This window comes from Meles meles, chromosome 11 (genome assembly GCF_922984935.1).
Source record: "Meles meles chromosome 11, mMelMel3.1 paternal haplotype, whole genome shotgun sequence".
Taxonomy (NCBI): domain Eukaryota; kingdom Metazoa; phylum Chordata; class Mammalia; order Carnivora; family Mustelidae; genus Meles; species Meles meles.
Genome location: NC_060076.1, coordinates 39,073,068 through 39,361,425, shown reverse-complemented (window position 1 = coordinate 39,361,425; position 288,358 = coordinate 39,073,068). Strand labels below are relative to the sequence as shown.

At 41.1% G+C, this 288,358-nt stretch overlaps 5 protein-coding genes across 7 annotated transcripts; 2 read left to right on the top strand and 3 right to left on the bottom strand.

The window, feature by feature from the left end:
* Positions 1 to 131,185: 131,185 nt before the first annotated feature.
* On the top strand, positions 131,186 to 188,254 carry ACO1 (aconitase 1). Its single transcript, XM_046023118.1, has 21 exons — positions 131,186 to 131,378; positions 152,535 to 152,653; positions 153,925 to 154,093; positions 155,355 to 155,492; positions 161,915 to 161,984; positions 162,112 to 162,295; positions 163,019 to 163,158; positions 164,836 to 165,007; positions 165,760 to 165,860; positions 167,521 to 167,637; positions 168,725 to 168,884; positions 170,402 to 170,537; positions 171,464 to 171,548; positions 172,302 to 172,458; positions 173,881 to 174,005; positions 176,031 to 176,135; positions 176,831 to 176,973; positions 179,710 to 179,857; positions 184,418 to 184,540; positions 186,363 to 186,548; positions 187,405 to 188,254. The coding sequence occupies exons 2-21, from the start codon at positions 152,557 to 152,559 to the stop codon at positions 187,516 to 187,518; spliced, it is 2,670 nt and encodes an 889-aa protein (XP_045879074.1). The 5' UTR covers positions 131,186 to 131,378; positions 152,535 to 152,556; the 3' UTR covers positions 187,519 to 188,254.
* A 3,294-nt stretch (positions 188,255 to 191,548) lies between these two features.
* On the bottom strand, positions 191,549 to 251,185 carry DDX58 (DExD/H-box helicase 58). 3 transcript variants are annotated; one of them, XM_046021688.1, is made up of 18 exons: positions 251,074 to 251,185; positions 226,237 to 226,371; positions 221,297 to 221,478; positions 220,092 to 220,239; positions 218,509 to 218,631; positions 216,735 to 216,836; positions 216,163 to 216,316; positions 215,323 to 215,581; positions 214,212 to 214,374; positions 212,473 to 212,592; positions 209,171 to 209,328; positions 208,033 to 208,168; positions 206,769 to 206,917; positions 203,212 to 203,302; positions 200,599 to 200,769; positions 199,217 to 199,368; positions 195,768 to 195,911; positions 191,549 to 193,498 (listed from the first exon to the last, which is right to left on the bottom strand). In XM_046021688.1, exons 2-18 carry the CDS (start codon positions 226,325 to 226,327, stop codon positions 193,202 to 193,204), a joined length of 2,640 nt encoding a protein of 879 aa, XP_045877644.1. In that variant the 5' UTR covers positions 226,328 to 226,371; positions 251,074 to 251,185; the 3' UTR covers positions 191,549 to 193,201. The 3 variants fall into 3 exon arrangements, with proteins under 3 accessions (XP_045877644.1, XP_045877643.1, XP_045877642.1); XM_046021687.1 differs by lacking the exon at positions 251,074 to 251,185 and adding an exon at positions 231,927 to 232,341 and having other exon boundaries at positions 216,735 to 216,833; XM_046021686.1 differs by lacking the exon at positions 251,074 to 251,185 and adding an exon at positions 231,927 to 232,339.
* Positions 242,680 to 252,895, bottom strand: TOPORS (TOP1 binding arginine/serine rich protein, E3 ubiquitin ligase). The gene is made up of 3 exons (XM_046021685.1): positions 252,760 to 252,895; positions 251,074 to 251,268; positions 242,680 to 245,690 (listed from the first exon to the last, which is right to left on the bottom strand). Exons 1-3 carry the CDS (start codon positions 252,760 to 252,762, stop codon positions 242,760 to 242,762), a joined length of 3,129 nt encoding a protein of 1,042 aa, XP_045877641.1. The 5' UTR covers positions 252,763 to 252,895; the 3' UTR covers positions 242,680 to 242,759.
* Positions 252,627 to 253,368, top strand: SMIM27 (small integral membrane protein 27). Its single transcript, XM_046021690.1, has 2 exons — positions 252,627 to 252,805; positions 253,148 to 253,368. The coding sequence occupies exons 1-2, from the start codon at positions 252,761 to 252,763 to the stop codon at positions 253,268 to 253,270; spliced, it is 168 nt and encodes a 55-aa protein (XP_045877646.1). The 5' UTR covers positions 252,627 to 252,760; the 3' UTR covers positions 253,271 to 253,368.
* A 485-nt stretch (positions 253,369 to 253,853) lies between these two features.
* NDUFB6 (NADH:ubiquinone oxidoreductase subunit B6) lies at positions 253,854 to 265,125 on the bottom strand. Its single transcript, XM_046021689.1, has 4 exons — positions 264,830 to 265,125; positions 263,011 to 263,103; positions 257,870 to 257,914; positions 253,854 to 254,029 (listed from the first exon to the last, which is right to left on the bottom strand). The coding sequence occupies exons 1-4, from the start codon at positions 265,007 to 265,009 to the stop codon at positions 253,961 to 253,963; spliced, it is 387 nt and encodes a 128-aa protein (XP_045877645.1). The 5' UTR covers positions 265,010 to 265,125; the 3' UTR covers positions 253,854 to 253,960.
* Between the last annotated feature and the right edge of the window lie 23,233 nt (positions 265,126 to 288,358).

The following is a 288,358-nucleotide window of genomic DNA, read 5'->3' as shown; positions in this document are numbered from 1 at the left end:
AGAGTCAGCAACCTAGAACAGCCAAACCCTTTGGTATTCAGCTCACAGATCACTTCCATTTAATGACAAGTTTCATTCCTGAATTTTAATGGGGCTTCCTCTCACTTTTAATTGCTTTTAAAAATGAGGTAGTTTTGAAGGAATCTACACATATTTGACACAACCATAAATATTTCAAAAAGAAAAATCTCATGCTGGAGAACCATGAAAGACTCATCAGTTAAAGTAAACAGGAAAGAGCAGTTGCAGGATTAAATTTGCATTATTTCACATCAGATTGGGGCAATTAATATGTTAAAGTCTACTTAACATCAAAAGTACAGGATATGTTCAACTTGTCTCTTCAATTATTAAGTGACTAAAATGATTTAATTACAAATTCTCTATTTTCTCTTACTACAGGAACATGCTTCCTTTGTATCATACTATTCCTCTTTGGTCACTGAATTTTGACGTCCCCCCCCCCCCACTGATACTGAATAACAATAGACCCTTCAAACAGCTTCATTCTATGATGATCAGAATCCATACAGTTCCACACAACTGCTCCTTAGCTGTTACCTGTTGGTGCTGACCACTTTGTACTATAAAATGAGAAGTCAAGGGAAAAAAGACATCTTCACCAAGAAAACCAAATGAGGAACTTCAAAGGAACACCCTACCTCAATTTTTCCACTCACTTGCACTTCTGTCTCCATTGGAAAAAAACCTCTAAATAAGACTAACACAGGTAAGGGCTGATCAGGCAAATATAGACAGAGAAACTTGCATTTCAAAGCTGATCTCTTCTCACATACTTAGGTTCTATGAATAAGCTTGGAGAACTTTTATTTCTATTTGGCAACCCCGCTCAGCTTTAAAAATGTGGTTCCTGCCGCAGAGAGAGTCACGTTTAGGGAAGCAGAGAGATTGTTTGGGGGGTTGATATGCCCCATGTTCACCTGGAAGTTGTTCCATTCTTTCACATTTTTTATTCAGTCTCTGTATTTGTAATTGTGAAAAATTTTAAACACACCAAAAGCACAGGAAGTATCATAAAAAAACAACAACAAACAAACAAACAAACAAATCTTTACCTATCTAGTAGGAACATAAGCACTATATTATTTTTTTTAAGATTTTATTTATTTATTTGACAGAGACATAGCGAAAGAGGGAACACAAGCCGGGGGAGTGGGAGAGGGAGAAGCAGGCTTCCCTTGAAGCAAGGAGCCCAAAGTGGGGCTTGATCACAGGATCCTGGGATCAGGACCTGAGCTGAAGGCAGATGCTTAACGACTGAGCCACCCAGGTGCCCCAACACAGTATTATTTTTGCTTCAGTTTCTAAAATAAATAAATAGAACACTGCAGATGCAGTTGGAGTTCCAACTGAAAAGTAGTCCAAGTTGATCTCTTCATCCCTCCCCAGACGCAACTGCTAACACTGTTTAAACAGAATCTTTCTCTCTCTCCCTGTTCTTACATTGTAACTACTTAGTATACATCCAGGAGCATATTGTTCTATATTATGGGCTTACCAAACTGAAAAGAATGGTAACATACAATGCACATTACATTGCTACTTGCTTTCATCCTCAATGATGCTTTTAAATTCTATCCATATTACAACATATTGATCTCATTTGTTTTTAACTACACCATTTAAGTACACCATTGTATAACTACACAACAATCTGTCGTTCCACCCAACTGATAGTTATTGAACTTGTTTGTGATTGTTAACATATGCTTAATTGTAATTATGGTGTATTACAACCACTTTTAGACCCCTCCTTGCCTAATCCCTAAGAGTAACATCTGTATTTTAATCTCATGTCACTTTCATTTTTTTTTTAATTTTTTTTTTTCTTTTTTACAGATTGAGAGAGAGAGAGAGAGAGAGAGAGATTACAAGTAGGCAGAGCAGCAGCCAGAGAGGGGAGGAAGCAGGCTCCCTGCCAAGCAGAGAGCCCAATACGGGGCTCGATCCCAGGACCCTGAGATCATGACCTGAGCTGAAGGCAGAGGCTTAACCCACTGAGCCACCCAGGCGCCCCTCATTTTTTTTTTTTAAGATTTATTTATTTATTTGAGGAAGGGGGGAGAGGGAGAGGGAGAGAGAGAATCCTCAAGCAGACTCCCTGCTAAACACAGAGCCCAATATGGACCTCAATTCCAGGACTCCGAAATCATGACCTGGGCCAAAGTCAAGAGCTGGTAGCTTAACTGACTGAGCCTAATTAACCCAGATACTCCTCCCATATTGCTTTTAAATTCCCAAATATGTTGTTACTGTTGTTGCTATTGCTGTTACTTTTAAAATTAAACTCTTAGTTAGTTAGTTAGTTAGTTAGTTAATTATCTCTACAGTTCCTGCTTGGTTCTTTTATGTAAGCTCTTCTTTTCATAATGTCCTGGTCTTACTTTACGATGCCTATCATTCTTTCATCTCTGATCATTCTTTAGTAAAACTTTTTTTTTTTTTAGTCCGTTCTAGATTGCTCATTATTGGAAATTCTTGGGCTATTTATACACCAATTTGTTATCTGCATTGCCTTCTCAGGGTGACTTGTTCCCTCACGAACCTTGTACTTTCTGACATCTTCAGTGGGGTATTTTTTTTTTCCTCATAAGAGACAACCTCAGAGAGAAGTTCCAAATTCTCCTCCCCTGGGTCTTCAGCATTCTGCCACAGGCTTTAGTTTTAGCTCACTGCTCCAGCTCAAATTCCTCTGGGGATCTGATATTTGGGATTTCTCTTCTTCACCTCTGAGGTTGGTCCTATATTCATGTTTCCTGTTGTTGTATATCTCATTAAGCATTTCTGTGTCTGGGAGAGTTGTAGGGGTATATCCCCCTCCTCAACTTTCCAGTGATTACTATAAGCTCTACAACCAATTTCTCTGCCCCCAAAACACTCCTTTGCTTTTAAAGAAAAAGGAAGAGAACTTGTGTTGTAACAATTGCAATTTGAGAAATTTCACTTGCCCATTTTACTTGTTTGAATATTATTTTCCTTATTAATCCAATTCATTTTTCCTTTGAAATCTGAAATCCTTTTCTATATTTCACTGCTAGGATGAAACACATCAAAAGGTAAACCTCAGGCTTCCAGGAGATGTGTATGGTTTTATTCACAAATTTAACTAACATGAACATTTTATTTGAAAGCAATTAAAGAAGTGTGGCTTTCTAACCTTATTTCATCTATAGATGTACTTTTGATATATTGTTCTTTTGCTAAAATTGTGTCCTTTCGTGAAACCCAAAATAATCTTTGTGAACAGCCTGTAGAAAAACAAATCTTGTGGTCAATTTTCAAGGAGAGAGTTGAAGTGAAATATGTAACAAGTAGGAGGTTTGGGACTTTTTACTTGAGAGTTATAAGGGATGAATATAACATATTCTACAAAATAAGCCCAGGAAAGAACACAATCCTTCTAACCCTTGTAGGTATGATTTCTTGATAACTGCCCTTAAAGTTGGGCAAGAGGACAAACATACTGGGTGTTTTTTGTTTGTTTGTTTTTCCTAACATTAAATAGTATTTAGGAAATTACCTTATTTCAATCCAAGGACAGATAATATTAGCTATTTATCAGTTTTGACTTAGATTTCAAAACCATAGGATTAAGAGATCTGTTTTAGATTAAAGTAAAATTTAAGCTTCCATATTGGCATCTGTTATACATTTGTTCTGAAGCTGGAGAAAAACTCTCTTTTTTGGACCCTCTTGCAAAATTAATAAAATAGAATTGGGAAACGACACTCATCTAAAGGTATCCAATTGCCTCACTGAGGAAGCAGAAATTCAGGGACATTAATTAAGTGACAGAGCTCAGATTTGGATGTAATTTTATCAAATTCCAAACTCTGTGTAATTTCCACTTTACTGTTTTTCCCACATTACAGATTTTCATGGTCTGGCATGCATTAATGAAAAGGTCCCTGTCCTAGAAGTCAAGATATTTAGGTTCAAGCTTGGACACTGCCATTCCCATTCTTCCCGTTTCGAATGTCTTAATGAGAAATAATATGGAAGCCTTGCTAGTTGTCAGCTGGGAGCTGACCTGTTACAGCTATCCTGTGGTATTCTCCTGTCGAATGTAAACAATGTCACAGAGCACCAAGTTTAGCAGAGGTTATCCTGGGAATATAACAGGGTGAGAAAAACACAAGATCATTTTGTAATCATGTCTGATCCTAGACAAAAATAAGAACAATATGCAAACCGCAGAAATGTCCAAACATCCCCCTCTCCCAGCTCACGAGTGCCAGATGTATAAATCAGGCCAGCTGTTATCACCACTCTGTACCCCTGCACCCGAGATATAAACTATTGACCTCCAATAAAGAATAGCTCCCACCCCCGATAGTACCCACCCACAGCAAACTCCTGCCTCCTTGACCCCTTCGTCCAGCCACCTAACCAAAAGCCAAACCCTATCACAAATCTTCCTACACCTTCTTAACTTATGTTCACACTTGTCCATGGGGTCCCCTTATAGTAATAAACACAACTTCTCGTGACTTCATGTGTCCCTGATGGTTATTTGACGGCTGAGCATCAACAATTATACATCGCGTATTTCCCTGGAATTTTACAGGTTTCTCATTTGCAAAAAGGGGAAACTGGACTGACAGCATCAGTCTCATACTCCAAGAGCCCATCCAGTGCTGTAGTCTAAAAGTTTACTATTTCTGCCCCTTTCTTCTGGTTTTGTATGATACTCATGATTATTTCTACTTTCTACAAAAGAAGATTTACAATAATTAGCACAAGCACTGAGCTAGAAGACAATTCTCCAGTGGTCTCCGAATGAGGATGAGTGGAGGAAGCTGTTAAATAATCCATACAACTTTGAGTGTGGAAGTACCAGATTCACACCGTAAATAATCCTGTAATCACACATGCCATCTTTATCATCTTTTCCTGCCCCTCAGGTTTTAACCATTTTATAGAAATCAAAGCCTGGAAGTACATTTTTTGGCATGACAGTTTAGAAATTAAGTGTGGGCAAAAGAACTGAGTAAGTAAGATTCAGTTATGTAGCTGTAATGATGAAGTCAGTAAATCACATGCAATTTAATGTATTTCTGATACAGTATATGTAAGTTATGCATCATCATAATCACGTGCTTTAGAAACATTTTTCTATCTTTGGTTGAGATCTGGCTGAATGAATCTGTCAAAAGACAATGTAAAACAATTTAGTAACAAGTCTGATGTCCTTTATGCAAGGGAACAGAATCCAAGGACTTGGGGAGTCTGGGGCCTTTGGTGCAGCGAAGTCCTCTTCCCGTGGGATCAGGGGCAAGAGCGAGTTTTGTTGAGCATTAGAAGCAGCAACACAGAAACAGGGCATGACTTCCTAGGAGGCCAGGGATTTCCCTAAAAGGCTAGCAGGGCCTGTTTCTAGGGTGATGGGACCTAGCTAAAGCTCAGCGGGAGGACTGGGGTCAGTGTGTGTTAGGTCTCCTGGACAGGTGTTTCCTTTCCCATTAGTGCAGGTTGATCTCAACTTGGTGTTGTGATGTGGGTCTGGCCCCCGGGGCAGCCTCCACTTTTTTGGGCAGCCTCCACACAAATTAACTTTATCAGATCATTTGGATTTAATAAATTTTGATGACTCTCTCTGTCACTGGGAAAAACTGGTTTAGACTTCAACGGAGTAAAGTATGAGAAGAAATGGTACTAGTGGGAAGGTCCATGGAGAATAATCAGAGGGAAACTGACTGTCAAACTAAAGAAGAACATGAAAGGAACAACATCGTCAAAAGAAAATACTCGGCAAAGAAGACAACCTATAAAGGAGCTGATCTTACTAATGATAAAGGGCTATGAATTAGATAGCCTTTCTGAATTAGAGAAGCAAAGACGTGCTTTGGAAAATTGCTAGAGCAGCCACAAGTACATCTTGGTAAGCGGCAATGATGGCATAACTAATGACTTTCCGGGAAGTGTGTATTTCCTCATGTCAAAGAATATTTTAAATGTAAAATTCAATTATTTTGCCAAATGCACTTACTACTGATAGTTTGAAGGGTGACTTCCTTTAATTTATTAAAAAGGTGTATTTTACGGGCAACCGGGAGGGCAGTTTAATCAGACTTGGGTGATAATCCCAGAGCTACCCACTCCTATACAGAGCACTTCCTCTCCATCGCCCTCAACAAAACAAGTCTTGAGTAGCCTAACTGCCACCCGACACCTACCTCAAGGACTATTCAGGAAGGAGTCTTTTACGGAAACCACCTGGGACCGCCTAAGAGACTACCAACAGGAGTACTAACTCCTCACCATGGAGATTTTCTAACTTCTGTAACTTTATCAATTTAGAGTTCTAGAAATCCTATATATTAGCCTAACTCCCTAAACAGGAACTTGTTAATCCACAGTCACTATTACACATTCAGCGTTTCCTTCTGAATATTTGAAAGTACACAGGTATGAGAATTAGCACCTCTGACATTAGAGTTTTCAAGGAGCTCCACCTGCTGCGATCACCAAAAACACAAAAACAAACCCAAAACTCTGGTAGCTGAAGCAGTAACTGTTTTTCCTGTTTCAGAGATGAGGAAATGGTGACTCAAAGAGGTTCATTAAGTGCCAAGATGTCTCAACAAGGAGGCTGGATTAGAACTGGCCTGACACTGTGTTCTTGGCTCATGTGGTGTCTGTGCCACACTATGTGAGATGCCCACCAGTAGGCAGGGTGAATACAGTGCAAAGATTCTTGGCCTCCTTATCATTCCAGAGTTTCTTTTTCCTATGATATTCATTTGATGTTTCTTAAAATAATCAAAAATTTTATGTATTTCAGATCCAAGTTTAAAGCCCAGACACTTCCAAGTTACTGTTTTTTGAAATGGTCAATGGACTCGATTTGAGGATCGTGGTGATGTCACTGGCAAGTCCAGGCCCATATATTAGATGTAACACTTGGCACACCTCTGCATGTGCATTTCCCCAATGAGGTCAGCTGAAGAACCATGGGCATTCTTATTGATACTAAGTCAGTATTAGCTGTATAACAAAAATTTCAAAATTGTAATGGTACAACGACAAACATTCATTTGCTTTCTTACAGACCTGAGAGTAGCGTGGGGGAGCTCTGCTTCAGGACACAGGTCAGGTTCAGGTCAGCTGCACTCATCTTTCATTTTCCCTGGACCAATAGCTACCTGGGATCTGTTCTTCTGGAAACAATGACAGCATGTAAGAGACAGAAGCAGAACCACAGAATGTCTTCGAAGGCCTCTTTGCAGAACTGGACACTGTCACAAACCAGTGGGATGGGGAAGGACACCCATACCCCTTGGTCAGATGTTCTGCAAAGTCTCATGACAAAAGCTCTGGATGCATGATGGTAATTCAGGCAGGGAGTGAAGAAATGGGGACATTAATCCAATCTACCACACCACTTTATGTTTTACTTTGTAAAACAAGTTTGTAGAAATGATGAATATCAGGGCCAAAAAAGAAGTGGGCCCTTGGGACCACAGTCATACTGACCTGAGTCCTGAGGTTACTTCTACTTCGGAAAAATGAGAATCAATTTTTAAGCCTGCAGAACTCACTAGTGGCTGGGTATCATACATACTGTGATTGTGTCATTTCCTCAATTAGAGTTAATTTATGCTAAAATCTCTACTATAACCTTAAGAAAAATTATGCAGTACAAATAATGGCGAATTTCTAGCAAAACTGATTTGGAGGCACATCAAATGAAACTTAACATTCATATTAAAACAAAATCATCTATGAAGTCTGAGCCTATGTGCAAACTGCTCTGCTGTCTATTCTAAAACAAAGGGCACACTCAGCACTGGGGGCTCGATATTCATATCCATCAACTCATTTGCTTCTTGGAACAAATCACCACATCATCTACTCCCACAGAGCCATCACCTAGGAACAGACCAGCCCCCAGATTCACACACACACATGCAAGGGAATTCAAACACCAAAAAAATGAAAGAGAGTCCTTGAATCCCCACTTTTTCCAATTAAATTGAAAATTTTCTGCTGCTTAAAAAATAAATCACTACAACAAGAATCTAAAAATTGATAACTGATTTTTTTTTAAAGATTTTGTTTATTTTTATTTATTTGACAGAGAGAAATCACAAGAGAGGCAGGCAGAGAGAGAGGAAGGGAAGCAGGCTCTCCGCTGAGCAGAGAGCCCAATGCGGGACTCGATCCCAGGACCCTGAGATCATGACCTGAGCTGAAGGCAGCGGCTTAACCCACTGAGCCACCCAGGCGCCCCGATAACTGATTTTTTAATTTCTAAATAATGAAGTGTGGGAACTTCTTGTTGTCTTGTATACTTCAGGATATTGACGCAAAAAAAATCATCCTTCCACATTGGGTCCAGAACTACTATAAATAGACACGATGAGCCTACATCCTCCAAATTCCTATAATCCATGTATACTTCAGGATATTGACGCAAAAAAATCATCCTTCCACATTGGGTCCAGAACTACTATAAATAGACACGATGAGCCTACATCCTCCAAATTCCTATAATCCATGCCCATGTGTCTTGTATTCATCCTGCCTCTGGGAAGAAAACTTCTGCTACACAAGCGTCATTGAGATATCATGTTGCCACATACAGTGTCTAACATTTGTTCCCCGAGAGTTATTCCTACAGCCATAGCCCTAATACAGACCTCAATATCTACAGCCTGCATTAATGTAGTAGTCTCCCTTCCCCACCTTCTCCTCCTCCTCCTCCACCTCCTCCTCCTCAACCTCCTCCCTCCTCCTCCTCCTCTGAGTCAGCCCTGGCACTGCCTGCTACTGCTGGGCCAAGGGGTCCATGAGAGGCTTTGCAGCAAGGCTCACCCTTCAGCAGCGGTGGCGGGGAGGGAGGGCGCGGGTACCACAGCGTAACCTGCGCTGCATCATAGTTCCCCAGTAGCGCAGTGACTCCAGGGCATTGGGCTGTGGTAAAAGGGCCTGTACAGCTTTCTTTCCCACATCCACTTCTTGTTCCTAGAATCATGAGGTGCTTTCAGATACCTCAGTTCCAGACATTACCACTGATAACGGTTATGGGTGAAGCACTTAATCCAGAATTGGGTCTGCACACAACGGCAAAATATTTAAAAAGCCAAAAATAATCCCCCAAGTTTTCACAGGCAGCTCACACAAGGCACGTATGGGAGGCAGATTAGAGGGCAGCGGTTAAGAGTCTGTGCTTCCGGGGCGCCTGGGTGGCTCAGTGGATTAAGCCGCTGCCTTCGGCTCAGGTCATGATCTCAGGGTCCTGGAATCGAGCCCCGCATCAGGCTCTCTGCTCCGCAGGGACCCTGCTTCCTCCTCTCTCTCTCTGCCTGCCTCTCTGCCTACTTGTGATCTCTCTGTGTCAAATAAATAAATAAAATCTTTAAAAAAAAAAAAAAAAAAAAGAGTCTGTGCTTCCGAATCTAGTGACTTGGGTTCAAGCTCTGGCCCTGCCACTTTCTCCCTGTGTGCTACTCGGGGAGTCATTAGAGCTCTTGGTCCCCTGTTTGGTCACCTATAAAATGAGGTATTGTTGGTTTGTATATGAGATCTTTCATCAGATTTAAGAGAGATCATTCCCGGGGCGCCTGGGTGGCTCAGTGGATTAAGCCGCTGCCTTCGGCTCAGGTCATGATCTCGGGGTCCTGGGATCGAGCCCCGCATCGGGCTCTCTACTCCGCAGGGAGCCTGCTTCCTCCTCTCTCTCTGCCTGCCTCTCTGCCTACTTGTGATCTCTCTCTCTCTGTCAAATAAATAAATAAAATCTTTAAAAAAAAAAAAGAGAGAGAGAGAGATCATTCCCAAAAGTGCTTTTAAGCACTTTTTTGTGCTTAAAATGCATGCCATTGCATGACACATAAATGCCGACAAATGCTGATTACTATGTTGTTGCTGTTGTATGCAAATTACCCACAGACCAGTATTGATTAAATTCTCTTGTCTTTTCCTTCCAGAAGCAGACACATTGGGTTCAGAGTGGGTAAAAACAGTGCCTGGAACTCAGATCATTGCTCACCATACAGCAGGTGGTCAGCAAATGATTGTGCAACAAGGACTCCTTCCTTCTGACGCAGTCATTTCTCAATTCTCCATACCCAAGAAGTGGGAGAGAGATGTTAACAATCCAAAATGTTTTGGTAATCTAAAAATAATGCACATTTGGCTTATAGAAGAGTATTTCAAACAGTTTATTAGAAGAATAGGTCCAATGTTCACAAAACTCGAGTCAGAGTGATTCTTTCACTCAACCGACAAATATTAACTAAGACTATGCCCTAGACCAGGCACTGTGTTGACTGTGTCCTCAATACAGGAGGGAAGAAGACCACTAATCTCTGCCCTTACAGAGCTTAAATTCTGCAGGTGGCAAGTAGATCACTTCATGGCTTTTGTGGGTCCTAGGCACTTTTGTGTGCCTCTTCCTCCATAAAAACAGATTAAAAATTACATTTTATGGCTATGTTCACATAAAGATGGATTATTAACATTATATATCAAAGCATTTCTTTGACCTCGAAATCCATTTTTTGTCTTTTGATTTGAAAAGAACTTAAAACCTTGTTGTGGATCTCTAAGGGTATTTTTGGCCCTAAGTACTACACCTGATGGAGAAGGTGGTGACATGGAAAAGTAAACATGGGAATAAACCATTCCAAGTGGGTTTTGGGTTGGCTTTGTTTGTTTGTCTGTTTGTTTTTGCTGAACGATTTGAAAGTAAGTTGCAGACACTATGACATTTGACTTCAAAATACTTCAGCAGATATCATCTACATAAGGACATTTTCCTATGCATCCACATCAATGTCATACTTCAGAAAATTAACATTAATTCATGAAACTACAGTCTTTTAGCCTATATTATAGTTTCTCAGTTCCACATCATATGATTTTTGTATTTTATATTGATACTTCTATCTTCAACCAAAATTACATGACCAAATTAATCCATTCACATTATTTGCCATGTTTACCTTTGGATGATATTTGTGTCAAAATTTACTCTCTCATTTTTAAGGCTTAAAATGTTTCTTGGGGCTCCTGGGTGGCTCAGTGGGTTAAGCCTCTGCCTTCGGCTCAGGTCATGAGCTCAGAGTCCTGGGATCAAGCCCCACATCAGGCTCTCTGCTCCGCGGGGAGTCTGCTCCCCCCCCACCCCACCTGCTGCTCTGCCTACTTATGATATCTCTCTCTCTCTCTCTCAAATAAATAAACAATATTTAAAAATAAAAATTAAAAAATAAAATATTTCTTTTGCTGAACTGCCACTGATGCTTTAATGAGACACAAAGTTCTCTATCCTATGTTCTTTCACTGTCATCCTTTGGTAATTTTTTTCTTTCTCCCAAAAGTCCTTAACCCATACTTGTCTTCAGAGTGTTTTCATTCATCCAGATGACTAAGCTAAAATATTAGAAAAGAGAGTTGTCATATTCCATTTCCTGGATGTCATTTTATAAAGTGCATACGATAGTTGCAGAAGTTAGCAGGCAGATCTAATCATACATCTTATCTCTACCACACTGTCTTATCTACAGTGTATCCTTCAAAATAGACAGGACATAAACTCAGAGCAAAACAACCATATAATGTGTGATGATCTCACAACCTGGCAAAGGCAAGTTAGGGGAATAGCTAAAGTTATCAGGATAGAAACACAGGCTTAAAATACCAATCCTTACACATCTACTTCACCCCTCTAAGCCACAGTTCCAGCTGAAAATAGAGCTGGTAACAATACTGCTATATGATTAAATGAGATAAGCAGTGTAAAGCACCTAACATATAAACTCTACACGGTGTCCCCCTCCCCCTTCTCTAATGCTTCCCTAGTGTTCCACCAAGAGACCATCCTCAAGGTCTAACCTCCTCAAGGATAATTCCCACAAAGAGAGCTATGCCTCCCCTAAAACCTTCATTCCTCCCACAAAGAGGCCGGCCTTGTATTCTCACTGACAAATAACACAGTACAGGTAACAAGAGATAATTATAGAGACAGATATTTGTTTTATTTGAAATATGTGAAACAAAACACTCAACATTTTCAGTAATGAAAAACATTTACTCAAGATTCCATTTGCTAAAGCAAGCGTCTAATACTTCAGTCATCCAGAACAATGAAGAAGGGGAGTTACAGTATGTAAATAAATGTCTTATCCTGACTAGTTCCATCTAATGTATGTAATACAGCAACATCTAAAAATATATGCTTCTGCTTCTGAGAAGATAGAGTAGACATCCTCTCCCCTCATCCTCCTGTCATGTACAATGAAAAACTCTGGATATTATATATACAACAAACTCAAGAAGACTCCAAAAGGTGAGAAGAAGAAAGACCAATTAGGGACAACAGAATTTGAGCGAGAACACGGTGGTGAGCTCCCTGGGTTTTCTTTTTGCCTTCAATATCCCAAACTGAAGAAGTTGGCAAACCAGAAATATCCCCAAGTACAGTGAAATTTTTTTAATAAAAAAATAAGTAAGCCTGGTCTCTCAGCCAAAGAAACAGATCAGGAACAAGACTAAGACTTTCAGATAATAATCACTCCATCACAGCCAAACACCAGGGGGGAAGAAATCAAGGGCCCATCCCCAGTCACAGAAGCAAAGACTAGGTGGAAAGCTCACAATTCCACCCTTGGGAGCTGCAACGAGGGACCACAACACCCCACCAGGGGAGTGTTACAAAAGGCCAAGTAGGGAGCTGGGACTTTCACCCTTGCTGCCAAGTAATGAGGTCACTGCCTCCACCATCAGCCTCAACTGCTCAACTGTGAATTTCAACATCTGAAACTCAATCACTGTAACCTACCATATTAACAGACTAAAGAAGGAAAAAAAAACACTTGCTCATATCAGTGATGAAGAAAAGAAGTGATAAAATTCAATACCCATTAATGATGCTTAAAAAGAAAGAAAAAACTTTCAGGAAAGTAGGAACAGCAGGGTAGCTCCTCAACTTGATAAAGAGCATCTTCAAGAAAATCTGCAGCTAACATTATACTTCACAGTGAATGACAGAATGTTTTCCTTCTAAGATTGAGAACACATCAAGGACGTCTGCTCTTACCACTCTTAACATTGTGCTGGAAGTTCTAGCCAGTGCACCAAGGCAAGAAAAGAAGCAAAAGGCATGCAGATCAGAAATAAATAAGTAAAAGTGTTTGCAGATGACAGGATTGTCTACTTAGGACCTGTAAAGGCTTCCATGAGGAAAAAAGAGGAAAAGCATGGACAAGTAAATGAGTTCAGCAAGGTTACAAAATACAAGAAAAACATACAAAAATCAAGTATATTTCTATTTACTGGCAGTGAGTATGTAAACACCAAAATTAAAAATTCAGTACCATCTCCAATTGCTCAAAAAATGAAATACCTATATGTAAATCTCACAAACACATGATACAGATGTTAAAAATTATATAACACTGATGAAAGAAAGATCTAAATAATTGAAGAGAGGGGCAACTGGCTGACTCAATCTGTGGAGCTTGCAATTCTTAATCTTGGAGTTGTGGGTTCAAGCCCCACGATAGGTGTATAGATTACTTTAAAATAAAAATCTTAGATAGACAGACAGACTATATTCATGGATTGGAAGATAAGCATAGCAAAGATGTTCACTCTCCACAAACCAACATATAGTTATAATTCCTATCAAAATCCTACCAAAATCTCAGCCATATCTTTTAGAGATATAGACAAAGTTATTCTAAAATTTATAGAGAAAGGCAAGGGAACTAGAAGACTAACACAATTTTGAAAAAGAAAAAGTGTGAAGAATCTGTTTACAGAATTTTAAGACTTATTATTTAGCTCTGGTAATGAAGACTGTGATATTACCAGAGGAATAAACACACAGATCAATCAAACAAAACAGAGAACCTAGAAACAGATCCATATAAATATGCCCAACTGATTTTTGACAAGGTACGACAACAACTCAATGGGCTAAAGACTGATTTTTCAATAAATGGTGCTCAAACAATAAACATTGATCAGCAAAAACAAGAAAAAGAAACAAAAATGAACCTCAAAATGGATCACAGACTTAGATGCAAACTGTAAAACTTATAAAATATTCAGAAAAAAAAAAAGGAGAAAATCTTTGGAAGGTAGGTCTAGGCAACGAGTGCTCAGACGTGACTCCAAAAATACAATCCATAAATGGAAACTCAATAAATTGGGTTTCACCAACATTAAAAAACTTTAGCTCTATGAAAGACCCTATGGAGAGAATGAAAAGACAAGTGACAAACTGGGAGGAAATATTTGCAAACCACATATCTGACAAAGTACAAATATATTATGAACTCTCCAATTTCAACAGGAAAACAGTCCACTTTAGAAAATGGACAAAAGATGTAAACAGACATTTCACCACAGAAGATACACAGATGGCAAATCAGCACATGAAAAGATGTTCCTTTATCATTAGCCATTAGGGAGATGAAACTAAAATCATGATGAATTTTCACTACATAGCTATCATAATAACGAAAATGAAAAAAAATAGTGACAATATTAAATATAAGTGAGGAAGTAGGGAAGCTGAATCACTCCAACATTGCTGGTATGCACGTAAAATCGTAGAGCCTCTCTGCAAAACAGTTTGGCAGTTATTTAAAAAACTAAACTTTCAAATGCAGGAGCGATAGCACTCTTCTCCCAGGGAAATGAAGACTAATGCTCACACCCACAAAACAGGTACATGAATGCTGACCGCAGCTTGCTTTGTACCAGCAAGTACTGGAAACAACCCAGACGTCCTTTAAGGGGTGAATGGTTAAACAAACTGGCTCCTCCAGATCATGGAATACTACACAGGAAAAAAACAAAAAAAAAAAAAAGGAAGCAACTCTTGATAAATACAACAAACTGAATGAATCACAGAGAACTGTGCTGAGCTGGAGAGGGGGACAACCCCCAAACATGGCATACTGTGTGATTCCATTTATGTAACAGTCTCAAAGGGCCAAAATCATAGAAATGGAGAACAGCTTTGTGGTTGCCGGAAGTTAAGGAAGGAGCTGCTGTGGAAGGGAAATAGGTATGGCTAAAAGGGGGCAATGTGGGGGATTCCTTGTGATAATCATGGAAATGTTCTGTATCTTGACTGTATTCAATGTCCATAGCCTGGTTAAGATACTTTCCTATAGTTTGCAGGGAAGGGTTTACGAGCTCTCTCTATATTACATCTTACAAATGCATGGCAATCTACAACTATCTCGAATTAAGAAGTTTCAATCCACATGCACACTATATGCATAGTTTGCCAAAAAGCCATGCCTCTCTATTCCTGATAATTCAGATGCTCATTAAGACTGTGACCCTGAGAAGGGGCTCAGGACTTCATACCCAGGCTGCGATGCCAAATTCCTAAGCTTTCTAGATGACAAACATTGCTTTAAACTAATGCTACTGGAAATAAGTGAGTCTTAATTATCTGTAAAGCTCATTAAAAAGTACTTGTCAGCTGATCTATGTGGGTGGCTGTTCTGATCTGATGCCGTGCTTTGCTGTGAGCTCCTGAACCAAATCAATTTCTCAACAGTTTATTCCTGCGTCAGCTACCATCCTAGCCCCAACCAATGGCTGTCAACCAGAGCTGAACATGAGAATTGCCTGAAGAGTAACTGATTCAGTCAGTTAGGGCTGGAATTCCAGCCTCATTCAGAAGCTCACCAGGAGATCCACATGCAACCAGAGTTGAGAACCACAGGTCCAAAACACATTGGCAAAAACCCACCTTCACATGGGAAAGAAAATAACCAATACTCACAGATTTTTTTAAATTACAGCCAGTAATGACAAGGATGAGGAGAAACCTCTACTCTCATTCATTGCTGAAAAGAGAACAAAATAATTTCCAAACCTCTGAAGGGCAATTTCACACCTCTTTGAAAAAATTGCCTTCTGGGGAGACATCAATAACCTGGAGTGAGCCAGAGGGAGGACTCAGAGATTGTTCTCCGGGCCTCCCCAGTCTCAGGGAGGTGCTAAGTTAGAAGTCTGACCCTCGGGCAGCAGGTTTGGAAGTTGGAATGGGCCTCTTTCAGGGAAAGACTGAGAGATGAGCATTTTGGTCGGCTTCTTCTACACTGGGCCCTGGGGAGATAGCCACAGGGAGTCCTGTTCTCCTGAGCCCATTAAGAACTGTTTCTTGTGAGTTATAATTTTATGGAGTCAAGGACACAAAGCCCCATTGGCTTTCTGAGTTGGGTATTTGGGGGACTCATCTCTTAGGTGGAAGTCTTAAAAGTTGGGATGTTGGGTCCAACCTCTTCAATCTCAGTGAGTAGTTTCCCTATTGTATGTAACTGTCCTAGGGGTGGGGTTCACAGTATATCTCAGCCTTTCCTACTCTTTTCAGTGTGGGTATTTTTTTAACCCCATTTGTACTGTTAGGGTACAGAGTCAACCACCCCTCAGTGAGACAGAGAACACTCTCGATAATGCAAGTCACACAGCAAGGTTTATTTCCAGCTAGCTGGGGTCGAAGTATCTGCCCGGCGCAACAGGTTTCAACAAGCACCCCGAGGACTCAAAGCCAAGGGTTTATATAGCATTTTCAAGGCACTTTTTCATAGCTACATACATATCTTGCGCCCCACTTTGACAGTTTAACTTTGTTTAACTTTTTGCCACCCCGGCGTCACCCTGGCAATTAAGTGAGATTTAAGTTTAGAAGAAATGTCACTTTATTTACCTTTCCCTCTGCCTCAGCCTCCTTCAGTTTTATGGTGGGGAGGGCGACCTTACGCCTCAAGGAACTGAGATATTTGTCTCTGGAAATTGGACTATTGAGAAGATACCTTCTTTATTGTAAATCACTAGGACATTTGTAAACCGAGGGAGACTCCTGTCTTGCAGGATTGTTGTGATCTCTGCAAGTTAACTATTTGTTTTTTATTAACATCTGGTCCCTGTGGCGCCACCGCCTAACAGCCCTGGTGGTATATGATTAAGTTGTTTTCCCAGGTTTTAGCTAGTTTCTCTTATCTCAAGTCACATACACAGTGTGGGCCAGTTAGGGATGCTCAGTAAAATGGCTTCCCGGCCTTCAGGATGACCATTCTTATGCTAACCCACACTTACAGTGCAAGGTGCCAGCTTTTGCTTTGCCAAGATGGCTGTACTTATGTCAGGGCTAGACTCAGGTGGGTACAGCCTTGTTTTTCTTGGCCTCCACACCTGGAGCTGGTTTCCAGGACTTGTTTTTAAGTCCCTTGGGGGAAGGGAGCAGGGACAGTTTAAGGGTTAAACAACAAAGTTATTGTTTAACCTCAATGGAAGCCTCTGGCTAAAATAGAAATATAAAATAGGTCCTTACAGTACTTATTGCTCAGTTATTCTCTGGATTTCTTCTAGAAGGAATTGCTCCATGTGGAGCCATTGATTCAGTGTGCCAATAGGGAGAGGTGAGCTCAGGAGCCTCCCGTGTTTCTATCTTGGATTAGACATCTCCCCTTTTCATTTCTTAAAATCAGTAGTGTGGATCTCTGACCTAAAGAGAGGTGGTATTTGGTCAGCTCTCAGAATCTTTCTTTATTAATTCTTATAGCTGAATGTGAATCTATAATTATCTCAAAAAATTTTCAATTAAAAAAATGCATGGCTAATAAAAGTTCATTCATCAAAACTGATCGCCCTACCAGAATCATATACACCAACTAGACGATGAAATGGATGCTGCAGCTCTTACCTAGTTCATTCCACCTAAACTTATTCTGAAGTGTATTTTATATCTGGGCCATTCATTTATGTGAAACTTTATTTATTTCTTCAGGTATTAATTTTTGGTGTTTCTCCTTCCCGAGTCTAGGTTTTTGTTGTTGTTGTTGTTTATTGCTAATGGTACTTGCATCTCTGTTACTATCATTTCATCACAAAATAATTTTAAAATTTGCAGAAACCTATTTCCCAACAAGGAAAAAAGTGAATATAGCTTATTAGGAATAGACATGAAAATTCTTGCCCAGGATATGCGGTCATTCATTTTAACAGTGCCAAGCACTAGCCGAGGAGCTGAATATACAGTAGTAAATTAAAGTCCCTGCCTTCACAGAGGTCACAGTCAAGCAGGTTAGAAAGATAAAGAGATAAATCAGGATGTAATATAATACTATGTAATACTACTAAATACCATAAAGCATACTGCATCCGAGTAATTACTGATAGAGAATGATGGCAACGCTAATACAGATTGGGTGATGGTCCTATACAGCTAGTCAGAAGCGATGACATAGGAGCAGAGATCTGTATAGTACATCAGAGACAACATACGGTATGTAGCTCCTAAGTATCAAGACAAAACCAATGCTGGCTCTTCTGAGACCCATGCTTGTTCTTGATTCCCAGAAGAATTAATAGAGAAATGGGAGCTCAGCCAAACTTCTTTATCTTTCAATCCAAAGGCTATGGCGTTTCGTTACAAAATGAAAAGGCACCAAACACTTAATACCCAATTCTTTCATTCTCCTTTCTTTTGATATTTTTTAAAACCTTGTCCAGTTCTAAAAGAAAAAAAAAAACACCATTTTAATGAACATTGCAATAAAGAGATTCAGCCCTTGGAAACCAACACCCTTTGAGCGTCTGTGATGTTGACCTTTTCCTGATTTGAGGTCAATAAAGTTATGGTGTTTGTGTCTCCCAGGGAAAATCCCTGCATGTAAAATCATTTGACTCACTCTGGCTTCCCCAAATCCTCCTCAGAAGCTCAATCTGGAGATCAGAGCCAGCTACTCCTTTTCAATTAACTCTCTTTCAGACTTGATCACTGTCCTTGTCTTCATTTATGTCAAATAGTGCTCCCTGTGGAGACAGGCTGGTTATTCTGAGCTCACTCAGATAACCCTTATTAAAATAACCACCTCCCTTGCGCAAATCCATCTATCACCTTCACCTTGACAGGCCCCTGTCAGCCTCGTGCCTGGTGCCATTTCTGGATAGGTCCCCACCCCACCCACCTGGAAACACTGCACCAGTAGCTTCAGGACGCTGTTTGCAAGGTGCAAACTGCATGGGGAGATTCTGAGCCATTTGCTTCTTTGAAGGTTTAATTCAATTCAGGAAATGGTAACTGAACAAATATTATAGCTTCTGGAAAAATAGGTATGGGATCCTAGAATCCTATGTTAAGTGAGAATAAAGGCTTTGCCTCAAAGATTTCCTTGGAGACAATAGAGAATGCTCTGGGTCTGTTTGTTATCTGGTCCAATAAATGCCAGATGGATATTTTTGTGAGACAACACCATAGCAAGTGACATGGGGAGGGAGATAAGAGTTTTGAGACCTAAAAAACTCCAGGTTTGGCATGGACATCTATGTAGGAAGACAGGAATTTATACTTTCTGTTCAATATTTAAGATTCTGAGAAACAAACTGAGGGTTTTGGAGGGGAGGGGGGTCTGGGAGTTGGGTGAGCCTGGTGGTGGGTATTACGGAGGGCACATATTGCATGGAGCACTGGGTGTGGTGCATAAACGATGAATGCCGGAACACTGAAAAGAAATAAAATAAAATGAAATGAAAAAAAAAAAATCATCTAGAGGCACCTGGGTGGCTCAGTGGGTTAAGCCGCTGCCTTCGGCTCAGGTCATGATCTCGGGGTCCTGGGATCAGGGTCCTCGGATCGAGTCCCGCATCAGGCTCTCTGCTCGGTGGGGAGCCTGCTTCCTTCTCTCTCTCTCTGCCTGCCTCTCTATCTACCTGTGATCTCTCTCTGTCAAATAAATAAATAAAATCTTTAAAAAAAAATCATCTAAAATGAAAGAAGAGGAGCCAGTCACAGCAGCTTCAGAAACCTTCCTCAGCCATTCCTATCCCCTTCTTCCTTGTCGGGATACTCCCTAAGCTTCTGCTGGAATGCATATAAACCACTCTTGACTTTAGAAGTGACCTGTCTTGGCCTCTAAATTCAAAGTCACACTAGGATTAAAGAGTGAGCGAGGCCAAACAAAAAGCTCCCTGATGTAATCTGTGTGAAGATTACTCCTGAGAGCTCTATTGGTTTCTATAATTGCGAGGCCTGACTAGATGTGGCAAGATAGTGGGCCTGTCATGGGCAGGGAGGAGCTAGCGAACCAGGCAAAATGACAGTTTCTTATTTTCCTTTTGTTACTCATTGAAATAAATGGGGACTCTTCTCATATATGTAGACTTCGACAGCATAATGAGTCCTAAGGGTGGATGGGTAGATCCCATGGTACAGACTCATGCACCTTTGCATGAGGTCCCTGTAGGGCCTCAGCCCTGGGGTTGTTGGGTCCCCCAATCATGGGTCCGTGATTAAAGGAGCGAGACTGATACAAAGTGAAGGTCAAGCAAAGCTTTATTTCACGCCAAGCATCACAACAAACCGACTGTCACACAGACCGGTCGGGGCCGCCTCTTACAGAGAGAGCGACCCCTCTCTTCTTTACAGACTAGCTTTTAAGAGCAAAGGCCCTGTGGTTGGAACTGGCCACACACAGGTGACCAATGAGATTGTAACACAGAGAAAGCTGCACAGTCCTGCTAGGTCACAATAAGTGACCAACTGAATTACAATTCACCCCATAGTAACTATTTGAACTAGCCTATCACCTTAGTCAGAACTGGCGGCCAAAGGGCACTCTTTCACCAAAGGGCAGGGCCCATACTCCTTGGTAGCTAGGGAAACAGTATGCACGCTTTACTGATTGGATGTCTCCACCTGACCTGACCCACCCTTGTATTTGGGCCTTGTTACCTGGGACTGGTTTCCCAGACTTGCTTTTAAGTAAGTTCCCCTGGGGGGGGGGGGCAGGGTCAATTTAACTTTTACTGCATAAACAACAAAATGGCTATTCAACCGGGGTGGGGGGTGGGGCCATTCTGGCTGAATAGGCCCTTACAGGGTCACATACAGCTTCACCCCCTAAGCAGACAGAGAATTAAAATCAAGGACTATGAGTAAGAGACAAATAATAAGAAGTGTTAAAAAGGGGGGGGACAAAACAAAAGCAAAAAAAGGGGGGGTAGTACTGTGCTACTAGATGATTCTCTGATTCTCTAAGAGCTAATAAACTAAAACCCTGAGAGACAGCACCCTCCCAGGGAATGAATTCTGGATAAGGAATGTTGTTGCTAGAGCTGTCACTACTGCTACCATGACCATAGTCACCAGCCAGCATGTTGGGGGAATTTAAGACTTAGGAAGAGCTGCCGACTCCCTGATATAAGAAGGGAAATATCTACAAGTTTGGATTTAATAAGGGGGCCACGCCAACTGCTACAACCTTGCCCTGCTGGGGAATGTCGCCCTAGAGAATCCTACTTTGGGAACTTGGAAAGACTATGAAATTTGGTTACCCAGTCAGTAGAAATTCCAGCATTTGCTCATTTCCTAAATAAGGTTCCTTCCCAAGCAACTGTGACTGAAGAGTCTATAGACAGAGTTCCCAGGCTGTGGTAGCGATGGTGTCTGCTTGATTTTCTCCAATCCTTCATCCATAACCTCGCCTCTTATGTAATCGCTCTGTTGCTTAAATGTACTTTTGTCATCTTGCTTTGATAATCACTCAATGGTTTCCACTGCAATAAACAACAAGTTCAAAATCTTCAATGTAGCTTATGAAGCCTAAATTATTTCTCTTTCCAGCTTCCTCTCTCATCATTGTCAATATTGACAGGAGGTATCCTGTACACGAGTGGCACATTTTTCCATGAATGAGCTGTGTTTTCTCACCTTGGATTATTCCTTCTGCCTGGTCCCCCCACTCTTTCACTAAATTAACTCTTTTCCATTCTTCAGGTTGCAATTTAGATTTTACCTTCTCTGCAACACCTTCCCTAGCCCTTAAATTACATTGCAAATCTCTCCAACGTGCTCCCACAGAATCTCATCCTTATTCCATAAATGGTACTTACCACACTGTGTTATTATTACTGGTTATCCATACTCCTTCACTGATCTGTAAATTTCTTGTGGGAAGATAGGCATCTTGTCTATCTTGACATTCACTGAACAAAATAGGATCTCTTGAATGAAGGAACGTATGAAAAAAGCATTATCACCAGGAGGCAGGAGATCTGCACTCAAGTCAAAACCTCACTATTTAACCTTGATTGTAAGCAAACCATAAACTTCCTAGAGAGAATACAGAAATAGAAATGTGATCCTGTCTGCATAAATCAGGTGGTTGGATGGGACAATGCCTTTACGATCCTGTCAACAATACAATCAATAGCTTCATATGCAAGATTGCAATGTACACTGGGTTGTTCTAAAATACATCCAAGACAAGAATCCCTGGGTCCTTGGAAGAAGAGGAAATATGAATAGTTTCTATAAATGCACAGATTAAAAACAAACAAAAAAACTCTGTTCTGTTGCGGAAGGAGGGAATTAACTGAAAGGTCCAGTACAGAAACATGAATACTTGGCCAGATTATGCCCTACCTCAGCTTTCTAAAATTCAAGTGTCATTAAAATCTAGCCTTAATTAGACAGGACTCTGACCTATATCGATTGGAATTTATTTATTAATTTTTAGCATTGCTTCCAGTTTTCATTCTAGCTGATAATTGGGCCCCTTTCCTTAAGTGAAAAATGTTCATATGTGCAGAATTTGAGCATTTCCCAGCACTGACTTCCATTTCACTCCCATCATGTTCAGGCAAGGGCAGGATCCTCTCTGCTCTAGCAGAGCCCTGACTGTGTTCTAGCCGGCATGCAAATGCAGACTGTGATCCATCATGTTTTATTTAATAGAGTCGCTGAGAGAAAGGAAAAAGGAAATTGTTGTGAATTAAATGTCCTTGTCGTTTCAGGCAAGGAGATAAAAGTTCTGATTGATTGCTGAAATGGCTGAAAATGCAAGGATTAACGCAAAACAATGATTTTGTTATGTTTCTATTCTCTGGAGTGTTGCAAATGGCAGAGAACATTTTATTCTGGAAACAGATTAAGAGAGACTTTCTCCCTTGCCAGGACACACATTTGGTGAAATCAGGAAGCAGAAGGTGAAGAACCAGGGAACAGGGCCAGGGGATCTCCATCCCAATCCTGGCCCTGCTATATTCCCTTGGTGGCCTTGGACAAGTCTTTTACTGCCCTAACCTCAAATTCCTTAGCTTTGATGATCTGGCAAGATATGAGATCTAACATCTCTTCGCTGCCTCTACTGCCATACAACTCTTTCTCCTTCTAAATCAATCCAACCAATAGGTCTGAAGTAGCTGTCCTCCACTGGAGGATGCCACTGACCTGCGCTGCCCACTAGAACCTTAACTAGAATTATCAGCAGATTCCTCCAACTTCTGTCATTTCTTTCCAACAATATATAAAGAAGCAATTCTACTAAGACTCTGATTGTAACAAAAGAAAATATAAAGTGTTAAAGGATCCCATTCAATGGACTAAACTTGACAATTTACCCAAGTTAACCTAAGCACAATGCCACACACAATGAACTACATCTAATATGCAGAACGGTGTTGGTGTTAGTTTCTACCTCCCTCCTCACTTAAAAAATGGGGGAAATTCTTAGTTGAGCCAGATAATGAAAATGCTTCTGTCATGATCTGGTCCAGATCCTGCTTTTTTTCCCCTCCCCTTCCTGAATCTGCAACTTTCCTGGATTCTATGAATCTCCGAGTTTATACTGTTCCATTTGTCATGCTTGCAGACAGAGGCATTGACACTTTGATGCTTCCACACATTTTAAGTCCTCAGAGAAAATTCCCAGTACTTAGCTACAAATAAATGGTCAAGGTTCAGAGTTTAAGTTGAATGTCTTTATCTACTACACTTCTTTCTCTTCCTCAAAGACTACTTACTATTCAGACAGGGGCAATGCTGAAGACTAACAGAGGTTTGATTTTCTCTTCTGCAGAGCACCCAAGGTGGGTGCCTCAGAAATGGCTCCCAGTCATCTCCCTCTGTAGTTCCTGCTCTGAGGGGTGTATGTGTGTGTGTGTGTGTGTGTGTGTGAGAGAGAGAGAGAGAGAGAGACAGAGACAGAGACAGAGACAGATACACAGAGATCCAAAGAGAGACAAAGAGACCAAGATAAAAGCACAGAGAAAGATGGTAAGAAACAACTCTCAGATTCTGGAGCTTAAAACAGAGAATGTATGATCTCAGACTGTGTGATATTATCTACTACATAAGAACTCAAATTCAATATGACCCCAAATTTTTAAATAGAAATTAGGTATTGGTCTTCAAACAAAAACCAGACCCCTTTCAGAACTCACTCCAACAAAGACAGGCGCTTTTAAAGTGTTCGTGAAATGTTCTTTTAGTTTACATGGGCTTAGGTTCTTTTTTGTTAAATATCTGATTCTTAAAACACTAGCTCAGTTAGAAAGATCTTTCTGTCCAGATGACAAGATATACAGACTTGACTACGGCTTTTGTTCAGAACAATTAAAAATACCAGGCCCCCAGCGAGCACTGGTTTTCTCCTTTCGATGGTTTCACTTTACTCAAAAGTTGTTTCTGAAGTCGAGTACCGCATGATGAAATCTGGTGTTCTGGATGAAATTGATGAAGTCGGATCTTTCCACTTGGTGAAATGACTATCAGATACTAAGTAATCCGATCATTCTCTCAGGCCACCAGGGCAGAGCCGCACACACGGTGTGACTAATTCCCTCGCAGGATAAATTAACAAATGTAACTCAAATGAACTTAACTTCTTAGAATATAGAGTTAATGAGCCTGAAACGTGTGAGATTAGTTTAGGCAAGTGAGCTCAGGCAGGTTCCAAAGCAACACACTGCTTCCTGAACATGAGGGAATCTAGGTCGTTTGTCAGGAGGAGGAGGACTGGGAGCAAGAGAATCAACGGTCAGTACACGCCCCTCATCCTTGGAGGGAAGGCAGCTAAAAACAGACAGGCTGAGTTTCAAAAGATAGCAGAGCTAGATGCTTTATGGAAATGGGTGAAGCATTTCCAGATGTACTGAGTCTGGAGGACGCATATGGGTTTACATTAGTAAATTTCTATTTGTATCTAATTATAGTCTTCATGTGAGACTCTCTGTAGTTAGCCTTCAGTACTCTCACCGTTTCATAATTCAGCCTGAAAGGACATGGTTACATCCTACTATTTTTAAAATATTTAAAAGGGGAAATAAAGATAAAAACATAATTCGCAAGAAAATGTAATCCTACTTAAATCTCTCAGAATAAACTTCTAAATCTTGGGCCAGTCTCTCAAGTCAGACTGCCTGCTGAAAGACAACTGACTTTCATGATCCTGAAGCCAAACGTTACTGCTTTGTGCTTCAGTTCCTCACATGCAACCTTTGTGCTTCAGTTCCTCACACTGAAAACTTGAAATAAAAATAGTACCGACTTCATAGAGTCAGTTTTACTGTGTGCCTGGTACTTGATGCATTTATTTTTATTGTTTCAAAATGTGTGTTATTCTCAAAATGGAATAAAGTTGGATTTCTTCTTTATGCCATAATGACGATGATTAAAGGATTTAAATAATAATGAAGACCAAAAAAAAAAAAAAATCCCTCACAAAGTATACAAAGTTTCAGTTATAGAAGACTGAGTCCCAGAGATCTACAGCATAGCATAGGGTCTGAAGATAACAATTTAATTGCTGTAGGGCGCCTGGGTGGCTCAGTGAGTTAAGCATCCAACTCTCATCTGTGCTGGCTCCATGCTGGGTGTGGAGCCCACTTTAAAAAAAAAAATTGCGGGGCACCTGGGTGGCTCAGTGGGTTAAAGCCTCTGCTTTCGGCTCAGGTCATGATCCCAGGGTCCTGGGATCGAGCCCCGCATCAGGCTCTCTGCCCAGCAGGGAGCCTGCTTCCCTTCCTCTCTCTGCCTGCCTCTCTGTCTACTTGTAATCTCTGTCTGTCAAATAAATAAATAAAATCTTTAAAAAAAAAAAATTGCTACCAGGGTAGATCTTACATTGTGCTCTTATGATCAAAAAGTTAATAAAAATAACAATAAATAATGAGGATATGAAGAAACTTCTGGAGGGGATTTATATGTTTGCGGCATAGATTGTGGTCAACATTTCACATGTGCATACTTATCTCCAAACTCATTATGTTTTATACATTAAATATGTACAGTTTCCTGTGTGTCATTACACCTCAATAAAGTGGCTTAATGTAAGGAAGAAATGTAATGTGAAGGAAGAAAGCACAGAAAAATATAGTTTGCAATCTTGAGGTGAAAAAGTTTATGTAAGCCAGACAACAAAGGTAGGAATCACAGCAGAAAAAATGAACAGGTTTATATTTACAAAGATTTAAATTTGCCATAAGGAAAAACAGATGAAAATTCTCTTTTTAAATATTTGACAAGGTACAAAAAGGTAGGTACTTTACCTGTATGTAATATATACATATATATACACACACACATCCATATATATACACAAATATATATACATTTTTTTTATTTATTTACAGAAACTAAGAAAAAAGAGTTTCCAATGTAGAAAAAAATATAGGCAGAGTACATGAACTGGTTACTCACAAAAGAAGTAATACATATTTCTTTTTTAAATGCTCACCTCACTCATAATCAAAGTCATGAAAATTAAAACAGCAGTGAGATTAGTAATAACTGCTGTCTTTGGAGAAATGTGATCTCTGCACGATGGGAAACTGGATTTAAGAACAAGGCTATGAAACAGAATGTATGGAGAATGGGATCACAGGGGAGAAAGAAAAGGAATCAGGGAGAAAAGACTGGTACACTTACACCACAGGTAGCCTAGACGGGCTTTGGATCTTAGCATGAAATGAACCTGGGTCTGAATCTTTTCTCTGATGATCACTGTTACATAGTCTTGGCAAGTTCCTGGCTTTCCTGATTCTTAGCTTCTTCATCCATTACGTAAACTACACTTATGAGATTGAGCAAAAACAATATACTTGTTTGGTCAGCGCCATCCCACCTGCACCCAGCTTCTGGGTTCAGTAAAACCACTTTTACTGACTAATGCAATTCTCCCCGCTGCTGCTGGTCAGGAAAGAACTATGCAGTCCCGGAAGGGCAGACCAGGCCTCCTTGATCTTCATGCTCCATCGATAAAACTGCCGGCAAGACAGAAACAGACTCCTTCTGAGGTTAAAAGCAAAACGGAATGAGGAGATTTTCAGGTGTCAGTCTGAGCTGTCTGCTCCAGCTCACGGGAACAATCCCTTCCTGACCAGGGAGGGAAGCAGACCCAGTCAATTCTGCTAATCACTTTTTTCCTAGGGAGTACAGTATGGATTATACCCACATTTGGTCTCTGGTTATTTTATGTAGTTTGCTTTGGGGTGGGGGCTGTGTGTTTGATTTTTTTTTTTAATTTGGTCACCTTTTCTGTATCTTATGTACATTTATGAAGAATAAAGAACAGTCCCTCCTGCTGTGATAGCCTGCAGAAAAACTCTCCATTCTTCCAGGGATGGAAAGAACATCGTGACAGTAGGTAAATCATAAATGGGTTCCTCAAGATAAATGAAATGTTTCGTGGGAATAAGAGGCAAAAAATATCATAGGAAAGAGAGAAGGAGGGAGGGGAGAAAGCAAGAGAGAAAAGGAGGAGGAAAAAAGGGAGAGAGAATCAGAAAGAGAAAGAGCCCCTGGAGTCGCTGGAGGGCGGGGGTTTCTCCGTCAAAGACTGCCACCTGGTGGCAGTCTCATAACCTGCTCTTGGTCTCCGCTAGTCCTGGAAGGCGGCCAGAGCCATCAGAAGCCGCTGACCTGCAAGGCTTCAAAGCTAAATGAAAAGCAGATGAATAAATGTCGGCGCATCAGTAGATTCTAAATCTTGACAACACAGAGGCCTTATTTAATTTGATCCCTGTGCATCAGAGACTTTAAACTGCCATTAGTCAGGCACGCTGCCACTCTCTCCTCCGTTGTAGAAGGCTAGTGCTGTTTACGGGGCATAAACCAACTATATTTCATGTAAGCAAGTAAAAGGAAACAAAATCTCTTATGATAAAATAAAGAATAAATATAAACACTATTGCTTTATCCCGCATAATCCTTCCTGGACCTCTTTTCGACCCATTTTAGATTGGTTTCTCAAAAAAAAAAAAAAGGTAAGTATTTGAAATTTTTGAATAAATGAAAGGACCGCTAACGTCTTTTCAATGATCAAAGTGGCTTGACTAGAGGTTAATTCTATCCAGTAAAGAGATAATAATGTTGCAAGAAAGAAAAAAAAATATGTTCATACTTAATGTTTTCTCTCTGTTCTATCAAACAGAAGGGAAATCAGATGTATAAAGAATTTATCCTTAACTCCGTGCTTTCACACTACTCCACTGACTTAAACAAGGATTACTATACTATATGACAAAAACCTACTTAAATTCCAAAAGCAACTTTGCATTTCTAAGCCTTTGTATTACCTTTTTATGTGGTAGGGAAATAAAAGCAAATAAGATTTGGCTTTTATTTTTTACTCCTGCCCAGGAAAAAAAAAATCTTAGCAGCTCTCATAGTCTCTTTAATCAGTTTCTACCTCTAGGCTCCAAATTCAATTCTCATTTACAGATTTCTCAGGCTTGCATAATTTTTAAGGCACAACACTATATATTTCTGTCCTGTGAGTTGAATACTCTGAATTCAGCTGTTTTTTGACACACAGATTTAATGACCATCCAGATTCTTGCAAAGAGAACAGGTAAACAGATCCAGGAGGATACTTTCTCTGTTATGCTAACGTTATGGAAAAGTTCACTGAATAAAATTAGTACATATGACCTACTAAAATAAAAAGCAAAAACTAATGGTAAGATATCCATTTCAGTACCCAATCTAAAAGTCTTGACAAGAAACAAAACCTTCAGTGCGTATATGGTATTTATCATTCATTTCGATGATTCACTTACATTTTTACAAAAAAGGCAAAATGTATTGAGCAGACAATAAAGAATTTCTGAGAATCAGAAAAATAACCAAGAGAGTAAAATTTCACGGTACCCAATGGTATAGAGTTTCAAAGAAGAGGTAAACGCAACTAAGAAGTCCAGTAAAAGAGCTTTGACAAATGCCCATTAAGTACGGCAATGAAGGAGTACTGGACCTTCAGGAGGGGAGTCTCAGTAAAGTGGGGAGGGCGGAGGCCAGGACACAGCGCATCAGAGAAGAAGTTGGAGTAGTAGAAGTAGAGATAGCAGTATTACTCATTCAAAACACGTGGATAAAATAGAAAGAAAAAAAGAAGTGGGGGGAGGAGAAGGAAAATCAGGGGTCCAATGAATGTTTTTAGGACAAAAGCACATCCAGAGTTTAAAATTAAGCTACTCCATGGTATTGCTGGCTCAGCATCCATTTTGTTTGGCCAAGTGGCCTTGGGGGCTTTACACTGATGCTAGCCCCCCATGCAAGCCCACGTCACAAGCAAAAATGAGCTCAAGATACGACTTTCCCAGCAGCCCTGGTGCTCAACAGTCTCCCCTGCCTCCCAGGGCCTGTAATCCCTTTGTGTCCTTTAGATAAGACCCCCAAAAGACGTACAAAACCCCCCTGTCTTATGCTTCGAATTGACCAATACACAAGCACATGCCCTGGGTCCTGCTTCTCTCTGTGTGTGCCCTTGAGCTCCTGTATGGCCCTTCGAGGCATGGAGGGCTCGCTATGGCTACTGATATGTGTTTAGGCACAGGGGACAGAAGCAGCCCATCTGGTGGTTTCAATGATATAAAAAGGAAGGCAGCTATTGAAACCAAGGAAAATATGAGGACTGGCTGGAGATCTAGCTAATCAAAATAGCAAAGAACTGGAACAGTAAAAGATACTGACCAAGGGTGTCCCCTGCCCATAAAAGAAAAGAATGCAAATGGTCCCATGGATCCCAAATTGTGTATATTCTTGGGTAGATGTAGGAGAAAAACATTTGAGTACTTTATTTTCAGTACCCAGTGATCCCCAGTAATTACTCACAGAATAAGGTGTTGGCAACTAGTTCTTTATGGCTGATCTTTAAGTCCAAGTCCACATACCACCTGCCCCAGAATATGAACAACCAACTATCATCATGAATTTGCATCCGATGCTATGCTTCATCCCATCTCCATCATTATTATCCTTCTGTTCTAAGAAAAAACAAACAACAAAAAGACATGCAGGGCAATTTTTTCTTCCTTTCTTCCCAAAAATGTTTAAAAACTCCTTCTGTCCCTAATTTGCCATTTGCAGCTGCCCTGACTCCTCTTAAATTTCTAAAATAATACACTGTCTTTACAATATTAGCATGTTCCATAGACTATTTCATCCATATTTGCATATTTGATTATCCCACAGGGGACAGATAACTGAAGGATAGAGATTTTTAAGTGGCAAAGATCACTTAGATACAACTCCAAAATTACAAACCATAAAAGACAAAATTGACAAATGTAACTGCATCAAAATTAATACTGTACTGCAAAAGATAATGCCAAGGGGGGGGGGGAGACAAGACACGTATGAGAAGGAAATTTTTGAAATCATATATATGGCAAAGATATATTTTTCAAAAAGTAGCACAGAAACCACTGGACATACATATGCAAGAAAAAAACCTTGAAACTATACTTCATGTCACATAAAAAATTAACTCAAAATGGATCACAGATCTAAATGTAAAGCCTAAAAACTATAAAACTTCTAGAAAAAGGCATAAGATAAAATCTCTGAGACCGTGGGTTTGGCACATATTTCTTAGATACAACAACAGAAGCATAATACATAAAAGGATAAGTTAGTAAGTTAGACTTCAAATCTAAAATTTCTACCTTGGGGTGCCTGGGTAGTACCATCAGTTAAGCATCTGACTCCTGGTCTCAGCTCAGGTCGTGATCTCACGGTCATGATCAAGCACTACACAGGGCTTCCGCATGGAACCTGCTTACAAATCTCTCTCCCTCTCCCTCTGTGCCTAGCCCCCACTCTCTCTCTCTCTCTCTCTTAAATAAATAAATCTTTTAAAAAATCAATCAATAAATAGATAAATAAAATTTCTATCCCTCAGAAGTCACTGTAAAGGGAATGAAAAGGCAAGTCATTAGATGAAAGGAAATGTTTGCAAAGCATATACCTGATAAAGAACTTATACCTATAAAATATAAATTATAAAACCAAACAAGAAAAGAGCCCAATTTTTTAAATGAGCAAAAGATATAGTTCACCAAAAATAGAGTGATAGATAGACTGACAAATAAGCACAGGACAAGGTGTGCTTCAACATCATTATTCATTAAGGAAATACAAATTAAAACCACAATGAGATACTACTACACTCCTATTAAAAGAATCAAAACTGGAAAGTCTGACCATACCAAGCACTGGAGGGAACATGGAGGAACTGCAACAACCACACACCACTGGTTGGAAAGGAAAACGATACAACTACTTTGGAAAACAGCTGGCTATTTTCTTAAAAAGCTAAATATACACCTACAATATGATCCAGTCATTCCATTCCCGGATATTTGTCCAAGAGAAATGAAAGCATATGTCCATGCCAAAAAACCTGTACGAGAATGTGTATCGCAGCTTTATTTGTGACAACCTGGAAGTGACTCAAATGTCCATCAGCAGGTGAATAAATATCCATTCAATGGTATACTATTCTGTGATAAAAAGGAATAAACTTTTTACATGCAAAAATACTGATGAATTTCAAAATAAATATGTGAAGTGAAAGAAGCCAGCCGACACAGAGTAGATGCTGTATGATTACACTTACAGGAATTCTAGAAAATGCAAAATGATCAATAGTGGCAGAAAGGAAATTGGTGATTGGGAGACTGAGGGTGATGTAGAACAGAAGAGACAGAGTACAAAGGAATTTAAGAAACTTTTAGGGATGATGGATGTTTTCATTTTCTTGATTGTGGTAATGGTTTCACAGGTATATTCTTATGTCAAACTTCCCAAACTATATATTTCAAACATTTACAGTTATATTTGTTGATTATATCTCAAGAAGGCTGTCTAAAAGTTCCATAGCTACCCACTGTTTCCTCCATTTAAAAATATATAAGCAAGTCATGGGACACCTGGGTGGCTCAGTCTGTTAAGGGTCTGCCTTTGGCTCTGGTCATGACCTCAGGGTCCTGAGATTGAGCCCCATGTGGGGCTTCCTGCTCAGTGAGGAGTCTGCTTCTCCCTCTCCCACTCCCCCTGCTTGTGCTCACTCTTCCTCTCTGACAAAAAAAATAAATAAAATCTTTTTAAAAATGTATAAGCAAATCATATACCCATGTATGAGTCCCCCAGATTAAAAATAATTAAAAATAGATTTGAAGCCCATAAATATCCCTCTTGCAGTTTCTAGAAGATCTTACCACGTCCTTACTGAGGAACATCTGCGGGTACCTCACAATCCCACATTTCCCATGTGAGTAAATATGCTCAAGAAATGATATGTACAATAGCGGTCTCAATATTCCCCGGAAATTCTTTTGCCATCTTCACGTGACATCAAGTTCAAGGGCCTGTGCATAGTAGTAAACAGAAAGCCCCTTTATCTAACCGCACAGGCCTCCTCTCTCTTCAAAAGGGACATGTTTGGATGGCTCCGGCACTGCCCAGCCTCGGCACCACTCCACTCCAGAAGCAGGTGGGAGGAGGGGGAGCAGAGATGACTCTGAGCAAACTCAGATGCACGTGTGGCCCCTTTTTACTTCCCAGAGGACTGACAACAGTGAGACAGTCTCTTCTCATCTGCTCTATTACTCCAGGCTGCCCCTCTTTTCATGCATTATATATGCCCTGTTGGAAACGGCAATGTCTCTCCTGGAAAAGAAAACATTCAGCCTGTCAGCAGTAGAGTGGGAAGTGAATGCACTCACAAGCTCCCAAGTTAACTCAGCAACTGCTTTTCTGCACATTTTGCAATAGTACAAGAAGAAAAGCCTTTCTCCATGATGGTATGACCTCCAAACATCAAAGAATTAGTGTTAGGCTTGAAAGAGGAGGAATATATACTCCACCTCAAGGTTAATCTCTGGAAGTAAAATAAACAAGCAGAAATATCAGTAACTATGCCTTTCGCAGAAAACACTTCAGTGACCACCGCGTTCAAGACTCTAGCTCTACAAACAAGGAACCAAGGCCATGACAGTTATGGTGCTATACTTTTAAAATGTTCTAAATCTCTAAAACATCACCAGAGTAGGTCCGTATTTATCCTGTCTTTTAGTGTTCTGCCAATGACTTTTCAAAACTTCCCAAGTGCAGAACCATAAGCTTCAAGATAGAGACATTGGGATGTTCTCAAGGAGCAGGGCTAAAGTGAAGAATCTATAAAAACTGATTACGTTTTATCCAGGGATAACCCCGGATGATCCTGATGTAAGTTTTCCCAGTTTTCCTGGGCAAGAAGGAAGGATCAGTCGCTCTCACTTCTGCCATGTCACAACCAGCAGCACCCACAACCACCCCAGTGAGAGATTCCCAATGGTTTCTTGAAGAGCCCTCAAACTCTTTGCTTCTATAGGTCAGGAAAGCTGATGTGCATTGTGGGTTATGAGGGTCTAATGGGATCAATTGTAAATGTGATAAATGACTCCTCTGTAAACATGGCCAGAGAGGGATCTTTCAAAGATAAATGTGGAATCGTGATTCTCCTTTATAATCCTTAATAGTGGGATGCCTGGGTGGCTCAGTGGGTCCAGCCTCCGCCTTCAGCTCAGGTCATGATCTCAAGTTCCTGGGATCAAGCCCCAGGTTGGGCTCTCTGCTCGGCAGGGACCCTGCTTTCCCCCTTTCTCTCTGCCTGCCTCTCTGCCTACTTGTGATCTCCATCTGTCAAATAAATAAATAAATCTATCTTTAAAAAATGAAAATAAAATAAAATCCTTAATATTATCGGTATTTGGGAATGAAGTTCATTCTCTATTTCTCTATACAAAGACACTCATAACCTGTGTCTTCCCTATCTTTCTAGCCTCATCTTCAACCTTTACCATTACCATTACTCCACCCCTGCACTCTGAAATCCAGCCAAATGTTTGAAATTCTCCCATCACACCTCCCCTGTGCTCTCTTGGTTTGGCTCATTTGGATTCCCTTTCCTTGAATGTGTCCCTCCTCTTCCACCATCCCAAGTCCGCCTTGATGAGTGCTCACTCTTCTATAGTAAAAAGCTTCCTAAAGATCCTCACCTGGTATTCATGTCTGTGTGTAAATCTCTCCCCTTCAGTGTAGACTGAACCTCGTAACTTGCTTCTCATGAACAGAACATGCAAAAAGTGATGCCAGGTCCCTTCAAAGATTAGGCTATTGAAGACTGTGATTTTGGTCTTACTCCCATTCTCTTGCTGGCTCTTCTTGCTAGTTCACTCTCACGAAGCAACTGCCATGGGGGAGATGTCCTATACAGAGACCCACAGAGCAGGAAACTGGGGGCAGCATTCAGCCAACAGCCAGTGAAAAATGGAGGCCCTCAGTCCAACAGCCTGGGAAGAGCTGAGTATTTCTTTTTTTTTGTTTGTTTGTTTTTTGGTTTGTTTGTTTGTTTGTTTGTTTGTTTTGTTTGTGTGTGTGTGTGTGTATGTTTTTAAGATTTTATTTATTTATTTGACAGAAAGAGAGATCACCCCCTGGGGCAAATAACACATTATATGTTAATAAAAATAATTAATTTTTTTAAAAAAGAAAGAAAAAAAGAGATCACAAGTAGGCAGAGAGGCAGGCAAAGAGTGGGGGCAGGGAGGGGGGCAGGGGAGGGCGGAAGCAGGCTCCCCACTGAGTAAAGAGCCCGATGCGGGGCTCGATCTCAGGATCCTGAGACCATAACCTGAGCTAAAGGCAGAGGTTTAATCCACTGAGCCACCCAGGCACCCTGAACTGAGTATTTCTAACAACTGTGTGAGTGAGCTTGGAGCCAAGATCTTTCATCAAAGGCCAAGATGACTGCAGCCTACCCAACATGCAGATTGCAGCCTCGCAAAGAACTCTGAGCAAAATCACCCCACCATACCATGCCCGTCTGACCCCCGACACACAAAAACTGTGACAAACGTCTGAATCCACAAATTTGGGGGGTAGATAGTGTACACATTATCTCTTCACTCTCAATTCCTAGTACTAGCAGACAAGGAAGATTGAATTCCTCTTTCCTTTATGTCTGCCTCTGTCATAGAATTGCCAAGCACGTGCTTCTCTTTCCCATTTGACACAAAGCTCTGTAAGACTGGAAAGAGGTCCTTTCATCTTTTTAATCCCAAGATCCCAACACAAGGCCTGTCACGTCAAAAGACTAAAGAAATATGAATTAAATTATGACCTAGTTTCAGAGTTGAAATTTAAAACAAAATTTACAAGTCAAATTTGTTTTCTTTCAAATACAGGGGAACATTCCAAGGATTGTCAGGGTAGCCAAAAAAGACCCTATGAGAGGTCTCTTTTTTATTCAGACATATTGTGGACCACACCACTATCCAGTGTGAGGGATGCATGAGGCAACTCTTCCTGGCTATGGCAGAAACTCAGTTAAAACGGAAGTCACTCAGGCCAAACATCCTCAGAGATAGAAACCACTCATTTGAGACAAGGAAGAAGTACCTACTAACCTACAAAGGGACCACCTAGAAGGAGGTTCCTTGCAGAAGTCAGAAATCGGAGGGCTAGCAGGTTAATGAGCCCTTCCTCAAGAGCAATGGCTTGATGCAAGAGTCGAACGGGGATTCCAGTTACATTTTCAGAAGAGCATTACAAAATATTTATCAGTGATTGTGTATTGTATCTATTTGCTATGTTGGTGTCCCATTTTGTATAATACTAAAATGCATAAAACCTGAAGCCCCCGGATTTGTCTTCCAGGAAACGGTGTGTGGAGATTACAAGCCACTCTCTGGCTCATGGGTCTCTCTTAGCCATATAGAGGCTGAAAAGATTAGAAAAGATGGAAATCCAACTAATTTTCTGAGGCCAGCTGCAAGGGAGGAAAGTAAAAATAATCAACTTTCCTCTTGGAGCTCTCTATCTCCCCATTGTTACCACACCAATCCTGTGTCACAAAGTTAACAGCATTTTCTGATGCTACGGTCTCAGAATCCAAGGTGCCGGGGAATTAAGTAATTTGTCTCAGAATCCAAGGTGCCGGGGAATTAAGTAATTTGTCACACAGCTGGTGAACAATGGGATAGTGACTTAGAGCCAGCAAAGGCTTCATTCGGTCCCATATTCACAGCTCTTACACTGTACATAATGTGCTGATGGAGACTGTAACTCACACGTCCTTGATTTTAACATGCTGTGATGAGCATCATCTATGTGCCAGTCTCTTGGCCAAGGGAGGCAGCATGAAATGTGATCCTGGAGTGGGGGGGGGGGGTCCAGTGGGAGATCCAGCACCCCTGATCAATCTGCCAGCAGCAGCCCTTAGATTAGAGGTGGTTTGGGTTTTTTTGTTTTTTCAGCTGATAGTTTTTCCAACATTATCTAAAAATTTTCATCTATATCCCTGTTGCAAGAGCATAAATATTCTAGCACAAACAAGACTGATTCTGTCAAGTGTAGGAAGGGCAAACTAACAAAATACTTGAGTTAATGATGCCTCCAACAGTAAGGTCTATTCACTTAACTGACTTCACAGTACAAGCTGTGCCCAAAACAATACACTCACTTGTCTCACACGTCTCTACATGGAACACAAGACTTATTAGCGTGGGATTTTTAAGTCTAAGTGATACCAATATGAAAGTTGGAAAATTCAGATAAACATCTAAAGGCTCCTAAATATACAGAGGCCGAGTAGCCATCTATCAATCCCTCGCCATCCCTGTTACATAAATGCTTCACTATACATTCAATTTAAATAGTAGTTGATGATTTAATAGTAGTAGTAGATGCTGCGGGTAGTGCCCCTCACATATTATCCCAACTAATCACTTCATCAAAGCCCTGTGAAATAGATGTTAATGTATTCAATATGTAATTATCTATATTTGTCACCTATTATGTGTTGGGCACTGTGCTAAGCATTTAACATATGTTTTCTCATTCATTCAGTAACTATTTATCAAGAGTTTATTATAATCCAGGGATGAGGTTAACCTCTTAGGATACAAGAGCAAGCAAATGGAATAGACAGGGCATTGTCCTCATTGCCCTTGCTTTCCAGGCAGTTGGAGACAGCAATAAATAAGAAAATAAACAATAACAAGATAACTACAGATGGTGATAGTCCTGAGAAGAAACTAATTAAATGAAGAGAGAAAAATGCCTGAAGAGGGGGATTCTACTCTGGAAAGCATGATCAGGGAACATGGTAACATCCAAGCTGAGACCTGAAGAGCAGAGGAAGACAATCACATAAACACCTGAAGGAAGGGGTCCCAGGTAGACAGAACAGATGCAAAGATCCTGAGGTAGGAAACAGTCTGGCATCCTAGAGGTAGGATGGTTCAAGGTGAGTCTAGAAAGGTAGGTGGGAGTTGGATGATGCCGCAGTTCATGGCAAGGAATTCTGATTCTGGTTTGTTTGTTTGTTTTTAAGATTTTATTTATTTATTTGACAGAGACACAGCGAGAGAGGGAACACAAGTAGGGGAGTGGGAGTGGGAGAAGCAGGCTTCCCACTGAGCAGGGAACCTGATGTGGGGCTCAATCCCAGGACCCTGGGGCCATGACCTGAGCTGAAGGCAGATGCTTAACAACTGAGCCACCCAGGTGCCCCTGATTCTGTTTTAAACCTACATGGAAACACTGAATATTTTCAGCTGAGCCATGGTATGATCTGATTTGTAATTTTAAAGATGATTCTGGTTGCTATGTAGGGAATGAACTATAAATAAGCAGGAACGGGGGAAACTAGTGAGGAGTTCTTTATGGCCATCCAGATTGGAGATGTTAGATGCTGGCTTGGTCCGAAGAGGTAGCAGTGTGTATGGAGGAAAGTGGACAGACTTGAGATACGCTGTAGTAGTAGAACCAGAGCCAACAGAGCTCACAGAATTTAATGTGAGAAGTGATCACATGAGTTTGGCAAATTCATTGCCATTTATTACCCTTTCATACAGATTTACATTTTTTTTTTATTTACAGCATAACAGTGTTCATTGTTTTGGCATCACACCCAGTGCTCCATAGAGTATGTGCCCTTCCTATTACCCACCACCTGGTTCCTCAACCTCCCACCCCCCCGCCGCCGCCCCTTCATAACCCTCTGGTTGTTTTTCAGAGTCCATAGTCTCTCATGGTTCATCTCCCCTTCCAGTTTCCCTCAACTCCCTCTCCTCTCCATCTCCCCATGTCCTCCATGTTATTTGTTATGCTCCACAAATAAGTGAGACCATATGATACTTGACTCTCTCTGCTTGACTTATTTCGCTCAGCATAATTTCTTCCAGTCCCATCCATGTTGCTACAAAAGTTGGGTATTCGTCCTTTCTGATGGAGGCATAATACTCCATTGTGTATATGGACCACATCTTCCTTATCCATTCATCTGTTGAAGGGCATCTTGGTTCTTTCCACAGTTTGGCGACCGTAGCCATTGCTGCAATAAACATTGGGGTACAAATGGCCCTTCTTTTCACTACATCTGTATCTTTGGGGTAAATACCCAGCAGTGCAATTGCATGGTCATAGGGAAGCTCTATTTTTAATTTCTTGAGGAATCTCCACACTGTTCTCCAAAGTGGCTGCACTAACTTGCATTCCCACCAACAGTGTAAGAGGGTTCCCCTTTCTCCACATCCTCTCCAACACACGTTGTTTCCTGTCTTGCTAATTCTGGCCATTCTAACTGGTGTTAGGTGGTATCTCAATGTTGTTTTAATTTGAATCTCCCTGATGGCTAGTGATGATGAACATTTTTTCATGTGTCTGATAGCCATTTGTATGTCTTCATTGGAGAAGTGTCTGTTCATATCTTCTGCCCATTTCTTGATGTGATTATCTGTTTTGTGTGTGTTGAGTTTGAGGAGTTCTTTATAGATCCTGGATATCAACCTTTTGTCTGTACTGTCATTTGCAAATATCTTCTCCCATTCCGTGGGTTGCCTCTTTGTTTTGTTGACTGTTTCCTTTGCTGTGCAGAAGCTTTTGATCTTGATGAAGTCCCAAAAGTTCATTTTTGCTTTTGTTTCCTTGGCCTTTGGAGACATATCTTGAAAGAAGTTGCTGTGGCTGATATCAAAGAGGTTACTGCCTATGTTCTCCTCTAGGATTCTGATAGATTCCTGTCTCACGTTGAGGTCTTTTATCCATTTCGAGTTTATCTTTGTGTACGGTGTAAGAGAATGGTCGAGTTTCATTCTTCTACATATCGCTGTCCAGTTTTCCCAGCACCATTTATTGAAGAGACTGTCTTTTTTCCATTGAATATTTTTTCCTGTTTTGTCGAAGATTATTTGACCATAGAGTTGAGAGTCCATATCTGGGCTCTCCACTCTGTTCCACTGGTCTATGTGTCTGTTTTTATGCCAGTACCACGCTGTCTTGGTGATCACAGCTTTGTAGTAAAGCTTGAAATCGGGTAACGTGATGCCGCCAGTTTTGTTTTTGTTTTTCAACATTTCCTTAGCAATTCGGGGTCTCTTCTGACTCCATACAAATTTTAGGATTATTTGCTCCAGCTCTTTGAAAAATATCGGTGGAATTTTGATCAGAATGGCATTAAAAGTATAGATTGCCCCAGGCAGTATAGACATTTTAACAATGTTTATTCTTCCAATCCAAGAGCATGGAACAGTCTTCCATCTTTTTGTGTCTTCTTCAATTTCTTTCATGAGTGTTCTGTAGTTCCTCGAGTACAGGTCCTTTACTTCTTTGGTTAGGTTTATGCCCAGGTATCTTATGGTTCTTGGTGCTATAGTAAATGGAATCGATTCTCTAATTTCCCTTTCTGTATTTTCATTGTTAGTGTATAAGAAAGCCACTGATTTCTGTACATTGACTTTGTATCCTGCCGCATTACTGAATTGCTGTATGAGTTCTAGTAGTTTGGGGGTGGAGTCTTTGGGGTTTTCCATATAAAGAATCATGTCATCTGCGAAGAGAGAGAGTTTGACTTTTTCCTTGCCAATTTGGATACCTTTTATTTCTCTTTGTTGTCTGATTGCCGTTGCTAGAACTTCTAATACTATGTTGAACAAGAGTGGTGAGAGTGGGCATCCTTGTCATGTTCCTGATCTCAACGGGAAGGCTGCAAGCTTTTTCCCATTGAGGATGATATTTGCTGTGGGTCTTTCATAGATAGATTTTTTACATTTTTTAAAAAAATGTAAAATGTTGAATTACTGTCAATTATGGTTGACCCTTGAATAATACAAGTTTGAACTGCATGGATCTACTTACATGCAGATTTTTTAAAAATTTAACATACTGGACATTTTTTTGAAGATTTGCAACAATTTGAAAACAATTTCTTTTCTCTAGCTTACTTTACTGTAAGACTACAGTATAAAAGACATACACAAAACACATGTTAACCAGCTTTTTATGTTATCAGCAGGCTTCTAGTCAACAGCAGGCTATGAGTAGTTAAGTTTTGGGGGGGCCAAAAGTTATGCACAGATTTTCAACTGTGTGGGGGCCCATGTTGTTCAAGGGTCAACTGTATATCTCAATAAAACTGAAGCAGGGTGTGTAGTTACTGGCAAGAGCTAGGGAGTGAAAGCACTAGAGATCACACCAGGTATGCTTGACTGGAAGCCCTCAACCAGTGTGCTCCATTGCTTCTCATTTATCCCTACTCCTTATCCAAAATTTCTGCAGGAAACCTCAGATTCATCCTATCTTCTACTCCTGGTCCTTGACCTCCTGGTTCTTCACCAGGGCTGCCATGTGCAGCCATGTGATATGTGCCCTGCACAGCTAGGAGAAGGAGGGGACAGAGAGTACTATGGAGGTTTTAAAGACAGGTTTACAAATTTGTTGACATTCCTTCCCTCCAAGTATTTACTTCCCTTGCTTTTGAGTGTGGCCGGACTTAGTGATGTGCTTCTGATAACAGAACAGGTAAAGGTAATAGTAGGTCACTTCTGAGATTAGGTTATAAAAAGACTGCAACTTCTGCCCATTCATATTCTCATTCACAGTCTATTTTTCCCTCCTTGCCCTTCCTCCCACATAACCTTATCACTGACTCTGAGTTCAACCAGCTGCCATGTCATTAGGACACCTAGCAGTATGGGCAGGCCCACATAGCACAAGTTTTATAAACCCTGGTTTAGTGTTTATCCCTGCCATGTTACACAAACATGGTCCATAACTGGAACTGGAAGCTAGATTTCCTGTGTCCCCTTCAGATTTCCTGCACACGTGCAATATAAAGTTTACAATTTTCCTCTATGCATTTTCCCAAAGCAATAACCGAATTATATTTGCTGAATGTCTGCAAAGATGCAGCAGTAAGTATGTATTGAATTTACATATGAGACATTTTGTACTTTTAGCAAAGTGGGATTCAACTTGATGGAAGTTAGTACTCTGAACATATAAATTTATTTTCTGTGATCTCACTTTTGCAATAACTAATTTAGTTGGTATCTTCTCCGACTCTGTGGAAAATGTGAAGAGCATCTCAATAAATAAATAAATGACAGCTTTTGGGTTTATCAGTGATCGAGGCTGCAAAACTAATAACTAAAGAAAATACAGCAAAGCAAAACTAGAGCCATTTATTCTGTTAAATTCGGGGAAACAGGGTCGTCAGCAAAATGCCAGAGCCAAAGATGCTACTGGAAAGGGATTCTGGTAGGAATAAAGGAGACCGCAGTTTTCTAATTAACACTGCAACAAATACTAAAAATGACCTTAAAGCAGAGCTAAAAGTTATTTTAATGAGTTTTTGGCAAGGAGTGCTGATGAGCCCTTTTTCATAAGTGAAGAGAAATGTCTTAAAATTAACCAAGGCTTATGATCATCATATTGGAATCATATTTCAGGGAAATAAAACCCTTTGCTACAAGTTAAACAAAAGGCCTAGTAGGAATACTAATCAAGCTTGTATCCTATTCTAACAACAGACAAGAGGCAGATTTCTGAAGTCTATTATGCTATTGTCTCCCTTAAACCTTCTGAGAAATTCTCAGATTTTAAAGACACAAATGCACACACACATATACACATGTAAACACACATACACACACACTCACACACTTCATTACTCCATGTTTACCTACTTGTCTACTTCCCTATCCTTCCCTCTCCCACCAGAGGTTCTTCAGATTCTTTCCCAGAGAGAAAGAACACAAGCAGGGGGGGAGTGGGAGAAAGAGAAGCAGGCTTCCACTGAGCAAGGAGCCTGAGGCAGGGCTCAATCCCAGAATCCTGGGATCATGACCTGAGCCGAAGACAGGCACTTAAGGACTGAGCCACCCAGGCGCCCCTCATCTCCCACATTTTGGAAGGCTTCACGTGTACAAGACCTCTAGTTTAACATCGTATCTACTACCAATTGTCTAAGGAAATATCTCTGTATGTGGACCCAAACAGACTACATTCGAGCTCATCATCCCACAGACTGGCTCAGTTCCCATAGTCACTTGTAAATTTGAGTCTAGAATCACTCAGTCAACCCTGCAGTGCCCCCCCAACTTTGTGCTGCAAGGAGGGATCTGCTACCTCGTCTTTCCTCAGCCCTCTTACATCTGCTTGTATGTTCCAGAAATTACTGAACTCTTATTTCACCCTACCCTCTTTTAGCACTGTCATGAAGTTCTCCCTGATGTTTTACTTATCCTCTCATTTTAGAATAAAGGTTAAAAAACTTGTAGGCTCAGGATAAGCCCACAAGAACTGATGTGTTTTATTACCAACAATAAATTAATAAAAATAACATAAGAATTGATGAGTGTTTACTAAATAAAAGGCTTCACTGTCCCATTTCTCTAAAACTGTAACACAGGTTTTAGGTTCCTTCAAGACCACTCAGCAATTGGTCTGGAAAAATCTAGACTGACGTTCACAGTTGCACGGCGGGGAGAAAAATACACCGTCTGTTTCAGTTTGGTCAGGGAAAAGCTGGCTCATGGTCATCTGTAATAAGATATGTTCCACCTTCTGGGGTAACTTTAAGATTAACAGCAAGAATGTAAGTGGGAGTTTTTATCTGAGAGCTAAATAAAAGTTATGTAAATTATTTAAGAATAAAACTGATTTTTCATCAAGAAACCAGTCTAGGCATTTTATCCACAGCCATAACCTGTGTACCCTAAGCAGAACATTTTCTAGCTCAACAGCTGTGCCAAGAGGGCAGGAGAAGATTCAAGGAAAATCTCTCCTTTAGCATTCCTTGAAGAATTCCACCATCAGTCTGGGGTCTCAGTCCAGACTCTAGATTGAAGGAGATGAAATGCAAAACCCTATCAGCACCTTGCAACTCTGAGTGTGGTCCTTGGCCCAGTAGCATCCTGGAAGCTTGTTGGAAATGCAAACGCACAAGCCCCACTCTAGGCATTTACTGAATCACAACTGCCTCTCTAGCAAGTTCCTCAGGTGATTTGTATCCCCCTTGAAGTTGGAGAAGCTCTGCCCGGGAGGAATCTTCTCACACCAGGGACTCTAGAAAAGTGGGACGCTTTTCAATCTCCAGATTTACATCCTCCTATTTGCTCCTCCTCCCCACTTTTCCTGGGCCAGAGGGGTTACTCATAGAGGTAGTGGCCTCGGGTGATTCCAAAGACCAACTTAAGTGGTATGACCCCCCAGATTCCAGCAGGACCACATAAGCCTGGGAGGCCGGGGTGTCCTGGATTCTACTAAGCTACATTAAAGAAAAGAAAACCTACAGACTTCTGAGAGTCCCCTACAAGTCAAGACTCTTGGAGCTACAGTAGCAGAAAATCCAACTCAAAAAAAGAAAATTTATCATTCATGGAACCGAAAAGTCCAAATGTGGATCAATTCCAGGCACAGCTGGGTTTGTGTATTTAAATAATGTTGTAGGAAGCTGCCTACCTCTCATGAACATCTGGTTCTCTCTGTGTTGGCTTCTTTCTCTGGAAGGCTTGTGTCTAAATACAGCTCCCAGTTCCAGGTCTATCTCTTCTCAGCTCTTCAGCCATAGAAAAAGAGAAAGCTTCTCTCCCAGCAGTTTCCTAAAGTTCCAGACTGAATTGTATTGGCTCTATTTGTCCCAATTTGGATGACATGCACATTTCTGAACCAATCACAGCAGATGGAGTGGATGTGACCTTCCAAGTCACAAGTCCACTCTTTGAGCCAAGAACGAAGTCAACCCCATCTTCAGTACACAGACTGCAAGTGTGCGAGAGCTGGTACCCCAAGAAAACTGGGAGATAAGGGCAGAGGAAGGGGAGATTGATGCTGAGTTTAAAAAAAAAAAAGAAAGAAAAAGAAAAAGCAGTTGTTCACTAAGGACCATTTGGCTGAAATTCACAACCACTCTCTCTTACAGAGAGACGACCTCTCCAGAAGTGACAATGTGGTCATTTACTGCAGTAGAGTCACAGAACAAGGAAGTGGATCCCCAGTGCATTTTCCTTGTCATTTTGGGGGTGTCCATTGTTCCATTATAATATCTACAACAGAATAAATTCGATTTGTATTTAAAGCTATGTCGACTGATAGCACTGCTTGCTTACTTGTCAGTGAGCAGTCACCTTACTTAATAATCACCTTAAGTCAATCACCTGACTTAAGAAAGGTGAAAATCATTAGCCAGTGAAAATGCAGAAGAAAAGTCATTGCAATGGTAATAGTGGTCTAGGCAGGGCTGTGACATGTACGGACTTTGTCCTAATTAGTGTTCAGTGGGACCTCCTATGAACTAACATGAAAGGTCATAGCCCAGATCAAAGTTCCCAGTGATCTCCCACGCCTCTAGAAAATGTGACTTTGCCTCAAGAAAACACTGATCTCTCTGGGTGTCTGAAAAATCAAGATACAGAGCTGTGGGTCGCCTCTGGAGATGTTCAATTTTGTTCTCCACTCCTCAACTCTCAAGTGAATTATTCTGTACAAATCTACTTTAATTATGTATTAATTTCAATATTATTACATGCAGTACACAACTGCTGCTCATTAAAAATTAATCTGAATTCTATCGGTTTTATTTAGTATTCATTATAAGGCAACGTTCACTTTTTTTTAAAAAGGCCTCCAGATAAATGTGTTGCTCTATATAACCAAGTAGGGATCTGCCAGAAATAGAAATACCTTAATAAGAATTCTGCCTGCCTTTTCCCTTACCTCTTCTCTTGAATGGCTCATTCACACCCATCAGTAGTGAACTGGCAGAAGAAGGAACTGGCAAGGATTGGTTAAGGGCAGCATCTGAGGCCTCTACTGTGTTCTAGGTTGTTGCTGGAGATGGAACACCAGAGTCCTATTCTCATTTTGTTATTAAAAGGAATTATTTTGGGGCGCCTGGGTGGCTCAGTGGGTTAAAGTTTCGGTCTTCAGCTCAGGTCATGATCCCAGGGCCCTGGGATCGAGCCCGGCATCAGGCTCCCTGCTTGGGAGCCTGCTTCCCCCTCTCTCTCTCTGCCTGCCTCTCTGTCTACTTGTGATCTCTCTCTGTCAAATAAATAAATAAAATCTTTAAAAAAAAGGGGGGGGAATTATTTTATATCCTTGTCTTCAACAGCACTGCTAGGGAGAGTCTGCAGCAGGGATGCCTCTGTTTAGATGTTGACCAGAAGTCCCACAGCTTTACTTCCCCACATCTGTTACAGGAGTTTTCCATGCGGATAGGTGCAGAGCAAAATAACACCGCTTACATTGTACATGGAAAGAACCACATAGGATTGCAAATAATAAAGTCTAAGCAGTTTTCTTCTGATTCTGAAAATAACAGTTAACATTTATGTAGACCTTACTATGTGCCAGGTATTAAACACATCTTATTTAATTCCAAGGTAAATACTACAGCTATTTCTCACAGGAATTTTGCATGGTGTTCATAATACGTTAGAAGGATTCATATACATGTTCACAATTAATGAGCACTACTTTAGCAAAGAAGAAACAAAACCTTAACCTTGAATTCATCATGCCAAATAATTGACAGAGAAAACAAATTTTCACAATACAGTTGTGGTCTCTTGACAGTATCAAATCAACATTTCGAAGAAGAGTTAAACAATACATACTGGCTTGGGCATTAGTTTCTTAATATAGGAATGGATGTTTCACTTGGGGCTATTTCATGAAAATGTTGGCTTCAAACTAGAATTGACATAAAGGGGAGTTTTACAAAATAAAATTTTGTGGTTGCTTCTCAGTGAGCTATACCTGAGCAGGTTCCTATCCTGCCTTTTCTTTGACTTTCTCACTGGCTCTAACTAACATACAAAGAGAAGTAAATAAGGTACCAAGCCAATGTACTGGTCAGGCTACTGATGCAGAAACCAACTTCAGCCAACAAAAGTAAAAATAAAAGACAAGGTAGAAGGTAGGGGGTATGATACAGGTGCATTACATAAACCGAAGAAGGAAGCATCCAGGACTGAGAAAGTGATGAAAACAGGAATGAGAAGTGATTCAGGAACCTTTTCTTTGCTTTTCATCTGCGCCACTTTACTCACTCTGCAGACCACCTCTCTCTGCTTCTCACCCAGATGACAAAAATGGCCACTCACAGCTCCTAAGTCTAATGTTACATGTTGGCCAAACAGGAAACTGTGCTTTCTCCCTCCTTCTCAGATTTAACCTCTGAGTAATCTGAAAAGCCCACATGGAGTCAGATGTCCACCTCTGGATAATTCATACAGGAGGTGGGGTCAAATAGAACAAAATGACTATAGGAACCATCAACTCAGGTTAGAAAATAGAGGCCAAAGAAGAGGGAATGCCTGTGAAATGGACAGATGTCCCAAAGGATGTTTGGTTAGTCTGGATTCTATAGAGAAACAGAATCAATAGATACTGGTTTTGGGGAGGGGGGCAGGAAGGGAGGAGGAAGGAAGGGAGTAGGGAAGGAAGGAAGGAAGGAAGGAAGGAACTATGGAAAAGGAGTTAGCTCACAAAATTATGGGGGCTGACAAGTTCCAAGATCTACAGTCAGTAAACTAAAGACCCAGGAGAACCAAGAGTATGGTTGCAGTCTGAGAGCAGGGGAAGACAGATGTCCTAGTTCAACAGTCAGGCAAGTGAAGTTCCCTTTTACTCAGCCTTTTTATTCTATTCAGGTCTTCAACTGACTGAATGAGGTCCACTCACATTAGGAAAAGCAATCTGGTTTACTCAGTCTACCAACTGAAATGTTCATCTCATCGAGAACCATCCTTATGGACACACTCAGGATAGTGCTTGGCCAAATGTTTGGGCTCCCTGTGGCCCAGTCAAGTTGATACATAAAGTTAATCATCACGGGTGTCCATGTCCACCACAAAAAACACAGTCCTGTCAGGCACCTGACCACAGAGACAAAATTAGAATGTTCATCTGATATTTTAATTTCTTTTGACAATATGAGCCATGTCATAATAAAATTTTGTTAATAAAAAATTAAATGTTATCTCCTTGGAAGTTAAGTTGAATGTCAAGAGAGTGCCTTGACCCAAAAAGTATAATCTGACTGATCACAGATCCTTTCAAAAAAGACATTGGCATGGGGCGCCTGAGTGGCTCAGCGGGTTAAAGCCTCTGCCTTCAGCTCAGGTCATGATCCCGGGGTGCTGGGATTGAGCCCCGCATCGGGCTCTCTGCTTAGCTGGGAGCCTGCTTCCTCCTCTCTCTCTGCCTGCCTCTCTGCCTACTTGTAATCTCTATCTGTCAAATAAATAAATCTTAAAAAAAAAAAAAAGACATTGGCACAAGTAAGCCTATCCCATTTTCCTTACCAAAAATGATGACGTAATGATGAGGGAATCCTTTGGTTCAGATAATTTAAATTTATTTGAAGGTTTTAGACTTTTCATATCATAATATTCTTTTTGCTTTAAGATAAACACATTCTCTGATTCCAAATCAAAACTGACATAAATTAACCTAAGACCTAACACAGCTGTGAATGTGTTGACTTTTTACAGTTATTAAGCTGAAGAAGCAGCCAATAAAAAACAGTGTTTTAATTCACTAATGTAAAGATAACTTATTACTCTGTGGTTTGCATTATTAAACAAGTTTGAAAGGTTAAATACTCATGTTCTAAATTATAGAATAAAGGTTACTTTTATCCATCTCTTTGTTGCAGAAAGAAAATGTCTTGAGAGGAATACAAACAATTTTGGGATACTTAGGCTTTTAAATAATTTATAATCATTTATTCATAGAAAACTTGAATGCCTACTATGTGGTAGTGCTGGCCCTAACTTTAACAGATTTACTTCAAATGCAAAATTCACATTTTTTAATTCTTGAGTTATTTGACTCTAATATATACTATTGCCATTTAAATAGTCTTGTCTTTAAAACAGACCTTTAAAAAATAGTCTTTGATTTTTTTTTTAAGAGAGGGAGAGTGGGGTGGGGGGGAGGGGAGAGGGAGAGAGAGAATCTTAAGTAGGCTCCATACCCAGCATGGAGCCCAACTTAGGGCTCCATCCCACAACCCTGAGGTCATGACCTGAGCCAAAATCAACAGTTGTATGCTTGAATGACTGAGCCATCCAAGCACCTCTTAAAAAATTCTTTTTGAGATATCAATCTTTTAAATATTGAGCATTTACATACACAGAATTATTCTAAGAAAATCGGGTTTTACTCTATTTTTGAGATTCAGAAAAAATAAAAGAAAAAATATGATAAACACATAGGGTAAAATGTAAACAACTGGCAGAACTGGAATAAAGAGTATAGGAGAGTTCTTTATACAATTCTTGCAACTTGTCTGAATTATATTTAAAATTATATCAAAACGTAAAGTTATTAAAAAATAAAAAAAATATGATCCAGCAACTCCATTTCTGGGCATATATCCAAAGAAAGTGAAATCACTATTTCAAGTGATATCTGCACTCCCACATCCATTGAAGCATTACTTAAAATAGCTAAGACATAAGAAGTCTCCACTGATAGATTAATGGATTAATAAAATGTGATAGATAGATAGATATACATATACATATACACAATGGAATATTATACCGCCAAAAAAAAGAAACCCTGTCATTTGCAGCAACATGGAGGGGCCTTGAGGTCACTACGCTAAGTGAGGTAAGTCAGACAAAGACAAATACTATATGATCTCACTTATATGTAGAATCTTTAAAAACTGAATCATAGATAAATCTAAAAAAATAAAATAAAAAATTAAAATAATTAAAAAAAAAACTGAATCATAGAAACAGGGAAGAGACTGATAGTTACCATGGTTGCCAAAGGATTTGTGGAGGGGCACTGGCTGAAAGCTACACAAGGTCAAAATGTACAGACCTCCAGTTATAAGATCAGTAAGTTCCGGGGATGAAATGCAGAGCATGGTGACTGCGGTTAATAATACTCTATTGCATAAGTCAAAGTAGCTATGAGAATAAATCTTAGAAGTTCTCATCATAACAAAAAAATATGATTATGTGAGCGACGGATGTTGAGTAAACATTATGGTGCTCACTTTGCAATACATGTTATATAAAGTCGTTATATTATCCATCTTAAAGTAATTGAATGTTATGTGTCAGTGATATCTCAATAAAACTGGGAGAAAAGAAATCAACAAAATTGGTAAGTTGATAAACTGCCTACAAGGTCTGTTTATGTAAATAGAAGGCAGGCTGTCAGCAGGAAGATACTAAACGTTTAGCAAAATCATGGCAGAACCTGACTTTTCACTTTCCACCCAGTGAGAAATATCTGGAAGGAATGGCTGACCTGTCTGGAGCTGTGGTCCTCTGGGAAGCTCCACCTCCTTTACAGCTTGAGAAAGTTATAAATGAACTCTCCAGCTGGGATCAGCCAGCTCAGTTTGACTTCATCTTCTCCTTGGGAATGTCACTTCATCAAGTGAGTCTCCCAGGGGGCAGCAATGACGCTATCACTGAGGAAGACAATCAAGTAGGATAGAAAACACATTCCAACTAAAAGTTATTTAAATAAAACTAAGTTGATGGAGAAAAAACAAAAGAGAGGATTACATTATTTTCACTTTATCATATACAGGGTGGGAGGATTAATTAGCTTGTTTTTATAAAGTGCTTTAAAGATAAATGGTGCTGTTAACTTGCCAAAACTCATTTCTATTATGTTCATTTGCTGTGCCCTACATAAATATTTAATGATTACTCTGGGAAAGTAACTCTTGTTTAATCCATCATCACTTTCTTATTAGTAGATAGTACCCAATAGCCAAATTTTTCCCCTGAACATATTATTTTTAAAAAATGCCTCCAAGATAGTTTCCTATCAACTAAGCAATAATCCACAAATAAGCCATTAATTTTTTATCGCTCTTAGCAATGAGAAACACATAATATGGTAGAACCTATACATCAGAGCTCCTTCAAGGTAAAACAGGAGTTCCTTTTCCTCAGCGCCATAGTGGTCGCAATCAAATTGGTCACTGCAGACGTAAGCCTTTCAATAAAGAAACAATACAGTTTCTGATTCACTCAACTGGTTTTGGTTTTTTTGTTTGTTTGCTTTTTTAAGATTTGTTTATTTATTTGAGAGAGAGTGCACGAGATGGGAAAGGAACAGCAGGAGAGCCTGATGCCGGGCTTGGCCCCACAACCCCTGAGATCATGACCTGACCTGAAACCTAGAGTCCTAGAGTTGGATGCTTAACCGACCAAGCCACCCAGGTGCCCCCCACTAAACTGTTTCTAAGCATTATCGACCACAAAACATGCTGTATTTCTAGAAACACGGGTTTCACAAATTAAGAGAAAACACTCCCAGTGTCACCCAAAGTGGTGATTTTCAATTAGCATGCTTCATGTCCCACTAATTAATCTATTTGGTGAGAAGGTAGAGAAAGCAATAGCAACACGTCTTTTCACTGAATTTGTAACTCTTTTTTTTTTAAGATTTTATCTAATTATTTGAGAGAAAGCACAAGTCGGGGGAGGGACAGAGGGAGAAGAACAAACACACTCCCCACTGAGCAGGGAGCCCAATGTGGGGCTGGATCCCAGGACCCTGGGACCATGAGCTGAGCCAAAGGCAGATACTTAACAAACTGAGCCACCCAGGTGCTCCTGAATTCTTTAACTCCTCAGGGAGATCGGCACAGGCCCCAGACTTTGGCCAGGATGCTCGGCCCTGCAGCACAGAGGATCCCTGGTGGCTTTCCCCTTGATCTGCACATCCCTGGACCTCCTGGCATAGCCTTGGCAGACAAGCCTCTTGGCCTCCCACATTAGTAAGAGCAGGCCCGTGTGCACACACAGTACCTGGCAGTAGAAGGCGGAAGGGCATAAAGCCAGTGGATAATCCCTGGCAAGTTAAGACTGGCAGAAAAACAGCAGGAAGTGAGCAGGGGGATGATGATTAGGAGAAACACCATGTACACAGTTACCCTTTGCAGGCCACAGGATTACAGTGTCTGTCACACTTGCCGGTGAACATGCTAATAGAGAAGTGGCAAAGTCTTAATATGTTTTCCAAGTGTTGCTAGGAAAACGGTGTCTACAGTACACTGAATCTGAGCCTACCTCGTTCAAAACCACTGGCCCAAGGAACATGCAACTAATTCAGCATCACTGGATAATGTCCTTCCTGACTGAAACTTTAGCTGAGGGGCCAGGCTACAGACACAGAAATGAAGGGAGCTACCTTTTGCCCCTACCACAGCTGACTTTATTGCCTCAACCAAGCCAGAAACTCTGACCCAACTTTTCCCTAGAAAATTCCTCACAGCCACATGTGGCAGTCAAGGTTATCATTGCTTTCCCCACCCTGGAACTTGCCCTTTTTCTAAGCTGCGTGACCTGAGACTTAAGCTCACCCTGGGAGAAGCAGGCCTCTTTGGGTAATTCTGTGCCTTAGTCAAGTGTCTTCAGGGGGTAGGAGTGGTGTGGAGGGTAAGTCCTGCAGCTCACAGACCAAGGTGAATTAGCATCTGAGCTCTAGCATGTAAGAGCTGTGCGACCTCCAAATTAATCCACATTTCAGAGGCTCAGTTTGCTCACTTGGAAAATAGTATTCTTATGATTAAATGGCAGCTATTACCATATTCTTCTCCCTAAAATGCAGTCAATTATATTTTAATGTAGATAGTGAATTTAATGTGAATGAAAAAATTGCTAAGCTTTAATTCTACACATTTATCCATACAATTATATACCACTCTATTCTTCAGTATCATGACCAAAATTTAAGTGATGCCTTTTTGTTTAGTTATGCCTTCTTTAGCTGAGAATCGAAAGATGCTTCTGATTTACTTGTAGCCATTCTCAGTTATACATTTTTCTTTTCTAAAATCTATGCTCGTGAGCATAACTTTCTGGGCAATTTCAGTTTTGACAATGAAACTCTTGGGCATTCAGGACTGCTGTGTATGGTTATACACTGGTTAGGTCCTGACTGCCTTAGCAAACATCATTCACATAGATCATAAGGGCATATCTAAAAATACCACACTTTTTAAAATGAGTCACATAGTGCAGAAACAAACCTGCTCTTCGTGAAAGCTATCAGACCTGTTATAGATAAATGTTCAACCCCCTGGGATCAATATCTGTGTGACGTGCAACTTGGTTAGGCCAAGCTCTCTTCACTTTGAAGATTTTGATTTATTCAAGAACATAGGGCTAACTTAACAAAACACTTTTTGTAATCATAAATATAATTATTTCTCACTGCTAAAAGAGACAACAAGGAAGATGCATGGGCTTTATTACGGTTTTAGAGACACATTTGTTCTGTTGGATGTTCTCTTGTTGAGTGGCCAACGAATAGTCCAGAGCAACCTTAAAATCCCATCTGTGCTTTCTAAATTATACATATCATGATTCAAAGTTCAATCTGCCTGACAGAAATATTTTTATAAAGTCATATTAAATCACTATTCTTACAAAGCTATTTTTAACTATAACACATTTAACTAATCATAAAACATTATGTATTCATTGCAAACAATTTTGGAGGATATTTTTATAGGAACAGAACAGAATAATGGTTGCTAGAAACGATCGGGAGAAAGAAATGGAGAGATGTAGGTCAAAGGGTACAAACTTTGGGGATTAAATTCAATAATATGGTATAGTTTGCTTAAAATTTCCTGAGAGTAGCTCTTAAATGTTCTCACCACAAAAAGAAAAAATATGAAGAGTTAACTCTGAGGTGATTGTGTGTCAATCATTTTAATCTTTGTAGTTATTACACAGTGTATGTCAAATTATCACACTGTATTCTTTAAACATACAATTATATTTGTCAACTATTCCCCAGTAAAGCTGGGAAAAAATATTTCTATCACTCAGTTGATATTTACTGTGCAACTACAATGGGCCAGACACTAGCTAAGGTTTCAAGAAATGCAGTCTAATAGAAAAAAACAAAATCACAAATGAGTGAAAGAACAGAAAAACAAACAAGTGAATGAATATAATGTATTATGTTTAAATAAGTATGCAAAATGAGTTTTGGCTAAGAAAAGGTGAAGCAACCACCTGAGTGGAGGCAGGGGTGGAGGGACCTGAGTTATAGCAAACAGTTGTATAGCTCAGTTGAGAAGATATTCTCCCTTGAAAATATCTTCTAGATATTAAGATGTAATTCTGGTACCTAAGGTTTTAAAAGTCATCATATGGAGGAATACCAGGCATAGAGCTTCCAAAAGTTGGACAACCACTGAGTGGATGCCAACCAGAACTTTAGTCAATACCTTGAGCCAGCCGAGGAAAAGAATCTTAACAATCCCAGGCTAGATCCAAACCTTGGGACAAGTGTGTGCATGGGAAATTTAAATATGGCCCCAGTGGGGCACTTTCTGCTTTTCAGAGGCAGCATCTAAAAAGAGTGAAAACAACATGCTGAATATGTTTTTGGTAAAAGGCACTGCCATTTTTACAAGCTTTCTAAAATCAGGAGAAAAGTATTTAATTTGGAAATAATACAGGCATATTAGTATCTAAAATTTCAGTGCCTCTTAGGAATTTAACTACGAACTTTTGGTGTAAGTGGAGGAAAGGCATGAGGCTAAAATCAGCAAGCCTCTTAAGTAAAGAGCAGTAAATGTGGCCCAGAATGTTCAAAGAAAACACAGAGCAAGACTAAATTGAATAAAAAGAATTTCACAACACCGCCAAAATGCAAAAGTCAGCCTCCTTGTTCTCTCATTTTGCAGTTAATTTATCCCATTACAATCCTCTGACCTAGTATTTACCATCAATTTCACCATCAGAACTTCTGTTGTTCTTTTAATATTCCTTCAGTTGTATACATATGAAACCTCAGGACAGAAGTGACCTCCAGAGCAAACAAAAACAAAACAAAACAAAACACTGAAAGCTTAATGCATGCCTGGCACTCTCTATAAATCCTCCCAACATATAGAAGTGCCTGTGTTTGAATAATCCCGCCCTGGGACATTGTTCAAATGGCAAAATGTGGACATTAAAGGATGAGACTCTAAGATGACAAGTCTGCTTTAAGATTCAACATTGTGCAACTTTGACAAATCACTTATCCTTTTTTTAACCTATCAAATGTGTATTACCAACATCACACTTAATCTAAAGAGTTGTGAAGTGGGGCGCCTGGGTGGCTCAGTGGGTTAGAGCCTCTGCCTTCGGCTCGGGTCATGATCCCGGGGTCCTGGGATCGAGCCCCGCATCGGACTCTCTGCTCGGCGGGGGGCCTGCTTCCTCCTCTCTCTCTGTCTGCCCCTCTGCCTACTTGTGATCTCTGTCAAATAAATAAATAAATTCTTAAAAAAAAAAAAAAAAAAAAAAAAAAAAAAAAAAAAAAGAGTTGTGAAGTATATGAAGAATATGGCCTATAAAAAAATCATAGCATATAGGGCAATACAATCACTATTATTGGGATAATTACTTAACTCTTGTGCTTACAATACAATTCTGAGTTCTCTGATATTTCACAGCAATTTCTTGTTGAAATATCCAAGGAATTTTCATCATACAGAGCTTGCTTTGCACCAATCCAAACCTCGAAAAATAGATTTTCTCCTCATGACCAGTTAGTTTCTATGCGTACATGATATTTTAAGCCTAGTATTTCTTATTCCTGTTCTTAAGTGTATTAACCTCAATAAGGTTCATGAAATGGGGGTGAGAACATAAAGATCTACAGCCTGTAGAAATGTGTCATTTTTAAATTTATTACTCAGGAAGAATTTTTTGCTCCAATGAAGTGGAGAATGAGAAGGAGGAGAAGAAAAGACATCAGAAACCAGACACCAGGGGCGCCTGGGTGGCTCAGTGGGTTAAGCCGCTGCCTTCAGCTCAGGTCATGATCTCAGGGTCCTGGGATCGAGCCCCGCATCGGGCTCTCTGCTCAGCAGGGAGTCTGCTTCCTCCTCTCTCTCTCTGCCTGCCTCTCTGCCTACTTGTGATCTCTCTCTGTGTGTCAAATAAATAAATAAAATCTTTAAAAAAAAAAAAAGGAAACCAGACACCAGACCATCTCCGAGGGGCAAGTAACTGTCCACCCAGACACACGTTGACGCTGCCTTCTCTTCAAGATGGAGTAGGACAGGGATGCCTGGGTGTCTCAGTTTGTTAAGCGGCTGTTTTCAGCTCAGATCATGATCCTGGGATCCTGGGATCGAGTCCCACATCCAGCTCCTGGCTCCGCAGAGAGCTTGCTTCTCCCTCCCACTCTGCCTGCTGCTCTCCATGCTTTGTACTCTCCCTCTCTGTTAAATGAATAAATAAAATCTTTAAAAAAATTCTTTAAGGGTGCCTGGGTGGCTCAGTGGGTTAAGCCTCTGCCTTCAGCTCAGGTCATGATCTCAGGGTTCTGGGATCGAGCCCCGCATCGGGCTCTCTGCTCAGCAGGGAGTCTGCTTTCCCCCCTTTCTCTCTGCCTGCCTCTCTGCCTACTTGTGATCTCTCTCTGTCAAATAAATAAATAATATAAATAAAATAAAATAAATAAAATCTTTGAAAAAAAATTCTTTAAAAAAAAAAAAGATGGAGTAGGACAGCTTGTTCTCTGAGGATAAGGACCTCTGGCTCAGGATTCCATCTCAGGTGATGGCTCTCCTACATTGGCTGTATTGATAACGGGGTGAGTGGCAGGGAATTCTGTTTTAATCGTAAAGATGATAACACCTGCCTGGTTCTTCCCTGGAGCTTTCTAAAATGTGGAATGCAGCACACTATGCAGAGTACTAAAAGGAGGGAGAGAATGAGAAACTCTTGCATATAGCACCAAATTGTGGAATCAAAGCTTACAGAAGCCTTATAAGAACCTTGTATCTCAGAAGGTGTAAGTTTCTCAGCCACAATGAGAAGAGGCAAGATTTCCAAGGAAATCAAATAGTCAATCTTATCTGAATTGTGTTTTGAGGAATGACCAAAGCACAACATATATTTGGGAAATAAATTTCCTGGACCAACGTTTTGCTTACTTCATTCTCCACTCCATTTTTCCATCTAGATTCTCAACCCAGAGAGACCGGAGAAGACACAAAGTCAGAGAGAGCAAAACTCTGTTTAATTGCAGGATTCTATGCTGCATGGAAGTGTGAAAGCCTGAGTCCTTATTGGAAGTATAATTTGCATCTCCATTGTGGCAACCCAGCTCCACTCGGGACAGCTTTCTTTCTAAGTCTGTCTTGGCAAATGAATTTAAGCCAAAGAAATGCATTTGCTTACTATTCTCTTGGACAAACAGACTGTTGATGTGCTTTGGCATTCTGAAATAGTAACCCTCATTATTTTCTCTGTTGTGATCCACAAACTTTGACACCTTCCGGTGAGTAGCATTATACATGTAATTCATCAAAGCTTCAGTTCCAACATAAATTCCTCAAACACACCTCACTTGTGAAGTATCCTCGCTGGCTTTCTTCTGTTCTATCCCTTCGAGTTAACTTCCAGCTGACAGGCCAAGATTTTTTTCTTTTCTGTAATCATTAATCTTCACTGAAAAGCTGTTCAAATGCCTTCCAACAGCTTCAGGGGCAGAGCCTCCTGCTGGCACTAGTAACTCTCATAAATATTATTGGGATTGTGCATGTACATCAGGGAGAGATTTTTAACCCAAGAGAACATGAAAGGAACAGCAGCAGGCTCATTCTGAGTCTGAGTTCTGCAGCTGAGCACAGTGGAGAATGAGTGCAGGAAATTAGCCAGCAATTCAAAGGGCAAACAGGTGTTCCGTGCAGGCTCTGCTTCTAGTGTGAACAATGTCACACTTTACTGTATAGTAACATTACTTATTATTACATCTTCTGTTCTCTTAATAAATGACAAACTCCACGCAAGAAGCATCTTTTATTATTAATGAAGTATCTGGCAGAGAGACATTCAGATGTTTGTTGAATAAATGAACTGGATGAGTGGATAATGGGTGGATCAATGGGTAAACAGCTTGTGAAGTAAGCTTGTATTATTCACATATCAAAAAAAAACAAATAGTTCCCAGTAATAATAATACTCCCCAACAGCAAAATTAACAAAATATTCCAGGATTTTTTTAATTATCATATTATTTATGATATATGTGTGTGCATGTTCATGTGTGCACGTGTGGGGGTTATTTCTCAAAGCTACCTATGTAATTTTTCTGGCTGTTCTGGAAATTAAAAACACAACTATGCTTCAAAAAAAAATCTTGATGTTAATTGTCTGGGCATGTGCTAAAGCCTTAGGAGCATTTTCTAAAGGAATACTGCATGTTGAAATTAGTAAGGGAATTAGTGACAGGGAAAAAGAAACGTTTTTAACAAACTGGGTCAAAAGGAACCTATAATATACTCCTTAAAAATTATATTTAAATTAATGTTCAAAACAATTCTATAAGAGCTAGAAAAGGGATAAAGCTCTTGTGATAAAGAGATTCTGAATTTTGCGTTCTGGAATTAAGTTTGCCACATTTAAGTATTCTAGAGAGAATAATATTCAGCAGAGTGCCAGAGTGTTTCTTCTATTTTATTATTTCAATTTTCCTCCTGGCAAGTTGGCCAAGTGAGCTCGCTGGTCTGTGATGATTCTCTATAAACTTACATACTGATAACAACTCTGAGCCCTGCTTAAATGAACCCTATGCAAATTCCAGCCTGTGCCCCAGATATTGGAACTATTTGACAGAAAATTTAAAATAACTCTGATTAGTATGTTAAAAGTTATCATTGAAACCATGGTAGATATACAAGATCAGAGGGGAATTTCATCAGAGAGATTCTAGAAATAAAGTAGTAATAAAGAATGCCTTCAACTGCTCATCAGTACACTCAATACAGCTGAGGAAAGAATAAGAGACTTGAAGAAATGTCAGCAGCAACAACCCAAACTGAACATAGCAAGAAAAAAAAGAAAAGAAAAAAATTTAAAAACGGAACATCCAAGAGGTGTGGAACAATATGCCAGAGGATGAGAGAGAGAGGGACAGAGTGTCAGAAAAATATAGTTTAAAAAAAATGGCCAAGAAAAAAAAATAATGGCTAAGAGTTTCCCAAATGAATGAAAATCATGATACAACAGAACCAAGAAGTCCAGTAAACAGCAAACATGATTAAAAAAAAAAAATTAGGCCTATTATATTCAAACTGCTAGAAACAAAGACAATGAAAATTTTTGAAGACAGCAGATATAAAAAAACATTATATACAGAAGGAGAAAAACAAAACCTATAGCAAACGTACCATCAGAAACATCCAAGCTAAAAGACAATGCCATTCAAGTGGTGAAAAAAAAACCTGTCAACCTAGAATTCTATATCCAGCAAAAATATCACTCCAAAAGGAAGGAAAATAAATACTTTTCAGGAAAAAAAATTAAAAACTGAGAAAACTTATTGCCGGCACACAAAAAAATGTTAAAGTGCTTTAGGAAGAAATAATACATTGGACTGAAAACTGAACCCACCAAAAAACCACAAGAATCTAAAAAATGGAATAAATGAAGGTAAAATTAATCTTTTCTTACTTTTAATTATTCTAAAAAATAGCACTGCATTCTGTGTTTATAGCATATGAAAGATAAAAGGACAGAAAGGATAAACTGAGAATATACAGTTGGAAGGCCCTTACTCCACCCATGAAGCAGTATAGTATCGCTTGAAGATATTATTACACATGTATATTATAAGCCCCAGTTTAACAACTAAAAGGCATTTCAAAAAGGTATAAAATAATAAGTCGATAAGGAGATACAATAGAATCATAAAAATTTCCTAGGCAGAAAAGGTGAGAGAACAAAGAACAGATAGAAGGAATGAAAAACAGCCAGAAAAATAGCAGGTTTTAAATCCAACCATATCAATCATCACATTAAAGGTGGATGATGTTAAGGAAAAGTTACAATACAGTAATTTTCAGATTGGGCAAAAAAGCAAGATTCAAATATATGCTGTACTTAAGAAATCTACTTTGAATTTAAAGACATATATAGATAAAAAGGAAAAGGACAGAGAACAAACCATGCAAACATTACACAAATGAAAGCTGGAGTAACTATGTTAGTATCAGATGGAGTAAACTTCAAAAAAATAAGATATGGGATGAAACAGAACACTATCCAGACAGTCAATTCTTCAAGAATGGGTGGTAATAGTAATAAAATACTAATCTGTTCATCCCTCTGTGTTTTCTACCAGACTGTGGGCTCTTTGTAGAAGGACTATGTTTTCTTCACAGTGGTGTCCTCCCTCAGAAACCAGCACAGTACTGATATAAAATAGGAACTCCCAAATGTGAAACTGATACAGCAATTGCCTTAGTAAACAAAGAAACACCAGTGAGTTTTATTCTTAGTTACAATTTATTCAGAGAATAACTATTTTTATGCAAATAGCATTAAAATCAATGGAACCTAATTGAGCATGTCTCAGTTATTTCTGGAATTCCATGTAAGTTGGAAATCAGAAAAAAAGAAGACACCATTAACATTACATTATAATAAATTATGTTTCTTTTTAATATACTTATTTTATAGATTAGCTCTCATTCCAAAAAGAACTCGAGGTGACCTAAATAAGAACATACAATAATAGTAGTTTATGTTTATTGAGTGTTTATTAAATGTCAGGTTTTCTTCTAACAACCCCATCATTATCCCAGTTTCACAAATGAAGAAAGAGGCACAGTGTTTAGGAAAATATACAAGATCACACATAGGTAAATGGACGAGTTAGTGTTGAACTCGGACCCTCGGGCTCCAAAGCCCACACTCTTGGGGACTGCGAACTGCCTTGGTGCACAAAGACAGTGAGACCGTCAGAATCAGCTTTGTGCTGACATTTAAAGCCCGGTGTGATTTCTTCATGCTCAATATCCAGCAATTAAGTACAATGAATTGAAGCACAAACCACACTGAGGTGCACAATGTCCATATTTTTAGCCCACCCCTCTTTCATCCCTTAACTTCTCTCCTTGTTGTAGCCTTTTCTACAACACCTACATCCTCATGTCCCTGCTGCCCTCCACTCCACCCACATTTGCAAAAACGAAAGGACCTTTCCACTTGTTTGTTCTCAAGTATAAAGTGACAGATGTGACACTGTTATCCCTCCCAAGGAATCTGGATTTTTAACAAGAAACAGAGTCTTAAATCAAAAGACCAAATCTCTCATAGTGAGGGATTCAAGGATTGACAAGGCTGTGAAAGAGACAGTTTGGATATAGAGAATTTCTGGTACCACTAACATTATAACCATAAAAGAAACCATCCGGGCTTCTGAAAACAGCACGGGCTTTGGAATCTACCATTTTCTAGTTGTGTGAACTTAGGAAATGTAATTAATTGGGCCTTTCTTTTTTTAATTTTTAAAGGACAACATAGTACCCACTTTCTAGGGATGTGACAAGATTTAGTGATAATGTGTATAAATTAGCTCCCAAAGTGCAGGGTTAATGCTCCATAAATTATTGGTACTGGTATTTAGTATTCATTTTGGTATTAGTATAAGTATTAACATTAGTGACATTAACATTAACTAACATTAATGAAAAAGTACTGAAGCTAGCATTAGAAAATCTAAGTTTGAGCTTTGGCTCTGCCACTTCCTAGCCTCGTAAGCCAGCAAATGACAAATAATCCACCCAGACTCTTTTGGGAAAGGCAGTGCCCATGGGCCCTGAACACCCTGCGTGGTTTTGCGTGGTTTTTGAGAATGTAAAGCTCTGGTGTCTCTTTATGGGGTCCATTTCTCAGGGTTGTTTCTGCAGCAAGCAACCTTGAAGGGTAAGGTCATGTTCCCACTCAAAGAGCAGGTTTCCTGAGTGCTCACTATAAAAACAATAAATTCCTCTTCTGTAACATAATCCAGCACCTGGGCAGCCTCCGTCCACACTGCTGGGACTGGAGGGCACGGCACAGGAGAGCCAACACCATGCTCCTGCTGTTTGAAGTGCAGCCTTTGTCTCTGACCTAAGATTTTTATGTCTTCTGCCAGCATCCAGAGAACAGAGGCAGGCTCACTTATCTGCTTATACATATGGTAAAATCTCAGAGCCTTCACAAATCATGATAGACTCCTAGTTTTCTCATTTACCATAGAAGAATAGCACCACCTCCCCTATCTCCCTCAAAGAACTACTGGAATAGCTGAACAAAATGTATGCTCCTGCACACTGTCAACCTTTATATAGGACGAGAGACTAACAGAACACAAGTGACTGCAGATCATAAGGAGAGGGGTAGAGAGGAGAGACTCTCAAAATACGGTTAACACTTTATTGTTAATGACCAGTCAGCAAGTGTCTGTGATTCTTAGGTTCTATCTTAAAAGCATTCCTTTTAATACTCCTTTTGGTATCAAGAGATACCAGATACCAAGAACAATGGCATGGCAGTGATGCACTCCTATGCACACACTCATGCAAATGAACCTTCTGGTAACTCAGAAACTGAAACAAAGACGAATGCCTCCAAAACATCAGCTTTCCTCTGTTGAGATTACATCGTCCCTTCTTATTGTAGTTTTGATGTAATGTCTTACATATTCATTTTTCACTTACTTAAACGACCTTTATACTGTGGGGATCCAACACTATTTTCCAGAAATACTTTTTCTTTTGGACTAAAAAAACATGGATGCACAGAGAGAGTCAGCTTTCCCCTGCTCTTCCCACCTCCCATGCATCAGGGGCAAAGGAAAAAGAAACATCTGTTCTGAAACTTACTGCCAACTACAAAGAATTAATGGAAAACCAGGGCCTTTGAGTGGTGCCCATGCTAGTTCCTGAATCTATCAGCGATTATTGGATCTACAATGCCCCACATGCTGAAATCTTCAAATGGCCAGGTGGGCCCTGCCCAAATTTGGGCAGCCACTCAGGGTCATTCAAAATCACCATAACTAGTACTCTTGACATTTACCAAACCATCAACTAAATCTGGCCCGTGTGAAAAGTGATTAAGTGAAAATCATTAACAAGGCTTTAATATTTCATAAGAAGCCTCTAATTCAAGGGCAGCCTTTTGTTTCAACAGTAAACCAAAATGGTCAGAAATCTATATGCATGCGAGCATGATGAATGTTTTATTAATAACAAGTGGCCCAAATTGAGATCCAAACACATCTGCAAATGTCAGACAAAATAGTGGGAGGCCCAAAGGAAGTAATTTGCATCAATCAGTTTGTAAGGTGAGTGGGGTTTGGGAAGGTTGTTCTGTTTTGTTTTTGTTCTTGTTTTTTTGTTTATTTGTTTGTTTGTTTTTGGTCTTGACTAATGAAAGAAGGAGGTTATGTGGGATGCTTAAAAAAATCTGAGAAATGGACAAGACAATTTAGTGCATGCCTTTCCCCTTCACTGCTGGACCCACGAGCACAGGCAGAAGCAGCTTTCGAGGCTCTGGGAAATTCCAGAGCATAGACACTCTACCTTTGGTTCCAAGTGACAGAATGAAACCTGGAAACATACAGTCTCCCCAGCAATCAGAAATTGTGTTCAATAGCTTTTGGGGCTGTTACACTAGCACTTTAACCAGGTGTCTGGTCTATTTGCTCTGGTTCAGTGATCCTAGACAATAGACTTTAATGTGAAAAACAAGTAAACACCTCAGCATTACTAACTGAAAACTGTAACAGTTTCTTCCATGCTGGAGGGGATTCTTTGCAACCTGCATTTTCTCATAATAGCCAATCAAGACAGTGGAGGAAATGAAGGAAGAAAGTTGACAAGAGGAGAAATTGAGCAGGATCTCAGAATTCCAATTCTCAAAGTACAGTTTTTCAGTTAGTTGTCATAAAAGGAGCCTCAATTGTTTTTTTCATTTCTGTTGTTTCCCTTTAAATTTTTAAACACTGATACAACCCCACATAGTTTTCTTTTTATATAATTAATCTCTTCCTCACGGCAACAGTGCCCATGCTGCTTCTAGTTTGGATCCCTACGCCTCAGATGCACTCGACCACATCCTTCTCCTGGTCTTTTCAGGCCTCTGGCACTGACCTGAGAACCCTCTCCAGCCCAGGAGACATTCACATTCTCAGGACATCAATCGCTCAGAAGCAAGGAGGATGAGGTCACGTCACTCAGCCTCCTGAGCCCTCAGAGAATGTGGACATTCTATTGCAACCTGCAGTCTAATTGGGGAGCCTGACCCTGGGAACCCAGGACCCAGGAGCTCCTTGAGATGCTCAGATCCACGGCAGGTTAGTTTGGAATAAAGGGGGCAATAAACTACAGAGAGGAAGGAGACAACTGGACATCATCAGGGCATGTACTGCCTTGTTTTCCACCGAAGCTTCCAGTATGATGCACGTACAGTGTACTTCTGTCCACCCATAAAACACGCAGTGTGGCTGCCTCAGTGGTCAGAAGTTTGTAGTCATGGGCTCGTTATTGCTTTATTATATTTTGTCACTGATATCTCTTGTATATTACATGTCAATATAACCCCAAACTATCCTGTAAATCACTACTCCCAGGCCTCATTAACCTGAACATCCATTTAGAACTGTGAGATCCAGTAAAAATCCTCAGGTTCAGCTCCCACCAGTCCAACCACTCCCAGGCAGATGTCACTCACCCCTTCTTAGTAGGGGAGCTTATAGACATACTGCCAGGTGCTCCTGGATAGTGCTCCTCCTGACCACCTCCCTCAATCCTCCATTCAACTGCCTTTGGCATTTGGAATGCGACCAATGGTCCCATTCGTGGAATGTCTTTTCCACCAAAGTTGAGTAAAAGTGACCGATGTTTTCTGCCCCTTGTCCCTGCCATGGTTCCTTGTATTCTGCTTTGCCTACTTTAATGCCACCCTCTTAAAAATCTCCTAAATATGAAAGTCTTTGTCCTGGGTTCATATCTTTTTTTAAAAAAAGTCTCCATCCTGCCTCCCATATTTTAGTATTCTAGTTCCCTTGAGTAGCAGGGGTCATAAAGTGTGGCAAATAAAATCAGAGAAGCTGGGTTTGAGTCTGTTGTCAGATTTATTTGAGGCAGTTTTCAGATTTATCTGTTACATTGTCAAATTCCTGAAGACCCTGCAGAAGTCCTCTTATCTAATGCATCTGGGATTGGAAGTTCATAGATTAATCAAAAGAGCCAGAAATATGGAGAAATCTTATGAATTAATAATACATACTGTGGTAGGCAGAACTGGCCTCCCAAAGATGTTCACATCCTGATTCCCAGAAGTTGTGATTATGTTGTTATAGGACAAAAAGGAATTGAGATGGCAGATGGAATTAAGGTTGTTAATCAGCTGATCTTAACATAGGAAGATTATCCTGGATTATCCTGGTGGACCCACATGGGTCCTTAAAAGTAGATGTGGGAGCCAAAAAATAGACAACCAGAGAGGAGAAAGCATGAGAAGGATTCAGTCTCATGTTGCTGTCTTTGAAGATGGAGGAATGAAGCCACAAGCCCGGGGGTATAGGAGCCTCCTAAAAGATATAAAGGCAAAGAAATGGATTCCCCGCCAGACCTTTGATTTCAGCATAGTGAGAGCCATTTTGAACTTGTCACCCACAGACCTTTAAGGTAATACATTTATGGGGCACCTGTGTGACTCAGCCAGTTAAGCATCTGCCTTTGGCTCAGGTCATGACCGTAGGGTCCCAGGATCAAGTCCCACATCAGGCTGCTTGCTCCATGGGGACCCTGTTTTTCCCTCTGTCTGTGGCTCCCCCTGCTTGTGCTTGCTTGTGCTCTCTTTCTAATAAATAAAATCTTTAAAAATTAAAATAAAATAATACATTTGTGCTATTTCAGGTCATTATGTTGTGTACTTTATCACAACAGCAAAAGAAAACTAATACATATTTATTAAACATTTCAGATTAAAACATGTAATTGTTCATTCACTTACCAACATTTTGATTTTTGGCTACAATTTCTAGTTTGATTTCCTAAAATGAAGCAAAAATTTGCTAAAAGACTGTATCCAAATATAAATAACTCTTAACAACTCATTAAAGTGATGAAAAACAAACTAATGAAAAATAGGCAAAAAAGTGAACATTTCACAAAAGAAGTTATAGGAATAACCAATGAGCATATGACAAGACATTCAACATCATTGGTCATCAGAAAAATGCAAATTAAAATCACAATGAGATGCCACTACAAATACTGCATATACCACTAGAATAACTAAAATTTAAAATAAAAGTATTGTTGTGGGGCGCCTGGGTGGCTCAGTGGATTAAAGCCTCTGCCTTCGGCTCGGGTCATGATCCCAAGGTCCTGGGATCAGGCCCCGCATTGGGCCCTCTGCTCAGCGGGGAGCCTGCTTCCCTCTCTCTCTGTCTCTGCCTGCCTCTCTGCCTACTTGTGATATCTGTCAAATAAATAAATAAAATAGTTTAAAAAATATATCAAGTATTGTCAAGGATTAGAGTTTTAAGTATGTGCATTTTTTGTTTTAAAAAAAATTTTAAGTAAGCTCTAGGCCCAATGTGGGGCTTGAACTCACCACCCCAAGATCCAGAGTGACATGCTTCACCAACTGAGCCAGCCAGGCACCCCCTTATGCACCATCTGAAATAATATATTTCATTATCTATTCTTGGAAGTTTCAGCGATGGTTCAGCTGAGTCTACAACTTACTCAGGAAGCAAACAGATGGATTTTCCAAGAGAAATTTTTTTTATATTTTATGATTAAAGTTATCTTTAAGATTTATATTCAAAGAAAAATAGATCAGATGAGCATGACATTTCTTTCCCAAGACAGTATTTCAGAAGACAAAAAGGCAACATCAGTAGAGTCTCAAGGAAAGTATATTGTGACCCAGAATTATTCTTCATGTGAAAGGAAAAAAAAATCAAACTTTAAAGAAATGCTAGTAATCCCTATAACAAGCAGAAAGAGGGGGAGGAAGGAGGGGAGGAGGGGTATGGAAGAGAGGGAAGGAGGAGAGGGAAATGAATGAAGGAAGAAGTGAGGGAAGAAGGAAGAAGGCATTTGCTTTGAATATGTTTAATAAAATAGGACATATATTAAAAATAATCCTTGAGAAAAGGAAATACAACCAAAAAATGAATAATAACGTGGATCTAAAATCCTACATATGTTTTAATATCTTAGGATGTAATTACTAATGTGACAGAAGAAAGTAAAAACACACTAAAATTCTCAAGCTTTTACTCACTGCCATATGTGCACTGCTTTAAATTTTTCAAAAATTGAGGACTTTCACACAACTAAATGTTTATAGTCATTAAAAATATGTAGTTGTGATTAAAGATCACACAACAAAGCGATTTCGTTCAGGTCACATGGACCAGATTTGGTCCCCATGCCCATCCCTGGACTAATTTGCAAAGACCAATCATGAGGTATTCTGGGTTGGAAGTGAGGCCAACCTTTGTGAAGAACAAGAGGGTTTTAATAGCCACACATACGGTTTTGTTTTCAGGAAAGAAAAGGTGGAAGGACTGGGTGTTGAGAAACCAGTAGTTCATGTCAATGCCCTCCAGGCAAAGATCGCCAGGAGCACACCCATACTTGAATGAGTTTGGTTTAGTGCTCATTGCAGTGAGGGAGAACACACAGATGGGGAACCATGGGGTGTCTCAGTAAGAAATAAAAAAAGATAAAGAGTTAATTATAGAAGTTGGACAAGGGTTAGGTGATTTGAGGGATGACTAAAGGAAGCAGGTTCTGCTATGTATTGGATGCTACCAGAAACGTGGGCAATTCTAAACTTGCTGTCCTAGTACATCTGACATATACGGCAAGTGGTAGAAACCAAAGCCAGAATCATGATAGCCACTCATACATTAGCCAAGACAGGAGGATGTCCGGTATTGTTGTGGTTTGCTTTTGTCTGTGCTTAAACAGGATGATCAAGTTCTCCCACTTGTTCTTTCTCTGATTTCACCGCAGTCACAGAATGCCCTTGTCTGACGTGATGTATAGTGAGGTCATTTATGTCCAACAGGAGAACCCTTCAGCCTCGCTGTAAGTACTCTGCCAGCCCCTGGATGTCAGGAGTTGCTTTCTTCCTTTTCCGTAGTTTGCCCCAGGTGGTGGGGATGAGGTGCGTGCTAATTCTCATGCCATCATTTGCACCTAATATTCTTGCTGCTTCATATGCCCAGTAAGATGCACAAATGTGGCAAGATTTCAGTAACAACTATTTTTAAGGAAAAAAAAAATACACTACCTGTAAACTAATGAACAGTTAATTTTCTCTTTGTAGGAAATAATGACATCCCCCGCCCCCACTCCACTCCTCATTTCTCCTAGAGAATTTCCAGGGCATTTCTGTTTGCAATAAACATGTAGGGTTTTATTTACTTGGTCTTCCCTAATACTCACAAACATTGATTTATATCAGAGGGTTTATTTAACCAGCAAACAAAAAAGAGCTTCCCCAAATGAGCATTTCTACGCCAAGTCTCTGGCCAGAGGGAATTTGTTTCCCTTTCAGTTATAATTCTCTCCAAACAAGGTACTATCTGGGGAAGGCAAAGAAACAGCATGTGCCACTCAGCTCATTTCAGCTTTGTATCAAGCTTTGGCAGGAACCAGGGCTAAGTTACACAACACAGAAACCACTGGAAACAAAAGTGTCCATTCCCACTGGAAAGAGTAGCTCTAGGTCTCAGGGGGCAACAAATAGAAAAAAGTACTTCTCAGAAACAGAAAGTAAGGCTTCTTCTATCCCCATTCATCTTCAGAATCCTGCTATTCTGACTTTTCAAACCATTTTAACCTTCTAGGATCAAGGAAAGCCAAACGAGATGAATACCCTGGCAATCAGTAAGTCAGGCGCATTTTTTAAAAAATCACCTTTTTGGTAACTATCTTTTCCCATCGCCTGAGTTGAACACAGAAAACAGCTGAAGACACGAGTCAGGTGAGTATGCCTCTGGAGAGCTGGAGAGCCCAGGAATGGGAACAGAGCTGGATCTCAGCCATGCCGGATCCCCCAAAATCAGAGAGACAACCAGTGTGCAAAGACCACCTGTCTGAGGAAGTGTCCCTGTGGTGTTATTAACGCTTGGAATAACTACTCCCCGCAGACTTCCATCCTCTTGCCATTCCCTGATGCCTGGACTATCATGGGCTTCTGGTCCACCCATGGTCAACAAGTCAGACCATCCCTTCCTTCTGGTTTCTAGGACATTATTCCAGGACAGAGCCTCCCAGGAAAAACTTCACAAGAAGTTGACCCCTGCCTTATTTGTCTGACGTTGCCTTCCCCAGCCCTTTCTCACAGGAACACCTGATGACCCATTTCTGGTCTGATACAGTGAGACAAGAAGTACAGCAGTAGCTTCACATCTCCAGATGAAAGCATGTGACTCTTGATCTCAGAGTCATGACTTCAAACCCCACATTGGGCCTAGAGCTTACTCAAAAAATAAAAATTGCCACAAATCCCAAAGTGGTGCCTGGTTCTGACCCTGCCACCCATGGACTTAGGATCTGCTCAGGCCAGGTGGTAGACCCCTAGTTACAGCTTCCCTTTCTGTCCCCTCTGCCCCATCCCTTACCCTGTATAGGGGCCAAGAGCACCCAAGGGACACTTTGGCATATAGATAATTTTGAGTTAAAAGCAATCAAAGCCAAAAAATTCCGGAGAAACTCTTTACCTCCCCTTCAACTGCCAAAAAGATCTTAGATGGAAGATCTGCTTCAGGAAGAGACCTACCACCATAGAAAACTCTATTACAACATGAACTTGGCATAGTAGACAGAGAGGGACCTAGCAAGGCCCGTTTGATCTGAGTCCTCTATGTCCCATTGTTCGAGTGGCCCACCAAACACTTGTTTACTGTGTATTCTTTTTCTTCTTCCTGTGAACTGTACTTTTTTCTTTTGAAGTCTCACATCCTTCTCTTCAGTTCAGAATGACATATAGATCTCATTTTGCCTGACTATCTTTTTAATTTCATGTCTGTGTGGATTTCTCACATACAAAATTAAATTTTATTTTCTCCTGTTACTCTGTCTCATGTTAATTTGGTTCTTAGTCCAGCGAAAAGGACATTGAAGTGCAGAGAAAATTCTTCCTCTTGACACCTAAAGTGTTGACCCAGACTCTGGGACACGACTTCTTCCCTGTATTCCCACTGTTCCCTAAGACTGCCTGAGCCCAGGGAAGCCTGATGAGTGCCCAGAGATCATGCCAGCTTCTTCTGGGAGACGGTACTATTTCATCCCCCTGTCCCCAGCTGAGGACTGAGTTTAAATTGAACTGCCCTCACCCCCTCCAAAGCCAAAACTTTCACCTTTATTCTGACCTGAACCAGAGGTCTCAACCCTTCTATTCCTTGTCAGAATATTCCGCCCTGATAGGTAAGCAACGAAAATCAGATTCATAGCGTCTGCTATTCACAGCCACTTCAAACTAAAGATGTGGTACAATCATGTCACCATTAAAGAAGAATATGGGGAGGGGGAGGAGTCAAGATGGCGGAGAAGTAGCAGGCTGAGACTACATCAGGTAGCAGGAGATCAGCTCGATAGCTTATCTAAACATTGCAAACACCTACAATTCCAATGGGAGAGCGAAGAGAAGAAGAACAGCAATTCTAGACACAGAAAAAAAAAAAAAAAAGAAAAAAAAAAAAAAAATTCTAGACACAGAAAATCAACCACTTTCTGAAATGTAGGACTGGCGGAGAAGTGAATCTAAAACGACGGGAAGATAGACCGCGGGGGAGGGGCTGGCTCCCAGCAAGCCAGGGAGCAACGGAGCACAAAATCAGGACTTTTAAAAGTCTGTTCCACTGAGGGACATTGCTCCAGAGGCTAAACTGGGGTGAAGCCCACGCAGGCTCAGCGTGGCCCCAGGTCCCGTAGGGTCACAGAAGGATCGGGGGTATTGGAGTGTTGCAGAGCTCGCAGGTGTTAGAACGGAGAAGCCGGCTGCAGAGACAGAGCCGAGGACTGAACTCTCAGCTCGGGGTTACCTTGAACTGGTCGCGGGCTGGGTGAGCTCGGAGCACAGCTGGAGGCTGGGGATACGGGAGTGATTGGGTGCTGTCCTCGGAGGGCACACTGAGGAGTGGGGCCCTGGGCTCTCGGCTCCTCTGGGCCGGAGACTGGGAGGCCGCCATTTTCATTCCCGTCCTCCGGAACTCTACGGAAAGCGTTCAGGGAACAGAAGCTCCCAAAAGCGAACCTGACCGGATTACTTAGTATGGCCCCCGGTGAGGGCGGTGCAGTTCCGCCTTGGGCAAAGACACTTGAGAGTCACTACAATGGGCCCCTCCCCCAGAAGATGAACAAAATATCCAGCCAGGACAAAGTTCATGTATCAAGGAAAGCAGGTTCAATTCCTAGGACAGCAGCAGAATTTCAGAGGAGGAGAAAGCAAAGCACGGAACTCATGGCTTTCTCCCCATGATTCTTTAGTCTTGCGGTTAATTCAATTTTTTTTTCTTTTTTCAATTTTTTTTTCTTTTTTCTTCTTCTGCTAAATTTTTTAAAACTTTTACCCTTTTCTTTTTTAAGGTTTTTTGACTAGTTTATCTAAATATATATATATATATTCTTTCTTTTTATATTTTTTCTTTATTTGTTTCATTTTTTTAAATATTTTTCTTTTTTTTTTCTGAAACTCTTTTTATCCCCTTTGTCCCCCCCACAATTTGGGGTCTCTTCTGATTTGGTTACAGCGCATTTTTCTGGGGTCTTTGCCACCCTTTTAGTATTTTATTTGATCCTTCATATCCTCTTATCTGGACAAAATGACAAGGCGGAAAAATTCACCACAAACAAAAGAACAAGAGGCAGTACCGAAGGCTAGGGACCTAATCAATACAGACATTGGTAATATGTCAGATCTAGAGTTCAGAATGATGATTCTGAAGGTTCTAGCCGGGCTCAAAAAAGACATGGATGATATTAGAGAAACCTCTCTGGAGATATAAAAGCCCTTTCTGGAGAAATTAAAGAACTAAAATCTAACCAAGTTGAAATCAAAAAAGCTATTAATGAGGTGCAATCAAAAATGGAGGCTCTCACTGCTAGGATCAATGAGGCAGAAGAAAGAATTAGTGATCTAGAAGACCAAATGACAGAGAATAAAGATGCCAAGCAAAAGAGGGACAAACAGCTACTGGACCACGAGGGGAGAATTCGAGAGATAAGTGACACCATAAGACAAAACAACATTAGAATAATTGGGATTCCAGAAGAAGAAGAAAGAGAGAGGAGAGCAGAAGGTCTATTGGAGAGAATTATTGGAGAGAATTTCCCTAATATGGCAAAGGGAACAAGCATCAAAATCCAGGAGATGCAGAGAACCCCCCTCAAAGTCAACAATAATAGGTCCACACCCTATCACCTAATAGTAAAATTGACAAGTCTTAGTGACAAAGAGAAAATCCTGAAAGCAGCCCGGGAAAAGAAGTCTGTAACATACAATGGTAAAAATATTAGATTGGCAGCAGACTTATCCACAGAGACCTGGCAGGCCAGAAAGAGCTGGCATGATATATTCAGAGCACAAAACGAGAAAAACATGCAGCCAAGAATACTCTATCCAGCTAGGCTATCATTGAAAATAGAAGGAGAGATAAAAAGCTTCCAGGACAAACAAAAACTGAAAGAATTTGCAAACACCAAACCAGCTCTACAGGAAATATTGAAAGGGGTCTTCTAAGCAAAGAGAGAGCCTAAAAGTAGTAGATCAGAAAGGTACAGAGACAATATACAGTAACAGTCACCTTACAGGCTAATAATGGCACTAAATTCATATCTCTCAATAGTTACCTTAAATGTTAATGGGCTAAATGCCCCAATTAAAAGACACAGGGTATCAGAATGGATAAAAAAACAAAACCCATCAGTATGTTGCCTACAAGAAACTCATTTTAGACGCGAAGACACCTCCAGATTTAAAGTGAGGGGGTGGAAAACAATTTACCATGCTAATGGGCATCAGAAGAAAGCTGGGGTGGCAATCCTTATATCAGATCAATTAGATTTTAAGCCAAAGACTATAATGAGAGATGAGGAAGGACACTATATCATCCTCAACGGGTCTGTCGAACAAGAAGATCTAACCATTTTAAATATCTATGCCCCTAACGTGGGAGCAGCCAACTATATAAACCAATAATAACAAAATCAAAGAAACACATCAATAATAATACAATAATAGAGGGGACTTTAACACTCCCCTCACTGAAATGGACAGATCATCCAAGCAAAAGATCAACAAGGAAATAAAGGCCTTAAATGACACACTGGACCAGATGGACATCACAGATATATTCAGAACATTTCATCCCAAAGCAACAGAATACACATTCTTCTCTAGTGCACATGGAACATTCTCCAGAATAGACCACATTCTGGGTAATAAATCAGGTCTCAACCAGTACCAAAAGATTAGGATCATTCCCTGCATATTTTCAGACCACAATGCTGTGAAGCTAGAACTCAATCACAAGAGGAAAGCTGGAAAGAACCCAAATACATGGAGACAAACTGCATCCTTCTAAAGAATGAATGGGTCAACCAGGAAATTAAAGAAGAATTGAAAAAAATCATGGAAACAAATGATAATGAAAACACAACGGTTCAAAATCTGTGGGACACAGCAAAGGCAGTCCTGAGAGGAAAATATATAGCGGTACAAGCCTTTCTCAAGAAACAAGAAAGGTCTCAAGTACACAACCTAACCCTACACCTAAAAGAACTGGAGAAAGAACAAAAAGAAACCCTAAACCCAGCAGGAGACGAGAAATCATAAAGATCAGAGCAGAAATCAATGAAATAGAAACCAAAAAAAACCAATAGAAAAAATCAATGAAACTAGGAGCTGGTTCTTTGAAAGAATCAATAAGATTGATAAACCCCTGGCAGACTCATCAAAAAGAAAAGAGAAAGGACCCAAATAAATAAAATCATGAATGAAAGAGGAGAGATCACAACTAACACCAAAGATACAGACAATTATAAGAACATACTATGAACAACTCTACACCAACAAATTTGACAATCTGGAAGAAATGGATACATTCCTAGAGACATATAAACTACCACAACTGAACCAGGAAGAAATAGAAAACCTGAACAGGCCCATAACCAGTAAGGAGATTGAAACAGTCATCAAAAATCTCCAAACAAACAAAAGCCCGGGGCCAGAGGGCTTCCCAGGGGAATTCTACCAAACATTTAAAGAAGAACTAATTCCTATTCTCCTGAAACTGTTCCAAAAAATAGAAATGGAAGGAAAACTTCCAAACTCATTTTATGAGGCTAGCATCACCTTGATCCCAAAACCAGACAAGGATCCCACCAAAAAAGAGAACTACAGACCAATATCCTTGATGAACACAGATGCAAAAATTCTCGCCAAAATACTAGCCAATAGGATTCAACAGTACATTAAAAGGATTATTCACCACGATCAAGTGGGATTTATTCCAGGGCTGCAGGGTTGATTCAACATCCGCAAATCAATCAATGTGATACAACACATTTATAAAAGAAAGAACAAGAACCATATGATACTCTCAATAGATACTGAAAAAGCATGTGACAAAGTACAGCATCCCTTCCTGATCAAAACTCTTCAAAGTGTAGGGATAGAGGGCACATACCTCAATTTTATCAAAGCCATCTATGTAAAACCCACCGCAAATATCATTCTCAATGGAGAAAAACTGAAAGCTTTTCCGCTAAGGTCAGGAACACGGCAGGGATGTCCATTATCACCACTGCTATTCAACATAGTACTAGAAGTCCTATCCTCAGCAATCAGACAACAAAAAGAAATTAAAGGCATCCAAATTGGTAAAGAAGAAGTCAAACTATCACTCTTCGCAGATGATATGATACTATATGTGGAAAACCCAAAAGACTCCACTCCAAAACTGCTAGAACTTGTACAGGAATTCAGTAAAGTGTCAGGATATAAAATCAATGCACAGAAATCAGTTGCATTTCTCTACACCAACAACAAGACAGAAGAAAGAGAAATTAAGGAGTCAATCCCATTCACAATTCTACCCAAAACTATAAGATACCTGGGAATAAACCTAACCAAAGAGGCTAAGAATCTCTATGCAGAAAACTATAAAGTACTCATGAAAGAAATGGAGGAAGACACAAAAAAATGGAAAAATGTTCCATGCTCCTGGATTGGAAGAATAAATATTGTGAAAATGTCCATGCTACCTAAAGCAATCTACACATTTAATGCAATCCCTATCAAAATACCATCCATTTTTTTTCAAAGAAATGGAACAAATAATCCTAAAATTTATATGGAACCAGAAAAGACCTCGAATAGCCAAAGGAATATTGAAAAAGAAAGCCAAAGTGGGTGGCATCACAATTCCGGACTTCAAGCTCTATTACAAAGCTGTCATCATCAAGACAGCATGGTACTGGCACAAAAACAGACACATAGATCAATGGAACAGAATAGAGAGCTCAGAAATAGACCCTCAACTCTATGGTCAACTAATCTTTGACAAAGCAGGAAAGAATGTCCAATGGAAAAAAGACATCCTCTTCAATAAATGGTGCTGGGAAAATTGGACAACCACATGCAAAAAAATGAAATTGGACCACTTCCTTACACCACACACTAAAATAGACTCAAATGGATGAAGGACCTCAATGTGAGAAAGGAATCCATCAAAATCCTTGAGGAGAACGCAGGCAGCAACCTCTTCGACCTCAGCCGCAGCAACACTAGGAACAACGGCAAAGGCAAGGGAAGCAAGGGCAAAAATGAACTATTGGGATTTCATCAAGATCAAAAGCTTTTGCACAGCAAAGGAAACAGTTAACAAAACCAAAAGACAACTGACAGAATGGGAGAAGATATTTGCAAACGACGTATCAGATAAAGGGCTAGTATCCAAAATCTATAAGGAACTTAGCAAACTCAACACCCAAAGAACAAACAATCCAATCAAGAAATGGGCAGAGGACATGAACAGACATTTCTGCAAAGAAGACATCCAGATGGCCAACAGACACATGAAAAAGTGCTCCACGTCACTCGGCATCAGGGAAATACAAATCAAAACCACAATGAGATATCACCTCACACCAGTCAGAATGGCTAAAATTAACAAGTCAGGAAATGACAGGTGTTGGTGAGGATGTGGAGAAGGGGGAACCCTCCTACACTGTTGGTGGGAATGCAAGCTGGTGCAACCACTCTGGAAAACAGCATGGAGGTTCCTCAAAATGTTGAAAATAGAACTACCCTATGACCCAGCAATTGCACTACTGGGTATTTACCCTAAAGATACAAACATAGTGATCCGAAGGGGCACGTCTACCCGAGTGTGTATAGCAGCAATGTCTACGATAGCCAAACTATGGAAAGAACCTAGATGTCCATCAACAGATGAATGGATAAAGAAGAGGTGGTATATATACACAATGGAATACTATGCAGCCATCAAAAGAAATGAAATCTTGCCATTTGCGACGATGTGGATGGAACTAGAGGGTATCATGCTTAGTGAAATAAGTCAATCGGAGAAAGACAACTATCATATGATCTTCCTGATATGAGGACATGGAGATGCAACATGGGGGGTTAGGGGGATAGGAGAAGAATAAATGAAACAAGATGTGATTGGGAGGGAGACAAACCATAAATGACTCTTAATCTCACAAAACAAACTGGGGGTTGCTGGGGGGAGGTGGGGTTGGGAGAGGGGGTGGGGGTTATGGACATTGGGGAGGGTGTGTGCTATCGTGAGTGCTGTGAAGTGTGTAAACCTGGCGATTCACAGACCTGTACCCCTGGGGATAAAAATACATTATATGTTTATAAAAAAAAAAAATTTGGAAGGGGAGGCAAACCATAAGAGACTATGGACTCTGAAAAACAACCTGAGGGTTTTGAAGGGGCGGTGGTAGGAGGTTGGGGGAACCAGGTGGTGGGTAACAGGGAGGGCACGTATTGCATGGAGCACTGGGTGTTGTGCAAAAATAATGAATACTGTTACGCTGAAAAAAATAAATAAATTTAAAGAAAAAAAAAAAGAAGAAGGATACGGGGGGCACCTGGGTGGTTCAGTGGGTTAAAGCCTCTGCCTTTGGCTCAGGTCATGATCCCAGGGTCCTGGGATCAAGCCCCTGATGTGGCCTCAGCGGGAAGCCTGCTTCCTCCTCTCTCTCTGCCTGCCTCTCTGCCTACTTGTGATCTCTCTCTTTCAAATAAATAAATAAAAATCTTTATTTAAAAAAAACAAGGAAGGATACGGGATACATGTACCAAGAAATCATGTGCTGAGTAACAAGTCTGAGCCCAGTTTCTACTCACTGCTGGTTGTGGAGGGGACCCTTGAGAAACAGTAAGCAGGTAAACATGAAATCAAATGCCTGCCTGGGAAATCTCTGCATGTCCATCTGTGGCACGTGATCAGCTGCCCATAATGGTCACATTACCAATGTCAGGTTCATGGTAATGTTTTAAAAAATGTGGACCCTCCTGATGGGGAGACTCTCACATCTTCTGCTAAGCTGGTAAATCAGAGTTGCAAGGAGCTTGCCCATCCTCTCCCTTGCCCTCTTCCCAGGATGGTGCTGAGGGTAACGCATTTGCCCTTCAGCAGTGATGAATGGAGTGTTTTGCTAATGCCAGGCATCACCATTATTCATGTCCCTATCCTCTGTCTGGGCCTTTAATTGCAGCATCCTGGAAATAGAAGCAAAAACCATATTACAGAGGAAACTTTCATCTTCCTGATTATAATACCTGACAAAAGGCAGGCTTTTCTATTAATCTTGGGTACCTTCCACCAGAGAGGCATCCATGCACCCCCCACGCGTGCGCAGGGGCCACATCCAGATGGCATCATGTAGAAAAAAGACTCTGTGCCTCTTGGGATCCATAACTTCAGCCCCAAGAAGATGAGCTGATCCTCCCATCCCGCCACGGCCACATCCTTAATCGGCCCATGACAGGCATAAATTAGGAATTTCACTGGCCAGAACCTGTGTCCCAGAATTCCTGACTGCCAGGACCCAGACGAGCTCTGGTGAATAGAAAAGCTTTCTAGCATATTCCAGCTCTTTCAAGGCAGCCTCTTATAATTCAATTCATGCTTATTCAGAAATGCCCTGGATTTGTCACAGTCATCTCTTTCGTCCTCTCTAGTTCGTAAAGCAATATCCAAAAGAGGGTATTTGTTTACACAAATCGTATCGAAAGGATACTGACCAGAGACTTCTTGTTCCATATGTATAATGACAGTATTTTTGTCATAATTAACAAAGAGGCAGAACAAGTGACAAGTCCATCAGAGCACAATAAAAGCATCAATTTGGGTTACAAGACAGTCCATTCCTGTAGTTGGTCACGGTTTCTATTAAGTCTTAGCACTACAAGGGTTGTAACTTTGCCATCTGCTACTTCACTGAGTGGTTTGTAGGAAACCCTCTGGCCTGGAGAAAAACTGTCATACAGCTGCAGGCTGCTCTCTTCTCTCTTTTCAAATTAAGACAAGTCTAGGATCCACCCCAAACTACAGGAGAGAAAAAAAAAAAAGCAGCGGAGCACCCACAAACCCTGGAACTCACAACTGTACAATCTGGGCCATGATTTAGTTTGAATTCGCTGCCTACTGGGCCCCGTCCTAGCCATGGGGGACATTTAGGTAGAGGAAATACAGTGAGATGGGACGCCTAGGGGCCTAAGTCGGTTACCTGTCAGCCTTCAACTCAGGTCATGATCCCAGGGTCCTGGGATCAAGTCCCACCTGAGGCCCCCAGTCAGCAGAGAGCCTGCTTCTCCCTCTATGCCTCTCCCCCACCGCCCGCTCATGCTTGTTCTCTCTCTGAAATAAATAAATAAAATCTTTAAAAGGAAAAAAAAAAGGAAATATAGTGAGACCTGGCCCATTAGCCACCTGGGAAGTCTTAACTGCCTCTGTGCAAAGGGAAGCAGCAGACCTCCCTCCAGATTGCCCACACTGGAAGGCACAACCCAGCTTTTCTACAAGTGTGGAGACAATATGAGAGGAGGGCAAAGGCAGGGTCTTTTCTCCTCCATCTGCCCTGGCCCCCCGAACCCTCTGTTTCTCAGTCCACAGCAGTGCCCTCTCTGATCTGAGACTGACTCTCAGGGCACAGTCAGAAGAGAGTCACAGGGCAGTCACAGAGCTGTCCCTAGATGATATACAATGTCCCTAAATATTGAGCAACTGCGAGGTTTCTTTAAGTGGTTAAGGTTTTACTAAGGAGTCTTTGTTATTCTAAGACTGAAGAGAAAACACAATCAAATATAAACTTCAAATTATCCATTGCAAAAGAGAATCAGTGTCATAGAGCAAACAGAATTACTAGCAGCCTCAGGAACTGACCACTTTCTGCAAAGCACCCCTTCTCAATGAAATCTGTTCCTTTGGTATCCGGGGGCAAAACTGGTGACACCACCACACGGTGGGGCCCAGGAAGAGGTAGTCAGAAGAGGGGCCAGTTAGTGGAAAGCGCCAATTTTGAACACTCTGAACAGTGGCTTCTTGTTTTATCCTGCCATCCCCTTTTTTATAAAAGCTATGGCGGGGGTGGATGTAGAAAAAGAAAAAAAAAAAAAAAGTTAAAACAAACTTTCTATTTCTATTCCCCCACTAGCATCTCAGAGTCTACTCAAAGAGATGGACAAAAAATGTAATAATAGAAAAACAGCTTAATACACTTCACGGTGGAAATGTGTGCACACCAAGGAGGGAGCGGTGAACTGGTAAACGCTGCCAGGTGAAGGAAGAGAAGGCTTCATAGACAAGGTGATGTCAGACTCACTCCTGCAGAATGAGTAGGAATTTCCAGATATCTCGGGGGGTTAAGACCACTGAACTTTGGGGGTCAAGCACCTGCTTTGCTTAGGTGAGCAGTTCTCAATTAGCCTGCAAGGGTATTACAGTACAGGGGGCTGGGCCTCCCCAGCAGAGTTTCTGAGAATGGGTCTGGGAGTGGGCTCACAAACTGGCATTTCCAAACGAGCTCACAGTGATGCTGACCCTGAAACCTGGGACTTAGGTGCAGGGTGAGGAACAGAAGTGAAAAAAGATCTGCTAGGACATAAGCAGGGCCTGGGTCCTAAGGGACCCTGGGGTCTATGGAGAGACCATTCACTATCTGGACAGTAAGGATCCACAGACAAGTGTGAAGCCACAAAGTGCAATAACTGTATTTGTGTTTTCAGAGGTCAACTTCGGTGGAAGTGTTCAGGGAAAGGGTAGTTATAACTCAGTTTCACTCAGGAAATGATGAAGTTAGAACAAAAGCCTTGGGGAGTGATAGGAATGTCTAGGAGGATGTGAGGTTACTTATGCAAAAACGAGAACAAAAGCCTGGTCTCTTGAGCTGTCCTCTCGAAGGGGGAAATAAATCAACTGTCTCCTTTGCCTCCAGAAACTATTATTTGTTCTCAGCCCTTATTAAAATATGCATGATGTATATTCTGGGAAAGGACACATGGATTTTTAGTATAATTTACCTAACTGGCAGAGTTCGTTAATTCTTTTTTCAAAAAAAAAAAAAAAAGGAAAAATTCTTATTTAGTGAGGTCAGAGTATCCCTGTGGGCCTTTGATGTGCACCTCTGTTACCTGCAAAGCCCTGGGTCAAGGTGTATGGAAGATGAAAACTGTAGTGTCGGGGAGCCCGTGTGTTTATAGCTCAGGCAAAAGCTGACCAGAGGAGGTTAGAGTAGCACAGATTAGTGATGTAGAGGAGGCAGGAAGGGTGGCAGGAATACCAAAGTCAGTACACCTGCTGGGAATAAAATGAGGATTTCTGGGAAGCCCCAGAAATAGTTGGTAGGTGAATGAATTTCTTCTAGAATATGTTGGATAGGGGAAATATAAAAAATTAGCAGTAACATTCAAAGAGGCTAACACTTAGGGGCACCTGGGTGGATCACTCGGTTAGGCACCTTACTTTTTGATTTCAATTCAGGTCATGATCTCAGGGCTGTGAGGTTGAGCCCCATGTCGGGCTCCATGCTGGGCATGGAGCCTGCTTAATATCCTGTCTCTTCCTTTCTCACTACGCCTCCCCACCCTTAACCATCTTAAAAAAAAAAAAAAAAAGCTAACATTTACTGATGCTTACTGTCTTAGCCTGGGTTCCCCCTAAAGCAGAGCCTAATACAGAGGCTCACTGCTGGTGGTGGCTGGGGAACTGGAACCTGAGGGAGCAGGAGTATGGCACATGGACATGGACGCAGCTTGGGGCAGAGAAAGCCCATCTCAGCTGCAGACAGAACTGACCACTGCCGTGGGCCACAATGCTCACCTGACCCCATGGGACCTCCTGAGAAGCTTTATAAAAGGCTTCTCAGAACCATTTGTCCAGGAAAGAAAGGGGAAAGGGGTGCTCAGCCACTGGCCACCTTCCTCCAGTGGTCAAGATCTAGCCTATGAGATATTATTAAACCCCTGGCCCTTCTGAAGGAATATCCACTGTAAACATCAGAGAAGCCTGGGCAGGAAGCGAGAGTGGTAAGGAGCTGTCGGGTTGTCCTGGCACCAAGTGGGTGAGGCCAGTGCGGCGCTGGTGACCACCCATCAGAGGCGAGGCTGAGAGCACATGCCACAGTCCGTGAGCGTCCAGTACACCTGTGATGGGCCAGGTCCCAGGCTGAGGGCCCCACATGCCCTCTTTTATCTAATCCACACAACAACCCTACAAGGCAGGCAGTGCTATCCCCACAGTACAGGTGAAGAAAGGAGGGTTAGAGGCCCAAGATGAGCCAGTGATATGGGGCAGAGGTAGAACCCAATCCACTTCTTTCTGGCTTCAAAGCTTATCTGGCTTGCCCAGGATATTAGGCTGTACCCGACACATGCACCTAGATGGTAACTCAGAAAGTCAGCTTAGGAAGCCACAGCCTTTAAAATGCTTATTAATTTTACTTCTCTCCTAGAAATCTGACTTAAGAAAATAATCAGAAATGTGCACAAAGAAGTGATGTTTATACCCCAATATTAATTACAATGGGATAGATTCCTGTGCGTGTACATGTATGTATATGTATATATGAGTATCATGCAATTATTTTAAATGACTGTGAAAAAATGTAAATGGGAGAAAGAAAAAATATAGCCTATAGAACACAAAGCATGAATAAAAACATAAATACACAGAAAAAAAAAGGACTGAAAGGAAAAGTCAAAACTTAAAGTAGGTAACAAGATAATACTCATTTTAAAATTTTTTCTTTCTACTTCTCAATATTTCTTAACTTTCTTTTTTTTTTAATTTTATTTATTTGACAGACAGATTACAAGTAGGCAGAGAGGCAGGCAGAGAGAGAGGGGGAAGCAGGCTCCCTGCTGAGCAGAGAGTCTGATGCGGGGCTCGATCCCAGGACCCTGAGATCATGACCTGAGACAAAGGCAGAGGCTTAACCCACTGAGCCACCCAGGTGCCCCAATATTTCTTAATTTTCTACCAAAAAACTCTATTACTTTGATGATCAAATGGCATTTTTTATTTTATTTTAATAGGTAGTGGGGGGAGTGACAGCCACCCATCAATGGTTCCCCACCAGGGCCCGAGTTACCTTCGAGGACCAGCAGGCTTGTGGTCTGTCTGCCCTGCACGGCTGCTGTCACTAAGGAAGGGCCCTTTGTGGTTGCGAGGTTTTGTGTGCCTTACAAAAATATCTCCTTCCAAACACTCTGTTTGGAGCCTAGAACTGTGTCTCCACGCCTGGACTCCAGAGACATCTCTGCCAACCCACCATGGGCACCAACATGGCCTGAGCACAGCTCTGTGTTTGTTCGAAGCAGGACTGAGAGTCCTGGGATGCTGGCGTCCCAGGCAGCCCCGCTGACATGAGCTCTCTGTCCCAGGTGAGGATGGAACTGTTTCCAGGGCATTCCCTGATGTCCCAGGAGTCCCCCTGGTGCCGAAAGAAGATGGGAATATGGGAGGGGCAAAGGGCAGGAGATCTGTGCCTTTCTACCCTTCACTAATATCCCCAATGCTAGTTCTGCCTGCAAGCCCTGGCCTGCCCAACCTCCACCAACACTCAGGAAACCTTGTTCCCTAGAGTTAAGAGTCTCTTATGGTTTGCCTCCCTCTCTGTTTTCATCTTATTTTATTTTTCTTTCCCTTCCCCCATGTTCATCTGTTCTGTTTCTTAAATTCCACCTATGAGTGAAATCAGATGGTATTTGTCTTTCTCTGACTGACTTATCTTGCTCAGCATAATACCCTCTAGTTCCATCCACATCACTGCAAATGGCAAGATTTTATTTCCTCTGCTTACATTCTGGAAATAATTCCTGGAGACCCAAAACGAGAAGACTACAAGATTCAGAATGGTCATGGCCTGGTACTTTGCAGTGATGTCCCAAAAGGCCACATGGTTCCCTTTTTTCTTTAATAAATAGTCCAGGCTATTTCAGGGAAAAGAGAGTTGCTTGGTCTGGTGCCCAATGGCGGAGACAAGGCTATAAATTCTGGCTATCATCTGAAGCACATCTGTAGTTCTATCTTTCTCTACATTATCAGACATCAAAAAGATACTCTGACAAGGGAACTATTTGGAAGAAACCAATCATTTGCTGGTTTAGTGAATGTATAGCATATTTTTAACAGCATTTCTATGTCTACAGCATTCCACACATTACAAGGCCCATGTCGCCAAAGGAGATGGGAAATCAGACTACCCAGCTCCACAATGACATGATGGTAAAGGTTTCATAGTTAGCTTTGCAAGGGGGTAAAAAGCCCTGGTTTGTATCACTTGCCAATTTTCAGGGTGTAAATACTCCTAGTAAGGCCAATGTCAAGTGACCATTAGTTTACAAACTGATCTGTAAAATCCTTGAGACTTAACAGTCAGCTCTCCTGAGTTGAGCTGCTTCAAATATACCACGGGACGGGCATGTGACTTAGAGTCCCTGAACAGATGCACCTGCATGGAATGAGCTTTAAAGAGAGAAATATTAGGAAGCAGTCTCCATATGGAATCTATCTTTTTGCAAAGTGGCAGGTGGAGCACGGGAGCCTGGTTCTAGCGTCCAGTCCTAGCCCCATTGCTGTGAGTTGCCGTGTCTGTTCCCACAGCAATGATCATACAGTCATCTCTGGAGCAGACCTGAGGTTCCTTGGAGCACTGTTCCTCACTTTAGAGCCTCCTGCCTCAACTCAGGTTCTGTGAGCCTCTTCCTCTTCTTTAATAAATCTCTTTTGTGATTTGACTGAATAGGATGAGTTCTCTTATTTGCAAATAAGAGCTCTAGGCAATTGCGTTTGAGACAGAAATAGATACTTGGAAGCCGAAGTAATATTGCTTCCTTGACATTTGTCTTTGGAGTTTACGATTTTCCCTATTGGGGTGAATTCAGGTTTCACACAATCCCATGTTCTTCCACTTAGTAGTGGTGGACAGAAACAAACTCGAGCTCGGAGGACTCGGCAGTTCCAGATGCACGAACGGGCAGCTTTACTGTGCAACAAAGCAGCTGGTAAGAAAGCCTTTTTCTCCCAGAAAGCCTTGCGGAGGATGAGAAATAATTCCCCCCACTTCAGCCATGCCAGCTCTCACGTTCGCCAAAGGCATCATGAAAAACTCTTCAGAGGAGCAACAAAGGAATCATGCAAATTATCCACTCCATACATTTTGATAACCTGTCCCAAATCATGGATCCCAACAATTTTACCTTAGATATTATTCTAGCACTTTCTGGACCTCTCACCTCCAAGGGACCTGCAATACTTGCTAAAAGTATATCTGCCTTGCCAGACCTCCTTAAGATCAGGAATTTACATTTTCAACTTGTTCTTAAAATTGCTGAGAACCAAACTTACTTATGATCAATATCACAAAATATCACAAAATGAAAAATACCACAAAAAAGGGCAACACCGCACAGAAAAAAAAATTTAAAGTTTAACAGAAAATGCTAGTCATTTGTAACACAAATTACATACTTAGACATTCAGACATAACAGTGTCATGAAATGATTAATTTAAAAAAAATTAACCTATAGTCTCAGGCCAATAAAATTCTCCAAAATGCCTAGGGGGTGTGAAGAGAAGCGGAGAGGAGCCAGTGCATTTTGCTGGGAGTCACCATCCTCCCCCATCTTCTTCTCCATAACTGCAAACTTCCTGTCTCCCCAGGTAGTTCCCTAAAGAGAACTCTACCCAGGCAGTTTCCAAATGCCGCTGCTTCTCATCATGATTGAAAGATATGGTGGAGTTAAAAATAAAAATAGCTGGGGCGCCTGGGTGGCTCAGTCATTGAGCGGCTGCCTCCGGCTTAGATCATGATCCCAGGGTCCTGAGATGGAGCCCTACATTGGGCTCCTGCCCCATGGGAGGCCTGCTTCTCCCTCTCCCACTACCCCTACTTCTGTTCCCTCTCCTGCCATCTTTCTCTGTCAAATAAGTAAATAAAATCTTAAATAATAATAATAATAGCTAAGCTTGAAGGAGTTCTGAGCTTTGAATGGATGATTTCATTTAATCCTTACAACTTTGTGATGTAGGCACAATCATTATCCTCATTATACAATGACAAAACTAGACATAAGGAAACTATCCAAGTTCTTGGGAAATTAGTGGCAAAGGTGAGATGTGAACTGTGGCAGTCTAACTCTGACTCTATATTTGTCAGAGCTGAACCACACTGATAGTACTTGACAGTGGTCAGATCAAAGACAGAGGAAGGAGCCAAGGTACTCCTGAGAAAGAAGAATAAAGCAGGAGGTATCGGGTTCCCTGATTTCAAACTATACTCTAAAGCTCTAGTACTCAAAACAGTGTGGTACTGGCATAAAAATAGACACACAGATCAACAGAGCAGCGAGTCCAGAAATATAAGGTCAACTGATCTTGAACAAAGGAGGTAAGAATACATAATGGGGAAAAGACAATCTCTTTAACAAATGGTCTTGAACAAATGGGACAGCTATATGCAAAAAGAATGAAACTGGACCACTTTCTTACACCACATGCAAAAGTGATGAATTAAAGACTTAAATACAAGACTGGAAACCATAAAGTCTTAGAGGTAAACAGGCAGTAAGTTCCTAGACATCAGTCTAAGTAGTATTGCTCTAGATCTGGCTCCTCACGCAAGAGCAAAAAGAGACAAAAATAAACAACTAGGACTACATCAAACTGAAAAGCTTTTGTGCAGCAAAAGAAACCACCAACAAAATGAAAAGGCAACCTACTGAATGGGAGAAGGTATTTGTAAATGGTAATCATCAATAAGGGGTTAATATCCCAGGTACATAGAGAACTCACACAACTCAATATTAAAAAAAAAGTCTAATTTTAAAAATGGTCAGAGGACCCAAATAAACATTTTTCTAAAGACACACAGTTGGCCAACAGACACATGAAAAGTTGTTTAACATCACTTATCATCAGGGAAATGCAAGTCAAAACCACAGTAAGATATCATCTCACACCTATCAGAATATTTTGGCTATTATCCAAAAAACAAAAAAACAAAACAAAATGAAAGATATATGCACTCCTATGTTCATTGCAGCATTATGTAAAATAGGCAATATATGCAAGCAACCTAAATGTCTCTCTACAGATGAATAAATAAGGAAGATATAACACATACACACACACACACACACAGCATGCATGCTACAAATACACAATGGAATATTACTTAACCATAAAAGGGGAATAAAATCTTACCATATGCAACAACATGGATGGACCTGGGGGTATTATGCTAAGTGAAATAAAGGCAGAGAAGGACAAATCTCATGTGATTGTACTTATATGTAGACTGTTTAAAAAAAAAAAGAAAGAAAGAAAGAAATGAACAAACAAAACAAAACAGAAACAGACTTGTGATACGGTGAACAACCTGGTGGTTGCTGGAGGAGACAAGGGTAGGAAGATGGGCAAAATAGAGGAAGGGGATTAAAAGACACCAACTTCCAGTTACCAAATAAATAAGACACGGGGATGCAATGTACAACTTGGAGACTATCGTTAATAATTGGTAACAACTTTGGTGACAGATGGCAGCTAAATTCATTTCATTCATAACTTCATAATGTGTATGAATGTTGTACATCTGAAACTAATACAATGTTTTTGTTTCAAGTTTTTATTCAAATTCCAGTTACTTAACAGTAACTAATATAATATTGTATGTAAACTACACTTCTATAAAAGAAAGAAAGAGGGAGAGAGAGAGAGAGAAAGAAAGAAAGGGAGGGAGGGAAGGAGGGAGGGAGATAAAGTGTGCTCTGAGGAAGCCACCTAATACACGTAGAAGGACCTACCAGAAAGCCCAAGGCTTGCAGACAGTCTTGGAGAGTTTTACAGGCTCTGGTGTCCTCACTGGCTAGTGAGGACCAGTCTGTGACACACAGGGGTTAGCAGCGATTGTGAGCCCACTCACAGCTTGTGGCCCGAAGAGTCACGAACCACATAAATAAAGAGTCTACAGTTCTTACTACAGAGGACAGACAGATTCCGGCCTTGCCATCTGATCCTTCTGTTGTCTTCATTAAAAACCAGGGGGAAGAACACCTTCCAGGGTTTCTACCTAACAGTGTGCACCTGGGGGAGCTCCCTGAAGCAGGCCTGGGTCAAGCCCATCTTGCTTCCTCAGCTTTCACAGGAACTAATCAGCCCTTCCCTTGAAGCAGGGTGGCAGGGAGCTGGGCTCAAATCCTAACTCTACCACACAAGCTCTGCAACCTTGAGGAGGTTAACTGACCTCTCTGAACTGCAGTTTTCATGGGTGAGAAAAAGATGACCATTCATAACTCACAGGAACAGTATGAGGATTAAATGAAAACAGCATGTTGCAAAGGTCCTTGCAAAGGGTAAACTCTCAAAAAACAGTAACTACTTGAACCATCACAAAAGCCCACATCTCTTCCTAAATCCTTTATTCATTCAATCCTTTATATACAAGCACCTTTGACAAACTTTCTGAGTTGTGTGCTTTTGCTCTGTGTATATGCATACCAACAGGACATGGAAAGAAAGCAGGTGTGGGTATGTGTTATCAGGCCTATGATCACCCCCCTTTGCAGAAGCGGTCTGTGGAAGATGTAGCCGCACCCAGGGCAGGACCCGTCCAGAGAGACATCTACGACAGTCAGCCCCAGGGGATCCGGGGAAGCAAGTTATCTCTTTTTCCATGTTCTTTACCCTTTCTCTCTAAACCACAGGAACATGGTTTCTGTTCATATGGGAATAAATGGAATGCAGAAAGCTTTTCTTCCATTTACTACTTCCTTCCCATCCCGCGGCTATCTATGCACTGGCTGCCTGGCTCTCTGTATCTCTCCATATTCTGCTATCTTGAGACGCTGTCTGTAACAAAGAGAAGTTAAATCACATCCACATTCAAAAGCCACACTGAAGAGTAAACCAAACTCAGACAAAAGACTGTGCCTCTTCTGATGAAAGAGGATGGCCAGCGCCATCAGCTAAGGTAAGACTTGAATGATGCCTTTGTATAGAGTGCATTTTCTGGCTTGCCCTTGTGCCCCCACTCCGTGCCTCTTAGGTTGGCTTTTTTCATGTATTCATAGGAATAAATGGGATGTTTGATCTTTCTGGATTTCCCCTTCAGTGACTAACCAAGACAAGAAAAAATATAAACACATGATTTCCAAGCCCTCAAACCACTAGTTGCATCTGCAAAGAATGATAAGAAATGAAGACTCTGTTCTTTGGCCAGTATTTATCACACCCTATATTCCTAGCTTACAAGCTTGCTGTCCTCAGATTTCATGGACTAGAGCAAGGCTTCTCAACCTCAGCACTACTGACATTTGGGGAGGGAGAATTCCTTGTTGTAGAGTGCTGTCCGGGGCATTGTAGGGTTTTGGTAATATCTATAGCCTCTACTCACTAATGCCAGGAGCACTCCCCACCCGAGCTGTGCCAGACAAAACCACTCCCAAACATTCCCAAATGTCCCCTGGGTGACAAAAATCCCCCATGGCTGAGAACCACAGGACAGAGAGACGTGTCAATGAATACCTATAATGAAATGAGAAGGCGGCAAAAGGCAGTAGGAATGTGTCAAGCGCTACAGAAAGAAAAACTCCTTCCATCTGGGAAAATAAGGAAAACAGAGGGGAGGACAACTGAACCTGAATTAGAGCTTTTGTGTCAGAAATAACCCCCTATGCTGAACTCAAATCGGCCTTCTCTTTTTTTTTTTTCCTAAGACTTATGTATTTATTTGAGAGAGAGAGTGAGAGATCATGCAAGTATGGAGAGGGGTCGAAGGAGAAAATCTCCAGCAGACTCCCATTCAGGGCTGGATCCCAGGACCCAGGACCTGAGCTGATGTCAAGAGTTGGATGCCTAAACAACTGAGCCACCCAGGAGCCCCTCAGATTAGACTTCTTCTTCTTCTTCTTCTTTTTTTAAAGAGTTTATTTATTTATTTATTTATTTATTTATTTATTTATTTGACAGAGAGAGAAAGAGAGACAGTGAGACAGGGAATACAAGCAGGGGGAGTGGGAAAGGAAGCAGGCTTCCCGCTGAGCAGAGAGCCAGATGCGGAGCTTGACCCCAGGATCCAGTGACCATGAACTGAGCTGAAGGCAGCCACTTAACACCTGAGCCACCCAGACACCCCTCAAATTAGCCTTCTGACACAACAATCCTTTGGTCTAGATTCTCTCATTTGATCCTCCAAAATTAATGAGCACAAAATCTGTTTCTCTATACAAGTATTTCCCAGCTCACATGATATAGTCAGAATTCACTGCTTTGGACTCTGATCTTGAAGGAAAGAAGAATGGGGGAAAAAAATCATGGGCTGAGCCTCAGCCACTACCCCTGAAGAGGACAAGGCAAAGCACAGGTCCTGGGAGAAAACCTGAGGAAGCAAGATTGTATCATCTACAAGATTTTATCATCCACATTTACATTAAAAACAAAAGTCTGGACAAGAACTTGAATAGTCTGATATATTTTTCTGCTATGAAATGAAACAAAAGTGAGCTATAGATACTGAGTTTTTTGAAATGTCCGGAGTTAAAGCTATTGAATTCAACACTTACTCAGAAACCCTATGCTTGTGACCAGTGCTATTTACAGTGATGCTCCCTTTGCTCTCCTTCCAAGTTTAAACTGTTTGCTCCTCTTCAGGTTAAGAGGAGTTCCAGAAGAAACAGCAGGTGCTCAAGACACTCACTGACAGAGGACATTCACAGCAGGCAGCCACACAGTGGCATCACCCCATGTGTGCAAAGTTGTGTGGGTGCACAGGAACCCCTTCAACTGACTTTTAAGGCCAATGAATGTACAAAGTAAAAATGAAGGGCCTGGAGGGAGGCACTTCTAGAATGATGGACTAAAAACCTCCAAAGATCCACTCCTCCATAAAAGCAAGGAGAACCCTGGCAAAAAACACATGTCAAAACACACTTTTTCAGAACTCTACAAATTAAAGGCCTGCAATGATCCAAGAAGTATTTATTCAAGTGGTGAATCTGGGTAAAAAGGATGAGCTTCATGGTATTTGAACTTGTCCTATTACCATCCAGTTTTGAATCAAAAAGTTTGCACCATTATCCGTTGAACAAATGGATCCACTTTGCTCTGGTTGGTTAAACATCAATTGTTTTACCATAGGCTGGAAATAGGCATTAACAGCAAAGAAACAATTTCACTATCCATAAACCCAGCTTTGGCAGTTAAGTTTTTTACCAGTAAGTGAACTGACATGGTAATTTTTCTTGTGGCCTATGGAGTTCACATAGATCCTAAGAGATGACTTTAATAAGGAGAGAATCTGAGAGTTTAAGGAGAACACCACACACCCTGAGTCCTTTTGAGTTCTTGATATGCGATCATCACTAGTTTCTCTAGAAAATGTGTGCATGGACTTTTGGCTGGGCCTCTGCTATCAAGCTTAGAATTATGAAATAAAAGTTGCAGGGGAAACAACAAATAACCCTTCACTATAACTACTATTCCTGCTGGGATGGAACCCCCATGCCAGAAAGAAAAAGGAAAAGTTAAACTGCCTACAACTGTTAGTGAGTGTTTCAGGACTTCACGCCTTTTTTTTTCTCCAATTCTTTTTTGCCAAGAGTATAAGACCATCTCACATTATCAGTGACTATACTGTTGCCATGGTTTTCTAGCTTTCACTACTTCTGTAAATAAACAATCCATTAGATTTACGTCATTGCTAATTTGTCTCTTTGTATAACACAGATAGATGATTTGTAGCCTGGTATGAGCACTAGTTATCCTGAGTCTCCCTTAGCGAAAAGTTGACACCAGTATGTTTTAACAAAACATATAATGACCTGACTTCTATTTAGGAGGTCTGTCATGAAAAGGTAAGTATTGTTTCTAATTAGTGTATCAATTTTGCTTGCTTCTAGCATTACCAAAGAGAGCTTATTTTGTTAACCTTTTCTACATGTTCCCTATTATCTTATTCTAGGCCCCCTTTTTTTTTTTTTTTGTTAAATATTTATTCTGCATTTCTACAAGCTGTTGTAAAATTGGATTAGGATGTAAAAGTGAAATTTTCAACAGACATAATTTGATAGGAGTCAAACCAAGATTGGAAAATATTTAAGCTTCAGTGTTTTAGGTAGGGTAAATCACTCAGAGATTTTGATCAAGGAACTCCTTTGATTTTTCTTTCTGATTAGGCCCCTTTTTTCATAGACAATGTAAAAATTAAAATTAGCCTACCTTAAGATGTCGGAGGAGTAGGGGAAACCCTAAGTTTGTCTCGTCCTTCAAACACAGCTAGATAGTTACCAAATCATTCTGAACACCCAAGAAACCACACAGAGGTCTGAGAGAACAAAATCTTCAAGTGTACAAAAGCAACCACCTTTAGGAGGTAAGAGGTGCCTAGAATAGACATGGAGGAGATGTAGCTGTAGTTATGGTGGCAGGGAGGGAGGCTTAGAGAGGCTACAATGAAGCATTACAAGCAGCAGAGGCAAAATCTGAACTTTTAGAAGTCGCTACAGTGGGGGATGTGCCTGGCTTAAAAGTGCTCAGGAAGAGAAGCAGAGCAGAATCCCAGGAGTGACAGCGTGGTCTGCGGATCCCCTGGGTTGCAAGAACAGGTGGCACCAACATGCTACACTGTTCCCAGACACAGAAGTGGGGAAGCCCACAGGGAGCAGCGGATCTTGGTGTCGCCTTTCTGTTCTACTTTGTCATAAACTGCGAACCACTACACGGTCCTGCAAGTGCATTCCTGGGACAGACCTACATACAGCAAAAGTGCAGGGAGACCCTCCCCTGGAGGGACATCGTGGGTCCCTACTGTAGGAGTCCCTAAAATTTGGAGTTTTGAAACTCAGTCACTGTGCCTCGGACACAGGCAGGATGAACACAGGGTTCAGACAGAAACCATGGACACAAGGGGGGTGAATGACTGCTCTTCTATGAGGTTTCATGAAGAGTGGGGGGCACAAACTTTCAATCCAGAGCTAGAGAGCAGGGTGCCGTCATACTGATCCCACTCATCAGTGCTGAAGGCCTTCCGAGTGCAAAAAACAGCGCCACCCAGTGGAGACCAGAGCAGTTTACACCAAACCCCATCCCCTGGACCCCTGGAGGCATATTTCCATTGAAAAAAGTGGGCCTGAGAATCAGCACAGCAGGGCCCCTCCCCCAGAAGACCAGCACAAACAACTCAGTCCCACAAAGTGTATTGATCACAGAGTGCTGCAAAGCTTCAGCTCTGTAGGAAATAGGATATAGCTTCCTTCTTACTTTTATTTTCCATTTTCTATTCTATTCTATTTCTATTAAATTTTTTATTATAAACTTTAAATATTTATTTTTATATATTCTTGTCATATATATATAACAAGAATATATAAAAATAAACATATATATAGTATTTTATATAGTATATAAGTATACTTATATATATGTATATAAAGTATATAGAATATACAGTGCGTGTGTGTGTGTGTATGTGTGTGTGTGTGTGTGTATATATATATATATATATATATATATAGTATTTTGGGATCTAGGTTCTTTTGACAAGCAGATGAGGAGCTCCAGTGGTGCAATCGGTTAGCGCGTGGTACTTATACAACAAGCAGATGAAAGGATCTAGTTCCCCACCCCCAGTTTTTATCTTTGTTTTTGTTTTTGTTTTTTTTCTTTCTTTCTTTCTTCTTTTCTTTTCTGGAAAAATGACAAGATGGAGAATTTCACCCCAGAAGAAAGAATGGGAAGGAGAACTCACGAACAGGGATTTAATCAATACAGATATAAGTAAGATGTCTGAACTAGAATTTAAAACAACGATTATAAGGATACTATCTGGGCTTGGAAAAAGCAGAGAAGGCACCATAAAATCCCTTACTACAGAGATACAAGAACTAAAATCTAGTCAGGCTAAAAATAAAAATGCTATAATCAAGACACAAACACAAATAGAGACCAAAAAAAGGGGATGGATGAAGTAGAGGTGAGAATCAGTGATATAGAAGATAAAATCATAGAAAATAATGAACCTGAAAAGAAGAGGGAAAGAAAGATAATGGCTCATGAAGGTAGATTCAGGTATAACTCAGCAACTTATTAAGACATAGTAACATTCATAATCAAGGAGTCCCTGAAGATAAAGAGAAAAAAAGGGGGCAGAAGGTTTATTCAAACAAACTATAGCTTAAAATTTCCCTAATCTGGAGAAGAACACAGACATCAAAATCCAAGAAGCACAAAAAACTCCCATTAAATTCAACAAAAGGCGACCGCCGCCAAAGGATACCATAGTCAAATTCACAAAATACACACACAAGGAAAGAATTCTGAAAGCAGTAAAGGAAAAAAAATCCTTAACCTACAAGAGAAGACAGATCAGGTTCACTGTGAATCTTGGCAAGACAGAAGAGAGTGACAGGATATACTGAACATACTGTATTGTATACTAATACAAAATGAAATGAAGAGCTGGTTCCTCAAAAGAATTAATAAAATTGATAAATCTCTAGTCAGACTTATCAAAAAGAAAAGAGAAAAGACCCAAATAAATAAAATCACAAATGAAAGAGACGAGATCAAAGCCAACACCACAGAAATACAATTATAAGAGAATATTATGAAAGCCTACATGCCAGGCAACCTGGAAGAAATGGACAAGTTCCTAGAAACATACAAACTACCAAAACTGAAACAGGAAGAAATAGAAAATTTGAACAAACCCATAACCAGCAAAGAAATTGAATCAATAATCAAAAATCTTCCAACAAACAAAAGTCCTGGGCTGGATGGCTTCCCAGGGGAATTCTACCAGACATTTAAAGAAGAGTTAATATCTATTCTTCTCAAACTGTTCCAAAAAATTGAAATGTAAGGAAGACTTCCAAACTCATTCTATGTAGCCAGCATTACTGATTGCAAAACCAAAACCCCACTAAAAAGAATAATTACAGGCCAATATCCTTGATGAACATAGATGCAAAAATTCTCCATAAATTAACAGCAAATCAAATTCAACAGTACATTAAAAGATTTTATTCATCACAATCAAATAGGATTTATTCCTGGGCCACAGGGGTGGTTCAATATTTGCAAATCAGTTATGATATACTACATTAATAAAAGAAAGGATAAAAACTATATGAACCTGTCAATAAAGGCAGAAAAAGCTTTTGAAGAAATACAGCATCCTTTCTTGATAAAAGCCCTCAATAAAGTAGGAATAGATGGAACATACCTCAATATCATAAAGGCCATATACAAAAGACCTTCAGCTAATATCATCCTCAATGGGGAAAAACTGAGAGGCTTTCGCCTATAGTCAGGAACAAGACAAGGATGTCCACTCTCACCATTACTACTTAACATAGTACTGGAAGTCTTAGTTTCAGCAATCAAACAACAAAAAGAAATAAAAGACATCAAAATCAGCAAGAAAGAAGTCAAACTTTCACTAGTTGTGGATGACATGATACTCTATGTAGAAAACCCAAAAGACTCCACCACAAAATTGCTAAACTAATACATAAATTCAGCAAGTTTGCAGGATATAAAATCAATGTGTAGAGATTTGTTGCATTTCTACACACCAATAACAAAAGAGTAAAAAAAAAAAAAGAAAAGAGAAGAAATCAAGGAATTGATCCCATTTGCAATTGCACCAAAAACAAGATACCTAGGAATAAACCTACCCAAAGAGGCAAAAGATCTGTCTCTGAAAACTATAGAATACTTAAAGAAATTGAAGAGGACTCAAAGAAATGGAAAAGCATGCCATGTTCATGGATTACAATAAACATTGTTAAAATATCTATCCTACCTAAAGCAATCTACACATTTAATGTAATCTCTATCAAAATACCACCAGCACTTTTCACAAACTATCCTGAAGTTTGTATGAAACCACAAAAGATCTCAATAGTCAAAGCAATTCTGAAAAAGAAAAACAAAACTGGAGGCATCACAATTCCAGATTCCAAGCTCTATTACAAAGCTGTAGTCATCAAGACAGTATGATAATGGCACAAAAACAGACACAAAGATCAATGGAACAGAAAGAAAGAAAAAACAAATATGGACCCACAACTACAAAGCCAACTAATCTTCAATAAAGCAGGAAAGAATATCCATGGAAAAAAAGATAGTCTTTTCAACAAATGGTGTTGGGAAAACTGGACAGCCACATGCAGAAGAATGAAACTGGACCACTATCTTATACCATACAAAAAATAAATTGAAAATAGATTGAAGACCTAAATGTGACACAGGAAGCTATTAAAATCCTAGAGAACATAGGCAGCAACCTCTTGACCTGGGCCATAGCAACTTTTTACTAGACACATCTCTGGAAGCAAGGGAAACAAAAGCAAAAATGAACTATTGGGACCTCATCAAGATAAAAAGTTTCTGCACAACAAAGGAAATGATCAACAAAACAAAAAGGCAGCCTATGGAATGGGAGAAGATATTTGCAAATGACATATCAGATAAAAGGTTAGTATCTAAAATCTATAAAGAACTCATCAAACTCAACTACGCAAAAAGTAAATAATCTAGTTAAGAAATGGGCAGAAGACGTGAACAGACATTTTTCCAGAGAAGACATCCGGATGGCTAACAAATACATGAAAAGATGTTCAACATCACTCATCATCAGGGAAATACAAATCAAAACCACAATGACATACCACCTCACATCTGTCAGAATGGCTAAAATTAACAACACAAGAAATAGGTATTGGTGAGGATATAAAGATAGGAGAACCCTCTTGCACTGTTGGTGAGAATGCAAGCTGCTGCAGCCACTCTAGAAAACAGTATGGAGGTTCCTCAAAAAGTTGAAAATAGAACCACCCTATGACCCAGCAATTGCACTACTAGAGATTTACCCAAAGGATACAAAAATTTGTATTTTGTAAGCTGATATTTATAGCAGCATTATCAATAATAGCCAAACTAAAAAGAGAGCCCAAATGTCCATCGACTGATGAATTGATAAAAAAGATGTGGTGTATATATATATATACACACATATATATACACACACATACATACATACACACACACAGGAGTACTACTCAACCATCAAAAAGAATGAAACCCTACCATTTGCAAAGAGGTGGATGGAGCAAGAGTGTATTATGCTAAGTGAAATAAGTCAATCAGAGAAAGACAAATACCATATGGTTTCACTCATATGTGGAATTTAAGAAACAAGATGAACATAAGGAAGGCGGGGAAAGAGAGAAGAAAACAAACCATAAGAGACTCTTAACAACATCGAACAAACTGACAGGAGACAGAGGGAAGTGGGTGGGGATAGGCTAGATGGGTGATGGGTATTAAAGAGGGCACTTGTAATGAGCACCGGGTGTGGCATGTAAGTGATGAACCACTGAAAATTCTACTTCGAAATCAATATTGTACTGTATGTTAACTTACTAGAATTTAAATAAAAATTTAAAAAAAAAGAAGAAGCTCTTGTGTCAGGAAGGAAGGGATATAACCAAATATAAGATGTTCTTATTATCTCTATCACTCAAGAAATTACAAGATTTAGGAGCTCTGTGCCAGGAACTGGGACAAAGATCTGATTTATTATTTTTATTCTTTCATAGTATCACAGAGGCACATTGATTCCTTTAAGCCACAGAGATAATCAGTCTAGAATCTGGTAGGTGTGTCTCTCCCAAATGACCTCAGCCCCACGCCGTCCAGGACCTCAGCTCAGCATAGAAGAATATGGTTTCCTACCCACTTTGCAAGAAAACAAGTTGGGCAAAGGTTTGTCATCTCCTAAGAGGCTGGGTCTCATTTCCTGTCAAAATTATCTTAGAAGCTCCACCATTGAGGCCATATTCTCTTTTGGCATCGTGAAGAAACTCTGCCCAAAACCTTGATGTTGGAACTTCCCATACGTCCACTCCATCACACCCACACCATCTCCAGCTCAGGTGCACCCTTGACATGTAATCCTTGTTAGTAACTTTAGGCCCTAAGCCCTGTCTTATTCATCCTTGTACTGTCAGCACATATCGCAGTGCCTGGGGCACAGGAAGCTCTCAATTGTGTTGAAATAAATGGAACTAAAGTTATTTGTGAAATGAACTATAAATGCACGAGCCTGCAATCATAATAACTTGAATGCAGAGTGAGATATTTGAGGGAATAATAGGTCCATATGCCCATCCCAGGCTAAGCCCAGTCACTCTGACAAAAAGAAGAATAACAGTTTTGAGCAGAGTGGCCAAGAATCAGAACTCTGAGGGAGCTCAGATACACCTAGGCCACTAGCCAGTCCAGATAGAGTTCAAGAGTCAACATCATACTTTAAGATTATTTGCCTTCCTTACTGGCATTGAGATGCAGCGCTGATTTCCACTGTCCCCTGAATCCATTTATTCTTTGATTCATAATTCAGCAAGCCCATGTGCAAAAGCCCCATCTGAGAGATACAGGGATAACTAAGGTCTTCCAGGGCCTGCAATAGATCCTTTGGAGATGCACATGGATAGCCATAATACAAAACTACGAGGCACCTGGGTGGCTCAGTTAGTTAAGCATCTGGCTTCAGCTCAGGTCATGACCCCAGGGTCCTGAGATCAAGCCCCACATGTGGGCTCCCTTCTCATTGGGGGTCTGCTTCTCCATCTCCTCTGCCCCTTCCCCTGCTCCTTCTCTCTCTCTCTCTCACTCGCTCTCGCTCTCACTCACTTTTTCTCTCTCAAATAAATAAATATCTTTAAAAAAACAAATACAAAACCGAATGGGCAGGGGTCATAAGTGGGAGATAAATGAAGTTCTCCTTGATAAGAGATCTGTTAATAACTACTTTCCAACTTCATTTTTATGAGAGAAGTTCCTTCTCACTTAACGACTTTCTAAACACACACGCACAGAAGAAAGTCAGCTGCTCGGACTGGTCCCTCTGCTCAGAACACTGGTCCCTCCGCTCAGAACACTGGTCCCTCCCCAGTTAACTCTACTCATCATCAGGTCTCAACTCAGAAGCCAGCTCCTGCATATTGTCTTCCATCCTCCCAAAGTCTCTGCTACATGCTCCAAGAAGGTACGGAGGATTTTCCTTATCAGACACTTACTACACTATCTCTTGATTATTTGCTTAATTCTCTGTCCCTATAATTAGATTAAACTCCCTGGAAGTCCATCGGCACCCTGAATGTCTGCTCGGGAGGTGGGGCACAGTAGGAATGCAGTGAATGCTTTCGATGCGGTTTATCAATCAGTCAACACAGAGCACACTTAAAGAACCTCAGCAAAAATCCAAGCGGGAATAACATTAAGTAGCCAAACTGCTCATCAATTTAATTGGACATGAAAATGGATTCATGCAAATTTTTAACACCAAATATAGAATTCAAGGCTACAGGCCTTGCCCCTCATGTGTGGAAAAGGGGTCATTTGTGCTCATAAGTCCCAGATAATTTGAAACCCAAAATTATCCAACATTTTTTTATCCATAGCTACCACGAGTTTCCCCACCACCACAATACTTTTTAATAGAACCACTAATAAATCAGCCAGAGCAACCATGCCCTGACTTGCCTCTCCGCCCTCCTCTGCCTCCCGCCTTCTGCGAGGCTTGAGAGAGAGACAAGGCAATAGCCAGAAGAAGAATGAGGAATAAAGACTGAATAATTCCAGTGCTTCCGCTCTTAACTGTCATACACAGTCGGTTCTTCACAAAGGATCAGAGTCCCACCCAGGGTCTGGACAACCTGGTGTGCCGGTATTCAAGGCTCTGTATCCCCAGTCGTGGGCCCTCTGCTTACGGAGCTTCCCCATAAAGGCAGTCTATCCCACTAAGAACCAGGCTGCCGGGGGAGGCAGGCTCCCACATCCATCAGCATCACTAAGTGTCATACACACCTGGACGGCCGCTGAAAGTGACCCTGAGCCACCAAATTACCACTGGGATGCAAAAAAAATACCTGTGCTGCACTTTTCAGTGGAAATGCGCCCGTTTGATCTGTATCAGGGCACAGTGCTTTTTCTACAAGCCTGTCACGGCATGTGATGCCTCTATTACATACACAGCCTCAGGCAACATGGACAAGGCTGAATCTCTGCCCAAAATCAAAACGTGCCAAAGCAGATCAAAATATGAAGCAGTGCTTAAGTTGACGTGGAGTGCAATTCACAGGCACTGACATCTAACTCCTAACTCTTTCTTTGCTTCTCTCCTTCGTTTCCAATTGGGCTGTGGCTCCCACATCAGTGCCCTCCTCCTCTCTGTTCCTCAAACCCATCATCACCACCAAAAATCACCCAAATTCCACGCCATCACACAATGCTATTCACTGGATTCTAGCAGAGAGGCAATGGAAATACAACATGACATCTTCCATTTCCAAACAGAGCCCAGGGAAAGCATTGCTCCGCTGACAAATGCCTGCACTCAGGCGCTCCCGGCTGCCCCCAGGTGGTTTGGATGCACACGCAGCTGGAGAGTAGCACTTTCCAGTCTAGAGCAGCTGTTTCTCTGAACCACCCTAAAAAGGTTGCCTCAGCTACAAGCCAAATTTTTGTGGCAATGCCCACCGATTTTTAATAAAGCATGTGCAAAGAGACAGCCCTCCAAAAAACTAGCCTTCCTACTGCAGATCTTGGGAAGCCATACCTGATCCAAGCCTGCCCACAATTCTGGCTCCTTAACCAGCACCTCTGTAAGCAAATAAGGTCTTTCTTTAGGAACCTCAGGTGGCTTGGCTAAAGCACAGGTGAGAAAAGCGGGACTGAGTAAATTCCAGCTCTTACCAGAACGCAAACATGCTTCTCTCTCGGAGCTGAGGCACCAGTGGGGTGGCCATAAAGTTCCCAACTAAAATGAACGCACATTTGACGAAGAGTGAAAACAAGGACTGATGTAACAGCTTCTTGGATCTGTATTTGAGGATGCAGAAGTAAAAGGACTGATGATGAACTTTGTTGGGATTGATTCTTGCAGCTGTTTAAAGAATGTGGTTTGGGGGCACCCGGGTGACGCAGTTAGTTAACTCTTGATGTTGGCTCAGGTCATGATCTCAGGGTCATGGGATCAAGCCCCGCATCAGGATCCACAGAGTCTGCTTGAGTTTCTCTCCCTCTGCCCCTCCCCCTGCTCAGGCTCCCACATGCTCCCTCTCTCTCTCAAATAAATACTTTTTTTAAAAAAAAAGAATAATGTGTTTTTTACTACAAAAGGAATTAAAGTTCACTGTATAAACACAGACAAGCATGGGAAGAAAAATAAAATGAGCAATAATCCACTTTCTAAAAGTAATCACTATTAAGATACTAATTCCTTCCTTCCGGGCATGCGTGTACATGTGCGTGTATGTGTGTGTATTTTGGTTGTGAGTACCATTTAGTAACTGGTGTTTTCGCTTAATAAAAATTACCATGTTAATATTTTTGTACATTTTTTAAAGGCCATGCATATGGGTACTAAAAACAGCTAACATTTATTGAGCCAGAAACATTGTATTATCTTGTTAAAAGACAAATTGAGGTATATTAAAAATTTGGCGGGGGAGGGGGGGGCAAAGAATTGATTCAAATTGTGCAGTACCAAACTGAAAGTGGTTAGGAGCGCTCCACCAACAGGAGCCCAGGGCAAGACTTACCCGTGTGGAGAAAATGCAGAGGAACAGCAAGGGAATTACTGATTGGCTATAACTTGAGGCGTAGCTGGCCATTTGTGACTGCTGTCCTTACCACTCTGATTTCATAACTGAGGCATCTACAGGCTTCGATTCCAGTTTGCTTAGAGAGGCTATGAGAGGCATGAGAACCACCTCAGTCTAACGGTCTCCTTGTATAATTCACTTAACATTGTTAATCTCTGCAAGAACTCTGAGTTGGGTACTATTATGTTTTGCCATTTTTCTAATGAGGATACAGAGATGTAGAAAGAAGATAAGCTGTGTCTCTGGTCTACTTCTCCTTTCCTTCTCCTCTTACGCAGAAACCATCTTCAAACCAAGAGACAGAAGACAGTCTCCGGGGCCTTCTCAGAGGCTCCACAGAACCAGCCAGATGAGGCCCTGTGGAAACAGGTCAGCGGGCAGATGTTCCAGAATCATCTCTGCCAGAGCAGAGCAGGTACTTGGGCAACTCAGACCTCAGACTTCCCAGGACGGGCTCCCCATGCTTTTCTGCCCTGCTTCCCTGCCCCAGTGTCAACCCCGACTTCAGTTTGACCTGCCCAGGGGAGACATCCAGCAGCATTTTCTTTTTTTTTTTTTTTTTTTTTTTTTCAGCAGCATTTTCTGTGCGGTGTTCTTGCTGGCCCTGTTTTGAGCTCTTGTTTTGAGTGATTTTCTCTCCTGTTGATTTATTTTTTTTCCATTTCTCTTCTCCTTCACTCTCTCTTTAAGACATTTGTTCCCCTATCTCCTTCTGTTTCCTTTGTTAACTGCAAGTCTTCCTAGCTCATTCCAGTCCCCTCCAGCAAATGCTGGTTTCTCAGCTTCGCTTTCTGCAGATCTCACCCTGGTATAAAAGATCCCCTTCCTTTTTCCCTTGGTCTAGCACGCTCCTTCAAGACTGCTTCTGCCATCCCGAGAAGCCAAGGACACCCAGATGGACAGATCCCTGCTCCGGATAATAAAGAGACAGTGGGAAACGATCCCATGGGAAGAAGCTGCTAACTGCGGGCCACGCACACACTCCCCCCACCAAGTGGAAGCTGTTCCCCTTACTTTCCATTCGCCTGCATTCTTCCTCTTTGTTCTGAAAGAACCAAAACCAATGTGATGTTGTTGTGCTAAAGGGGCTTTCCTAGAGCCTCTCAGTCAGCATTTTGCTTCACAACAGGTTATACCTCACAAATGCAAATATAAATAATGTGTGCAGAAAGATTACAATGCACCCTACAGGTACCATCTGGAGTCAGTTCTGCTTCTCTTTGTGCGGAAGGCCCAGGTATTCCTCACACATTTCACTGCAGCTCAACCTGCTACCTAGAAACCAGGCTGCCAGAACTCAGACTGAGGAGTCAGGGCCTTGCAAGCCGTTTGAGGGGAAGGGGAGGGCAGTCTAGATGCAACTCATTTCGCTTTCTGGGCTGAATCTCCAGCAGGGCATGAGGGAGCACTTGTTTTACACTTCGATTAAATTCCCTGACCACTCCAGGGTCTCCAGCTCCTCCCGGTCTCCACTCTGTGCCCTATCCACACCCCCAGTTTGCAGATGCACATACTTGCACACATGAAAAATCTACCCCCAAGATTCCAAGGACCTTCAAAATGTACTCACTGAGAGAAACTAAGAGCTGATTATAACAGGTCTCTTTTGTGGTTTTTTTTTATTTTTACCATAATAGAAAATGGAGAAGAGAATTAAAGAGAAGTAGAGCTTATAAGGAGGACCAATCCCTATGTATCTACTAAGACCTGACCACTGAAAATCTCCTAAGAGGCCTGGACAGCCCCCCAGGGGCTGGTCCTACATTGCTGTTCCAGACTCCTGAGTTGTTGGCAGCATCACCTAAAAATAATGAAGGATCCAAGAATACAGGCTGTGTGCTGCCCACTCGGTTTGCTTTCTAGAAGTATATCCAATCCCAACCCATCCTCGAATGGCAACTTTGGGGAGTTATTTCAGAGACATAGTGTTGCAGTGAAGAGTAAAGAGGCTCCCATCTGAATAACATAAGATCAAAATCGAGTTGCTGCTTCCCCTCAATACATAGTCTCCAACTGGAGGCAAAAGGCCAGCGGCCCAGCTCTGCTTTGGGTTGAGCTAGGAAAGAATCTGCAAGATCTTCTCAAGGATGACAGAAACATACAGAATACATCAGGATACAAATATCTCACTTAAGACTGAGTGCAGATGATTAAGACAAAGTCTACAGAGAAATCAGAAAAATCATTGATTTGGGATGCTCTCAAGCAGGTAGGAGTGAGAGGCAAGGCTTTAAATAGCTCTTGCCAGCTATAAAAATACGTGAACTGTAAATTCTTCTGACTGTAGGTTTCCTAAAACAGCAGAAATAGAAGTTCTCCTAAAATCCTAATACAGGGAAAGTCACTCAAATAAATACTTCTTAAGGGAATTGATGCATTAAGAGGAAGCATTTACAGACTAAAAGCCACAGAACACACAGAGGTTGCATCCTGGCAGGACACTTGTTAAAAAGGATCCATTTGCGGCTTCAATATTCAGGGTCAGTAATTTCTCAGAAAAAGGTTAATGGAAACAAAACAGAATTCAGGGCACATCCTTCCAATCAGTGTGCAGAAGCATAAGCAAAATACACCTTTAGCACGCCCTCCATCTGTAGAAAACAAAATGATTACAACGTTCTGTTCAGTAGAATTTGCAACCATCACAGTGGAGAGAAGAGGGAGGCCAGATGCAAGGGAACATTTGTGTGTGTGTTGGGGCAGGTGGACTGAATGACCCTGGTCACCGCCAGAGAGGCTGCGGTAAGGCTGGGTTTGAAGGCAGAGCGTATGAATGTGAATAAACCAAGTGATGACTGGGTATGGAACTGGAGAGACTTTCTCAAATCAGCTTCCAGCCCCAGAAGCTACTCTGAAAAATTTATAAATGTGTCACAGACTAACAGATTGGGGAAAGTTGGCGGAGAAGGAAGCCATGACACCTAATGGCTGCGTGGTCTCTTCCTTTCCTCCTGGGGAAAAAAAAAAAAAAAAGGAAACCTGATTTGGGCAGCAGTATTCTAGAAAGGTTGGGACAGTGGGAGTCTAGGTTGGCTTTCAGAGTACAGAGCAACAGTGTTCTCTGGAAAATCACCAACGGTGAAGGTACCAAGAGAGGCAGAGAAGGATGAAGCTAGAGACGAAGTGAAGACAGAGTCTGTAACTCCAACAGGATAGAGAAACCCTGGGCATGGAGGTTTGGAAAAGGAGGAATAAGCAAATATGAGGTTGGAGGGAACCCTTCCAGAAGCTATCCCAGGTCAAAGGACTTTTGAAAAACACAGCACTTCATTGAAGAGGCCACAAAGACAGCCATACAAGTCAGCCACACAAAGTCATTTGTGTCCCTTGGTGGAGGGCAGTGCATGGTCCAGACTGCCAGAGGATGGTTTTCAGCGAGGCCTCACTGGCTGCCAGGCTCGGTGCTCTGTGTGCATCATGCTGTGAGGTCTGCATGCCCGCCCTCCAGCCTCATCAAACCCTTCTGGTAGAGAAATAACATTTATGGACCATGGATGGATTCTGAATTGTATCTTTCTGTCCAACTAGCAATCCCAAAGGTAATGTATTCCTTGTAAGGACTCTTTGAGGGTACACGGTGCTCACCTACCCCCTTCCACCTCAAATTCCTTCAATTAAATAGCACTATGGTAAGACCCATCTTACAGCTGATGCTGTAAGAAGTAGTCATGTAAAAAGTATCATTGGCTTAATGTAAGGGTATTACCTATTGCATTTCACAGCGTCCTATTTACAAGACCTTAAGAGACATACTTCTGACCTTAGAATTAAGAGGTATTATAGCTCTCCTAGCACACGGTATGTTCTTACATTATAGACACTGAATCATTCAACTGATCCTGTCTGCCTACTTGCAAGGGCTGCTAGGAAGCTCTAGGCCAGACTTGTGGCCCAACTCAAGGCAGCTGTTTCTCTAACTTCATTCCATTCTTTCTTGCTCCTTTTTTTAAAACATAGTTATGCTTCTCATTTTTATCCCATAAAATTATGTGCATTTCTAAAAATACTGTTTGTACAAGATCAGTTACAAACACATACATACAAACATACATACATACATTCATATGTACAGATCTAAGAGTGTTATGGCCAAATTGCAAAAACAGTGCAGGCGCTCAGAGTTTCATGTACATATAATTGAAATTAGGGAAAATCTTGTCCCCTGTTAAAATTATTTCTTATTAAAATTTATGAGTAACCCAGTTTTCCTGCTTCACATTTTTATTGAGAAAATCCATTTTCAACTTGCCAGAAACCTGAATTTCTTTAGCCATCAGAGAGGAACCAAGCCTTCTGATTTATATGGAACAACTTCTCCATCTATTGGCATCATTTAATATTGCAAATAATATCTTGAAATCAAATGTTCCCTTATTACTTTGTGCAGATTTTGTTTCCTTCACTAAGTCTCTCAGAAAGTTTCCACCGTCAATAATTAAATACATCTCCCCTGCATTAAGCTCTTTGCCTCCCAGAGTTAATAAACCTATAGAAATTAAATTCAAGGTGTTAATACTGGGCTGAGAGGCTTCCTGGATCATAATCTTCACCTCCAAAAGGAAGTCAAGCCAAATTTTCTAAAATAAGATATAAAGGAATGAAGAAGTATTATACAAAGACTTAACCTAAACCACTTTAGGTATAATAATCATTTTAAAGTCATATTTAAGGACTGAGTGAAATACTGGACATGCCAACATTTTAATCCTCTTGAAACAGCTTATAAGCGACAAAACATATGGGCATCCAAAAGGGCCAGTTTTATAAGTATGTATATCCTAGACTAACACTGAAATGAGATAGAACCAGTCTTACCATTGCCCACCTACCAACACATCTCTACCTTTGAGTAAGTCATTCCTTCACCTGACAAGGCCATCCCACTTTCTCATAAACAAAATATACTACCCTTGAAATTTTTCTAAGCATAAAATATTCCTAAAATCTCTGTGATGTTGCAGGGTACCTGGGTGACTCAGTCGGTTAAGTGTCTGCCTTCAGCTCAGGTCATGATTGAGACTGCCTTGTCAGCTTCCCTGCCTAGCAGGGAGTCTGCTTCTCCCTCCCCTGCTCATGCTCTCTCTCTCTCTCATAAAAAAATAAACAAATAAATAAATAAATGTCTTTTAAAAAATCTCTGTGATGTTGTAATCTCTATATGACTCTGTATATCTGCAGTGAATTTATTTCTATGTACATCCATTATATTATTATCCTACAGATCAGAACTTAAAACCCAACTTTTCCACTTATACAAAATGTGTGGCTTTGAGCAACTTATTTTTACCTCCATAAACTTCTTTCCTCGTGTATACATGAAAATAATACTAATTACCTTACAGGACTATTGTAAACAGTAAATGAATTAATTGTTTAAAAAATATTTGGCATTTAGTAAACACAATAAATGGTAGATTTTAGTAGTAGCTATAGTTCCTGTTGGGAGAAGAAAACACTTTTTCCATTAAGTCCCTTGACTGTTCAATCCTTCTCCAACTGAATCTCTGGCCTGAAGAAACAATTTTAAGAGGACCTAAAGGCAAGGAGGTTCACAAACAGCAAGAAATAGAGGCCTTAATGAAAATTATGAAGGAAAGAAGAAGTAAATGGAAGCAGAATCAAAAATATGAACTAGAATAGAAATCAATAAAACTGAAAACAGGAAATCAATAGAGAAAGTCAACAAAACACAAAGTTGGCTCTTTGAAAAAAATAAAAAGCATTGATAAGCTTCTAGCCAGAGTAATGAAGCAAAAAAGAGAAAAGACACACATTACTAATATAGAAATGGAAAAGGGGATACCACTATAGATCTCATGGACATTGAAAAGAAGAAATAAAGGAAAAAAGAAGAAAAGATAATAAAGGAATACTATGAACACCTCTATGCCCATAAATTTGATAACCTAGATGAAATCAACCAATTCCTTGAATGACACAATCTGCCAAAGCTCACACAAAAAGAAACAGATAATCCAAATAGCCCTATAGCTATAACAAAAATTAAATAATTTATAATCTTCCAAAACTGAAAGCACTAGACCCAGATGGGTTCACTGGTAAATTCTACTAAACATTTAAGAAAAAGATTTTAGCAACTGTCTATAATCCCTTACAGAAGGTAGAAGCAGAAGAAATACTTCCTAACTCTATGAGGCCACGATTATTCTAATACCAAATCAGACAAAGATATCATAAGAAAACTACAGACCAATATTTCTCATGAACATAGATGCAAAAGTCCCCAACAAAATATAAGCAAATCAAATCTAATAATGTATAAAAAGAATTATACAGCATGACCATGTGGGATCATTGCACATATGCCTGGCTTGCTCAACATTTGGAAAATCAATTAATGTAACACATCACATGATCATATCAATAGATACAGACAAAGAATTTGACAAAACACCCATTTATAATAAAAATTCTAAGCAAATTAGAAATAAAGGGATGCTCATAAAGACGTTCATAAAGAACATATACAGAAAATCCATAGCTCACATTATACTTAACAATGAAAAACTCCAAGCTTTCCTTCTAAGATTAGGAACATAATGAGGATATTCCCTTTTGCTACTGCCTTTAACATCTTGTTGAAACTTCTATCAAATTCTGTAAGACAGAAAAAGGGAATAAAAGCTAGACAAATTGGAAAAGAAGAAATAAAACTTTGCAGATTGCATGATTGTCTATGTAGAAAATCTAAAAGATGAAAAACTTCCTGGAACTAATAAGCTGTCATAACAAGGTTGCAGGATACAAATTTAATGTATGAAAAGTCAATCACTCTCCTATATAACAGCAATGAAAAAATGTGATTTGAAATTAAAAACACATTTCCATTTATATTAGCAACCCTCCAAAATGAAATGCCTAGGTATAAATCTAACAAAATATATACAAGATCCATATGGAGAAAACTACAACATTCTGATGAAAGAAATCAAAGAAGAATAAATAAATGGAAAGATATTCCATGCTCATGGACAGGAAGACTCAATAGAGTTAAGGTGTCAGTTCCTCCCAACTTAATCTATAGATTCAACACAATTCCAATCAAAATCCCAGCAAGCTATTTTGTAGATATCAATAAGCTAAGTTTAAAGTTTATGTGGAAAGGCAAAAGAGCAGGATAGCCAATTCAATACTAAAGGAAAAGAAAAAAGTCAGAGGACTGACTACCTGACTTAAAGCTTTCTATGAAGCTGCAATCATCAAGATGGTGTGGTATTAGTGAAAGAATAGACGAATAGTTGATGAAACACAATAAAGAGCCCCAAAACAGATCCACATACATCCAGGCAACTAATCTTTGACCAAAGTGTAAAGGCAATATAATGGAGCAAAAGACAGTCTTTTCAACAGCTGGTGCCAGAACAACTGAATGTCTATATGCAAAAAAAAAAAAAAAAAAAAAAGAATGTAGACACAAGCCTTACATCCTTCACAAAAATTAACTCAAAATGGATCACAGACCTAAATGTAAAATCAAGACTATAAAACTGCTAGAAGATAACATAGGAGAAAACCTAGATGACTTTAACTACGGCAATGAGTTTTTAGATACAAACCCAAAGGCCTGGTCAATAAAATAAAGAATTGATAAGCTGGACTTTATTAAAATAAAAAACTCCTACTCTGTAAAAGACAATCTCAAGAGAATGAGAATATAAGTCACAAACTAGGAGAAAATATTTGCAAAAGACACAGCTGATAAAGAGCTGTTGTTCAAAATATACAAAGAACACTTAAAATTCAACAATAAAATAAACAGTCTGATTAAAAATGAGCAAAAGACCTGAACAGACAACTTTACTAAAGAAGATAAACAAATGACAAGTAAGCACATGAAAAGATAGTCAACATGATACGTCACTGGGGAATTGCAAATGTATACAATAATGAGATCCCAATACATACCTATTAAAATGACTAAAATCTAAAAGAGTGTCAGCATTTGGTGCTTGGAGAGGATATGGAGCAAGAAAAACTCTCATTCATTACTAGTAGGAATGCAAAATAGTATAGTCACTTTGGAAGACTGCAATTTCTTACAAAACTAACATATACTGGGAAACCTGGGTGGCTCAGTGGGTTAAGCCCCTGCCTTCAGCTCAGGTCATGATCCCAAGGTCCTGGGATCAAGCCCCACACTGGGCTCTCTGCTCAGCTTCTCTCTCTGCCTGCCTCTCTACCTACTTGTGATCTCTCTCTGTCAAATAAGCAAATAAAATCTTTAAAAAAAAAACTAACATATATTATCATAATATCCAGCAATTACACTCCTTACTATTTACCTAAATGAACTGAAAACTTAGGTGCACACGAAAATCTGCACACAGATACCTAAAGCAGCTTTATTCATAATTCCAAAAACTTAGAAGCAACCAACGTGTCCTTTAATTTTAACAATTAATTAAACTGCGGTACCTCCAGATAATGGAATATTACTTAGCACTAAAAAGAAATGAGCTATCAAGCCATGAAAATACACAGAGAAACCTTAAATGCATATTACTTAGTGAAAGAAGCTGATCTCAAACGGTTGTATGATTTCAACTATCTAACATTCCAGGAAAAGCAAAACAGGAGGCAATGAGAGGATCAGTGGTTTCCAAAGATGACAGGAGAGGGTACATAGGAGAACACAAAGGATTTTTCATTTGCCTTTCCATATAAATTTTAGAATCAGCTTATTGATTTCAAAAAAAAAAATCCTACTGGAATTGATAGGTATTTCATTGAATCTACAGTTCAATTTTAACAGAACTGACATGTTAATATTGAAACTTTAAATCCATGAACACTGTCTAGTTGTCCGTTTACTTAACTTTCTTAGATTTTGCTCATCAGTTTTGTAGTTTTCAGCATATAGATCCCATACATGTTTTTTGAGATTTACACCTAAGTTGTATATAATCTTTGTGCTATTTTAAATCGTACTCATCTTTAATATCAACTTTCAATTTTTCATTGCTAATATATAAAAATACAATTGAATTTTATATACTGACCCTGTATCCTAAAACCCTGCTAAACTTATTAGTTCCAGTAATCTTTTCACAAATTCTTTGAGATTTTCTACATAGTTGCTTATATCAGCTACAAGCAGATTACAGTTTTATTTAACTTTCAAGTTTGTACACCTTTTATCTTTTTTCCTGGCTTATTTCACTGGTTTGGACCGAAAACAAAATTGAATTAGAGTGATGACAGTGGACAGCCTCGCTTTCTTTCTGAGCTTGCAGGGAAAGCATTCAGTCTTTCATCATTAAGTGTAATGTTAGCTGTTAAGTTTATCATGGATGCCCTTTATCTAAGGTTGAAGAAGTTTCCCTCTGCTCCTAGTTTGCTGAAGTTTTTATTATGAATGGATGTTTAATTTTGTCAGGTACTTTTTCTCTATCTATTAAGGGTGATTCCAGTTTTTCTTAAACTGTTGATACATGAATTACACTGGTTGATTTTCAAATGTTATACTGCTTTCTTAAGTTAAGTCTCTTTTTCATGACATACTACTCTTTATATGCTGCAAAGTTGACTAGACTGGCTATTACCTTGTCGAGGATTAGCCCATTCTGTACATTTCATTCAAATGGAATCCTAAATTATGTGGTCTTTTGTGGCTGGTTCTTTGATTTAGCATAATGTTTTCAAGATCTGTCCATGGTGTAGCATGTATCATGATGTACTTCATTCTTTTCTGTTGCTGAAGAATATTGCATCGTATGGATATATCACTTTTTGTTTATATACTCATCAGTCAATGGACATTAGGATTGTTTCTACTGCTGGCCATTATAAATAATGCTTCATGTACAAATTTTTATATAGATAAATGTTTTCATTTATCTTGAGTATATGACTAGAACTAGAATTGCTGGGTCATAGAGTAACTCTATATCCAATAGTCTGAAAAACATCCAAACTATTTTTAAAGTAGCTATACTTGGGGCACCTGGGTGGCTCAGTCAGTTAAGCATCTACTTTCAGCTCAGGTCATGATCCCAGGGTTCTGGAATCAAGCCCCACATCTGGCCCCCTGCTCAGTGGGAAGCCTGCTTCTCCCTCACCCTCTGCCTGCTGTTTCCCATGCTTGTGTTCCCTCTCAAACAAATAAAATCTTGCAACAAATAGGGGTGCCTGGGTGGCTCAGTGGGTTAAAGCCTCTGCCTTCAGCTCAGGTCATGATCCCAGTGTCCTGGGATCAAGCCCCGCTTTGGGCTCTCTGCTCAGCAGGGAGCCTGCTTCCTCCTCTCTCTCTCTCTGCCTACTTGTGATCTCTCTCTGTCAAATAAATAAATAAAATCTTAAAAAAAAAATCTTAGGTTAAAAAAAAATCTTGCAACAAATAAAGTGGCTGTACTATTTTACATTTCCATCAGCAGTATTTGAGGGAATACATTGTATGAGGAGGAAGCAATTTTTCCACATCCTCTTCAATACTTATTATTATCTGTATTTCCTAACTGGGTTTAGTTTTTAAGTGTTTCTGCTTTAAACACCATACATTTCTGAATAACCCACATCTTTGTAAGAGAATATTTTAGATGATGTTTAAATACAGCAATGGCAATAAAGCCAGAATCTGTTAGTGAAATATTATAAACTCTAAATATCAATTGTCTATAACCTATGTTAAATAAACAAAATTTTTTACTCTAGTTTTTAGAAATAGTCTCAAGAGTAAAGATCAGTGTGTCACTGGAGAACATCTTGTTGATGAACTGGCCTGATCCAAATTCATGAAGACATAAAAAAAGAAATTATTCAAGAAAAATGTGGCTAGATCTTTACTGTCCAACATAATGAAATATTCATATTTTGCTCCCAAAGGGCTAAGCCATTTTTTCCAGGTTTACTGAGATATAATTGACAAATGAGTATCATATATATTGGGGTATCTGGGTGGCTCAGTCATTAAGCAACTGCCTTCAGTTCAGGTCATGATCCCAGGGTCCTGGGATGGAGCCCTGAGTCAGGCTCCACAAAAAAAAAAACACAAAAAACCTGTGCACGGGCACAAAAGTAATCATGTTCATTAGCTTGATGGTGGTAATATTTCTCAACTTCTACAGATATCAAATCATCACACTGTACACTTTAAATATATATGATTCTTTTTCTTTTAATGTTCTATTTATTTATTTGAGAGAGAGAGAGAGAGAGAGAGGGAACACAAGCTGTTCCTCCCTTTTCCACCTTCCCGCATGCACGTGTGTGTGTGTGTGTGTGTGTGTGGTAAAACAGGTAAGATCCACTCTCTTAGCAAATTCAACTGTAGGACACTGATGAAAGAAATTGAAAAAGATACAAACAAATGGATTTATGGATTGGAAGAATGAATATTATGAAAAAGTCCATACTACTGAAAATAATCTACAGATTCAATGCAATCCCTACCAAAATTCCAATGGCATTTTTCACAGAAATAGAAAAGCCATCCTAAAATTCATATGGAACCACAAAAAAACTTCAAATAGCCAAAGCGATCTTGAAAAAGAACCACAAAGTTGGAGGTATTAAACTTCCTCATTTCAAGCTACATTACAGGGGTGCCTGGGTGGCTCAGTGGGTTAAAGTCTCTACCTTTAGCTCAGGTCATGATCCCAGGGTCAAGCCCACATCAGGCTTTCTGTTCAGCAGGGAGCCTGCTTCCCCCTCTCTCTCTGCCTGCCTCTGCCTACTTGTGATGTCTGTCAAATAAATAAACAAATAAATCTTTAAAAAAAAACCACATTACAAATCTAGAGAAAATAAAACAGTATAATACTGGCTAATATTTACACTTTAAAAATGTCAAATTTTCCGCTTTTGCCCTCATCTCCTTAACAGCATATAATAACTATGTCAGTGCTTTTTACTTTCAGATCATCCATGTCAACAATTTTTTTTCTTCTCAAGATCCCTATCATTGAAATGTGTGCTCTCTGGTTTCAACTATAATTCTGATGAAGGCTAATTCAGGACTCTCTTGGTCTTATAACCATATTTACAAATGAATATTCAATAAATATAAGTTTTTAATGAGCATCAATTTCTCCCATTAAATTAATTTTAAAAGTACTGATAATATTCAGCATGTGAAGCATCCTGAAAGATGGTTATTCTGTCTCATCCAGTGAAAATTTGAATATAAGTTTCCTGAATTACAATTTGGAAAGATATTTTAAAAAATATTTTGGGGGCGCCTGGGTGGCTCAGTGGGTTAAAGCCTCTGCCTTCAGCTCAGGTCATGATCCCAGGGTCCTGGGATCGAGCCCCATATCGGGCTCTCTGCTCTGCGGGAAGCCTGCTTTCTCCTCTCTCTCTGCCTGCTTGTGATCCATGTCTGTCAAATAAATAAATAAAATCTTTTAAAAAAAAAAAAATATTTTGATATTTCTAAAGTGTACAAACCATCTGACCTAGCCATTCTTCTTGCAGGAATTTGTGCTAAGGAAATCATTAGATATTTAGCCAAAGTTTTATGCATAAAAATGTTCATCTGTTGGGGCACCTGGGTGGCTCAGTGGGTTAAGCCTCTGCCTTTCGGTCCAGGTCATGATCTCGGGGTCCTGGGATCGAGCCCCGCATCGGGCTCTCTGCTTGGCAGGGAGCCTGCTTCTCTCTCTCTGCCTGCTTCTTTGCCTACTTGTGATCTCTCTCTCTCTCTCTGTCAAATAAATAAATAAAATCTTAAAAAAAAAAGTTCCTCTGTTTACAATGGAAAAGTAAGAAAATTTTAAATAGCTAAAAATGGGAGCTGGTCAAGGGTTAAATAAAATACAATCTATTTGTGTAATATAATATTATGCAACAATACAAAAATCATGTTTTCAATTAACTTGCAATGGCCTGACAAAAAAGTTTCTAATGCTGTGTTTGAGAAAAAAAAAATGCAACATATATATAGCTAGATACTATGAGCTTGCCACTTACTGAGATAAGACAGACATTGATAAAAGTAAACATAATTAACAGTGATAAGTCCTCCATGGGGAATAGGATTATAGGCAGTTTTTAATGGAGTAGGTATGGGTATGGGGGGGCGTGTATGTGGTGTGGGGGGGGTGTGTATGTGTGTATACGCACATACCTTGGCATATTTTCAAAGTGTTTTGTGGTGAACATGCTTTACTTTTATAATGAGAATGAAAGTGATGTACAGAAGTGTTCTTAATTTCACCTCTGTTTAAAAACCACTTTTTTCTTTTACTGCACAGAGATAAATGTCTCCTTCAGGGATATCTCATTTTGCATCCAAAAGTTGCAAAAACAACTTAGATAATGAGCAGTTTATTTGCAGTAAGAACACATTGGCACTTCTTAGGGAACTAGCTCCCAGAACTTTTCCCTATGGCAATACAAAAATGTCATACACAGAGGCATTACAGTGTTTATGCTAACTCTGGCATTTTACACGCTTGAGCTCATTATTATTCTCATTAATTTTGTGATTGTTAATAGCACTGCTATTTATATGATGACTTAACCTTTACAAATTTATATCAAAGATTTTAAAACTCAATGGAGAATGTGTCTAGAATGTAAGAGGATGTAGCTCTGACTGATTTCCCCAGTGGGGAGCATATTTCGATCCTTAAGATCTTTAAATAATTGGGATGCCTAGCTGGAGAAAAGTTGAGAAACACTATTTTATCAGTAAAGGTATAAAAAAATCATAAATGACTCATTGGCTTTCATAAAAATATGTACGCATGTCAAAATACATATGAAATGAAAACAAACAAATGAAAACCTAGGGGGTATTTTCTAGATGTTCCCTTGTATGAAGGTAATTTTCAAAGAAGCAAGGAATAGGAACCTTTAACAAAGAGCCTTATTTTATAACAAAAGCTATCTTCAGCTTAAGTCTGAGCGAGGTAAACTGCAAAATTCAAAAGGATAAAAATATAGAAAAGTCACTATTTTAATTGTGAGGAATGCAGCAAGGACCCCACTGTTCACTTTTGCCAACACACAGTTGAGGCTGGCTGGCACGGTCATTTTATTCCCCGGTCACAGAGTTATTCTGTGTCAGCTGTGTTTCTGTAGAGTTGTGAAGTGTTTCACAAGCAGTGTTAAAGCCATCATACATGATAAGCATAAAAGCAGTAGGAACCGTTATACCTTTGACCTTTTTCGACACTTTAGAAGAGTTTATAAAGCATGATCATCTGTTATTGAGAAGAAGAATCTGATGGCAAAAATCTACACATCAGGCAAAATATCACATCTGGTTGCTGAGGCTGTAGGCAAACAGGCCGTTACTGGGAAAGATGCGTAACAGCGCTTCCACACCTATGGCAGGTGGCCCCATGGAGATTATTATAACCTGGTTGCCCCTCAGCTCCAAATCCATCCTTTCTTACTCCCTGCTCTTTGATGCTGGGGCCAGGAGTCTCAAGCCACCTTCCTGCTCTGTCAGTGGGCTCTAGTGTCAGGATGTATTAGTGGGGCACCAGAGTGAGTCTGAGCTTAGGGAGGAGGGCTGGGGCAGGGTGGGAGGGACAGGCTCCCACTCGTCTGGTCCTGTCTGCCTGCACTTCAAACGGTGCTTTTCACCTGGACGGCAACAGTACTTTCCCCACAACAGCAGCCAAATTCAGTTCTCAGTTTTCCCCAAACTTGCAAATTCCCATCTCCCATTGAAACAGGATATATAACAGCTGGCCACCCCCTTCAAGATCTGGGCCCCAGGCCCACAGAGCTCCCCATTTCAAACTCAGAACCACAGCACCAGCCAGCACCATCTCCATCTCCACAGGGTGTGTGTGACTGTTCCGTGGCATCCCTTCTCCTAGTCCCCTCAGCTGAGGGCTGGTACAGGCTTCCTACACTTGCTGCCTTTTTGATTCCCTAAAGTTCTCTTTTTACCCTATTTAATTAATGCTATACCTAGTGAGCAATTCTCTACATTAAATTCCATGGGTTCAAATAGCTGGCATGGTTTATTTCCAAATATAACCTTGTCGTAGTCAGTTTGAGCTCTACAACAAGTTACCATAGGCTAAGTCACTTAAACAACAAACATTTATTCCCCACAGCTCTGGAGCCCAGAAGTCCAAGATGAAGTCAGTTGGGTTCTTGGGAGGACCCTCTTCTCCATTGCAGACTGCTGTCACTGCTTGCACACTGCTGTCACAGCAGCCTCACATGGCAAAGAGCTCAAGCTACCTCTCCATTTCCACCCTCATGAGTAATGACCTCCCAAAGGCCCCCCCACCCCAAATGCCATCACATTCGGTGGGAAGGGCAGGGGGTCACCAAGATTTTCAACATATGAATTTGGGAGGAAACATTCAGTCCACTGCAGACCCCAACTAATACAGAAAAGAATCTGACAATATCTAGCAAAATGACACGGACTTACCCTTTGACTTATGAATACCTCTTTTAGTACTCCATGCAAAAAGATACATGGTCTAGGATTTTCTTCGAAGTGTTATCAGTAACAGCAAAGACTGGAAACAAAAATGTCTACCAATCATACCAATTAGTACCATGTACTATAATACTATAATACTAACAGAGTATTAGATAATCATAAAAAGAAATGGGAAAAGGCTCTATGTACTGCTACAGAGTGATCTCCATGATAAGTGGTTAGGTTAAAAAAAATGGGGGAGAAAATATGCATAAGACACCCCTGTTTGTCTACAAAAGAAAAAATTAAAAGCATATTCACATATTTCCTTTTGTTAAATTAAACTGACAGATAAACAAAAAAATACAGGGTGCTTGTGTGGCTGTTAAGCATCTGCCTTCAGTTCAGGTCATGATCCCAGGGTCCTGGTATCTAGTCCCACATCAGGTTCCTTGTTTAGTGGGGAGTCTGCTGCTCCTTTTCCCTCTGCCCCTCCCCTTAGCTTGTGCTCTCTCTTACTCACTCTCTCAAATAAATAAATAAAATCTTTGAAAAATAATACGTAAGAGGTAGGAAAAAACAGGACGAAGAAGATTGGGATAGAAGCTAGACATCTCTGAATATATTTTGTTTTACAGATTTGACTTTGAAAGGTTCTGGTACCAATTCCAACATGGGGTGGTGTGTGTGGTAGTTAGGGAGGGGGGTTCCCACACCAGCAAACAATTTTCAGACAACAGCTGGGTATCCCACAATTTAAATCAATTCTGACACTAACTACCTGGAGATATCATCAACTCTCACAGGTTAAGGGCTGAGTCCAACAAGATTGTCCTTCCCCCCATTTCAGATGCTGGTCACAAATCCAGGTTGTCACCTGTGCTTCTGACTGACTAGCTATATAGACTAGAGGTTCTAACAACCCCCTTCTTGGGTTCAGTTAATTTGCTAGAGCACATACAATTTAAAGAAACATTTTACTTACTAGATCACTGGTTTATTATAAAAGGATATTAATAATATCCTCAGAAGAGCCAGATGGAATAAAGCATAGAACGAGTTACGTGGAAAGGCTGCAGAGTTTCCACATCCTTTCCAGACATACCACTCTTCCCAAATCTCCACACTTCACCAACTCTGAAGCTCTCTGAACCCTGTCCTTCGGGGTTTTATAGAGGCTATATTACACAGGCATGACTGATAAAATCACTGGTGGAAATTGATTCAACCTTCAGTCCCTCTCCTGTTCCCAGGCCTGCAAGTTCCAACCTTAATCACAAGGTTGGCTCCTCTGGCAACCAACCCCCATCCTTAGCTGCCTTCCAAAAGGTGTCTCATTAACATAACAAAAGACACCTTTATTGCTCTTATCATCCTGTAAATTCCAAGGGTGTTCAGAGCTCCATGCCAAAAACTGGACAAAGACGAAATACATATTCCTCAACTCAAATCACAATATCACAAGTTTGAAACTAAAAATAATTTACACAATTGTAAATCATATTCAAAAATAAAATTAAAAAATTTTTAATGATGTATTTTATAAACAAAAACTCTATCCACCAAAAAGACATTGTTTCTACTAAGACCAACTCCACAGCCATGAGCATCCCTATGGACAGATTATGTCTCTAAATACCATTTCATAATAACAGGAACCAGGTTCTAGGTCTGGGACAGAAAATATACAAAGTGAATGAGGAATCTCTTACTATTAACAGATTATATATTCTGGTGTATCCTTATACCAGAAAGCAAGGAAGCTATCAAAGACAGCCAGGTTATGTCAAAAAAAAGGCTCAAGAGCCAACTTGAAAATATTCTATTAGAACATCTTCATTTCCCTCTCCTAATGATTAGTGAGTCTAGGAAATAATCATCAATGCCTGCTGCTAACATAAAAAAAAAAAAAAAAGGAGAAACAGATGTTATGCACCTTCTAATAAGAGCATACAACATCATCTATGAAGTATTCTTATGCAAAACACACAAGCATCATCTAATCAAGCTTTGAGATACATGTACCTATTTGCAGAGGATAGAAGAACATATTAAATGACACCATGGAGATGCCATTAACAAAATCCAGGTGGTAGAACACTAGAGGACAAACAATTATTTCCTCAACAAATCAACTACAAGAAAAAAAGAGAATGTGTATATTTGTAAATTAATAGAGAAAGACTAATAAGCCCAATTTGAAAATTTTATGAGACAATTGGGAAAATTTTAATATAGGCAGCATATTTATATTTTGGGAGTAGTGTATTGTTAACCTTGTTAATATAATAGTGATATTGTAGTTACATTTTTAAAACAAAATATATGACATATGAAATTGTATAAAGTCAGGTATTTGCTTCCAAATTATCAAGTGTGAGAAGAATTAGGTGAGGATATAGTAAAAACAATATTGCCCAAGACTTTATAATTGGAGTCTGGGTCATAGGTACATAGGGTTCATTATATAATTCTTTTTACTTTTTCATATGATCATACTTTCCATAATAAAAAAGTCCATTTAAATTCAAAATCAGGGGTGCCGGGGTGGCTCCCTCAGTTAAGTGTCTACCTTCAATTCAATTCGTCATTATCAGCGCCAGGCCAGTCTCCCTGCTGGGGGTGGGAGGGGGGGGGGACGGAGCCTGAGTTAACACTGTTGGATCTAATTCTTCGATAACTTTTCCTATTACTTGCATGATTATTGCACTAACCAAGTTTTCCATTTCTTCTAGAGTCCATTTTAGGTAATTTGTATGTGATGTTGTGAACAAAAAATTTACTCGTTAGAATTTTTCTTTTTTTTTTTTTTAAGATTTTATTTATTTATTTGACAGAGAGAGATCACAAGTAGACAGAGAGGCAGGCAGAGAGAGAGGAAGGGAAGAAGGCTCACTGCTGAGCAGAGAGCCCAATGCGGGACTCGATCCCAGGACCCTGGGATCATGACCTGAGCCGAAGGCAGCGGCTTAACGCACTGAGCCACCCAGGCGCCCCTAGAATTTTTCTTAGAGAATAAAATAAACATGTCTACTCTGAAGAGTGTAAGACTACAGGCAAACCTGACCTTGGCAAGTACAGACATGCCTGAAAAAAAAGAAAAGAAAAGAAAAAGAAGAAGAAAGGAAAGGAAAGGAAAGGAAAAAGAAAAGGTGAGGAATTTCTTGGTTACATCTGAAAGAACGCGAGGGGAAGAGAGAAAAAAGAGAGTGGGGGTAAAAGATGAGAAAGCAGATGGCTAGACAATATGCGATTGAATCCAATGAACAGAAATTGTCTATATGAAATTAAAGGCTTAATAATAACATCCAACAACCAGTGAGCGCGCACAATGTGCCACTTTTCTAAGCACGGTACACATATTAGCTCATTCCATTTTCATCCCAACTCTGAAGACTGTAACTCTGTTATTACCACTGTTTTCAAAATGAGGAAAATGAGGCACGGAGAGATTCGATACTTTCCCCATGTTGACACAACCAGGAAAAGGTGGAGTCGGGATTAAACCCAGAAGCAAAGGCAATATGGCTACCGGGCCCGCATTCTGTAGCCATTTTCCTTCAGCGCAGGGTTGACAAAACTACCCCCTATGGCCAAACACAACCAATAGCCAGATTTTGTACCTCTTCCCCTCCCTCCACGGTGGGTGGGGGGCGGCCACAGGGATGCAGAGTGCCCACTGCGCCCTCCATGCCTGGCTGGCTGGTAAGCCAGGGTGGCGGGGTTCAACCGGGGAGCTGCTGGGTGGCGCCAGGGCTCACCTGCAACAGGAGGGCCATCCTCCACGCCCACTGGCGGCCATCCAAGCAATGCCGCTGTCAGGCATCCCTACGCAGGGAAAAGACCAGGCTTCAAGGCTCAGGAGGAACAGGAGGAGGGAGCGCATCTTTAAGCCGCCTCCCCCACCTGCCCCGCCCTGCTGTCTGCAGCCCCGCCCACCGCCCCCTTGCCCTAGGAGTCGGGGTAACTCCAGTGTCTGGGTACACTGGGTACAGGTGACAGGACCATCCAGCCTCTCTGTCTGTCCGCCAGGGAAGCCATAAGTACAGCCCCGCCTCCCCCCATACACCTTGAGAGCTAAGAAAAGTTTTGCGGTTTTTTCAAAGGTTGTAAACTAAGAAGAGGAAGAAGGAGAAGGAGTAATGTATGCGCCCACGAAGACTGAAATATTTACTCTCTAGCCTGTTACAGAAAAACTGACCAACCCTTTCTGTGATCTGAATGGTTTCCATGTGGAAAATTGAAAGGGCAGATTGACTCATGTTAGATGATGTTGGGAAAAGAGGTACAATCTACATGGATGCAGGAGTATGGATTTTTAGCAAACTACCGAGCAGTAGCCAAATCCCAAAGTATGAGCAGGTTTTTGGACTATTTGAACCAAAGTCAAACATATCTCTGAGGGGTGGAAGCTACAACTGTTACAGATTTTATATATTTGGTCAGAAATTTTCTTTATGAGTTTCAAAATTATTGGCATAGAATATCTTACAGTATTATATTATTTTAACATCTGTATTTGTAGTTATGTATCTCAATACATATTTGCACATTTTATCTCATTTTTTAATGTCAGAGATTTGTATTTTTATTTTTTCAAAGATACAGTTCTCCCAAGTATTCAGTTCTATATATAATAAAACTCATTAATATTTTGTTACTCACTTATATTTTCTTTAGTTTCTTTTTCTAACTTCACTAATTTCTTTTGTTGTTGTTGTTGTTGTTTTAAAAGATTTTATTTATTTATTTTTCCGGGAGAAAGTGCACAAGCAGGGGGAGTAACAGGCAAAGGCAGAAGCAGACTCCCCACTGACAAGGAGCCTGATGTAGGTAGGACTCCATCAGGATCCTGAGATCATGATCTGAGCTGAAGGCAGACACTTAATCGACTGAGCCACCCAAGCATCCCCCTTTTTTATTGTTTTAATAACTACAGAACTTAAGGTTATATATTTGGCACTCTGTATAGCTTTGGTTACATCCAAAGTATTTCAGGGTCGGGGAGAGAGAGAATTGTGATGCTTTTTAAAAAATTATTATTGGGTTAGGGATAGGGTGGCTGGGTAATAGACATTGGGGAGGATATGTGCTATGGTAAGTGCTGTGAATTGTGTAAGACTGATGATTCACAGACCTATACCCCTGAAGCAAATAATACGTTATATGTTAATTAAAAATGAAAATAAATAATAAATAAATAAAAATAAATAAAATAAAAAATCATTATTAATGGAACAATATACTCTCCATTCACAAAATAGTTCTTTAATATAAAACAAATATGCTATAAAACAAAGCAAATTCCAGTCAATGATTTTAAATCGGAATATATTACAAGGGGAATCATATAATGTTATAAATGTGCTACAAAGTCATTGGGAGTGGGAGGCAGATATAGAAGTAACAAGGTCAGCCATGAGTTGATAATTGTTGAAGCTAAGTGATGTCTATGTGGGAGCTCATTACACTAGTCTCATTAATTTTGTAACTGGATGACATTATTCATAATTTTAAAGTTTTAAATAAATCTTAAAAAGTGACTAAATGAAAATGTTCCAGATTTCCAGCTTGGCACAATCTGGGGCAGTCACAAGACAAGTCTACCAAACTGATTTTTTTTCTCTCAATATGAAAACAAAATTATACAACTGAATTTGTGCCTGGTAATGTCAACCAGGGATAGCATCCCCCACTCCCTACAAAACCATATAGATACTGACAGGTCTAGGGATTTATTCTACTTACGAGCTCATAAGATCCGGTTACTATTTTATGAATATTGGAGGATGACACAAAACTCCTAAGTCCCAGAAAAGGACTTTATTACTCGTGGCACGGTGAGCAGCATGAGCATTGCCCCAGATCCCATGGGGGTAAGTGGAAGACCCAGAGGACATACTACATACAATGGGTTTGGATTGCTGATGAGGAACACAGATTGGAAATCCACTGTTTTGGTTTTTTTTAAGATTTTATTTATTTATTTGAGAGAGAGAGAGAGAGAGAATGAGAGGAGAGAGGTCAGTGAAAGAAGCCCACTCCTTGTTGAGCAGGGAGCCTGATGTGGGACTTGATCCTGGGACTCCAGGATCATGACCTGAGCCAAAGGCAGTTGCTTAATCAACTGAGCCACCCAGGTACCCAGGAATCCACTGTTTTTATTTTTTTTAAGATTTTATTTATTTATTTGACAGAGAGAGATCACAAGTAGACAGAGGCAGGCAGAGAGAGAGAGGAGGAAGCAGGCTCCCCGCTGAGCAGAAAGCCCGATGTGGGGCTGGATCCCTGGACCCTGGGATCATGACCTGAGCCGAAGGCAGAGGCTTTAACCCACTGAGCCACCCAGGTGCCCCTCCACTGTTTTTAAAGTAAATGGTAAGAAAACCTGTACCCTGAACCCACATGGACCTGTGACCCAGATTCAACAATTATAATCTTTTAGATGATACGGTTCATTTATATTCTCACTCAATTCCTCCCCCAACCCAATCAGTTTGAAGCAATATCTGACCTACATGTAATTTCAACCCACAAAGCTGTTCACTATAAACACAACCCTGGGAAATGGCATTAGGAAACAACAGTCAGGAAGGAACTTAACATTCTTGGCATACCCAACAAACAGGTGCAGGGATGTTCAGGGTCTGTAGAAGATTGTTTTCCCCATCAGTCCACTTTTGTCCCTACCTGTCTTGGCTTCTGGCAAACTGTCACTGAAGTATTTCACTCTGTTGGCCACTCTGATTAATTTAACCAACAGAAGCTAGAACTATATCTGTTCGATTGGTCTCCCACAGCACCTAATTAAGGCTACTATCATCAGGACTCCAAACAATGAGATGAAGTTAACCTTCAGTACTGACCTCAAATAGGTCTTCCGGGGTCCTGGACCAGGCAACTCTCCCAGGGGAGACCAGAGAACTTAATTTCAGACAGTCAGGTTGTAGTCTAGCCTAAGGACCATTCATTATCCATTTCACTAACCTGCTCATTTTTTGTGTCATTGCCAGTAATTATAGGAGGCAATAGAGGGGCTAAAAACCCACCTCTTTGGGGCACCTGGGTGGCTCAGTGGGTTAAGCCTCTGCCTTCGGCTCAGGTCATGATCTCAGCGTCCTGGGATCGAGCCCCACATTGGGCTCTCTGCTCAGCGGGGAGCCTGCTTCCCCCTCTCTCTCTCTGCCTGCCTCTCTGCCTACTTGTGATCTGTCTCTCTCTGTCAAATAAATAAATAAAATCTTTTTAAAAAAAACCCACCTCTTTCCCTAATAAAAGAGCTATTTCATGGCCCGTTTCCTGCCATCGACAAGTATATAATTCAAACAGGTACATATAACCCCTATCAGGATTTGTCATTAAACTTGATTTGGATCAGGCTCAGATTGGTTTGATTAGGTTACATGGGCAGTGTCCCGGAATGGTTCTAACTTCCTTTCCTATCTGCAGCATATCCCTCTCAAACGTCGGAGAAGCATGTGAATCTATAACCTTGTAACCGAATGGTATGAGATGGTGCCAGTCCCTGGGTTTGTGCCTGTTTAAAGGGGCTCTGGGTTGAGAGCATCTACTGATGGTGGCTCAGGCACTGCAGTGTAATTTACCATCAGCCATGTTCACGGATTGTCTGCTGCCTTTGCTGTTTGCCTTGTGATGGTGTTGGATCCAGGTGACAAAGAGAATATTTATTGCCTCCACCCTTGTACATCTAGGGTCTAAGGTGTTCCTACCACAGCTGCCAGGGCTGTTTAATCCCAAGGTCTATGGTCTTCCAAGGGGTGGACCAGATAACAGACCAGAGAGCTAAGTCACTGGTACTATCCCAAGAGTCATATCAGTATAGGGAATGTTGATTAGATTGTGAACATGGCCTTGAATTCTGTGCACTGAGTGAACAAGGCCAATTTTTAGTACGGCATATATGAAGGAATTGTTGAACAGCCACAAGTCCTCAGAGGACACTAAAAGGTTTGCACTTAGCCAAACCCATCCCGGGAACCAGGCCCCAGTGTTAAGGGGAGCCTGGATGAAGAGAGAGCCCCATCACACCAGTGGCTTTACTTCAGGGGCTATAATGTGAATCTAGTGTCCCCACAGCAGCAGCTGCCGCTTTTCCATATCAACGGAGATGCTGCTGGAGCCAGGCTACTAGGTCTTTGAAGATCCAATATCCAAGTGTGGGGAAAAAACTTCCAGTTTGACAAGTAAGGTATATCGGGGCTTTTCTTTATTCGTTGTCAAGCTCAATCTAACTCAAGCCCAGATGGGGACAGTTTGCAAAGTCACACGTCTTTATGGGTCAGGCTTTCCTGTAAGAGGTCAGTAGCCATACACCCTCCCCAACATCCCACCTCCCCTCCGGCAAGCAGTTTTTATAAAAGAGCACTTGGTGCCTGGAACAGCAGGTGGCGATGTTGGACTAGGGAACTGCCTCTGACTTTTGAAATCGTGAACTAAAGCCGTGATTTCCATTTCTTCTCAGATTTTACATTCTTTTTTGCTAAGAGGACAGAGATTACCTCTCTACATGCCACCGTCCTTGAATGGAAGAATCCTTTCTGGACTTCACACAAGTATTCATGTATAATAAGCACATAGAACGTAAATATCAGGTATGTGTTCGGCAGTAACAGACAGTAGTACATTGAATCAGCCCAAAAAGCCCTCCCTACCAGATCACTTGAATTTTCCTTCTTCATAGAAAATGTTACCCAAACCCCATCAGCTGATTTTTGGATGCCCCCCCACCCCCTCCCCAGCAAGGATCCCATCCTTGGCATTACTAACATTTGGGGCTCAATAATTATTTGTTTGGGGAGCTCTCCATGCACTCTAAGATGTTTAGCAGCATGTCCTTGCTTCTACCCACTACATACCAATAGAACACACACTCTCTCCTCCAGTTGTGACAACCCAAGGTATCTCTAGTCATTGTCAAATGCCACAGGGTTGGAAGCGGGAACTAAATCACCTGGTTGAGAACCACCGGCCCATGGAACATGGACCAACGGACCAATGAGTCTAATAGGCATATAAAGGGTTACAGTTGTTGTAAGTCTAGAAGGTGGGAGCATGAGGACAGAGGAGGAGGAAGGTAAGCTTTGGAGGATGGCTTTTTTTTTTTTTTTTTTAAATCCTTTGTCTCTTCAAGCCAGGCTCCACATTATTCTTGCACATATTCTTGCAGCTTTCTCCGGAGTCCTGGGTGCCTTCAGTTACCCTGGCACCTAACACCCCAACCCCCTCCACTAACTGGGGAGGATTCTAGCCTGGGCACTTGTATACAACAAAGCTAAAAATATTTGAGTTTCTCTGTCCTTGAAGTTCCTCAAGCACACTTAGCTTTCTCCTTAAAGCAGCTAAAGTTGGAGTGTGGGAGAAGGGAGGAATCAGGAGGTACGGAGGAACAGAGCAATCCCTTGCCAGTAAGCAAGGCTTCTTACCAACCTCCAAGTTCAAGCGGCTGCCAGCAGCCTGGGCTTATCCAAACCAACGCCTGTTTCAGATCCACTTAAGTTTCCATCCCCATACTGCCAACATCATTTATCTAAACTTTGGGGATCCCCTGACTCAGCAGCTACAGCCGCTTTTGACTGCCCCACTGTCCTATAACATCCCTTTCTCTTCCTACTCTTGAGGAGAGTGAGCACAATCAAAACATCATTTGGGTAAATTGTTTCAATCCTGCTTTTTTATCATGTATCCTCTAAATGTATGGGGCACCTGGGTGGCTCAGGTCATGATCAAGCCCGCATCCGGCTCTCTGCTTGGCAGGGAGCCTGCTCCCTTTCCTCTCTCTGCCTACTTGTAGTCTCTGTCTGTCAAATAAATAAAATCTTTAAAAAAAAAATAAATAAATGTACATTAACAGGTGGGGGGAGGGCGTACTTTGCACCTTGCTCACCATTTGAGTAAAAGCATTTGCTGCTAGATCCTGGAGAGCCTTCTCTTGCCCACTAACACAGCCCATAGGGTCTTCCAGAAAGACATGTCTCTGCCAGCATCCCATCCTGTCACCAAAACTGTCAGAAACTAAGATTGTACCCTACACATGCTAAAAATTTACCCTGTTACTGTTTTCGTGGATGTTGGCAGAAGACACATGATTCTTGGGCCAGAGATAAAGTACTTTATTACTCACACACAGCAAGTAGCATGAAAATAATGTCACATCAGTTCCCTGTGGGGACAAGGTGTAGAGGGCCCAGGTGATGCTATGCATACAGAGAGTCTGCTTTGTAGCTTAGGAAAAATGAGTTTGGGGAATCCAGTGCTTTTAGAGTCCTGCAAGACAGGTCAGAAAGAAATACCCAGAATGAAGGACAAAGAGAATGAGGAGAACATAGGAGCATAGAGGCTTAGTAAGATTTTTTTAAAAAGTGGTTAACCTAATATATGAAAACAGTCTCCTCGTAAACTGGAAATGAAATTAGTGACAAATTTGCTATTTTTCTAACTCTCATTTGTCAATGTTAGCAAATAATTTTCCTGGAAAAAAAAATGAAATAAGTCAGTAGCAGCACTCTCAGAATAACGATGTTACTGGTCCTGATTTCCAACATCTCCAACTCCCAGGACGAGGAGCATTTTTACCTGTGTGCACCTAAGTTATAGGGCTGTATCAGGGATCTTTGGACTATACTCAGGGAGAAGTCCTGAAAATAAATGAATAAGGAATTCTGGACTAAATGGTGTTGGAGCAAAGTTCCCTCCTAGAACACTCAAGTTCCTCTTCTTTTCTGCAAAGGATAATTTATAACCTCAGAGCATCCAATGATTTCACTTAAATAAAATTATACTTCGTTGCATAGAGGTTAAAAGCACAGGCTCTGGAGTTAAATCAGCCTTTGTTCAACCCCAGCATCACAATTTGCCAGTTTGGGGACCAGAAGTAAGTTATAAAATCACTCTGAATCTGTTTCCTTATCGGCAAAATGGTAACAATGTCACCAAGCCTCAAAGGGTTGTTGTGAAGATTCAGTGGGACATTTAATCATATTTGGCTTTTATCAGTAGTTATGTTGAGGGAGGTGATGTTTAAAGCAGATGACCAGTGGTTCCTAGTTCCTTGGGAAAGCAGCTCAAGGATTCAGGCACTGAGGCAATAAGAAAGGGAGCACAAAAACTAAGTATATGACAGGTGTGAAAGGGGGTGGCAGTTGGGTATTTGTAGGGGGCCAAGATAAGGCTAATCACTACCTTTCTTTACTATGAATAGAGCTTTTTTTTTTTTTTAAGATTTTATTTACTTATTTGACAGAGAGAGACAGCAAGAGAGGGAACAAGCAGGGAGAGTGGGAGAGGCAGAAGCAGGCTCCCTGTAGAATAGGGAGCCCGATGCAGGGCTTGATCGATGGGGGGCTCAATCCCAGGGCCTGACCAGAAGGCAGATGCACTGAGCCACCCGGGTGCCCCTGAATAGAGCATTTTTTAAAGGAACAGAAAACATTTCATTTCAAACTTCCTCAAGTATGAGGAAGATACACATTTAGTGATGAACACAGGTATTCTAGAGTTCCCTCAAATAAGAATTTCAGGAAGGACCACCTTATACTTTATGCATTGCCAAACAATGTTTCTGCTGTGTGCCATGCTGGAGAACATGGAACAAAGTATAATAAAGGGGGCAGGAAGAAAGTGACATGTTCTCACCCTCATGGGCATATATTTCAGACAGCTGTCCCTGGTGCCAATCTGTGGACATGCTAAAGTAGAATCACCAGCAGGGTTTAGATTCCTCCAACACTGAGCACCGATCCCACCCCTGACCTGATGAATCAACATTCTAGGTGGTGGGAGACATAAAAGGCGGTGTTCTTTTCTTTTGGGGGTGGGGAGGGGCAGAAAGAGACAAAGAGAGAGAGAGAGAGAGACTCTTAAGTAGGCTCCACGCCCAGGATGGAGTCTCACACGGGGCTTAATTTCACCACCCTGAGATCAATTTCATCAGCCTGAGCTGAAATCCAGGGTCAGACGCTTAACCGGCTGAGCCACCCAGGTGTCGCAAGGAGGCACTATTCTTAATAAGTGCCCTCTGGTGATTCCAAGTAACAGTCTGGGAACCACCACTGTTGTTTCTCAAAAGATGGTCAGACTCTCAAACTCAATCTGCAAGAGAACGGCATGTGAATGTATGTTTTCAATGCACCAGGAGATATGAGAGATGTGCTCTCAGACTGCCTTTCTCTGACACCATTTCCTTTTTATTAAATGATATGTGTCAAAGTGCATTATAAATTCAAAAGTGTGGTACTGAGTTAGTTGGGTACAGTTTTTAGGACCTTTCTATAAACTGAGGAAGACCAGTTTACACGAGTAACTGAAGTCAGTGTGGAGTACGACAGGGCACTTCTCAGAACCTAACAGGTCTCTGAACACATCCTCATGGTTCTTCTTATGGCAGCAGAAATCTCTGGCACGTGAGACTGCTAGAACAGTGTAGTGGCCTCAACTGAAGGTCCTTCTGCACTAGCCCCTGGAGTCATCAGCCATCCCTGAGCAGCTCCACGACTGGATGACTTCTTCGCAAAAGGTCCATAAAGTCTATATACTCCTCTAGGCCACTTGCAGTCTTTTGTGCCATGACGGAAGTATTTATCAGGCAGACCCTGTATCAGCCTTGGAACATGGTTCTAAACCCCACCAATGTTTAGCTTTCTCAATGCACCATGAGATCCAAATTCAAGAAGTAAGATTCAGAACGAGGAAGACACTAGACAGGAAGGAGAGGACAGACTGAGGGTTAGAGAAGACACTACATTCCCATTTTACATGCGAAGAATGTCAGGTGCCTTTGGAATATCTGGGTGGTGCTACCCCACAAATGGCTGGAAATAAAGCATGTGGAGACCTGAAGATGGGTAAGAACAGTGACAGAGACCTGACAGGCTTCCGCTAGATGGTGCACGGAGTTTGCATGGAGAGAAAATAAATTAAGAAAAACTCACCAGCATATGGAGTCACATGTAAAGGGAGAGGAGAAAAAGTGCAGTGAAGGAGCCTACGAAAGAGGGATCGAAGACAGATGCAGTGATCCCCAGAGCCGAGGGCTCTGAAGCCAAAAGGAGGTTAAAATTTCAAGGAAAGACTAGTCGCCAGTGTCAAATAACACGGAGCAGTCAGTGAGGACAAGAACAGAAGACAGGCCAAGTGGATTTGCAATCTGCATGTCACTGGTGACTTTCCTGAGAGCAAGGGAGCCCCATGATGTGGGTACTACAGGTTTCTCCTTCTCTCCTAAAGTGGAGCATTCCCAGGAAACAAAAATGGCAGAAAGCAAAAAAGCAATCACCATTAACTTCTATGGAGAATTTTTTGAGCATTCTGAGACTTAAAAAAATAACTTCTTTTAAGCTTTTCTGGTACCTTAGTACACATCTTGCTAAGGGATGCACAAAATCAATCAAAATAAAGCAGAGATGCTCACAGACACGGTCTAAAGTTATGGTGGCTTGATGTTGGGTTGCTGACTGAGTGTAGTTCTGGGAGAAGGAGCTTGGCAGGGTCACTCTCCCCATATAACAGCTTGCTGCAAAACAAACATTGGGGGCACCTGGGTGGCTCAGTGGGTAAAGCCTCTGCCTTCGGTTCAGGTCATGCTCCCAGGGTTCTGGGATCAAGCCCCACATTGGGCTCTCTGTTCAGCAGGGAGCCTGCTTCCCCCCTCTCTCTCTACCTGCCTCTCTGCCTACTTGTGATCTCTCTCTCTCTCTGTCAAATAAATAATTAATTAATTTAAAAAAAACACTGAATGCTATTTTCACTTTTATCTTTTTTGTAAAATTTTCAGATTTCTTTCAGTTAGCGAAAAAAGGTAGGAATAGAGTTCTTTCATAAAATTGAAGTGGTGGAATACTGACTCTTAAAAAATAAGAGATATCTGGATTTTCTTCATGGCTTAGGCCAGTGTTTTACTAATAAATTCCAATTTCCTTTCGAGTTTTGATTTAATCATTTTCTGTCAAGGATTATCAGTTCATATTAGATGTCTGTTATCATTGAACATTATCACCCTAACTTCCAAGGGAACTCTATTATTTCAGAGTTTGTGGTGGAACTCTGGCATATGGTAGACACTCAGGAAAGTTTGTTTAATGAATGTTCATAAGAAGAATGGGTGAATGTGAATTTAGGAAGCATGTGGGAAGAAAGTCTTTTTCCATATTGGAAATACAGTAAATATCTCATCGTTCAAAGTTAAATACAACCCTTTATATTTAAAAATTAGATGCAGGGCACCTGGCTGGCTCATTCGTCGGGCGTCTGCCTTCGGCTCAGGTCATGAATCCAATCGAGCCCCACATGGGACTCCCTGCTCAGCCGGGAAGCCTGCTTCTCCATCTCCCACTCCCCCTGCTTGTGTTCCCTCTCTCGCTCTCTCTGTCAGATAAATGAATAAAATCCTTAAAAAAAAAAAAAAAAGATGCAATTAGGGGATAGCTGTAGCTTGGAAGACAGACAGGCATGAGGACTGAATCCCAGCTATGGGGCATTCTGTATCTGCAAAATGGGGTAATACTCTTCACTTCACAGGACGGATGGAGGAGTTGAATTAAATAAGACCCATAAAGATCCAGCCATAGGACCTGGCACAGAGGAGCAGAGTCGTAACTAACTGGTAGCAGTGTTAGTATTAGCTATTAGCTATTCGTCCTACAGGCTGTTTATTCAGATGTTCAAAACAGAAAACTACAGTAATCTTCCATATAAGTTGGCAGGAAAACCTCGCCACTTTCGACCTAAAGGTCTAATCACTTCTTTGTACTCACATTTGCTGGAGAAGGCAATCCCAACCAAACTATCGATTGATCAAAAGCCGATCCTGTGAAGAAGGAGCACTCAGTGTCAACTCTCAGCCATTTCTCTGATATCCAACCGCTGAACAGCCTGCATTATAAAGTGTTGTCACACGTTTAAAAAAAATTTTTACACTAGAAACTCTGCATTCATAACCATGGAAACGTCGAAGTCCTGTGATGTTAGCGTGATTCTGATGCCCATCTGGTACGTTTTGCAAGGAATTCAGGAGGGAGTAGGCGTAGGGGGTGGACACGAGAAGGTGAAAGGGGGCGAGTCGGTGGGGAGAGGGGTAACGTGACTACAAGTACCAGAGCGGCCAAAGAATAAAGTCTCCACTTTTAAGGCCAAGTCATTTTTAAAAGCAAAAAAAGAAAAATGACTGCATTTCTTCCCCACCCCTTCGGCTCACTTCCTAGCGGGGACCGGACAGTCGCACCCTATACCTCAGAGAGAACGAAAGCCACCCGCGTCCCAGGCTGTGGGCCCGCAGGGGTGGACCCAGCCGAGCACGCGGCCGCCCGCTTCCTGCTGCGGAGCCCTTAGCCACCGCCCCCTGCCTTCGAGGGCGAGGTAGCCTGAGCCGGGCGGGGCGGGGCAACCGGGACAGACTCCGCCCCGCCCCTCCGGCCGCGGCCTGGCAGGGCCTGAGCCCGGCGCCCCCCGCTCCGCCCCTGCTCCGCCCACCCGCCGGTGGCCCAGGGGGACGCAGGGGGAGGGGCGCGGAGGCGGCGGCCCCTGAACAGCGCAGTGTAGGGGAGCACGCTCTGCACTTGGCGCCTGCCCGCCCGTCAGATCCTGGCTGTGAGTTCAGCGGTGAGTACCGGCCGGGCCCGACGGATGTCGGGGCGGGAGCGCCCGCCGCCCTGTCCCCGGGGCAGTCGGCGCGAGCCTCTTCCGCGGCGCCCGAGGCTCCCTCCCCGGGAGGGACTGACGTGCGCAGAGCGGCCCGGGGCTGGAGAGAAGCCGGGAAGGCCCAGGGGAGAATCGGGGAGGGAACTAGCTCCGGGGAATTGACCTCTCCGCTCGTCTCCAGCCTGTGCCGCGCGAGCGACAGGATTCAGGGACTGGAAATGGCTTTCCTCGTCCTCCTTGCCTTGACTGTGCATGCCGCTGGAGAGTCCTCGCCGAGATTGTGCGGGCCTCAGTGGAGTCCTCATCCAAGCTCTGCAAGCCGGCCGAACTAGCGAATCCTAACCCAGAGGAGGGTGTGCGGGCCTCGCTGGGGTGTCCTAACCCCAGGGGGTATGCGGGCCTCACTAAGGAGTTCCCACCGCGCCCGGGCTTACGGAATAGGGAAATCCTCACTGAGCCGGCAGGTCGGGGAATCCACACCAAGTGATAAGGGGCAGATGGGGTGAGATGGAAGGGTTGGGTACAGAGCCTGCCTTCATAGATTCAGAGATCCAGGAAGGAGCATGGGCTGCCTTTCCTAATTGAGCCAGACATCAGAATGGAACATCTTTCCTGCAACACACATAACCCTCCTCACAGACTTGGGGGCGGGGAAACACAGCCTCTAGGACAGCGGTGCTTAAACTTTGGGGGGCTCAAAAACCCCTTTACACTCATTAAAATTCCTATACCAAAGAGCTTTTGTTTATGTGGGCTATATTTTTTATATATAAGACAAAATTTACCATCTTTAATAATCCATTTTTAAAAGATTTTATTTATTTATTTGATGGACAGAGATCATAAGTAGGCAGAGAGGCAGGCAGAGAGAGAGAGAGGGAAGCAGGCTCCCTGCTGATCAGAGAGCCCAATACAGAACTCATCCCAGACCCTGAGATCATGACCTGAGCGGAAGGCAGAGGCATAACCCACTGAGCCACCCAGGCGCCCAATAATCCATTTTTTAAAATAGTGGACCTATTATATATTAACATAGCATGTTAAGAAAATATCTGTATTTTCAAAAACAGAATGTTACTGAGAAGAGAGGCGTTGCTTTATATTTTTGTGAATATCTTTAATGTCAGCTTTAGTAGAAGGCACCTGGATTCTTATATCTGCTTCTTCATTCAGTCTTGCAATATCCCATCATGTTGCTTCTGCAAAACACATGATGGTGAAAAAGACAAATTGCATCTTGGTGTTATAATGAAAGTTTTTTTGATTTTGTGGATACCAGCCCCACACTTTGAGAACCACTGCTGTAGGAAATACTTCGGAGGCTTAAGTCATTTGTCCTCCTCTTGCTTGGGTTGCTTGCTCTAAATGGAAACACATACCACCCCATGCATGGACAATGTTAACCTCTGGAATTTGGGACTAAGGTTGATCTCACTTTGGAAACTAAGTACTAGGTTCCCGCATAAGATATGATGAGCCCCAGTAGCCTCCTGAAAACTCAGCAAGGCTCACAGATGGCTTTGGTTGTTACTGTACCCACAGAGCTGGACTGTCTGTGCGCCCCGATTGCAGCGGTGATATGGCAGAAAGGACCTGTGGGTTCAGAGAAATGGCCATGAGGAGCCCATGCCAAGTGTGTAGGGGTTGGTGTGACGTTACCAAGTAGTCAAAAAGTCATTTCCAAAAGAACCTTGATTTCCTTTCCTCCACGGTCAATGCTGTTTGTACTTGTGTAGCCCAAGAGCTTATTGAAGTAGTATCAGGATTCCCCAATCTTGGTGCTCTTCCACTTTCCACTTTTAGAGGTGTACCACCTGGACCAGCCCTGCCTCAGCCCCTTCCAGAAAGCCGTGTTCGACGCCCTCTTGTGTAGTAGGTGGGATCCCTCACTGGTTTCTTTCCTCGGCTTCATGCTCTTATGAAAACAAGTTGCAGATAGAAATTACATACATGTGTACACCAAAGGAAAATGATTCCCCGACTCTGTCCTCCCTTTTGCTCCTCCATCCACAAAGGCTCTCTGGTCTGATGAAGCAGCTTGGATACTGAGAAATGTGGAGAAATGTTAAAGCTGATAGTTGAGAAATGTTAAAGCACATAAGTGGATTGCATCTGTTGTTGCCCTGGCCCCAGGTGGGAGAAGGGAATGGGATCGCTGTGTACCGGCTGTATTCTTGGAGTAAAACTCCACTTTGGTGGTGGGGGTCTCTTATTCCTTCCGCACTTATTTATTGACTACCGGCTTTACCAAGGGCCCAGTCCCGTACTGGGCACTGCGGGATAGTGAGCACAAACAGATGCAGTCCTGGTCTTTCTGGAGTTACGGTCTGGTAGCTTAGGTAACTTCTGGTTAATGGAGTCAGTCCACTGTTGAGTGTTTGCATGAAACCTGGTCCTTGTGAAGAACACTACCGTTACCAGTGTGCTCCGAAGCACATGCTGAAAAAGCCAGAGTCCCAAGCCGTGACGATAATGATAAAACCAACACTTACTACCATATGCCTTCTTTTCTCTGTTCTTCCTTTTACAGAGGAGGTGACTCCCTGGGGGGCAGCCAGACCCTGTACTGGGAAATGAGCTCTAGTCGGTTCCAGTCACTGGGGCAGCCTTGGGCAAGACACTCTCTCTGGGCCCCAGTGTCTACATCTTTAAAGTGGGTGGTTGGGCCACTGATAACCAAGGAGCCAGTGGTTTGCATTGGCATTTGTGTGCATCTCTTCCTAGCTCCATGTTCAAGGGCATCACATTTTTTTAGCTTGAAGTTAGCCGTTATGGGAATATCCATACCACGGAAATAGCAGATGGCGGAATCAGGGCTCCCGCACCACAGAGAGCAAGTGGTTAGAGGTTTCCTGGCACACCAGTGCTGCCGTGACAGACCGCGTGCTTTTCGTGTGTTTGTACAGTTGACCCTTGAACAACATGGAGGTCGGGGTACTGACTCCCTGCTCAGTAGAAGATCCAGGTATAACTTTTGATTCCCCAAAAACTTCACTACAAATAGCCTACTGCTGATCGGAAGCCTTACCAATGATACAAACAATTATAGCACAGTTTGTGTGTATGTGTATGATATGCTGCATTCTTATAGTAAAGCTAGAGAAAATAAAATGTGAAGAAAATCATAAGGAAAATACATTTTGTTTACTGTACTTTGTGGATCAGTGGACCCATGTAGTTCAAATCCTTATTGTTCAAGGGTTACCTGTATTTTTGAAAAAAGAAACTCTTTAAGGGTACCGGGGTGGCCCAGTCAGTTAGGTGTCTGACTTTGGCTCAAGCCTTGGTCTCAAGGCCAGAGGATAGAGCCCTGTGTCAGCAGGGAACCAGCTTCTCCTTCTCCTTCTGCCTCTCCCACCTTCCCGCTTGCGTGCTCTCTCTCTCCCTTAAATAAATAAACAAGATCTTTAAAAATAATTATAATAATAAAATAAATTCTTTCACCTGGACAAAGACACTGAATATGGGGTATGTGATTCAGTTCCTCCAGAACTTTTCATAAGGAACAAACAGTCTGTTTTCTATCATATCCTAGAAGATGAATCAACAGACTTTTCTTTAGGCTTTGTGGGCTCTACAGTCTCTTACTGTCCTTGTACCCTTTCAGCTCTGTTGTTGTGGTGTGAAAACAACCACAGACAATATGCAAATGAATAGGCACAGCTGGGTTCCAGTGAAATTTTATTTATAAAAACAGAGGCTGGGCCATAGTTTGCAGACCCATCTTAGAATGTCAGAACAGGAGCCATGCTTGAGGAGATGAGTTCATGGAAAGGGACATTCTTTAGGACTTTATCTATGAATACCACAGATTTGGTGCTCAAGGACACGCACTGGAAGAGCCAACTGCAAAGGATTTGGAGTCGATTGAAACAGAATCCATAGTAGGTTGTTTAAATCAAGGCCAAGTATGTTCCCATTTTGAGGACACAGCCATGGATGGTGAGGAGGGAAGATGTCTTTATTCCCAACTGCCTCTCTCTTAGGAGCCAGCTCAGACATTATGCTGGGACTGATAGACCTGCAGTCTAAACCAGCATGTGAATTTTGGGCGTTCTTAGGCAAAAATCAGTAGTGTCTCTAACAGGTATTCTAATTCCTAGGAGAGGGACAAAAGTGTTAAAAACAGGAGGGAAAATCATCATTACATGTGTTTAAATTATATACACTGTGGATTACATTGTGTGTGTGTGTGTGTGTATACACACCTATACGTGCATATTTGTCTATATACAAACCTAAGATATGTGGCTGTGCGGTTATTGTTGCATGTATTTAAAAGAGTCTTAGGAATGTTTCGAAGACAGACATACCAAGCTGTTATCAGTAGCCAGTTCTGGGCAGGGAAATGGGGTAGAACAAAGACGGGAACTCTTCAGTTACTACTCTTTGTAATACTGTGTGTTTGCCTACCCTGCAACATTCAAGTATTGCTTTTATAACCTAAAAATTAAACAAAAAACTAAAATCCCAACAACCGATACTTTTTGAAAGAAAATAGGATTATTTCTCTGGTAAGAATATTACCACCACCCCTCCTCCCCTAATAAAACAAATTATTTTAACTGTCACATCACAATTCTGAACTAGTATATATACTACTATATATATTAATTCAAAATAATACTGGAAGAGAGGCCTCTCAGATCAAAACATGTTAGTAGACGACTTAACCCCCTGTCCAAGATTACAAGTACCAGACGAGTGTTCTTTTATGGACTATTATGCATACCTTAGATTACTGTTGTAAAATGTTTTTTCACGAACCTGTCATGAAGTATAGTTTTTAGAATTAAAACCAGGTTACCCAAGAATAGTTTCCTGTGGTCCTGTTTTCATGAGGCGAGAAAGCACATGCGTGCGTATATGGGCTGCACACACATGCACAAAAGCCAATGATATGCCAAGGCTCCATGGTTTTCTCTTGCTGGTGGGGTGAAGTTGCTTTTTAAATTTTCTTCACTTTGCTAATCAGTATTTTCTAGCATGTATTAAACAAGTATTAAGTTTAATAGAAGGAGTAAATTCAAACAGCTATTAAATTTGATAGGACCAAAAATAACCACCCAGTTACTTGTATCTTGGGGACAGCACAGTTGCCTTCATTTTCTCTTGACTTGTCTCATAGCAGATGCCTGCCTACTCCCTTTCTCCAGTGGGAAGTAGAGAAAAAAGTATGGAGCAAGAGGCATGGGGAACCAAAAACGGGCCCACCGACAGACCTCAGTCAGGCTGTGCTTGTCCACTTCCCTGTGAAGTTGGCTCCAACCTCAGCCTCTCCCTCACCCTCCAGGTGACCCAGAGGTTAGAAAGTGGATAGGATTAGTGCTATTACCTGAGAAGCTATCAGCTGACCATCTTCCTAGAATAAATGGCCTTTGTTTCATTTTGTTTCTTTTCTTTTTCAAGTAGGCTCTATGCCCAGTGTGGAGTCCAATATGGAGCTTAAACTCAGGACCTTGAGATGAAGATATCAAAAGTCAGACACCTAACCAACTCAGCCACCCAAGCACCCCCCTTTTTAAGCTATTTTTAATGGAAAATTTCAGATATATGAAGAAGTAGAGAGTATAAACTCAGCTTCAACAATTGTGAACATTTGGCCAATCTTGGTCCATCTATACCTTTCCCCAAATTCACTTCTTTTCTTCCCTCTTTCAGGAGTTAGCATCTTATTTTCAACTGTATAAATTAACAAAAACTTATTATTTGTTGTGTCTTTTTAAAAAAGCATGCACTGATGCTGTAGGAAAATTCTTCATATTCTACCCTAATGTCAGCCCAAATGAACAACTGCCCTTGAGCCCTTGCTGTGTTTCCTGCTTCCCTGTGTTTGCATTCATTCTTCTCTCTGCCTACGAGTCTAAATCAGTCTGCTCTCATTCCTTCTCCCAGTATTCTCCAGACTATAGCTGTGTCTTTCCTGGACCTTCTTTATGATCCTTACTTAGCATATCACAGTTATTTGTGTGCTTATCTTAGTCTCCTTGTTAGATTGTACTGTTCTTATGAAACAAGGACTATTTTCCTGACCTCCCTCTCCAGTGGTACTTCGCAGTGCTTAATGCAGAGAAGGTGCTCAGAAATATGTGCTTAATTAATTTGACTTGATTACATTCACTGAAGAAAATTTTCGATTATAAAAGAAACGCATCACACTAAAAGGAAAATGTTCAGATACAACCTGGGACCGAGAACATTTGATCTCACCTGCAAGGATTTTATTTTGTTTTTCTAAAGATTTATTTATTTATTAGAGAGCAGAGGGAGAGGGATAAGCAGACTCCGCACTGAGCATAGAGTCCAATGTGGGGCTCTGACCCAAGACCCCGAGACCATGACCTGAACCGAAATCAAGAGTCGGAGTCCTAACCAACTGAGCCACCCAGGTGCCCCTCACCTACAAGGATTTTAAAAGACTTTAAAGAATTGTAGTGAAAAGAATTTTCAATTTGGGCCAATATAGAAAGGCAACTTTTTTTGAGGAAAATAATTTTTCTTTATGGTCACTTGTCAGTTTTTCACATATAGATCTGGAGCCTATAGCTCTTCTCTGCTTTTTTAGAATGCTTTTTTACCCCAGCTAGGTAAGAGTGACTCTGACTATATTTTAGAATATCCATTGTGTCTTAAAATGTAGATTTAACTCTTCAGTAGCAGAAATAGGCTACACGTCGGACCCACAGGCCGAATGAAGTAAGTTGATACCAATCTCATGGATTGGTAGCTCACAGGTATAGAGTTCCCCGTGCACACCGTGCTGCACTGTTGCCATGTATAACTATCAGAGCAGCCCTCCGGAGCTGGACAGAGCAGCCCAGGGCAGGTATGGTTACCTTAAATCTGCAAGGACACAAACCTGGGTTTAGGGAGAAGGAGTGAATCTTGCCGAAGGCAAAAAGAAGGGGAGTGTGATTTTAGGCTTGGATTGGAAACCTGAGGGCGTTGGGATTAGGTGTTGTAAATGTGCGAAGATAGGAAACTGTCTTTTTCAATATTGTATGTCTTTGGGAGACAGACCAGGTTGCTGAGGTAAGTTATGTATCCCTTAATGCCATAGAACCACCGAAGGGATCTGGTACTCTTTGAAGCAGTCGTATCTCAGATCCCTCATGTTCTGCCTTAGTCTTTTGCTATAAGAATGAATCCACTTTCTAATGAATTAGCAAGGCTGCTGTGGCTAAGTGCTGGTGTGGTTCTGTCTCATTGTCTTTTCTTGGCTTAAGGAGAACTCTGAGCAGGCCTGTCTTTGGATAGTGTTACTTGCCTAGGCTCTTGCTCAAACAGATGTGTACGGAGGACTTCATTACTCCTTTGCCTCATCATCCTTTTATAACCATTATTTTTTTTAAAAGATTTTTTATTTATTTACACAGAGAGAGAGAGAGAGACACCACAGGTAGGCAAAGAAGCAGGCGGGGGGGGCGATGGCGGGGGAAAGCAGGCTCTCTGGAGCAGAGAGCCAGATGCGGGGCTCGATCCCAGGACCCTGAGATCATGACCTGAGCCGAAGGCAGAGGTTTAACCCACTGAGGCAGTCAGGTGCCCCCTTCTATAACCATTATTGTAAAATTACAAAGCAAAATGTGTACACTGTAGTGTAGTTCATGAAGAGGTTTTGTCAGCCTAAGGGTATCCTCCTACATGATCACCAGGTTTGAATTTTGGGTTGAGGAGAAGAGAATATACCATTGCTGATGGTCTCTTATATGCGAGAGCTATGCTAGGAGAGGCATACAGAAAGTACAGTTCTGTAATAGTGGTGGCAGAAGGACAAGTCTCAGGATTGGTTTTAAGGGTGGTATGTTTCATAAAAGCTTTATTTGCTCAGTGAAGTAATCAGTTGCATTTTTTTTTTAAGTAAGCTCCACATGCAGCATGGAACCCGGTGCAGGGCTTGAACCCACGACCCTGAGATCAAGATCTGGGCTGAGATTAAGAGTCAGACATTTAACCAACTGAGCCACCCAGGTGCCCCATCAGTTGCATCTTAAATGCTGGTGTTGTCTGCGTTACTGACATCAGCCCATCCTTTCAAAGTTACCTATCATGCCAATTTTGCCAAAATCAAGGATAATTTAGGGGAAATAGATATTGACTTTCTAGTCTTGACACATGTCCCTTGGAGTGTGAAGATTGTTTTAATATGAGATTTCATTTTTTTTTATTTATTTTTTTTCAGATTTTTTATTTATTTGACAGAGAGAGAGTAGGCAGAGAAGCAGGCAGAGAGAGAGGAGGAAGCAGACTCTGCTGAGCAGAGAGCCCAATGCGGGGCTTGATCCCAGGATCCTGGGATCATGACCCGAGTCGAAGGCAGAGGCTTTAACCCACTGAGCCACCCAGGCGCCCCAGAGATTTCATTTTTTAAGTCCATTTGATTAAATTGGGTTTTCATATGAGGAGTGACCATAAGTTCCGTCACTTGTGCCGCTGACTTGAGGCAACATGGTGCAAGAGTCAGCCCAGCATCACAGGGCCTGGTTTGACCCCCAACTTAGCCACTTACCAAGGCTGACCAGCCTTGGCAGATTACTTAACCCCTCTAATCCTCAGTCTTCCTGCTTGTAAAATGGAACGGTGATGCCGTTCTCACAGGGTCGCTAACAGACCACGTGAGACAACGTGGCTGAGGTGCCTGGCACCCCCAGGCACCCAGCACGTGTCCTCAGCTGCAGTGCTCACAGACGGATGGAGAACTTACAGCACGGTGCCTACATGCTGCTTCCGTTCTCCCGAACTTTTGTCTCAGCGCAGAGCTCCTGAGCTCCAGACCCACATAGGCAGCCACCTGCCAGATGTCTTCAACCCAAAGCTGCCACCACTAAAACCAATATCTTGGCTCCAGTCTTGGTCATTGGCTCTGCCAGTTTGCCCAGAGGAGTCACATGAGAACTGTCCTGGACTTCTTCTTCATCTCTCTTCTTCAGTCCATTCTGCTTGCTTTACTCTCGCTGGGATCACTTGCCTCTGACCTCATTTTCTGACTTGGTGACGGTAACATCGCGGTAACCTGCCTCCCCAACACCAGTCAGCATCCTTCCCCTGAGGCAGTCCCTGTGACTCCCGAGTGATCTCAGAAAATCAAATCAGGTCTCCGGGAGTTCAGCTTCAAATCCTTTCACAGTGCCTCCTGTCTTCCAGGATGAATCTGAGCCTTTTTGTGATGTAGACCCTGCCCTTCACTTTTCGCTCCTCTCTTAGCTCTGCCCCCATGAAACCTGTACCTCATCCACCTGGGACTTTCTGACTTCCATGGGGTCACACTTCCGTGCCTTCGCAAGTCCTGTTTTCTCTGCCCAGAATATTCTTTCAGCCTTCTTCCGTGTAGTTCTGGGAGGCTCGTGGCTGGTGTTGCCTATCCCTGGAGGCCTTCCTGTGCCACCCCCCATCCCACGCTGCTCTCCCTAGAGGCTTCTTTATCACCATTCACCCCTGCTGTAGCTGTCATTAATGCCTCACCAGTCTATATGGGACTGAAGAGCAATGGGGACTAGTATCCCTTTATCCCAGTGGTCTGTAAAAGTCCTGTGTGTGAAGGAACTTGCATCCCTTCTCTGAGACAACCCAGAGAGGCTCAGACGCCAGGTGTGTCTAATGCTATTTTTTTGCTTGTCACGTCTTTGAGGCAGTGAAGTGGCAATTGCATACAGAAGCCATGTCGCTCTGTGGGCCACCAGTGGAACTAGGGCAGAGCTGCCCGACAGGTGGGCTCTAGGGTCTGACGCACTGGACTTTGAGTTCTAGTTCCACCTCTCGACAAGCCTGCCATCTAGCTTCAGATTTCCAGCTCCTGACCACATCGCTGTACAGCTAATGGGGGAAGAACGTGATGGTCCAAAAACAGGAACATTGGGTCCTCCCGGCAGTTGCCTTTCTTCTAAAATCAGCAAATAATGGGTTTATACCTCAAGCTTCTGGGAACTCTACTAGCGTGAGTCATCCTTCTCTAGTCCAAGCAGTTCCGAGGTGGGTGGGGGTAGATGACCTCAGATACTGGGTAAATTTGTGGGGATAAATGCTGCCCTGTGAGACCCTAGCAGCCTAACACCTTGCCTTTTGCGGTGGCACTGTTCTATTTCCTAAAATTTGGGTTAGAAAAGTTCATTACCAAGCATCTACAAAATTAGTTCAGAAGCTTGAGGAAATCAGGCAGCTTTCTTAAAGAATGGATATCAACTAGACCTGCTCCATAATGCTTTTAAAAGCACAGTTGTCGGCCCCTATCCCACACTTCCTGCTCTCAGAAGTTAGATCCAATAGGATGTGATTCTACAAATGTCATTTCTGGGTTGTCTGCAGGTGTCATTTTTGAAGCCCCACTGATCACTGTGGGTTGCTACAGAGTAGGGGACCCACATTCCGAGAAGGGGCTGACGACTGACCTTAATGAGGAGAGGATGAGGTCAGGAGCAGAGACCTGGGTCAGGATGACTATGGGGGGCGGGGGGGGCCCTGCCCCACTTCTTCCTTCCTTTCTGATCAAATGTTTTATGACCTCACAATGACTTTCTCTTCCCAGTGCATCTTAGGAATTATAAATTCTGAAATTCACAAAACTTTTTGTGAAACTGCTTGTATTAGCCTGCAGTGATTTCAAAAATTAAAACTATTTCTGTTCTTTCGAGTTTCTGCTACTCCAGTTAATATAAAATGAGCTTAAAGGATGTGTCAGGGAAGCCTTTCTCCTTTGGGAATCAGCAAGCCTAGAACTGGGAGTCTTAATGAGACAGGGGCTGTTGGATCAGACAGTACAGTGGCCATGGCCCGTGTCCCCCAAATCCTCACTGTTGCCTTTGGCAGTGGCTGTATACATCTGCCAAGTGAGTCATGATCATTTTTATGACACATCGTTAAAAATTTCCAGAGTTACTTAATAGTGAAGTTTAAGGAAACAGAAGGGTTAGATTTCAGGAAGTAGCTACTTTTTAAATACCATCTAGTATTTTCATGCTATAACTTAATTTCACATCAAACTTTAACAAATTCTGACATTGGGAATCTACAATTTAAACCAAGTGTAAAGATAGGACTAAAGACATTGTAGTTTGTCTTTAGTCACAGTTCCTAGAGTGGCTGATTCTGCAGCCTCCTCACCTTGTCTCCTCCTATTCTGCTCTCACTCACCCTCTTCAGGCCTACTTGCCTTCCTCAGACCCACCTCAGGACCTTTGCACATGATCTCACCCCTCCTCCAAATAGTGGCTTGTCCCCTCACTTCCTTCAAGGCTCTACTCAAGTGGTTGTGTGTCAATGAGATCCTCCTTTGATCTCCCAGTATCCTTCGTGGCCCAACATTCCTTACTACCTTCATCCTGCTTATCCACAGAGCTGGTCACGCTCTGACATTCTGTTTGTGTCTTTATTTAGCTGTGTGGTCTTTCTCCCGCCTCTACTTCCCTCCCTCCTCATGGAAGTACCACCAGGGCAGGGACTTTGTCACTTCTGCTCCTGGGTATATCCCCAAGTGCCTAAAACAGTTTCTGGCACATATTAGATGGTTAATATGAATACGTGTTGAATACATGAATGAATGAGTCATGGAATTTTTTCACTTAGAAGGAACTTTTTGGGATCATTGACTAAAGTTATGTCACAGATTGGGAAACTGAGGCACAGAAAGGTTGTGTGGCTCATTCGAAATGGAGCTCAATCATTTCACCACTGTTAACAGCTCTTTTAAAAATCCAGGAATATATGAGGAGCTTTCTGGTCAGTTGTCCAGGATGAGACAGGAGAATAAGTGAAAACAGACTGATAGTATAAAAATTTAACAAAAATAAGACAAGTCATTGTGTAATGGCAAAACTTTCTGATACAGAACAGAGTCTTGTTCATGTTCACAGCATAGAGTGCACCTTGCATATAATTAGTGCTCAAGAGATATGTGTTCATGGATTTGGTTACACTTTTATAAAACCATTCCTTTCTGCAAGATCCTGCTTCTGTGCTCCTTTTTCTTTTTTTATTCTCTCCCCAAATAGACGATTGTTCTTAGAGCTTCTCATTCAAACTTCTTTCAGTTACAAGTGTCCAACTTAGGAGCTTTATCTGTGTGTGTATGTGTGTGTGTGTGTGTTTAATTTCTATGAATAGCTAGCAGGATTGAAGAGGTGACCTGGTCTCCGGGAAGATCCAGAGATATTTAGTTATTCCCGTTTTCCAGATGCAGCTACATCAAATAAAGCAAAGAACTAATCCTTTTAGTTCTCCACTATGTGGAAAAAATCCAGCTGACAAGCCATGGTGGTTTCCTGGCCTGCATGGTTCTGACCTCAGTCTTATTTATGCTTACATAGACATCCTTGGAATCTCACTTTTGACAAAAAGTTGTTTATAAGTAGCATGATGTTTAGATACACAACAGTCAGTTTGGGAAGTGGGACCAATTAATTTCTCTTTAAATAGAAAAGAAATGAAGCATAGCTAATCCTTATAGTGACCTGAAGTGAACTTCAGAGATGCAGTGACCTTAACTTTAAGAGTTGGAAGCCATGAAAATTCAGGATGGGTACATTTAGGAAAAGTGAGAAGAAGAGAGATGGGCAACAAGAGTGGATTTTCAAAATCTATGCTTTATGTTGTTAACATAGATTTTGAAAATCCACTCTTGTGTGTCTTTAGATATCCTAAATAAACAAACAATTCAGAGGATGTATGGTCGGAACTTTAGACCATTCTCGACTAATCACCTGCAAACTCTTTCAAACTATACAAGCTCTCCTGGAATCCGATATGCACACTCCCCACCCCTCCCCAAAATAAACAAAACCTCTGTCCTCCACGCCCTACCACTGGCAGAAGAGGACTCTCCTCAGCTCCTTCCTACTGGTGCACAGAAATCCTGCGGTTGGTTGTGGGGCCCATTCATATCTGTGCCTCTTTCTCTATCATAAGATAACCCAAGAGGATTCAACTCTGATAACAGAGCAGCTAAATCTTGGATTTATATACTCCCATGGCTGGAAAGTGACTCGAAGAGCTAAATCTTACTGTTATCTGTTACCGGCATTTAGCCAAAGTTGCCTTTTTCCATGCATTTCCACAAATCTGGCTGTGCGGGATAGCCCCGTGGTGCGGCATTCCCTGCCAGCTGGGTGCGTGGTCCGAGACGTGCTTCCAGCAAGAGTGATGGTTTAGCAGTGCGCTGCCCAGACCCCAGACTCAGTCTCCCACGCAAAACCTCATGTAGGAAAGACATCAGGGTTGGAAGCTGACAGGGACAGGACCCATGGGCAGAAAAAGCTGCATGGCCCATTGCATACCTCCAAGTTGGGAGGGGGTAGAGACAGTGTAGGCCTCCCAGGTATTTTGGAAACAAGGTTCTTAGGATCCTAAGGGGGCTTATCTATTGTTGGGAAAGGTCATTTAATATTGTTAAGTAAAAACACAGTCATGGGACCTTTCAGATGTATACCAGTGGGTCATATGCTTGGAGGGTGATTTCTAACATGTATATAGGGGGGAGGGGGGAGAGATAAAGGAAGTTCCCAAAGGAATTTTTTTATGTTAAAGTAGACCGACAGGATCTAAGGGTTGGGCTAAGATTGTCTTCTGCCCTTAGCAAACAATTCAACATCAAGGGGGCTGAGTCCCTAGAAGAATGGCACTCTGCCTGTTTCAAAAACTTGTCAGTTGGCTGGAATTAGTAAGGAAATTTAATAATCTTCTGCCTTTGTTTCCCACATCAAAACCCATCTGCAAGATTGCTGTCTGGGCTTGGAAGTTAAGTCTGCATAACAGATAGCAAAGCTCTCTGAAACAAATGGGGATTTTGCCCATGATTTAAGCTAAAGGGGCCACCTACCTTGCTCTAACCAGCTAGGTTCATGACACACCCCAGCTGGAGTCAAACTGTATAAAGACTTTAGGGCCCCATCAGAGTTTCGGGCTCCGTTCTTCCCTCTACAGGGTTACAGAGCCGTGTCTTAGCCACATTAATAATAGCTCAGTCAAGTCCCCCACAGAGATGAGAACATTTGGTCACCAGAGGCCATCTCGGTGTGGCCTGTCCCACAGACAGTTCACAAAAGAAGAAATTCACATGGTGAAGGGACAGATGAAAAAGTATCCACCTTCACTCACTAGCAATTAAAGAAATGCTCAAGATTAGCTTTTTAATCTCTCAATTTGTCCAAAGTAAGAAAGAATTACATTACCTGGTTGAGGCACTTGCTGCCTCAGAAAAGGGTCCTGAGTGGGAACAGTCTTTCCCAGGCCACGTGGTGATGTTGAACAGAATCCACACATGCAAATCCTTTCTCCCAGCTGTCCTACTTCTAGGAACCAAAAGCTAGGAATTTGTATGGAGGAAACGGGTTGAGGACGTACTCAAAGAAGAGTGCACAAAGGTTGCAGCATTGTTTGAATGTTAATACTTGGAAACAAACTATGTATTTTAATAATAGATTTTAAGTAAATTGTTGTATATCTGGATGATAGATTTTTATAGTATATTTAAAAGTGATATAAAATATCACATGCTGGCCTGATAAAGATGTATTGTTGAGTGAAAAAAAAAGCAATTTACAAAACAATGTGAGGTCTAATCCATTTTTTAAAGAGATCCAAATCCATTTAAAAGTCATGTTAGGGGGTGCCTGGGCGTCTGCCTTCGGTTCAGGTCCTGATCCCAGGGTCCTGGGGTGGAGCCCCGCATCGGGTTCCCTGCTCGGTGGAGAGCCTGCTTCTCCCTCTCCCACTCCCTCTGCTTGTATTCCCTTTCTCACTGTGTCTCTATAAAATAAATAAATAAAATCTTTTTAAAAAAAAAAAGTCATGTTAGGTGAAACTCCGAACTCCAATGGTGACTTTTGTTTACTTCTTTTTGTTTATCTGCACTTTCTAATGTTTCTGCAATGATCATCTATTTCTTACTTTAATATTTTTGATAACTGCAGCAGGTTTGGTCTCCTGCTGGGATTGCTGGGGGAGGGAAGAAGTGGAGATGGGGCTGGGGAGGGTGGTGAGTAGGAAGGGGTCCCACCTGGATTGATAACTTTTGACCAGCCGGAAGTATGCAAGAAGTCCATCTAAAGTTAGATGTGAACCATTCACAGATTCTCTTCAGAACCAGTGCACTGCATCAGTGGTGACAAAGGACAGCATTTGGGGAGCAGAATGGGTTTACTTTTAAATAAATTCTCATCATTTTTTATTTTTTTTTTTAAGATTTTATTTATTTATTTGACAGACAGAGATCACAAGTAGGCAGAGAGGTAGGCGAGAGAGAGGGGGAAGCAGGCTCTGTGCTGAGCAGAGAGCCCGATGTGGGGCTGGATCCCGATGTGGGACCATGACCTGAGCCGAAGATAGAAGCTTAACCCACAGAGCCACCCAGGTGTCCCCGCCCCAGCTTTTTTAAAGTAAGTGACAAAGAAAACATGCTTGCAGAAAACAGAGCTTGGATTCTGTTCAGAAGTTAAAAGTCCTCCCCACCCCGTCCTGCCCTGCCCTTTAAACCATGTATTCTATCTAGGGATAATCAACGTTAACTTTATTCTAGATCTTTCTTTTTGTATTCATTTGCATATACGATGGTATGTGTGTATATGGATGAATATATACTAATAGTCTTGCATTTTTAACTTAGGTTAGATTCTAGTATACATATTATTCTGCAATTTTTTCTATTCCACTTACATTACTTGATATGAGTCTTAGCTCACATTTCTTATGTTGAATCTGAGTAAGAAATTGTATGTTCAATATTTGTATCAGTAAAATTTATTTGCCCTTACTCCTCTGCCTCTCGGAATAAACTCAGTCACCCAGGGCAGATTGTTAAAAACTTAGCCCTAAGTTACTTTCCCCAAGTGTAGCTGACAGTCGGTTCTCTGCAGTTTGGAACCCCATGGAAGTCTCAGTCAATGCTTAGATAACTAGCTCACAAAAGCTCCAGAAGATTGTGACATGTGAAAGTGCCTTGAGTGGTACTTTTTCAACTTTACTTTTGAAGGATTTTAAGGATTCTTTTTCCCCCCTGACAGAAATTTGCATTTCACTGGAGAGAAAGTCATCTGTATGTTCTTCCTAGGTCTACCACTCATAAATCCACTGACCCCACTTTCTTCCTGGGGGCCTGTTTTCTTGTCAGGAACATGCTACGGCATGTCTAAGGTTCTTTCCAGAAGGCTCAACATTCTCTGATCCTGTCTCTTCACCTTCGTAGCACCTAGGACAAGGTGTCCCGAGGGTATGGGGGTGGAGGGGATGGGTTAATGCCATGCCACGTAAGCACAAATGGTAGTGCTCTCCAAGTCACGTGCAGGCATCCAGAATTGAGACCAAAGGTTGACTGGCAGCAAGACTGTGGTTGGGGTGGAGCCGTGGCTCTGAACTCCCTGTGTACCTTTTTTACCGACAGCATGGTTCATTTGTTAAATGTCTCAGATCTGTCTGCCTGTGCCTAATGTCTAGTTTTTGGGGCTTTTTTAGAAATTAACAAAAAAAAATGTTTACCTTAAAAACCTGGCGTTCAACACTCTCTCCCCACTCCTGCTCTTCCTTGTATCCATGCACAAGATGTACCTGAGGGCATCATGACATTGGCCATGTCACCCAGCTGGTATTTCAGGATGGGTTACCTTCCAAAGACACTGTTTCTCAACCAAATAATTCTCCTGATTTTAAAGAGCGTGAGGTAGGTGTAGTGAAGGGTTTCAGATACAGTGCAAGTGTCTCTTTTTAAAATTCCTTTTTGCATAAGCGCCGGTCACGTGTCCTACCTGATTCACACTTGGGGTGGGTAATGTTGAGGTTCTGTTCATGAAGCACAAGCTCCGAATGAGCTCAGCGTTGCTGCTTCAAAGATGTCACTTCCCCTTCTTAACTTTCTTCTTTTTAAAAAAAAAAAGAAATTTCTTTTCTCTTTTCCTTTTTTCTTTTCCTCTTCTTTTTCCCTTAGCTTCCATGCAATCCTTTTCTTAATCCGAACAGAAAACTGTAGCACCCAAGCAGATTTCCATGCACACGAATCCTTCCCCCCTAAAAGAAAAAAAAAAAAAACAAAAACAAAAACAAAAAACTAGGATAACACTCCACCCTATCCCAAAAAATCCACTGTGATTCCCTCTGTTCACGCCTTCCTTTTATGAGCATTGAATGGGGATTAGGTAGAACAGAAAAAAGGCAGGAACAAAGCGGAGGGGGAGGCGGGGTGGGGGATAAGAAAAGAAAGGAGTTGAAACAGTGGGGTGTGGGCTTTATGTGGATGTGGGAGGTAGGGGGGCAGGTTTCTAGATGAAACCCAGACAACAGGTAGTTTTGGAGTCTGCAGGATTTGCAGTACTACTTGAGGTTTGAGGATGGGATACGATTCTGACCAGGGGAAGGCAGACCTGGGAAGCGTTCATGATGTCCAGATTCTACTTTGGTTCTGGACTGTTCCCAGGCCAAAGATCTCCCGCCAACCCTCCTTGGAACATGATTGTTTTTGGCTTTCTTTTGGGGTCGCTGAAGCACGGGGAGGTCCTGTAAAGGGATTTAAGACAGGAGTGATAGCTTGAGTGACACTAGGAGGGATTTCCAGAGCCCTCCAGTTGGTGTGAAAGGACTGTTTCCCAACTTGGAAGCAAAACCAGTTTTTGGTCGCCAGAACACAGTTCCTGTTGCTTTCCACTGACCTGTGGCTCAGTGAAGAGTGCAAGGGATATGTGACGACACTGAGCTCAGACTGACGTGCTATGACCCTGGGAAGAAGGAAAGGCAACTCCAGGATTCCAAAGTGAGTTCCAGGAGGAGGAGTTCTCAGGTCCCTGAGCCTCTTCTGGCATTTTCTTTTTAACCTGTGGGGCTGGTTGGTGACCTCTGTCCAGCACCCCTTTAAGAACAGGAGTTGTTTCACGAAGGGGTGATTTAAAACCCAGCTCTGCCTCTTACTAGGTGTATGTCCTTAGGCAAGTTCTTCTATCTCTCTGAGCTGCAGTTTTCTCAGGGGTAAAATGGAAGTAATGACATGCTTTTACTTACAGAGATGTCGCCCAAATTAGAGAAGATGGTGTAAAGCCCTGGGTACTTACATGCTGCTACTGAGTAACTAGGGACTGATTTCTTTCTCTTTTAGCTTCTGCAAGGAGAATTTGGTTCATTAATATAGTGAAATTAGACAATTATCTAGTTTCTAAGGAAAAAGAGAAGCAGACGATAGAACACTTTACACAAGCCATTTTCCATAAAGGCCCTGACGGTCACTATGTCTGTCCTGGAACACTGGCTGGCTCTGTAGGGTGGTGGGAGGGGCCGGAATGGACTGAGTCTTCGGAAGTTCTGCCCCAGGGCATTTGTAGGCTCCCGGGAAGTGGATGGACACATGATGGGTACAACTTAGCAGTGGATTTCACCACAGAATTTTGGCAAACTGGAGGCGTCTGGCCTCTGTAGGGTTTGACACAGAGAGAGGAATGATTCAGAGCCTTGAGGCTTTTTAAAGATGCGAATGACCCACCCTGCCCGGTTCTGCGAGTGTCCCCCACGTCTTCTGTGGCTGCAGAGATTCTCACGGGTCCCACGGCCTCTGCAGAGACACTGTTCTCTTGATCGATCTTCCTGGGAGGCAAAGAGCAGTTTTACTCTTTTCATTTGCTGCTGTTCGGAATGGTTAAGTCTAGGGGCAATGGTAGCTAATTCAAGGGAGAATAGGATTGCCTTTTTCAGTTTACACCTTTAAAATTCCAGTTACTAGTCTTGTTTTCTGAGCCCACGGATTCGTAAACTCCTGCACACAGGCGAACACATTTCTTACTTAATAGTGTGTTTCTAGGTTTTTTTGTCCTCTTGCCTGTCTCCTCATTTAGTGGGGAGGGGTAGGAAGTCTCTCGCATCTGTGGGGCACTGAGAACGCTCTCCCCTCAAAGTGGCCGATTCGGTGACTCCGCGGCCACCCTCTCCAACCTCTTGTCTCTTCTTCCATTGCAGCAGCCACCCTCCAGCGGCTCACACAGGTCACCTCTTCCCTCCTTCCTTCCCGTAGTCCCCTACCCGAGTTTTCTCTCTCTAGTGACCCTGCTGTCCTCCAGTCCACGGGTCACGCAGCGCCTGTAGGCGTGTTCAGTGTGGCCATCATACAGCAAACCCACACAGTCATTTAGAAACCTTTCCTTACCAACACTTCTCAAGGGAGTCCATGTGGAAATCCACACTGCCAGACTTGCTTGAAAAATAGGATGATCGTTCCCCACGGGGAATTAGGAGACAGAAGCAGTTCCCAGCATAGCCACTGGCAGAAAGACACTCTCCCCCCATTCTCTGGTGCCCGTGACAGGCGTCTGGCTTGTCCTCTGGCCTCCATGGAGGCAGGGACTGCTTCTCAGCCAGCGCCTCTCTCCACAGTCATCTAACACCAGCCTTAGTTCATGCACAAAGAGCTATTTCTCTAAAACTTGTGACTTGTTTTCAAACAGTGGCACGTGCACGTGGTTAAGAATGCACACGATATGAAAGGATGTACGGTGGACACTGAGTCTGACTCCCAGTCTTGACTTCCCCGCCCCAGTTGCAGCAGCCAGTCCCTTTTGTGTTTTAATGAAGAAACGGGCCTGTCTGTGGAGACAAGAACAACTTGTGACTTTTCATCCCCCCCAAACAGTCATTTCCTGTACAGGCAGACCTCCTTTTATTGTGCTGTGCAAACACTACGGTTTGCACAGATTGAAGGTTTGTGGCAACCCTGCATTGAGCAAGTCTCCTGCCACCATTTTCCCAGCAGCATTTGTTCTCGTGTCTGTGTGTCACATTGTGACAATGTTCATGATACGTCCAGCTTCTTCACTGTTGCATTTGGCATGGTGCTCTGTGGTCCAAGATGACGACTCCCTGGAAGCTCAGATGATGGTTAGTATTTTTTAGCAATAAAGGTTTTCTTAAAATCGGTACATTATTTTTTTAGACATGATACTGTTGCGTACTTGCTAGATTACAGTGTAGTGTCAGCGTTTATATGCACTGGGAAACCAGCAACTTCAGTGGACTCACTTTACTGCGATATTTGCCGTATTGTGGTGGCCGGGAAGGAACCCGCGTTATCTCCCGAGGCATGCCCACATGTGTTTTTTCATTTTACAGTAATATGTTGATCACGCCACATCAGTCATCCCCAGATTATGTTGAATATCTAAGTATTCATAAAACTCCTGGGTTAATCGGGTAATGTTACTGTTTTTTATTTAATATTTTCTCTTTAAGTAATCTCTACATCCAGTGTAGGGCTTGAACTCACAACTCCGAGATCCAGAGCTGCACACTGCACCGACCAAGCCAGCCAGGCACCCCAGAAATGTTACTATTCTTATCTCAAAATTAAGACTGTTTTCTCAAGGGGTAGGACTGGAAAGCAGGTCTTCCAACTCCTATTGCAGTGCCTTTGCTCTGAGTTGTACAGTTACTTGAAATTGCCATTTATCTGTGTGGTGGAGGCCAGGGACGGTGTCCTCCTTTGTTCACTGCTTACGGTTTATACAAAGATACGTAAGTCCTAGCTGAAGCTGGGGTAGAGGGTCTCCTCCACACATATCTGGGCAGTTTGGGCCTTTATGCCCCTCCGCAGGAACAGAGATTCCCCTATTGAACACTGCGTTGCCACCGCATGCAAACGTGAATCAGGAAGGCTTCAAACTAACACATTAATGTCAAAGGCCGCAGAGACTATTACAACAGAAAATAGCTGCTCCCGAGCCCCTACTTCCAAAGTTCAAGTTTTATACAATTGTATGTCATATCTGTATGGACCTTTTACCTCCTCTCAAGAAAGACAGGAGTCCAGCTCAGAAGTTTGTTTCGTGTATTCGGGATTTACCATGAGACACAGCATACCTTATCAGTGGAAGAAGGTTGGAAAGTTGTAGCCATCAGACAAAAGAAGTTTGGGATTTTATGCTCTCTTTAGAGGTGAATGCTAGCTTTCGCAATAGCTTCACAGAAGCCCATTTTATTTGCTAAGATACCATTCTTGGAGTCATGTATGTCCCGCCCTCCTCCTACTTCGAAAAGATAAGTGATATCTTGAAGTGAATATGTTCCATAATCATTAAAGAGGGTAAATACACCTCAGAATCAATGAAATCCAGCTTTGAGAATAGAAATTAAATGTTCTCCTTTTTTTTTTCTTTTTTCTTTTCTCAGGGACACGTGGCCATCAAGAATCATGAGCAACCCATTTGCACACCTTGTTGAGCCTTTGGATCTTGCACAACCAGGAAAGAAATTCTTCAATTTGAATAAATTGAAGGATTCAAGATATGGTAGGTCCATGGCTCTCTGATGTAATTGTTATCAGAGCAGTTAGAGTCTTGTTTACATAATAATCTATGTAACTAATTAGCCTTTAGGACAGTTGAAAGAGGGAGAAGCAGAAATGCCTGAATAATCTTGGATTAAGCACACGGACTCACACACACAATCTTTCTTACATTGCCCATTTTCAAGTAAGTAATAATGATTATATACATGTGATATTTATGTATCATTTATAATATATAGAGTATTTGTACATACATATTATATTATTTAATCTGTATAACAGCCCTGTGAGGTCACATTTATAAAACATAAGACCTGAGGAAGCTGAGGCCCAGAGAGGGTCAGTGACATGATCAAAAAACAACTATGTGGGTAGTAGAATTGGACAAAAACAGGTCTTTTTTATTCCAAACCCTACCTTGCTTTCTACCTTGGCACTCTAATCTTTTCCAGATAGTACTGGTGAATAATTTTCATAGATCAGGATAGAACATTTCTTTTATAAATAAACAAAATCGTTTTTCTTATGAATTACCATTGTCTTGTCCTTAGACCCATTACCAGGGCTGTCCTGTGTGGTATTCAGGCTTGTATTTCCTTTGAAAGGTGCATGTGACTGTCTTTGGTCTTAATTACAACAGTTGTAAAGGAGTTATTTTCTATTTTCTTAAACACTAGTTTTCATAAGAAATATTACTTTGCATGGGTATTACTTGCCAACATATAATACAGTAAATATCTAGATTGACTTCTTTCATGATAACTTAAGGGAAACTGTTTTTGGAATCCAAGGTAAGGCAACAATTTATTATGAAAGAATTAACTATAAATATATATATATATATATATACACATATATATATATATTTTAAGATTTTATTTATTTGACAGACAGAGATCACAAGTAGGCAGAGAGACAGGCAGAGAGAGGGGGAAGCAGGCTCCCTGCTGAGCAGAGAGCCCGATGTGGGGCTCGATCCCAGGACCTGGGGATCATGACCTGAGCCAAAGGCAGAGGCTTTAACTCACTGAGCCACCCAGGTGCCCCTAAATATATATATATTTATTTTTACTTTGTGGGTATTTTCAAGTCCCAAATGTCTCTTAAACCCTTTCGATATGCATATATTTTAAACTGTGGAAATCCCAATTTAAACTTGCTCTCTTTCCCTGTTGGAAGAGTAGTCTGATGCCTTATATCGAGTTTATATAGAGATTGGCTTTAACTAGCTCTTATGAGAAGGTGTCTCATGTCTTCTCCTTTTTCCCCTAGAACGCTTACCATTTTCAATCAGAGTTCTCCTGGAGGCAGCCGTTCGGAACTGCGATCAGTTTTTGGTGAAGAAAAATGACATCGAAAATATCCTAAATTGGAATGTCATGCAGCATAAGAACATAGAAGTGCCATTTAAGCCTGCCCGCGTCATCCTGCAGGACTTTACGTGAGCCTAATGTCACTTCACTCCCCTCTTCACCACTTCCCTTGTCAGCCTTTAGATCAAGCTTCACACACGTGCATGCACACACACAGAGTACCTGTATAATTTATCACCCAATATCCAGACACTTTTGAAAATGTAAGCAGTGTGTTATCGTGGACAGCAAGAGATTGTCTCAGACACACTGGGATGTGTAGTCATGCCGCCTCTTCCAATGGTGAAGGTCAGCATCTTTGGTCTGGGAGATCCTAATCTTAGGTACACTAGAAGAAGGTGGAAGAAATAGCATTAGGTAGGGCTATCTTGGAATCTTCTCTCCCTCATGTCCTGTTACCTACACAGCCAGTTTCAGACAGCTGTCTTTAGAACAGTGATGTGCTGTCCCCTTAGGGGAGACTTGGAGGCCACAAGGCCTGACCTGTTGCCGTTAAGCCTCAGTTCATATCCTGCTATTCCCAGGAGTCTTTACTCCTCATCATGGTCTGTTGTTTTAGACACTGCCTTTCCTTTTTTTTTTTTAAAGATTGTATTTATTTGACAGAGAGAGAGAGAGATCGAAAGTAGGCAGAGAGACAGGTAGAGAGAGAGGGGGAAGCAGGCTCCCTGCTGAGCAGACAGCCCAGTGCCGGGCTCGATTCCAGGACCCTGAGATCATGACCTGAGCTGAAGGCAGAGGCTTAACCCACTGAGCCACCCAGGCGCCCCTGACTTTCCATTTTTAAATGATGTTTTTTTATTCCTTCTAGAGACCAAATTTCATTTTTCTAGAAGACAGTCTAGAGAACAAATTTTACACTCTAAAATAATAAAATGGAATGATTCACCTAGTCTAAATTTGATTCATAGCATACTTCTCTGAATTACATCCATTTCTTGAAATTTGGTCTGAAGTTGAAGGTCTGATCCATGTATCTACTCTAGGCTTTTGTCACCCCATCATATGAATGAGAATCAGCCATGGCAGTAAGTTTCCCAGAGTTTTTTAAGTACCTGCTTTCCCAAAGTCTCTGGGTAAACCCTACTTGTTGTTAACTTTAATGCAATGACAAAACTTCATGTAGAGATACCACCCAGTCATGGCACTTACTACCAGTGTCTGCTCAAGGAAAGGTGTTTAGCAGCTTCCACTTTTCCAGGTCATCCATTGCTTCCCCCACTGATGAAACTGGCTCATGGCCGGTGTTGTCAGTGGAGGCCAAAGCTGACCATTCCAAGGACACTTGTTCAACAGTTTTGTCTTCTGCTTAACGCTCTGTTTTCTTAGGGGTGTGCCAGCTGTGGTTGACTTTGCTGCCATGCGTGATGCCGTGAAGAAGTTAGGAGGAGATCCCGAGAAAATAAACCCCGTCTGTCCTGCTGATCTTGTAATTGATCATTCCATCCAGGTGGACTTCAACAGAAGGTGAGAGATTAGGATCAATACTTGGGTTTTCTGTTTTGTGCAGAGTCTTACAGTTCAAGTCTTCCTTGTTGGCGTATGTAGATAAACAGAAGAAGAAAATCTTTAAAAGTTGTGTTCAGAAAAACTCAAACTTACTATAGATTTTCCAGTGAAGATTTTTTATTAGTAGTATTATTATTTTTTTTAATACGTGTTTTTTTTTTTTTCTTTTTACTTCTTCTGGGGCCCAGGCTGAGGGAGAAAGCAGCTATCTGGTGATCATAACAGAGGCTCAAGAGGGCAGGTGGGAACCCACAGAATCTCTTGAGGCTTAGATCAGGGCAGGCATAGAATCAATTCCTTCATAGTGACATTAAGCAAAGCAAGTCCAGCCCTAAATTAGTGGTGGGGAATACACTCCATCTGTTGTGGGAGTAACTGCCGGATTATACAGGGAGGGCAACCAGGTACTGCTAGAAGAATAACTGAACAGTTATTATCAACTGTGCGTGGGGAAGAGGGAGCTATACCACATTCAGTGCTGGGGAAATCAATTATTTGGTAGAGAGAGCAATGCCTGTGAATTAAAGCTTTAATATTTTTTAAGTTAAATCATCAAAAAACTTAGAAGAAAATTATGTATATGTCAAATGTCTTGAGGAGACCTTTCTAAATTTAAAAGCAAAGAACGAAGCAAAAAAGAACAAGAACTATAGTTTTAATGTCTTCAGAATTAACAGTAAATATCTTAAAAAAGATTTGCCACAAATATGACAGAGGGTTAATATTCTTAATATATAAACAGTGTGCATAGTCCATTCAAAAATAGTAGAACTCAGCAGATAAATGGGCAAAGGAAAGTGGAAATTTCACAATAAAAGGAAAAGCAAGAGTGAACACTATATAAATCCTTTCAACTTCAGAAGTCATAAAAAAGTAGATTAAATTCTTGAGATACCATTTTCTCTTATCAATATAGTTAAGGTTAGAAAATAAACATTATTAATTATAAAGGTGTCATGAAGGAGACACTTTTATGCACTGCTAATAATAAATTGGGAATGATAAAAGCAGCGTGTATGAAGATTATTAGAAATTGTCATATCCTTTGTGCTGGAATTTCCACTTCAGAGCATTACCCCTTCATAGATAATCTGGAAATCAGGAGTAGCTTAATCATTATATAGTGTTCATTAAATCATTATTTATAATAATGGAAACCTAGAAGCATTCTTAATGTCCAACAAAGGAGAATGATTTATTAAATTATGGTATGTCCTTAAAGTGAATTATTAGGTAACATTTACTGTTATAATTATAAAGTGTTTAATAACACTTGGAACATGCTCGTGTCAGAGCTCAATGAGCCAGATATAAATTGCATGTATAGTGTGATCTCAGCTAGATGAAAAGTTACAGAGATTAGAAGATTAGAAAAACTTCTAAATGATTTATTTCTGGGATTGTAAGAAGCTATTGTTTTTATAATAAAAAGTCATTTAACAGTATGAAACAAACCATTCAAAGAGGAAAAAAAAAAACTTGCTTCCTTGGAAATTTAAATGGGTTCCATACAGCTTCAAGAGAACTGGGGTAACTGGCCATTCTCAGATTAAGGTTGCCATTATAAAAACCAGATAAATTCAGGATAAAGAAAAATATGCTTTGTCCTCTGAGTTGACAGTTCTTGGAACAAATGGATCCTCAGCAGCTGTTCCCTTTCCTTTGGACTCTAACCTCATCCTTAGGCAACTTATCTTTTTTTTTTTTTTTTTGGTCCCTTAAATCACATGAGCTCAATTTAATGGTTTGTTGTCAAAGGGAAGAATTAAAAATACATCCACAAAATGTTATTCAATTTGAGAAAAAAGATATTTCCCAACACCCCACTGCAGCAGAAGTTATTCAAGTAGCCTCACAAAATCGTGGGTAACTTTATCTTTCTTGGAGATTCTCACTGGCATTGATTATTTACCTTGATTTCACTACCAGTGAAAGGACTGGTGGGGACAGAATCGTAATTGTTTTAATGTCTGAAGTCTTTTGACTCAAAATTCAAAGAGCTCCTGACTCTTGATTAAGCAGCATGAATCTGGGGCATTACAAAGTTCGCTGTAATTTATTTTTCCTCTTTAAACCTTGAAATCTATCAACTCTGGTTTCAATTTTTTTATGGACCCTTTTCATTTATACTGCACTATTGAAAACATTATTATGAAAACAGCAAAGTCCAGTGGGGAGCTAGGGGGAAGGACTTTGATCCAAACTGATACCCAAATCTGGGAACACTTTTTTTTTTTTTTTTAATGAAAGACAACATTTCTTTTAGAAGTGTTTTCATTGGTGGTGTTTTGTTTTTATTGCTTGAATCTGGTTTTGCAATTTGACCTCCCAGTCTCTTTCTTCATTTTTGTAAGGAATTAAATGTGATATGTCTCAACTTTTGTGGAACTGTGTGCTATGGGCTGATTTCCAGGTATTTCCAGACATGAACTAGAAAAACTGTGGATGGGGTGCTCAGATGATAAATATTCCCATTTAAGTATTTCTGAGCTCTTTGCCTGGTTTGAATAAAAATAATTGGCCTCAACATTTTTAGGAATGAAAGGTCTAACTAACTCATTATTGTAAAGTTTTTCAAAGTTATCTCAAAAATAACCTTAAAAAAAAACCAACAAGATATCATAACAATTTCTGGCTAGATTTCATGGGTATGGAAACTATCTGCTCTGTAAATACTGTTTTTGAATTTCTGGAGTACCATTAAATGTAATCTCAGAAACTTAGAAATACTCCAAATCTGAATTCAAACTATGTAACTAAGGAGAAATTTCCTCTTTAGTCTGTGAGGCCATTCATATTCAGAGACCTTATTAAAAACTCAGTTGATTGGTGAATTTAGTGAAGTCCTGAGTGGTGGAAAAACCTGAATTCTAGGTCTATTTACTCATTCACTCCAGGAACTAGCACTGTTAATTTGAGCCAAAAAAAGGTGTTTTGTTTTAATGAGTAAATAGGCTTTCACCTGGAATTAACCTGTCTTACAACAGCCTAAGCATTACTGGCTTCTGCTTGTCCTGTGAATATGCTATTTATGTCAGGCTGAGGTGCCAGCATTCTCCAGGGTAAATGTCGCCCTTCCAACCCTGCTTTTCTGCTGTCCTTCTAGTGCTGGGAAGGACCAGTGAGGGAAAGAGACCCTGACTGGTCATCCACAAGTGTTCCGAGTAGAAGAGCTAGAGCCTGGGGTGCCCGGGGTGGCTCAGTGGGTTAATCCTCTGCCTTCAGCTCAGGTCATGATCTTGGGGTCCTGGGATCAAGCTCTGTATCTGGCTCTCTGCTCAGTGGGGAGCCTGCTTCCCCCTCTTTCTCTGCCTGGTGTTCTGCATACTTGTGATCTCTCTCTTTCTCTCTGTCAAATAAATAAAATCTTAAAAAAAAAAAAAAAAGAAGAGCTAGACCCAGAGAAGAGCAGGGCCAGAGGCATATGATTAAGGGCCCCATATTAAGAGCAATGTTCCAAGATGGCTTCCTTAAATCTATTTAAGACCTACTGTGTATTTGTTTAAGAAACAGGTTAGTTTAGAAGAGAGAAAATTAAAGAACACATGGCTTCAGTGCAGTTGCTAAGTGGAGTAACCACGGAGAGGAAGCAAATCATCCTGAGCTGGGGAGTCCAGAGGGTTCTGCCGGGAGCATCACGTGCTCCAGGTCCTGAAGGGGCTTTACAAGGAGGAGGGAAGCACTGGAAAAGGCACTTGGCACGGAGAGAATTGAGTGTGAGGGAAGTGAGGTTTGGGAGAGTATGAGGGCTTCAGTGTGGCTGAAGCTGAAGAAGGTTTGGAGCAGGTGATAGGAGAGGACTTATAAAGGAAGCTTGAGGTCACACGGAAGGACTTTGTTTTTCAAGGCAAGGGATTCGTACTTTATGCAGAAATGGAAAGCCGTTGGCAGGTTCCAGGTGGGTCATGATGATCTGTGCTTTAGAGAATGGATTCTGGCAAAGGTACAAAGGTAGGCAAAGGTAGGCCGAATAGACTGACAGGAGCCAGTTAGGCTATTTCTGGAATAAATGCTTTGATAGTTGCAGAAACTAAATGGTGGGAGGGGAGACCATTAGATGATGTGGAAAAGTGGGAATGGGGATGAGATGCGGGAAGGAAACTCACGCATTAGGGTTTGACCCATTGACGGTGTGGTGTCCGAGGTATTCCTGATACAGGAAATGTGGATGTGGATGGAGCCCTCAGTGGACTAGTGAGGAGATGGGTGCTTGGTCCAGAGACCCTGCTGTTCCGGGGTCAGCATTATTGTCCTACCTCATCCTCCTGTGCCGGCATCTTTCCTTTCTCTCTCTGCCTTTTGCTTTTCTCTAACACATACACTCACAGGCATTCATACTCTACATCAGGGATCAGCACATTCTTTTAAGGACCAGTAGTAAATATTATAGGTTTTGCTGGCTGCATACTGTCTCTGCTCACATACCCTTTTTTCTTTTTTACAACCTTTATAAATATAAAAATTATTGCTTGCTTGAGGGCCAAACATGGACAGGTATTGGGCCATATTTGGCCCGTGGAGATAGAATTTATGGCTGCCTGCTCTAAGGCACCCTCAGAAACTGATTCCATCAAAGCAACTCACACGGGTGCCACCCTGGGTGGCTCGGTGAGTTAGCGTCTGCCTTCAGCTCAGGTCATGATCCTGGAGTCTGGGACAGAATCCTGCATCGGGCTCCCTGCTCAGCGGTAACTGAATGTGCTCTTTGTCATTGCTAATTGCTTTTAGTCTTTTTTTGCCCAAGGAGCACCTACCTGTCTTTATCTGGCTGACGCCACATGTCCTTCAGACTGCCTCAGTGTCACTTTCTTCTGAAAGGCATCCTCACCCCTAATCTGAATCTGCGACCTTTTCTGAGTGTTCCCCCCCGTACCACGGCAGTGATAGTCACACTCTTACAGTTGCCTGCTTGCTTCTCTGCATCGCCCAGCAGGCTCTGAGCAGTGCACGCACTGCTCTTACACCCTTGTGTTCCCAGCAGGGGCACAGGGTAGGCTCTCTGGGTCATTAGTAAGTGAAGGAAGAGCGTGGATGAAACGTAGAGAGCAGCAGTCGGGACAGGCCCCAGGGCTGTCAGACTTGGGCTCAGACGATGGCTCGATGGCTCAATCATCAACAAACATCTGGCCTTGGACAGGTGAGCTCAGCTCTCTGTGCCTCCGCTCCTCTTCTGCACACGAGGCTAAGAGTGGAACCTCTGTGAAGGACGGTCGTGCACACTGATGAGTTCATGTGTGCAAAACACGTGAAGCCTGTGACACAACTGTGCACCGTGGCTGCGGCTGCCAGCGTTCCAGTTCGAGTTCCAGCATATACTAGCTGCGTGGTCTTGAACAAGTCTCTTAACCTCTCTGTATCTCAGTTGCCTCTTTTGGAAAAATGTGGGTGTTTATGGCATCTAAGTTAAAGGGTTGCCATGGAGACTAGATGAGAAAATAAATTTTAAATATTTAGAAGAGTAGCTCATACCCGGTGAAGTCGGTAAGCATTAACTACTAATTAATGAAGTCTGACTTAGGTCTCAGCTATTAATTCTACTATCCTTTCCTGTGTGCACGCAATCCGCGGTTTGGTTTATGAGTGTTTTCTGTGTGCCTGACCTGCCAAGTCGTAACTCTGGTTTATTCTACCTTGACTCAAAACAATACATGTGATTTGATTATAAAAATCCTGGAGAAGCTTCTTGATGCCCTGCTCTGCCTGTGTCATTCCTGATGGACTGAATGACATTAAGTAAACCTCAGCATGTAATCTGCCCTTTATAGATGTTCTTGGGTAGCACCATCCTCCTCGGAAACCTCTGTGCAAGAGCTAGGAGATGGTGATTCTGTAAATGCCCGAGCCTCCTGGCACTGCTGATGCCTATCTCCCAAGAGAAGCAGATGAAAATGCCGCCCGGACCTGGCTCAGCTCCGAGAGGTGTTGTAACGAAGTCACCCATGGGAAAAGAGTTCAGAAACAACGGTCCTTTCAATATCTAAGCTGCTTTTGTCATCACAATTGTCTGGAGTCTGTTCCTAAAAGTCAGGCTTTGTGATTAGATTAGTTTCAACTTTGTTTGCTACTCACCGTGTATTGTAGGATCACTTGACCCAAATAATAATTATTCTTTCTACTTTTTTTTTTTTTTTTAAGATTTTATTTATTTATTTGACAGAGAGAGATCACAAGTAGGCAGAGAGGCAGGCAGAGAGAGAGGAGGAAGCGGGCTCCCTGCTGAGCAGAGAGTCCGATGTGGGACTCAATCTCAGGACCCTGAGATCATGACCCGAGCTGAAGGCAGAGGCTTTAACCTCTGAGTTAACTGAGCCCCCCAGGCGCCCCCGACCATTAATATTTTAAGCCTTAAAATTTATACATTTACCTTTTGTCTCTGACAGGACAGACAGTTTACAGAAGAATCAAGACCTGGAATTTGAAAGAAATAGAGAACGATTTGAATTTTTAAAGGTATGGGCGGAGTTTGGTTCCACTGGTTATTTCTTTATCTACGTGGGTACAAGGAGAGTTGCCAGGGAGGTGGGATGCACAGAAACACATCGAGTTTACATGGTGTTCTTTCCGTTCTCAATCCTAGTGGGGTTCTCAGGCTTTTCGCAACATGCGGATCATCCCCCCTGGCTCAGGAATCATTCACCAGGTGAATCTGGAGTATTTGGCGAGAGTGGTATTCGATCACGATGGCTATTATTACCCAGACAGCCTCGTGGGCACGGATTCGCACACTACCATGATCGATGGTTTGGGTGTCCTCGGTTGGGGTAAGTATCATCCAGTTTCCTCTTCCATATAAGCTCTTCTCTAGTGTGTAGCTTGATTTCCACTCTTACCGTGACATCCCAGGAGCATGACTTTGCATGATCTTTTGTCTGTTTTATTTATGCTGGATTTCTAGTGCCTAGAAGACTATCTTATGTCCCGCAAGCACTCAGTAATAATGTTTGGAAGAATGAACTGGCATAAAGGTTAGGGACATTTAGAATAAATGCAAATCACCTCTGTTTGTTAAAAAAATGGAGATTCCTAAACCCCATTTCTTTTTTTTTTTTTTTTTAAGGTTCTATTTATTTATTTGACAGAGAGAGATCACAAGTAAGTAGAGAGGCAGGCAGAGAGAGAGAGTGAGAGAGTGGAGGAAGCAGGCTCCCTGCTGAGCAGAGAGCCAGATGCGGGGCTCCATCCCAGGAGCCTGGGATCATGACCCGAGCCAAAGGCAGAGGCTTTAACCCACTGAGCCATCCAGGCGCCCCCGAACCCATTTCTTCACTTGCTGTAGAATCAAGGGGATTTTGATACAGGTGTCCCGGGGACCACACTCTGAGAAATACTTGTTAAAAATTCTGTGGAGGGAAATGGGGAAAAAGATAACTGTTCTTTACAGAACCCAGATCTGCACTAGTAAAGTTCTGTAACAGGGTTGGATTATGCTTGTGGGATATAGTGAGGCACAGTGAGAGCGGTCCTCCGTCATGCCTTCCTTACAGGAGTAGGCGGAATCGAAGCCGAAGCCGTCATGCTGGGCCAGCCCATCAGCATGGTGCTTCCGCAGGTGATTGGCTACAAGCTGGTGGGAAATCCCCACCCCTTGGTGACATCCACTGACATCGTGCTCACCATTACCAAGGTAACCATATGCCGCCTCTTCCTGGCCGCGGCCGGTTTGGGGGACACACAGGGAGCTAATGCACGATGGAGTCCTCTTGGTTTCCATGTGCTCTAGGAAACAGGATGTTGACGATTTTTAAAAAGAGATAAGGGGAGAGTTCTGCGGTTAAGTGTTAGTTAACGTTCATTTTACTCTTCCGTGGCTGCATGCATCCTTTTCTTTAAAACAATATTTTGAAAGTGTGAAAGAGTTCAGATACACAGAAGTTAAAATGACATTCGTATGCGCCACCACAGAGAGTTAACAGATGGTAACATTTCCCACGTTTGCTTCGGAGTAAAATGAAATATTTATGGCTAAAGCCGTCCTCCGCATTCCTAGAAATAAGCGCTATCCCAAGGTTGTAAAACTCATTCCCAAGCATGTTTATACTTAGACTACATTTTTCCACATGGCTCTTCTTTATGTGTAAATAACAAACTGCGTCTGTGGATTTAATGTCGGACTCTTTTAATTCCCGTCTCTGTATTCGAACTTTCATTGTTGTAACAGAAGTTTCTCCAAGCCGGAAATAGTACTTTCTTTTTCCTTTTCTTTAGCTTTTGCAAGAAATTATTTTATTTTATTTTATGATTTGCTTGCTTTTTAAAAGGAGAGGAGCAGTTTCATTTTGCAAGATTATTAGAAAAGAGTGTTTTGTTTTTATTATCACAAACCTATTTTGTCTGGTTGTATAGTTAGGAGGCTTAGAATATTAGGGATAACTACTCTCCTGTTAAAGGACAAAAACTATTTCTCTTTGATTTGATCTTTATGAAATTTGGAATTGCATTTATTTGAATGCTATAGGTTATAATAGATGTCTGTGCATTGTTCTTCAAATGCAGGATTACGTAGGACTTTCCCACAGAATTTAGCAGAAGCCCATGTAACCCGAAGGGCCTGTCCGTGTGGCTGTCCACACCACTGGTGAGACTGGCTTCATGCAGGCCAAGTGAGCCACAAAGGCCCCAGCCCTGGCTGATGGCATGTCTGGGAAAGAGATGGGAGTCAGACTGGCTGATCTTTTGGTTCCAATGAACTTGTACTTGTGTTCAGGAAATTTTTTCATTATACCCTTGAAAATAAGCCTGTTACTTAATTACTAAACTAATGTAAGATTACTTAGGGTGGAAGAATTAATTTGATTTTTAGCACTTGTAGGCACTTCCAATGATCTCATAAGAGTCCTTCTCATCATGTAAAACTTTTATTAATGTTATTTGTGTTTTGGGCATCACTTTTTAATTGTTTTTGACATAATTTTAGATTTACAGGATAGCTGATGTAAATACAGATCAAACAGGAGAGTTCCTATTACCTTTCTCCCAACGTCCCCAAACATTAACATCTCACATAACCATGGTACATTAATCAAAATAAAGAACGTCAGTATGACACTATTAACTAAACTAGAAACTTTTCCAGTTTTTTCAATAATGACTCTTTTCTGTTCCAGGATCCAGTCCAAGATTCCCCATATTTAGTTAACATTGCTTTTTAAATTCTATTTTTTAAAATAATCAAAAATATGTTGGGCCAGTTTATTTTTTATGTTTACTCACCAGGCTAGCTGATAAGAATTACAAAGTGCTAGTTCTGCATCTTAAAGTTGGGCTCTTGAGTCTCAAGCTTTTCTCTTATTCTGCTGCTCAGCACCTGCGCCAGGTGGGGGTCGTGGGCAAATTTGTGGAGTTCTTTGGGCCAGGAGTAGCCCAGTTGTCCATTGCTGACCGAGCTACCATCGCGAACATGTGTCCGGAGTATGGAGCCACTGCCGCCTTCTTCCCGGTTGATGACGTTAGCATCAAGTACCTGGTGCAGACAGGTGAGTGCAGACAGCCCTGGGTCAGGCTTCCTGGAACTCCAGGGATCAGAGCACTGCCTTCTGCCTCTGCCCCTTGGAGTGCACAGGGTCGCATTTATAGGTTTTTTTTCCTTTTCTCTATGGAATCAAAATGGTTGTCGGGAATTCAGAAGATATGACAAAGACACAGTGTAGCCAGCCGAAAGGGATCAGGTATTCGGAAGCCTAACTCTTCGTGCTGGTCTTCTACTACTGGTTATTTGATGGGACACAAGTGATCTTAGTAATGAAGGTGTGCTCTGACAATTAACTAAGCCTGAGGTCCTCTGAATGGACGATGATAACCAAAGAGAGGGGGAGTGTTTACAGACAGGACCAGAATCTGCTTCAGAAAATAGTCTGACCCCTAGTAAAGAGCACCATCAGGCAGAGAGTCAGAATATTAGACAGAAAGTTGAAATATCAGCAAAGGTTTTGGTGTGCGTGTAAGCAGAATGCACCTTAGTTGTGTAATTACTGGTGGAGGCGTTCATTTCACAAGGAAATTTTTTACTTACTTATTTGTCAGAGAGAGCACAAGTAGGGGGAGTCGCAGGCAGAGGGAGAAGCAGGTTTCCCACTGAGCAGGGAGCCCGATGTGGGACTCCATCCTAGGACCCCAGGATCATGACCTGACCCAAAGGCAGATGCTTAACCAACTGAGCCACCCAGACGTCCCTTCAGCAGGAAATCTTAACCTCTGTTACTTGTTATTTCTTAAAATGCCCATTTAGGTCGTGATGAAGAAAAAGTAAAGCAAATGAAAAAGTATCTTCAAGCTGTAGGAATGTTTCGGGATTTCAGTGACCCCTCTCAAGACCCAGACTTTGCCCAGGTATGAGAGAGTACATTTCCTTTTCCTCTAGGCGGTGATTTTAGTTGTGTGTGTGTTTTATTCTGAGGGGGCATACTTGTAGGAAATTAGTTACTGCCAAGTCATCACAGAAGAACAAAGTTTTAAAAGACTACAACAATTAAGAAGATAAGGAATTATAAACCTAAAATGACTTCTTCCTTTTCTCTTGGCCATTAGGTTGAATGTGTGTCCCCTTTCTGACCTACTGATTGACTCCCCTAATGTGGAAGACCTTTGAATTAAGCCTGAGCTTTTTTTTTTTTTTAAGATTTTATTTATTTATTTGACAGAGAGAGATCACAAGTAGATAGAGAGGCAGGCAGAGAGAGAGAGAGGGAAGCAGGCTCCCTGCTGAGCAGAGAGCCCTATGCGGGACTCGATCCCGGGACCCTGAGATCATGACCTGAGCCGAAGGCAGCGGCTTAACCCACTGAGCCACCCAGGCGCCCAAGAAGATAAGGAATTATAAACCTAAAATGACTTCTTCCTTTTCTCTTGGCCATTAGGTTGAATGTGTGTCCCCTTTCTGACCTACTGATTGACTCCCCTAATGTGGAAGACCTTTGAAGAAGGGCTTCACCAGAGAGAGGAGGGCTGTTTGAGGGGCTCATCTCATCACTATAGATGGAAAAGAAATGGAGGTCAAGCATAGGAATTAGTTCTGGTTTATCCAGTGACTTACCTTCATTCATTCTCTAGGGGGCAAACTGATTCTACATTTTTCTGGATTGGCAAGCCTGGATGGTCACCAGGTCACCCTGGTTATGTTTCACAGTGCACCTGAGGGAAGGATATATGCAGTCAGACCCTGGCCCATTGCCTGGCATTGATGACTAAGTGGCAGCATCCTATCAAATCATTTTAGAAAAAAGTACAGGGGCGCCTGGGTGGCTCAGTGGATTGAAGCCTCTGCCTTCAGCTCAGGTCATGGTCTCAGGGTCCTGGGATCAAGCCCCGCATTGGGCTCTCTGCTTAGCAAGGAGCCTGCTTCCTCCTCTCTCTGTCTACTTGTGATCTCTGTCTGTCAAATAAATAAATAAAATCTTTAAAAAAAAAAAGAAAGAAAAAAAAGAAAAAAGTACAATGGGTTTTGTATCATTTTAGTAGAAAACCCATCTCAAACTAAGCTAAGCATTAAAAAGAATGCATCGGCTGCTTTGCAAAAATGCATGCATAGAAGATGCTGGCCAGCAGCTAGGCACACACCCTGGTCTTTCCGGGAGGTGACAAGGCTTCCTGCCTGTCCCATGCCACTTACGTGCCCATCCTGATCTTTGGAAATTCATTCCTTAAGGATTAAGAAGAACGTTGAGTCCTTGTTTATGAATGTGATGGCTTAGTTGTTGTTGTTGTTGTTTTTCCTTAAAGATTTTATTTGACAGAGCAAGAGAGAGCACAAGCAGAGGGAACAAGAGAAGAAGGGAGAAGCGGTCTCCCTGCTAAGCAAGGAGCCTGATGCAGGGCTCAATCCCAGGACCCTGGGATCATGACCTGAGCTAAAGGCAGAGGCTTAATCAACTGAGCCACCAGGCGCACCTTGTTTTTGTGGTTGTGGTGTTTTCAGTTCTCTGGCCCAGCTTGCATTTTTGCTCTGAGGGGACAATGTCAGCTCTTATCTCCTTCTCTTTTGGGTGGACAGGTTGTGGAATTAAATTTGGGAACGGTTGTGCCTTGCTGCAGTGGACCAAAAAGGCCTCAGGACAAAGTCGCTGTGACTGACATGAAAAAGGACTTTGAGAGCTGCCTCGGAGCCAAGGTAGGGGCTGGGGAAAGCCAGGTGGAAGTCCCCCCTCCCCACCCAGCCCTATGCCCCATGTCTTAGAGCCACACTGCTTTCCACTCCCCCCGCCATAACGAAGGTTCCCAAAGCCTGATGCTGACGGCATTTCTTCTCCATCCTGAAGTCCTCAGTGCCTGTCCCATTGCTCAAGAGCCACACAGCTTCCTTAGAGCCCATTACTGTCTGTGAACACAACCCAGCCCGAACATCTACTTTTCCTATGACTCTCATCATACTGTACACTCGACTTGCCCTGGCTTTTCTGGCCATTGTACTTCTGTTCATGCCCCCCCTTCACCCACCTGCATGGCTCCTCCCCCCCTTCATGTTCGTGTCTCTCAGCCTCCACAGCGTGGCCTCACATCTCCAGCAGAAAGTCACTGGTCCCTCATTTGAACCTTCCATGGCACTTGGTCTGAAACCCTTGGATGGCATCCATGTTCTTGAACTTACACTGCTGGTCCTTTATATTATTTGCAGGTCTGATTCCCCTTATTGGACCATACGTTTGAGTGAGGGGTTGTGTCAGCACTACCTTTGTATTCCACAAAGTACCTAGTGTCTTGTATGCAGATTTTCAATGAGCATATCCCCAAATGATGATTAAGATATGTGATTCGTTTTATCCTGGGGCCATCAGCATGACACCAAATGTTCAGCTGTCCTTGATGTGCCTTATTGACCACGATTAGTTGAATCTGGCCAGAAGGACACCTTTTTCTAAATTTCCATCATGTTAGAATCAGTGACCGTGGTTCATATCCATGAAACTCTACAGTAATGTCATCTGGTTTAATTAGACTAACTTGGAACTAAATTTGTAGTTGTAAGCAAGTCATTGTTGATAGGACTTCAAAGCAGAGTGAGAGTCAGAAATTATGACTGTCTTTTATAAAGATTTAAAAACAATAAAGAGGCTTTCGTTTTTCTGTAGCATTTCAGAGTTCATTGGCCGAGATATTTGTTTTGCTAAAAATTGGCTGTTGAAATTATAGGTACAAGGTATTTCTTTTTCTTCTAAAGTGAGAACATTTCACGGTGTTTTTTTCTCTCTTTCCCATAGCAAGGGTTTAAAGGATTCCAGGTTGCTCTGGACCATCATAATGACCACAAGACGTTTATCTACAATAATAGCGAATTCACCCTTACTCATGGTTCTGTGGTCATCGCTGCCATTACTAGCTGCACAAACACCAGTAACCCATCTGTGATGTTAGGGGCAGGTGAGTGTCGGCCTCCCTCCCCGAGGTCATGGGGTCATGTGGGCAGAAATCTTTCAAGACGCTACTTGGGGCTTACCTGAATCTACGTGCAATTCCCCAAACCTTGTCTTTTCCTGATGCAGAAATGTGTTGGTCCAAAAGTGTTTACACAGTAACGAGTGTCCAAAGCAAAGTATGTAAAGTAGAATACATAATGCATACTTGTCTTTAGAATTAACACAGAAAATAAGTAGAAGAAAGCAAAAAAAAAAAAAAAATTTTTTTTCTGGTAAGCTTAGAATCTTGTGTCAGACTCTGAAAGAAAAAAAACTATTTTTATATCACAGATTAGTGTCTGTAAAAACCCTGAGAGGCCTTTTTGTACACCAGGCTTCAGTCTGTCTCAGAAGTATTTTAAGTGTCTCTGAATTAGGGCACGGAGAGCTTACTTGGCTCTTAAGCAATTCTGGTCAAGTAGTTAATATTACATGCAGAGTTTTATTAATAGAAGTCTCTTTAGTGTCAAGATTTTTTTGTCATTCCCAGGAGTTCTTTTTGTGTCCATAAACCAAAGATCATCAAAGAGTTCTTTCTTTAAAAAGTGTACAAGTACATATGGAACACCTTTGTCCAAGAATTCATGCGTTGATCCCTAAGCTTTTTGTGTCTGGAACAAAGGAGTTTCCTTAAGACAAGTCCGTAGCGTGTCTGTAGATTCTTGTGCCTTTTTACCCCCACTCATTTCTTTCCAAATTCTCTGATATGTCGTAAGAGAGCACCCAGCATCTCTGCAGTAGTCTCTGTATTTGCCAAAATTCCAGCGGCCAAGAGCTCTTGATTTTCTCCTTTAAAAGAATACCTGGGGACTAGATTTTTACTCTACCCTGACCGTACTTCTCACCAACCAGTACACAGTTTATATCCTTTAAGAAAGGATATAGGGCGCCTGGGTGGCTCAGTGGGTTAAGCCGCTGCCTTCGGCTCAGGTCATGGTCTCAGGGTCCTGGGATCGAGTCCCGCATCGGGCTCTCTGCTCAGCGGGGAGCCTGCTTCTCTCTCTCTCTCTCTCTCTCTCTCTCTCTCTCTCTGCCTGCCTCTCTGCTTACTTGTGATCTCTCTCTGCCAAATAAATAAAATCTTTAAAAAAAAAAAAAAAGAAAGGATATAAAGCCCTACCAATTATAATCTTCATCCAAATATAACATAATCAGAAAGATTGTTTTCCCTCCAAAAGTTAAAATCGTAATTCTATAATATTTTCCTTAATATTTTTAGGTTTATGTCTTCAAAAGAAAAAGCCTATTTCTTTCTTCATTTCCTTGACTAATTTTGAGTTTACTGTGTACGTGCAAATAACTTTGGGTCAGTGAGTTGTTGATTTGTGCTAGGCAGCAGAAGGAACAGAAAGCACTGTGATCAGGGCTTTGTTGGGCGGTGGCAGATGACGCAGATGGAGGGGTCGGTCTCTCTCCTGAAACTGCCCCAGCACCGAGAGTGGGCGGCCACCCAACACTGTGTCGGTGTTTACCATTTCACAGGACTGTTAGCAAAGAAAGCTGTGAATGCCGGCCTGAACGTGAAGCCTTACATCAAAACTAGCCTGTCTCCTGGAAGCGGTGTGGTCACCTACTACCTGCGGGAGAGCGGGGTCATGCCGTATCTGTCCCAGCTTGGGTGAGGAGGCATTTCCTTTTATACCATCACTTATGTTGTATTTTATTCCACACATATCACGCCGCATCACCTTGTAACACGCATCACCTTCTCTGATGGTATCTGATGAGTCTCGTCAGCCGGTGAGCAGACTTCCGCCCTCACATTCCCACAGAGTCAGCTCTCCTGTGGACAGTTGTGCTTGTTGTACATCAGACAAGGGTGCTCTTGAAGGGCAAAGCAGGGCTGAAATCAAGCCTGTGCTTTGGTGTGGCACCGCAGCCTTCTGGAGGAGGGGTGTCTCCTCAATTGGCAGAGGTCATGAGATGGGCTAGTGCTGGCTCAGCAGCTGAGAGGCTGCTGTTAGGCATGAAAATAACTGGCTAAACATGTTTTAATTCCTTGGTTTAAACAAGCCATTTGTTACCGAATACAATTCCTCCAGTTTCCTCACTATTCCTGATTTGGATGAGAAAGATTTTATTTGTATGTCTCAAAGTCGAAGTCCTTATTGATTATACAATCAAAGTAGTGAATAGAGAAATTTAATAGTGATGTGATAGAGAAATTAATGGTGATGTGATTTCAACTTTTAAAAAGATAGGCTAGATAGGCTCCTTTTTACAATTTACTCAGAAAAGACTAACTGAGTGATCTAGAATGGATGAGTAGTATATTAAAATGCTCTACCTGGCTGGCTCAGGTGTAGAACATGCGATTCTTGATCTTAGAGTTGTGGGTTCAAACCCCACGTTGGGGGATAGATAGTACTTAAAATTAAAAAATCTTCACAGCACTCCTGAGAATGAAAGCTTTATAGAAACAGGACTACACTTGTTCCACATGCCCCTGTTCTCTGTGAATCAGCGGTCTCTAGAACTGTCCCCAGCAGAGCAGCTTGCTGAGACTCACTCTCACTCACGTCTCGCTTCTCTTCTGGCGGCCAGGTTTGATGTGGTGGGCTACGGTTGCATGACCTGTATCGGCAACAGCGGGCCCTTACCTGACCCTGTGGTCGAAGCCATCACGCAGGTAATGACCGAGGAGCCTGTGGGGCTCTTTTCGTGTGATGTGTGACCTGAATGCTGGTCATCTCAGGAAGTCCCAGGGCAGCAGGGGGTGTGTTCAGACATAGGGTCTTTGGAGTCAAGCTAACCTGACTGGCTATCGACCTTGTCCCTCAGTTTTTGCACCTGTAAATTGGGGATGATGATAGGACCTGTTTCACAGAGTTGTGAGCGTGGGGATGACAGTGAATGTGAAGGACTTGGCACAGTACCTGCACACATGGGCTCTTGGACTACACACGGCTCCAGGACTCGGTGTGCCTGGCCGTCTGCAGCCTGGCTCAGAATCAGGTGTGTCTCCACACAGACAGTGCAGTCGAAACTGCATTGCATGGGATTTCTGTCCCATAAATGTAGCATTGAGAAGCACGGTTTGGTTTGCCTGAATTACAGAACGCATGGAGGTCAGCGTGGCTTCCTTTAGCTTTCAACTATTGGACTTGCCCTCCTGTTCTCAGGCCCTGGGCAGAGAAATCACCAGGATGCTGCCTTCTGACACACCTGGGATTTCCTTGTGAGCAGAAACCATGTCTCTTGGTGTCCTTCACTGCAGTCTCCCCAGGGACACCCATGCATGCTCTTCTCCCCACAGGCAGAGGACCATGTGAAAGGGAGGTTAAAGAACTCCCACTGTGATGGGAGCGTTCCGCGGGGGGTCTAAGACAGAAAGCCTGGCCCCTTTCTCCGTGTCACCAGATCTTTCTCTTGCCGGACACAGGGAGACCTGGTTGCTGTCGGAGTACTCTCTGGGAACAGGAATTTCGAAGGTCGAGTCCACCCCAATACCCGGGCCAACTATTTAGCCTCTCCGCCCTTGGTGATAGCCTATGCAATTGCTGGGACCATCAGGATCAACTTTGAGAAAGAGCCTCTGGGTAAGATATCGTTTGTGGGGCTGCCCTTGTTTGTTTTCTGGTGAATTCAAAAATATTACTGGAGGGAGAGTAACCACTTTTGTTAATAAATAATGAGGCATAGGTAGATGGTCGGTTAGTTCAGCTGGTTAGAGCATGGTGCTAATAAATAATAAGGCATAGAACTGACAAAGATGAGAAGAATATTTTCTTTTCTCCGCATACACAGCCAGGACAGAACTGGAACAGATAAAAATCGACTGAAGGATAAGGGATGACAAAAGGAAATCTGAAAAGTCAGAGAGAGCATACTATTCTGGCTTCTTCCCCAATTCTTCTCTTTCTAGCTCCGGTTTTTTTTTTAATTTTTTTTTTTTTTAATTACTTTTCAGTGTACTAGAATTCATTGTTTATGCACCACACCCAGGGCTCCATGCAATACATGCCCTCCACAATACCCACCACCAGGCTGGCCCAACTTCCCAACCCCCGCCCCTTCAAAACCCTCAGATTGTTTTTCAGAGTCCTTAGTCTCTGTGGTTCATCTCCCGCTCCAATTTCTAGCTCCGATTTTATCTAACATGGGGCACTGTTTTAACATATCCAGTGTAGGAACATGTCTCAGATAGTTCAGCCTCCCCAAATCCAGAGAAATGATGCTTTTTGTTTCCTTTCCTCTGGAGGTCTTGCTGTGTCCTTCTCTGTCCAATCTCAGCAGATTCAATAATACAACAACAGCGCCCCTTCAGTTTACTTTTAGGAGATCACCACTAGAGCTAGAATGGATCCTCATGTGCGGATTTGGTATTTGCAAATTTGCCTCTTCAATAAATGTATTTTAGCCCCCAAATCAAGACTCGTCTTGCCTCCACAGTAATTGGCAGACATGTACAGAGGGGTAAAGGCTTTGCGTCACTTCAGCTGCTGCCGAACGAGGCGGGGCCCTGCCTTCTCCTTTCAGCTCGCATATCCTGTTCGTGCTCTGTGTAGTGCCATATTTTTCCACATTTTTGTGGTTTTGGTGATTTCTCTTTTTAAAAATAGCCCCCAAGCATAGTGCCGAAGTGCTCTCTAGCGTGCGGAAGCCCAAGAAGGTTGGGGGTGCCTCGTGGGAGGTAGACTTTGTTCAGGCATGAGTTGTAGTGCTGTTGGCTGGGACTTCCTCGCAAATGCTTCAGCGAGATGTCCTGGATGAGGTGTCTTTAAGCAGAAGCACACGTGAAGCAAGATTATGTATTGGTCGGGTGCTGAAAGTGTTGTGACGAGAGGCTGTCGGGAGCCTGACCCATGTCCCCTAGTGCCGGCAATTCACACTTCACCACACAGTGTTTGCATGGACTTTACAGAACGCTTCTACCACAGCGAATGGGATTTGACTGGTTGGGATCATGAAAATGGGGTATTAAATGCAGTTTTTCTCCTTAATAAACTTATTTTCCCCAGGGGTCAATGCAAAGGGACAGCAGGTATTTCTGAAAGACATCTGGCCAACCCGAGACGAGATCCAGGCAGTGGAGCGTCAGTACGTGATCCCGGGCATGTTTAAGGAGGTCTACCAGAAGATAGAGGTGAGGTCCCCGTCCGCTCTGCCCTCTTATGACCAGGGGACAGCCATTCCTCTGTGACGTCTCTGCAGACCCCAAGGCCGATGGTGGTGGAAACTAGAGGAAGTCACATTTCTTTCTTCAGATAACCAAGGGGGTAGTTCTCAGTCATTTTCTCCTGTGACTTCCATTTTTACACACCCCACACTCTCCAGATTTTCCCAGATTTGGACAAGGTCCCAGACTCGGCAGCAGCCTCAAGAAGAGAGGTTGTAGGTTGTGTGTGATTCCTACCCAGCTCGCCAGAACCTCTCCCACTCAGACCCTGGGTGCTGTGTCGGCTGTGGTTGGGGATCCCTGATGTCACTATAGAGTCTCACTGACGTAGAGTTCATGGGTTGGATGCCCCTCCCAGAATTATTTGGATGCTTAAAAAAAATTTAAAAAGCCACTGAGGAAAAAGCACCAAACCACTGAATTAAATAAACCTTTCTGCACATTTGATAAATAGGAAGAAAATGTGTGGGGCTCAGTATCATTTTCTGAGACCCTTGGATGTTATTCCTTTCTCTGCTTTCTGTGGGTAGGCTCACCAAAGAAATGCTGACTGGGTCTTGGGTTTGAAATACAAGAGCGGGCTGTCTGGGAAAGAGGGTCAAATTGGGATCACATTCATGGACCATGATCTCCCACAGAGTGCTCACTGGGAAGTGGTATGAACAAGTTTGCTGGGCACTGGGTTAAATGCATTTCTCCAAAGACTGAAGTTATGGCTCCATGGAGACAGTTGAAGCTGACTTTAATGTATAGCAGCTGTCATTTGCTGTCCCGTGTCCCTGTGACCTGGACATCTACTTCCCCAAATCTTCAAAGAGTAAATAATTTCCCCTTGGGTACAATCTGGATTATTGTTTCATAAATTATATTATGTATATGGCTTAGTTATCTCTTGCTGTGCAACGAATTATCCCAAAACTTAGAAACTGCTTTTATTAAATCTCATGGTTTCTATGGATTAAAAATCCACGTGTGGCTTACCTGGGTGCCTATGCCTTCACAAGGCTCCAGCCGAGGTGTCCTTTGGTGCGGAGCTCATCTGAAGGCTCAGCTGGGGGAGGATCCACTTCCAGGGCCACTCGCGTGGCTGTTGGCAGGACAATACACCTCACAGGCTGTCGGACTGAGGGCCTCCGTTCCCTTCTGATGGTTCCCTAGAGGCTTCCCCATTGCCTTGCTCAGGGGTCTCGTCACAACTCACAGCATGGTCCTGGCTTCCATCAGAGCAGGCAGGAAAGGGAGAGAGAGACAGAAGGCAGTCTTTTTATAACCCAATCTTGGAAATGAGTCACTAGGTTCAGCCCACACTCAGCAGGAGCCAATCGCTTAAGGGTGTGCAGTGAGTGGGGGGCAGGTCCTTGGGGCCATCTTCGAAGTTGCCTGTCACAGTGTTTGTGTATTTTGAAGTCATCTGGCATGATAGTGTCTTAGTGTCAAGGAGCTCTTTTGTGTGACTAGAATAAGAACTATTTTGGTTTGGGTTTTATTTAAGTACTGTTGACACACAGTGTTACATTGGCTTCAGGTGTACAACATAGTGATCGGACAACTCTGTGCATTACCCAAGCGTAGCCACCATCTGTCACCATTCGACACTATTACGATACCACTGACTGAATTCCCAACGCTGTACCTTCATCCCCGTGACTTACTCATTCTATAACTGGAAGCATGTACCTCCCCCTCCCCTGTGCCCCTTTTTGCCCATCCTCACACCTCCCCTCTCCTCTGGCAACCATCAGTTAGTTCTCTGTGTTTATGGATCTGTTTCTGCTTTGTTTTTTCACTTTGTTTTTTAGATTCCCCCTAGCAAGGAAATCATAGTATCGGTCTTTGTCTGACTATTTCACTTTAATACCTAGAGGGTATTATGCTAAGAATGGTTTTTATTGTACTCTTAGGATATATAGTTTCTGGTTTCATGTCACACTTAACTTTGAGTGCAGTGTAATTAGATTTGCTTTTCTTTCTTCTGTCTTTTTTGTTTGTAAGACCGTGAATGAAAGCTGGAATGCCTTAGCAGCCCCATCGGACAAGCTATATTGCTGGAATCCCAAATCTACATATATTAAGTCACCACCATTCTTTGAAAACCTGGTATGACTTTTTTATTTTTATCAAAATGAGTTTTTCAAAATTCTCTTTCCTTATAAAGTCTATTTGATTACCTTCTACCCTTGCTCTAACTACACATTCCAATGAAACCTTTACCAACCCAAGCAGACAGTACTGGGGAGAGTTCTGAGATGCTGGGGTAGTTGGCTCTAGGGACCTACAGTGTCTCTGTCCAAGGGTTCTGTGTGGCTGCGCAGACACGCCCTGGCCATTCTGGACAGAGACTCAGAAAAGTCCGAGGACTATTTCAGCAAAACATCCCCGGGCCTGCTATATTTAAACCTTATACTAAAAAAAAAAAAAAAAAAAAAAACCAAGGGAAATGTTACCTATAACTGATGATCAAGGACTTTGCGCTCTGCTGGTGGGAAGAGGAGGGGGTAGAAGCCAGGGTTCTGGTTGTCCTCAACATCTCTGTTCCCTGGATGTGGAGACACAGAAGGTCATTTGCAGCTGCATTCCTGTTGCTTTCGAGGGAATAGTCCCAATACTTTGCCTCCCTCCATGGGTGGAATGTAAATGTTTGGAGTAAATTCACCTTACTTTTGTAAGCACCCCTGATAAAACCAAAAACCTAGAATTTTCTGTACAGCGACGTAGGGCTGTCCCCCAATTCAGGTCCACCCTGGTGACTGGAGAAAACCTGAGCTGGCACTGACTGGCGTATTCTTTGCTAGACTTTGGCTCTTCAGCCGCCCAAATCTATAGTGGATGCCTACGTGCTGTTAAACTTGGGAGATTCCGTAACAACTGACCACATCTCGCCAGCTGGAAATATCGCAAGAAACAGCCCCGCTGCTCGCTACTTGACTAACAGAGGGTAAGTGTGAGTGAGGGGAAGAGTAAGAAGCAAAAATGGAGAGAATGAGGCCGGTGTTTCTGTTCACATGTTCTCTTTTCAATCAGACTCTGGTTTTTTCACCAAACCTTGAGGCTTGAAAACCAGTCACCTTTTCTGTTTGCTGCTTTGCAGCTTCCTCGGGAGATTCCGTGAGTGAGGAAACCCCAGCACAGGGACCTTCCTTCTGCGCCAGTGTCCCCACTGGAGTCCAGGCTCTGCTCTCAGCCTGCGGGGCACTCGGTGGGGTGTCCTCTGCGCTGCTGCCCCCTGTCTGAGACACGTATGACTGTGATTTGCCACTGACACGTCCATTGATGGATCCATCAGTCACAGACTGACGTCAGTGGGTACCAAACCAGTATTACCCACTGTCTTCTAATACACCGAGAGTGGTCAGAGTCTGTCCCAGAGCTGACTTTCCCTGAGAATTATCTGGGGAGATAAACATTCCAGCTCCCATTGGCACCTTCCAAATCCACATCTTCAGGGATGGGCCCAGAGCTAATCTAAGAACAAAATTCAACACTTATTCGTTCATTTTTTCCTTTTTTTGGTCAATGCCAGAGGAAAATGGCCTTGGCCCCATGTCGCTTTCCTGGTGGCTGGGGTGTTTTCTTCACACCTCTCCATCCTGCTGAGCCCCATTCGCCTCTGCCTCCTCCTGGTGCATCCTATAGGACAGTCATGTTCAGAGCAAGAGTAGTCCACGTTCCCCAGAGACGGGAGTGCTGTAAGCATCAGAACCTAGCCTGCCTCTAGAGTGAGATGCACAGGAGTCTATCTCAAGATTTTTTTTAACGTGGGGCAACTACTGTATTAAATGTACAGGGACTTTCTACACCCAGACACACATGATCAGATTCTGAAGGGACGGGATTGTACTTTGAATGGGAGACCTAAGTGCATCACTGAGCAGAGAAGGGCAGGGGATATTTGAGAGGGGTCGGCGAATCCCTGCTCTTTCCCCTCCCCACACTGCTCTGGCTACACTGGTGGGTGCCTCAGTTGTTGAATATTCCAGGTAAGTTCAAATACCCTTCTGCCTGAGGGCCTTTGGTTGAGCTGGCTGTTTTTTCCTCTTGGATGCTGTTCCCCAACTCCCTTGCCACTTCAAGTCTTCCTCCATGAGGTCACCCCCACTGTACCCCTGTTCTTGTCTTGATCTACTTTTTTTCCCCTCAGTTATTAACCACAATGTAGTAACACTTATGTAAGATGCTCATTTTTAAATTATGATTATTTGTCTCTTCCTTTTAAAGATTTTATTTATTTGACAGAGAGAGCACAAGTAGGCAGAGAGAGAGGGGGAAGCAGGCTTCCCAATGAGCAGAGAGCCCAATTCAGGGCTCGATCCCAGGACCCTGAGATCATGACCTGAGCTGAAGGCAGAGGCTTAACCCCCTGAGCCACCCAGGCGCCCCGTCTCTGCCTTTTAGAATGTAAGCCCTGCGAAGGCAGGAATCCTCATCTGTGTTGTTCCTTGATCCACCTCAAGCCCGAGAATAGTTCTTGGCACGTAGCTGGGGCTCAGTAGTTGCTGAATGAATGAATGAATGAATGAATGGGAGAAAAGGATTCACCAATAAACAGAGAGACACAGCGGTTGAGGCTAGAGAAAGAAACTAAGGAAAGAAGCAGTGACCACTGCTTTTTTTGATTGGTGATTGTTGACACTTTTGAGATACGGACTCTCGGGAATTGAATGAAAAGAATCCCACCTTCCTGGAAAAGTGCACATATCCCCAGCATTCTGGGTACAATTTCAGGAGTTTGTAGACATGCTCACCTGCTCCTGAATCCCATTCACAGACTCTCTCAATCTCCAGATCACATCTTATGGTAAGATCAGACTACCACTCACACACACATCCTAGCATTTTTAAAGAAACCCAGTGAGCCGATCGCTGTGTTAATTGTAAGATGTTCCTCCTGTCACAAAGTGTCCTTTCACCGGGGCCCCCAGACAGGATTTTTCTTTGATTTCAGGACCAGAAAGAGCTGTTCTGCCTCTTCGGCACCACTCTGACTTTTATCTTACGAAAATTGTAAATCATGTTGCCAGTTCCGTGTCTGCCCAATACACTGAGTTCTTGATGACTTGAGGACAAATATATACCTCCTTCCAGTTAGTTTACAGAATGCATTTTGTGTTTCCCTAATTCTTGGCACCACCCAACTGGCCCATGCTGATTAGTCTTTTGGTTTCCTTTTTCTTACCCATTTTTAATATTTTACCTTTTTTTTTTTTTAAGATTTATTTGTTTGTTTGTTTGTTTCAGAGAGAGACAGTAAGAGAGAGCACGAGAGGGGAGAAGGTCTCAGGGAGAAGCAGACTCCCCTTGGGAGCTGGGAGCCCGATGTGGGACTCGATCCCGGGACTCCAGGATCATGACCTGAGCTGAAGGCAGTTGCTTAACTATTGAGCCACGCAGACACCCTAATATTTTATCTTTTGTGACACTTTCCAGGCTACCCTATTGAATCAGTAAAATAAATAATTATTAGAATTCCTCCTGGTTTTTCTACCCAGATTTATAAAACTAGAAGCTGACCCTGAGACAATGCTAATTTCCCCCTTTCACTGCCACACCTCTGATCTCTGACTCTACCCTCAGCAGAAGATACAGGAACAGCTTTTTTCCCTTTTCTTGATGGAAGCTAAGTTTTGTCTTTGAACCATTCACTAACTAGCTCCTCTCCTGCTTGCATTATTAGCTTGACTCCACGAGAATTCAACTCCTATGGCTCCCGCCGAGGGAATGATGCCATCATGGCACGAGGGACGTTTGCCAACATTCGCTTATTAAACAAATTTTTGAACAAGCAGGCACCACAGACTATACATCTGCCTTCTGGAGAAATTGTGAGTACTGTCCCTTTGTCAGGCTCTGGGTGGTTGGACATTTACACGGTCGCTTTCCTTTAGGCCTTGTTTTTTCTTTATAGCCCCATGGTACCTCTTGTTTCGAGAGAGTTCATCATGAATAGAGATGCCCTTTAAACTTTTAAAACTTTCTCTTCCTGCTTAGAGATTCTGCTTCATGGTTTCCTGGGAGTTGAATTTATGAAGCCTCTGAGTGAAATGTTGTCAGTCCCGAGTATTTGAAGGGGAACTTCAGGTTAAAAAGAGGATATTTATCATCAGGTGCTATTGTATGACTTTATTAGCATTTAATTAAGTCCCCATAGAGGAACATAGAGGCCTACGGAGGCCTGCATGGGTCCTGACAGAATCCCTTTGCAGTTGGCCTGTTACAGCAGGAACTGTTCGTTCCCACATGGGAGGGAGGCGTGTGAGAGGCAGGAGAGTCTGCGCTTTGAGTCCGACATACCGGCTGTGGAGCCTTCAGCAAGTTATTGCCCTCTCTGAGCTTCATTCTTCTGACCTTCCAAGCAGGATATCCACCCTGTGAGGCTGTGAGGCCTAAGCTTAAATAGAATGATGTGTATTAAATACAGAGCAGAGGATCTGGCACATGTCGTGGGTCCTCGGGGTTTCTTCCCTTTCCAGCAGGAGCTGCCAAGCTGCTTGAGAACTGTTTAAGTTACTTGAGAAATCACCCTCCTGACTTACTTAAAAATAATAACAGTTAGGATTTCTATAGAACTTATTACATCCCACATACTGTTCTAAGCTCTTTGCCTATATTGACTTCTTTAATCCTCATAACCACACTTTGAGGGAGGTACCATAGTTGTCCATTAAGATAATAAAAATGGAGATTAAAACCCAAGGAGTCTGGGGGTACCTCGATGGCTCAGTCAGTGGGGCATCCGATTCTCGGTTTTGGCTTAGGTTGAGATCTCAGGGTCACGAGATCGAGCCCCGCAATAGTCTCCATACTAAGCCCAGAGTCTGCTTAATTTTCTCTTTTCCTCTGCCCCTCCCTGCCTGAAATCAATCAATCAATAAATATTCAAAACAAAACCCAGGGAGTCTGGCTCCAGTGTCAGTGTGATTTACCCCATACTGCCTCACTTATAACAGATTTTGGTAAAGCACACTCTTCATAGGTCATCACTGATCACCAGGACCCAATAGAAGTCAGTGCCCGGTAGGTAGTTGTTCAGGGAGGAGCAGGGATGATAAGCAAGCTATTAAATGGAAAAGATACAGTTAGGTGGTGGAATGCCCAAGAGACAAGGGGAAAGACGGGCAGTATAGACACTGGCGGCGTGAGGGGGGAGGGGCTCCAGTATACTGAATGTCATATTACATATTTACAAACCCGCCATGACACAGGACTTCTCATCAGATGTTCAGGGCCTCATCTTACATAAGGAGACCAGAATCAGAGATGAACAGCCATTTGAGCCAAGACTTGAACTTGAAAGATAGACCTAGACAGAAAACCGAGGGGGAAGGGAAAAAAAAACAGAGATCATGCAAAGAGTACAAGAAAATGAAGAAATGATTATCTTCTCAGAGTGATGAAATGATTTTCTGTTGGCATAAAGTAATCAAAGGACAAGAAAGGGCTCTTGATAAAAAATAGTAATTAAAAAAAAAGGAAGTGCTGTTTTAAAAAAAAAAAAAGCTCCTAAAAAAGTCACAGGAAATGTTGATTAGTTGAGAAAATCTCTCTGAATATAGAACAGAAAGACAAAGGAAAAATTAGAGAAAATATTAAAAAATTAAAGACTGAAACGAGGAGGTTCAGCATCTGACTAAACAGAGATGCTGAGAAGAGAAGAGAGGTTATTATCCGGGAAGTAATGCAAGGAAAACTCTCCCACTGCCAGATCCGACTCCACAGGACAGCCACTGCATACCCTCATGGTTATGGAAGACCAGCTCCAAATCGCTTTGGTGTGAAGTCAAGAACAGCAGCGCTGAGGACAAGATCTAGAAACTTCCAAAGAGGGAAAAACAGCTTCTGTGCCATGTGCTGGGGATCAGAAGTGCTCAAACCAACACTGGAAACTTAGACTGGTTGCACCCCAAAATTCCGTGTCCCATGTTAAAGTAATAACACATTCAGAATCAAAAACTTTAAAAATACTCCTCAGGAAGATACTTGGTGAATGTTTTTTTACCAAAATGACGAAATAAGGCAAAAAGGGGGACGATGTAGGATCCAGGAAAAAGAAGTGCAGGGAATCCCCAAGATGTTGGTGAAGGAAGGTTCTTCCATCACAGGAATGCGGCACCTCTAGAGGAGAATCAGGCCAAATTAGGACTGAAGCTCCTGGAGAGAGATCTCCATGGAAAAGACTTTTCCTTTTTTATTTTTAATTTTTTTTAAGATTTTATTTATTTATTTGAGAGAGAGAGCATAAGTGAGGTGAGAGGCAGAGGGAAAAGCAGACTCCCCGCTGAGCAGGGAGCTAGACTGACCTGATCATGACCTGAGGCAAAGGCAGATGCTTCACGCTTTACCGACTGAGCCACCCAGACATCCCCGTGGAAAAGATTTTTAAATGACAGACTTCCTGATACATTTGAATGTCTTTTTTTTTTTTTTAAGATTTTATTTATTTATTTGACAGACAGAGATCACAAGTAGGCAGAGAGCAGAGAAGCAGGCAGAGAGAGAAGGGGAAGCAGGCTCCCCCCACCTCCCCGAGCAGAGAGCCCAATGCGGGGCTCGATCCCAGAACCCTAGGATCATGACCTGGACTGAAGGCAGAGACTTTAACCCACTGAGCCACCCAGGCACCCCACATTTGAATGTCTTTAGAGAAGAATTATCCTTTAGGCAGAGTGGGGATTAACTGATGGGTTGGGACATAGAAACAGGTGAGCACACATACAAAAAGAAAATTATTAATTCCAGTGGAAATTTTTCTTAATTACCAAGAAAAGGAAATCAGAATACATTACTTGACTCAGCTATAAATAACATTCACATGGTCTAAGTAGTACAAACACCAAATATTGACTTACCCAAAATGTATGACATAATTATATTGGGAGGCTGGGGAGTGGGTACCCAAGGGAACGGTAGTTATGAGAACTAAATCCCTGGGGTGTCTGGGTGGCCCAGTCCTTTAAGCATCTGACTCTTGATGTCAGCTCATGTCATGATCTCAGGGTCCTGGAATTGAGCCCTGCGTGGTCGGGCTCTGCGCTCAGCGAGGAGTCTGATTTAGGATTCTCTTCCTTTCCCTCTGTCCCTCCTTCTGCTCGCACACACTGTCTCTCTCAAATAAATAAAATCTTTTTAAAAGGAGAGAGAACTAAATACCCATCAAAGCAGGAAATTGATAACAAAAACGGAAAAATAGAGAACTGGCAGTTTAAATATAATACTGAAGACACAGAGGCACAGTAACAGAAGAAACCACCAAATTTTATGTCCTCTTCTTTAGAAGAGAGGGCATGTGCAGGGAGCCGTTGCTTTATAAGCTCCCCAGATTTGGGTAACGCCATGTGAAACTAACCACAGGCTCCATCAGCCCACCAAAATAGTAATTTGTGAAAACTTACTTGAAAGGTTGATTATACACCTTTCTAGAGCTTCTTTTGAAGGAAACCCTCTCTTGGGGGATTTTTTTCTTTTTCTTTTTTTTTTTTTTTTAGTTTTTTTTTTTTACTTAATTAGCCAGAAAGAACAATTGTTTCCTGTCACCAGCAATGATATCCAATGTCTTTGTGAAGTAATGGCACAGCAGAACATTCAGAGTTCTTGTGAGAAACAAATGAAGACATTTGTGGAAGATGTTTCTCATATATACCAAAATATTAGTTAATCCTCTTCTGCCCCGTATGGATCTGTGCTTCTACCTGTGTGTCTGCTGTCTCTGCCTTGACCTCCTTATAGAAAGGTGAACAATACAAGTTCGTATTTTGGGGCACTGGGTGGCCCAGTTGGTTAAGTGGCTCACTGTTGATTTGGGCTCAGGTCCTGGTCTCAGAGTCCTGGAATCAAGCCCCCCCCAGGCCCTGTCTGTGCTCAGCAGGGAGTCTGCTTGAAGATCCTCTCTCCCCTCTGCTTTTCCCCCCACTCACTCTATCTAAAATAAATACGTGTATGTATGTTTGCATTTTATGTAATTTCAGAACATGTCACCTTCTTTGTGGTTGCTACTCTACCTAAGTGACCATCACTGAGTCCCTGAGAATGAGTCAAAACCCAGGTTTAGGTGGGATTCTCTGTTTTCTAAACTTTAAAATAGTTTAATCAGTGGAAGAGGGGGGGAAAAATCTGATCTACTTTATTTTTTTTCCCTTGATGCCTTAGGTTTTCTAAAACCAGGACAAAAACTAGGCATTTCAGTTAAAAGAATATAAAGCTCATTGGGAGGGGTGAATAGATGGGAGCTAGTTGGAGATCTGTAGAGCAGGCCACTGGTTGGTTGAGTGTTGGCTATTGGCTTCATGTTGACTTGGGCCCCTGAAGACCCTGTGCTTCCCACCAGGTCCCCCTGGCCTGTGTCCACGCTCTGCTGCATGTGTCAGCCTTGCTTTTCTCTTCCTCAGCTTGACGTGTTCGATGCCGCCGAGCAGTACCAGCAGGCAGGCCTGCCCCTGATCATTCTGGCCGGCAAAGAGTACGGCTCAGGCAGCTCCCGAGACTGGGCGGCCAAGGGCCCTTTCCTCCTGGTGAGTGTGACGTGGGGGAAGCCCACAGGCAAGCTCAGGAAAGCAGGTGCTGTTTGTTCAGCTCCTGCTTCTTGGCAGATCTGCCTTTACCCCACTCAGTGAAGGGTAACGTAGAGTTGAACCGATTCCTCAGATCAGATGCTCGTATTCTATGAACCGTGGATCTTTGGGGGTGTCTGTGGAGCAGTTGGGAGGAGGGTCTGTGAAGTCTCTGAAATTATTTTCAAATATGTGTAAACATGACTTTTTTTAATGGGGAAAAATGGAACAGTTTTCCTGTTATTCAGGTTGAGGACCCACAGTGTATTTCAGGCTGTTGTTCCAGGAAGCAGTAAGCCTGGACCGCTGCTCCCATGTTGTCCCTCAGGAGGTTCACGGGAGGGTAAGAGTAAGGAGGCTGTGCTCTGGACAGACTTGGGGAGTGCACTTCTTACAGTGGCTTTCCACTGCCTATGAGTCAACTTACAGACTCTCAAGAAAAGGCAGCTCTCTCTCGACGCAGACAGGCAGCTCCTCAGAACCTATGGCCATTTCAGGGCCTGAGCTGCGTGAGGTGTCCCCATGGAGGGGCCATGCAGGGAGCAGACGGTTGTTACCTCTTGAGCATCTGCCGGCCCCAAAAGCAGGGAAGAGTCCTGCTCAGCTTTCATTCTCAGGGTAGGGTAAGATGATCTAGCTGGTGCCAATCTCAGTGATTTATGACTCGAGCAAATTAAACCTTGGGAAACACCTCGTACAGTGATTTCCACACATACGGGAAAGAAGGCAGGGTCTGGCAGGCAGCCCTCCGGGGAACCAGGCTTCAGTAAATCTCTGTGGCTTCAGTAAATCTCTGTGAACATCACCTTATTGCTTTGTTTTGTTTTTTATCAATCATTTTGCTCTGTGGAGGGAACAAAAGATGTTCTTTGATTACTTGGTAATGTTTCAAAAGCCTGCCTTTTCTAGAAGCTGCTGAAAAGAACCAGAGAAATTACGGAAGAGGAAAGGGTTTTAGGGATGGGGCTGGAAGCTGGCAGTGCAGCCACTGGGGGCTCTAAGAGCTGAAGGAGGCTGAGAGGACTGGCGCACGAGGGGTCCCCTGGACTCTAGGCTTCTGTACAGAATGGCTCCGAGTTCCAGCCTCCCTGGCTGGGCTGCTCAGCAGTGCTGGGCTCTCCTCACGGCAGAGGGGGCTGGACACCTGGTCTGCAGCCCTGCGTAGCCCTCACCCAGCCTAGGGACATGGATAGTATGTGTTTACAAAGCTGCCACTCCCCCTCAAAGTGAACACATGTGTACACAGATCCATATGGAAAACCTCCTGTTCTCGAAACAGGAATCACAAAAGCAGCACATCAGTTCCTTTCTCTGTAGTTTGTTCTGAAAGTTGTTTTCCATTAAAACCTTTTGTGTCTGCACCTATTCAAGGGAGAGAAGAGAACAATTTTTTATGTTGTTTTGCAATGTGGATTCTAGATACAATGGAAGTGTGCTAAGAGATGTTGTATCACAAAGCAGCTAAGTGTGTGGTCGGGCTGCATGGGTTAATACCAGCTACCACCACTGACTGTTTGGGTGATGGGGCAGCAGTTGCCTCTGTCTCCTAGGGCTGGTGGGGATGGGATGAGAGAAGCCACTTTATTTTACTGCCTGTACTTTGTAGGCAGTCCGTGCAGACCAGCTGCGGTGTTATTTACTAGAATAACTGTCTATGTAAATGACTCATTGGTACTTAGAATTTAGGTGTGAGAGGAGTTTTGACTGAAGAAGCCTTTTCTCAAGTTTCTGTGTATCTAAAGAAAATGGAAACTGTGTCCAAAGTATTGTCTTGGCTCCTCAGGGAATCAAAGCTGTCCTGGCTGAGAGTTACGAGCGCATTCACCGCAGTAACTTGGTGGGAATGGGGGTGATTCCCCTCGAATACCTCCCTGGGGAGACCGCAGACACCCTGGGACTCACGGGGCGGGAACGATACACCATCATCATTCCAGAAAGCCTCACACCACGAATGAAAGTGCAGGTCAAGGTAAGCTGGAGCCCCTCCCCCCCATGACCTGCCCAAGTAACGGACCGTGTTTGTTGTCAACCTAGAGAAGGAAATGAGTGGATTTGGAAGGAAAACAATCACTCAGTAGGAGTGCGTTAGACCTAGGAGTTCTGCTGTCACCTGCTCTGTCTTCACAACACAGTGAGGAGGACACCTGTTGATCGATTACCTATTTCCCTTTACTCACAGAGTTACCATCAGTTCCTTTCTTACTCCCCAACCCCACCAGCCCCACTGTCTCCTCTGACTCCCAATCTCTCTTAAGCCCAGAGTAGAGTGCAGGAAGCTCAGAGACAGGACATTTTCACATGATCTAAAAAACATCTTTTTATTATCAAAACGTGGACATACCCCATTCTTGAGCCTCACCTCAGGCCCCAGGTTTTGGTTAGCCCAAAGGTAATGCGACAGCTCCTGAGGTGAGGCGAGGCAGGTGCCCAGCGCTGACATCCCAGGGTCAGCAGCTGAACCAGCTGCCTAAGGGACCACCTCAGTGAGACCTCTGCTGACACACAGCTCCCAGAGGAGGTCTAGTGTCACTAGGAGCTGCTGCCCTGAGAGACTTGGCCCTCGGGTGTCCGTCACCTCCATCATTCATACCCTGCGGTGCTTTGCTGCACAGAGGAGTCGGCTGGGGGGCTGTTCCAAATATAGCCCCCGATTCACTGGGTTTGGGCTAGAGCCAGGACAGCACGTGCCCCCATGTGCCACTGGCTCTGCTGGTGTGCGGACCACGCTTCGAGGGGCAGCTGTGAGGGCAGAGGGGGCGTCCCTCCTGACACAGCTGCCCGGCCTCCTCCCCCACCGGTTCTCCTCTGCTTCTTTGTCGTCACAGCTGGATACTGGGAAGACCTTCCAGGCCATCATGAGGTTCGACACGGACGTGGAGCTCACTTATTTCCACAACGGGGGCATCCTCAACTACATGATCCGCAAGATGGCCAAGTAGGCGAGCTGCGCTCAGAGCCCCGTGCTTGGAGCTGCACCAGGGGAGCAAAGCGCCACTAGCCAGCCGGGCACTTGGCGCAAAGCCTCCCTGCATGGAGGTGTGTGAGCACTGACGTCCTGGTGGCATTCCTCCGGGCACAGAATGAGCAGTTTCTACATTCTCTATTTTTGTGGATCTTTTTTCTTTTTCTAGAATTTGGAAGCTAGAATGGTGGGAATATCAGTAGTGCCAGAAAGAGAGAACTTGAGCTTATCTGTAAAGTCACTGATCACAGAATGTTGATTTTTCACTCTTGGCCTGTTAATGTTCAGCTGGACACTAATCAGTCTTCTCAGAAGGCATCCCCTGCCCTCATTTCTGTTCCTCTCTCTTCTCCTCTGCTCCATGAAGCCTTCCCGAGGGCCACTGGTCTTTGCCTGTTATACCAGTATGAACTGACATGGTAGATGAAAACATTCTCACACCGCAAGTCACGGCGGTGATTGTGATTCTCCTCTGCCTTTTTCCTTCAGATGGAATGATTCAGGCACCTCGTGGACAGGTCAGACACTGACATTTTTTGATTATGTACCTTTTGATGGATCAACACTGAAAAAAAAATGTGATGTTTTCTTTCACTCTCTTCAGAACTTTTCCCTAGAAAACTTTTCATTTATCAAGAGGAGAACTTTGGAAGTGGTTTTGGAGAGAGACATAGAACATTTGTAATTTGAATAAGATTAAATCTATTTTCAAGGAAAACTTGTTGACTTTGGAACTGAATTGTGTTGTGTTTAAAGCTCTCGTCTGTAATATTTCAAGCAGAGCGAGTCTCAGACTACAGCATCCTGAAGCCCAAGGGACCTTCAAGTTCTGTTTTTAAAACATCAGTTCTGTGGGTGGGGGGTAGGGGGAGTGGAAGAGCTGAGGAACAGGGTTTCTCTGCCCTGGTTGGAAGCAGAGAAGAAGGTAGCAGTAGCAAATATGGTGAGCAGATCTTTTTTTTTTTTTTTTTTTTTTTCATTTTATGTCCTATAGTTTACCTACCTGCTTATGTTCATCATTGACATCATTTTGGGGGCACATGTCTTAGTCTGCTCTGGCTACCATAACAAAATATCATAGACTGGGTAGTGTAAACATCAAAAATGTATTTTCTCATAGTTCTGGAGGCTAGAAGTCCAGGCTCAAGTTTTTAGCCAATTCGTTTTCTGGTGAGAACTTTTTTCCTGGCTTATAGACAGCCACCTCCTCCCTGTCCTCTCACATGTCTTTCCTTCATGTGCGTGTGAGGAGAAAGAGGAGGAGTTGGCTTTCTGGTGTCTTCTAAGGACACTAATTGGATCAGATCAGGGCCCCACTCTTATGACTTTATTTAACCTTAATCACTTCCTTAGAGGTCCCATCTCCAAAGAGACGCCCTGGGGGTTATGGCTCATAACAGGTCACCTTATCACTCCCAGGTTCATCTCTTTGTAACGAATTTTGAATCTCAAATTTAGCACTCACCGAATGTGGACTGAGTCCTCTCTCTGCCTCTCCTGAGATGAGGAACAAGACAGGTTATTGAGCAACCCTGCCCCTGAGGTTCCTGGGGCCCAGCTTGTGTTCCTAAGATTACAGACAGAAACTTGTTGTATAAAAAAGCCCATGACCTTTAAATAAAGATCAGTCCTAACATAAAAACACAAAGAAGGGCTGAGAAAACAGACCTCTACCACCTTAGTTCTCCGTTACTGTGTCCTAGGGAGCTGTCTAGCTCCTCACATTCTGTGGTTATGTGGAGACAGAGTCTTGTGTCTATGACTTCTAGAACAGGGTCCCTTCACTTCTGGACGCCTCTGCCTCCAAACGCACCCCATATCCTGTTCATTAATAAAATGTCTTGCCCAGTGTCACACCCTGACCCACGACAAGACTGAACAAATAAGCTCCTTTGGCCTAGTTTCTCAAGAAGGCACTAGTCCTCTCGTTCCAAACTAAATTTTTGCTGCTCTTGTTGAAGGTGCCTGCCAGTCCTCTTCTTCTCCCTGGGATTCTCTTATCCTTTGTTAACAGTTTTCCAAATCCATTACGCCTGACCCCTCCTAGGAAAGCAAGCATTCTTCGGTGCGCACACTGTCTTAACCAACGGACTTATTTAATGCAGCAAATAAGTACATATGGGGCGCCTGGGTGGCTCAGTGGTTTAAGCCTCTGCCTTCGGCTCAGGTCATGATCTCAGGGTCCTGGGATCGAGTCCCGCATCGGGCTTTCTGCTCGGCAGGGAGCCTGCTTCCCTCTCACTCTCTCTGCCTGCCTCTCTGCCTACTTGTGATCTCTCTCTGTCAAATAAATAAGAAATCTTGAAAAAAAATTAAAAAAAAAAGTACATATGTCTTTGGCTGTGGGACAGCCGTTAGCAGGTGAGAGTCACCTCTAGGAGGGGTGTAGTAGTAATGACTCACAGTGTTATTAGAAGCACAACTCAAATTGGTTAAGCAAAAATGTTAATAATAACAATTGGCTTGGGGCGCCTGAGTGGCTCAGTGGGTTGAGCCTCTGCCTTCAGCTCAGGTCATGATTCCAGGGTCCTGGTATCGAGCCCCGCATCGGACTCTCTGCTCAGCAGAGAGCCTTCTTCTCTCTCTCCCTCTGCTTGCCGCTCTGCTTACTTGTGCTCTCTGTCAAATAAATAAATAAAATCTTCAAAAAAACAACGACCACCACCACCAATAATTGGCTCATAGAGTGAAGAACAGAGGTAGCCACAGCCATAGACTTGACTGGATCTAGTGACTCAAACTCAGCTTCCCTCCCTATCATTTCTCCTCTCATCTTACCTTATTCTTTTTTTTTTTTTTAAATGTTTATACAAATTTGCCCATTTTTTTTTTAATATTTTATTTATTTGACAGAGAGAAATCACAACTAGGCAGAGAGGCAGGCAGAGAGTGAGGAGGAAGCAGGCCCCATGCGGAGCAGTGAGCCCGATACGGGGCTTGATCCCAGGACCCTGGGATCATGACCTGAGCCGAAGGCAGAGGCTTTAACCCACTGAGCCACCCAGGCGCCCCCATCTTACCTTATTCTTAAGGGCTGTTCCTTGTGCCTGGGGATATGGCCACCAGCAGCTCTGGTGTAATAGTTAGGAGTTCATAATCTTAGAGATTTATCTCCCAGTATTCTCTATGCTAAAGTTGGGAGTTTCCAGGTCACCAAAATGAAGAACCATATCTTGAGCCCAGTTTCCCTTTCAGGGTTATGTGAGGACAGTGGAGTACCCGGCAGGGTTACGTAGAAGCAATGCAGACTTACTTCCAGAAAAACAGTAAGCTTCCCTGGCTGCTTTCTGAGGAAGCTATTAAATGTCATGACCACAAACAGAGTTTAACACCCAAGTAGTTTTTGTTCACCCAGACAGCCTAATTATCATAAGCAATGATTATATAATTATAGCTAATAGTTTTAATAGTTTACATCCCAAGAACAGAGGTCTGCATATTAAGAGCAGATTTGCTGAGTGAGATGTGTAGTTTTACTACATGGTATGATAAAAGAGTACCTGACATGATCCTGAAATTAACATTCCAGTTGGGCTCTGTCTGCTCTGCAGCAAGACTGCTCACCTGCTGTGGGACTTCCACAGGATGGGAGCCGTGTCCCTTGGAGAACAGGGTTCCAGGGTCAGCGTCTTTGGGGACCACTGAGTTAAAGGGGTCTTGTTAGCACAGAACTGACACAATCCCATACAATGACGGTCATGGTGTAAATCACTCATTTGAGGGGCGGGCTGGCAGCATTTGGTTCAGAAGGCTGTCTTGACCACAAGAATGTTTTCGTCAGAGCATCTCACAGAGCGTATATTTCACAGGACTTGCTGGAGGAAATGCTGACCTGATGGTTTGTCTTTTAAATTCAAGTAATAATACCAGTTTTACCCCCCAAAACTAATAACACACTACAGGTTAACCAAATTGAATTTAAATTTTAAAAAATTTTTAAATAAATTCAAGTAATAATACCAGTTGTAAAAACAGGAATCAGAGTTTACTTATTACACAATCAGGCATTTGACGGAAGGCAACTTCTCATTTCAGGTGAAAAACCCATCACAATGTCAGCACTGCAGGAACCATAGAAAAACAAGGTCCTGTGGGTGTGTAATGGGTTGTATCTGAACCACCTGAGGAACCTCACTAATAAGTACACAAGGCTGGACACCCTGCCAAGATGTCCTAATGGGGGTGGGGCACGTGCCCATGAAGACTCCCCACTTGGTTCTGACATAAAGCTTTTGACCAAGGAATCTAATGACCAGCATTTAGGCATCAGTCAAGAGTTTGCAATTCTATCTACCAGGTTTTTTCCTTCAGTAAATAGTAACCGAGTGCCTAACTCTGTTCCAGGCTCTGTGCCTGGCAGTGGCTTGACTCAGGGCAAAAATCCAATAACGAAATTCTAAGATTTTTTTTTTTTCACCTTCAGTCTGCCTTCTGTTGGCTGAAGAGAGGACCATTCACCTTCAAACAAATTGGACTATTTAGATACTTGAAAGAACTTTTCTCAAATCTCCAGTAGGTGTTTTAAACATCCTATTAGGGTTCTTAAACAACAGTACCCAAAAAGGCAATCACATATAAAAAGAGATACTTGTGAGATAGTGATTTACATAATAAATATCTCTTTGGTTTCCATCCCCAGCTCTGGCACTGAGCTCCTAAAACCCTTGGAATTTCCTAAGTGACACAAGTGACAAAGGGTCTCTTGTTATGCTAATGACATGGCTTTTGGACCACACCTAAGGATGGAGCTGGTTGCCAGAACAACCAACTCCGATTGATTCTAGGGCTGGAACTCTCAGTGAAGCCCCGTAACAACCTGGGAGTGAAGCTGGAGGTTGAATCAATCACCAAGGGCCAATGATTTGATCAGTCATGCTTACATAAGAAAGCCTCCATAAAATCCCAAAGGATAGGGTTTGGAGAGCTTCCACCTGCTGAACAGGTGGAGATCTGGAAAGGACATGGGAACTCCTTGTTTATTCCCACACCTTGTCCTATACATGTCTCCCATCTGGCTGTTCCTGAGTTATATCCTTTTCTAGTCAACCAGTGATTAAGAAAATATAATGTTTCTCTGAGTTCTGTGAGCTCCTCTAGCAGATTAATCAAATTCAAGGAGGAGGTCAGGGGAACCTCTGATCTATGCCCTGTCAATGAGAGGCTCAGGTGATTCCCTGGATTTGCAACTAATGCCTGAAGTTAGAGGGGGTGGGACAGTCTTAGAGGACCGAACAAGAATAATTTCAATCTGTTAAGGGCAAAAGTCAGTTTATGGTAGAAACACTTTCAACGTTTCATTCATTCATTCATTCATTCATTCCTTCCTTCCAAAGTGTACTGAGTGGCTACACTGGCAGTCAGTTGTGAAAGGAAAGATCGGAAAAGAAGTTAAGGCTTTTTAATTTTTCCCAAGTACTTAGAGCTCCATTGGCCTACAGAACATTAGTGCTGTTGTCACTTGTGTTGTACATATGTGATACAGTTCAAACTGCTAAAAACAATAAAAAGAGGGAGAAGTTAAGTGACATATTCAGTTTGATACAAGCTTGGGTAAAGTGTCTCCACAGTGGTATACAAGCGATCCATGACTGTACCCCCTGGGGCTAATTTCTTCAGTTAAGGTCACCCATTGCCTGTAGCTAAAGACTGAGGACCCCAGGTCATTTGGACATTTCTGTAGCATCAAAGGGTATCTTCTCAAAAGGAAAATGCTTCCACTTTGCATATAGTTTCTGAGCTCCAGTTGCAATATCCTCCACCACAAAGCTTTCTATTTTTATAACTGGAATCTCAAATGTCATATACTTCATATGGATTCCCCAGTCATGGCGGCAGTCCTCTCTGGCACAGAAGATCTTTGCTTTCTTCTCAAAATGCCCAAAGGTCTTTGGTTTGGGGTGTAATTTGCTCACATAGCACTTCCTGAAAGCATCTCCAACCACAGCATATTGGGAGTCCTACAGACAAAGGGATTAATAAAACACAAAACAGAACATTAGAACCAGGACTGAACTGTGATTTTAATGAACTCCACAACAATCTGAGATGAAAAGCAGGTAGGATCCCACTTATGTGACAGATGGGGTAAGAAGGAAATATGCATTCACTGAAGGCCAGACTAGAATTCATGCAACTTGACTCCCAGTTCCAAGGGTGGAAGTGAAGGTGGGGATGCCAAGTGAGGGGATAGGGGCCATCTCATGAAAACGAGGACTAAGAAGTTTCTGGGCAACTGAGCTTCTGAAAGTAGATACTCTTTATTAGTTCAGAAACAAAAGGGGGTATTTCTTGAAGATCTCCAATGCCTGAGTTTACCTGACAGGCACAATCCAAAGGATACAGAGAACAACGAAGGGTCAATGCAGATCTGCAGAGGGTCACAGACTAATGTGTCCAGAGGCTCCAACTAGAGTAAACCCGAGAAACACCACACTGTACAGAGCAAATGCAGACCCAATATATGGGCCCCTAGGAGGAGGGGGTGTGGGGCAGGAGGGAAACAGTCACAAAGGGCCTTTGCAATAGAAAAATCACTCAAATTGGAGCTGAAAGGATGTTTTCTAGCTAAAGAAGTGATTTACAAAGGCAAGGGAATTTGCTAGTATCACCCTTAATATTATGCTTCTTGCTCCATTGGACTGATGAGAGACCAGCTTTCCAAAGACCAAAGAGAATCCTAATAACTCATCATCGGAACCAGCCTCTCTTCTATCAGGAGCAATGGAGTTACAGGTAGTTTTTGTCTTTGGAGATTATTCTATCCAAAATTTTTTTTTCAGTTTTATTTATTTATCTGATGGAGAGAGAGAGATCACAAGTAGGTAGAGAGAGAGGGGGAAGCAGGCTCTCTACTGAACAGAGAGCCCGATGTGGGGCTCGATCCCAGGACCTTGAGATCATGACCTGAGCCAAAGGCAGAGGCTTAACCCACTGAGCCAACCAGGCGCCCCTCTATCCAAAATTTTTAAGGAGAAAAAAAACCCAAAAAAACAACTAACCGGCAGGTGTTTCTAAAATAAGGAGATATTTTGTTTTCATTATAAAAATGATCCATGGGGCACCTGGGTGGCTCAGTGGGTTAAGCCTCTGCCTTTGGCTCAGGTCATGACCTCAGGGTCCTGGGATCGAGCCCCACATCGGGCTCTCTGTTCAGCAGAGAGCCTGCTTCCCCCTCTTTCTCTCTGCCTGCCTCTTTGCCTACTTGTGGTTTCTCTCTCTGTCAAATAAATAAAATCTTTAAAAAAAATAATAAAAAAGTGATCTATATCCCAAAAAGAAAGTTTAGAAAACATAAAATAGGAAAAATCATGGAGTCTCACTGTAAAATATATATTTAGTATATTCCCTCTAGTCTTTTTCTGGACAAAGAAAATGTCTTAATGTTTTTGTTACAGTTGAGAGTGATGGGGGTATTGTCACTATTATTTCACACCCCGAAAGTCACAGCATTTTTTTTTTTTTTTTTAAAGATTTTATTTATTTACTTGACAGATAGAGATCACAAATAGGGAGAGAGGCAGGCAGAGAGAGAGAGAGGAGGAAGCAGGCTCCCTGCCAAGCAGAGAGCTCGACGCGGGGCTCGATCCCAGGACCCTGGGATCATGACCTGAGCGAAAGGCAGAGGCTTTAACCCACTGAGCCACCCAGGCGCCCCAAGTCACAGCATATTAACAACTTTGTTTCCTTGTTATTTTTTCTAACTTCACCACAGTCTGTAAGAAGTTTTTCATTATACATAAGCTTCATGTTCATTTCGTTTAATAAACTCTACTTTGGAGTTCCTTTAGGTTTATAGAAAAGGGCAAAGTTGTCCAGGCATTTCCTGTATCCCATTCACCCAGCTTCCCTGAATGTTAACATCTAACATACCACAGTATATTTGTCAAAACAAAGAAATTAGGATTGAAACGTTACTGTGAATGGCACTACAGATATTTACTTTTTCTAATTAATATTCTTTATCTGTTCTAGGATTTAACCCCAGATACCCTATTCATTTAGCATGACCATTATTACTTTTAGTGGCTACGCCATATTTAATTAAATGCCTTCTTTTTCTTCTTCATTGAGACGGGTTTCCTTTCAAAATTTTTTGGCTTTTTAAAATATCATGGCCATGATAACAACAAAAATAATAATATTCTTCCACAAATATCTCACCAATAGAGAGTAAGTTTAATTAGTGCTAAAAAATGACCCAGTGCTCTTTGCTCAAAGTTCACTTACCTCTACCACTCTGATGTCAGCCGTGTAACATGCAAAGCCCTTACACTTTCTGCAAAGCAGTTTTTTGTTCTCCTTATCGGGTACAGGTTCAACTTTTGCTTGATAATCTCTGATGAATTTTTCTTGCTTCTGTATCTGGAGAATCTACATGCAAAAGTCCAAAAAAACAAAAACAAAACCCCCTTGTCGGTACAATGGTATAACTAGGAGGTATTTATGCATGTGTGCACGCAAACACACACATACACACACACACACGTATTATCATTCATTCATTTACAACTTCCATGAACATACAGTACCTGACTTTTTTTTATAAAAATCCCATAGATATTTTATTGAGTTCTCCTAATTCTTTATTAGTCAGTGTTTAACTGTGACCTCCAATGAGCCTTCAAATTTTTGCATCAAAGATAACCATAAAGGGAGCGCCTGGGTGGTTCAGTTGGTTAAGCAGCTGGCTCTTGGTTTCACCTCAGGTCAAGATTTCAGGGTCCTGGAATTGAGCCCCACATCAGGCTTTGTGCTCAGCAGGAAGTCTGCTTAAGGATTCTCTCTCCCTCTCCCTCTTCATCTGTCCCTCCACTCTCTTGCTCTCTTGATTTTCACAAGAAATAATCTTTAAAAAAAAAAAAAAAGATGCCCATAAAGTACTAAAGATGTTCATAAAACAATCATGTGATCCCTGCTTTCTACTTTAGTAGTTGGCAAAAATTTTTAAATCATTTAAATATAAACATATGTACTGACTGTTTCAGGTGTAGTTACACCCACTTCTAGGGCAGAGACCCATTAGATGGAACAGCAGGCAGAAGAGTCCCCATCCCCTAAATCATTTTCCTCTCTCCCCTTCTGACCACAGAGAGTACTTTGAGTTACAGTAAAGTTAAATGCATGTATATACTATGGCTGCATTCTACTTCAAAACTTAGGGCATGCTTACGTACAACTAAGAACCTGGACATTATAGGGTGCCTGGGTGGCTCAGATGGTTAAGCATCTGCCTTTGGCTCAAGTCATGATCCCAGGGGTCCTGAGATCAAGTCCCACGTCAGGCTCCCTGCTCAATGGGGAGTGTTTGCTTGTCCCTCTCCGTCTGCCCCTCCCCCCACTCTCTTTCACTCTCTCTCTCTCTCTCTCAAATAAACAAAGTTAAAAAAAAAAAAGGGGGGGGGGGGGCGCCTGGGTGGCTCAGTGGGTTAAAGCCTCTGCCTTTGGCTCAGGTCATGATCCCAGGATCCTGGGATCGAGCCCCGCATCGGGCTCTCTGCTCCGCGGGGAGCCTGCTTCCTCCTCTCTCTCTGCCTGACTCTCTGCCTGCTTGTGATCTCTGTCTGTCAAATAAATAAATAAAATCTTTAAAAAAAATAAAAACTTAAAAATTAAAAAAATTAAAAAAAAAAACCCTGAACATTATAGATAAAATAAACCTAAGAAGACTTAGAAGGGTCCAGAGAGGAAGGGAGACAGCTAGAAAACACAAAACCCTAAGAACAAAATGGTGCTGAGTAACCTGGGTTTTCTTTTCATCTCCTATTACCCCAGATTTGAGACTGAAGGAACTGGCAACTGGAAATGCCTATGGACACAGATAAAAAAGTGTCTCAACAGAAGCCTACTTTACTCTCTCTAGTCAAAGGACCAGGAAAGGGGCAACCTAGCAAGACAAAAAACTTTTAGACAATGGCTGTTCTACTTCTGCCAAACATCACAGAATGGAACAAACAACTATGGTCTAACCCCAGCCCCTGCCAGCAAAGACTGAGGGGGCACCTAGATTTCTACTTTAACAAAGCATCTGCACACTCCCACCTAGCAGTATCAGAGAAGGCCAAGGAGGGAGCCATGCTCTCAGCCCTGCCACACGGTAGCCACCCTTGCCTGTGATGTCAGGGCAGACCCTGCGGGGAGCCAGAACGCCCAGCCCCACCCACGGAATGACCAGCCACCAACAGGTCCTGGCTACACTGGTTCTGGGCTCCCTCTCATCCTTTCCCACCTCTGCCCATTTTCTATGGCTGTTAGGGGAATCCCAGATGCTCTTCAACAGATGTTTAATCTGTTCTCTCTTCATCCCACTCCTCATCCTGGTGAGCTGGCTGCAAAAGAGTCTGGGTATGGCCGAGCCTCCGTCTCCCTCAACAGGCTTTTACTCTTTCTCCCCTGCCACACATCAGTCTATGTCATTGGTCACCCAGTGGAAGAGACAAAAATTATGGCATGGGTAGTAAAGCTATTACTGTTTTAAAGATTTTACTGCCAACATCAACATATGCTACAAAAGGGGAAGATGACTCAGTGAAAAATCTCTATTCTCAGTAAAATTCAGGAGGAAAATTAAAGAGGAACTAAAAAATTTCCCTGCAATTCTCCTCAATGAAAATGTAGAAGAAGTATTTTTAAATATTTTAGTCTCTAAACTTAGGTAGAAATTTTCTAAAAATGAGTGAATACTTACATAAAGTTGTCCTTTTATGTCCTAAAATAAGTGTTAATTTGCTTTAGACCACTGCTTCTCAAAACCATTTTTGAGCAAAGAGATTATGACCTTTCAAAATTATGGACACTATGGAGTTGGTCTACTGAATTGTAAGGTTCATCTCTGTGAAGTTAAAGTCTGCCTCAAGCCTCAGTCCATAACAGTTCTCATTTTTTGAGCACTTACTTGAGTCCAGGTACTGTGCTGAGCAATGCATATACCCCCATTTTATCCCCAAAACTGCCCTGTGAATTAAATACCATTACTTTCCCAACTTTATGAATGAGGAGACAGATGATTTAAGAGACAGAGTAACTACCTGAGGTTACACATCTTCTAAGTGGCAGAGATCCCAAGATTAAAGTCTCTGCAAAGGGTCTAGAGCAAGTGTGGGGGTGCTTGTATGTGCGTGCACGTAAGTCGGTGTGTGTGTGTATGTGCGTGTTTCTGTTTCTTGACCTTCCCCAGTCTGGTTCCATGCTTCTGTGTTATAGAGGAAATTGCAGTAAAATGAAGGTCACTACCAAGAGGTTGAACTAAACAGATACACCACTCCACAGTGTGCGTTCCTACCCACACCTACAAACAGGTATTCTAATGTGCACTGTGCATGGGGAGGTTTTCTCCAAGGACTCTGGATGTTAGAGACAGATTTGAGGACTGTGTTTTGCCATGTTAGGGTGCAGTCCTCAGGATGAGCTACCAACTTGAGGGCCATCTAACTCAGTTTGCCCTTTTATAACTAACTAAAAACTTTACTCCAAGTATTAGTGCTAATAACATACATTTTAATCTCACTGAGACCCAAAGCAGAATGAATCTGATGTTTACTGCAGGACAAAATTTTAAGCATGAACTTAGGGTCCTCATGCAATACTCGGAGTAATATGATAAAAGGCACCAACTACCCTCACATTCTGTTTGTTACTCATGGTCAGATTCTGCAAGAGTGCCACAGATTAAGACTTACCTTTTCTTTAAATACTGCTTCATTCCACGTCTGAAGCCTTAAAATGGATTCATTCATCATGTTTTCCTTGTATATGTTTATTTTTTCTTTTTCAATTACATCAGCATTGCTGGTCAAAAGGAAGCACTTGCTCCCTCTTGCTCTTCCTCTGCCTATCAGAAAACAAGTATTTGGTGTCTTTGACTTAAAACTCTGATAAATTTGAGAAGAGGTAAACAAAGGGGTACTCCTAAAACTCAATTCTGATTCACTGATACCTGCTTTCATAGGAAAGCTGAGCTGTTAGAGCACAAACTCCCAATGCAGGTGTGTGCCTCCATATTAAACTACATGTTAAGCCGGGGCACGGCTCAGGCTGGCTTCCTTGGGGGGTCGGTCTCCAGGCAGTGTAACAGGACAGCTACATTATCAGAGACACTGCCTTAAAGACAATCCAACTTGAACACTCAGGAGGACACTGTGAGCACTCCAAAATGAATAATGAACAGATCCTCCCTCAAGACCCTTCAAGCAGGTGGGGAAATAGGTATGTTCACAGTCACCAGAATACAGGTGGAAATATTAAGTACAATAAGGAAGATAAATGTAAAGAAATATGGGCATCCAAAAGTTTATTGCCAGCTGGGGGATCAGGGAGAGGTGATACAGAAGCAAGGGAAGAGGGAGGAAGTAAAACAAAGGTTATGAGTAGCAGTACATGAGAGCTTTCTTCGACAAGGAGAAAATGATGAAGTCAGGTTGGCAGAAGTAGATAACGAATAAAGGGGAAGAATGGGAAATAGGTTGGAAAGATAATTTGGTGCTGGATTGTGAGCTTTTTAACACCATGTAATTGGGAAATACTGCAGTCTCTATACAGGGAAGAGACATGCCCAGAGCTGTTTTTCAGGAAGTAAAATGGCAGGTGTTGTTACAGAGACTGGAAAAAGGAAGAGAGGCTAGTTAGGAGATTACCTAGTTTAAGTGAGAAGAATTCTATGGAGTATCTCTTCTAGAATACAAGGGCCCATCATTACCACAGCACAACCATGAAGGATCCACATGTTGGCTGCCAAAGTCTCAGTCCAAGTGGGAATTATCTTTCCATAATTACATCAGTCAATGTTGGTCAAGTAAACAGTACTCATCATAAACAAGAATTAATATAGGGCATATATTAGTGGGCAAAACTGTACCCACACAATCCTGATCAAGTAAGCCGCCTTTGGGGCCAAAGACGCCAGAGTCCATGGAGCCAATGGCCCTACAGCCACAATGGCTCAGTAAAGGAGAAAAGGCCAGAAACACAATGACTAGGACAGAGTATGTTTCTAAATGACAGACACACTCACAAATCAGAGAAATTACCAGCCATTTAGTAATGGAATCAAAGCTCTTCTCACCTCTGGTTTGGATCATTCTGATGACATTGCCCACATACTCATACAGGATGACCAAATTACACTCAGCAATGTCGATGCCTTCATCAGCAACTGAGGTGGCAATCAGAATCTTTTTATCTCCATCGGTTCTAAATGCATCCAATGCACACTTCTGTGCTGGGAGCGTCATTCCTGAGTCAGAGTCAGAGGGCATTCATTACACAACTTATCAAACAGGGAACTTTACCCTTGAAAAGTAGCCATTAATAATGGAGTGTTATTACGTGCCAAATACTGTGATAAGTGCTTTATATTCATGATGTCAAAACAACCCTAGGCAGTAGGGCCTATTCCTATCCCTGTTTTAGAGAGGACATTAGGGTGGTGTTCAACAATTTGGACTCTGCCACAGACTGCCTGAGTTCAAATCCCAGCTGTGGTACTAACCAGCTGTGCAACTCTATTGAAAAACAAATATGGATTTTTTTTCTTTTTGCAAAACTATCAACAACTATCAACAATTCATAGTTTTTTGCAAAACAATTCATTGTAATGCCTTTGCATGTGTATAGGACTCTACAGCTGGCAAAACAGTGTCACAACTACTTAATGGAATTTCACAAAGCCCTTTGAGGCTGATGTGGCAACTGTTACAATCCTCCTTTACAGATGAAGACCTTGAGGTTTTGGAAGTATGATAAACTCATAGGCTAGTTAGTGGCAGAACCAGGCCTTGAATTTAAGTCTGAGACCCTAACAGTGTGCAGTCCTCAGCCAGTGATACACTGAGAAGGAAAAGAATTTAAGTGGTCTCCACCTCCGAGTTAAGAGAATTTATAAAAGTTCTAGTTTTTTCCTGTACATTGGCAGCCAAAATCTTCAGATATATTTTGTTAAGACCAAAACAATTTCTTTTTACCATCATTTTCTAGCGAATAATGAGCATGCCCAAGACAGACACCATACTTCATGAATTTCTAAACTTAGTCATCTATTTATTCATCATTTATTCAGCAATTATAGTTTGTCAGATAAAAATACAATGGTTAAAAGGTCATTTTTATCTATAAGTATCTCACGGAAAAAGGATATCAATAGGAAGCTATTGATATAATTGGTATAATATTGATATAATAGGAACTGCATCTGTGGGATGGGGAGAAGAGAAACCTCTACCAATCTTGGGGTTGGGGAAGACTATTTGGCAGAAGCACAATAACTGGTACAGAATAAGTTTCTAAATAAATGTGGATGGATGGGTGATGGATGGATAAACGAACAAACAAGAAAACATCTTGAAAGCTGATCTGTAAAGAAATAACAAAGTTTGAAAATCAACTCATGTTAAGAGTCAGACGGCAGAGCTTCGAATTCCAACTGTAGTAATGTGGTATTGGACTTCATTTGGTAATTCAAACTTTTGAAATCTGAATATAATTATTATATTCCCAAAGTTTAAAATCTGCATAAGGGGAAAGTGCAAGAGTGATGCCTGAAGACTGACAGGATGGGGACTGCTTATTAGACACAAAACTGAACAGGAAGAACAAAATGGGTATCTGTCCCTGCTGGTCACTGAGGGTTGGGGAGCACGGCTACAGGAATGTCAGGTGAGGGATGGCCACCCAGGGATCCTCCTGGAGGATTATAGAAGCACCCCTTCATCCTTCAACCACTACAGCTAGATTGCAGGATTTTGTGCCTGAACATTTTTTTTTACATTAAAAAATATACAATATACATAAAAGCATCTCTAGCTTAAAAAACAATAAAATAGAAACAGAACATTTTTATTTCCAGCTAATCTAAATTTACTGGTTGAAAATTAGAGAAAAAGAGTGACATGCTCAAACAATATTTTAAAAAATAACTTTGGTTTCATCCGAAGGACCTATGGGAAGAGGAGATGTCATAAGTTTTTGTATTTGAGCACTGTGATGGCTTTTTGCTGTGGCTAGGCTGAACTACAGTACCCAGTTATTGATCTAGGTGCTTCTGTGAAGGGAATTCACAGATGTAATTAAAGTTCCTAATCACTTGACATTTAAGTTACAAAAGGGATTCATCCTTGGATGATTTGACATAATCAATCAACCCTTTGAAAGAGGGCTTAGGCATTAGTCGCAGACCTCAAGGACTCCAAATAGCTCACATCTGTGGGTTTCAGACCTGCTCCTGTCCACCTATCCCATGGATTTTGGACTTCCTTTGCCAGACCAGTTGTGCATGCTAATTCCCAAATCCCTATGAGTTTGTGTGTATTTGTGTCCACATACAAGCAACATATATATGTATATATATATATGAGTGTATAATCACTTAATGGTTTTGCTTCTCTAGTTGAACACTGACTGATACAAGCATTAAAAAAGAATTTGAGGGGCGCCTGGGTGGCTCAGTGGGTTAAAGCCTCTGCCTTTGGCTCAGGTCATGATCCCAGGGTCCTGGGATCGAGCACTGCATCGGGCTCTCTGCTCCGCAGGGAGCCTGCTTCCTCCTCTCTCTATGCCTGCCTCTCTGCCTAGTTGTGATTTCTCTCTGTCAAATAAATAAAATATTTTTTTAAAAAAAAAGAATTTGAATATATTATAAATAATCTTATAGTATCCTAACTCTAATTTACTAATATAGTACCTGTGTTCTGATTTGTTTTGCCACGTCCAATCAATATGCCAGGGTTTAGAAAGCTGAGTTCAGAATTTTCTTCAATCCACTTCTTCAAAGCCTGAAAATCAAAAGCAATTATCAGTTGGACACTATTTGTGGGTCTTTTTGTTGTTGTTGTTGTTTGATTATTTATTTATTTATTTATTTATTTATTTGACTATCACAAGTAGGCAGAGAGGCAGGCAGAGAGAGAGGGGGAAGCAGGCTCCCGCTGAGCAGAGAGCCTGATGCGGGACTTGATCCCAGGACCCTGAGATCATGACCTGAGCCGAAGGCAGAGGTTTTACCCACTGAGCCACCCAGGTGCCCCCCTGGACACTATTTGTAGACCACATCTGTGTAACTATTAATTCAATATTGATATACTGCAAGAAGGAAAAACTCTTAGTAAGTAGTTCCCTGACTGACAAACCTGAGAAAAAAAGCTTTTTGGAATTGAATACTATGCAATTAAATATAATGGTTAAGATCTTTGTGATCTGGGAAAAAAAAAAAAAAAAGATCTTTGTGATCTGATATAATATAATCTCTAAGACCTTTTTTAAACGAAAAAAGCAGTGTTCAGGGGCACCTGGGTGGCTCAGTTTTTAACTGTCTGCCTTCGGCTCAGGTCATGGTCTCAGGATCCTGGGATTGAGCCCCGCATGGGGCTCCCTGCTCAGCCAGGAGCCTGTTTCTCCCTCTCCCACTCCCCCTGCTTGTGTTCCTTCTCTGGCTGTCTCTGTCTGTCAAGTAAATAAATAAAATCTTTAAAAAAAAAAAAAAAAAGGCAATGTTCAGAATAGTGGTTGTGTAGAATAAGTGAGTTTTAGCAAGATCCCAGGACATAAGATAATGTACATAAGTCAGTTGTATTTTTACTCACCAGCAACAAGCAATTACAAGTACAATTTATGATAGCATTAAAAAATTGACACTTAGGTATAAGTCTAATAAAATACACGCAGAATCTGTATGCTGCAGTGATAAAAGAAACCAAAGAAGATGTGGTAGATTTCCTCTCGGGTGGCTCCCAGTGATCTCCACCTGCTGGTCTTCAGATTCTTGTGTAATCCCCTCCCTTCAAATGTGAACTGATCTTACTGACCTGGTTCTAATAAATAAAAAATGGAAGATGTGATCACTTCCAAGTCAAAGTTACAAAATGACTATGACCTCCAATATTAGGCATACTCTCTCGATCTCTCTTGGATCACTCATTCTAGAGGAGGCCAGCAGCCATGCTCTGAGGCAGCCCAGTGGAGAAGCCCACATGAGTGAGCTCAGAAGGACATCTTCTGAGGCCTTCCCACAGGTAGGCAGATATGGTTGGAAGTTAAGCCTTTCAAGTAGGATCCTTGAGGTGACTATAGCCTGCTGAGAGATCCTGAGCCAGAATCATCCAGTTAAGTTGTTCCCAGATTCCTGATCTATAGATGTTGTAAGATAATAGTTTGTTGTTTCCAGCCACTAAGTTTCAAAGTAATTTGTTACCAGAAATACATAACTAAGGGTGCCTGGGTGGCTCAGTGGGTTAAGCCTCTGCCTTCAGCTCAGGTCATGGTCTCGGGGTCCTGGGATTGAGCCCGGCATCGGACTCTCTGCTCAGCAGGGAGCCTGCTTCCCCTTCTCCTTCTGCCTGCCTTTCTGCCTACTTGTGATTTCTCTCTCTGTCAAATGAATAAACAAAATCTTTAAAAAAAGAAATACGTAACTAATACAAAAGAGAGAAAGATATACTATGGTCATGGATTGGAAGTCTCCATACTGTTTTGTTTTGTTTCATTTTTTAAAAGATTTTATTTATTTATTTGACAGAGGGAGAGACAGTGAGAGAGGGAACACAAGCAAAGGGAGTGTAAGAGGAAGAAGCAGGCTTCCCGCTGAGCAAGGACCCTGATGCAGGGTTTGATCCAGGACCCTGGGATTATGACCTGAGCTGAAAGCAGATGCTTAACGACTGAGCCACCCAGGCACCCCCCAGACTCCATATTGTTAAGATGTCGCTTTCCCCCAGTTTTAATCTCTTGATTCAATGCAATCCCAAACAAAATCCCAGAAGATTTTTCATATATGTGAATGAGCTGATTCTAAAATATAAATGGAAAGGCAAAGGAAGATAGCTAAAACAATTTGGAAAAAAGGGAAAAAGTTGGAGGACTCACACCATAAAGCTAATCAAAGCAGTATAGGAAGGGTGAAAGGATAAATGGATGTAGATGAATGTAACAGAATAGAGAATCCAGAAATAGACCTACATAAAGAGGCCAACTGATTTTTCGAAAAGTTACAAAGGCAATTCAACGGAGAAAGGACAATCTTTTCAACATACAGTCCTCCAGCAAGTGGACAGCCACATGAAAAAGATAAAAAGCATCTCAACCCATACTTCAAAATAGATTGTAGACCTAATTGTAAATTGTAGCACTATAAAACTTGGAGAAGCTAACAAAGCAAATCTTTGTGATCTTGGGTAAGCAAAGGGTTCTTATATACAATACCAAAAGCACAATCTCCAAAAAGAAAAAATTGGTAAAACAGAATTTATGGAAAGTTAAAATTTTCAATCAGTAAAAGATATTGTTCAGAGAATTAAAAGATCAGAAGAAAATATTTAAAAATCACATTGCTGACAGAGGATTGTCAGAATATATTAAAAAATATTTTAAACATTCAACAATATCATGACAAACAACTCAATCAAATCCTATTATTATTTATTTATTTTTTTAAAAAATTTTATTTATTTATTTGACAGAGATCACAAGTAGGCATAGAGGCAGGCAGAGAGAGAGAGAGAGGAGGAAGCAGGCTCTCTGCTTAGCAGAGGTGCAGGGCTCAATGCCAGGACCCTGAGATCATGACCTGAGCTAAAGGCAGAGGCTTTAACCCACTGAGCCACTCAGGCACCCCTCAAATCCTATTTTTAAATGGACAAAAGAGGGGCACCTGGGTGGCTCAGTCAGTTAAGCATCAACCTTTGGCTCAGGTCATTATCTCAGGGTCCTGGGATCGAGCCCCACTGCTCAATGGTGAGTCTGCTTCTCCCTTCCCCTCTGTGATCTCTCTGTCTCTCACTCTGTCTCACATAAGTAAATAAAATCTTTAAAAAAATAAAAATTAAATAAAATGGGAAAAAGATATGAATAGACACTTCACCAAGGAAGACATATGGATGGCTTATAAGTTTATGAAAAATGCTCAAATGTATTAGTTGATATTCAAATACAGTAAAATGAATTTTAAAACCCTAGGGAGATACCATTACATGCTCAGAGGATAGCTAAAATTGTTTTTAGTTAACAAAAAATTTTTTACAAGTATGAAGTCCTTGTTCTATAGGTACCAAGACTTACTATAAATTAGAGTGATGAAGATAGTAAGGTATTAGTATAAGGATAAACAAACAGATAATCAGAACAGAATAGGAAGCCCAGAAACAGACCCACACTTAATTGGGTGAGTGCCTGATTGCACAGCAGTGAGGAAAGGAAAGTCTTTTCTTACTGGGTCGATTAGTTATCCACAAGAAGAAAGAAGCTTACATCTACAAGTGCTCTGGTTTTCACAAAGAGGATGGTTCTACTCTCTGGGTTGAAGTGGTACTCTTCTTGCAAGATGAAGGAGAGATCTTTTAGTTTAGGGTTCTCATTGCTGAGATCCATGGAAACACTTTCCAGTTCCTTCAGTTTTTCTGCAAAAGGGGAACATTCCATAAATGGCTTATAAAGTCTAGAAATTTAGAACAGTTTCAATGTTTCCAGTGTCCAATGCGTTTGCTATACTGACATTCAATTAGCTGTACTTAGCACGGAATTAATTTTTAAAACAAACTCTTCTTAAATCTATTCCAACTTAGTTTTTTAAGACCTTCTCTATAGTTCAGTTAATCTCTCAATCTTTGACCAGAATCCCAAGAGTAATAACCACACTTTAATGCATATATTAAAAATGCAGCAATAAATGCATACTTATTTTTCCGTAGACAGCGGGGTATCAAAGCATAGCAGCACGCCACTAGGCCACTCTTATTATACTAAATACTTTGATATAAGCCAAACAAATTTATTAGCAGTAATTACCTTTGGGAAAAGGATTTGGAGAGAGGGAGAAGGACTTACTTTTTATTTCAAATCTTCCTATCTACTTCTTAATCCAAGAGCAGTAGAATTATGGGCCATCTCGGTTTTCTTCTATATATAAATTTATATATAGCATATATAAATTATAATCGCTTTAAATCATTAAAACACTTATTAAAAATATTTTTAAAGCTTTGTAAAATTACTAAAAGTTGAACAAAAAAATGCCACCACCTCTCAATGAGAGACGCTGACTCTGGGAAACAAATTGAGGATTGAAGAAGGGACAGAGAGGGGTAGGGGTAGTAACTGGTGATGGGCATTGAGGAGGACACATGATCTAATGAGCCCTGGGTGATGTAGGCAACTAATGAATCATTAAATACTACATCAAAAACTAATGATGCACTGTATGTTGGCTAATTTAACTGAAAAAAATAGAGTCTCTTACAGATTGAAAAAAAAATGCCACTACCTATTATAATTTCTATGGGATGTGTCCTTTGCAAATCCTATTTTTCCTTTTTCAAAATAAGAAATAGTGTAAGCAGCATATTTTTTCCATAAGTACCGTATTTCACTGAAGCTTAATAGTCCTGCTGTCTATAGTTGTCTTCTTAAGCCCAGGAAAACTCCCTGAGCAACATCGTAAACTAAATGCAATACAATATAAGTATCCTGCCCTGGAGTCACCAGTCTCCAGGCTTCTTCCTCTAATATCACCCACCTTCGAATCTACGAGTGAGGTCCTGCTCAGTCTCATCAAATCCTGCGCTTCGGACATCAGCGAAGAAGTCTTTTAAGTAATCCAGAGCATCTTTCATCCGTGCATGCTCATTGATAATGAGGGCATCATTATATTTCTGTTTGAAATGAAAACAGAGTTTCAATGTTTCCAGTGTCCAATGCGTTTGCTATACTGACATTCAATTAGCTGTACTTAGCATGGAATTAATTTTTAAAATAAGCTCTTCTTAAATCTATTCCAACTTAGTTTTTTAAGATGAGTGGTTTCTAATGGTACTGCAATAAAATCTTTGAACCAAATACTATTTTAAAAACTCTTAATTGGCTAGGATCATTAATCAATTAGGATCATTTTGGAGTCTAGAATTTCACCTTGGACGTTAAAGAGAAAATTTACAAGAAAAATGCATGTCAAAGATTAAAAAACTAAAAACAAAAGCAAATCAACTTCCACATCAACTTGCCTCTTGATTCAGACACTCAGTTTAATCTCGTCATTCATCCAGAGCCATCAGTGAATTGCAACAGCACCTGTTCCGACTGCTGGCACTGACCACCTACCCCAAACATGCAACTAAGTCCGTTAAAATTCTATAAATGCATGCTGACTAAGTGCATTTTTAAATACTCTGAACAGCACGATAAGCAGAGGTGATGGTTGTTGTTTCTTAACTTCTTGGTTAATCGGAAAACAACCAAAGACCCTGGATTTCTGATCATGTGGCCTTGCCAAAGATACGAAAACCTATGCTTCAAAATAGGGCAAAAGCAGTCGCTTACTGTAACTTTCAAGATGGCTGTCACCAACCATATATCTGCAATCATGTTCATCATCCCCCAACTTTTTCCAATCGTGTCAATCATGGGAATGTTAGAGGCATATGGTATAGAGCCCCAGCATCTGTTTCTATCCTGTGGCTACTAGTGTTACATTTTGGTAAGCAGACAGAGAAGATGCTGAACGGGATAACTTTAAATTTTGCTTCAGGGGAACTCCTCGGAAAGTTCCTAAGTGAGCTCTTGGAACAGGGTGAGAAGTTGATGTTCTCCTGGCTCCCAGAGCCAACCTCCCAGGAGGTGCTACAACTAAAATATGTCGCTGCAAAGAACCCACATACCCGCAAGTGGGAAGTGTACAAATACAGGGCTTTACAAATCCTGCTCTCTTCATCTTTGTTGGGCAACTGAAACACCATGCACGCTTTCTGAACAGAAACAATCCACTGCTCATATTTCTGTGTTCCAAAACTCCTATTTTTAATTTGAGATACATTTTCTGGAAAAAAGAAAAAAGTGTTTCATTGTCCCATGTGGTCAGTCATTTAAAGTTCTAAGCATGCCTCACCCTCCGATTTTCTTCCTTCCTCTCCGTAAGCAAAGTACTTCTGAAACAAGTGGTTTTCTGTAGTGAACCTACAGTAGTGAATCTGGTTGGCACAGGGCTACTTACTGAATACTTACTCTGCACCAAGAATCAAAGTGTCTTACACTCATAATTTCATTCATTTTCACAAACCTCTGAGGTGGCTGTTATATTTTTACATGTGAGGAAACCAAAGCTCAGAAAAGCAAAGTAATTCACCCAAAGTGAGCTAGCATGGGGCAGGGGGTGCAGGAATGCAGATCCAGGTGTGTCCGATACTGAAGGCTTTGCCGGCTCTGTGAGCTGATGAGCAAAGCAGCCCAGAGGTAAAATGATGGACATGAAAAAAATATCTAACTTTGCCTTTAACAACGAAGCAATGAATAAAAGTAATAGGTCTCATGAGATTCATGAGGAAGGCATCTAAAAGCAAGAGAGACGGAACTCAACACAGTCTCCTCTGTCTTGGTGTGAACTCAAGCTCTCTGATCTCCCCAGCATCATTCACAGGGCCCAGCAAAGAAGAGGCACTCCAGAGATGCTTGTCATGGGTGCTTCTATGTGTGTGCATCTCTTAAGCTATGCCTCAGTTGCTTGGTCTAAAAACTGAACATCAGCTCTGGTCCAGGCTTTGTGCAGGGTGCTGGTGGTAAAAGGATGCAGAAGACAGAAGAAGCTTATTCTCAAGCGGCTCAGATCTCCAGAGCTCCCTGGGAAGAGCACAGTTTAGTAAAACTCACAGGCAAGAGCTCTGTTTCTGGGTTAAATTGCTCCTCTCACCCATTCATGTTTAACAGGAGGAACAAAGGAGGCTATTCAGACAAGTAGCATTGGCATGCTTCTTTCCCAGCTCCAACAGCAAACAAGGTGGCCAGCAGTAAACCAGATGAATTAACAAGTATTTCTTGAATGTGACTAGGTGTGAAAATGAGCTAAGCAATCTGGAAATGAACAGCTGACAGGATGTAGACTGGGGAAAGGCGGAGATAGGGAATTAGAAGTGGGAAGAATAAGAAGGTAGAAATTCATGTCTTCCACCCTTCTGCCACTCCCTAGTTCAGACCACATCATAATGTTCCTGGATAATATGACAGCCTCCTACGTGGTCTCCCTACTTCTTGACTTGCCTCCCCCCAATTCACTGCCCACTCAGCAGAGAGAGTTTCCAACATTACAGATGAAACATTTTGTTACCCTACCACTTAAACGCTTTTAGTGGAGTCCTCTAATCAAAATCCTACCCAGCTCCCAGGATCCTCTGTGATCTAGCCTCTGCTTCTGATTCTCATCTCCAGCTGCTCTGCTTCCTTCATTTGACAGGACTAATGGACATCTTCCTACTCTCTCCGCTTTTCTGGCCTTTGCACATGCTGTTCCCTCTGCCTGAAACACACCTGATCACCACCACCCACCTACCCTTATCCCATTGTTTTATTATTCCTTATCTAACTTTGGCTTTACTGTTGGACTGGAAATGCCACAAGGGCAGGAGATTGTCTCAGGGTCCATGCTATCTCCCCATCAGCTAGCATACTGCTGAGCACTAAGTGGATGACAAGAGAATGAACATGTTTAAGGAACCGCTAAATCAAAGGACTGGAGTAGGGAAGGAGTGGAACATAAAACTGGAAAGATAAGTAGAACCAGACTATGCAGGCAGGGCCCAGACTGGCAGGTTAGAGGCTTAGAGAGCTTTGCTTGTAAGGCAGAGAGATTCAAGCAGGATACTGACGTAATAAAACTGGTATTTCAGAAAGATCAACCAGGTTACAGGGGGCGGAATGGAAAAATGAATGGGGGTGGTCAAACTAGCCAGATAGCTGTTAGCCTAAGTCCTAAAGAAAGCTGTGAAAGAGGAGAAGAGAAAAACCAAAGTAAGTGTGAGGAAAGGTGAATTCACAAACTCAACATCTCCAAAGCTGCTCCCCGTTCTGGAACCAGCACTCCCCACTGCTATACCAACAAGTGTGCAAGCCAGAAGCCTGGTGCAAGTCACCCCCCACTCCCACCCAAAACCATGAAATCGAACACTTCCTGTTTGCAGCGCTTGGCACAAGGCTCCTCCCTCCACTAGCTGTCTTGACTGCCTCTGGCCCTCTTTGTTCAGTGGTATCCTCATCACATCATGAATCATGTTAAAATCTTTAGATGCAGGGCGCCTGGGTGGCTCAGTGGTTTAAGCCTCTGCCTTCGGCTCAGGTCATGATCTCAGGGTCCTGGGATCGAGCCCCGCATCGGGCTCTCTGCTCAGTGGGAAGCCTGTTTCTCCCTCTCTCTGCCTGCCTCTCTGCCTACTTGTGACCTCTCTCTCTGTCAAATAAATAAATAAAATATTAAAAAAAAAAATCTTTAGATGCTTCCCCCTGCTTTTAGGACAAAGTCAAACTCAGTTTGGCCTCCCAGGCCTTTCCTGGTCTGGTCCCTGCCTCTGTAGCATCATTCCTTTCAGCTACTCATGTGTTAGGAGTACCCAAAATGCTTGCAGTTCCTGAAACCATTCCTTCAATGCCTGATGCCTTTTCAACCTCACTTGGTTGTCTCTCCTTAACTTGGCTGACTTCAAGACTGCCTCAGAAACCACTCCATCCCAAGAAGCTTTCCCTGCAGACCATTCCAGGCCAAAGTTCCCATGAGCTCCCAGGGCACCCAGGGTGTACCTCTTCCCTGCTGTGTGGAAGCTACTCACATCTGATTCTCATTATTTGACTGTGAGTTCCCCGAGGATAGGACTTTGTCTTTAACCTTGTTCTTTCCATTAAATGGCAAAATGAGTATCTGGTTAATGAATGAAGGAACAAAAGAGAGAAGAACAGAACTTGGTAACTTCACAAGAGAGTCTCAAAAGAAGAAAGAATTGAAGATCTCTGTCTGTTTCAATCTGAGCCATCAGGGAAATGGTGGTTTCATTCACATAAACAGGGAAGTCAGAACAGAAAGCTAATTTGGAAGATTAAGAAAGTCATGAACCAATTTAGATTTGGTATTTTTCAGTTATGTATGTCCACAGAGATTTACTTTGAATTTAAAAAGAAAAAAAGAAAAGGAGATTTATCTCACCAAGAGTTATGGTACCGAGTTCGTCAAAGATACTCTTTGCCAGACTCTCTGTCTCCCTCATCAGCTGAGATATGATGCATTTAAATCTGTCAGTAGTCCGAGATTCTACTTTCCTGAAAACTAGAGCCATCAAAACAAAGTGAGTATTTTTCAGGAAGAACACATCATAGTTCAAAGTAGGCATCTGCACACCTTTCTCTGCCTCTGTTACTTCTTCTGCAGGACTTGAGGCCCCAACCTCGCAGGCAGGTAGTCTAAATGATGTATCAAATGCTCAAAAACCTTGCAATAGCTCCCTCGGGCTTAGTGCACAGATTCTAACATCTCCATCTTTCATGGTCTAGGTCGAATCCAACTTCTCTTTCTGGCTTTCCTGTTACTCAGCATAGAGCCTCCATCCTGACAAGGCTGGTATCCATCCTGTCTCTGCAAATACAACACTTTCTAACCCTCTCTTCTCTGATTTTCTCCTTTCCCACCCAACCCCCAGAAGTGCTCATACTGTTCCTAAAATTCATTACTGCATTGTTTCAGCAGAAACTGCCTACCACGTGCTGTGTTCTGGTGATGAACAGTTGAAAAGAACACAGCCTGTGCTCCAGACAGGTCTGTGCTCTCAGGGGAGAGAAAGATACACAGCCAAATCAACATAGTAAAGAGCTGTGCCAGGTGACATGGAGCACAAGGAAAAACATCTCTGGGTCTTCCAAAGGAGATGTTGTGGGATAAACAGGGGGAGAGGAATGGAGGAAGAACAAGATGCACTTCAGGAAGTCAGAAGAATGCAACATGGTTGGGCGTATAGGGAGGGGGCAGAGGGGACTGGATTGCAAAGAAATTTGTACTTGATACTAAAAAGTTTAGATTGGGTACCTTCCCTAAACTCCTTATAGGAAGCTCCCAGAAAAGAACTGAACTGTCCCTATTTCATGTGTGTTTACTCTGCCTTATGCAATCCTACACTATCCCCAGAGCAAGGAGGAAGACACGTTATGTCTCCTCTTCTGCTCTCCCTAAATTCAAAAAAAAAAAAAAAAAATTGTATAAACTCAATGGAATTTAATAAATATTTGCAAGCCAATTTTTTAAAATATCATATTCTGATCTGAGGAAAAATGTGATTTCAACCCAAATCATCAGACACATATTCAAATAATGAATGATCACACAGCATCCTCCGCAAGCATGCAACACACAGAAGGACTGAGCCAGCTCTTGGCCATTTACATGCTTGGATTTTCTCATCATGTATCTCTCATTGTTAGTATCCTTTTAAGAACTTTATCAGAAACAGAACAAAAAAAAAAATCATCGGGGCGCCTGGGTGGCTCAGTGGTTTAAGCCTCTGCCTTCGGCTCAGGTCATGATCTCAGGGTCCTGGGATCTAGCCCCACATCAGGCTCTCTGCTCAGTGAGGAGCCTGTTTCTCCCTCTCTCTCTGCCTGCCTCTCTGCCTACTTGTGACCTCTCTGTCAAATAAATAAATAAAATATTTTGAAAAAATCATCAAACCAAGAGTAAGAATGTTTGCTTTTGACAGTCTACTCCTGAGGTTCATCCATTTACAGAGGATAGAGCTCAGTTGAGAGAACCATGAAGTGTAATTATTTTAAGTTTGGAGTGAAATATTTTCTACTAAAAAGAAAAAGTAAAAATTCAGTATTCATTCAAATGTCTCTGAGCTAAGAAAAGCAGAGGATAACAAAGTTCTAAAGGGCTTGTTATGGAATTCCACTCACACTTCTGGGGCTTATAAGCAACTTCTTCCAGTTCCTCCAAGTTGTCTTTGACTGTTGCTATCACCGCCGTGTCAAGAGAGGCACACAGTTTGCAGATATATTCCATGGCTTCATTTGTGTCTTTGGCATCCCCAGTGCCAACTGAGGCAGTCAGCCCAATGACCTGTGAGAAGCATACCAAATTGCCAGACATCTGGAAAACAGCATGCCATTTCCACAATTTCCCATGCAACCCTTTCCTGCTAAAGTAGGTTGTTTTTTGTTTTTTGTTTTATAATTATTTCAGATAAAGAGCAAGAACACAGTTGTTTTCCCCCTGATATTCTCTATGACATTGCAAATGGAAAGGTCACTGTTAGGCAAAGCACCAAACAGATGCAGGAATCACAACTTAACAACCATGAATTAGCAAAGAAACTAATGGTAGAACCCTTTCAAAGCAGGACTTCTCTCTTTTCTATCCTTGTGTCCCCCAAGATGTGTAGAACTAAAAGGAAAGGGACTGAAATCAGACACAACTCCATTCTAAAGGCAACCATGTCACACTGGCTGGGATCCAAGAACAAGTTCCTTCAGCTCTCTTTAAAGCTGGGAAACAACAGCTATTCAGAATGGTAGGTGTATGAATTCAGCAAGGGAACATTTGTAGGAAAAAAATGTATAAATTTTATACATATATATGTATAATATATAAATTTATATATATAAATTTAATATATATTTATATATAAATATATATTTAAAATATATAAATTTAAATATATAAATATATGTAAATATATAAATATATATTACACACACACACACATGTGTGTGTGTGTATATATTAGCTTAATGGTCACCTAATAATTTTTTTCCTACTTGAATAGCAACTCAGTAAATACTGAATAATTGACTCATTAGCAAGGAATCTAATTAACCACCAATTTTTTTCTAGAAGAAGAAGCTGTAAGAAATGTGACTGTTACTAAATTTTGTCTGCGGGTACCATGCTGAATTTCTTCTAACCTATGCTCCCTAAACAGACAGTTATTAGGGCGAGAGAACTTCATGCGCTGCAATACTGGTGTACTATAGCTCTTCTGAGAAATCCATCTGGCTCTGGAGATACCTGAGGCAGTGGGTCTGAAGATCCTCCAAGTTTCTGATCTATATAATTAAACATGATCATATTGTAAGGATGGTGTTTACCGGTGTTGTGACATTCATCAAATATCATCAAAGTAAAGACAGAGAGTGATGGAATGGTCCCATTTCTAAGGCTATTCACAAGAATCTGTGGAGTTAAAATGATGATGTCATTGTTCTCAACAATCTGTTCCACTGAGACAATCTCAGATGTTACTCCAGAAACACCTGCAACTTTATACCTGAGAAATGACAGAAAATTCCCTATTACTAACCATGATGTGAATGAGGAGCCATGAAGATATGAAACAGTAGCTCAGAGCATCAGTTGATTAAGTTCCCCCACCTCCAAAAGGAATATATCTGGAGACAAGTACTTAGTTTAGCACAGAGTCATACATACAGTTAAAGGTCAATAAATGCAAACAAATTTGTTTTTTTATGCAAATAAATAAATGCAAACAAAATGCAAAATTGCTAGCAAGTATGTTATTCTTTCAAGTCTTAAGAAAGAAAGTAGTACTTAAAAGAGTAATATTGAAGAAGTTATAAAGTCACTAAAAAGTTAAATGTGTCACTGAAATGTAAAATTGATCTCAAGTCATTTACTTACAAAGCAAGAGCTAACCAAAGGAGTTTAGGATTTCAAGCATACCTACCAAAGCATACTCGCATCCATGAAAAATTAATTACATCTAGATTATATAAAAGCTAAATCTATTATAAATTTTTGAATCCTAGCTTTCCAAATATTAAACAAAGTTGAGTACACACCAGTTACATGAAACCAGAGAAAAAGAAATGGATCAACTGTTACACCTACCCAAGTTTTTCAAAATAATCGGAGAACATGGATCTCTGCTGTTCATACAGTGGAAGTTGAACAGCAAAAAAGACAACTTTCCCCTTTTGTCCTTGTGGAAACTTTTTAAGATGATGTTCACATATAAGAAGGGAAACAAAGGTTTTTCCACATCCTTTTAACATACAAAGAAAAAGAAAACATGTAACTGATATTATACTAAAATATTTCTACAGAAAGGTAGTTATTTTTGGCTCCCCTAAAACCACCGCTCCAACTAATAAACTAGGAATGTCGATGGGTTAACTGCAGCAGAATTTGTACCAGGACAGAAAAAGACCAAGCTACTTCCTAGGTAATATGCAAATAAAATAGTCAAAGCATTGAGTAAGCTAAAACAGGGCATTTTTCTTTCCCTCCTCAGGTTCCTTAAAATACCTGAAGACTATGTTAGTGGGAAAATTTTCTCAAAAGATATATGGAACAAGGAAAAAATGGAAACTTGCCCGTTTTGTCCCAGTATTCAAATAAAGAAGAAAAAAGGGGGGGGGGGACACAGAAACAAACCACATAAGTAGTGGCAATCAGCTTACCGGTAGGAGCACATATTAATGTGTTTTTTCCTTCCTTAGCAGGCAAAGCGAGCTCAAGTTGGTAATTTCTTGGCTTCAGAGGCGTGCAGGTAAGAGAGGCTGCTATAATATAAAAGGGACAAAATTACCAAATAGTTACAGCTCTGAGGAATCAAGGGAAGAGCTATCTATCATCAAATAGACAGGAATTCAGATTTTAGCAAAAAGGGCGTCATTTAAGAAACTTTAGAATCCTTGTCTCTTGTTAACCTTTCCAGCCTCTGCACTGATGTGAAGTACAAACTTCTCCCTCAGTGACTAAGTACCAATGGCAAGAATTCTTTTAAAAAGCCACAAAGATTTCTTTCTTTTTTTTTTTTTTTAAAGATTTATTTATTTGACAGATAGAGATGACAAGTAGGCAGAGAGGCAGGCAGAGAGAGAGAGAGAGGAGGAAGCAGGCTCCCAGCCAAGCAGAGAGCCCGATGCGGGGCTCGATCCCAGGACCCTGGGATCATGACCTGAGCTGAAGGCAGAGGCTTTAACCCAGGCACCCCCAAAGATTTCTTTCTTAAATAATCTTGGAAGTCTAGTAAGGAGAAACTAAAGCAAAAATGGCCTAATTCAGGGCAAGACAGATGGCCGCTGGTTAAAAGGAAATAGTATATGGAACCAAACAACAAATCTCCTCCTAGATCTATGAAAAGCAACGAACTATCAACAATGACTTCCCAGAGCCATGGAAATAGTGAACAGCAACCATGCTCTCCAATTCTGCAGGCTTTTGTAGGGTATCTTCTCTCAAAATGACCAGAAGTTTCAAAAAATAACCAGAGGCGGGGCACCTGCTAGAAAAGACTTTAGAAATCATCTATTGACCCCAACCTATTTTAAAGAAAAGGAACATTTCTAAAAGGGTAAGTGAGTTCACTAAGGTCCCTTACATGTCAGAAAAATTTAAAGCAATTTACATTCAGTGATTTTACTCTGAAATGATTTAAAAAAAAAACCCAAAAACAAAAAACAAAACTTGTATCATTTGGTTGCAGAAGTAATCTGTAGATCTTCTTGCGGTGTTATCACCAAATCACACCTTTCTTCTCACACTACTCAGTATTAGTCAGAATGTCTTCCCTGATATCCTTTTGTAAAAAAAAACTTTTTATTGTGGCTCGTTATGCAACCTTCCGGTCCCCTCATGATAACATGCTTCTAGAAACAGAAGGTGGACCTTATAACTAAGTTATACAGTGCCTTTGTGTGAAATTAGAAAAAGGAGATCCTCTGGGAGGGTACAGCCCCTCTGTACTTATTTGGCAAAGAGCACAGGGTGGATCTCAGTCCCCACTCAAACTCAGCTGGGCACATTTGTTTAGTGCACAAACTTCATCAGCTTACAGGTCAGTCCTGGGATAGATAATAAAAGGAAAGTGAGCAAGTGACTCACAAACATTAGTGTTTCTTTAGAGAGCAGGGCTGACTTTGAATTGCATAGACACTAAGTTTCCAGGAGGACCCTATTTGCATTTTCAATATAGACATGCACATATGTTCTTAGTGACAAAAGAAAATAAAAGAGGCTGACAATAGCTTTAGAAGTGAGAAAACAATATTTTTAATTATAGAAAAAGTATCTATTTTAATATAAATTATATTTTCTTTAAAGAAAAATAAATGATCTTTTCTTTCTTTTCCTTTAAAACCTTTCATAACACTATGGCTTTGCGTACTGCAAGCCATGTTCCCACACAAAATACCTGAGGAATATCATTATGCAAAGAACAGTGCTGGGTACCTGAGGGCGGAGATGAGTTCTGACTAAGATTCTGGCATTCTGGTTCTTCCTTATAGAAAATCTGTAGGTCAGAAGTTTCCATTTCGTCATCCTCAAGAACTTTTGGTTCAACATTTTTTGCATCTGTATGAGACCAAAAGACACCTTAGAATTTTGATCTAATCTGATGATTGTCTTGAGAGCACAAGTCCTACAAAGAGGTCATACTCCTAAAATTCTCAAACTCCATTAAAATTTCTCACAACCACGCCCTTTACCTTCTAAAACAATGAAAATTTTTAAGATTTTATTTATTTATTTGACAGAGAAAGACACAGCGAGAGAAGGAACATAAGTGGGAGGAGTAGGTGTGGGAGAAGCAGACTTCCCGCCAAGCAGGGAGCCCAATCTGGGGCTCAATCCCAGGACCCTGGGATCATGACCTGAGCCAAAGGCAGACACTTAACGACTGAGCCACCCAGGTGTCTGGAGAAGAATCTTTTTGAGTGTGATGTCTCAATCTGGAGTCTGAACTCCAATATCATTTAGGGCTTAATTATCCAGCCTGTGGAACATGGGCCAGCAACTTCCTGAGCTTGTTAGAAATGCAGGCTCTTACATCCCTACTAAGTCAGAATCTGCATTTTAACAAAATCCCCAGGTGATTCTCACGTAAATTAAACAAGAGAAACACCACTTTGCAGACATTTATGGCTTCCATTCCTGACCTAATCCAAGAAATTAGATGGGTATTTATATAGACATTTTCTAGAACAACTTGTGATCTAAAGCAGCCCAGGACAAGGGAAGACCAAACAGTTGGTTTACCAAACTCAGACTTTAAAACAATGCTCTGAGCAGAATAGCTACAGGAAATCACATGACAGCACAGATACTAATCACAACATACTCCTTTTTCAATCCTGTTCTGGCTTAGTTCCCAATGGCTCAGGCAAGAGAAGTAGGCTGTCTCTATTATGATTCATCTGAACAGGGGGCAAGTTCTGGAGTTTGAACCTTCCACTCAAGAATTTTAAAGCTAGGGATGGCTGGGTGGCTCAGTCGGTTAAGCTGCTGCCTTCGGCTCAGGTCATGATCCTAGCATCCTGGGACTGAGTCCCCCATTAGGCTCCTTGCCAGGCAGGGAGCCTGCTTCTCTCTCCACCTCTGCCTGCTTGTGCTCTCTCTCTCTCTCTCTCTGACAAATAAATAAATAAATAAAATCTTTATTAAAAAAAAAACTTTTTAAAGCTATTTCTCTGATGATCTAAACCCAGAGAGTAAGCTCAGATTCTGCCTTCCCCAAATCCTTTGTGCCAGATGGGCTAATTCTGGATGAGAGCAGTTTGCCCTGGTCCATTTTAGGGGTTACACACAACCATATTACTTCTGTAGGCAAGTAGCCACTTGGTTCCAAGAACTCAATTTCATGCTGCTCTCTTACTAGAGATGTAGTCATGGGTGTCTGAAAGACAAAATGCCTCTGACACTCAGTGATGGACAGGAGGAATGAAAGAGGCCCTAAGTAGAACTATGAGAAAGGCAGAACATGTTTTCAGACTCTCCCAACGCCTCAGGGCCCTTCCCTGGAATATCCTACCCACCTTTGTCTATAATCCACAGTTCACTGAACTTGCTCTCTTCCATCTCCAAAGCAAGTTTCAAAGTTTTGGGCCAGTTTTCCTTGTCTGATCTGAGAAGGCATTCAACCATTTTCTCTGCTCCTGCCATCAGCCCCTTGTTGGAACACATCTAAGCAAGACAACTGGAGTTGATCAATCATTTTAAAAGTTTTCAAAAACCAAAGATGTACTGTATGGTGATTCACATAACACAGTTAAAAAAAAAAAGTTTTCCTTTTGGGTGTTTTTATTGAAGAAATAGCAATTCAAGCACTATCTGATTTAAATTCATTGTATACTGTGATACTGTGGTTCAATAGGTCTTATTCATGACCATTTTTTGCCCCATCCAACACAGTGTCTTTTAAGACACCCTTTCTTTTGTCTTTGTCTTTCCACGTGGCAATGCTAGGTCAAGCCAGGTGCTCCCAATCCTCTGAGACATTTTACCTATCTCTATCATCATATTAGCAATATTAGGAAACAATCCATTTGACAACCATTCAGACTATGGGTGTATTGGCAGAGAGATATTTCGGAGAATATAACAAAATACTAACAATATTTTTTTTCAGGGTAATGGGACCTACATGATTTTTATTATTCATCATAAAAACTAAAATTAATCAAGCACTTATTATTATGTGTCAGGCATACGTAAGCACTTTACATACATTATCTCATTTAATCCTTCTAAAAATATCATGTTAATAAGGTAATATTATTTCCATTTTACATGAAGAAATAGGTTTAGAGAAACTAACTTGCCTAAGATCATACTAACAGTAAATGGATGAACTAGGATTCTAACAAAATTTGTGTGCAGAGCCTGAATGCTCAACCATGAGAGTCTATAGTTGTTTGTTCTTTTTATGTGCTAACTTGTTCAACTTTGCTTAAATTTCTATAAAACATTATTCACAAAGTCATAATAATTTTAACTGAAAATAGGCCAAACCTGAAAAAAACTCATGACATTAAAAATTACTCAGTTCACAACTAAAATACTATTTCAGGTAATTATGCCTTAGATTTGAGGACTTCTGTGGATTTCAACGATCTTTCTCGGGTCTAAATCAGTGAAGAAAACAGAAGACATTTCCCATGTTCAAATTACCTCCCCCCAATTTAGTATTTTATATTAAATTAATTATAATTAACTAATTGTGTTAAATACATTAAGTTACCTGTATAATTTCTTCGCACTCCTGACTAATTAAACATTGGGATATTTTAGGAAGGATATCTTTTGGATTAACTGTGGTTTTAAATTCTGGTTGTAAACGCTTTAGAAGCGATCTGTACTCCTCCAGACTTTCAATTTTTTGGAAATTCCAAGTTTCAATGGCTTCATAAAGTCCAGAATAACCTGCAAAGAAAGAAGAAAATGGGGGCTTTTATGAAACCCATTAAAAGATATTTTAAGATTGTTATCATAGGAATTAGTTTGAATGTATAGCAAGAGAACTCAAAAGATATCTGTATAGCGCCTCAATAATTAATGATCTTTCAAAAAAGAAAACTCAACATTTATTATAAGCACCCACCATTTTAGGTCCTCTAACAATGTTTATAATCTCTTAGGAAAAAGTGCTAAGGATAATGTGAACTCTTACTTTTGGTCTCAGTATAAAATTTTCCTTCCAAAGTGCCCCATGGACTTCGCTACAACCTCTGACTTGTCCTCCAGTGAGTCAAATCATCATGCAATTCAGTATCTTCCCAGAGCAGAGTAGCAAAGCCAGCAAAACGAAATATAAGTCTTAATTCCTGTCCCATAGGAATTTAACCTTCTACATTACACCCAGAAAAGAATATTAAGTATAATGGGGAACTTGAGGAGAAAAAAAAATTATTTCCAACTGTAATAATTCAAGAATGCTTCTTCAATCTAAGGTTCTCAAACAAAATCACCAGATTTGTCTGACTACACAGCACACACTCTTCATTTGGCTATAAAGAGCATACCAACAAAATGAACACATGGGACTCCATTACCCAACTTAACAACTAGAATTTCCCAATACTTCTGTGAGAATGTGCTTCCTTTTTTCCCAACCTTCCAACTCCCTGCAGAGAGACTACCATCCTGTATTTGATGTACTACTCCCTTCATTTTTTTGAATAGTTACATGGTATACACTCATTCCCTCAACAATGTATCTCCAGGAGCACCTGGGTGGTTCACTCAGTTAAGCGTCTACCTTCTGCTCAGGTCATGATTTCATGGGTCCTGGAATGGAGTCCCAGGTAGGAGCTCCCTGCTCAGCGGGAAGTCTGCTTCTCCCTCTGCCTTTGCACCCTCCCACCCCCGTTCATGTGTGCTCTTTTGCTCTTTCAACTAAATAATCTAAAAAAAATTTTTTTAAATAAAGACTTTAAAAAAAAACAATATATGTTTAGTCTTGTTTGTTTGGAGCTTCATATTGACATCCTACTAAATGTAATTTTCTCTGCTTTTTAAAAAGTTTAATATTACATTTCAAAGCTTCACCTGTGTTGTCATCTGCAGCTGGGTTCATACATTTTCATTGCAGTACAGTAGACCACCATGTGACTATTATAGAATGTTATTATCCATTTTCTTCTTGAAGGACACTGGGTTGCTTCCAGTTTTATTTGGTTGCTTGCTTGCTTCTGTTATTACAATTATTCTATGAATATTCTTTAATCAGTATGCTGCAATATATGTGTTAAGAGTTTTTCTAGGGCACATACTTAGAGTGAAACTGTTGGGCAGGGGAATACAAGAGTTCAGTTGAACTATGTAAGATGATGACACATTGGTTTATTGTTGTTTTAAGATTTTATTTATTTGACAGACAGAGATCACAAGTAGGCAGAGAGGCAGGCAGAGAGAGAGGAAGGGAAGCAGGCTCCTCGCTGAGCAGAGAGCCCACCGTGGGGCTCAATCCCAGGACCATGGGATCATGACCTGAGCTGAAGGCAGAGGCCTTAACCCACTGAGCCATCCAGGCGCCCGACACATTGTTTTTCAAAAAAATTTTATTAATTTACACTCTGTATAATGACACTTAAGATTTCCCATAATTAAATAACCTCTTCAACCCTTAGCATTATTGGACTTCCTAAGTTTTGCTGTCTAGTAGTTAATAAAATGCTACCTCACTGAATTCCTAATTCACAATTCCCTAATTGCTATTTGGGCTGACAATCTTTTCACATGTTTATCAGCCTTTCTTTTTTTAAAAGATTTTATTTATTTATTTGACAGACAGAGATCACAAGCAGGCAGAGAGGCAGAGAGGAGGAGGCAGGCTCCCCGCTGAGCAGAGAGCCCAATGTGGGGCTCAATCCCAGGACCCTGGGACCATGACCTGAGCCAGGACCCTGGGACCACGACCTGAGCCGAAGGCAGAGGTTTTAACCCACTGAGCCACGCAGGCGCCCTTTATCAACCTTTCTTATTTCCTATTCTTTATTACGTAAGTTCACACTTTTGCCCTGTAGATGTTTTCTTTCATTTTCTAACTTATTTTAAAACCTTTTTAATATATTCTAGATATTAATCTTTTTGGTGATTATATATTTTGCAAATATTCTCTTCCAGTTTGTGCCTTGTTTTTTCATTTTCTTTCATGTCTGACAAAGAGATGTTTTTAATTTTAATGTCAACAAATATATCAGTTTGTCTTTTATGGATAATGTTTTAATGTTTGTTTCACAAATCCTGCCACACCCCAAGGTCATAAAATATTATTCTAAATTATTTTCTAAAATTGCTAAATTCTGGCTTTTAGAATTAAGTCTTTAATTCTCGTGAATTCATTTTGTGGCTATGTGTGAATGGAATGAGCTAAGGAATAAAAATATATTTTACATGGATATGTAATTTAGGGTTCCTTTGGGTTTTAACATTATGCTGTTTATAATGGCCCACTGCAATTTTATTAAAACCCCTCCATTCCTTTTTTTTTTTTTTTAAGATTTTATTTATTTGAGAGAGAGAGAGAGTGCAGAAGTAGAGAGTCAGAGGGAGAAGCAGACTCCCTGCTGAGCAGGGAGCCTGATGCAGGACTCAATCCTGTGACTCCAGGATCATGACCTGAACCAAAGGCTCAACCAACTGAGCCACCCAGGCACCCAAAACCCCTCCATTCCTAATGATCCTCCTTTTCCGCTGATCTCAAATATATCAAGTTTTCATAACTATATGAGTTTAATTGAAGGCTCTTTATTCTGTACCATTGGTCAGTTGGTCGATGCCAGGACCAATATTATGCTGTCTCAACGCCTAGCATAAATTTTGCTATTTATAAGTGGAAACCCCAGCCTACTTAATTCTTCTTCTTTAGGAAATGTCCTAACTATTCTTGGATCATAATTCTTCCTTTTACCTTTTAGAATCATTTAGAAATTTGTCAAGCACATGAAAAAGCATGTAGGATTTTTATTAAAATTGTATTGAATATAGAAATCAATGTTGGAAGAGCAGATATTTTTATGGTATCAAGACTTTCTCTCAATGTGCATGGGTCTATATCTCCACTTACATAGGACTTCTTTAATATCTTTCAATAACATTTTATCATTTGCTCCATTTGAACTTTACACATCTTTTGCGAGGTTTTTCCTAACTATATTACAACTTCTATGACCATTCTAAGTGGTATTCATTTTGGACTACATTTTCTATTTGCTTCCAGTGGCTAGAAATACAACTAATATTTGTGCTTTATTTATTTTTATTACAGTATAATTAACATACAGTGTTATATTAGTTTCAGTGTGTAACACAATTGAACAATTCTATACATTACTCAGTGCTCATCACAAAAGTGCACCCCTTCACCTGTTTCACATGTCTCCCTACTTACTTCCCTTCTGGCAGCCATCAATTTGGTCCCTATATCTAGGAGTCCAGTTTTCATTTGTCTCTTTTTTATTTTGTTCATTTTGTTTCTTAAATTCCCCCATGTAAGTTTATCTTTCTCTAACTTATTTCATTTAGCATTATATCCTCTAGATCAATCCATGTTAGTGCAAATGGCAAGATTTCATTCACTTTTATGGCTAAGTAATATTCCATTGTATATATATATCACATCTTTATCCATTCTTCTATGGATGGACATTTGGGTTACTTCCATATCTTGACTACTGTAAATAGTATTGCGATAAACATAGAGGTAACTGCATCCCTTCGAATTACTATTTTCATTCTCTTTGGGTAAATATCCAATAGTGGAATTACTGGATCATATGGTAATTCTATTTTTAATGTTTGGGGAGCCTCCATACTGTTTTCCACAGTTGCTGTAGCGGTTTGCACTCCCACCAATAGTGCATGAGGGTTCTTTTTTCTCCACATCCTCTCCAATGCTTACTAGTTCTTGTGTTGGCCATTCTGACAGGTGTGAGGTGATATATCATTGTGCTATCTCAATATCTCATTGTGGTTCTTGTTTGTATTCCCTGATGATTAGTGATATTGAGCATCTTTCCATGTGTCTGTTGGCCATCTGTATGCCTTCTTTGGAAAAATGTCTATTCGTGTCTTCTGCCCATTTTTTAATCAGATCATTTAATTTTTTGGTGTTGAGTTGTATAAGTTCTTTATATATTTTGGATATTAACCCTTTATTGGATATGTCATTTGCAAATATCTTTTCCTACTCAGTAGGTTGTCTTGTTTTGTTGATGGTTTCCTTCGCTGTGCAAAAGCTTTTTATTTGGTGTAGTTCTAATAGTTTAATTTTGCTTTTATTTCCCTTATTGAAGGAGATAAATCTAGAAAAATGTTTCTATATCTGATGTCAAAGATATTACTGCCTATTTCTTCTAGGAATGTTATGGTTTCTGTTCTTACATTTAAGTTTTTAATCCATTTTGAGTTTATATTTTTGTGTATGGTGCAGAAATGCAACTAATTTTTGTATACTGATCTTATACCTGATAAACTTGTTAAATACTTCCAATAATCTCTCTGCAGATTCCTTTGGATATTTCAGGTAGATAATTATGTGACTAAGAGTAATCTTTACATTGCCTCAGATTAAGAGACATGAGACACATGAAGATAGCTCAAAATTAATAACATTTCACTTTTACAGCATTCTGAAACAGTTAATATCCTCTGATTCATGAGTAAGAAGAATGAACTAACCTGCATGACCAAGGGCGTCCAAAAAGCCACGGAACCAGCCTTCTTCCTGGAGCTCCAATAGAAACTTAAGAAAAAGTGAGGCAGCCTCCATCGTACCTTTATTGTTTTTCTCAGCCTGAATATGCTGCAACTCATCTACAAACAGAAGCAAGAGGGGCTCATCAAACTGCACAACTAATCACTGGAAGACAAACCTGAAAAGAGCTGTCGGACTTTCTCAAATAGGGACGGCAATTGTAACATATTCCATTATGGGGTAGGAACTACAAGAAGCTAGCAAATTCTCTGTTCAGACAGATGATGCTCATTCTTCACCAACCATCCTTCCCTCCCATCCCCCATCCTCTCTAGGAACTTCTCTTAGTTTGGTGTGGAAGTGTGGGAACATATTCCAGGGCAATCCTTTAAAAAGGGAGCTTCTTTTTTTTTTTTTTTTTTTAAATTTGATAGAGAGATCACAAGCAGGCAGAGAGGCAGGCATAGAGAGAGGGGGAAGCAGGCTCCCCGCTGAGCAGAGAGTCTGATGCCGGGCTCAATCCCAGGACCCCGAGATCATGACCTGAGCTGAAGGCAGAGGCTTAACCCACTGAAGGCTCCCCTAAAAAGGGAGCTTCTTAATGGTGTATGAAAAAGTACCCCCATAACAAGTCACTATTAACACTGTATTAGGTAGAAGAAAAATGGCTTCCTCCAACACTTTTTTTTTTCAAGACTTTATTTATTTATTTGACAGACAGAGATCACAAGTAGGCAGAGAGACAGGAGGAAGCAGGCTCCCAGCCAAGCAGAGAGCCCAACGCGGGGCTCGATCCCAGGACCTCGGGACCATGATCCCAGGATCCCAGGACCATGACCCAAGCCAAAGGCAGAAGCTTTAACCCACTGAGCCACCCAGGTGCCCCTTCCTCCAACATTTTGATACTCCCTTGTTCAAAAGTCTAAATTAATTGCAGGACTACAAGATTGTGAGGACAGGACTACCTCCATGGCATCTTTAATTACACCAGACTCAAAATGGAGAGTTAGAAATAAAAAGATACTTTCGTGGTCCTCTTTCCAGGTTTTTGCTTAGACAGAAATATGGGAGAAAAGAAAAAGCAAGAGGAGTTAAAAAGAAACATAAGGTCAGGGAGCAGAAAACTATCCACCCAGTTGCTGATGGTCACACGACTTCGTGTGTGTGTATCTCCACGTCTGGGCAGTGGTTGCCTACATATGACCTGACATTTGACAGTGTTCCTTTTTTCCCTCCTTATTATCAGTGGAGTGTAAATTCCAAGGAATAAGCCAGTTGTATCCTCAGAGATTAGAAGAGGACCTTTTAGTACATAACAGACACTCAACAAAGGTATACTGAATGGATGAAGAAAGGAAGGGATAGTGTCCTTCTCTGCCAAGGTCTCTGTCTTGGAACAATAATATTTTAATGTGTAAAACCCAATAGTTTTTAGAGTTGTGGATCTATCACCACTATCTAATTTTAGTACACTGTCATTACTGTAGAAAGAAATCTTGTAGCCCTTAGTAGTCACTTCCACCTCCCTTCCCCTTAAACCCAGGCAACCATTAATCCACTTGGGCCTCTACAGACTTGCCTGCTTTGGACATTTCATACAAGTAAAATTATACAATATGTGGTTTTTGTAACTGGGTTCTTCCACTTAGCATAATGTTTTCAAGGTTCATCCAGTTGCAGCTAGTAACATTCCATTATATGGATGCACTACAGGTTGTCTACCCATTGACGAGTTAATGAGCACTTAAATTGTTTCCACATTTGGGCTATTATGAATAGCAATGCTATGAACAGCCATGTACAAGTGTTTTTGTGAACATATGTATTCACTTCTCTTGAATTTGTGCCTAATTGTGAGATTGCTAGGTCATACAGTAATTCCATCTAATACTGTCAGGAATTATCAAACTGCTGTCCAAGGGAGCTGCACCATTTTACATTCCCCGCAGCAATTAATGAGAATTCCAATTTCCAAATATCCTCGCCAACACTTCTCTTTTTTTTTTAAGCTATCTATATTGGTTTTCCATGGCTGCAGTAACAAATTAGCACTAACTGGTGGCCTTAAAATAACAGGAACTTATTCCCTCACAGTTCTAGAGACCAGAAGTCTGAAATCAAGATGTTGGTGGGCTACGTTTCCTTTGAAGGCTCTGTGGGACAATAAAACCCTTCCTGCGCCCATTGGCCATTGGCATGCCTTGATTTGTGACCACATAAAATCTTTGCCTCTTTCTTCACATTATCTTCTCCTCTGTTTGTCTTGTGGCTGCATCACTACAGCCTCTGCCTCTGTTTCCACATGACCTTACCTTTGTGTCTTTGCATGCCTATCTTCTTATAAACATACCAATCACATTGATTAGGATCCCACCCTACTCCAGTATAATATCATCTTAACTAATGACCTCTATATAAAGATCCTATTTCCAAGTAAGGTCACATTCTGAGGTCCTGGGGCTTGGGGAAGACACAATTCAACCCATAATAGCAACCTATCTTGTCACCTATCCCAACTCTTCCAGGCACACAATTCTATTCCTTTGAGAGAGTTAATTATGTTCCTAAACCCCATCCTCAGAGCTTGATTCTTGGTCCCAGGTCTCCCTGCTGTTTGTTCTTTCCTTACACATGCTACCAGCCATTACTGACACTCCACATGAAGGTTCAGACATTTCCCAGTCACAGCTGAACCCATCCCAATTGAACTGTCTTGCTGTATCAGGGCAGTTTAGCTTTTCTCTGCACATGGTCAGGCCCGTCCTGGTGCTACCTGGCCCGATAACTGCTCCTAAGTAGTGCTACTTTCCTCAAAAGCACTGGGAGACCAATGCAGGAAAAATTCTATTTTTGGCTGTCAGCATTTCCCACTACCTTTGCCATGCTGGCCACTCTGTGATGCCATCCTCAGCTTCCCAAGGTAGAATTTCTTCATCTCTTCTCTGTGCTTTCTTGGTCTCTTTACATGCTTCTGACTAGAGCACTGACAATGCTCTATATAGTTTTTTATATATATACATATATATACACACATACATATACATATATATGTGTGTGTGTATATACACACACACATAGTATATAGTACTCTGTGTGTATATATGTGTGTATATGTATATATATATATACTCTTTATATACTGTATACACATTATATACTATATATACTCTATACATACAGTATATATACATACAGTATATATACTCCATATATACAGTTATATAGTAATTGAGTGTCTATCTTTCCGCATTGACTGTAATCATTTACATGTTATATTCATTTTTGCCTTCATCTTTGTATTCTCATCCTCAACAAAGTCCCTGGCTCATACATGTATCCAGAGAATGTTACTAAAGAAATGGATAAATACTCAGAATACTGCTCCCTCCCATACTACTACCCAGGACCCCTCCAGGATAACGGTAAGCTTTTGAATCCAAAGGGATACTGCAAAAAATTTGGAGCCCACAACCTGGTCTACCTTGAAACATCCTGGATAACCTATGAATAAGCAAAGCCCCGCAGTATCCTAGTCACCATGCAAGCTCTCCAGAAGACACATGGCTTCAATTCTCCTTTCCCAAGATTCAGCTAAAGCACAATACCCAACACGTGGAGAGGATTATGGTAAAAGGCATACTGGACATTGCTGGTGTAATTTAAACATATTGGTGTACTTGTGAGTGCATGGGGGAATGTATATGGGCATAAGGAGAGTATGAATAAGCTCCCACTTATAAAAGCAAAAAAATGAGTCAAAATATTTATATCCAGCCATAACTCTCATTTCTCAGCTCCCTGACTGAATACTGACTGCTAGAATATACTTGTCACAATTAAGGTTAACTAATAGAATCCTGAGATTCCAAAGCATCCAAAAACAAAAGAAAAAGAAAAAGGGGGACAGAGAAACTTTATCAATCTAACACAAAACAGAAAAAGATGGGAAGAAAGAAAAAAGTTTATGGATACATGTACACATGATAAAGTATAAAGAAATGAACAGGAAAGATTATAAGACAGCTAAATGATAACAGCTTCCTCTGGGAAGGAGCTGGAAATAAAAACTCTATAGTGTCTTTAACATTCAAAAATAAGACAATATCACATAGAGTGTTCTTCAGTTTGCTGTCTCTATTTACCTTTTGGTATTTTTATTGTAATTGCTTTATAACTACAAATTAGAACTATATATTAAAAACTATGCCACCTTTGCACACTATAGTTTTCCAGCAGAGCACTTACCATGTTTTGCATCTATGGTTTATTTAGTAACCTGCCTTCACATATGCATTCTGATCTCTATTAGGGGCCATTTCTATCACACTCACCATGGATTTCTCAGTTCTTAACAGGACACTTCTTATTAGATAATATGTGTAGTAATACGAGTCAATTCTCTCCATTGCAAACACAATGTCTAAAACATTTGAGCTGCTTGAATCGCACGTGAGTGCAAGAAAGAATGGGATTCACACCAGTTTGTTAGCATTTCATTTATGGCAAGGTTTCTTTTTTTTTTTTTTTTTAAGATTTTATTTATATATTTGACAGATAGAGATTTCAAGCAGGCAGAGAGGCAGGCAGAGAGAGAGAGGAGGAAGCAGGCTCCCCACAGAGCAGAGAGCCCGATGCGGGGCTCGATCCCAGGACCCCGAGATCATGACCTGAGCCAAAGACAGCGGCTTAATCCACTGAGCCACCCAGGTGCCCCTATGGCAAGGTTTCTAAAAGAGATGTCCTGAACACTCTTCAGGGGCCCAAGCTACTGTGCGGTCATCAGGATGTTCCTTTGTTACCTCTCTCTGAGCACAAACAAAGCAGAAGCCCACTTTTGTTGGTGGTATTCTTTCACTCCTCACTCCTCAAGGTGTAACTTTGCAGAGCAATTAGGATTCAAATTACCTTTCTGCTTTCACTCAGTTTCCCAAAACTGCCTCACATTGGGAAAGATTTTTAGGCACTTGGAGCCTGAAAAGGAGTTGCCAGATCCCTTCCTCATTTCAACTCCTTCCAGGTACTACCTCCTTTTTCCTCTTTGCTCAAAGCCTCTCCTCATCTCCAGCACAGTGTTCCTGGATTCAGATTTAAAGTGGCATTCATCCATCACCAGATGTCTCAAAAGCTAGACAAAAACACCAGAAGTGAAGTCTGCAGCCATTCAGTCCACACAGCCTTGCCCCTCTCAAGCTTCCAGTTACTCCTAAGTGCAATTCAGACCTGGCAAAAGTAACTGTCAATTACCTTGGAGCTCTGAGAGCATTTTATAGTCATTTATGTACATCTGTCCTCACCAGTAAATCTTGGGCTGCAAGTATGTTAAAGAAGGTCCTATATCTCACTCCTGAATCTCTGTCAGTATAAAGTTGAAGGCATCCTAGACTTAATCATTAGAGAAAATAAATAAAATGGACAATGGTTTGTTTCCCCAGCTTTCAACCTAAATAGATGTGCAATCCTACACAAGTCATTTCACTTCTCTGGGACTTTTTCTCCATCTGGACCTCCAAAGGCTCCTCCAATTCTCCTGGCAATCTCCAGTCTAAAAATGCCGTTAGGATCTTGCCTCAACACCGGCGTTTCTACCGGGCTACCTGACGTTAATTAAAAGGGGGAAAACAAGTCCTGAGTTGTTTCCTTCTCCAAGGAGCAGGTGTCACTGGGGACCACTCACCGTCCTTAAACCAGGGGGCCATGTAGCTTAGGATGTAGGTAGGGTCCAGAGTCTTCATGACATAATCCCGGAAGGCGTGCAGATTCCGCCGATCCTCGGCCGACATGCCGGCAGTTGGCTCCCTCGCCAGGGCCGCACTGCCTTCAAAGGCCTGGCGACTGCCGGCTTGCACGGATCTTCTAAGAAGCAGACCCAGTGCTGAGAGGCGGAGCCGCTGGGAAACCTCAGCCGCAGACGGGAAATCGAAACTGCAACTAGCAGCCTGCGGGCTGGGGTGAGTCACAAATGCTGGATGGCTGCAGGTCCCCGCCTCCCCAAACGCATTTTCCCGAGCTTTCACGTCCTCTGGCTACCTAGTTTGCCAATCCCTGTGCACTCGCTCACCCAGAGGGACTACTTTTTTCATTTTGCTTTTATATCAGGAAAGGTTAGACTCAATAAAACGCACAGATTTTAAGTTAGACTCAATAAAACGCACAGATTTTAAGTGTATTATTCCATGAGCTCTGAAAAATGTGTATGGGTGTAACTGCTTCCTCCAGGTCTTATAGGTCATATGGTAAGTGCATGTTTAACTTCACAGAAACCTGCCACCTGTTTTCCAACGTAGATGTACTACTTTGTATTCCCACCGGTAAAAATAAGAGCTCCAGTAGATACACATTGGTCAATTTGCCATTTTGGTCGGTGTGGAATAGTGTTTCACTGTGGTTTTAACTCCTGTTAATGATGTGAGCACGTTTGCATCTATTTATTGGCCATTCATTCCTCTATCTTCTTCTGTGAGGCATTTGTTCCCATCTTTTGCATGATAGAGTTTTCTTTGTACTACAGATTTACAACTTATTTATGCTGGATATGAGCCCATTGTCAAATACATGTATTCTAAATACCTTCTCCTAGTCTGACTTACCGCTTAATTTTCTTAAAAGTGTCTTTCAAGCAAATATGAAATGGTACAAAGAAAGCAAATGGAGTCATAAGACAAAATACTGGAGGTTGGAAAAAACTATTTTAATACAGTGGTAAGGGCATACCTCTCTGGGTCAGTTACATTTCAGCTGAGTCCTTAGGAATGAGAAGGAATGAACTATTCAAAAAAGTAGGAAGAGAGGGCTTCCTTGCAAGGGGACAGAAAGCACAAGTGAGTCAAAGAGAAAAAGTGAACAAGGGATATCCCTTCTTGAACAAGGGATAAATGGCGTGCAGTGCTGAAATGGTAAATAGGGCCTTGTAAGGAAATGGATAAAGGAACACACTGCAGGATTTTAAGCAAGGAGTAACATAATTTGATGACTTTTTTTTTTCTTTTTTTAAGACTTTCTCTCTGGCTCTTATGCAGAACAAGTAGATCAATCAGAGCACAGATAAGCACAGTGGCGGTGGAGAGTATAAGAAATGAAATGTTTCAGATATAGATAGAATTGAGTGAACAGCAGTGGAAAGGAAGAGGAGGAAAAAAATATGCATCAAGGATACATTCCAGGCATCTGGTTTGAGCAACTAGAATGGCAGCACCATGACTAAAATGGAGAAGACAGGTTTACAACTTACTATATCCTAGTGTGGAAGATAGGCAAGAAAGTAAATAACAGTGAGTTCAGGAAGGAGAATAAGCAGGATAATAAAGCAGGATAAGGGAATAAACAGTAATGAGGGCTGTTTATAGAAGATGAGCTAATCCGGGAAGGCCTAAAGGAAATGAGAGAGAATGTCATTTGGGTGAAGAGCATTCTACTAAACAAGCAAAGCACAAAGGAGAAAAAAAAGTACCAAAAAAAACAGGAGTCAACCAGGCCTGCCACAGAAAAAGGAGGTGAGCAGAGTCGCTAGAGTGAAGTGTGCTGGGGAAAGAGAGGAAGGTGGCCTAGGCACTTCACACACAGCCTGACAGACCACAAAAAGGACTTTGGCTTTGATTTTAAACATGATGGGAAGCCATGGCAGGATTTGAGAGGTAATGTAAGATCTGTTTTTAAAGGATCACTGTGGTTGACTGGAAGAAAACAAGCTGCCGGAGGACCGGGTGGAAGCCAAGTAACCAGGTAAGAAGCTGGTACCAGCACTAGCCCAAGTGAGAAATGACGGCATCTTGGATCAAGATCAAAGCTGTGGAAGGGGTAAAATTGCAGGATATATTATCTTAAATCACACACAATTTGGTGATGAATTGGCTATAGGACATGTGAGAATGAAGTCAAGGAGAATTCCTATTTGTTTAGCCTGAGCAGTTGCATGAATGGGGGTATCATCCACTAACATGGGACACTGGAAGATGGGCAGGCTTGGAAGAGGAAATCAAGAACATGCTCGCTTGCTTGCTGATGAGAATTACCCACAGGCAGTGCTTCCCAAACATGAACGTCCACACAGGTCTTTAATTAAAGTACAGATGCTGACCTAGTAGATCTGAGACTGCATTTCTTACAAACTGACATTCGTGATGCTGATGTTGCTGGTCCACAGATCCTGTTCTAAGTAGCAAAGTCATTAAAAAACATGAGACAAAGAAAAAGGGAGAGTAATTTAAATATAATATTCCCATTACAGTGGGTGTAAGTGAAAACCTGAGCAGATGTGGAGGGTATGTCCTAGAACAATGGTTCTCAAACTCTGGTTTATAGGCCAGTAGCATTAGACCACCTGGAGACTCAGAAAAGCAAATTCTTGGCCAGATGTTCTGAATCAGAAACTGTGGGTTTGGGCCTCAGCCATCTGTTTTAACAAACCTTCCAAATGATACTGATGCATGCAAAAATGTGAGAACTAAAGGCCTAGAGGAGGAGCACTTCATTCATTAATGGAGTGAAGAGGGTGCTAAGGTAGGTTGAATGCAAAAATTGTAATTCTTCACTTTTGCCAGTATTTACACAACTTGCTACAGAGGCATTGTTTTGGTAAACAAGTAGGGTTTATGTTTGCCCAAACTTGGCCCTGGCTAGAACTACCCAGCCATTATGGAAACCATGTCGTAGAGACAAGTGGGAGGTTTGAGGAAGAAAAAGGTGTGAAAAATACCCATTATACCAATGAGCAAGAACACTAAAGAAACTTGTCCACGAACATATCATATGAACTGGAACCTGAGGATTGTGTTTTCATGATGACACCAATCTGCAGTTACTCATTTCCTTCAAAAACTCAGCAGGATGCATGCAGGCACAACGGAAGAGTTGGGTTGATCCAGATTGAGGTTTTGCTGGGTGAACCATTGCTGTGGAATCTGGCATATGACATGTTTTTAAACAGGCCAAAGCTTAAAACTGTTTTAACATTTTTAAAGTGTTGCAAACAACAACAACAATAAAAGACTATACAACAGAGACTACATATGGCCCATAATATTTACTATCTGGCCTTTATAGGAAAAGGTTGCTGACCCCTAAACTAAGTGAACGAGGAGAGACATAAGGGCAAGAGAGTTGGAGGGTATTGCAAGGGGGTGATTTAAACATAATCTGGAAAATCACAGCTGAGCAAGAAAGCAAGCATAGAGAAGTAATTGATAGAGTAGGGTAGAATAGGATAAGATTATACTTCCTAGTTCTGTATTCTAAAAAATGGCCTTATATATTCTTGTAGGTAGCCTAATCTGCTCCATCCACAGCAGAATTCCCTGATTCAATGACCACATGAAGGTGACAGTGACATGCTCCCAACAATTTAAAATGAAAATTAACCTCTTGGAAATTCTGTTTATGTCCTACTGCATTCAGGGCACGCATTTGATACAGTAAATAGAACATAAAATTGAAGAGGCAAGAAAGTACATGGAACTAGAGGGAACACTTTTTGGTCTCTTTTGAAAGCTGTCCTTCTTTTGCCAGCCTCCTTAATCTTGTATTCTCTAGAATCTTCTCTAATGCCTGCTCTTCTTGTTCTACTCTCTCTGGGAGAGCTCATCCACTTCTATAACCTCACTAGTACTCTCTAGTTTCTCAGTGACTTCTAAGTCACTAGTCCCTAACCTCCCTAGGCCCAATCTCTCCTTCAAGATTCATACTCCTATTTCCAGCTACCCACTGGAAATCTTCATCTGCCTGGGTGTCTTCCATTCTGCCCAACAGAATTTTCTGTGATGATAGAAATGCCCTCTACCTGTCTTGGCCAATATGGCAGCCATAAGCCTCATTAAACAAAATTTAAAATTCAGTTCCTCAGTTTCACCAGCCACACTTCAAGTAATCAATATCCATGTGCACTTAGTAGCTACTACATTGGACAGTGCAGCTCTAGGCAGCTGCCTCTCAAACTGAGCTCACTGTTCTCCCTAAACTATCTCTATTACTCTATTTCCTACCTTGAATATTATCACCAGGCATCTAATTCTCACATGGGAGAAGAATAATCTCATCAGGGACACCTGGGTGGCTCAGTGGGTTAAGCCTCTGCCTTCAGCTCAGGTCATGATCTCAGGGTCCTGGGATCGAGCCCTGCACCCAGCTCTCTGCTCAGCGGGGAGCCTACTTCCCCCATTCTCTCTGCCTGCTTCTCAGCCTACTTGGGATCTCTATCAAATAAATAAATAAAATCTTAAAAAAAGAAAAGAAAAATCTCATACCAGACTTTTCCCTCTTCCTCACAGCCCATCCTCATCTAAATGGTACCCAAAATTGTGTCTAGTTTGCCACAGAAATATACTGATTCCAGCCTCTGTACTGGATCTCTATTCTTCTACAGGCCCTTGATTTCTGGTTTGTGCTACTGCAAAGCTTCTTAAGCAGTCTTTCACTGAAGCTTTCCCTCTCCAAACTTTCTTCTACATTACTGTTGATTGTTTAGGAACAAATCTAGTTGTTCCATTCCCACCTTTAAAATTCCTATTGGTTCCACCCTATTCATCATCATACCCCTAACATTTAGCACAGACTTGGACCACATGTACTTGGTGTTTGATGAATAAATGAGTTTTACAGATGGAAAAGCAGAGATATCCTTTTCCCTAGGAGAAAACTGTTTATCTATTCAAAGTGCAGATGGTCAGAGAAGCAGCGTACTCCAGGCAAATACTAGATACCCAATTCTGTTCCCTCGTGTCTACATAAAAGTACATCACCTAATGTGGTGGCAAATATCACAGCTGCAGCTTCTATGGGGATAAATTTATCAACTCAGACCTTGACCTAACTGGACTTCCACTTTCCTTGCCTGCTGCTTTTCTCTGGCACAGATCCAATGGATTTGCCATTCCCCAATACCCTTGTGGTAAAGTAAGAATTTCCTAATTTTCATGACATTTTAACAATCTTATTGTACTTTTTAAAACAGTCATATTGCACTGTTTTCTAATACCTAAGTGGGCCAGGCATTGACTAAAAACTCAGAATGAGGGAATAATTATTTACCAAGTTTTTATTATCTTCCCTGTACTTGTGCCAGCTGCTATAGCAAAACACAAGCCCTGTTTAAAGGACAAGCTATAATACCCATGACACAATTCCCCTTTCCATCTCTACCCTTTACCTGCTGTCATCACCCACAGCATCTTCCATGTATACTTCCAGCCTCACTGATCACTATCCCTTCCAGTCACCTTAACCTCCAGCTCTACCCATTTAGTTACTTCCAATCATGCCTAGAATTAGGCACTTTCTAAAGTATTTCTTCAGTCTTCTTACACCTACCTCCACTATATCTACTTGAAACTCACTGGAAAACAAATTCTTTGGTTATCTCCCTGTTCTTAAAGTCTAACGGTCACTTCCGAGCTTCACTTTCTTCCCCACACAGCCCAGATACCAGAATGCATCAATTCAACTATACTCACCAGTATCTCTCTGAACTCCCTTGTCCCTGTTGTTTCACTAGTCATTCAGCAGAACTCCAACCATAAGTCATCCATTCATTAACTGTATAAATACTGCACACACACTAAATCTCTAACATTAGTTTCTGCTTCTGCTCCCACAGTGCTGAATGCTACCAGACAAAATCACAAATCTTCGTTGTCCCATACAATATCCCATGCCTCAGGTCTCAGCACTCATCAGCAATTCTTAGCTAACCCTCTCTCCATGCCCCCCAGTGGCCATTTTCTCATTCCTCTCCTCAAGCCCTTTCTTCTTTATGACACACCTTTCTCACAAGGTGGCACTGCTTCCTACTTCATGGAGAAAAGAGCCTTTACAATATGAACCACCTCATCTCAACGTTCTACTCACAAACATTTCTTTGCACATTACCCTCTTCTGCCACTTTAGACTAAGACTCGCCTCTGCTTCTGCCCATCACCATTCACTTACCTGTGTTCTGTGCTCTGCTGTTCAGGAACTCTGCTGCATCCCTTACCTCTCTCATTTGCCTTTAACTTTTCCTGTTCAAGGTCTCCTTCCCAGAAAGCTTGTCTTCCCTCCAACCTAAATTTAAGGGGAAAAAAAACCCTCTCCTTCGATTTTATACCCTCACAAGCTTGCTTCTGAGCATGGAACCAAAAGCAGTTATGTATCTCTCAGACTAAGATCTCAACAGGCCAGGCCTTAAAGGTGGGACCAGAATACCTCTCTAATGACTCTTCCTCACAAATAGGCTTTAGTATTTACTCCATGTTTGCCTTTGTGACTTTTCCTTTTGCTGGGTATACATGACTGAAAACTGATTGACACACTCATACAGGTAAACCTGCAGGCTATAGAGGCAATTTTATTAGCTTGTTTTGAAATTATTTCAAACTTACAGAAAACCTACAAAAAGAGACTTCTTGTATTTGTACCCTCAACTTTTAACATTTTGCCAGTTTACTTCATACTGTCTCCATTTACATATGTAGTGTTTTTTTCTAACCATTTGAGAGTAAGTTACATACACGATAATCATTATTTAGCTTCCCATGCAGGTTTTTCTAACGGTATCAATCCCTGGACAGGTCTTTATAGTAGTGTCCTCCCCCTACCCTTATCTGCAGTTTTGCTTCTTGTGTTTCAGTTATCTGCAGTCAACTATGATTTGGAAGCCTTTTGAAGTATCTTGAGGTCAATTAATAGTAGCCAAATGCTGCATCACAATGCCCACGTGTAAAATGCCTATGTAATAGGCATATGCCTATTACATAGGCATTTTACCACCCCACAAGAAGGGTCAGTACAACTTATTTTGAGAGACCACATTCACAAAACTTTTACCACAGTATATTGTTATAATTGTCCAATTCTTACTATTGTTAATCTCTTATTGTGCCTAATTTATGAACTTTATCATAGTTACATACATACAGAAAATACTATGTGCAGGATTGGATACTATCTAGTTGCAGGCATTCACTGGGGGGGCTCTTGGAATTTATCCCTTGCAAGTATGGGGATACTAATTTCTGGTCTCAGTGATAGCACATTATAGAAATTTAATCAGTTAATATTTCAGTTGTAGCCTTAATGAGCTTAACGTTACAAATAGACCCATGCTCAGAATTCTGATGAAATCTGGTTTGTGAAGAGGAACTCTTCTCCTCTACTTCCCATCCCCTGCCCCTAAAGGTGGGAACACCAAGGGCTGGCGACAACCCAAACCGGGTTATACATGGTTTCGGGTATCCTGAAGAACCTTCTGAAAAATATTCTGAGTCCAGGGATGTGCTGACTGGCTCAGGGTGTCCATACTCACCAGCAGAGGACTGTGATTATTCCCACGATGGAAGAACTCCCAGTAAGAATGGGCCATCAGCTTACCCTGAATAAGCTGTTGCCCCTTTGTACACATAGCCCATCATTATTACACATCAAATGGGTGGGGGAGGCCTTGGGATTGGCTCCCAAAGAACTTCCTGAGAACAGGAAGTAAAAGTAAGAAAAGCTGTTCCCATCATGAATCTGAGGATTGATGAAGAAGTGCAAATGCTTGGCTGCATTTCCTTAAAACAAAAAAGTCACAAAAAAACACTGAAAACTCGAGGTAAGATAAAATACCTCCTGGACACTGAATTCAGACGAACAGGTTAAAAGAAAATAGTGTTAGGCTAAAAGTTGACAGACATGGAAGCCCTCTGAAAGCAGAAGCAGGTCCTAGCCAATTTTTAAATCCCTACCACCTGGTCACCCATCCAGTAAGTGCTTTAAGCACTTCCTATGAAAGATAACAGAAGGGATTTACCAGTACACATACATACAGTTGCCAAAGAACTTGCAGACTGATGAGAGAACACTTAGTAATCAATTACTACAGAAGAGTCCAGGGTTATTAAGAGAGCAAGTAATTGGGGGGAAATAATGGAAGAGGGCACACTTTACCAGAAGCCTCCTTTAGCTAGGATGAAATTCAGTTCCCAGTAGAAGAAAATTCACATATGAAGGCTCTGGAGCAGCAGATAGCAGCATCTCCATAGACCTGAAGCAGGTTAGGATGGCCAGAGCACAAGTGAGGTGAGAGAAAAGCTGTAACAGGAGCCAGAACCTGAGTAGGCAAAGGTGTGTAAACCATATTATGCTGTTTTGTTTTTTTATTTTGTTTGACAGAGATTACAAGTAGGTAGAGTGGCAGGCAGAGAGAGAGAGAAAGGGAAACAGGCTCCCCGCCAAGCAGAGAGCCCAATGCGGGGCTCTCTGAGCCAAAGGCAGAGGCTTTAACCCACTGAGCCAGCCAGGTGCCCCTATGCTGGATTTTTGTTTGCTTTTATTAAGTACCCTAAGAATAACAGGAAGTTACTGAAGGATTTTAAATAGGGGAATAAGAAAAAAAACAATTTTTAAAAAAATATCTCTTGAATGCTACATCAAGAATGGCTGGAGGCAAATGGGTAGATGTAGAGCAAAACGAAGAGGTGTGGATGCAGGCAGACCCATTATCAGAGCACAGGTGAGAGATCATGGCTGCCTGGATTGGATGGTACATACACACTAGAAATATTTAGTGACCAGAATCTGGGGATTGAATGAGAGGGCTGAAGGAGGAAAATCAAAGACGGGAAATTTTTGGCCTGAACACCAGAAGAGGATGATGTGATGGTCCCTGTATTAAGATGAGCTTCATGTGTTCGACACAAAACATTAAGATAGGTTTTCACTAAATGTTTTGTTAGAAATATCATGTAAAATCAGAAAATAGCATTGTTTTTAAAACTTAAGAAAAAACTACAAATCATATAATTTCAGTATATTCCTTGATCAACTACCTATAGCCTTCCCATAATTTCTCAGTGTCTGAGCTTACTAAAAATTGCCAACATCAATTTAGATGGTCACTTTAAAAACAAATTTCCTACTGCCATTAGGACAAATACAAACATGATCTACAAAGCTTGGACCCACACACTTTACCATTTGGTTAACTTTGCCTTCTTATAGGGTTTTTTTTTTTTTTTTCTTTTAAGATTTTATTTATTTATTTGACAGACAGTGATCACAAGTAGGCAGGGAGAAAGGCAGAGAGAGAGGGAGAAGCAGGCTCCCTGCTGAGCAGAGAGCCTGATCCAGGGCTCCATCCCAGGACCCTGAGATCATGACCTAAGCTGAAGGCAGAGGCTTAACCCACTGAGCCACCCAGGTGCCCCAACCTGACTTCTTTTAGTTCTTGAATATGCCAAGCTACGCTTCTGCTTTTGGATCTAGGACATCTCTTCCTTTGCTAAGAACACCTCCACTCCTAGCTAACATCTACATGTTTTCTGAATCTCAATTCAGCCATCACGTCCACATGAGTTTAGGTCCCCACTGAATGCTTATAGGAAACTATACTTTCTCTTCAGTGAACTTATGGTTTATAATGTTTACATATGTCCCACGAGGCAAGGAGCAGATATGCTTTGTTCTGTCACTGAAATCCTAAAAACATAGTCTAGATCCTGTCACACTGCAGGCATCCCAACTTCTGTTGAACAATGAATGAATATGGTAGCAAGGCAACCTGGAGGCTGAATTAGACTTAATCCAAGTTCTGTTCTTCCCTGGCAATTTTACTTTAGGCTAGATGGAGAGCACTTTGTCATCTCTAAAACAAAACATAAACGTAACCACTTTGTGTACAAGAATTACCAATGTAAAAGATGTTTGGCAAGCTGTTTTTAGTAAGTTAAAAGCTACACAGCTGCATTTTGTTGAAAACAGACATACCTTATAATCAGATTAAAGAACTAAAATAATTAAAGCTATGCAGTTAAACGCAGATCACCTGAAATTTAGTATTTACAAGTATATTCTTAACTATTTTCAAGATTTTAGCTCCTCTAAAACAGTTTTTTTTTTTTTAAGGCAATACTACATAGGAAAATTTCTGGATTCATGTTTTAAAGTGTAACTATTTTATTTTTTATTTTGTTGAATACACATTTCTTTCACTGGCAGTCCAGATGAACAAGTATATAAAGGAAATATTTAAATTTTGCTTTTGGCAGATGTCAAGATAAACTGTGCAGATTAAAATGCCTCAATTTAACCTGAAGAAATGGTTTTGAATCATACAAATTTTTAAGAAGAAAAATAAAGACTGTCCAAAGGGATTCTCCTAGCTTTTAACACATTTCCAGAATAACTCTCAAAAAAAAAAATTCAAAAATACTCATTGACTACTTTAAAAATAGGTCAATACCATATGGCTTTATGAAATAACTTCTAAAATTTATATTTTTTTATTTAAAAAGGACCCCAAGTTTTAAATAAACTGCTAGCAATATCATTTTCCTCACTTAAAAGTGCATATCTCTGAGGGTGGGACATACATACTTTTTGAACAAATAATGATTTTTACAAATTTTTCACACACACACACACAAAAAAATCACTTAAAATATTTTAAGGGGGAAAAGAGTTTTCACCAAAAGTCATCTTTAAATAGACTGCAGATGACACCGTTCTTTTTTTTTTTTTTTTTTAATACCATCAGAATTCTCAATGAGACGCTTTGGCAGTTTTAAGACATATCACAGTCTCTACCAAGTGACACTGACATTAATGATGTCCGTGGAGATGGCAACTGCCTTGATGGCTCAGTTTGAATAGACACATTACCGGGCTGACTCTCCAAATCAGAGGCAAAAGTACTCTCTTCTCTTACATCAAGAGTTTGTTCAACTGAAGCTGGCTGGTGTGGAATATTATCCACAGTTTTGTTGGCATTATTCAAGTTGTTATTAAGTGTGGTAATATTACACTCCTTGTCTAGGATGCCAAATTCATCTTCTATTGTAACTACATCTTTAGCTTCAAATGGTTCCAAGGGAGGAGGCAAAAACTCATTTTGTAGACAGTCCTGAGGACCACTATTATCACATTCTGTATCCTCCTTTACTTCAGAATCCTTATCACTATCACTGTCAATGGTAATTACAACTGGCGAACGTGAAGGATTGTCCCCGTGATGTTTCTTATGCTTCTTCTTGTGCTTCTTCTTTTTCTTTTTATGATGTCTAGTTGTATCAGTAGCTTTCCCTTCATAAACTATCTCTACACTTAGGCTCCGGGTCTTCCTTTTTTTCCTCTTATGTTTTGTTTCTCTGTCTGATGACCGGCTGTCTGAAAAGCTGTCACTCTCATTTTTGTGGCTGCCATCAAATTTTGATGAAGACTTTTGGTAATGACTTTCCTTTACTTTAGAAGCAAATTCACGAGAAGGTTGAGCCACTTCATTAGTACCCTCCAAATGCCGTGTCTTGTATTTTCGTTTCCCTCCAGGCTTTTCATTTCTTACCCAGTCAGGCCCTGTAGATGCGGTCTTTGATCTACTACTGGATAGGCTCCTTGATCTGTGCCTTTCATAGTAGTAATACTTCCTTTCACTGTGATTATTTTTTTTCCTAGCATTTGTTCTTTCAGAAAAGGACTGAATTCTAAATTCTGGACTTGAGGATTGTCTGGAATAATGAGCTCTGGACAAAGTCCTCCTCCTGTAAGATGATTCATAGCCATCCCTGTCCTTGTTTCTACTATAGTAAGTATACTCCCACTTGTATCTGCTTCCATAATTATTTCTTAAATAATAACGATCTCTATTTCTGCTCCGTGATCTTCTTTTACCATGATCACTGCTACGAGATCTTGATCTGCTTGTGCTTTCACTACTGAGAGAGAGTGTTTGGCTTCTTCTTGACCAACTGCTATCTCTAGTTCTTGATCTCTTTTTGTCTCTTCTACCTCTAGGTCTGCTACTCTCCCTGCTTCTGGATCTTTTGCTTTTCATCCTTTTCTTCCCATGATGCTTTCTACGATTTTTCTGGTCATGTCCACTTCTGCTCTGGGAACGTGAATCTGAACTTCTTGATCTTCCCCTCCTCCTGTGTCTATGGTTATATGGGGAAAATACTCTGTCTCCTCTGACAGATGAGCTCAGGTCTCTGGGAGATGACAAGGATGTAGAGTGTCTCTCTTCCTTCTTTGACTTGATTCTTTTACCAGAACCACAATGACCTTTATTTATTTGCTCATCCTTTCCAAGGACAGAGCGTGGAGATGAACATCTACTAACATCACTATCACCAGAACTGTAAGACTGTTCTTGTGTCTTCACGGTCTCCATTTTTTCATAAGACCCTAACTCCTCAGAATCAGAGGACAGTTCGACAAGTTCTGGGGTCCTCTCAGCTAGTGGTTTAACAAACCCAACAATGACACAATTATCTGAAGAAGAATCACTGTCATTATTTAGGTCTTCATTAGTTTGTACTCCTTGTATCTGAGATGTGGCTCTTCCTGTTACAAGTTCTTCATCTGAACTATCAGAAGTATTTAAAAGGGAAGACATGGCAGCATGCACCTGCTCTGAGCTTGAGTAAGATGGTCCTGGAGTTTCATCATCCCACGGTGCCTGACTAACAGTGGTTACATTGATATCCAACTCTTGAGTCTCAGCTTCATCAGGAGATATTGTTATGACTGAAGAATCAGAATGGCTACCTTCTTCATATGAAGGAGCAGGGCAATCATAATTAGCATGCTGGTCAAAAGCTGCCATGTTAAAAGGAGATCGAGCAAAACTGATAAATTCATGTATAAAATGCTCAGTCCGATTAAGTAGAAATGGTCTTAAATCAGACACAAATTCCCGACTCTCCAAGTCATAGCGAGTGACATTACTCATGATGATGTGCTGGACAATATTCACTAAAGATCCGTGAGCTCCAAAAAGAACCGTAAGTTCACGTTTTAACCAGGGAACTAATCTGTGAAGGCAAGCTGGATTTCTACGGAAAAACTCAGCTGAAATATCCCTGCAGCGACCACCATCTTCAATATTTCTAACACGGGCACCAGCACGGTAGAGAGTTCGTCTAAAATTAATAATATCCTGTTCTTGAATTTTCCGCAAAGATCTTTCATCTGTAGTTGGCCTCCTAATTGCAATCTGTCTCATAAGTTGAGGAACTTCACCATTTCTAGGTCTTGTTGAAATGCCTAACCCTTCAAATAGTACTCCACTGTCTGGTGGAGTTGTTGTTCTTCTATTCATGGTATTATTAGGTGAATAAACAGTAGCACTTCGATCCCTTGTCATAGTTGTACGATAGCGAAATCTTGGAACATCAGGGGTTGCAAAAGAACCATTATATGAAGGCCTTAGGACATACTCCTTGAAGTCATCTTCTGCCCTCACAGAATGGAAAATAGAATCAAAGGGCTGTTTACACAGTGGACATTCAGCTTTGTTTTTTGACCACTCCTGTACACAGCGAAAACAGAACTTATGTAAACAGCGATCTAAGTAAGACACATTATCAAACCTATCCAAACATATAGGACACTTAGAATCAGGAGATGCATCAGCTGGTACTGTCTGTTGCAATTTGCTAGTACCAGCTTTAGGTGAAAAGTTGTCCATTTTAAATTCCTTAGCGGCTGACGCCATTATCTGTAAAAGGGAAAAAAATATATCAGTAACCAGATTAAAAAAAGAGACAAGACTAAATCTGAAAAAAAAAAAAAAAATATGCAAATTATGACTGTGAAATATACTTTGGTGAAACAGTTGAGTAGCTCATTATCCTTGTAATATGAAGGAGCAGGGTAGCATAGTAATATAGTACTTAAAATATAGTACTTAGGTTTGTACCCTAAAGTCAGATACTTGCTGGCTTTGAATCCTGGTTCTACCCCAGCATTGTGACTATGGAGATCAGCAATAATAGAACCTGCATCACAGGGTTTATGAAGATTAAAAAAAAGGGGACTGGTATATAGTAAGCTCTCAACTATTCTGTATCAATCTATTCTTTTAAAAGAGAATTAAACTGAGAAATATTTAACTGAAAATAACGGAGGATAGAAAATCCACCAAGTACCCATGAATCCACCACTAAGATTTAACAACTTAACATTTTCTCATGGCTATTCCCCACTTTTTTAAATGCCCCTTATCTTCCCTTCTCCTATTCCTCTCTAGAAAACAAAAACCAGAACACCACAATGGGTGTTATTTCTATGTATTGTTTTAGATCTTTCATACATATGCCCTGAACAATATACACTATCACTACTTATTTGTGGAAAGCATTATATATGCACCTTTAAAAATAACTGCAGTGAGATCATTTGCATACCAAAAAGTTCACCTGTTTAAACCAATTCTGTAGTTTTTAGTGGAAGATTCTTTCACACACACACAAAATATCTTTTAGTGAAGATGAAATGAAGTAACTGTAAAAGCATTAAAAGATAGTTCCTGACTTCCAGCAACTACTATGTACATGTTAGTTGCTGTTATTACTATACTACTGTTACACTACCATATTCCGTTCCTGATTCCTTACAGCATCCCTAAAAAGCCTTGCTTAGCTTAGCCTTTTAATCCAAAGTCAGCCACAAAGTTTCTTGAAATCATGCTTCCAGTGCCCTTCCCTCATTTTTTCCCACATGGATCACTAAAATGTTAACAATTAGTTTTGTTTGCTTTAAATTTATCAGTTTATGTCGACCCACAACTTTCAAAATGAATTTGCCAGAGCTGAAATTTGGTGTGCATCACATTTTTGGCCTTCTTACCTTGTAAAAGCACTCTTTAGCTGCATTCTATACTAATCATTGAGTATATATTAAATATTTGTTTCTTCCTTTATGTTTTCTGGGCCTATTACTCATCTTTTTTTCCATCTCCTCTATCACAGGAAGTTTCATCAGTGGTCGACTGCTACCAGGTTAGTCAAACAACAGATTTTTAACTTTCTAAACAATGGCCAAACCGAACTCTAACAAAAACAAAATCCACAACAAAAATTCATGACTGTGAAATGTATTATTTCATCATGGTTTTCATATTAAACTTAAGAGCTCATCTAGGGCCTCTTAACTTTCCCAGAGATATAACATCATCAGAAATCAATTAATGCTGAATGAATGCTTCTTCAGGGATCCAAGTACTTCTAGTTTTCCATTTCTAGTCTAGAAATACAGAAATCACTACTATTCTTGAACAGCATATAATGATAAACTTCTTGCTAGTATACTGAACTATATATAATACTAATTGTTAATATACTTAAACCTTAATATTACATAAATTTCTCAGCATTTGCCCCACTTCTAACACTTTTACTCTTCCTCTGAAGGAAAAAAAAGCCTAAGAACAAAAATTTTTAGGATCACAGGACATTAGGGGAAGGAATGAAGAGTGGAGAAGGAACTGATTAGGTTATCAGAGAACCTGGATTGAAGACCAGGTTTCCCCTAAAACTAACTCTATAAACTGGAGCCATCTGATTAGATCTAGATTTCAGTTTGCACCTCTATATAACACTTTTTAAAAAAAAACTAGTGAATGTAAGTTAATAATTGTATCTTAATTTGTATCTTGGAAAGTAGAATTTTAGTGCTTACTCAACACCTGCAGTTCACATAAAAACTGAAAGCATTTTATTAAAGTAAATTAGTAGGTAGTAAACTTGAAGTTCAAATAAAATCTCACCTAAGCAGAATTAAAAAAAAAAAAAAAAAAGGCAATCTTATGGGCACATGAGTGGCTAAATCAGTTAAGCATCTGTCTTTGGCTCAGGTCATGATCCCAGGCTCTTGGGACTGAGCCTCACCTCAGACTCCCTCTCCCTCTGCCCCTGCTCATGCATGTACTCTCACTCTCTCAAATAAACAAAATCTTAAAAAAAAGAGAAAAAAAGGAGTATTAGTCTTCCCTTTCCTAGTTTTATAAGTCTGTAAACCACTTTGGCAGCACAGCATAAAGCTAAAGAATGATCAGTAATGTCCACAACAGATAAAAAGAACAAATTAGATTTGTATTGTATTTCTCACAGCAGTATCTGTAGCTATAAAGAACACCATTCATATGGACATACATAATCAAAGAGATTTACACCTTCAAAAGCATCACTAATGCTAAAATTAAAACATTTGCTAATGGAGCATCAGGCTGGCTCAGTCAGTAGAGCATGTAACTCATGATTTCAGGGTCATGAGTTCAAGCCCCACATTGGGTATAGACATTATTTTACAAAAAAATTTCTTCAAATATTTGCTGAGATACAAATGAAGCAGAATTACCATGTGACTCAAGGACTCAACACCTATCCGAAAGAAATTAAAACATGTATCCACACAAAAACTTGCCTGTGAATGTTCATAGCTGCATTTGTCCTAATAGTTCAAAAGTAGAAAACAATCCTATCAACTGATGGAAAGATAAATAAAATGTGGATACAATGGAATGTAATTGGAAAATAAAAAGGATGAAACACTGATACATGTTACAATAAGGATGAAACTTTTCATTAGGCTAAAAGAAAAAAAATAAATAAATTAGGAGCACCTGGGTGGCTCAGTGGGTTAAAGCCTCTGCCTTTGGCTCAGGTCATGATCCCAGGATCCTGAGATCAAGCCCAGCATCAGACTTTCTGCTCAGCTGAGAGCCTGCTTCCTCCTCTCTCTGCCTACTTGGGATCTCTGTCTGTTAAATTAAAAAAAAAAAAAAAAAAGTCACAAAAGACATGTTGTATGATGCCATTCATATGAAATATCCAGAATAGGCAAATCTATGGATGGAAATAGACTGGTGGTTGCTGGAGGACGGAGAGGGATTACAAAGTTTATTTCTGGAATGATAAAAACGTTCAATTATAGTTGCACAACTCTTTAAATATACTAAAACCCGCTGGATTATATACCTTAAACAGGTGAATTTTATGGATCTGTTTTAAAAATACAAATCAAGGCATAAAATAGGAATGGCTAAGAGTCAGATTAAGATTTGTAGGCTTATAAATTCTGGGTTTGGGGAGTAAAGGTGGGCCTGATGGTGGATTTAGTGCTCAGGTTCTCGAAGCCTGCAATAAAGGTTTCTCTATCCTTACACTCTAGGAATTGTGACTTCAAGTTCTCCATAGGCATAAAGATGAAATCAATTCTTCTGATCCCATATCCTTAACCATCTCTCAAATTCTAAATAAAGTTTACCATCTTTAGGATACAATGATTAAGTCAAACCTTCCGCAAATTTTCACACCTACTGGCTGTAATAGAGCTAAGAATCCTTCCTGTCACATTTTGGGGGAATTCTAGGTAATTAACAATCATACTTACCTAGGGAAATGGATGAGAGAGGGTCAAGAATCAAGAGGCAGGACATTATAGACTGGACATTTAAAGATGGTGCTGATTACATACAAGGGAATGACATAAATTCTAATGCAGAGCCAGGGCTGAAATCAAAACGACTTAATGATGTGATCTGGAGGAAGTTATTTAATTTCTCAAAATCTTAAATTTTCTCAATTCTAAAATGGATTAAGTACTAGTACCCATGTGAAAAGGTGGTGTGTGAAGGCATATATTCTATGTAAATTTTTTTTTAATATTTTATTCGTTTGACAGAGATCACAAGTAGGCAGAGAGGCAGGTAGAGAGAGAGGAGGAAGCAGGCTCCCCACTGACCAGAGAGCCCCATGCGGGGCTCGATCCCAGGACCCTGGGATCATGACCTGAGCAGAAGGCAGAGGCTTTAACTGGCTGAGCCACCCAGGCGCCCCTTCTATGTAAATTCTTAGCATAGTGATTACCATGCAGTAAAAATTTAATAGTGTTTCCCTATGTTATGTGAAAATAAAGTTAACATTAGTCCTTTTCATCACTTACAACTGATTTATAAAGACCCAGAAAAATGACAGCCTATAACAAACCATCTTTTTTCTTAATATAATTACTGTATATAATATATCCAAAGGGCTAAAAAGGGCTTACCAGCGGATGAACTAGAATAAGCCCCAAATATTAAAAATATTTGGCTCCTAATTCTTACAACCTTTGTGTAATTACTGCACCTCCCTCAACTGCCATTTAACCACCAGTTCCAAAGGATCATACGGATCTTACAGGATCTATTAACGAGATCCTATAAATGTTGATTCCAATTTCAACCATAAAAAGAACTGCTTGGGAACCATGCCGCGCTAAATAAAGCCACTCATTCCAGCTAAGCCTGATTGTTTTTGGCTGACTACAGCTTTGAATTTCATTGACTAAAAAAACAAAACCCAACCTTCACCATTAACTTAAATCTTGGGTAACTCTTAATTTATTTTAAATAATACTGAAAATTACCTACCAAAAATTCTGTTCACTCCGGCCCTTAAAACATTGTTTGCTCCATCTCAGCACTGCCCCCTGCCAGCCTAGGAATCAGCAGCTCACGAGGAAAGCTGCACTAACTGGATGGATGGAGAAACCACAGGCAAGCGAACCCAGCCCACAATGTGTAACACAGCACAGATAACTCCAAGAGTCACGGTGATAGTGGCTTCCTCGGGTTGAGACCGGCCATCGACCAAGATCGCAGATAAGGCCCCCGTGCATTACATAATCATAACGAACTAAAACACTGTTACTCCCATTTTACAGGCAGGCAGTTAGATTAGAGCACCTCAACTAACCTCTGGCACACCCCTGAGAGAGCCGATGCCACGAATGAGACGCGAACGTTTTGTTTTCTGGGGGTGCCCCCCAACAAAGAGACCAAGCTCTTTCCAGTACACCGCTACGCTCGCGCCCCACGGGAAAGGTTCTAGAAACGCAACTCTCCCCCGCCCAGCCGCACAAATCCACAGGTGCGCCACCAGAGCCGCCAGCCCGCCCGCTGGGAGCCCAGCCCCGCCCCGCCCCGCCTCGCCGAGGCCCGGACGGCCCGTCAGGCCCAGACCGCAGCTCCCAGGTCCTTGGGCCTCGTTCCAGGCCGGGAGCTACGGCTCGCCCAGCCCTTCCGACCCCCGCGCCCCATTGTTCGGGATCTCACTCACCTCGGAGGATACCGACGCAGTCCCGGCTGGGGCGCTCGTGCCAAGCTCCCGGCGGCCCAGAAAGCTGGGTCGGTGACGGCAGGATCCGCGAAGGCGTACCCGGCGACTTCTCCGCCGGCCCTCAGGAGCAGGAGCAGGCGGGGGCGCTTCACCCTCCTCGCGAGACAGCGGAGACCCCGGCGGCTGCTGCGACCCCTATGACGTAAGGAGCTCATCACCAATAGCAGCTTGGGGGACGGCAGCAGAAAGCGAGACCCACTCCGCAGCCCCCCGCGCGTCAAAACACAACACCCGCGTGCGTAACGCATGCGCAGGAGAACTAGAGCGCTGGGCCAAGCACGGGCCCTTCCCCCACCTGTCCCTTCCATTCCTGGAATAAGAACGACAAGACCGGGCACAAATCATTACCAACACCATCGTTCTTGTTACCATTAGTTTCTGGGGGGTACAGGCGCAATACTTAATGTTCGCTCCTAACTTACCCGGAAAACACGGTAACTAGCTTGGTCTCATTTTAACCTCACCGAACTCCGCGAGAAGCTACTAAAATTATCTCAAGTGTATAAAGAAACTGAGTTACTTGAAGGTGGAAGTGACCGCCTCCAGTTGCACATCTGGATCATAACACGGGGATTCGGATGGAATCCAAAGCCAGAGCCCAACCAGTGTCCTACGCAGTCTTCATAAAGAAATCTACTCCAGTCTAGGGATAAACAGGGATTACCTGAGAGAATAGGGCCTTAAGATCTTCCCAAGACAGACGACATTTTTCTCTCAAAGAAAAACTTTTCCCCTTCCCTATTCCCCCGAATCTGGATTAAAAACTTCTTTAGGTGATATCCGAGATGTACAGAGCCAAAGTCTGACTCTAAAGTGGCCCATTGCCCCATTCTACCCACAGGCCTCAGATGTGAGCGTCCCAAACATTCTCGAGCTAAACTAGGTATAAACTGCTAGCGTACAAAATGCCGTCTCTGGCTTAATATCTGGTACGTGATAAGCACATCACAAACGCTCAAAACACACTTGATGATTGGCAGGTACATTATGCCAAGTAATTCGTGCTACGTTATTTCGTCTTAAAAGTACCATTTACATCCCCAAGCATTGCGTTCTTGAAGACTTTTGTTTCTGGAAGAATGGCTCAATTAACAGGGCCTCCCACAATGATTCGTCGCTGTTATATAAAAGTGGGTGTTCCTCTTAGGTCAATGATGAATATACGAACCTTTCTCTGTATTATGTGGAAACAAGTGCGGGAGGAAACGTTAATTCCTCTAGCGTCAGAAGCCCGTGTAGTATCTAAGATGAAGATTTTTTTTCAAATAAATTTTTAAATGAACACGACGGTGCATTATCTTGCATGAATACTGCACTCCAACTGAAAGAAGACCGGATGACAATTCACGCCCACGTAAGTAGCCACAAAAAAGCCATTTTTACGTGTTTTCTCCTTTATCTCATCCCCTCCCTCCACCACGAACTAGGCCCCCATGTCACGTGAGACCACCCCAGCTCCGGGCGGAAGAGGCTGGCCCCGCGGATGGGAAACGCGCCTGGAGGCGAGGGGCGGGCGCTTGTGCCCGGCTGAAAGATGGCCGCCGCCGCTCAGCAGCCGCCGCCCCGGAGTTTACTCTAGGGCCCGCAGTTTCCCTCCGTTCCCGCGGGCAGCCGCCGCCTCCTTACCATGAAGCCAGTGAGTCGCCGCACCCTGGACTGGATTTATTCAGTGGTAGGTCCCTAGTCTGGCGAGGCTCCACGGGGTCAACTCCGTAGGCCCGCAAGGGGAAGGCCCCCTATTTCTTCAGCGCCCAGAAACTCCAAAATCCATTCCTGTGTTAAGGCTTTCACTCTCTCACCTCGACTCCGCCTCTTCCTGGAAGACACGCTCTTCCGCTTCTTACGTAAGGCCGGCTGGGTGTACTCACCTCCGGAACCCCATTTATTCGAGTCTTTCACAGTAATTCCCACCTTAGCAACGTACGCGGCAACCTGTTGGGGCAAGGGGAGGGAGGGAAGTATCGTTTGCAGCAATTTTTTTTTTGCTTGTATTCCCCTTCTTGCATTGTTTTAGGTGCTCCTCGCGATCGTTTTGCTGTCCTGGGGATATGTCATCTATGCATCAACAGTAGCCGCACGACGACAGCTCATCAAGGAATACCCAGACAAAATCTCGGGGATGAATGAAAATTTGTAATTCCTTTGGATTTAATTTTGTGCATACAGTTCTTTACCTGGTGATTGTCTGGCATGTGTCTCGATTTAAAGTAAAATCCATTATGCAAAGTTTCCAAATTTATTTTTTGCATAGTCCTTTATAGTAACCACTGATCTGCTAATTTTCGCAGAGGTTTGTCTTCCACATTCTTATATAAATTTTCTTATTTGTTCTTATATAAAACAAATCAAGCTAGATCTGACCGCATGTGAGTACTGAATCATAGATGGAATGACATGCTTTTCAACCTAGAGTTTCTAAGTAACCTCTTAAAGTGCCTCAGTCTTCTCTAAAACAAAGTGTGTGGAATTGCTGTTCTTTTATAATTCTTTATTGCAACATTTCATTCTGTTACATACCTTAACATAAGATCAGATTAAGTACTGCATAAGAAAAAAAAAAATCTATCATGTTACTACTTTTCTATCCTGTTTTTCAAGCTGAGAATGGCCAGGAAAAGGTGATCACTCATCTTTTAAAGCTTATCCAATTTTTACTTACTGTTAAATAATTCAAAGAGTTGCAAATTGTACGATATTTGTGAAGAAACAAACAACACATATCTCAGAGTAAACTTTATTAAAGTTACTTTTCCAGAAAATATATTCAGTAAATACACTAATACAGCAACAAACTTGGCTTTATATGCCTTTGATTTTAAAGTAATCTTCAATGATGTTGATCAGGAAATTCTTTCATTGGTGGAATTACTTCTCCAGTCTCCAGAATTGTATCACCCTAAAAAAACAAAGATGCATTAGTAGAAAAATCTTTGCAGAGATGATAGTTCCACTTGATCAGATCTCACATGGAAAATATAGTTCAGTTCTGGCATTCACATTTTGAAAGGGACTTAGACAAAGTAGAAGCTGTCTAAAGATGAGCAATATTCAGAATCTTAAGGTTGACATGAAGGAAGTATAAGGGGGAAGTTTCATTCAAACAAAATGTCCCGAAAGAGCATGAAAATGGTCTTCATAAAGTAATAAAGAGATAATGTTTATTTTGCATGGCCCCAAGAAATAGGAAAAGCCCTAAAAAAGAAGTTACAGGGAGACATCTTCAGTCCAATATAAGGAGGTAATGTATTCCTAGCAATTGAACGTGTTAGGCAGTCATGTTTACCACTTGGCTCAGATATGAGGGACAGAATATAAACTTTGGGTAGCTGATTCAGGTTATCTTTTCAAACACAGATAACAGTGTGTATTGTAGAAAGGGCATGGACTTTGGAGCCAGAAATAAGAGGGGAGAATCCTAGAACCTTCACTAAGAAGCTGTATTATTTTAGGCAAATTACTTAGCTTTAGTTTCAGCTTTGTGTTTAAGAGAGCAGATTTTGTGAGCCTAACAGTCCATGAATGACTGGGTAGAGCAGAATTATCCCCATGCCCACACTTGCCATTCCTGACCCTGGTAGTGTTCAGGACTGTTATCTGATGAAGAAATAAATTTTTATTATGTTTAAGCCATTATACATTTGGAGGGTAATTTGTTACTCAGTTTGCATTACCCTAGCAGAGCAATTAGTACTCTAAAGTGGTACTAATGCTGCTGTAATAAAAATCGAACCAATAGCACTGGCTTAACAGTGGAGACAAGGACACTGGCACTGGAGGCTAAAAGATGGGGTGGCTGTGTCTTGGAAGCAGAGTGTCTAATGCTTTGAGGTTCTAGGAGAAATAGCTGAAAAAAAGTTACAGTTATCTGATGACTACTACTAGCTGCCTTGGGATTGCACTTTAAGAAAAATAAGTTCAGGCAGAAGATGTTGATTTAAGAGAAGAAATAAAAATGGAAAGAATAAAGAAATTCAGGACCTTGCAATACTGAAAATCAGGTTGCTTCTGGTTCTCTAAATACTGAGTTAACAATGAAGAAATCCTCAGATACAGAAGCCCAGTAAAACTAAAACAGAGGGACTCCGTCCCATGGCAAAGATCAGACTGATCTTGAACGAGTTTTTCAAAGGTCTTCCATGTAGTTACAGAGGCAGTTGAGCACAAAGAAATGAGAGAACATGGTACTACACAAAACAGATGCATATGGGACTGACTAGAAGCAAATAAACTCCCATCAAGTATTTTTCTTTCTGTAACTACCAACTGTTGCAGAAACTAGATGGTCAAAGAAACCAAACATATAGGCAGCAAAAGCCTGTGAATGTTTGAACTTAAAACAAGCTCTGGCACTCGACCTATGAGGAGGAGGCAAATTTTAAAGGTTACACAACCCTAAAAAGGGCATGCTTCCTAGTACCCATTTTAAACGTGGTCTAGGTTGAAAATGGAAAAGAAAAAAAAAAATCCCATGATGGACCCAGGGGCCAGGAAGAACAAGGAACAAAGGCCTTCCAGAAAACAAAATCAGTGCCCATTCAAGTAACATACTGCACACGGGGGTTAGGAATCTTTATATTTGACCACTGGGATTTAAGAATTACCAAGAACTATTAACTGAATTCCACCACTGGGCAATAGGTGTGTTTGGGGATGGTGTGGGGGAGACAAGGCATATAGTTAACTTGCCTTAGTTCACTGATGCTTAGACCCCACAGGATGTCACATCTAAACCTGTACAAACTGTACAATATCTGGAGGTCCTACATTTACGGCTGGTTGCAGTGAAGGTATGGGACTCTGGAATTTCTCCCTAGGGAAGGAACAATGTAATATGTGTGGGGAGAAGAAAGCAAAGAGCTATTTGGTAATAAGAAGGATGGACTGTGGCACAGACTCCAGGCATGGTAGGCTGGGAAATATAAAAAAGCATAGACAATGAGTTCTGGCCAACAGGATCTGAAGAGAAGTGATGTAAGCTCGTTCCAAGCTTAGACCTTAAAATCCTTCTGAGATGTTCATCCCTCTTTCCCTTAATATGATCTTCAGAGGCCTCATATTCCAGACAGTGTAACTATAAGATTGTGGAAAACACCTGATGCATATCAGTCTATGATGTCAACTAAGAAACAGACCTTTGTCTTGTTAAGCCGCTGAGGTCTGGGGTTTGTTACTGCCTATCCTATTCTAGTAAGTATACAAATGAGCATTCTTCAGGTCCACACAGGGGAAGTTTCTTAAAGGGTCAATGGCACAGAAACAGAACCACAGTGGCAAAAAACAAAACAAAACAAAAAATCCAGAACTAGGCAAAATGCCATAGAATCACTGTGGTCTTCTAAAGAGAGCCTCACCCTTCTTTCCCTTTGAACAGCAATGGCAAAAAAAAAAAAAAGATAAATATGTCAATGGAAGATTAAATAAATTACCCAACTAGTGAAACCAGTGAAGATAATTTCTTATTTTGATACTACCCAAACCCTGACACACACACACTTATTATACACAACAAAATACAGAAGAAATATCCTGTTTCTTAAAGCTAAGTTTCAACCAAAGGGTTAGTTAATTTTGGTGGTTCACCCTTAAGTTCCCTTCTGTTGCAGACAATTATGGATTACTGTAACAATGTCATTTGATTGACACAAGAACCAACAGAGTTCTGTTTTTTTTTTTTTTTTTTAAAATATTTTATTTATTTGACAGAGAGAAATCACAACTAGGCAGAGAGGCAGGCAGAGAGAGAGGAGGAAGCAGGCTCCCTGCGGAGCAGAGAGCCCGATGTGGGGCTCGATCCCAGGACCCTGGGATCATGACCCGAGCCGAAGGCAGAGGCTTTAACCCACTGAGCCACCCAGGTGCCCCCAGAGTTCTGTTTTTTAAAATTATAGAACTTAAAGACTGATGGTAGTTTATTATCTAAGACTAGAAATAGAACTAGAAATAGAATAAGAACATGCATTTTGCCATGCTTAAATAATAACCTCGCAAAACCAGTAAAAATACCAACTGATGACTAAGTAATCTTAATGCTTTAAAGACCCAATTTTAAATTAGGATAATAGTTTACACAGTCACATCACAAAACTTAAAGTACACATTAACAGATTTTGAATTCACAGATGGACTGGTTAAGGTCAAACTGCCATAAGAAATGGCAGTTTGGGGGCACCTGGTGGCTCAGTGGGCTAAGCCTTTGCCTTTGGCTCAGGTCATGATCTCAGGGTCCTGGGATCAAGCCCGGCATCGGGCTCTCTGCTCAGCAGGGAGCCTGCTTCCCCCACGCACCCCGCTCTCTGCCTGCCTCTCTGCCTTCTTGTGATCTCTCTCTCTGTCAAATAAATAAATAAAATATTAAAAAAAAAAAAAGAAATGTCAGTTTGGAATTAATAACAGGAATTCAGTCACTGTTACTATGCTCAAGTGTCTCCTCAGGCTAATGCCCTAAGTCCTTAACCCTACATGAAAACAGGGGAACAATGAAAAACTGCTGGTATCTTCAATTCACTTCAGGACTACAAAGGTCATCAAGTTTTACAGTTGGTTTGAAAAGAAATATGCTCACCTCCCATTTTCAACTATAGCTGCTGCCTCACAATATTTCCTTTTTTTTAAATAAGAATATACAAATCAGGTACTTAAAATGACAATGAAAAGAAAGGAGCACTTTAATGATCACCTAGGGATGTAAAGGAGAGAGAAAACTAATAAAAGAAAAATCAGACATATTAAGACTTACTGGGAAAATCCTGGGCTTCCTTTCAACAACGCCATATGGTTTTGTCTGCAATAAAAGTAATGCTCTATTAATTATGGTTTGAGAGTTTCTTCTAAAATAAAATACATCATACCCAAGTTTTTAACTTAAGCTCCAAACTTTCACCAAATTCAACTCATACATTTAACTGTTCACTCAAGATCTTTACTTGGCTCTCTCTACTACTCATCTCAAACTTAACCAGGTCCAACTTATAACAGCCCCTCAGCCCCAAATGGTTCCCTACTGTAGCAAACGGCACTTTTTTCTCCTAGTTAACAAAGGCCGAAAACCTTGATTCCTCAGCAGATCCCATTGATTCTGTCTTGATATTATATCATGAATCCAACTTTCTCACCACCTAGTACTATTACCCTTTCAAGCCTCTGGCATTTTTGTTTTACCTGTATTAGTGTCCGCCATCCACCCATGCCTTCTTACTCTATTATCCACAACAGCAGAGATGACTTTTTTTTTTAAGATCTTATTTATTTATTTGAGAGAAAGAGAGAACAAGAGAAAATAAGCACGAGAGGGGGAAGGTCAGAGCGAGGAGCAGACACTCCCCACCCCCACCACCCCCGCCATTGCCGCACCTGCTGAGCAGGGAGCTGGATGCTACTCCATGCCCAGACTCCAGGATCATGTCCTGAGCTGAAGGCACTTGCTCAACCAACTGAGCCACCCCAGCTGGACCACTCCTCTGCTCAAAGTTTCATAACTTGTAGAGCAAAGGCCAAAGTCCTTGCTGTGATCTCTAAGACCCTATACAATTCGGCCCTTGGCCATCTCTCTGAACTTCTCTTTCTCTCTCTGTATTTCAGCCACAGTGTTCCTTTACTACTAGTCTAATCAGTTGGGCCTGTTTATGCCTCATATGTAATGATTCTTCTACCTGAAATGCTCTTCTAGATATCTGCTTGATCTGTATCATCATTTTATTTATGTGTCTCTTCAAACAGCACTTCCCCAGAGAGACCAAGTCTTTTACCCTGTTTAGTTTTCCTTCCATAGATTATAATTTCCTGTAACATCATTATATGCCTCTTTATTACCAGTCTACAAGACTAAAATAAACACTTTATGAGGGCTGAGACTCAATCTGCTTTGCTTACTTCTATATCCCTGTGTTAGAACAGTGCTTTGCACACACGAGGTGCTAAAAATGTTTGGTAAATGAATGTATTTATTAAGCAAATACATCTGCACAAGATACCACATGAATAAAATTTTATTAAAAGATGACTGGCATAATATAAGACTTGAACTAGAGCCAAAAGCAGGAGATAAAGTCAGAGTACAATGTAAATACATTAAACTGTCTCTTAAGTACTGGGGCCAGTGGCAAGAAGACACTGAAATGTCCTTAGAGAGAACATAAAATTTAATTAGTCAGGAAAGGTGTTAGCTGAAGCAAACTGACTGCAATAGTAATGAGGATGCAGACTGGGATGCCTGGGTGGCTCAGTTGGTTAAGCCACTGCTTTAGTGGCACTAAGCAGTGGCACTGCTCAGGTCATGATCCCAGGATCCTGAGATTGAGTCCCGCATTAGGCTCCTTACTTGGCAGTAAGTGCCTCTGCCTGCCACTCTGCCTGCTTGTGCATGCACTCGCACTCTCTCTCTGACAAATAAATAAATAAATAAAATCTTTAAAAAAAAAAAATGAGGATGCAGACCTACCCGAATCCAGAGAAAAAACAAGGTAAGGAAGAGGTCTTGGGACCTCTACTGAAACAAAACCTTTAATTACATCCATCTGTGGCTTAGCAAAAATCACCTGGAAGTATGACTCCCTCAGATAAGCAACTATATTAAAATCTTGAATTGTCAAACCAGTAACTGCAGCTTATTGAATCTGCCTAAAAAAATTCAGTTAAATACAGATATAACAAAGATTAAAGCTACAGAATAAATAAATAAATGTCATTTAGTTAAGTTCTTAAAACACAGGCATAATCCATATATTCTGTTATTTAGAGCATTTGTAATGTTTAAGGTAATCAATCTGGCTATGAGAGGTTCTAAGAGATTAGTTTTAGGATTCTAGTTACAATGCATATTGATTTAGGCTTGTGACTATAAGTTTAAAAAGATTTTGCTTCTTAGGGTCATTAATCTGCCCTATAAATACTTAAAAATAAAAATTAACATGTAAATATAAAATATATAAATGCAGCTTAAAACATAAAAGAATATGATTATGTTTGTAAGTGGAATTGTTTTAGGAGAGTTCAACCTGAAATAACCCAAAGATAGTAAGAACAAAGGAGATCATTCATATTTTACTAGATGTTTAAGTAGTTTAAAAGAATTTTAAAACTGAATATAAAGAATTAGGAAAGGGGCGCCTGGGTGGGTTAAGCCGCTGCCTTCGGCTCAGGTCATGATCTCAGGGTCCTGGGATCGAGTCCTGCATCGGGCTCTCTGCTCGGCGGCGAGCCTGCTTCCCTCTCTCTCTCTCTCTCTCTGCCTGCCTCTCTGTCTACTTGTGGTCTCTCTCTCTCTGTGTCAAATAAATAAATAAATAAATCTTAAAAAAAAAAAAAAAAGAATTAGGAAAAAAGGAGGTTTCTAAATTTGAAACTAACAAAATGAATTCTAATTTATATTCCAGGTAACTGTGAACAGTTCTTCTGCATGTAAAAACCAGTCTTGGATGTTAAAAAAAACTTGCTGACAGAAAGTAGTAACATATTTTTCTTCTCTAGAGTCTTGCATGTTGAGAGAGTAAAAAATAACAGACATGATGATATGAAATGGCCTGTGGACTTGCAGGTGGATATAAATATAAAATTTTGTTTAAGCCCATTAACAAGAGAAACTATATTCTGACCCTTAGACATATAAATTGTTAGCCTCTTTTAATGGTTATGGAAAGATTTTCTGGTGGTTTATGAAGTGAAAACACTAAACTACAATTCTAATTCCTACTAGCCTCCACTAATTTCATGGTGTTTTTTTTTTATTTTATTTATTTGACAGAGAGAAATCACAACTAGGCAGAGAGGCAGGCAGAGAGAGGAGGAAGCAGGCTCCCTGCAGAGCAGAGAGCCCAATGTGGGGCTCGATCCCAGGACCCTGGGATCATGACCTAAGCCGAATGTAGAGGCTTGAACCCACTGAGCCACCCAGGCGCCCCTAATTTCATGTTTTTAACACATAAGACAGGCCATGTCCACTTGGACATCCCCAAAACATATTAACAACACATGCTACTACACAGATTTACTCCATTGCAAAACCCTATTTATAACTTCCAAGGCTAGAAATTTTAGAGTCATAAGTACTTTTGGTTTCATCCCCAACTTGAGCTATGACTTCCTTAAATAATGTCTTCTGGCTTCAATTTTCCTTTCCATTTCTGCTATCTTCACCCTAACCAGATTCTCATCAACTAACATCTACAGTGCAACAGCCTATAGCTGATTTACCCGATGTCATCACTTTCCTCCCTCCAATTACCCCTATTATATGAATTTTTAATGTTTTCCTAAATATAGTACTTTCATCAACTCACTCACCTACTGAAAAATGGAAAGATTCCCATTGCCTACCAGATAAGCGTCAACCTCCTCTGCCTAGCTTTCAAGACCTTCCATTAAATGGTCCCAGCCCATTGAGCCAACAGACATGCTATTCTAGTCACTTCCTCAGTCTTGGGTAGATATGATATGCACATTACTGACTCCTTATCTTTCCTCCTAGCTGGAATAACTTTTCTCCTCCATACTCTTACCCAAATCATACCCATCTTCCAACTTTCTACAAACTCCAGGAATTTTATCTTGCATATTCTTTCCAGAGCAATAAAGGAAGATGACATACTAGGAACTCCGTATGTAATTTATTGATGAACAAACATAATCTGCTTAGTGAAGAACAAGAATGATGTCAGCAATCAGAAGTTTAAAAAGAGTTCTGGATCCTTTCAGTGGAGAATTGGTTAAGACCAGGCTGCTAGATATGCTAATTACCATGCAGTGGCACTGCTCCCAGGCCTGTCAGTGGACAGACCTAGACTATCCACATTTACATCTATAAAGAATTCTATATCAGTACATATTAAAAACCATATGTTCATACCAAATTCCAATTCCATTCCAGTACCACAAGGATCTCCCAGTCCATGTGGAATTCCCTTTTCTGACAATGAGAATTCTCGGTCTGTTATCATCAATACATGTAATTATTTGATCAATCTTCCTATATGTAACCAATCTCCTGTCACTACCATCACACACCAGTATAAATAACCTCACCTCATTCAGGTCCTGATATCTTATTGTAGATTGCCACCTTCATCACTGCCCCAAACCACCCTTCTTGAAGATGTTCTCCTCCCCTTCCTCAGGTTCCAATTTCCTACCCCAGGTTACTACCATTGCTGCTCTCCAAACAGGTATACTCACCAACCTCAACCTCTCCCCAAGTTCCCACTCTCCCTGAGACCTAATATCCTCAATGGGTACCAGAATGCCCTCTTCAATCTGTTTGGGTCATGACACTCCATGCCAGGTAGCCACCACTGCTCTCCCTTCTATACCATTCCCTGAAATGCACTCCTTCCTCAAATTGCCTTGAATCCAACACCTATACCAGACTATCCCTTGGCTTTAAAATATGGCAACTGCCTCAGCTCAATCACCACATGCATGATTTTTCCATCACAAAGTTCAAGCTTTTGGACATCCTGGATTCTAAAGAAAGAAAATGGTAAAAAACAGACATAATGAAGGAAAGGGAAATGGGATGATGACAAAGACAACCTTTGTCTAATTTGAATTTATCTTATATCTTTGCTCCCTTCCTATTTAGAACCCCAAGTTTATGTTGGTATTATTGGGTCAGCTTCACTCTGATTATTTAAATATTGTTTTTATGAGAAAATTCATTTCAAGTTGTAATCGACTAATATAAAGATAAATTTTTTGAAAAACCATACTTACTTAAGTTTCATTAAACCTTTTACTTAACTACTTTATTTAAAGCAGTTCAAAACCAGTTATAAGTGGCCGATTATTTCCACTAAGTAAAGCAGCATAAGGTATGCCAGCATAGGAAGTAATTCTGTACAATATTAAAAGTAAATTCTGAAAAATACATACTTTAAACATACTTACATTCACGTGATATTTAATATAATAATGAATAATCCAGGCAGGTATAAGTACATGAGTAAAAGCAAAGACACTGTGTCGGTATGCCTTATAAATCTGGAGGGAAAAGAAACATACATAAACAAATATCCCATTTTTTAATGTTTGTGGCAGGAAAAAAGCATCAGTGGTATAATAATGTCATGATTATTTTAAAATTTCTACATGCTACCTACTTCCTTAGAGTCTGTAACTAACCTCACCCATTCAAATATTTTCATTAAACATAGGACCTGCTAGGGGATACCTACAGACTTCAGAGTAAACAAGGCTTAAGACAAGTAACATTTAGCAAAGCTACAGTAAGGTATTCATAAATACATATAAATATTGTAAAGGCTTCAAAAAACATCCTTATTATAGATTTACTAAAGATAAACATAACATAAATAATGAAAGAATAATTTTAATCAACTTAGAGTAATCAAACCTACAGAATTTTTCAGGTATAGTCAACCCCCTAATTTATCAATTTCAGATACCCACTATCAATGTCACCTGCACCACTCTAGGTGTAAGGAAGACGACCTTGAGCACACCAAAGCTTGAAAAAGAATGTTTTACATACTGGGATAGGGGTGTTCCAAGCTCAGTTTGAGATGCTTTCAGGCACACTATTTTAAAAGAGAAAGCAAAATAAACCTGAAAATGGAACTTTTCCATGGCAACCAATGTGACTGAAACACATCTATCTTACCAGGGATAAACTAGATTCTAGGTGTTATAGTACATATGATTACGGAAGAAAAATTAACTCAAAGTAAGGAAAAACAGACTAAAATATTTATTTACTTCCTTACATCACTGGCTGATGGCTGGGATGTCAACTTTCAACTTGCTCAGAAAAATTTGCACAAGACTTGGCAGCACAGTAAGAAGTAAATACACTTGGATCTCAGTGTGAACTCCTTCAATTCCTAGCTCTGTGACCACAGATAACTCTCTCAGTTTTTGTAGGTCTCATTAAAATAAGAATTAGGAGTAGTTCTACCTTACAGAAGTAAAGAATTAAAGTAACACATGTCAAACTCTCAGCAAAATGCAGGACAGAAAGTACTTAAGTGTTACTTAATAGTATCATTAGCCAATGTCATACTTATTGAAAACAATTCTGAGATACAGTGTTCATCGTTAAAATTGATGTAATTTAATGACCTCAAGAAAATGTCCAGAGACCCTGAAAATAAAGACAGCTCTTAAATGAGTGGTTTTCTTCAGTGCAAAGTCCAGAAATGGCACTTTTAAATTAAACTGTGTTAAAAGAACATAGTAGTTCAGAAAGGTGGCTCTTGAATGTAACTCATTAAACATACCAGTTGAGACCCTATCTTTCATGGTGATCACATGGGGCTGCACTACCAATTAGAGGCTCCCCGTGTCTTCTGGTAGTTGGCTGTAGTGTCATTCTCTATAACCTCAACCTTGAAAAGCAGACAGGTGTCCTTAAATACTAAAATCACAGAATTTTCACTCAAGTGAATCCTTCTATCATTCTGTAAAACCTAAGCAAAGATTGGCCCCCTTTTCATCATCTCTGACAGCAAAAGGGCATGACTCTCCCAAAGCCATACTTGCTCCTGAACTCCAGAGCTCTCTTTGGACAAGATAGCGTCCATGCTAAATGTGAATCTCGGTTGAATCCGCTTCTCCCTCAAGGAACTACCGGGACTTGCGGGCCTAGGGATGTCAGTCCTTGGTGTGGGTACAATAAGCAGGCATCCAGCAGCAGGCCGGAGGTCGCGACGCGGTGTGTGCATCAGAGGGAGGGAAGCCCATCACTCACCACATTCTTCCAGGAGGTCTGTTCCCGCAAAAACGTATTCCAGAATTTCTCCATAGGCGATATCCTCTGCGAGGGCAGCACCGGCTCCCGGGAGCTCAGCTCCTGGTCTTTTAGCCATCTCCTTCTCAGCTGTTGGAGCTGTTGCAGCCGCAGTTTCTCGTCCGGCGTGTACCCCGACATGTCGCCACTGGTACCAAGGCAGGACACGGAGCGCCCCTGACCAGGGTCTTATCACTTAACCGCGCTCTCCGCTTCCGAGGCGACCTTGCGAGGACGCCTGGGAGCGGCGCGCGGTTCTGACGTCATTCCGGTCCTGCCTCCCCAACTGCCGCAATTTCTGCGAAGCCGCTGGGCGTGCGCGTTCTTCATCCGCCCAGATTGGCCGGGAGTAGGTGAGGGGCGCGTGTTAGTAGTGGGAGAAGAGGGAAAAGTGACGGAAAGAACAAAAGAGGAGCGGTCAGAGGGCTTGAGTGGTGTACTGGGACCTGGAAGGAAAGGATATGTGATCCAAAGAACGTGATGTCCAAATGCAAATTCTTCCCTCCCTCTCCCACCTCGGTACTCCTCTTCGAAGCCATGACCAAGAGAGTGTGGGGAACGTTTACTTCCAGGTTTTTGTTTTTGTTTTTGTTTTTTTTTAGATTTTTATTTATTTATTTGACAGACAGAAATCACAAGTAGGCAGAGAGGCAGGCAGAGAGAGAGGAGGAAGCAGGCTCCCTGCTGAGCAGAGAGCCCGACGCGGGGCTCGATCCCAGGACCCTGAGATCATGACCTGAGCCGAAGGCAGAGGCTTTAACCCACTGAGCCACCCAGGCGTCCCTACTTCCAGGTTTTAACCCAGCTGTGTCAGTGACTGACACACTGAAGTGAAGTGACTGTGAAGTGACCTTGAGCAGTCTCAGTCTGTTCCTTCATCCGTACTGCGGAGGCTAAAGGAGTAGCTAAATATCTCACAGAACTGGACACATTCATGCTTTGACCCAGCAATCCCGCGTCTAGGACTTTATCCAAAAGATAAAGTGCTAAAAATGTGAAAAGAATGTGCGTCAATATTCATTGCCGCACCATTTACAATAAAACATTGGAAATTAGCCCCCAAATCCTCAATAGTGGCCTGGTTGAATAAATTATGGTGCAGTGCTCTATATTACAACTGTGGAATGATCTCTAGGATATATTGTTAAGTGAAAAACTAAGTGGAGAGAAGTGCATATAGTATCTACCTTTTATCCAAAAAGAGAAGAGTGGTAGTAATAAGAAATATATATACATGGTTTGCTTAGATTTTAAAAATAAAAGGAAACTATTGCTTTGTTTTAAAATGTTACCAATTGCGGGAGAAAGGGAATAGGATAGAGGAAACAGGGATAGAAGCCAGGTGTCTGGATATATCCTATGTAACAGAATTAACTCTAGAACCAGGTAAACATATTATTATAAAGCAAAATTAAATTTACAGAATTTCCTCTAAAAATCAAAAGTAGGAACACATGAATCTAACTGATCTACTAGGTGGCATAACCAATCCCCCCCCCCAAACACATACCATTTCATGTAAATTTAATACAGCAAATTATTTTACATCTATCTAGAATAACAAAGGAACTGTCAAAACAATCTTAGACTGTTTTAGGTAATTATATTGTTGGTAGGGTATTATTAATCTGACACTGAAAATAAACATTTATGCTGGAATTTTTGTAATGGGTGAAAGGAGGTACAAATGTAAACTGTATGAGTTCAGAGTTAACTCTAAAATCCTGAATTTGAATTGGAAGACTCAGTAACAACTCATGATGTATTTTATCTTTAAATGTATTTATCATTTTATCTTAGCTCTGCCCATTGAAATGGCCTAAAAACAATGGCCAATCCAGTAACTATGAACATCTCTAGCTCCCAGATTGTGACTTTTAAATATCATTTTCCATTAAACGGAGTCAGGACTCCTGGGAACAGCGGTTCTCAAACATTTTCCTTCTCAAATTTCTTTAAACTCAAAAACTGTTGAGGGCCCCAAAGTGCTTTTGTGTATATGGGTTATACCTATTCATGTTTACTACATTATACATTAAAATAGATTTTATAATAACAAAATATCCATTAACAAAAATTATTTAGTGAGAAGAGTGCCATCCTTTTACATTTTTGTAAATCTCTTTAACGTCTGGCCTAATAAATGACAGCATAATTTTAAAAACCTCTTTTACATTCAGTCATAATATCATACACCTGGTAGCCCTTGGGAAACTATATACATTTGTGAGAGGCTGAAAATTAAGAATGGAAAGTAGCATCTTAGTATTAGTATGAAAATCATTTTGGCCTCACAGACCCCATAAAAGCATCACAGGGACTCTCAGGGATTCCCCCATCACACTCTGAGAACCATCGCGGTAGAGAAATAGCTAATTCCAGGTGTGAATTAATACATGTAAAAGAAACCAGGAACATCTTGCCTTAGCAGAAAGTAGGGAAATTTCTAAAGACAGGCTCATGTCAAAAGGATTTAGGAGCCAACTTAAACAAACTTCCTCTGGTCAAAGATAAAATAATTTGGGTATCAATAAGTATAATGAGTACAGTGGAATGAAAAATATCAAATAGATGCACATGGGGCACCTGGGTGGCTCAGTCGGTTGACAGTCTTCCTTCTGCTGGGGTGGTGATCTCAACCCAGGCATCTGGATCTGGATCCATGCTCGGTGGGGAGTCTGCTTTTCTCTCTCCCTCTCCCCCTCCCCACCGCTCATGCTGTCTCTCACTCTCTCTCAAAGAAATAAATAAAATCTTAAAAAAAAAAAATAGATCCACATACATGAGTTCATAATGAGTTAAAAAAAACAACTCATTGGTCATTTGGATAGTGTTAGGGAAGCAACTCATTATTTTGAAAACTGTTAAGTGAAGAGGAAAAATCAAGCATTTTTCTGGCATCTCTCTATAAATTGCATCTTGGAGTAACAAAATAGTTGGTGAAGGAAAATTTAATCAAAGAAGCATAAAAGCCTAGTAAAAGAAGAAGGGATTGCAGAGGTAAAACGTCACTATTCAGCAACCATTAGCTTGTTAATTAATCAATACAGTGATCATCAAAATCTGCTGAAGTCTCGGTGGTTAGAGCATCGTCCTGAGTACAAATTCCAAATTTGGACATGGAGACTACTGACGAACCCGCTCCCCAACCCCACCAAAAAGCTACTGACGTCCCAAAGAGAGCATGTGCGCCTCCTGGTGGAAGACGGCCTCACTGCTTGTGAAGCAACCCTGCCGAACAAAAAATCAAACTGAATCATATCAAGTTTCTAGATCGAACTACTCGTTTTAACGAAATAATACAGGGACAGACTCCTCTAACTCCTAAACAACACCAAAATGATACATTCAGAAAAACCCATTTGTCTAAACTGTAGACAAGTGACTATTTCTTGAACAAAAATATATCGAAGGGAAAGAAAATGAGAGAGGGAGAGTAAGAGAACCTATAGATTAAAAGAGATGATAATTCAACAGTAAGAAAATGAACACGCAGTGTAACAAATGGGCCAAAGACATTAACAGACAGCTCACTAAAGCAGATAAACAGGGGCACCTGGGTGGCTCAATCAGATAAGCATCTGCCTTCAGCTCAGTTTATGATCTCAGGGTCCTAGGATGGAGCCCTGGGTCAGGGTCCCCGCTCAGCGGGTGTTTGTTTCTCCCTCTGCCTCTCCCCCTGCTCATGCTGTCTCTCAAATAAATAAATAAATCTTAAAAAAAGAAGATAAACAAATGGCCAGTAAGCATATGAAAACATGCTCCACATCGTATGTCATCAAAGAAATTGAAAAATTAGAACAATGAGATACCATTATACAACTATTAGAAGGTCCAAAATCTGGGATCCTGACAACACCAAATGCTGGTGAGAATGTGGAGCAACAGAAGCTCTCATACACTGTTGATGGGAATGCAAAACATTAGTCACTTTCGAAGACTGTGGCAGTTTCTGACAAAACTAAGCATACTCTTACTATATGATCCAGCAGTCACATTTCTTGGTATTTAAGGAAAGGAGTTGAAAACTTACGTCCACACAAAACCCATATACAGATATTTACAACAGCGTTATACATAACTGCCCAAATATGGAAACAACCAAGATGTCCTTCTGAAGGTAAATAAACTGTGGTACATCTAGACAACAGAGTATTATTCAGGACTAAAAAGAAATGAGATACCAACCAATGAAAAGACATGAAAGAGCTTTAAATGCTTATAATTAAGAAAGAAGCCAATCTGAGAAGGCTGAGTACTGTATGACTCACACCATATGACATTCTGGAAAAGCCAAAACTATAAAGGCAGTGAAAAGTTCAGTGGTTGCCAGGTCAGGGGGCAGGGAGTGGTGTTTGAATGGGCAGAACACAAAGGGTTTTTAGGACAGTGAAAATATTCTGTGTGTTACTGTAATGATGGATATATGTTGTTATACATTTGCCCAAACCTATTGAATGTATAGTACCAAGACTGAACCCTAAGGTAAACTATGGACTTTGGGTGACTGTGGTATGTCAATGTAGGCTCATCCTTGGTAAAAATAAATAAATAAATAAAATAAAGTACTATTCTGGCGAGGGATGTTGATAATGGAGGAAGGTATGAATGTGTGTGAGAGAGCAGAAAATAGAGATTTTCTTATTAGAGATTTCTTATTAGAGATTTCTTTACCTTATTCTCAGTACAATTGTAAACCTAAAACTAAAACAATCAGCTTTTTCTTTTTTTTCCTTTTTTTTAAAAAAGATTTTATTTCTTTATTTTATAGAGATCACAAGTAGGCAGAGAGGCAGGCAGAGAGAGAGAGGGGGGGAAGCAGGCTTCCTGCTGAGCAGAGAGCCCAATGTGGGGCTCGATACCTGAGCCAAAGACAGAGGCTTAATCCACTGAGCCACCCAGGCGCCCCAACAATCAGCTCTTTTTAAAATGAGAGACAATGAGGGAAATTTGAACACTACCTTGATCTTTTATGACGTTAAGGAATAATTGTTATCTTTTACATGATGATATTGTAGTTTTATTTTTAAAGAGGAGTTCTTGTCTCTTAGAGATACTGTCTGAAATATTTATGGGTGAGAGGGTACAATGCCTGGGATTTACTTCTAAATAACTGGAGAGGGAGGAAAAAGGTTTGGAGGAAATAAGGTTAGTAATGAGTTGGTATTGTTGATGCTGTCTTATAGGTAAATGGGGGGATTATACTCCTCTCATATACTATTTTGTATATGCTTGAAGTTCTTCCAAATAGGAAGTTTTAAAAGATGTATGCCTTGAAGTAGTAAGAAAACTATGCATTTAAGCTATTAGCAATCCTCATTCTATCTTATAATAGCTACATTTTAGACTAAAATTCTTCATTCTTTTTAGGCTAGAACTCTCGACTCTTTTCTGATGAGATGCAAACAACTGATAGTCAGGTGAGAGTAAGTCCGTGAATGCTTACTTATCCCAGGAAGGATATAGATTCTCCATGAAGCATTTGACAAATTTGACAACCCACATAAATGTTTCTTTGGTGACTAGAGTTTTTTTTTTTTTTCCATTTTATTTATTTTCTTTGGTGACTAGAGTTAAAGACATCTAGTAATTTCTTGAACTTGGGACCTACATCCTGACTTACTCTATACTTTCTTCATCTCCTACCACCACAACATTTAAAAAGAAAAAGAAAAAAAGAAAATCAATATTGTTTTGGAAAATATATTCTTATACCACTGGCTACTGCCTACCATAATTCTACCCCTTCCCATTTACCTATGGCTATGAAACCCATGAAGAAGATGAGTTGAATAAAAATAAAATACAGTGGGGGAGGACGTTCAGCTTACCTACCACACCTGGGAAATGAGGACTCACGCATTCAGATAGTTGGTAGTACCTGAATATCTACTGGATATTCCCACAAGAGGGCACTCTAGCTTGTGGGAAATTTATGAATACCGTACAATTAAGTTGAACTTTATATAAGAGCTCATTAACCAGTCCACAAAACCTGGAAGGAGCTACAGCACAGTAGGCAGGGGAAAGTAGCCAGGAGATAAGGTGACAGGGTGTCTTCTGTCCATAAACTCACTTCTTTAAATGAGGATCTAACAAGGGTCTAGTACTTACAGGTATGTTTTTAAAAGTCAGCTTGGTTTGGCCCCTGAAAGAGTATACTAGTCAGAGCAGACATGAGATTGAGACCATGGATTTCAGATGATGTGGGACAGACAGCTGAACTGAGTGTAGGACCCCATCACCAGACTGAATTTGCAACCAGGAACTGAAATGCAAGTTCCATCAAAATTCCCTTTCAAACTTCCAGTCAGAAATGTGAAAGCCTTTGTGCTTCATTTTAAGCACTTATTTAAGCATATTTAATTTCTCTATAAATTCCTTTATCTTTTAGTAGGTTTCTTTCATCTTGTTCTTTTGCTTTAAAAAAATTCTATCACCCTACCATACAAGGCATACCTCATTATTTCCAAGGAGGTGAATGGGAAAAGGATACTTGCTCATGTTGATTAGAAGATCCATAAGAGGGAGCATTCTACAAATCCCCACTCTGAAATTTTTAAAAAATTAGTGTCTTAGAGGTAGACAGAAACTAATATCATCAGCAACATCGTGGCAAATTTCATTACTTACAGAGGTAGGTGGTCACATACTCGGTGCCAGAGATGGAGCTTTGAGCTGAACATTATAGTTTCCATCTATGGGACATAGCTGGCATGACTATGACTGTCTTAATATCCTACAAATAGCAGAGCAGAAGATGTTTGACTTCTGAAGCATGTAAGTAGTCCAGTCAAGGTCCATTTGCTCAAGTTTTTACTTCTAGTTGGATTCCTGCACTTTCAGTGGCAAGTGATGCCAAACAAAGAACAACTGATTAAAATCATTAACTCATCATAGAAGGTGCCCTCCAGTTCTCCATAAGAATTTCTAAATTTTGTGTTTTCATTTCAACAATAATTTAAAAAATTTAATGGGAGCATATTCTAGATCAGCCACCTTATACCTTATACCCAAATTTTCATGTGTGTTTACAATTGGGTGGAGCCAAGTGGAGGCCATGTGATGTTTGGCGCACGATATGAATAAAAATTTCTCAGTCATTCAGAAGTAGGGAAGTGGTGAATGGAGCTACCTCACAGACACAGAAGCTCACAGGAAAGCTTCCATCTTTGTATACCGTGTCCAGCAACAGTTGATTCGGTGAGGTGATAAAACAGGTAAAATGTCGATGTTTTCATTATGTCTTCTTACTCTTAGAATATTTTGGTTCTATTGCATTTTGCAGGCTACTATTAAGGAGATCAGCCCAATAAAACAATTAACTGGTTTGAAATTAACATCGTTGTTTAAAAGGAAAGATGAAAACAATGTACAATGATTCAAATAACCTTCTAGCATGTTCAAAATCAAGGCAGTAAACAATGAAGCAGAAAACCCCAAAATGCATCTTTCCATTATTTATCACATCATTGTTTTTGTTTTGTTAAAACATATCCATTATTTGATTTTTTTACTGTTATGTTTTTGTTTGCACATAATTTGTAAATGAATTTCAGTTCCATAGATGAAATAGAATATAGGCAATGAATTTATATGAAATTTGTGTTTGTAAATGTTTAAGTAGTTATAATGAAAATAATTTTATATAATTATATATTTATATATTTTATTAATGATATGCTATATAGCAATGATATATTATATATAATAATATAATAATAATATTTTTGTGTATTAAATTCCTTCCAAAATATCATATCACCAAATCTTGGTAATTTGTGTTTACAGCAGGAAACATCCATGCATCCATTCATTCAGCAAACATTTTACTTAGCATTTTATATATACCAGACACTAAACTGCTGAGAATAAATTAGTGATCGAGACTCAAGGGGACTTACAATCTAATAAGCGAAGGCAGTTATGTAGACAAATATGTGTACACGGTGACTGTGGCAAATGTGTGAGTGAAGTCTCCAGCCTTGGGAAAACAAATCTATCTACCTGTCATTCATTCATCCATCTGTGTATTTATCATGTATTAATTCTGAGTACCTACCAGGTGGTAGGCCTTGCCCTCAGCATCAGGGATACAGAGCTCTGTGAGTTACAGCCCTTGCTTTCAAGGAATCCATTGTTTAGCGTGATGCCAGGTAATTAATAAATACTTGGAATAAGCAGGAGATAGTAGAGTCATATGTCTGGTACCACGGCTGCACAAAGGAAGGAGTCATCAGTTTCCTGGGTGGGGCTTCAGGGGAGGCTTGGAAGTACAGAACTCAACAGAACTGGATCTAGAGAGACGGGACAGTGTCATTGAGCAGATGAGAAGAGCGGGTACTCAAGGAAGAGGACAGATTAATACTTTTCATGATTTCCAAATGTTTAGATTTAGGAACTGTGTGTTCAATCAGACCCTCTCTCAGCCTGAAATGCCCCGGAGTGTCCCATGGAGGAAAGTGAGTCTTGACAGGTACCAGAAAAAATTGTTTGGGTAAGTACAGCTTATCTAATTCATAATATTTGATTGGCCTGGGAGCTCTGGACTATAGCTTCAAATTCAAATCCCTGTGATGGTTTTCAAGGCTCTTGGTAACTTCTTTCATCTTGTCTATGCTGCCTAATTTTATCCTCTTCCTCTACTTCAGTCCTACCTTATAGGATCAATCACCTTTTTACTGCCCCCCCAACAATATCTCCGTATTCACTAGTCTCTCTTCACCTTCCGCCACCAGTCATGTTTGCCTCCTTCCTCTCTGCCAGTCAACAGTTTAGCTCAAGCCCCACATCCTCTCCAAAACTTTGACCCCTGTGGTCCAGTGATTTCTGTTTCATTTGCCTTCTGTATTAAACCTGTGCCATAATAGCCAAACTATGGAAAGAACCTAGATATCCATCAACAGATGAATGGATAAAGAAGATGTGGTGTATATACACAATGGAACACTATGCAGCCATCAAAAGAAATGAAATCTTGTCATTTCCGATGACGTTGATGGAACTAGAGGGTATCATGCTTAGTGAAATAAGTCAATCGGAGAAAGACAACTATCATATGATCTTCCTGATATGAGGACGTGGAGATGCAACATGGGGGGCTTGAGGGGTAGGAAAAGAATAAATGAAATAAGATGGGATCAGGAGGGAGACAAACCATAAGTGACTCTTAATCTCACAAAACAAACTGAGGGCTGCTGGGGAGAGGGTAGTCGGGAGAGGGGGGTGGGATTATGGACATTGGGGAGGGTATGTGCTATGGTGAGTGCTGTGAAGTGTGTAAACTTGGTGATTCACAGACCTATACCCCTGGGGATAAAAATACATTATATGTTTATTAAAAAATTTAAAAAGTAAAATTAAAAAAAAAAACCTGTGCCATCCATTGCTTCCACAAATGGCCCAGATGACCAATTTTCTAAAATCTCACTCTGCCAAGCCTGAATATACCTGGAATACCTATTATAGATACCATATCTTGCAGAACATCCTGGAGCAGGATTAGTTGAAAAGTTTAATTAGCATAAAATGATGTACAATAACATTAGTAAATGTCTGCTGGCTAAAGCTGACAAGCCCTGTCTCCCAGTTGTCCATATGTAATAACTTCATACAAAGTTCACCATGTCTCAAGCAGTGGGAATCATCTCCATCCAAACTTCATCATCTCCATCCACAGCACACCTTCCTGACCCCATAAACTCAAACCCCGTCAGGAAGCATTCTGTGGTTCCTTGTTCTGCTGTTCTGTAGATGTTTTCAGAATATATCTGAAACCTGGAGAAGAGTCAGAATGCTCACAAATGTCTCTGAAGGAAATTTGGACCTTATTGCCTTTCTCTCATATCACCTTCTTTCCTTTCTTCCAGTTGTTTCTTCTTTCCTGTGCTAATCAGGGCATGAACAAACAATCCTCAAATCTCAATGGCTTAAAGTACTAAAAACATATTTCATGTCCATGTCAGTCTGTGGCAGGCTGTGGGGATTAGGGAGCAGGGGTAGGCTCTACACAGGCATCAAAGACCCAGGCTGATAAAGGCTCCCATGCGCTGCCTGGGCAATGATATCCACAGAACAGAGGGTGAGGAGGGGAGATGAAAGAAACATGGAATGTGATGCAGGACATTTTAGGAGCCAGAATTACAAAGGGTATATATCTCTTCCATCCACATTCCATTTGGCAGAACTCAATCACAGGACCCCACCTAACTGAAGGTGGGGCATGTAGAGAGAAATGAGATTTAGCTATGTTTCCAGGAGGAGAACAAAACGAGTTTGGTGAAAAAAACCCTCCACTTTGTGAACAAACCTTCCATGAGAAATTATACATATCTTTCCTTAGAGGTCTTTTGTCTCCACCTAGGCCAAGAAAACACACTTTGACAACTCACACAATTTCAACAATGTGTTTGATGTGTCATATACAGTCCAGTTACATTTGTAACAAACATCTTGATCCTACATCATATACTGCCTTGTATAATTCTCAAATTGCCTCACCTATATACATTAATTCTTCAATAAGATTTCATGGTAGAGGGAGTGGTAGTGTGAGAGGAAGCAGACTAGAAAGAGCTGTTTTTCATAGGAAGAGGGAAAAAAGTAAACAACTTAGAACTTTTAGAAACCTAATTGAATGTATATTGAGAGATTATAATATTATCAATCAGTGCAAGAACTTGAGGGGAAATGCATTTATTTCTGAGCAGACTATTTATATCAGGGACAGGTAATTTGGATTTAGAAGCATTAAAACGGATATTTAAAAAACTTAAATGTATAGTCTTAAAGGATGCACTCATCATTTCATAGTTAGGGGATGGTGCTCATTTCCACTAGATGGCCCTATTTCAAAATATTACAAAGCGGGAGCTGTTCAGCTTTCTGATGAATTGCAACTCTCATAACTTTTCAAGTATTTAGGGCACTTCATTATCAATTGTAGCTGGTTTCCTTAAAATACTATTGATGTGGCAAATTTCATCTTTTAATATGACATGGAAACTGTTTTGGTAAAAGAATTCAGCCCAAAATTTTCTTAATAGAGAATATTTTGTACTGAATGGATCATTTAAAATGAACAACCTGGCACTAGTGAAATGACAATTTGTCCCCCAAAGTGCAGAATCAGCAGTGATGTCGGCAGAGTCCACAAAGGAGCACAAGCTGTAAATTTCCCTTGCTCCAAGTGGATTTTAAAACCAACACAGATTCTAGTCCTCTTTTTTTCCCCCCAGCTCTATTTTGAGACACACATTTCAAAATCCCTGTTATTCTATATGCTATATGGATTCTGACAACTCCAAATAAGTCAAAACCATCCAATTAAATTATGCTCTGAAACTAAAATTAGATGATTAATAATAAAAAGCTGAAAACCCCATATTTAGCAACTAGAGCCTGGTAGTTGCCATCATAAAGCAGCCTGACTGCCAATGAGAAAGAATCGAAGACACTAATGTCTCTTTTTCCTATCCATGCATCCATTAATCCTGGCATTCTTTGTGTCAGGTGCTGGGTCTCAATGTAAGAAGGAAGTTCATCTAATCAAAATAAAGAAAGTCACAGAAATAGATATACTCATTCCCTTCCTGCCCTTTTCCAATTCTCAGTCCCAATGAAAGTAGACCAAGGATAAGATCTCCTACCACTTCTGCTCTCATCATTTTTCTAAGCAACATTGGTTCATTCCCGGAAACAAAGGAAGTCAACACCACCAGAGCCTTCTTTCTCCACTCCTACCATCCTTCAGGATTCTTTCTATATTGAAATAGAGACCTCACACTACACTCAACATTACTAAACCATTCTCATACACATCCACAATTGTAGATAAGAAATCAGAGTACTACATTCAGGCTAAAATAATTTCCCTTCACTGTAGTGGTCATATGAGTTATATTCAGTATTAAACTGAAAACATTTCCCATCCTGGTTCTTCCAAATTATGGCAGTCATGTATTTCCTTGTCCATTAAATTCCAGACCACAAAAATTGCACATTTGTGTGTCCAGAGAGTTACGGGATTAAGTGTGGCAAAGGTAATGTGTATATAATGCCACCTTTGACCATGATGAAGTAACAGAGACTGGATTTACCTTTGTGCCTTCAACAATTAGAAAATCAGAAAAAAAGTGGATGAAGTTTTCAGACACTGAACAACAAGTAATATAGGACTGTGATCCCTGAGAGAAGGGAAATAAATGAGGTGAGCCCTATAATTGCCCCAGTTTTCTGCCTGGAAGAAATTCCTAGTACAGGAAGTGATATCCAAACAGAGCATAGCAGTCTCACTGAGTTGGGAAGACAGAGATTGAAGTTTGAAGAGGCCGGGACAGCTAGACTTTCCTTCTGAGAAGAAAGAGCTAATACAGAGAGCTCTGAAATCTTCACCTGGATAACGATCTGTGCCTGTGTGAAGGAAAACTACCTGAGGCCACAGAAAGAAGCCCAGGAAAGATATACACAAAACAGTGCCTGCAGCTCACTGAGGGCTTTAAATAGTTCCATTTTCCTACTGACCAGAGTGAAAAGAACTCAAACTACAAAAGACATTAGGTACTGACCTGAGAAGAGTATTGCCCTCTTGATAGTAGAGCTACTCTGGATCTATCCTACCAAAGCTTGAAAGAAAACCTTGAAGCAATCCAACTAATTCCAAGTAACTTAACTACACATTGGAATAAAAGTCCAACACTATGTAAGGCATACAACAAAACGCGTCATCAAAAAAGTTAATAACACAATGTTCAGAATTCAATACAAAATTCAGAATTCAAAATTACCAAGAATGCAAAAGAGCAGAAAAATAAGATCCATAGCCAGCCAAAGAAAAATCAACCAATCAATAGAGTCAAGAGTGATGGAGATAATGAAATTAGGAGACAAAGATGTTTTAAAAAGTTTTTATAAACATGTTCCATATATTAAAGAAGGTAGAGAAAAGCATAAGAATGATTAGAAGAGGAAGGAAAGATATAAAAATGATCCATGGAACTTCTGGACAATAAGAATACACTATCTGAAATGAAAAATACATTGAATGAGACTAGCAACAGCTTAAACCACAGAATAAAAGATCAGTAAATTTGAGACACAGTGATAGAAGCTGTCCTGAATGAACAGCACAGAGAAAAATACTGAAATAAACAGAGCATCAGTGACCTTGGGACACATCAATATGAGACATCAGAGTTCAGATATATTATAACATACCATAAATATAAAGACACAGATAGCTTGAAAGTAAAAGAATGGAAAAGGTATGCAAGGCAAAAAAAAAAAATATTTTCAGACAAAGTACATTTCAGAACAAAGAATATTACCTGGAACAAAGAGAGACATTTGATAATGATAAATGTGTGTCTACCTAATAAAAGCTTCAAATACATGAAGAAAAATTTATAGAAATGAAAGGAAAAATTGATAAATATATAATTATAGCTTGAGACTTCAGCACTCATTTGTCAGTAGTTGATAGAAACAAGCAGCAAGAAAATTAGTAATACATAGGAGATCAAATAACACTACCAATCAACTTAATGTAATTGGTATTTATAGAACATGTCACACAATGACACCAAAAGACACATTCTTTTCAAATGCATGCAGAACATTCACTAAGATAGACCACAGAAAAAATAAGTCTCAAATTTAATGGAACTAAAATAATACAAAATATATTCTCTAACCATGATGGAGTTAAATTGTGTCAATAATAGAAAAAATACTGGAAAATACTCAACAAGTTGTATATTCAGTAGCACATTTCTAAATATCTCGTGGGTCAAAAAAGAAATCACAAAAGAATTAGAAAAAATTTCAACTGAAAGTAGAAAACAAAACACATCAAAATTTGTGGAATTCAGTTAAAGCAGTACTCAGAAAGAAGATTATAGTGTTAACATTGAGATACTACCTTACACCAGTTAGAATTAACAAGACAGTAAATAAAATTTACCTGTCTTGTTAAAATTAACAAGACAGTAAATAAAATGTGTTGAAGAGGATGTGGAGAAAGGGGAACCCTCTTACACTGTTGGTGGGAATGCAACCTGGTGCAGCCACTTTGGAAAACAGTGTGGAGATTCCTTAAGAAATGAAAATAGAGCTACCCTATGACCCAGAAATTGCACTACTGGGTATTTACCCCAAAGATACAGATGTAGTGAAAAGAAGGGCCATCTGTACCCCAATGTTCATAGCAGCAATAGCCACAGTTGCCAAAATGTGGAAAGAGCCAAGATGCCCTTCAACAGATGAATGGATAAAGAAGATATGGTCCATATGTACAAGGGAATATTATGCCTCCATCAGAAAGGATGAATACTCAACTTTTTTATCAACATGGACAGGACTGGAGGAGATTATGCTGAGTGAAATAAGTCAAGCAGAGAGAGTCAATTATCATATGGTTTCACTTGTGGAGCATAACAAATAACACAGAGGACATTGTGAGAAGGGGAGGAGAAGTGAGTTGGGGGAAATTGGAGGGGGACACAAACCATGAGAGACTGTGAACTCTGAGAAATAAACTGAGGGTTTTGGAGGGGAGGGGAGTGGGGTTTTGGATGAGCCTGGTGGTGGGTATTAAAGAGGGCACATATTGCATGGAGCACTGGGTGTGATGCATAAACAATGAATCTTGGAACACTGAAAAATAAATTAAATTGAATTAAATTAAAAAAATATTATAGTGTTAAATCATAATAGTTAAGAAAGAGAAAGGCCTAAAATCAATGATCCAAGCTTCCACCTTAAGAAACAAAAAAAAGAGGGGGGCACCTTGGTAGCTCAGTCAGTTAAGTATCTGCCTTCCGCTCAGGTCATGATCCCAATGTCCCAGGATCAAGCCCCATGTGGGGCTCCCTGTTCAGTTGGGAGTCTGCTTGTCCCTCTCCCTCATCCCTCCTCCTCACTCATGATTACTTTCTCTCTCTTTATCTCAAATAAATAAATAAAATCTTTTTTTAAAAAAGAAACTAGAAAAAAAAAGAAGAGCTAATGGAAACTAAAGGAAGCAAAAGGAAAAAAATAAATAGCAGAAATCAATGGAAGAGGAAACAGATCATATATAAAAAGAAATCAATGAAATTAACAATCAGTTTATTTATTTATTTTTTATTTTTTTAACAATCAGTTTTTTTTAAAAAGAAAATATAGTAAATCACAAATTTCAAGCCAGACTGATGGAAAAAAATATAGAGAGAAGGCACAATTTACCAACATCAGGAATGAACGAGAAGACATTACTACAGGGCCTATAGACATTATAGTGAAAATAAGTGTTATGAACAGGGCAACCTGGGTGGCACAGTGGTTAAGTGTTCAACTCTTGATTCTGGTTCAGGTCATGATCTCATGGGATCAAGCCCCATGTCAGGCTCCATGCTCAGTGGGGAGTCTGCCTGAGAGTCTCTCCCTTTCCCTCTGCCCCTCTCCCCACTTGCAGGTTCTCTCTCTCTCTCTCTCCAAAAAAATACATAAATCTTTTTTTTTAAGATTTTATTTATTTATTCAACAGACAGAGATCACAAGTAGGCAGAGAGGCAGGCAGAGAGAGAGGGAGAGGCAGGCTCCCCACTGAGCAGAGAGCCCAATGTGGGGCTCAATCCCAGCACCTTCGGATTACGACCTGAGCTGAATGAAGGCAGAGGCCTTAACCCACTGAGCCACCTGGGTGCCCCAAAATATATAAATCTTTAAAAAAAAAAAAGAGTATTATGCACAACACCATGCTATAAATTCAAAAACTTAGATGAAATGGACAAATTCCTTACAAGACACATACTCCCAAAACCCGTACAATAACAAGTAAATAACATAAGTGGCCCTATTTCTATTAAGGAAATTGAATTTGTAGTTTAAAAACCTCACCACAGAAAACCTCAGCTCTATATGGCCTCACTGGTGAATTCTATTAAACATGTAAGGAAGACATAATACCATTTCTACAAAAACCCTTTCAGAAAATAGAAGAGAGATGGGTTCCTGGGTGGCTCAGTGGATTAGGCCTCTGCTTTTGGCTCGGGTCATGATCTCAGGGTCCTGGGATCAAGTCCCGCATCTGGCTCTCTGCTTGGCAGGGAGCCTGCTTCCTCTCTCTCTCTCTCTCTCTGCCTGCCTCTCTGCCTACTTGTGATCTCTGTCTGTCAAATGAATGAATAAAATCTTTAAAAAAAAATAGAATCCTCTTAGGGGATTACTTCCTAAAGCATTCTATGAGGGAAGGAGTACCCTGATACCAATACCAAAGACATTATAAGAAAACTTAATTACAGACCACCACTATCCCTTATAATATAAAAATTCTGAACAAAATTCTAGCAAATCATAGCATGTATTATATAAAATGATAAAAATATCATGACTACATGACTACTACAAAACACTGGGTGTTACATACAATTAATGAATTATTGAACACTACATCAAAAATTAATGATGTACTATATGTTGGCTACTTTTATTTAAAAATTTTTAAAAAGCTTTTATCCCAAGAAATCAATTTTGGTTTCTTTCTCAAAAATTGATCAGTGAATCAGTGGACAAGTATATCTTCTTAAAGGCAAAACCAGGATTTCAATACAAAAATCAGTGCAAAGTGCTACTGAAATATCAAAAGGAATCTATCTATCTAAGAAATATTTATTAAGTACTAATTATATTCCAGGGACTGGAAGAGCATCTTCAAATACAATGATATGCAATATAGCCACACAACTTCCTCTCTTAGAGATGAAATAGCCATCAATAAATGAATCACACTATGATATTCATCAGGATTGTTGGTTATAAAGACAAAACTGACTCGGGCCAAGTTAAGCAGAAAAATAACCTCCTGTAAGAATATCAGATACCTCATAGAACTGGTAGAAATAACAAAGAACCAAACTAAGGTAGGAACTGAGGGAGGCCAGGCATAATCAAGATTCTGCTAAAGGAGCTAATACCTGACTCTGATGATGGCCACCCCTGGTTATGTGCTGCCATGACACTGCCCAGCCAAGAATAATCCATTATGTGTTTTGGCAGTATTTTTCTCAAGACTTATTTCTTGTCCAAGCTAAGATCATATACCTTCCTGGATATGGGGAGAAGAAATAGCCTTCTCCTCCCTTGAGTTTTTGTAATAGGACCTTAAGTCTTAGTTAATTGGGTGAAAAGGAAAGAAAAAGAGTGCTGCAAGCAGAGGAAACTGCATGTTTTGAGGTCCCACAGTAGGAGGGACCATGATGCACATCAGGCACTGAAAGTAAGATGAACCCTGCTGTATCACAAGTGCCCCATTAGAGGACTTCAGCACTTCCAGGAACAATGGGAAATCATTTTGGGATGTTAAGCGAGAAGTGACCATTGAATTTGTGTGTTGAAAAGAGTTCTTTGTACTCTGGAGAACAGACTGGAAGAAACAAGGAATGGAAGCAGGAAAATCAGTTACTTGGCTACTTCAATAATCCAGGCAAGAGGTTGATGCTAGTGGTGGCAATGAAAGAGGAGAGAGGAGGACAGCCAGAAGCTATGTAGAAGGTATTCAAGACAGGCCGTGATGACAGCAGATGTAGGATGTGAGAGAGAGGTGGGTCTAGGATGACACCTAGGTTTCTGACTTGCCAACAGGACCAGTGGTGGCACCAATCACTAAGATAGGGAACACTATGAGAGAGCCACTTGGGCAGAGAAAACCATGTTGTTGTTGTTTTTTAAAATTTCTTTTCAGCGTAACAGTATTCATTGTTTTTGCACCACACCCAGTGCTCCATCCAATACGTGCCCTCCCTATTACCCACCCACCACCTGGTTCCCCCAACCTCACACTCCCTGCCCCTTCAAAACCCTCAGGTTCTTTTTCAGAGTCCATAGTCTCTCATGGTTCATCTCCCCTTCCAAATTCCCTCAACTCCCTTCTCCTCTCTATCTCCCCATGTTCTCCACGTTATTTGTTATGCTCCACAAATAAGTGAAACCATATGATACTTGACTCTCTCTGCTTGACTTATTTCACTCAGCATAATCTCTTCCAGTCCCGTCCATGTTGCTACAAAAGTTGGGTATTCATCCTTTCTGATGGAGGCATAATACTCCATCATGTATATAGACCACATCTTCCATATCCATTCGTCCGTTGAAGGGCATCTTGGTTCTTTCCACAGTTTGGCGACCGTGGCCATTGCTGCTATAAACACTGGGGTACAGACGGCCCTCCTTTTCACTACATCTGTATCTTTGGGGTAAATACCCAGCAGTGCAATTGCAGGGTCATAGGGAAGCTCTATTTTTAATTTCTTGAGGAATCTGTGCTCGCTTCGGCAGCACATATACTAATTTCTTGAGGAATCTCCACACTGTTCTCCAAAGTGGCTGCACCAACTTGCATTCCCACCAGCAGTGTAAGAGGGTTCCCCTTTCTCCACATCCTCTCCAACACATGTTGTTTCCTGTCTTGCTAATTTTGGCCATTCTAACTGATGTAAGGTGGTATTTCAGAGCCCAGATATGGACCCTCAACTCTATGGTCAAATAATCTTTGACAAAACAGGGGAAAATGTACCGTGGGAAAAAGACAGTCTCTTCAATAAATGGTGCTGGGAAAACTGGACAGCTATATGTAGAAGAATGAAACTCGACCATTCTCTTACACCATACACAAAGATAAACTCGAAATGGATAAGAGACCTCAACGTGAGACAGGAATCCATCAGAATTCTAGAGGAGAACATAGGCAGTAACCTCTTCGATATCAGCCACAGCAACTTCTTTAAGATATGTCTCCAAAGGCAAAGGAAACAAAAGTGAAAGTGAACTTTTGGGACTTTATCAAGATCAAAATCTTCTGCACAGCAAAGGAAACAGTCAACAAAACAAAGAGGCAACCCACGGAATGGGAAAAGATATTTGCAAATGACAGTACAGACAAAAGGTTGATATCCAGGATCTATAAAGAACTCCTCAAACTCAACACACACAAAACAGATAATCATATCAAAAAATGGGCAGAAGATATGAATAGACACTTCTCCAATTAAGACATACAAATGGCTATCAGACACATGAAAAAATGTTCATCATCACTAGCCATCAGGGAGATTCAAATTAAAACCACATTGAGATACCACCTTACACCAGTTAGAAAATCATGAGTTTTAATATTCAACCTGTTTAATTTGAAATGACTTGAGACATCCAAAAGGCAATGTCAGGTAAGTGAGAGAACCCAACTGAAATGAGTTAAAGAGAGAGAGAGAGAGAAGAGTTAGTGATGCACAAATTGCAAAAGAAAGATCAAGAAAAAAAGAGATCATGGAGATAGGTAATCAGACACAGCTGGAGTCAGAAGCTGAAATAATATTTATGTGACTCATTTTCCCTCCTCATTGCTCAGAAAAAGCAATATGAATCATTTCAAATGAAAAATAAAAATACTTCTTATAAAAAAAAAACAACTAGGAATTCAAACGTCCTAGAATCAAATAGGAAAGAAAGATGGATGGGCTGAATGAACTTCAAAATCTCATGCAACCCTAAGATTCTATTATATTGTTTAAGGTTTTGAATTGTCTAGAATATAGATTTATTTTTATTCAAATAAATTGGTTCCATTTTTTTCTTAACAGTAACACCTTTATTATTATTGTTGTTGTTATTATTATTATTTCAAACAAGTTATCTCAGTTTCCCTGATGTAAATATTTAAGAGGCGGTAATAATATGTTGGATAAAAACAAAGTTTAAGGGCACAGAGTCATTCTCTGTGAACATTCAATGTTCCATTGAACATTAATTAGTTGTGCAAACTTACATAGTGAATTTCACATTTCTGAGCCTCAGTTTTCTAGTTTCCAAAATGAGAACAGTGATAGTGCTTACGTCGCAATTTTATGAAGAGTAAGAGAGCTCTCGAGTATTAAAAAAAAAAAAGGCAATGTCAATTAGGTGATTAGATGTATGAGTCTGGAACTCAGAGGGAAAAGTCTGTGTGGGAGATATAAATGTGTGAAATGTTAAGCAGGTCGATAATTGAAGCCATGTTGTGGATGACATTACCTCAGTAAAGAGGATATGGAGAAGCGGGGAGCAAGGCCTAGAACTGGCCCCAAGAAACTCCTGAATTAGATTTCCTGGGCATGTTAGAGTAGCAAACTTCTTCTTCTTCTTCTTTTTAAGATTACTTATTTATTTATAAGAGAGACAGAGAAAGAGAGCATAGTGAGTGAGAGAAAACACAGTTGGTGGGGCAGAGGGAGAGGGAGAAGCAGATTCCCTGGTGAGCAAGGAGCATGATTCAATTCAGAACTCAATCCCAAGACCCTGGGATGATGACTCGAGCCGAAGGCAGATGCTTAACCAACCGAGCTACCCAGGTGTCCCTAGAGTAGTAAACTATGAGTAACTGTTTGGGTAGAAAAGGAAGAAAAGGGTATTTGGACAAAGCATGAGCAGTAGGAAAGAAGCCTCCTGGGAAAGGGGATATGCTCATTGAGGCTGAAGGGTACACAAGAGAATGATGGATGTGGGGCTGACACAGTAGACACTGAATGATTGTGTATATCAAGAAATTTAGGCTTTCCTATAAACAGTCCATCAGATTTTATAATCAGAGTGACATGGTTTGTAAAAAGAATATCTGTCCCCAAAAAAGAAAGTCAGCCAAGAGAAGGAAGAGTTTGAGGCAAAAAGAACCAGTTAAGAGGCTACAAGGAGTTAAGAACCCCTCTAAGGCAGTAGCAGGGATATATGTGTGACATATGTATGAGATATTCCAGAAGTAGCATCAGCAAGACTTGCTAATGAACTGAGTGTGAAGACAAGAGAGGCTTTAAGGGGGAATTCAGACCCCTAGAGAATCAGGTAGAAACATGCACACATCCAACGATTAACATAATTTGTGAACAGCCTTCTAGAGGAATCATAATAGAACCACCACTCTAATTCATGAGGTCATCCCATGAAGTTGGGCTATAGGTAAATCACAGTCTGCGATACCATAAGATATGTTTTGCCTTTGAGAAGTTCTTTGATGCTAAGTCACATATGGTAAAAGCAGCAGTGTTGGATTATAGCCTGTATGACCAGGTGGATGATGGAGCCAGTAACTAAAATAAGGAATACCACCAGCACTGTGCACACCTATAAAATATAAAACACCAGGCGCCTGGGTGGCTCAGTTGGTTGAGCGACTGCCTTCGGCTCAGGTCATGATCCCGGACTTCCAGGATCGAGTCCCGCATCCGGCTCCCAGCTCCTTAGGGAGTCTGCTTCTCCCTCTGACCTTCTCCTCTCTCATGCTCTCTCTCACTCATTCTCTCTCAAATAAATAAATAAAATCTTTAAAAAAAATATATATATATATAAATATATATATAATATAAAACACTTTCTAGCAGATCAAAGAGCCAGTGGCCACTGCACAAGAACATTAGTGCCTTTCAGGAAGATATGGGGAGCAATTAAAATTCCAAGAGTAACGAGAGGGGGAAATGCTCCTGGAAGACTATAATTTATACACGTTTGTTTAGGAAAATGGAAGAATGCCTGTCTTGGGAGAACTTAACCAGAATACTGGCAGACGGGGGGGGGGGGGGACTCAAAAGAGTGAACTCTAATACTTTGGGTTGGAGACCTTGAACCAATGAGCAAAATAGATCTGGCAATTTTTGAATGTTAATGGGGCATGGGAGCAGGATGGCAGAGCAGAGTTACATTAATCTGCATATGTCTTTATATTTAAAGTAGATTTCTTGGGGCACCTGGGTGTCTCAGTCAGTTAAACATTTGCCTTGGGTCTCAGGTCATGACCATGGTCCTGGGATGGAGCCCTGCTGTCAGGCTCCCTGCTCAGTGGGGAGCCCACTTCTCCCTCCTCTTCTGCTCCTCCCCACACCCCCCACACCAACTCATGCTCTCTCTCTCAAATAAATAAGTAAAATCTTAAAACAATTAAAAAAATAAAGTAGGTTTCTTGTTGACAACATATAGTTGTCTTGTTTTGGGGTCCGCCCTGAAAATTTCAGTCTTTTAATTGATAGTATTTAGACCATTGACATTTAGTGATTATTGATCCAGCTGGATGACTATCTACCATATTTGTCACCACTCTCTACTTGTTGGTATTGTTCTTTTTTCCTATTTTTGTCATTTTCTGCATTTCATATGATTCCACTTACTCTTCTTTCTAATCAATTATAATTAATGTCAATTTTACTTTTTTTAGTCATTGTCCTAGAGTTTGCAGTATACACTTATAATTTAATCCAAGTCCACCTTCAAATCATGCCATACCACTTTGCAAGTAATGCAAATACCTTGTAGTAATAAAATATTCCTCATTCTTCGGTCTCATCCCATGTATCAGTGGTGTCATTTATATCACTTATACATAAGCTATAATCATCAAATACTATTGTTATTTTACCTCAATCTGTTATCTACTAGATAAATTAGGAAGAAAAAAATTTTTATATTACGTTACTCATTTCTTCTCTACTGCTCTTCTTTACATAGATCTGAGTTTGTGATCTCTACTATTTTGCTTCTCTCTAAAGAACTTCCTTTAATGTTTCTTGAAAGTGAGGTTTACTGAAAATTCCCTCAATTTTTATTTGTCCAAGAAAGTATTTCTCCTTCATTTTTGAAGGATATTTTTACAAAATGCAGATTTCTAGGTTTTTGTTTAGTTATTGTTTTTTGTACTGTTTTGTTTTGTTTCCTTTCAATATTTTAAGTATTTCACGCCTCTCTCTTCTTGCTTGCCTGGTTGACTGAGAAAAATGTGAATATAATTCTTTCTGGATTCTTTCAAGATCTTCTTCTTTATCCGTGATTTGCTGCAATTTCAATGTTATATGTTTAGGTGTAATTTGGTTGGGGGCAGAGAGGGGTTGTTATCCTATTTGGTGTTTTCTGAGTTTCCTGGATCTGTAGTTTTCTGACTGAAATTAATTTGGGGGGAAATTCTCAGTCATTATTACTTCAAATATTGCTTCTGTTCCTTTCTCTCTTTTTTCTTCAGATATTCCCGTTACATGCATGAGAGACGCAACCCAGGACTGAAGTCTAGTTCTAATGCCAAAGCGCATGATTTTTTCCATGCTAATTTATGAACAGTTTATTAGCACATATTTACCTTTAAGCCATAAATTACTCAACCTGAAAAAGTACAATCCATAAGAATATAGAGTGAGCCTGAGTGAACAAAACCAAACCAGACAACAGTGCATATGGCAAGGGATGGGAATGGACGAGAGGATGTGATTACTGAGCATTTAAAATGTATCAGGTTCTGAGGTCCATTTTCACAACATTTTTTTTCTTTTACTTCTCCCAATAGCCCTGTGAAGCAAGGATTATTATCTGCATGTTATCAATGAGGCTATGGAGCACAGGGAGAGTTAATCCGAGGCAAAATTGTCAGCTTTATAAAGTTTGACTTTTATGCTTTGGTTCCCATTTCTCACTCCTCAATCCTCTTTTCTGATGCTCTCAAATAGGTGA

Excerpts from the sequence above, each read along its gene's own strand:
- NDUFB6 (XM_046021689.1), bottom strand. The coding sequence starts at position 265,009 with ATGTCGGGGTACACGCCGGACGAGAAACTGCGGCTGCAACAGCTCCAA. Across the intron at positions 263,104-264,829 it reads AGACCTCCTGGAAGAATGTG|ATTTATAAGGCATACCGACA; the intron begins GTGAGTGATGGG and ends TTTTCCCTCCAG. Across the intron at positions 257,915-263,010 it reads ATATTAAATATCACGTGAAT|ACAAAACCATATGGCGTTGT; the intron begins GTAAGTATGTTT and ends CTTTTATTGCAG.
- DDX58 (XM_046021686.1), bottom strand. The coding sequence starts at position 232,032 with ATGTCGGCCGAGGATCGGCGGAATCTGCACGCCTTCCGGGATTATGTC. Across the intron at positions 216,837-218,508 it reads GAACTCATCTCCGCCCTCAG|CAGCCTCTCTTACCTGCACG; the intron begins GTACCCAGCACT and ends TTTATATTATAG. Across the intron at positions 208,169-209,170 it reads TGTACACTTCCCACTTGCGG|AAATATAATGATGCCCTCAT; the intron begins GTATGTGGGTTC and ends CATTTCAAACAG.
- SMIM27 (XM_046021690.1), top strand. The coding sequence starts at position 252,761 with ATGAAGCCAGTGAGTCGCCGCACCCTGGACTGGATTTATTCAGTG. Across the intron at positions 252,806-253,147 it reads TGGACTGGATTTATTCAGTG|GTGCTCCTCGCGATCGTTTT; the intron begins GTAGGTCCCTAG and ends GCATTGTTTTAG.
- ACO1 (XM_046023118.1), top strand. The coding sequence starts at position 152,557 with ATGAGCAACCCATTTGCACACCTTGTTGAGCCTTTGGATCTTGCACAA. Across the intron at positions 171,549-172,301 it reads TGGTCGAAGCCATCACGCAG|GGAGACCTGGTTGCTGTCGG; the intron begins GTAATGACCGAG and ends TGCCGGACACAG. Across the intron at positions 174,006-176,030 it reads AGGTCTACCAGAAGATAGAG|ACCGTGAATGAAAGCTGGAA; the intron begins GTGAGGTCCCCG and ends TTTGTTTGTAAG.
- TOPORS (XM_046021685.1), bottom strand. Across the intron at positions 245,691-251,073 it reads CTGCGTCGGTATCCTCCGAG|ATAATGGCGTCAGCCGCTAA; the intron begins GTGAGTGAGATC and ends TCCCTTTTACAG.